Here is a 243,414-nt window from a genome sequence, read left to right on the forward strand (position 1 = left end):
GGTGGGTAGCTGCGTCGTCAGATATGTTTTGGGAAATTCGATTTCGAAACTTTGAAATGCTGTAACTCAAGGAAAGGTCCGATCGACCCCAAACTTGGCACACATGTTCTGGGTGGGTAGCTGCGTCGTCAGATTTTTTTGGTAAATTCGATTTACGAAACTTTGAAACACTGTAACTCCTCAGGGAAAGGTCCGATCGACCCCAAACTTGGCACACATGTTCTGGGTGGGTAGCTGCGTCGTCAGATATTTTTTGGTAAATTCGATTTATGAAACTTTGAAACGCTGTAACTCCTCAGGGAAAGGTCCGATCGACCCCAAACTTGGCACACATGTTCTGGGTGGGTAGCTGTGTCGTGAGATATTTTTTGGTAAATTCGATTTACGAAACTTTGAAACGCTGTAACTCAGGGAAAGGTCCGATCGACCCCAAACTTGGCACACATGTTCTGGGTGGGTAGCTGCGTCAAAATTTTGTAAATTCGATTTAAAGTCCCAGAGTTTCGGTTTCTGTTTCGCCTGATAGCCCATGACCACCCGGTTCCAGGCATGTGCTTTTGGTCCCGGTAGCCCCATGAATCGTCCCGCTATAGGCGTTTGAATGCCCAAAATCGACGAAACTTTGAAACGCTGTAACTCCTCAGGGAAACGTCCGATCGACCCCAAACTTAGCACACATGTTCTTGGCGTCAACTCACCAGGTCAGATATTTTTTTGGTAAATTCGATTTACGAAACTTTGAAACGCTGTAAAAACTTGGCACACATGTTCTGGGTGGGTAGCTGCGTCGACTCACCAGGTCAGATATTTTTTGGTAAATTCGATTTAAAGGTCCCAGAGTTTCGGTGTCTTCGTGATAGCCATGACCACCCGGTTCCAGGCATGTGTGCTGGTAGCCCCCCCAGAATGAATAGGCGTTTTGCCAAAATCGTGAAACTTTGAAACGCTGTAATTCCTCAGGGAAAGGTCCGATCGACCCCAAACTTGGCACACTTGTTCTGGGTGGGTAGCTGCGTCGTCAGATATTTTTGGTAAATTCGATTCTGAAACTTTGAAACACTGTAACTCCGCAGGGAAAGGTCCGATCGACCCCAAACTTGGCACACATGTTCTGGGTGGGTAGCTGCGTCGTCAGATATTTTTTGGGAAATTCGATTTCCGAAACTTTGAAACGCTGTAACTCAGGGAAAGGTCCGATCGACCCCAAACTTGGCACACATGTTCTGGGTGGGTAGCTGCGTCGTCAGATTTTTTTGGTAAATTCGATTTAAAAGTCCCAGAGTTTCGGTTTCTGTTTCGCCTGATAGCCCATGACCACCCGGTTCCAGGCATGTGCTTTTGGTCCCGGTAGCCCCATGAATCGTTCCGCTATAGGCGTTTGAATGCCCAAAAATCGACGAAACTTTGAAACGCTGTAATTCCTCAGGGAAAGGTCCGATCGACCCCAAACTTGGCACACATGTTCTGGGTGGGTAGCTGCGTCGTGAGGTATTTTTTGGTAAATTCGATTTACGAAACTTTGAAATGCTGTAACTCCTCAGGGAAAGGTCCGATCGACCCCAAACTTGGCACACATGTTCTGGGTGGGTAGCTGCGTCAGAATTTTTTGGTAAATTCGATTTACGAAACTTTGAAACGGTTCTGTAACTCCTCAGGAAAGGTCCGATCGACCCCAAACTTGGCACACATGTTCTGGGTTGGTCCCGTAGCCCCATGAATCGATTTACGAAACTATAGGCGTTTGAATGCCCAAAATCGACGAAACTTTGAAACGCTGTAATTCCTCAGGGAAAGGTCCGATCGACCCCAAACTTGGCACACATGTTCTGGGTGGGTAGCTCACCAGGTGAGATATTTTTTGGTAAATTCGATTTACGAAACTTTGAAACGCTGTAACTCCGCAGGGAAAGGTCCGATCGACCCCAAACTTGGCACACATGTTCTGGGTGGGTAGCTGCGTCGTCAGATTTTTTTGGTAAATTCGATTTAAAAGTCCCAGAGTTTCGGTTTCTGTTTCGCCTGATAGCCCATGACCACCCGGTTCCAGGCATGTGCTTTTGGTCCCGGTAGCCCCATGAATCGTTCCGCTATAGGCGTTTGAATGCCCAAAATCGACGAAACTTTGAAACGCTGTAATTCCTCAGGGAAAGGTCCGATCGACCCCAAACTTGGCACACATGTTCTGGGTGGGTAGCTGCGTCGTGAGGTATTTTTTGGTAAATTCGATTTACGAAACTTTGAAACGCTGTAACTCCTCAGGGAAAGGTCCGATCGACCCCAAACTTGGCACACATGTTCTGGGTGGGTAGCTGCGTCGTGAGGTATTTTTTGGTAAATTCGATTTACGAAACTTTGAAACGCTGTAACTCCTCAGGGAAAGGTCCGATCGACCCCAAACTTGGCACACATGTTCTGGGTGGGTAGCTGCGTCGTGAGATATTTTTTGGTAAATTCGATTTACGAAACTTTGAAACGCTGTAACTCCGCAGGGAAAGGTCCGATCGACCCCAAACTTGGCACACATGTTCTGGGTGGGTAGCTGCGTCGTCAGATTTTTTTGGTAAATTCGATTTAAAAGTCCCATAGTTTCGGTTTCTGTTTCGCCTGATAGCCCATGACCACCCGGTTCCAGGCATGTGCTTTTGGTCCCGGTAGCCCCATGAATCGTCCCGCTATAGGCGTTTGAATGCCCAAAATCGACGAAACTTTGAAACGCTGTAACTCCTCAGGGAAACGTCCGATCGACCCCAAACTTAGCACACATGTTCTTGGCGTCAACTCACCAGGTCAGATATTTTTTTGCTAAATTCGATTTACGAAACTTTGAAACGCTGTAACTCAGGGAAGGTCGATCGACCCCCAAACTTGGCACATGTTCTGGGTGGGTAGCTGCGTCGACTCACCAGGTCAGATATTTTTTGGTAAATTCGATTTAAAGGTCCCAGAGTTTCGGTGTCTTTTTCGCGTGATAGCCCATGACCACCCGGTTCCAGGCATGTGCTTTTGGTCCCGGTAGCCCCATGAATCGTTCCGCTATAGGCGTTTGAATGCCCAAAATCGACGAAACTTTGAAACGCTGTAATTCCTCAGGGAAAGGTCCGATCGACCCCAAACTTGGCACACATGTTCTGGGTGGGTAGCTGCGTCGTCATGAAAATGTCACTCTTGCCTGTCTTCAAAACTTGAGAGCCCTGCTAATACGAAGACTGCGCAGGAACACTGTGAACTGGGCCCAGCACCTAGGGTGAAGTAGCGCGGGGATTGAACGCGGCGCCTCGCCACGTTTCCGCCTGGTTGGTCAGCTGTTTGCCGGCTTTTGGGGGGAGGGGGGGGTGTGTGTGCGCATGCAGTCATTTACTTTTGTTTTGAGGGACTGCAAAGACTTTGATGACTGTCGGGATCCGGGGATTATACTTCGTTTTGAGTGGGTTTGATTGTTTGTAGTGTATGTGTTCATTTTGGGGGCTTGCAGATGCATTGAATTTGATTTAATATAATAACATTTGGGTTTCCGCATATCGACTGTGTGTTTTTCTTTTACGACCATTTGAGCAGAGAGAGTTAACACCAGAATTCGCAGATCCGCCCATTCCCTTTTTTTAGCGTATTGTACCTTTTCCCCTTGATTGAGTTGCTAAGGGCGAATTGTTACAACATAACCAAAAGAATGACAACATTTAGTTTAGATGAAATACCGATCGCGTTTTCAGCCTATATACATTGTTTTCTAAATGTTTGAATGTGGAGTACGTGTGATCGAATACAATATTGCTGACAACACCAAAAAGCTACCCTTATACTGTAGCTGAGAGCGTGGAGTGGCACTATATGACATTGCGTAATCACTGCCAGAAAGCAGGTCGAAGTATATCCACCCCGGAGCGGGCGGCTCCAGAATCCTACATAGCGGAGTTATTTCCCCACAGACCCCCGATAGCAATAGCGGTGGCGCAAATCGCCATATTAAAAGTCATTGTAGCGGCACAATTTTTTTCAAGCTGTTATTTTAAGGAACAATTGTTACATAATGTTACTTTAACTTTTTTATATGGAGGTTCGTTTTTTAGGTTAGATGGGTGTGGCTTCACAGTGGTGTAGTGGCAAGTACTGTCGCCTCACAGCAAGAGGGCCGTGTGTTCAATTCCCGGTTAGGCTGGCTCCCACAGTCCAAAGACATGCTCAGTTTATTTGATCTAAAAATTTCCCTCAGATATGAGTGCAAATGGTTTTTAATACTTTATTACAATTTCATAACTTTTTTAATACTTTATTACATTTTCGTTACTTTTTAACTTTTTAACATTTTGTATAACTTTTCATTACTTTTGTGACACATTGTTGACACAATGTGTTTTGTGTCTCCAATCGGCATTACGGCAACGCTTCTTTTACACCACCACCAGTGTCTGGACTCCATGGGGGGATTCTGCCTGGGCAGATATCAGCATCTCTACCCCTGGGTTATCCTTCTTCAGGATGGAGTCCAATCGCCAAAAAGACTTTGCACTATTGCAATATGCTCTTGTAATAAATTATTGTTAAACTCTAAATACCCATCTCTCATGATTGAAATACTCTGCTGTGCTCATACTTTGTGTTTTTGTCGGGGAGTTAGGATCCAGTCATGTATGCCTTCTGTTTCGGGCAGCTTCTCTGGGATCTCAATTCTACCTGACACAGAGCATGACGACGTGTACATCCTGGCTTCTAATCCAAGCTCCTCCTCTGTGTGTGTGACCTGCGACTGCTGTTTAAGGAAAAGGTGACATAAACTGGACATCTGGTTTGACAGTGTAATCCTCGATAATCCTCCGTAAAACACGTCTTGTCATCCTTTCCTCACTAAAAGACACACCGATGAGGTCAGACTTCAAATGGTTATATTCATTGAGTCATTGATTTGATTTTGGATGAAACGATTAATCATTTTAGATGAGACGATCAAAGGTTTAAGTATTTGTATCAAACTCAATTAAACGTAACATAAATCATTCAGTGAAGATTGAGTGAGGATTCACTGATTTCCTTTGTTTCATTCTCAGACTACTGTGTAAAAAATCTAAACAAACTATTTGAAAATGTCTCCTTGGGAAATAACTGGCAGACTTTCCAATGATAAACAATGATCAGTTGTGGCCTTAAATTATCAGTCCAAAATAAATCACATGTTACTCAATTTAAAGTTACAAACTTGATTTATTTTCTCATTTCAGTGAAAACATATCTTGAAGTAGAAGCAGTTATTTTAACTTCATGAATGACACTTGGCAGTGTAACAAGCTGAAATAAGAATGATCATAATACATGTTATTTAGATTAGATACATTAAAAAACACGCAACATTGACCATTAATTGTCAGGTCCTTGTGACAGGGTGAGGCTCAGGCGCAGAGAGACAGGCTGGACGCAATATAAACAAGGTCCAAAAGGGGCAGGCAGAGGATCGTCGGTCAGGGCAGGCAGGGTCGAAGCAGGCAGGATCAGGGAAAAGGACACGGAACCATAGACGACAATCCGACAGCAGACAAGGGAAAGACTGACAATATATAGGGGGGGAAACAGGTGTAAGACATCAGACAGTAACGAGACAAGAGTGGCTGAGGGCAGGTGCAGGGAATTAAACAATTAAGACACAGAGGAGACAGGAGACACGGAACACAGGAGAAACAGAACAGGGTGTTACAGTACCCCCTTCTTAAGGGACGGATACCAGACGTCCCAAAGGATCAACAAGGGTGGGTGGAGGGGAGCCGGCGGAGGGACAAAGGGCTTGGCAGAAGCAGTCTGGAGGGTGGGCCGGCGGGCGACCACCAGGCGAAAGGCGCTCCGGAGGGCGGGCCAGAGTACAGGGATGGGTAACTGGGGTACTGGGCACAGGAGAGGCGGGGGTCTGGAGCCAGCTGGGATGGTGATGGGACACTGGGAACTGGAGCAGGATGAGATGGCGACGGGACACTGGGAACTGGAGCCGGACAAGATGGCGACGGGACACTGGGAACCGGAAGGGGGGGACGGCGACGGGAGAGTGGGAGGGGGGAAACGTCTGGGACGGCGGTGGAACACGGGGATCCAGGACACAGGGAACTACCACCGGGCGGGAAGGGGACGGAATAGGAACAGGAGGGACTAGAGCCGGCCGGGGCAAAGACGGGGCACAGGGAACTGGGGCCGGCCGGGACGGAGACGGGGCAGGAGGAACTGGGACCGGCTGGGACGGTCACGGTGCAAGAGGGACTGGGACCGGCCGAGACGGAGACGGGGCAGGAGGGACGGCGGCCGGCCGGGACGGAGACGGGAGAGATCGGATCGGCCGGGACTGCAGCACAGCGGAGGCGGCAGTGGGAACCGGTGGCGACTGCGGCACCGAGGCGGCAGCGGGAACCGTCGGGGGCTGGGGCACCGAGGCGGCAGCGGGAGCCGGCGGGACACAGGGAATGCCGGACAGGAATGCCGGCGGCTGCCAGGGGGCAGTGGAGAACGGCCGGGGCTCCGACAGGTCACGGGGAATACCAGACAGGCACGGCGAGGGCTGCTGGGGCTTGGGCTGGTAGCCAGACGGGGCTGGCAGTGCCGACCGATCCGGCTACCGGGAACCACAGCCGGCCCGCACCGGCTCGCTCGGGAGTAGCAGATCCCTCAGCTGTTCTGTCAAAGAACTCTGTTGGTCGTGGAGCTCCTTGTAGCTCCCAGAGATTAACTGCTCAATCCTTGCAAGACGCTCCCCTTGCGTCTGGAGAGCTGAGCGCACACCGTCCTCTGCTGAGCCAATCATGGTCGGATTGTTCTGTCAGGTCTTTGTGACGGGATGAGGCTCAGGCCCAGAGAGTCAGGCTGGACGCAATATAAATAACAAAAAGCACTCTTTAATGAGGCAAAACAGTTGCAAAATAAACTAGAACGGGCACTCGGTATAGCGCATACCTTCGCATATCACAAGATTGGGCATTGAATTATGAACATGTTGGCATTAGTTGCATGCCAATTGGATAAAAATTGACCGCGCTATGGTAAAAAGAAGATTATGACCTTTTCATGACCTTGACCTTTGACCCGATCGATCCCAAAATATAATCAAATGGTCCCCGGATAATAACCAATCATCCCACAAATTTCATGCGATTCATTTTAATACTTTTTTAGTTATGCGAATAACATGCATACAAATAAATAAATATATAAATAAATAAATGGCGATCAAAACATAACCATCCGCATTTTCAATGCGAAGGTAACAAGGTCCAAAAGGGGCAGGCAGAGGATCGTCGGTCAGGGCAGGCAGGCAGGCAGGGTCGAAGCAGGCAGGATCAGGGACAGGACGACGGGAAAAGGACACGGAACCATAGACCACAATCCGACAGCAGACAAGGGAAAGACTGACACAATATATAGGGGGGGAAACAGGTGTACGACATCAGACAGTAACGAGACAAGAGTGGCTGAGGGCAGGTGCAGGGAATTAAACAATTAAGACATAGGAGACACAGAGGAGACATAGGAGACACGGAACACAGGATAAACAGAACAGGGTGTTCCATTAATAACTTGATTGGCAGACATGTTAGCAAACTGTTGCCTATTGCACATTATCATGAGCATTCATTCAACTCCCCAGAGCTGAGGAGTCCTGCAGAGTCCTGCAGAATCCTGCAGAGTGTAGCAGAGTCTAGAATTAATGCTGTGGATTGGTAACCACAAGTGACTCATTTCCAATCAGGCATTATTTGACACATTGTTAAAATAAAACTTTTTTCTTGATACTGTCTTATCAAAGAACTCATTGATTTAAGTGGTTTAGTTGTCTCAACACGCTGTTACAAGAAACTCCTTACAGCCACTTTTCCTGCTGTGTCTCCTCCATACAGATGCTTCATGATCAAAGGCCAGCCCGCTTTCTAAGAGCATTGTCTTATTATGCTGTGACTTTTGGACATTGCAAAATGTTGCCCAGTGCCTTTGCTTGAGGCTGTGTGAGAGACGGACTCATACTGGTGGACGGACTGTAAGAAAAGGGGGAAGGGGAGGGAGGGTGAGGGTGAAGCGAGGGGGGTCACCATTGAGTTGTCCACCCACACAAGGACCCCACTGGTCACCTGCGTGGGTTTGGGCCAAAAGAAAAACCAGGATGCTCACACACACATAGGCACACACAAAAAGAACCGCAACAACAGCTTTATAACCCCAAATGTCCAGTGTGGCAAAGGAGCTTGGAATAAAAGTGTTTTAAATTAGCAAGAAACTTCCTCAAAACAACCAAAAGGGGCATTGTCAGTATCCTTAGAAGCCCTGCACAACAGAGGAGAGATGAAAATGCTCTCTAAGCACTTGGCTGTAGTAAGATCTTCAAAAACATGCCAAGTTTATCATAATTAGCGTGGTTCCAGACTGTCAAACCAGTGAGGCACGGAAAACAATGCACTTTTCAATAATTTATGGAGGAGTTGTGTTGAATTACTTGATGTATAATTATGTGAGCCTGGCTGATTCTGTTCTTGCTGTCTCCTCCTACATCCCATCTGCCCTGTGTGTCCAGAGTGTGGGTGACTGAAGGAGCTGCGGGGGGGATGAGGAATTATTGTGGAAAATATGAAGAAAACTTGTGATGTAACAGTCTGAATTGCACTTCTACTGTTCAAGCCGACGCTGCAACATCCACGGCCTCCAAAAGAATGAGTAGTGGGGTGAAAAGAGGGGTGAATATAGACTTAAAGGACCTCTGTGACATTAGGAAGCGCCCAGAGGTATTTTAGTCTGGCAGAGCTAACTCTTGGCCACGGAGCCTCCGGAGGATAGAGTGAGCCAGAAGAGATGAGGAGAACAGAGGGTGAGAGTGTGTAGTGGTAGATAGAGGAGTATTTTTAGGGTGGTCTGTTATCTTGTGAGGAAAGGGGGGGTGCGGTAACGCAGCCGGGTCACATCGCCGAGAGGGGGGAACAGCTTGGGCTTTCTGCCGAGACGGCAGATAAGGAGGAGCAGAACAATGAGATATCTCTCGCTGACTCTCAAATACGCACGTCCACACATGCACACAGAGACTCGAGTAACCACATCCACAGGAGATGCCCGCTGCAGCGCCGCTCACAGCCTCTCACGGATGTGTTAAAACCCGCTAAAGACACGTTAAAACATCACGTCTGAATGGAGGCTCGACGCTCCGAGGGCGACACGAGAGTGTTATCGCTCCGCTGACTGACAGACAAAAGCAACACAATCGTAGAATCTCTCCACTCTAACTGTTTGTATGTCTTTCTTGTGTGCTCTCTCTTTCAATCGCTCTTGTAAAAGAGCCCTCTGAAGAGGAATATGCCAGCGGAACAGATGGATGCAGAGAACATCTCATCACTCTGACACCATGTTTATGCAGTTACACACAAACACACACACACACACACACGTATACAAGCAGAGACAAGATGCTGATGGAGATTTCTTCAATCATCAAAGTGAGCGAATGATGCACGGCCACACACGTTTGGTGTTTTGGTGTTTTTGATGAAACCTTCTGTTCGCTTCTTCCTTTGTTTACACCGAACACACGCATGCATAAACACAGACGCACATCCGCTCGCACGCACACATGTATTGAGTGATTTGCCAGGCTAGCAGCTGTTATGGAGAGAAGTGAGCACCAAAGGAACGCCTGTGACATGCTAATAACCCGAGGAGTTCAACCACTCACACCTCTCAGATTTAGAAAATCTGACTATGATCTGTCATGTAACACAGAGAATATCAGCCGGTGGGATGAATATTAAATGGTTTTAGCTCCCAGTACGATGTAAGCACTCTGTGTAGGACTGCAAGCCAAATGAAAACCTAACTCACTCCAGGAATATCTTAGTGAGGCTTTGAGGGAAGATCCTTTTTCAACACCCAACCGCCTCCCCCCTCCTCCACACCACCACCCACCCACCCAATCAAATCCTCACTGGCGAAGCGCGGCTCCTCATCTCTCTTCTCTGCTCCTTTTGTTCATCTCTCTCATCCACCCACACACCTACAGTCCCTCTGGCTTTTCTCTTTAAACTCCCGCACACATGCACACATTTACATGTATCTTCTTCGTACGTACTTCACTTTATTTATGTATGCCCCTTTTTCGCAATCTTCCTCACTATTAGACACTTGATGTGCGCAAATGCAGGTTCCCATGTGCAAAGATACAACACAAAACAGACACAGGGCCTATATTTAGTGCTTTACAATACAGATGTGTGGGCAGCAGCCATCTGGGGCCCCAAATGGAACAAAAAGTGTGTGCGTGTGTGTTTGAGTGGTTCAGGGCTAAGGGCCAAACTTAAAGTAGGGGTTCGAGGCTGGGGCCCGTTGTGGAAACCCCCACCAGAGAGCTGGGAATCTCAGGGGAGAGTGGGAAAAACATCCCGACGGTCATCAATCAAAACTTTGGTGACACAAATGACCAAAAACAAGAGAGCGTTCTCCATCCGTGTCACTGTGTCACCTCCGCCCCACCGCCATGTCCCACCCACCTGCGCCGCTGCCCCAAAGGCTCTTGCCGTGCTCCGCGCATTGCGATTGGTCCATCGGCCCCCCGAGCGAAATCGTGATCCCCTCTTGGCTAATTGGGTCTTTGTGATTGCGCAGTCGGTCGTGGCACTGGGGGAGAATGAAACGTGAACACGTCATTATGGTGAATATGGTAAGAGTGGCAGGTCGAAGAGGGGAGATCGTTTTTGGCGTCTCAAAGCGCCAGATGCTCTTCCTGGGCCCTTTGTGATGCTTTACAGGAGATCGAGATGCTTTCGGCGTAGCAACTGTGAAGACACAAAGCGAGATGGAGACCGGCCTAGGCGCAGACTCACACAACCACATACATGCAAATGCAGGCACACACACCCTTAGCCATGCACTCACATCAAAGTTCTCTGTTTAAAGCACTCCACTCGGCCAAACACTTGCCATTCAGTGCTCTGTGTCGGTCGATTTTAACGAAGGTTACCAGAACTTAACTTTGCACATGTTGAACAAGGACCAAACAAAGAGAAGCACATCTCTGTTCCTCCTTTTGTGGTTGAATATAAACACAACAGATTAAAATAAAGAATGTACTTCTTCAAGCTGTGCCTCTGACAATCGGGATTGTTCAGCGGAGTCTTTGAGAGAGGGAGAGTGTAGGAGGACGGGTCATGAGCTGGCTCTTTGTTTGCGCCACCTGGTTTCTACACAAGGCCATCGTCCTGTGCCTTTTTGTTTATCACCGTCTTATCATTTAAGAAGGATTGTGCTCCTTTGTCTTCATGGTATCCTGTTGCTGGGGGAATGATTGAAGCTCCTGTTCCACGTCGTATTTGCCCTAAAAGAAAGATCCCTGATCATGCATGGGGTCTCTCCTCTTTCCTCTCGCAATCACCAACAGGTGGCACTGCAGTCACACTCTCCGTGCTCATCAGGACAAAGAGCTTCCAACAACCCCAGTTGTTAGCAAGGGAACCAAATCCAAGCAGTTGAGTCCTTTATCAGGACATTGAGACACATTCATCTTTTGGTATTCCTCTGACAGACTGTTTTTTGAAGGTTGTGACCCCGTGCCACCTCTCAGGGTTGCACTGCTAAACATTATTCCACGTGTGACACCGACCATGTAAAGGAGTTTTCTGTATCCTCTGTTCACCTGAGATGAGTGTTTTCACCGTGGGGTCCTGACCTGCCCTCTACCTGCTGATGTTCAGGAGACCACGAAGTGTCTCCCTGGAAAAAATGATGAAGAAATGTGATTACTTCATTTAAAGTTTCTCAGCTGAGCAGAGATATGTGCTATACACTTCCCAGGCTCCCCTGTTTAAACCCACAGAGCCTACAGATACGTTTAGAAATCATATCAACAATTGCTAAAAATCCATTTCAGCATGTCCTTGTCTTTTTTCAATGATAATGTCCGTCGATATGGAGCACACCGCTGTTTGCCGTTTGCCTCATGTCGTTTGAGTTACCGTGAAGGGAAGCGTCTGAGTGTGAGAGACCGCCCCACTATCCGCTGCTGCTGTATCCAACTCGCTTTCACACTTGGGTTCATTCACACACACTTTTCCCACCGGGATGGAGCCGCTTCAGCTCGCGCGCAGAGGAGCCAACGGGCAACACACACGCTGTCACTCGGCACACATGGCTGCACATTTATGGCGAATATATTCCACGTTCATCTGGATTTTACCACTAGTTTCAAGTTCGAGGACGAGGATTTATCAACCGAACGAAGGTGAGTGAGGAGGGAATCGACTGAGCGTGTGCGTGGTTGCGCGCGTGTGTGTGTGAGACACGTTCGTGTTGTGCACTCCTGCCGGAGACAGCTGCGGGCGCTGCGTCCGCGTCCCGGGGTTATAGGAGCAGGCGAGGATGCGTTAAACAGCCGAGAAGTTGGAGGAGGACATATTTCATGTTGAGTTATTATTCCTCCTGGTTTCTCGCGGAGTTTTGCCTCCAAGTTGTTCAGCTGTGTGTTATGTTATGTCTTCCTAGGTCAAGAACATATTTTGCCTCTTGGGTATTTTCACATCATCTGGTCAGCGCACACTGTAGATACCGATAAGTGTGACACATATTGGCCTTTATTCATTTATTCAACAAATGGACCTTAAAACTCATATCTGGTTGTTGTTTGTTTATGCATAAATACAATTTGGAGCTGTTAAATCAAAAATAAAATGTTCAATTATATTAATTGATCTGATATAATGTAATACACATGTTAATTATATTTAACATACATGCATAGCAAATCAAGAGCGGTAGATTGCATGATAATTTCTAAATGTAACCCAAGCATACATCATTAGGGTATGGTCGTGTGGTCGTGTGGTGTGGTTAAGTCTCCCATTTGCAAAACAAATTCAACTTTTTTCCCACTGCTGAAGAGTTTTGTTTTATTGCAGCAATGTAGGCTGTTTGCCCTTAAACCACTTTGCATGTGTAAATGTGCATTTTAGTGACCCTGCTGGATACGAGGACAGTGCCAGGAGAGCTGAAATGGGCCGCCAGTCCTTCTGAGGGAGGGGTGAGTGGGAGCTCTTTTACAGATACGCTGTTTACAACCACACTCACTCTATCTCACTCACACACACTTGCACACACTTGGTCAGGAAACTGTAAATAATCTTCCCACAGATTTTGAAAAGTGCTGTTGTTCACCAAGCCTAAGTGCTAATATGAGATTGCTGGCGTCGTGTTTGGCTCACGAAAAGGAATAAACCAGCTTGGTGGTGGGTGTCATTTCTTAGGAATTTTTACTACCATGCAGTTGCCAGGATGAAGCCTGCAGATATCTATTTTGTATTGCATCCTCTTATCGTTCTGTACTTATCTTATTGTTGGTACATTGTGATCTGCCTTCTACGTCCTTCCTCTTCCTCTCTAACTTCCTTTTGCTCAGTGTCTCTCTTCTTTGTTGGTTTAAAAGTTATTGGTGAACTTGACACTTATTTCTTCACTACCATGCTCTCATTTTACCACATGCTGCTTGATTGACGGGGTCCTGGTCTGGAGGCACTGAGCTTTTGATTACAGCCCCTCCCCCCCTCTCCCACCTTCCGTATCCCTCAGCTAACGCACAAAAAACCATCTCTGTATGGTTGGGGCAAAGCTTTTCCCCCTCTGACAGCTGTGATTTCTGTCTGCTGACAAAAGAACCTAAACGAGGAGGATCCTACCCCATGAGGGTTTTCTCTGCACAGCTCTCATCCTCATACACACATGCACTGCAAAGACACACACATGTAAACATACCACAGCACACAGAGATATGAGCATGTGCACACACTTATATTAATTTACTGGAGTACACGGTTCCAGGTGGACCAATGTGAGGCTGATAACGATTCCGATAAATTGAGCATAATACAAATCTGAGAATGATATCAAAAACTAATGTTTAAACATTAAAATTAATTCTCCGAAATAAGTTGCTCAACAGGAAAAGAAAAACTCTAAATATACAAATACTAAAAAAACATAAATAATTGACTTGATTCACGAAAGTTTAGGTAAAAAATTTACTTGAAAATAAAAATGGACTGCACTTCAGTTACTACCAATATTCCAATATGAATTCATTAGTATATTTGTAATCGGCCAATAAGATCAGTCCTGATGACATATCGATCAGGCTCAATTCGTCACAGACCCCTCCTCCCAACACACACACACACACACACATTCTGTCTTTCTTTGCCTCTGCCTCTCCTTTTCTCTCTTTGGACACGGCATATTTAGTGTGTATACAGCTCTCACTCAAGCCGATTATTATTCAGTGGCAATAAAAAGCCAATTGGGAGTTGGGAGGCTAAGCGGTCATTTGAAGGGTCAAAGTACAAGGCAAATAGTCGGCTGTATTGAGATGGATGGTGCAGTGAAGGTTGAGCATGCTTCTCTTGTATGGAAATCTGCCTTTAAAAACCTTGGATTAACAACACATCTCAGCCACTGTTCACTGCAGAATATTGATGCAAACATCAATGTTTTTAAATGTACCCCAGCATCTGAAATTTTGTTGAACCAGTATTTTTGGGATGTCAAATATATCTTGAAATGGTGAGGAAAAACAAGACAAGTTCTCCACGGGGAGCATGTTTTCATGGTAACAGCTTCTGTAAGGGTTCAGCTAAATTTAGTGAGACTCACGTGATGTCATAGGTTTCAGTTCATGCCAGTGCAGAATGAAAATCCCCTTTTAGAGACTTGCTGTAAAAAGCATTTTTAACATTTAGCCTTGTTTACTTTTTGTCAAAATTGCATAATGTTCTTTTAGCCTCCTTAGTTTTAAATCCTTTACCTGTTGGTGCATTCAAGTACTTGTCAGAAACTCTGCCAAGTGAAACTTTGGAGTCAGCAGCCTTTTAAATACAAGCTGCCTCCACATTCCCGTCCTCTGCACAACATCTGTATATTGTTTATAACCCAGGTTGTATCTCATCAACATCACATAGCATTGCTACTTGTCCGTTGATATGAACTAAAGATGTTTTAAAGTGGTGGCCTTTAAAGTTAAGTAAACACAGTGAGCCATTAAGGAGCTTAAATGTGATCGAGGCCAATTCACAAGTGTAATAATGCATTTGAATGTATGTTTTGTTTGCAGTGGGAAGAGGTGAGTATAATGGATGAGAAGAACATCCCGATCAGAACATACCAGGTGTGCAATGTCTTAGAGCCCAATCAGAACAACTGGCTGAGGACGGACTGGATCCCTCGGTCCGGTGCTCAGCGGGTCTACGTTGAAGTCAAGTTCACCCTGAGGGACTGTAATAGCTTGCCAGGGGTCACCGGCATCTGCAAGGTACCAGAAACCACACTTACAATGTCCTTACAGAGCGTGATGATCATTGTATGGTTTGGGAACAGTAGAAAGTTTTAACAAAATCAGAAGATTTCAAGGATTCACGTGAAGTACTTCTTTAACTTTGTTAATGGACAGGCCGCTGCTATTGGTGCTTTATTATGTAGTACAGCTGATGGTTATTCAAGCACAACGCCCCCTTTGACTCATTATCATATGAAGAGAAAAGATGAGCGCTGATCATGATAATTAGATGCCCCAGTCTCACTTTCTTTTTCCTGTCCCATTTGTCTCGTAGGAGACGTTCAATCTCTACTACCACGAGTCTAACGAAGACAGAGAGAGCTACATCAAAGAGAGCAGCTTCATTAAGGTGGACACTGTGGCAGCAGATGAGAGCTTCACCCAGGTAACGCTGAGCAACTGAGTCAGACTTTGAGTTATTTATCTTTCCTCCTCTACTCACTTTAAATTGCTCTTATCTCAGAAATAAAAACAAACATGCGGCACTTAGTAGTCATGTTCTATTTGTTTTACAAGCACTTTTATCTTGGAGGTCCATTCTGCCGTCTCAGAAATGCTGGCTGGTTGCTTTTGCCTCGTCGTCATAAAAATTACTTCTGATTTTGCCAATGTTGGCATTGCTGCTTCTTTTACCTTTGCAGTCAATAGAAGTCAATTTGGCTGAGAGCCAAATGCAGAAAAAGTGAAGATCACAGTTTATTGCATTTCATTAATGCAGCTCCATTCTCTTTCCATCCAGGTGGACGTTGGCGACCGCATCATGAAACTGAATACTGAGGTGCGAGACGTGAAGGTCGCGACCCGGAAGGGCTTCTACCTGGCCTTTCAGGATGTTGGCGCCTGCATCGCTTTGGTCTCCGTCAGAGTTTTCTACAAAACCTGTCCGCTCACCGTCCGTAACCTGGCAACGTTTCCCGACACGGTTACTGGGGCCGATACGTCTTCCTTAGTGGAGGTCCGGGGGTCTTGTGTCAACCAATCGGAAGAGAGGGAGGAGCCTAAAATGTACTGCGGTGCTGATGGAGAGTGGTTGGTTCCTATTGGTGGATGTTTCTGCAACCCAGGACATCAAGAGAAGGCCGGCACATGTAAAGGTAAGTGAAGCTGCGTCACCAGAGCTGCTCCACCAACATGTGTTGTTTGTTTTTGTTGTGGTCCAACTGATCCATGTTGGCCTCTATTGGTCTATAAGCTCTCCACTCTCTTGTGTTGCCACCTCTTGTGCCTACGAGGAACACTGATTAGAGCTCTGCTTAACAAGCTATTCGAGAGATGTGGTTTGTGTACTCATTAAACCGTCTTCATGATTCGTTGGGTGGTTTTTCCAAAGATTATTTTTAGAATAGTTGTCTTTTTAAAGGGGCTATTGCATGTTTGGAAGTATATTCTCTAACACCACAACGAATGAATCAGTGTTGGAGTTTTTTTGCACCTTTTACAAAATCACAGTAAGTTGAATCAGACATTTCCTGAGGGCAAAAGTAGTTTGGAGATTTGTTTGCAAAAGATGATCCGCGACAATATGCATTACATATTTTTATGTCTAAAATATTATCCGTACTTTTTGAATGGTGAAACATATTTCAATGTAATTGGCATTTTTATTTTTGGCAGATATAATTTTTGACAAACTCACGCCCTAAAGGAATACTTAGATGAGATGATTAATTAATGCTAATCATCTCTTCACTTTAAATATACACTTGCCACTTTAATAACAGACTCATTTCAACAAGCTCTTAATTTGTTTGTTTGTTTATTCTGCTATTGCAACAGGCTTTATTGTTATGCACCAATCACAAAGTCACATTCCTTGTATGTGCAGACATTCTTGGTAGGCTATCCGTTTCCAACTGTCTTCTGACTGAAGCCTCTTTTCCCACAGTCCAGAGAATAGTTTGTAACGTCTTGTTGAACTTTCTTGATAGAAAACAAATGAGCATATTTCTCCAAATTCATCTGTTCATGTTGTAGGAGATAGTGATAAAGAACGTTACAATTGTTTTGCCAAAAAACTGGATAACATTTCAGATTTCACATTCACATAATTTTGAAAAGTAACCCCCATCTGTTTAAAAAAAGTGCCACGCAAATACAATATCCTCAATATAATAGGTTCATCCCATATCTTTCAATAAATCTGAGTAGTAAAAGGTTTTTATTTGTTTAAATTCCTGTAATGATAAGTAGATGCTCTCAGGTCTCAGTGGGTGGTGTCCTGACAGCCATCTGGACTCAAATGTCATTCTATCACTTACAAATGTGGTCTGAACTTTACGGTAACAAATATGCAAGCTGTTCACACACCTCTCACCAACATACATGTGGCGTCGATGACGTGTGATGTTTGGAAGTGACTTGTGATAAAGAAGACAACTAAATGTGTGTGTGTGAGAAGGCTGGCTGAGCGTGGGACAACCGCCTTAGTGGAAACACTTTTACAACATGGCTTCACTCCCCTTATTCAGTCTCATGCACAACGGACACACGAGATGTTCACACGCACACACACACACACACACACACACACACACACACACACAGACAAGCAGATGCACGGGGACCAATAGAGACAAAGGAGAGCGACTCACTGATCTACTGCCTCTGTTTTATTTTTTAAGCCTATCCCAGAAGGCTAATTGTATAACAAACAGACCCATAATTCAAAGAGAAAAGAAGAGACGCTGAGCGAGAGAAAGGCAAAAAGATGGACATAAAGAGAGCAATGCCGTCAGTGCCAGTTGGTGTTAAAGAGAGGGGGGAAAAAGTGTGCAATAAGAGCACTCGCCAAAATTGTGTGTGACAAATGTTCTCTAAAACCTTTAGTCCGCTCGCCCCATTTGTTCGATCTGAAAAGAGGAGGAGGTTTGTGGGGTGGTCCCTGACGGCTGAAAGATGTTCCTCCTCAACTAGATTTAGGAGAGCCCCTTGACTCGGTTGAACCTCCAGCAGATGTGAAGTGCCATCTATCTATCGGCCGCCCTCGTCTCTGTCTCCCCACTCTCGCTGCCTGTCAGCTCAGCTGCCCCAGTGGAAATCCATCAACGTCTGGATGAATACCGAATGCTGCTGAGAGAAAACTCTGACCCTGCAGTATTGGCAGAGCGGGATGGAGGGACAAGGCATTGAGTTTTGAGAGGAGGTTTAGATGGTCTGTCAAAAGGTTTCTGGATCTTCGCGACTCACGTGCCTTCAGTCGGTGGAACAGACACAGACAGAAGCTGAGTGCACACCGCCAGTTATAGCTGGACAGAGACACTTGGGGGTTCATACTCAACGATGCAAAGACAAATAGATGATGTGTGTCCTCACTTTATGCACCAAGTAGTTACCGAGCAACATTTTTAACAAGTCATTTGCATTCATTAAAAGATTAAAGAAATCACAGCTTCCGGCCGAGAAGCAGTCGTCTCTGTAACACCCCTTATAGCAGCAACTTGTTGTTTCTTTACTTGTTTTTTTGTACGTATGAAACACATTAAATATTATATGTTTATTAGTGAGTTGTTAAAGTTATTTTTACTTTCAAGCAAAGCCAGCCTGCTGCCTCCCACTGTTTCCGGTCTTTATGCTAAGCTAACCATCTCCTAGTTTGACATTTAGCAGAGAGATATAACAGTGGCATTATTCTTGTCATCTAACTCTTTCAAAAAAAGATTTTATGTATTTCCCAAAACTCCAAACTATGCTATGATACCACCCATGATATACCTCAAATTAGAGAAAAACTCCAAAACAAGTCCAGACCTTCTTGGTGAAAAACCATGGATGTGTGTATAAGAATACATCTTATAGCTTACATTGTTTTTTACAGCAAAATGTGGCATTATTTATTGAACATTTATTCATTATGCGAAGGCCCTGGTGCAACAACCACAGTTTACTTCTATGGAGCTATGTGTGCTCTCTGCATTGTGCTTTTGCTTTTCTAATGTATTTTAGCATTCCCAAAAAGTCCTGTTGTATTAAAGTGAAAGAAGAGTAGACTTATCTAATACGGCGAAATGTGAAAAGTTTATTTTCACTGTCGACGCGGAGTAATGAGGATGGAGAGGAAGAGATGAGAAGCTCTGGAGAGGAAGAAGGGATTAGACGTTGAATGGCTTGAAAGAAGGCCACTGACAGCAGACGGCATCAATACAGGGACGCCCCTCCCCCGCTGGGGGTTCGTCAGCGGGTGCAAAGGGGAGCAGTAGAGAAACACAAGAGAGCGGGAACTCCCCCTCTTTTCTAAACAGACCGAGGTCACGACTGAGCCCGATGAAGACGTCAAAAACTCTGACTGACAGACACACTCATACAGAGAGAGTTTAGATACAGGGTGCAGGGTCATGACCGAGGTAGATGAAGACGTCAAAACTTTGACAGCTGCGATCCGTCTGGGAGGATCGGAAACGAGGGAGGAGAGACTAGAGGAGAGAAACAACAGAGGGAATTTGAAATGTGAACGGCCAGAGAGGCGGAATGAAAGAGGAGCCGTCTGCCTTTTGTTTCACTGACTCTGAGCTGGCCTCCTCTTTCTGGTGGACTGTTGCTCTGTGTGTGTGTGTGTGTGTGTGTGTGTGTGTGTGTGTGTGTGTGTGTGTGTGTGTGTGTGTGTGTGTGTGTGTGTGTGTGCGTGTGTGCTTGCTCCCTGCATCCAGGGAGATTTCATGGTTGTGATTCTTTCCAACGCACCTGCAGTGTCTCGTCAACAGCAGAAAGCGTTTGCAACCAGAGGGATGAAAAGAGGGAGAGGAGAGCGTCAGAGAGAAAGAAAGCCACACTCAGAGAAAGAAAGAGTGAGCGGATGATAGAAAGAGTGCATAATCGCTGTATTCAGTCCCTTTAATTATTGCATCGCATTTCTGGACTGTGGTCATGTTGGATTGCTGATTTACTGTGTGTGTGTGTGTGTGTGTGTGTGTGTGTTTGCACCCGTGTAAATGTGTGGGGTATACTGTATCTCCGATTTGAACAAAGCCCTCCCTCCCATATACTCGCAGTTTGGAGGGCTGCCCAGAATTGCCTCGAGTGTGGTGGGGCAAACAGAGAGGGAGTGTGTGTGTGTGTCTCTGTGTGTGAGTGCGTGTTAGTGTGTGTGTGTGTGTGTGTGTGTGTGTGGTGTTTGTGTGTGCATATGTGTGTATGCAGGTGACAAAGCAGGCAAAGAAAGTGCACAAGTGAATGTCTGAAGCAAACGAAACCCAGGTGGGGGTAATGGTTTGCATTCCACCATCACAATCAGAGAGTGTGTGTGTGTGTGTGTGTCTCTGTGTGCGTTCCATTGTCTTCTTCTCCCAGGTTGTTCCTAATGGCGGGGAGGTTTGCCAGCTCCACCAATCCGTCTGTAGCTCTCTGGCATCGGAACAAGCCCCCCTCTCCCTCTCTGTCTTGCTCTCATTATCCCTCCTTTCTCTTCTCCAACTCCTCTTCCTGATCCAGGGTCCGGGGTGGGGGGTTCTACTGCTGGTGGCGGGGAGTGTTCTGTGTTGGGGGGGGGGGGGGGGCGTCGGGGGTATTGTTGTAGAGCCCCTTTCACATGCTAATGTTCACACTGTTGGCTTTGGGCAGGCACACACACACCCATACACATTTCTCTTCAAACTTCACGTTTTTGTGAGTATTTAAATGTGGGCAAACTTAAAGCTGTGGCTTCACATTCCTAAAGTTTTAAACACTGAGTGATATGAGTGGCTGGTGCTCATGTAAGATATGAGAGGAATTGTGATAGCAAGCTGTGTAGGAATGTGAGTTACTGGGGAGCGGGCTGTCCTCTCCAGGAACACATACAGTAGGGAGAAGATAAGGATCACATCTTATCTCCAGCATTCTGTGTGGGTTTTAATGAACAGGGCATGACCCCTGTGATTAATAGTGTCCCTCCTTCTTGCGTGACAGTCTATCAATCCGTCCATCCATCCGTCAATCGGGCCCTCCCTCCATCCGTCACAGAGACAGGTGTCAAAGTGGAGCGGTCGGGGGTACTTCCTCCATCTCCACCCCTCTGCTGGGCAGGAACAAGGGATGATGACAGATAACACGGGGTCAAGGAGAATACACATACACACCCGCCACATACAGTGTGCCGACCAGGCTCCTAGTTGGATTTCATGTGAGCTGCATTTGCATTTTAGGTAGCAGATGAATACATATGCAAATGCCGACAATGCTGATAGTAATCAAAGGGCACCTTCCCCTCCGCTTTGCTCCCTCCTCTTCACTCACTCTCTTTTTCTATCTTCACCTCTTTATATCCCACTCCTTGTCAGTCTTTTTCCCTCGCTGTCTGTCCCAGACAACCTTCCCTCCATCCTCACCTTCTCGTACCCGTCACAAGCAGAAAAGACGCTGATTGCAGAGCTCTGCTGCTAACAGGCACAATGTGGACACCCACACCCCCCCCCCCCCCCCGTCCCCTCATCTTGTCGCTCTGTGCGTTTGTCCAAACCCCTCCCAGTTTATCGGACGGGCTCAGGTTCTGCACGGACCGTCGGTAGCGAAGGGGTTAATGTCGGGTTAATGACACTCTCATGAGCTCTCATTCCAGGTCAGCAGCGCTCACCCCCTCTCGTCGAAACCAGCTCTAAAAGAGACACAAAAGACGACACACAACAGACAGAATAGAGACATGTGAGGGTGCTGAAGGAAGTTTATGGCTTCAAATACTTTCTGCTTTCTTTCTCTTCCTCCTTCAGTCCGTCCTCTGTGTTGGAGACGAGGATAGAGCATTGGGTGGGACAGAGACAAAGGCAGTGTGCTACGCCCCCTGGCACAGTCCTGTCCAGGCCTATAATCAACCCTTTAAGTCCTTAGCAGGTCAAATACTTTTCTTAATTCCCTCCCTTTCCCTTCCAAGGCTTACTTACCCACATTGATGATTACAAACGAAGGAATGTGCACAACAGCAGGAGGGTGATAATACTTGGTTTTATCTCACTTTGGATTATATCAGCTGACACATTATGATAACTCATTCAGCAGATGAAAGCCCGCCTTATCAGCTGTAAATGTGTTTATGCATTTACAGGTTTCGACTTCAGCCACATGTGCAGTCTCGTTTGAATTGGTATCAATATCGAGCCATAAACGCTGGGGGTGAACTTCAAAGAGATATGTAGAGATGCAGTGGGAGCGAGAGAGTTATCCGAGATACAAAGACAGACGAGTAGAGGTCGAGGAGGAAGTGCGCAGGGAGCGAATGAGGGAGGTTGTGAAAAATGTGAAAGGGAGGGCAACTGAGTGTGTGAAAGAGCAAATCTATGGCGGCTCACGCAGATGGGGCAGGATTGTCGGTGTGAGTTGATTACAGAGGAGACTTCCTCCCTCTCATTTGCTGATGAGAGTGTCATAAAGCACTCTCAGACACTCCAACACAATCACATATGCACACACATCATTCCCACATTCCTATCCACTCCCACTGGGATGTCTCCATCTCCCTTGGAAATGTGAAAAGAGAACTGGGCAAGATGGTGGGATTGAGGAAGTACAGTGAATAGGGTGTGATGATGAAAAAGAAGGTGTTGGGGAAATGATTGCAGTAGAGACAAATGAACTGAATTTAAAGTGAGAAAAATGTCTCTAACCAGTCACGCTTTGCCATCTTTTTTTGCTTTTCACCAGTGGATGTCAAGCGGTATAATTAGGCACTCATTTATTGTATTGTTGCTCTGTCAATGCATGAATTCCTTGGTATACAGAGAGAAGATTTAGCTCCCCCCTCCGCCTCTGTCTCTCTATCTTCCTCTGTTTCTCCTTCATATATTTAAATGTCAGTAATATTTGTGTTGGCGTTTTAGTTTTGATGTGTTCTGTTCGATGTTCCGTGTTTCTGGTTTCTGTGAGTGGGAGCTGATCAGTGAGTGTTCTTTGGCGGTTTCTTTCTTTGCTTATCAAAATCAAAGAAATCATAGAGCCCTTCCCCTTCCTGCTATATCTATATTCTAGATTTGTTTCTACAGTTGTTTTTCTTTGGATCGATCCAACTTGATGTGTGGGCTGTTGAAGGTTCAATGTGGAAGACGACAAAGACTGTATCAAGGGTCAGGAGGCGGCTGAGATGATTAACCATTTGTTCTATATAAAGCAACGGCAGATTTTATTTGTCCAACACACGGTTCAAATCAGAATCAGAATCAGAATCAGAAACAGGTTTATTGCCAAAGAATGAATGTTTTCACAAACAAACGAGGAATTTTTTTTGGTGGAAGGTGCAACATTTGGACATGACAAACAACAATCAACGCAAGGAGGGAGGAGGAGGGGGAGGAAGAGGGAGGAGGAGGAAGAGGAAGGAGCGGGAAGAAGGAGGAGAGAGGAAGGTGGAAGAAGAGGTGGTAGTCCTGGGGGTGACAGTCAGTCAGTCCCGGGGTCCATTGATGAGCCCGACCGCCGTCGGGAAAAAGCTATTGGTGTGGCGGGAGGTCGTGGTCATGATGGACCGCAGCCTCCTCCCCGAGGGGAGGGACTCGAACAGGGAGTGTCCAGGGTGTACACCATTCAGTTAGATGACAAAGAACAACTTTAAAATCTAAATTTTATGAGCTGCAACTACAACACGTGTGAGGCATTTCTACTTGAACAAAGAATAAATCATCACAAGTGTTGTTTTATTTATTTACTGCTGAAAATAATATCAGCTCAGGCAAAAACAAATGTGTTGCCTATGTGCATATGATAGCTGAGAATGAAATACAGGTGAAGTAAAAGTAAAACTGGCACATTTTCGTAAAAGCGTTGCTCCAACGCACCACGAGTGACCGAAGTTACCTCGAAACAAGTTTGTTCTGTTCGAGGTAACATGTTACCTCATTTATAACAAGTACGTTTTAGATGTCTTGTTTAAAGTTTGCATCAATGCCCTGTTGTTATTGACGTGTTCTGTTGCTGGTGTATCTGGATAAGCAGTGTCTTAATGAAATCGGTGTTCTCCTGGCCCTCTGCAGCCTGTGCTGTGGGTTTCTACAAGGCCCAGTCTTCAGACGCAGGATGCTCCAAGTGTCCTCCTCACAGCCACTCGCCACGCGACGGGGCGACGCTCTGTGACTGCAACGCTGTATTCTTCCGCGCTGACAGCGACCCACCCTCCATGGCCTGCACCCGTAAGAACACACACACACACACACACACACACAAATACTAGTAAGACAATGCAGACAATATGTGTGAGCATTGCTTGCAAATAAAATGGTTGTCTCCCAACATCTCTATCTCTAGCAAACAGAGGGAGACACACACGTGTCTGAATGCCACCCCTGTTTCATGATCCCATTACTTATGACTAAGCCACCTTCTACATCCTGTCAGAGAGTAAAGACGTTGAGAAGGGAATAAATGTCTATTCTCTCTCTCTCTCTGTCTCTTTCTCTCTTTGTCTCTCTCTCCAAGTCACTGAGTAGTTTCTGTGTTACATACTTGGAGACCTTGGTTTGTGTCATGAACCTAATTATGCCTATTTTCAGCACATGGTTTCCTTGGCCTGGGAAAAAATGAAAACATGCCTCCAAGCATACACACATGAGCGCGCACAGACACACACACACACACACACGCACGCACACACAAATACACACATACCCTGTCCCTCAGACACAAGAAACACAAAAAAGGAATACCACATCAGGAAACACCATGAAAAGCATCACGGAGCCGTCTGGTTACCATTCTGATGCCAGATGTCTACATTGCAACGCGTGCCAACAGCTCACAGCGCGTTATGTCCAGTTACTTGCAGATCGAATGTAAACTTGGTTGCTTTTGTTCATTCTCAAGCGTGTGTCTTCCTCAGAGCCCCCGTCCTCCCCGCAGCAGCTCATCTCCGTGGTGAACGAGACCTCGGTGGTCTTGGAGTGGGGCCCCCCTCGCAGTCTGGGAGGACGAAGTGACACCAGCTACAGTCTTGAGTGCCTCATTTGTCAAACAGCGAGCCACAGTCACACGAGCAGTAAAGCTCTCCACAGGAATCATAGCATCTCCCAGCAGCCGGAGGCTCAGCACAGTGGCCATGGGATGCAGTCGGACCAGGGGATTGTGGGATCTGAAGTCCAGTCCGGGAGAGGTGTCTACCAGAGCAGACCAGCACCCGGAGACGACCCGAGACTCGGCTCAGGCTCCATCTCCAGCTCTCAGCTCTGCCTGCCCTGCGGCTCCGATGTGCTCTTCTCTCCCGACCAATCCGGCCTGAAGACCACCAGGGTGGTGGTGAGCGAGCTCAGGGCCCACACACAATACACCTTCATCGTCCATGCACGCAACGGGGTCTCCCAGGCCAGCGGTGCAGGGGCAGCCCAGAGTGTGTCTGTCACTGTCACTACCAACCAAGCTGGTGAGTGTGATAAATGATCTGTTTTTCAGATTATTGCAGCAACACAAAATGTGTTCATAGATGTTGTCCGTAAGTGGGTCAGCACAATACAAACTGCTGCTCACTGCATGCGGGTCTCCAGGAAAGCAAAGCCCCATGGGTAATGTTTGAAACTGTGGAAGCATGTTTGTATCCTTTGTATGGCGCTACACACCAGCATTCACACACTGTTGGCGATGTCGTTTTGCATTCAAAATGATTTGAAGAAATATATTTTGATTGGTTATCTCTTTAACGCTTTGCAAATATATTGCCAGTGCATCTTAAGAGTGCTTTGGCCATGACTTTGTTTCTGACCTAAAATACATTTTGAGATAATGAATAAATAATAAATTGAACATTTCAAATACATTTAATGAAGAAAAACTGACTAAATTAAATTTGAAAAGCAGTCCTGCATTTAAATATATTTTCTATAAATTGCATTCAATTTTAATAGCACATAACATTTTATATTGTGTGTATACTGTATTGTAAATGTACTACTTCTCCACTGAGCATCAACACTAATGAAATTACAAGACACGTTTCTTGCTCCTTCTCAACTGAAAACTCCTTCTCTCATTTTCACTGTCAGAGTTTCCGCAGTTATTACTCTGTCGTCCTACACCTAACAACAGCTGAATTAATTATAGGGGTGTTCTTTAGAGGATGTCAGAAAGCGTTTTGGGAAATGTAAATCACTGACTTAAATACAAAGAGGAAGAGCGTGTTGGGAAAGTAGATTAGAGGAATAAGTAAATGACAACCCCGTAGACTCTAAACATTATGAGTGTGAGAGCGAGGTTTCATGGTCAACGGACAACGGAAGTCTGTGAACAATCACCCATAATTCATGGAGCGTTTCATTTAAGTTATGAAGGTGTCAGCCGGTGTGTGTTGCTCCTCACAAATGCTCTCCATTAGTTTTCTGTGCGTGCAATTTCTCTCCGCATGCTGTTACATCTCAACTGTCACTGCTTTAAGTCTTTACAATGGCATTTAGAAAACACCACACCTGCTTAGTTCCAGGTGCCCCGGGGAAATAACTTTGTGTGCACAGCATGAGAACTGACTGGGATTTGTCAAATCCAACCTGCACCACCATATGGCCCGATATCATGTGAGCAGCCAGGAAGGAGGACAAACAGCATGAAGGAGGGAAAGATGGAAGGATGGAAGAGGAGAGAAAGTGGAGAATGAGTCTTGTCTCTGCGGAATAGGAAGGAATGAGATAGTTCTCCGGTGCACTGGGTCAATGGGACTGTTGACAAACCGGCACCAGACATACCGCTATAACCCTATCCCTAACTATTCTGGGCTGTGAAATTATCCTACATGTTATCTTATTAGCAGCGTCATAGAATAAACAGAAAGTCATTCTACAAAGTTAGACTATTATCACCCCATCATCATATCTGCCCATCTCTCTCTCCCTCCCAGCTCCCTCTCCGGTGTCGTCCATCTTAGCCACCAATGTCACCAGGCACAGTTTGTCGTTGTCGTGGCAACAGCCGGATCGACCCAACGGGGTTATCCTCGAATACGAGGTCAAGTTCTATGAAAAGGTGGGCCGCCCGCAGGTTAATGCAGCTAAGGCAGCTGTCTGGGAAGCCAATATGGCGGCACGCTGTTTGTATTTCACTGATGTTGACGATGGATTTGCAGTCAAGCATTGAAAAGAGCCCCCTCTTTTTGTGTCGCCTAATCAGGATCAGAAAGAGAGGTCGTACCGCATAATGAGGACCTTCTCCCGCCGCGTCAATGTCACAGGCCTCAACCCCCTCACGGTGTACGTGTTCCATGTGCGTGCTCGCACAGCGGCTGGATACGGAGAGTTCAGCTCCCCGTTTGAATTCGCCACCAATTCAGGTATTGTGATATGATGTTTCGGTGTTTTACAGGAAGCACCACAGTTTAGTTTAGTAGTTCAAAACTTTCTGGTTAATAAACTTTGTGTCCTTCCCTCTTAGATCCCTTCCCCCTGATTGGAGAAGGAGTTAACTCAGCCTTCCTGCTGCTGTCTGTCAGTGGGGTTGGGATTTTACTGCTGATATCTGCAGCTGTTTTCATCATTACGCGCAGGTACGCACGCACAGACTCACACACAGACTCACACACAGACTCACACACAGACTCACACACAGACTCACACACAGATTCACACACAGACTCACACACAGGCATCCACACAGTCATCCACACAGGCATCCACACAGTCATCCACAGGCATCCACACAGTCATCCATACAGTCATCCACACAGGCATCCACACAGTCATCCACACAGGCATCCACACAGGCATCCATACAGTCATCCACACAGGCATCCACACAGTCATCCACACAGTCATCCATACAGTCATCCATATAGTCATCCACACAGGCATCCACACAGTCATCCATACAGTCATCCACACAGTCATCCACACAGGCATCCACACAGTCATCCATACAGTCATCCATACAGTCATCCACACAGGCATCCACACAGTCATCCACACAGTCATCCACACAGTCATCCATACAGTCATCCATATAGTCATCCACACAGTCATCCACACAGGCATCCACACAGTCATCCACACAGTCATCCACACAGGCATCCACACAGTCATCCATACAGTCATCCATATAGTCATCCACACAGTCATCCACACAGGCATCCATACAGTCATCCATACAGTCATCCACACAGTCATCCACACAGTCATCCACACAGGCATCCACTCAGGCTTGCACACCTATAGCTTGGTTTGAAGTTTCCCATCAGTGCATCTTCAACATGAGTGCTGCCTCTAAACCTTAACTACTGCTTTTGACCAAACTACCACAATACACACAAACAACACACACAAGTCCCCTGCTATTGTGTGGCTAAATAATGTGTGTGTGTGTTACCTGGAGCTTTTAAAGGGGATTAGAGTGGAGACAGTGATAATCCCTTTGTCCCTGACTTGTCATTACTGTCTCTTCAGCAGCACAGCTTGTGTGTCAGCTTCCGCTGACGTGCGCACTTACACACGCAAGAATGCACAACTGCCCACAAACACACACACACACACGCCTGTTCACTCACAAAGGTGTTTTTGACAGTTTCTTTGTTTAATGGAAAACACCTTTTATCTTTCACTACCTGAGGCATCGCCCCTCCTCCCTCGCTCCCTCGAACGCTTTCATCTACTCACTCTGCCTTCCCTGCAGCCCGTCGCTCTCTGTTCTCATTGTCATCGCGCTTTCTCTTGCAGTAAATCCGTAAAAACCCAATGAATGCACAGCGCTACTGGGGAAATAAATGTAAAAAACACAATTTGACGCATTTGCCCTCTTATCTGTTCTCTTAACTGTAAACATCACAACAAAAACATGTGACAAGGGGGAAAAGATGGTTCCAGATATTCTTTGACAGAATTAAGTGTCTTTTCTATGATTGTGTGTTAAATGTCCCTCACTTCTTATGTCTCATCAGGAGGAGCAAGTACAGTAAAACAAAGCAGGACTCAGAGGAGGAGAAACATCTTAACCCAGGTACTTCAAGCACACATATACATACTTTAGCATAATGTAAAAAAACAAAAACTGAGAGACGGATGGATGCTCTTTTTCTCTTGGATCCACCTTCATACATCTTACACACATAGTGCCAAAGACATTTACATAACATATGCAACATCAGTTACACAACTCATATTTCATACCCTGCTCTGCATCTCTCTTCCTCTTCCCTCGTTTCCTCTCCTCTCTCGCATCTCCTCTATGGCAGGAGTTAAAATCTACGTGGATCCGTTCACCTATGAAGACCCCGAACTGGCTATCCACGAGTTTGCCAAGGAGATTGACGTTAGCAGTATTCACATTGAGAGGGTTATTGGCATGGGTAAGACTGGCATTAGAGCTCGCACACACACACACACACACGCACACACACACACACACACACGTTCACGTGGCGCTGCTGCTTGCTCTCTGTTTGTAGGAGAGTATGGGGACGTCTGCAGTGGTCGGCTGCGTGTTCAGGGGAAGAGGGAGATCTACGTGGCCACCAAGAGTCTGAAGGCGGGATACTCTGACAAACAGAGGAGGGACTTCCTGTCTGAGGCCTCCATCATGGGCCAGTTTGACCATCCCAACATCATCAGGCTGGAAGGCGTGGTGACAAGATGTGAGTTAGTAGTAGTAGTAGTGGTGGTGGTAGCAGTAGTAGTAGTGAAAGTAGTAGTAGTAGGCCTAGTAGTAGTCGTAGTAGTCGTAGAAGTACTACTAGTAGTAGTAGTGAAAGTAGTAGTAGTAGAAGTACTACTAGTAGTAGTAGTGAAAGTAGAAGTAGTAGAAGTACTACTTGTAGTGAAAGTAGTAGTAGTAGTAGTAGTAGTAGTGGTGGTAGTATTGTTATTATTATTATTATTAGTAGTAGTATTGGTAGTCGTAGTATTGGGAGTAGTAATAGTAGTTGTATTGGTAGTAGTAGTAGAATTGGTAGTAGTAATAGTAGTAGCAGTATTAGTAGTAGTATTAGTAGTATTGGTAGTAGTAGTAGAATTGGTAGAAGTAATAGTAGTAGCAGTATTAGTAGTAGTATTAGTAGTTTTGGTAGTAGTAGTAGTAGTAGTAGTAGTAGTAGTAGTATTGGTAGTAGTATTAGTATGTGTGTTATATACAGTTGTAATTCAATCTTTCTAAACTTACCTGTTCAGGTAAACCTTTGATGATCATCACAGAATACATGGAAAACGGATCCCTGGACGCTTTTCTTCGGGTACAGACATTTGATTTTACGGTTTGATTTTTATAAATGTAGCTCTTAGTTCCACATTTCCCCCACTGGACTGAACATTTACCAACTCACAGATAACATTCACTCACTCATGACTGCACAGCTTGTCGTCGTTGCCCATGTGAACCGGTTCTCTCGTCTCTATAATTCTAATTTTTCAGAAACACGACGGCCAGTTCACGGTGATCCAGCTGGTCGGCATGCTGCGTGGCATCGCCTCAGGTATGAAGTACCTTTCCGACATGAGCTACGTCCACCGAGACCTGGCAGCTCGAAACATCCTGGTCAACAGCAACCTGGTGTGTAAGGTGTCTGACTTTGGCCTGAGTCGGGTTCTGGAGGACGACCCGGAGGCGGCCTACACTATGAGGGTAAGGCACTCTGGATGTGGATTCATACCTGATGCCAGCTTATGTGTATGGACTGTTGTTGTTGAAGTTGCCTTTGTAAACATTTGTATTATAGGCTATAAGACAAAAAGGCCCTGGTCAGAGAGACAGAGAAAAGAAAGAGAGAGTTTAAGCGAGCAGGATGAGAGGGTGGGAGGTAGATTGCCTAACGGCGGTTACATTCTTAAGCACAAATAGATGAGCATCAAACTCAGATGATTCACAGACACTCTCAGTTGCATTTAATTTTTACAACCACTATGCAGCAGTAAAGGACAAGATGTTTGGATGAAAAGGGAGGGCACACTGAACTACAGGCTATAAAGTGTGTTAGCTATGTGACCTAGCAGCCGATGTCCCATGTCATGTTGCTTCTTCACTTTTTTGCCTAATCTTAACAGGTGTTTAGACCAAGAGGGAAACACTGACAATAGAGGGATAATCATGTTTCCATAATGTTGTTTAGTTCCTTGAAAAGTATCTTTCGAATTCAAATTAGCATGAATGTCTTAAATGTGGCTATTATCCACTAAAACAAAATGTCTGTTTCAGGAGGCCACTGGGACTTACCTGTCTCCTGGAGGGAAGATCCCCATCAGGTGGACGGGTCCAGAGGCCATCGCCTACAGGAAGTTCACCACGGCCAGCGATGTGTGGAGTTACGGTATCGTCATGTGGGAGGTGGTTTCTTACGGAGAGAGACCCTACTGGGACATGAACAACCAGGATGTGAGTCATTTTATATCTACGAGTTGCCTCAAAGACAAACAAGTGAGCCAAATCACCAAACACTCAAGACAATATTAAACGCTAAATGGCAAAACAAAATACCATTCACCTCCATTATTATCATATAATGCATGCAAGGAATACATTATTTGCCTCCAGGACCTGGATTACTCTCTTATTTTCAGAGCAGATGCAGCTGTTTTCATTGTTCTAGCCATATATCTGGTGGTAATGATAACACTCTACTTGCCGGCTTTATTGCTCACTCACGAGGAATCTTAAACAGTTATCTGGAAGTGAAAACAAATGTACGACCCAAAATGTTCTTCATAAAACTGTGTGTGTACACGGGCACGGTAGGTCAAAGTTTGACATCAAAGTAGCCCTTTAAGATCGAATGAACGGTTACGGTTTCAGTAATAACTGAAAGACTCATCGTCATTTTAATTTGCAAATACGTGGTTGAAGTGATTTTTTCTTAAACGCTGTCTGTTGGTTGCCACTCGTGAAACTAGATCTTGGCAATGAAGTTGGTGACAATGTCATCGTAACTGAAAGGGAAGATGACCAAGAAGAGATAGATAAGATACATTAAACTAAAACCTTTTCTTCTCAACCTCCTTGTCTGAAAAACAATTTAATCAATTTCAATTTTCCTTAAACATAACTTATGAACTGTGATAAATCAAATTCAAATTAAACTTTCACTTCTGTTGAGTCCACAGATTTAAATGAACTCAATTCCAACAGATGAATAAATGACCACTTCTCTAGGATATCTTGGGAGAGGACTTCTGGAGGAAAATGATCTGTCTTCTACGAGCGGACGGCTGACTCAGAGGCTTGACCTCTGTTAAAAATGGAAAACGTTGCCTTCATCCTCAGAAAGGGCAGAAAGCCAAGATTTAGTTCTTCAGTCACAAGATATTTTGTTGGAGATAAATATTTAGTCTTAATTAGAATTGACTAGAAAATGCTGCTTAGTGCAATCCCTGAGCAAAGCACACACTATATTTAAATGTAGGGGTGATTTAGTTATTCTGAACAGTTTTTACATCTGAGACAAAAATCCTATTTCAGCTCAAATTCGCAATCACTTTCTATCAGAGCTTGTTAAGTTTGAGTAGGTCAAAGAGACAGTCTGGCATATGGAAATCTTCAGACATGATTGATTTCATCTGCCGCGCAGTTGTAGTCTTAGAAAACGTTCCTCATAAGCCGTTCTCTAAACACCATCATCTAAACCATCTTATTTACTTTCTCCTTCTTCAGAGCCAATTAGTACACACTGAGATGTCTTTTTTAGCTGATGTGTTTTTGGGAAATACAGCTTAATACAACTTTTAAAAATCTTATTTTCTAATAAACCTAATACAAATTTCATACAAATAAAGACTTTTTTAAATACGAAACATTTTTATGTTCAAAATGTTGTCTGAGCAGCACTCAAAGCGGCAGCAGGGACTGGGACTCACAGCTCATGGAGGCAATTACACATTTGGCAACGGTCCAACATGAGAACAAAATATAGGCTAGAAAACACTAACTCACCGACTCCAAGGCAACAATAAATATTCCTGTTCACAACCCCAAAGCCTCCAAATTGTAGGTCAAAAAAATAAAACATGTTTACCCTAAAATAGGAATACACAAAGAAGCAGAAGTTAAAAAGTCCATTAATATGAACTTTTTTCATATTGTCTTTTGACACCAGCCGGACTGAAGAGGCGTCGTCGTCTCCGTTCTGTCAGTGTGAGGCTTCAGAAACCCCGATGATCAGTATCGTCCCTCACTGTAATGTACAAAGGGAATAGTGCAGCTGCTCCCAGCTGCACGCAATTACAATACATGTGATGGTGAGACAGCTCTGGAAAGATGTTGACCACAGAAAAGCAATAAATCTTCGGTAAAATGTTTTGCTTTATTTTTGTCAAATTGAACTGGCAGTGGCTTTACAAAGTGGCGGTTTGATTGAAGATGGTGCACATGTTTAATCATTTCTGCCACCAAACTGTAATGATATATTGTATACAATACCAACACGATGTACTGTTACAGTACCTGTAGTGTGCAGTGTATCGTATCGGTGTAAAGTAGTATCATCTCAGCCTGTTCATGAGTCTTTCTATGGTTTCAGTTTGGCATTAGTGAACATGTTTATTAACTGGGTCCAAGTCTTAGGAACTCTTAATCAACAGAAACGTTCACCTGACCTGTCCTCAGGTGATTAAAGCGATAGAAGAAGGCTACCGCCTGCCCGCTCCCATGGACTGTCCTGTGGTGCTGCACCAGCTCATGTTGGACTGCTGGGAGCGAGAGCGAGCCGAGAGACCCACCTTCAGCCAGATCCTCAACATGCTGGATAAACTCATCCGTAACCCTGGTACTCTGCGCCGGACAGGAGGACAGGTACATGTAAATGACAGAAGAATACACACAATACATAAATATCCCATTTCTTATTAATTCAGCATTCATTCTCGCTCACACTTCCACGCTTTCACCCGAATGATTCCTTGCACATGGTGCTCCTTCAATTATAATTTCACAGTCCTATTCTAGTACTTTGCCACCAACAACGTCTCGCTCTCTGTGCTTATACAGACACACGGCCACCATGCTGGAGTCGGTGTGGGTTCAAAGGTGTGTGTCAGTCCTGCCGGAGGTGTGTGCCGGCCTGGGCGGTATGTGAGTGGCTGCGGTCCATCGGGTTGGAGAGGTACAGAGACACTCTGGCAGCAGCAGGATACACCGGCCTCGACAGCCTCCTGGCTCTCACACACCAGTAAGTGCACCTTCGTGGGGAAAATGGACTTTGGCATTTTGTTCGTCACCTTTCTGGAAAAACACGAGCAGCATGAACAGAAAAACCCTTCAGCCCTACAGCCACGCTCATGTCGAGACAAGAGGCCGACACTTCCTCATGGGTCACAGTCAGAATGAGAGACACCTGTACAGACGTATTTAACGATCCAATAAGCACAATGACACCTTTACAATTCGTCAAGATGTCAGTCGATACCTTTTTATGAATATATTATAATTGCTTCATTTAATAAGCAATCTCAGAACCCATCGGCTATCGGTGGGGAATCAACTTCTGGAGGCATTAGGCTTTATTTATGGGGCTTTCTATGCGCCGCTCATCGTTTACCGTCCGTTTAGCTACATTTAAACTAATAAAAAGCTAAATCATAGTCGGAAGATAGCCAAGCCAAGGATTACCGTTCGGTCTATGTGCTCCGACTTATTTGACTGTTTACTTGCATTCAACCAAAGATCCATCCAACCTGATTGGTTTATACCACTTGGAATACAAAAAGAAACCAGAACCAGAATCCTGTCCTTAATCTTAGGTTATTTACAGAATGTCCAATGTCATCTGCAATCTATTAAAAACACATAAAAGAGCCATCCCGATGCAAGGATTACATATCCATTTATTATTATGAATATGGCTCTTGCGATGTGATGTAAAACAGCTTTGCAGCTCGATGCACGCTCAGGCTTCTTGGTTTCTTGTTCACATTACTTTGCTTTGATGCTTTACTCTTTTATGTATTTTAATAGTTCTAAAATAGAAAGACTGTATCAATTGTTGGCGACAAAGACAACTTGATAATAAGGTTCTAGCTTAATTGTAAGACAGCGTTGGCTAATAATTGTCAGGTTGGTGGTTTACATGTGTTCTTGAGTCGACACTGAACCCAAAAAAAGCTCTTAATGTACGAGTAGAGGGGAAATCAAAGCACCTGCTAATCGTCACAAACCAGCCTTCTCCTTTGAAAACTGCATGTTGTGGATTTGTGTGTCTGAACATGTGTTTACATGTGATATACTTATATTGATATTACTTTGTCTCTGCACCCACAGGGAGATGGACAGACTTGGAATAATCACACCATCACACCAGGACTTAGTAATTGCTAGTGTGCAGCAAGAAATGTTGTCTCAAATGCAGCATGTGCAACACACAATGGTTCCAGTCTGAGCTGGAGACGGACTACAAATCTTTTGTTGAGAAGAATTTCATTTACCTCATCCATGCACTTTAGAAACTTTTCACCAGTGGAAATACAAGGAGTGGCGTAAATTACAAGAGGAGAAAAGCAGCACTTTTGTGAACTTCCATCCTGTGAAGTTTTCTGAAAACCACGATCTGGACATGGCCACAGATAGCATTAAGCTACGCCTGAAAGGAAGATGACCAAGAAGAGATAGATAAGATACATTAAACTAAAACCTTTTCTTCTCAACCTCCTTGTCTGAAAAACAATTTAATCAATTTCAATTTTCCTTAAACATAACTTATGAACTGTGATAAATCAAATTCAAATTAAACTTTCACTTCTGTTGAGTCCACAGATTTAAATGAACTCAATTCCAACAGATGAATAAATGACCACTTCTCTAGGATATCTTGGGAGAGGACTTCTGGAGGAAAATGATCTGTCTTCTACGAGCGGACGGCTGACTCAGAGGCTTGACCTCTGTTAAAAATGGAAAACGTTGCCTTCATCCTCAGAAAGGGCAGAAAGCCAAGATTTAGTTCTTCAGTCACAAGATATTTTGTTGGAGATAAATATTTAGTCTTAATTAGAATTGACTAGAAAATGCTGCTTAGTGCAATCCCTGAGCAAAGCACACACTATATTTAAATGTAGGGGTGATTTAGTTATTCTGAACAGTTTTTACATCTGAGACAAAAATCCTATTTCAGCTCAAATTCGCAATCACTTTCTATCAGAGCTTGTTAAGTTTGAGTAGGTCAAAGAGACAGTCTGGCATATGGAAATCTTCAGACATGATTGATTTCATCTGCCGCGCAGTTGTAGTCTTAGAAAACGTTCCTCATAAGCCGTTCTCTAAACACCATCATCTAAACCATCTTATTTACTTTCTCCTTCTTCAGAGCCAACACTGAGATGTCTTTTTTAGCTGATGTGTTTTTGGGAAATACAGCTTAATACAACTTTTAAAAATCTTATTTTCTAATAAACCTAATACAAATTTCATACAAATAAAGACTTTTTTAAATACGAAACATTTTTATGTTCAAAATGTTGTCTGAGCAGCACTCAAAGCGGCAGCAGGGACTGGGACTCACAGCTCATGGAGGCAATTACACATTTGGCAACGGTCCAACATGAGAACAAAATATAGGCTAGAAAACACTAACTCACCGACTCCAAGGCAACAATAAATATTCCTGTTCACAACCCCAAAGCCTCCAAATTGTAGGTCAAAAAAATAAAACATGTTTACCCTAAAATAGGAATACACAAAGAAGCAGAAGTTAAAAAGTCCATTAATATGAACTTTTTTCATATTGTCTTTTGACACCAGCCGGACTGAAGAGGCGTCGTCGTCTCCGTTCTGTCAGTGTGAGGCTTCAGAAACCCCGATGATCAGTATCGTCCCTCACTGTAATGTACAAAGGGAATAGTGCAGCTGCTCCCAGCTGCACGCAATTACAATACATGTGATGGTGAGACAGCTCTGGAAAGATGTTGACCACAGAAAAGCAATAAATCTTCGGTAAAATGTTTTGCTTTATTTTTGTCAAATTGAACTGGCAGTGGCTTTACAAAGTGGCGGTTTGATTGAAGATGGTGCACATGTTTAATCATTTCTGCCACCAAACTGTAATGATATATTGTATACAATACCAACACGATGTACTGTTACAGTACCTGTAGTGTGCAGTGTATCGTATCGGTGTAAAGTAGTATCATCTCAGCCTGTTCATGAGTCTTTCTATGGTTTCAGTTTGGCATTAGTGAACATGTTTATTAATTGGGTCCAAGTCTTAGGAACTCTTAATCAACAGAAACGTTCACCTGACCTGTCCTCAGGTGATTAAAGCGATAGAAGAAGGCTACCGCCTGCCCGCTCCCATGGACTGTCCTGTGGTGCTGCACCAGCTCATGTTGGACTGCTGGGAGCGAGAGCGAGCCGAGAGACCCACCTTCAGCCAGATCCTCAACATGCTGGATAAACTCATCCGTAACCCTGGTACTCTGCGCCGGACAGGAGGGGACAGGTACATGTAAATGACAGAAGAATACACACAATACATAAATATCCCATTTCTTATTAATTCAGCATTCATTCTACGCTCACACTTCCACGCTTTCACCCGAATGATTCCTTGCACATGGTGCTCCTTCAATTATAATTTCACAGTCCTATTCTAGTACTTTGCCACCAACAACGTCTCGCTCTCTGTGCTTATACAGACACACGGCCACCATGCTGGAGTCGGGTGTGGGTTCAAAGGTGTGTGTGTCAGTCCTGCCGGAGGTGTGTGTGCCGGCCTGGTCGGTATGTGAGTGGCTGCGGTCCATCGGGTTGGAGAGGTACAGAGACACTCTGGCAGCAGCAGGATACACCGGCCTCGACAGCCTCCTGGCTCTCACACACCAGTAAGTGCACCTTCGTGGGGAAAATGGACTTTGGCATTTTGTTCGTCACCTTTCTGGAAAAACACGAGCAGCATGAACAGAAAAACCCTTCAGCCCTACAGCCACGCTCATGTCGAGACAAGAGGCCGACACTTCCTCATGGGTCACAGTCAGAATGAGAGACACCTGTACAGACGTATTTAACGATCCAATAAGCACAATGACACCTTTACAATTCGTCAAGATGTCAGTCGATACCTTTTTATGAATATATTATAATTGCTTCATTTAATAAGCAATCTCAGAACCCATCGGCTATCGGTGGGGAATCAGCTTCTGGAGGCATTAGGCTTTATTTATGGGGCTTTCTATGCGCCGCTCATCGTTTACCGTCCGTTTAGCTACATTTAAACTAATAAAAAGCTAAATCATAGTCGGAAGATAGCCAAGCCAAGGATTACCGTTCGGTCTATGTGCTCCGACTTATTTGACTGTTTACTTGCATTCAACCAAAGATCCATCCAACCTGATTGGTTTATACCACTTGGAATACAAAAAGAAACCAGAACCAGAATCCTGTCCTTAATCTTAGGTTATTTACAGAATGTCCAATGTCATCTGCAATCTATTAAAAACACATAAAAGAGCCATCCCGATGCAAGGATTACATATCCATTTATTATTATGAATATGGCTCTTGCGATGTGATGTAAAACAGCTTTGCAGCTCGATGCACGCTCAGGCTTCTTGGTTTCTTGTTCACATTACTTTGCTTTGATGCTTTACTCTTTTATGTATTTTAATAGTTCTAAAATAGAAAGACTGTATCAATTGTTGGCGACAAAGACAACTTGATAATAAGGTTCTAGCTTAATTGTAAGACAGCGTTGGCTAATAATTGTCAGGTTGGTGGTTTACATGTGTTCTTGAGTCGACACTGAACCCAAAAAAAGCTCTTAATGTACGAGTAGAGGGGAAATCAAAGCACCTGCTAATCGTCACAAACCAGCCTTCTCCTTTGAAAACTGCATGTTGTGGATTTGTGTGTCTGAACATGTGTTTACATGTGATATACTTATATTGATATTACTTTGTCTCTGCACCCACAGGGAGATGGACAGACTTGGAATAATCACACCATCACACCAGGACTTAGTAATTGCTAGTGTGCAGCAAGAAATGTTGTCTCAAATGCAGCATGTGCAACACACAATGGTTCCAGTCTGAGCTGGAGACGGACTACAAATCTTTTGTTGAGAAGAATTTCATTTACCTCATCCATGCACTTTAGAGAAACTTTTCACCAGTGGAAATACAAGGAGTGGCGTAAATTACAAGAGGAGAAAAGCAGCACTTTTGTGAACTTCCATCCTGTGAAGTTTTCTGAAAACCACGATCTGGACATGGCCACAGATAGCATTAAGCTACGCCTGAAGCCTCATCCGCTTATCTATTTCTCATTATATAAGTATCTGTTTTGTGAAGGCTGACATGTTAAGGCTGTGCATAAGCAGAATGGCTTCCAACTTTTATTTTGCTGCTTTGGGCTGGACTTGAATAAAATGTATTTTGTGTTTACTCTGCGTATGTCTGTGTCCGCGCGCGTGTGTGTGTGTGTGTGTGTGTGTGTGTATGTAGCGTGAATGCACACAACATGGACTCTCCCTTGTCAAGTCGTCAGCTAATTTTGAATATTCTGAATATGCAAAGTTACCCAATACAGCGAGAGCGGGAGGAGCCGGACTGAATGTATCATTGCTCATGGCTTCATCCTGGATTCAGACTAACAGACTGTATGATTTGCTTGTGTTTTTTAATTGTTATGTTTACAAATGTTTTACCTGTGTAATTCAACATTTAGAATAGATTGGCATATCTCGTCAATTGTACATGTCTTTTGTTAAGAATTAGGTACATGAAGCATTTTGTTTATTTATGGTCTTTTTTATAGTTTGTACATTGTAAAATAGAAACACTGAGTAAATATTGTAATGACTGCTGTATTGCATTGCAATAAATCCCCAAACCCATCCATTTATGGAGGTTTCGTTGTTTAACCAGAGCGTTTGCATATTAATGTGTATAATGCACAGCATATTTTGTAATGTAGACAGTCAAATGAAGCCGTACGCTCTTTATACATTTTGGCAGAAGAAACGGTCCCAGAACGGCAAGTTGAAAAGCTTCAGAAGTGTGTGTGTTTGTGTGCGTGCGTGTGCGTGTGTGTGTGTGAAAGAGAGGAAGGAGGGAAAGAAAAAATAGTAAGAGAGGGAAACCGAAGGGAGAAAAAGACTGACAATTTAGAGTGGGCTGTCACCACGAGCGTCTGTGTGGCATCGTGTTCTTTATGGGCAAAATTGGGCTGAGTTTGCACTGCAAACTTGTCGAATCATCAACATCTGTCTCCACTACCCACTACCACACACGCGCACACACACACACACACACAAATATGTGTGCAGATCGACACAAGGGAATTGATTGGAGGAACTCTTTGATAGATAAAGGATGAAAAGATCTGATCTTGATTTTGTGGAAAATGTCAGTGTTTTTCTAGCCTAATGAGAGTTTCCTACACACACACCTACACACACCTACACACACACACACGCGCACGCAGACGCACACTAACGACCACCCCCCCCCTTACTCCCAGTCCATCCAAATCCCGCACAGCAAACAAAATGCTGATGGTGGTTAATGAGGCAGATGCCTCTGAGTAGGAGACAGAGAGATGGAGTTCGGCTCGGCTCGGGGCAATGGAACAAGCAGCTTCTGTCAAATAATGAGACACTCACAACACATTAAGCAGGTAGCCTTTTGTGGCGATGCATCACATGCTGAGCTCTACTCAAAATTGAGAGCATGGCATCTGTTCATATAGGAAATAACTGCTTGCACACTGTAGATCAACTCTGTATCAGACCTGGCTCTGTTGATGATAATGTCCAGACTGAAATATCAGTCACACAGAAGTCACGACAAATAAGCATGGCTCCCAGAGGAGGGATCCTAATGACTCTGGTGATCCCTGACTTCTTCTAGCTTTACCATGAGGCGGACTTTAATGGTTCTGAATAACATATCTTAACTATTGGATGGATTAGCATTACATCTGGTGCAGACATGTGTCCCTCGTGGAGAATTCTCCCAACTTTGGTGAACCTCTGACCTTTCCTCTATAGCCATCATCAAGTAAGACATCTAATTAGTCCATTGCTTTGGTTTACGACCAAATACCTACTAAACTGATTTAATTATTATCACACTGATTTGTTATTTGTGTGAAGTGCTAAGTAGAGCATGGTAGCATGTTAGCATGCCAACACAAAAAAACTAAGAAGGTGAATATCATCAACGCTGTCATTGTGTCAGGTTAGCATGCCGACCTCAGTTCCAGCTGGGAGCGTAGCTGAGTGCAGTCTCACACACACGCTGCATGGCTGCCGACGCTTGATCTTCTTCTCCATTTATTCCCTGCCACGGAGCTCGGTGTGGAGCCGCTCCACATTGTTATGAAAGGGATGGATAAGAGGGATGAAAAGGACACCGTTTAGGGCTGAATCCACTTTGGCTGATGGTAGAGTGAGCAGTAGTCATTTTAACCCTAAATGACACTCTTGTTATAATGAGGAGGGCAAATCAAATTGAATATTTCTGTCTCCGTATCCCAGTGGGAGGCGATTGTGGGTTTTTGTCCTCAGATTAGGGCGGGTATAGAGCTGGCTAATCCTGCCCGCTCCACCATGTGGGAGTGGCAGTGGGGTGTCTTTGCTGCGCAGCCAGCCGTAATCTAATGGGTGTGAGATTGGGCTTCATACACAGGCACGCTAACACACACACACAGCCGGAAACACACACACACACACACACAAAGTCTAGATTTGTCACAGGATTAAAGGCATCACCTCAATGACAGACAGAATGCCACAGGCATTCCCACGGTAACCCCATGAAGGTGTCTGTGTGTGAGTGTGTGTGTGTGTATGTGTGTGTGTGTGTGTGTGTGTGTGTGTGTGTATGTGTGTGTGTGTCACTGTATGTGAGTATAGCTGCTTTATTGATGCTGATGATGAGAAATACATTGAGAAAAGAAGCAGAAATAGCACAGGAAGATGAGAAGACACACACACACACACACATACACACAAACACTCACTCACACACACACAAACAAACCACTCAGTCCCCCTAGAGAAGCAGCTGCCCAAGTTGGCAGGCCATGTCCCTCTCATTAAGCTGGCCAGTCACTCGTGTCCTGGCGCTCTCTTTCCTGCTGCTGCTGGACAGGTAGCATCTGACACACATTAGCCTGCTATTAATGACTTCTGATGCGGCCATTATCGCGCATTCAGGGAGAAACATCCTCAAGGTGGCATTTTTGCAGTGACATGGATTGTGTGTCCAGAAGTTTTGCAATCAAAACAATGTCTTGTCTTCAGGGTTGCACTCCCACGCCGTCATTCTCTTGTTGCTTCTCTGGTTTGCCTTTTTGCCGGTGATGGTGCCTCAAGTTAAGTCCAGGACGTCTGTGAGTTTGACTCAGAAGCAGCTCTGAAGGAATGTGGGGTTTTGCTGATGGACATCCCACATGAGATGCATTGTTTACCCATGATCCCACAGGGGATACCGCTGTGATTAACATTAATCCAACAAGCCTCTGCACAAACAACACAAACACCGTATACAAATGCTCTCTAACAACCACAGCCGGTGTTACGGAGCGTTCCTCTGTTCCTCACACTCTAGTTCAGTGTTTGACATCGTGTCTGTCCAGGTTTAGGGTTCAGTAAATCAGAATAATATTGCTTATGGTCATTGTCGACAACTGATTTTTCCCTTTCTTTAAAATCTTGCTGTGATCACGGCGTGAGAAGGACAGAGGATCACAAAGGGTCAGGCATCCATTAGTGAACGCATAAGAATCTGTTCAAAATATATCTGAGGGAAACTTAGCATTTCAGTTTAAGCCGTCATATCTGGTCTCCTGTGGTCTGAAAGACTCTGATCTCTATCACGGTGTTATGGTGAAGACACTGAATCACAAACTGCTCATTAATTGGTGAAAATGTTCACTTTTTGCAAAATGCCATGGTATGAAGAAGATATACAATATAATGATAACAAACAATTTCCCTCAGCAGGAAGTACAGCATACGAGAACAAAGGTAAAATACTCTTCAAGAAACACAGTAGGTTCCTCTGAGCTTTCACAATGGAAACAGCTGCCTGCTGAGAATGGAAACACGAGTGATGAGGAGAGGAGGGAGAGTGAACCAAAACAGAAAAGCTGTTGGCGGTAAAACCAAAAGAATGAACTGAAAGACGCTTAAAACACTTCATAGCGGCGGGAAACTGTAGTCGGGGAGTCATTCTCTAGAGATGCATCACCAAAGGGATTCATTCAAAAGTAATGAGACATGCAGCTGTAACAAAGGATCCGACAACCACAGTCGCCAAGTACCCGCTGAACATCAACAATGTGCTGTGACAATGATGCTCCATAGATTAGCAGAAGCCAATAATCGGCATTGATGAATCAGTGAGAAGTAAGGAAGATGATTCACTAAATCCTTTAAACATGAAGCCACTGAATCAGACAGGAAGGTTTCCCAGAGAGCAGACGTGACCACAGACTCAGAGTCATCGTACGACCCAGGCTGAAATACCACAAGGCTGAAACTCAATCCCCTCTCCCTGGGGATGCTTTCATCCATGTCATCCAATTTCAATATTTGGGTGAGACATCTCCAGCTCTGCAAGCCTCCAGGTTTGATAAACCTCCACACACACGCACCAGGGCTGCATTTATTCTCTATTGCACCATAAAGAATGTCAGGTCAGTGAAAGCCCCACGAGCGAGAGAGAGAGAGAGAGCGATTGAAAAAGAGATGCGGGCAGAGCGATAGAAAAGGACAGCACGTCATCAGGGAAAGTTGTGCCCTTCATCAGCCCTCCATTCCTCTATCTCTCCATCTCATTAAGGATGGATACCTGATCAATAGGAGAGGAGCGGTTAGAAGGGGATTAGGATTAGAAATCGATGGCTTTGTTTTCTTCAGCCTGCCAGAGATCAACACTGCCTTAAGACACTGGCAACGCACCGCAGAGGCTTTTCTGGCTTTTCATCGGTGTGTGAGAGGGCTCGACGTCCCCTGTGTGGACAGAAGACATCTGTTTGCAGCTGCTCATGCCGAGATAATAGGCGACGCGTCCATTCCTTCATGTGATTGGGAGAAGGGGGGTGGTATCTGATCCAATGTCGCGGTAGTGTATGTAGGTAGTGAGAGCAATGAGACAGAGAGTCTATTGATGTGTTGGAGATGTTTCACTTTGGGCGCAGTTCGACGTCCACGTGTTGACGTGTGTGTGAGATGCAGCTCTACTTTCACGGATCAGAGGTGGGCTGCCGGGTCACACCGAGTAACAGTCTTCTAGGAGAATAGCTGGAGATGATTGTCTAGAGATAACATAATAAAGCAGCTGAAAAGAAAAGTGACTCTTCTAAAACCTGAGTGGGCTGTAAGAAGTGAGGCAAGGCATTCTGGGTAGGTGAGGCTCCACCTCCCACGCATATATTCAAAAACATACCCCCTACTTTGATCTCTCTCTGCCCTCTCTAACACCATCTCCTCTTTCCCATCTCTTCTTCACACACACACACCGCACACACCGCACACACACACACACACACACACTTGCCTGTTTGTTGTGGCTTTCGCCCCCCTGTCCTTTGAAAGAACAAAGCCATTTGTTTATGTGTCCTGCAGATGAAAGCTCAGCTTTCTCAGATGTACAAATGTTGCCGCTTCATGATTTTTTTTTTTACCATAAAGTGAGGAAGCAAAAAATACAAATAACATCATAGTTATAAAGTTCTCATTTGATAACCATGTTGGTACTTTTTAAAGTCACAGGTTTCTGATGCCTCTCCCAGCACGTGAGTACTTAAAGCTGGGGGAGGATCAGAAACATAGAAAGACATTCATATCTCATACAGTCGTCAATCTATCTGACATGCATGAATTTGGACTGTGGGATGAAACCAGAGCAGCCTGGAGGTCACGCACCACCTGGAGGTCACGCACCACCATGGAGATCGGATGCCACCATGGCACCTTGACGTTGGTACTTAAAGCACACAATGGTTTAACCAATGGCCCAGGGCAATAAGGGCTGCAAGTTTTTCATGAATGATTAAGTGGCTCTTATCCATGTATAAAGTTCCATCTCATCTCATCAATCTTTCACAGAGATTTCACAGACTCTTGTTTACAGTAACTTGATTAGGTTTTATTCCCGTTCACATTTCACGAGAACTATACTTCGTCATTTTTTTATCACATTTCTTATGGTATACTAAACAATTACTTTTTTACGACATACATTTGTTTTGACATTTGATTAAGATATTCTAGTATGACATTTATTTTTATGATATGGTACACTATGACCTAATTTATGATATATGGTGGACCAAAATATGTTTTATATTTATATGACTGACATTTTTAATAATATTTTATAATATAAGTGATTTACCATACTTTTTTAACAATGATATTATATTATATAACGTTATTCAATATTGATATAAGACTTTCTAATGTGTTATTGAATACTATACTACATACTTTTCATTTTAACTTCCCCGGCCTGAAGATACTTGAGAAGAAAATAAAACCCAAAGCCAAAAGATTACCGTAACAGGACTTCAAGCTTTGGGTATACGGATCTTTTCATGAAATTTGCTAATAAGCATATTAAAATATAACAAGCCTTACCCTTTAAAAAAATCTTTACCCTAGTCGATCACTGGCTCCATTGAACTGAGGAAGGTATACCCACCTGGCTCAATATCAGGGAGGATGTTGAGGAGGCAAGAGAAGGAGCTAAAGGATGAGGTGTTTCCAGAGGAAGACGGACAAAAAGAGGGTCAGGAAAAACAATTTCATTCCAGGACAATTGGTCACGTGGCTGCTGATCCTTGTCCATCACACATTCCATCATGGTCCGACATGGCTGACTTGTCACCCTGAGTGACATTCGCAGCACCGGCTTACAAATAAAGCGCATGTTCTGTACACGCATGTACAGAGCTGTATGTGAATGTGTGTGTGTATATATATATATATATATATATAAATATAAATATAAATATGTGTGTGTATTAAGATGGCTAAGATCCCAGAGAAGTGTTTTAGTTAAAGCCATATTGTGAAATTGGGCTATACAAATAAACTGAATTGAATTGAATATTGATCTTTGTCTGTTTTTTCAAGTGTATTTTTAGCATCTGTATAGGTAAATAAAATGCCAACACCACGATAACAATCACAATTTCATATAATTACGTTTGCGAGTATTTAAATGTCACTGTTATGTGGGGGGTTTAAAGTATGAAGCTTTAAATATGAACTTTCATTTCAGGACTATCATGAACAAAATACAAATATTTATGGCACTTTGGCAGCTTAAATATTGGCATACACTTTCGTGTCCTTTAATTTGAAAGTGCAACTAAGCCTGAGGCAAATAGATCGAGACTGAGCATGACTGTAAGATTCCACACAAGATGGTGCAGCGTGAAGAACTACACTTTATTTCTGAGACATGGTACTGCCATCTGGTGGACTAGTTGTGCACATAATATTTGACAGTCAAAAAAAATAAATATGTATATCATTTTTATTGTCTTCAACACAGTGATCAGCTTCACACACAGTGATCAGCTACACACACACAGCAGACTCAGATGACACAGTCCTATGTCACAGCAGTGCTTATCCACCCAGTCAGGAAGTCTGATGATGATAATAATAATAATAATAATAATAATAATAATAATAATCATTTATTTTATATAGCGCTTCTCAAGGCACTCAATGATCCCCATGTATAGAAGCAGGGAGGTACTGTCTGTGGTAACCAAAGATTGATGTTCTTACCAAACTCTAAACAATCTGAGGTTGTTTCACTTAAGCTCAGTTTTTTTAATTGGGATATTTATTAATCCAGTCATAGAAGACTATTTCCATATTCTCACACAGCCAACATGCGAGTAGCTGGTTCAGACTTTCATGGCCTATTACAACAAATGGAAGTTACATCTTTTGACAGTTTGACAAATAGGCAGGACAGAATGTTTTCCAATCACACGTTAATATATGCATGCAGACACATGCACACACTGAGACATAAGGGCACATACAAACTGACATGCATGTGCTGAAGCACATACACTACCTATCATTTGGAAAAGATTCATTCATTTTTTTTGCTTTGTTCACTGTTGTTCTTTTGGTCCTAAATCCTGTAGGTGTAACTACATGGTCTCTATATTTGTTAACTAACTAATATTTTGTTTTTACACACAATAAAATTATCTGTATGTTTATATTTAGGAGTTATTTTCAAATGGTTAGAAGTGACCGAAATATGAAAAACAGTCATGAAAATGAGTTTTTCGATAAGGCATTTTGAACACAACCATTCATTCTCTGATCAAAGTTTCCATGGACCAACACACAACCCTGGAACACAACAGAACACTGTGCGCACACCGTACGTCACACATTGACTGTGCCTGAGTATTTCAAACAATAATTGATGACCAAATAACCAGACAAATACAATTTCAGCCACATGTACAGTGATAAAGTGCTAAAATTAAATTATATACAGCTTTGACATGCCCCTAGTGAAAAATAAACATTTGAATAAACTCTGAAGTAGTTCATCAAAAGGAGAAATCAATAATACATATGTCCAAGTTGCATATCCAGAGCAGCGTGACTCATGTCCAGAGCAATCCTCCACATACCTGACTTAATAACCGTGTCACTCAGCTAATTGTGATTCATCTTTATTTATCTGCTTGGTATCAGTCAGATTGTCAAGGATTTGATGCTATATGATTTTCAGTTTTTCATACAATGTTATGTATGTATGTTCATTTGAATTTATGCGAGTGTATACACATCATTATATTTTTCAACACTTGAATGCTTCTAAGATCATTTGTTTCGTCTCTGTGGGCAAAGCAAGCTCCCACATGCAGCCTGGGCAACTAGCATTAATTATCATAGTGTCCTGGTGGCTTTGTTATTAAAACCTCACAGCTTCTGTACATGGGGACAGCCTCTGGCTCTGCCCCCCACTGCTGTTCCACTGGGAGTTACTGAGAGACAAATAAAGAGGGAGAGACACAGGGAATGAGTAGGAGTCATTCTGACAGGAGATTGGCAAACAATACACTTAATACACTTAATGTCTGTTCCGTGAGTTGATGATGAATAATATCTGAACGGTACACTGCACTCACTGTCTCACTCTCCCCGTCGGAGCCCCTCCTGGACTCTGAGCTGAAGTGCAGAGGAGAGCACACCCAGCCCCGATCCTCCGGAGTCTGCTGTGATCAAATGACGGCAGCAGAGGGCAGCAGAAGAAGAAAAGAGGAGAGAAATGAAAGGAGGGTTTGGGAAATAATCATTTATAAAGAAAGCGCCCACATACTGAATGGGCTAGAGCAGCCCGGTACAATTTTACATTTTGGAGGCACCAAGATGCACAGAGTGCTGAGCCAACCTATGATTCCTGTTTGAAAGGACAACTTGCTCAGGGAATTCTACAGGTGTTTAGTTAGAAGGGATGATATAATCTGGATATTCTGGTTTACTTCAAAGACCCCCAAATCATATTTTCCAATTCAGCTTCTTATCACAAGCAATTTTCTGTTAAAGTCATAACGGTTTTGGTTCTTACACATAAGAAATGTCTTAATTGATACGTTTAGTTTGCCTTTTTAATATTGAAAATAGGTGATGTCACACGCCTCTGTGCACCGATTAGAGTTGAGAAACATGTTAATCTAAATCTGTTGACAAAGTGGCGACGCCCATCTGATCAAACTACATCTACACAGTCCAGATGAGGCAGATGTGTTTTGATGGTGAAACTTATAATAAAGTATTTCATGGATATTCAATGTTGTATAAAAATACTCAATAATTGAAACCATGTTTTCAGTGCCTTTAAAATGTTAAACAGCCACGCACTGACCACATTTTTCTCTGTACCTCAGTTCTTCAGGGCAAAAGCTTGATGGATCGCTCAAAGCACAGCGCCAATAGAAGCGAGCTACAGTTAAGTAACTGCAGGTCAAAGACCCTCAAACAGCTAAATGGCCGTTACACAAAGACTCATGCTCCATTTAATTGCATTTAATTGCCCTTCAGAAACTAGAGTTATTATATATGCAATGACTTTTCTGCAGTCTTTGACAAGAAATGAATAACGTGGGGAGGAAATGCTTGTGAAGACCACAGCAGCTGTGGCTGACAGTCCCAGAGGAACCGTTACCAGCGATGCGATGGAACGTGGAACAAATGACTCGGACTTACATTGTAACTCAAGCTAGAATTTAGCTTACGACGGCCAAGAACAGGAGAGTACACCCAATATCTGCCATCTGCATACTGATGGATGGATGGACACACACACACGGAAATGAGCACACAGATGCATAGAATGCGTGCACAGGAACAATGCATGAATTATGACATCGTGGAGGAGAACTATGAGGGAAGAGGTGAGAAGAGAGAAACAGTGAGAGAGAGGAAAGTGCAAAATGGATGTTATAATGTAAAACAATATTCAAACAAGGAGTGAGAGAGAGAGTGAGAGAGAGGATTATGGAGAGCTGTGCATGATGCTGACAAGATGCATGAATGCAGAATATAGATATCGTAAACATCATGCTGTGCAGGAAAGACAAACCTAGTGTTGCATGAACTATGACCGGGGGCAGCCTCGTGCTTTGGATAAAAGTGTTTGGGAGAGCGAGAGCAACCCCATAGTACGTGCACACACACGTGCACACAAACACACACACACACACACACACTCCCTCCCTCCCCTCACCATCATAACTCTACCACGCTGTCCTGACTGGGCCACTGTGAGAGACCCAGTGGCTCAAAGGAAAACAGGAGAAGGGAAATGATCTTTACTCTCTGGAAGAGGTCTGTCAACAAAACCAAAGCAAAGAGCTTTCTCCAATTTACTGAACAAGAATGTGTACTGATACACCACATCCAGATACAATTATTTTTATTTGTTATTATTTCACAGAAAGCCTCTTCAAAATAGGCGAGAATTGTCTTTTTTAGACGTATGGTGGTTCAGCTTTCAGTTACTATTTATTATTTTTTTAACATCCTGGGGACTTACAAAGTAGATGTCAGACACCGGCACCTCTCCATCCAACGAGTTGTGGCTGCTGGACACAGACAGCTGGTTGCACGGTGTTTTCAGCGCCTGCTGAGGCACCTGGGGGCTTGGAGGGTGGGAGGGGGGAGGGGTCGAAGGGAGATGTGGAGAAGAGCTCTGGGTGGAGGAGTGAGAAGATGCAGGGCAGATGGGAGTAAATGCTGAGCCAGGCGGGAGGGAGGAGGTGTTCGGAGCTGAAGTGAGAAGTTTGGATTGAGCAGCTGAAGGAGAGATCAGAGAAGAAAGAGTGGAAGACTGAGCAGCGGTAGAAGAAGTGAGTGGTTTGGTGGATGGACAGATGGATGAAGCAAGTGTGGAGGATGACTGGCTAGCGGATTGAGCAGCGAAGGAGGAAGACACAAAGGAAGAAGGAAGAGTAGAGGAGGAATATGCTGAGGATGGACTAAGAGAGGGAGGGGTGGATGGGGCAGCGGCATGGAGCTGGTGGTCAGGTGACTGGTGGCTGGGAGAGGTCATTTCTGTCCTCTGTGTGAGCTCAGTGCTCGTTGGGATATTACTGTATGAAGACAAATAACAACGTTAAAATACTGTTGCACAGGCTGCTATGAACGTTGCACCGTGGTGTCGGGTGGTGCATGTATACCTGAGCTGCACCTCCACTGTAATCGTGTCCTGCTTCTCCGCATGAACCTCCACGACCTCTCTCTGTGCCCTGAAAGAACCCAGGACAACGAAGGGTGTGAACTCAGTGTTGAAGAACCACAACATATCGCTAATAAAGATGCATCATTGCATATTCATATGGTTATTCTCACCTGGCCACACTCGGGGAAAGCATTTGTCTCCTGTAGCGTGGGTGCTCTGGAGTATCGAAGGGGGTTGTGGGTAAGGAGTTGTTAGAGGAGAGCGTGGTGGCAATAGAAGCTGTGGTGGCATCCTCAAAAGAAGGAGTGCAGGGCGGCTCTCTCCCTGACAGGCATAAATAACCAAGAGATCATTAAATAGAAGAGAGGAAGATATACTATGAAAACAATAGTCTGAACAGATCTCCAACATGGTCACATTCAGTTCCTTTCCTACCTCCATCATGAGTGTTAATGTGTGCAATGAATAGTGCATGCTCTAGCAGTAATGAGGTGTGTACACTTCGCACCCTGGAAAGCACCTAAAGACGATCCCATGGGTTTCCACGGAAAGGCTTGAAAGGTTGGCACCAGGGTTAGTTGAAGAGTTCAAGTCATTAAGTCAGAAATACATTCAATAATTTCCGTCGCCAACATAGACAACACATTAGATGACAAGTCTGCCTTTATGTTTTAAATTCTAGAAACTGTGCATTTAACTATATTATATTCTAGCTAAATGTGTCCTGACACTTTGATTTAGGAGCATCATGACTTGCATAATGCAATGACTCAAGACACCTATTTTAAACAGGTCATACACCATATTTTTTCCATTTAAAATCCAACTGTATTACACCTTAAGTACAACACATTCGAAATTACTTCTAAAAATGTCCATCTCTATTGATATTTCATCACAAGGTGTGTCAGGCGGTCGAGCAAGTTGACCACAAATCTAGTCGAAGTGTAGTTGGGCAAGAATGCTATGCCAGTATCGTGTGAGCGTGTGAACGAGCAGTTCCATTTGATCCCAAGGTGCACCTTGTTTGGCAGCCTCTGCCATCAGTGTATGAATGTGACATGTGATGTTCAGTGGAAGAAGAAAGGTGCTTCATAACATAAGACCAAGACCATTTACATCTGTGTTCTAACAACTCCATATGTATACTCTGTTCATAGTATTGCATTGAAGTATTTATATTAAATAGAAGAGAGGAAGATATACTATGAAAACAATAGTCTGAACAGATCTCCAACATGGTCACATTCAGTTCCTTTCCTACCTCCATCATGAGTGTTAATGTGTGCAATGAATAGTGCATGCTCTAGCAGTAATGAGGTGTGTACACTTCGCACCCTGGAAAGCACCTAAAGACGATCCCATGGGTTTCCACGGAAAGGCTTGAAAGGTTGGCACCAGGGTTAGTTGAAGAGTTCAAGTCATTAAGTCAGAAATACATTCAATAATTTCCGTCGCCAACATAGACAACACATTAGATGACAAGTCTGCCTTTATGTTTTAAATTCTAGAAACTGTGCATTTAACTTTATTATATTCTAGCTAAATGTGTCCTGACACTTTGATTTAGGAGCATCATGATGACTTGCATAATGCAATGACTCAAGACACCTATTTTAAACAGGTCATACACCATATTTTTTCCATTTAAAATCCAACTGTATTACCTTAAGTACAACACATTCGAAATTACTTCTAAAAATGTCCATCTCTATTGATATTTCATCACAAGGTGTGTCAGGCGGTCGAGCAAGTTGACCACAAATCTAGTCGAAGTGTAGTTGGGCAAGAATGCTATGCCAGTATCGTGTGAGCGTGTGAACGAGCAGTTCCATTTGATCCCAATGTGCACCTTCTTTGGCAGCCTCTGCCATCAGTGTATGAATGTGACATGTGATGTTCAGTGGAAGAAGAAAGGTGCTTCATAACATAAGACCAAGACCATTTACATCTGTGTTCTAACAACTCCATATGTATACTCTGTTCATAGTATTGCATTGAAGTATTTATATTACAGACGCTGATTTACTAACCAGCCAGGCAAATGCTGGGCCCCAGACACCCAGAGGTCTTGGCCCCAGGTTCACTGTGTGTCCTTTGGTTTGCTGTTATTTAATCAACACATGTCTGATGAAGCCACGGATCAGAACCTCATCTCTAAATCAGTTAAAAGAAGTTAATCTTCAGTGACGGTGTCCTCACTCACCTCACATGGTGTGTTTTAACACCAACAACTCAGACACACAAGCAGTGCTGTTGGTTGACTAGACGAGATGTAATGCTGTCAAGCATAGTCCAGTCCTACGCCTAAGACCTCACATTACACGACAATGTAATACATTATCATTACATCTATCAATACATATCTAGTCTTGACGAGTTATTTGTTTTACCGTTACTTTTCTTCTGTTCTATACAGCTGCTGCACCGTAACTATTTCACTGTATTGTCTTCTATTGTATTCTAGCAGCACCATGTAGCATGGGCTTGTCCTCATGTCTTTTCATGAGGGCTTTTGCCACATGGCCAAACAATATTTGGTATTAAGCATCTCATTTTCACTTTGAAAGAAAAACAGCAACCTTTACTGCAGCCTGTGTTTAATATGTCGGTTTGTCCTCCTGGATAGGTAAACGTATTTAACCAGTGAACTACCATTGTCCTCCAGCATGCTGCAAACTTCTCGTAGGTTCTGGAAGTTGTCCAGGTTGTCCAGGTTGTCCTGCGTCTCATCACTCAATAAAGGACGCTGCCCGGCTGAACCCGTTCCTGCACTGGACTTGGACATGAAGAGCGCCCCTCGTCCTCTCTTGGATGGAGACGACCGCAATGCTGTGGAGGCGGGAGATAGTTTACGTTTGCTCTCATTCCACAAAGTAACATATTCCTGTAATTAATAGGAAGACTAAATAAGAATGTCTTATTGACATTGTTAACACACTGCAGAAGTACATAGCCCATGCACACTTGTAAACTCACAGCTGCTCTTCTTGAACACGATGGTGCTCGAGAATTTGTAGAACCTGTTAGCATAGAAGCTCGGCCTGTGGACTGACACTGTGTCCTGAGGGGCGATACAAGGAAAGATTTTAATAATGTCACACTTTGCGTATACATAATGCCATCAATGTGCTAAACTTATTACTCACGAGACAAATAAGGTTAAAAAATGTCAAAGAAATGTGGTGAGGGTTGTTTTGTTTCACTATTACATTACATGACATATGAGTTATGTGAAAGCTACACACCCCGTCATGGATGAGGGACTTCCAGGAGTGCTCCAGTTTCTTGATCATTCTGTCAGACAAAACAATTGAATTATTTAGTTAAACTCATTCTGTGACTTACTGTGGTTACCTGGCCGCTCTGAATCAGAGGCTACAGCCCCACTCACAACGCTGATGTGCATTAAATTTTTTTTTTTTAAAGAATGGCTTTCATGCTCGGCACCATTATGTAATTAAGTTTGTAATTATCTTGATTGAGGCAACACAATGGTGATGAGCCTGTGTCCCACTGATGGAAGGATTACATATATAGATCTGTAGAATTACAAACTGGGTGTTGTGGCAAAATTCCCTCTTTTTGTAAACACACCAAACATGAACCTACGCACACAATCCTGAATAATATGTGTTAGTTTGGACTTTTGTATACAGCCAAAGAATCAAGGCTGATACATTTTAAACACAATTATTTGCTTTCAATCAAATATAAAAAGGTATCAAGCTAGACTGAACTCTTAAGGATTGCCACTTTAATAGCTGTTATGCGTCTCCTCCATTAGTATTTGATTGAAAACAGTCTGACAAGTCTGGGATTGCTTTTCCCCTTATGATCTCACTCCACCTTGCAGACACATAATGCCTGGATTACTGTCTGCCTAAAACTAATCATTTCCTGACGTTGAAGCCAGAGAGAAATCCTTGTCATTTAATGTGTCCTGAAATACCCGATAAAGGGCAAACTGATTACGAGAGCAGCCTTACAGGCAGACTGAGGAGGCAGTAGAGGGTCAGGGGGAAGACGGCCCACACTGTGGGGAACTCTGAAAGATAATGCTGGAAAACACGCATGATCTTTCAGTTTTCACTTTTAAAACCACCTCGTAAATAGCACGCCTGTGTAAAACATTAGAAACAATTAACTTCATGTAGAGCAAATTATTTATTTAAATGCTGTAAGCAACGCAAAATAATTAGTGACGAAATGTTGACAAAACTTTTTGGTGACTAATTACAACTAAATCGACGACAGTTGACCAGTAAAGATGCACACGTGTCCGCCGGTGTGAGCATGAGGGGTTTGACCTGCTGTCACCACGGACCAAACTCACAGCACTCGATACCAGACACTCAGCTGCAGCAGAAGTTGACGTTTGACAGCAGTCGGCTAACAATTTTGGAAAGGCAGCCAGCAAGGATTAAACACTCGCAGGTCTGTGCTGAGAACACACACACAAACACACACGCACACACACACACACACATACACACACTGGAGCAATGGGATGCTCCTCTAACGGTCCCATTTCACAAGTTGTCATCGTGTTCTTGAGCTTTAAGTCACATTGTAGTAACAACATAGACATTACAAAGAAGATATGTTATTGCTTCAACAACACATCGGCTGTTTTTGTTCTTGTTCTGACTTGCAGGGGCGTTCACATTCATGCGTGCTCTCCTCACATTCTGATTTTTTATTATTATTCCAACACCATATGAATGCATCACAAATCTTGCAATACAAATGAAAGTAAAGCCTGACGCGTGTACACACCAGCCAACTTCTCTCACGCCTGCATATAACACATGGCACCGTTAACTCCTGATGGTTTATTGTGGTGATGCCTACCTGTAGGACTGCAGGATGTCAATGATTCCAATGAAGAGCAGGAGGTGGTCTCCTTTACTACCCACAGCTGGAATACCACCCATACTGCAGACAGACAGGGGAGCTTTAACAGCGCTGGTCAATGTGACGTGGTGATGAGGGCAAACAGGTCAGAGATACAGATGGTGACTAACGTGTCATCATGGTCCAGCGTGTCCCTGCATGTGGAGCCTCCCAGGATGGACTCCATGGCCGTGGAATACAAGGCTCTCTGAGCTGCGTGCCTCTTCTCGTCCCCACCGGCTGCAGGTGAGCCCTGAGACTGGTGCTCTCGCTTGGCTTGGGTTTTGTTGTGGACCCCCAGCAGCAAACTGTAGTCCATAATCTTAAAGCTTTCCAGAACCTGACATGAAACATTCACGTGATATTCCAAAAGGACATGCAAAAAAAAAACGTTTCACACATGCATAAACATACTAAATGTACTTTCTCTCTCTTCTCTTCCTCTATTCTTCAACTAGTGAGCAATCAGTTAGTGCATGTGTGGTTGGCTGTGCGGCTTTGTTCAAATAAAATGCCCAGTGTTAATCTACTTTTACACAACACTATTCATCCGTCTCCCCGCTCGTCTTTTCTCACCAGGCAGTCTCTCTGCAGAGTTTTGACCAGAGCGCCGTACGTGTCCTGGTCCAGAGTGAGGCCTTCAGGGACGTCGTTCAGAAAGTCCAGGTCTTTAAAAGTGGGTTTGGACTTCTCTCTTTCCTTCTTGGACGCTCGCCTCTTGTATGTGGAACCCTTTAGATCAAATTTGAGGTGCATGCGTACAGAGCATGGTAAAATATTGTTCATCACGACGACTCTGATGTTCTTGCCCCCGCACTGGACACAGTAGAGGCCAAAAAACTTTGGCAGCAAAGTCCGGGGGTTCTGGTTCAAGTTCTGGAGACGGGGTTCATGCAGCCGACATAGAAGAAGAGACAGGGAGAATCACATTAATAAGGCATTTAGCTTCATGTAGCCTCAGCACCATGCGCCTGGAGGACATCATGATCCACAAGCCTCAACCAACTCGGTGTGCCTCCGCTGGTCGGGAGAACTTAGCCCAGGGCTCGGTCCGGGACAATACGTCTTCTACAAAGTCAACTGCTGGCGTCACTGCTGTCGGGGGACAACAGCGGGCGGTAGGATCAAGAGGATTAAGTTGACTTGAGGTTTCAGGTGCTGCTTTGCTCCTCAGCATTCACACAGACATCCCACACACCAACATCTCAGAATAGACACAGTATTACACACTATGTTTAGTAAACACATGTGTATATACTACATATTGAATTGTTAAAACTCTAAACTATTTGTAAACGGCTATTGAATTGACTGTGGTGTGGGAAGAGCTCGGCTTTACTCACCATGTAGTACCCGGGGAGGAGTTTCTGGAGAAACTCCGCCTCTTTGTGCTGAAGAGTTTTGATGATGAACTCGTCATCGCGGGTCACATAGAATATCGATCCGCTAGCTCCTGGGTTTGTCAACTCAATCAGTGGCTCATTACATATAGAATACTAGGAAGAGCAGAGACACAGAGGAACAGCCATTTAAATAAAAAACGTAAGCCTGGAAATACCCCACGCTCTAAAAAGAGCATTTCTACATACAACAGTCATAAAAGCGGACGTTATCAATCTCTAAACTTATTCCACCTGTTTTAGAGGAACCAATGTTCTCTTAAGAAGGTTTGTTTCATGAGAGGTTGTAATTTCATACGAGCTTTAACACTTCATGGGTGCAGCAGGGCTGCAGAGCTCTGTTCATGTAGGATCCAATAAAGCTTTCAAATAACCTACTAAAAGATGAAAACATCCACCCACTCACATGGCATTGCTCACCAGGAGCAAAAAGGGAAATTACTTTCAAAGTGCACATGTGTAAACATTAGTAAGTATGCATATAAGCAGCTGAGCAATATTAGAAGTTTGTTAGAATTTGAGGACACAACTAAAAATATTAAATATGATCACATCTTTCTTTTTGTGGTCATAGATAAGGAAACACATGTACTATACATCTGTATATGTATATATATACACATATATATACATGTATATACAGGACTGTCTCAGAAAATTAGAATATTGTGATGAAGTTCTTTATTTTCTGTAATGCAATTAAAAAAACAAAAATGTCATGCATTCTGGATTCATTACAAATCAACTGAAATATTGCAAGCCTTTTATTCTGATTTATTGCTGATTATGGCTTACAGCTTAAGAAAACTCAAATATCCTATCTCTAAATATTAGAATATCATGAAAAAGTATACTAGTAGGGTATTAAACAAATCACTTGAATTGTCTAATTAACTCGAAACACCTGCAAGGGTTTCCTGAGCCTTGACAAACACTCAGCTGTTATAAATCTTTTTTTTTACTTGGTCTGAGGAAATATTAAAATTTTATGAGATAGGATTTTAGAGTTTTCTTAAGCTGTAAGCCATAATCAGCAATATTAAAAGAATAAAAGGCTTGCAATATTTCAGTTGATTTGTAATGAATCCAGAATGCATGACATTTTTGTTTTTTTAATTGCATTACAGAAAATAAAGAACTTTATCACAATATTCTAATTTTCTGAGACAGTCCTGTATACACGTATATACATACACACATATGTATATATATACACACATATATACAGTATATATAAACACATATATAAACACATATACAGATATATACATACACGTATGTATACAGTATACACACACATATATATACATGTATATATATACGCACACATATATACACACATATATATATATACACCTATATATATATATATGACCATTGGTATTCACTTCACTTCTGATGCTCTACATCTACAATATAAATAGTGTCTGTTTTATAAAGTCTATATACCAGAGAATATTTCAGTTGCACAGCTCATTAGAAGACTTTAACATAATGACAATGCAGCACCAGTCATCACATAAAATAAACACCTCACCAGGTAGTCATCCGGTCGGATCCCAAACAGCTCTCGGAAGTAGCGGAAGGCCACCGGGGCGTAGGTTTTAAACCTGAAGTCTGGGTAGTGGTGGCCTGGAGTGAGGTTACTGCCTTCACTGTGTGGAGCAAGATGGGGCCGACAGGAAGAGTTAAAGAAGATAAAAAAGGTGTGTTACTTGCCACACACTCGCCCTCATATAAACACACGCTCGTACAAACGCACCTGGGGAAGAAGATACTTTCCACCACATAAAAGTCCTGCATCAGCACATCTCTCTCAGGCTTGGAGCTGAGGTTGCCGACAGTGTACCCAATACCCAGCTGGATGGAGCCTTGCAAGGCAGAGGAGGGAGTCTGGAGGCGGAGGACAGAGAAAAGAACAAGAGAGTAGCGTTGCCTTCAGGTGTGGGTGCAACGAAGTTGATGAAATCGTAACGGCAAACAAAGCTACAAGAGATATTTAAGACAAAAGATAAAGACAAACAGAAAGACAGATGAAGAGGAGCGAGACCTTCTTATATGTTGTCTCTCCAGAGGCATCTACCCTCCTGTGGCCAATCTTTTTCTCATGGGCTTGGCCGACTCCAAATGGGGACGTCATCTGTTATAAGGAGAGAGAAAGGAAATGTGTACGTGTTATTGGTTCTGCGTGTATTGTGTATTGTCCAATCACAGGTGAGGAATGGACAATGCAATAAACCAATACAGATGAAAGAAGGGAAAGAGAAGGAAGCAACAGAGACAGGCGAGACAGACAGCTTTGTAGTGGGAAGTAGCCTCTCACCTCTGTTATCTGCGCCTTCTTGGCTGAATCTGTGGACAGAGAGTGCAGGATAAATAGTTTGAGAAACGTCCACATCAATACATTACTTAGTTAGTACTTACTTAGACTAATAAGGCACATCATAATTTAACAGAGATTGCCGGCGTTGGCCTCAGAGACACACTTGTTTTGATGATTTAGGGCATCATAAGGAGTACATGACATGAACTATAAACTCAACCTTTCATTAGAGCATATGTTGTTTTTATGAATTTTACTTTTATTTATTTAACCAAATAACTTCTTTCTTTTACAAGGAATACAATGCAGCATCAAGCTGTAGTAAACATGTGGACATTTTTAACAGATAATATTCAATGGCAAAAGGATGAGATTATTTTATTAACGTCCAAATCCACATCCCTTATCGTTTTATTTTTTTGATTTATTTAACAAGCAAACTGCACAATAAATTGCAACAGATACAGCTAGAAGATAATTTGGCAACTTTCATTCAAATGTGACTTCATTATCCTTGTTCCAAATCAGTCGGTGGTCAACTCACCAGCGGAGGAGTTCAGTGTCTACAGGTTAACACTTGTTTTCTAATCCAGAAAGACATGCAGCAAAATGTCTGCCTGAACCAAAGAAACATCCGGTAGTCCGACCACGGACGAGTGCAGTCAGTGTTTTCTATTCCCGGATCAGTGAGATTTGCACTGGGACGGTAAAATCTATTGGATTGACTTTCTCCCTAATCTGAGTGCTGTCATTGGCTAAAGTCTTCAGGTCACATTGTCGGCCAATCACACGTGAGGATAAGGAAGAATCTTTCCCCTTTAAATGAAGGACGTATGTATGCAACTGTAAATAAAAGGCGCAGATAACGCAGGCAGGAAGGAAGTGAATGGGAAAAGATACAGTTCATAGTACTTCAAATACAAACTACGCGGTTTACATCATCGTGCTACATTTCAGGTCACGTGAGGGTGAAGATTACAGAGCGGATTATGAATCTTTAAGCCATGTTAAATACAACTGTAGCAGAGTTTGCAATCACTGTGACAGAACACTAGAATAGTGTTTTGGGTCAGTACATGCAAACAGCAGATCCAAACTAACATGCACAGCATATTCTATTTGAGAGAGAGAGAGAGAGAGAGAAGTAAGATCATTATGTTTGCGTCCAATAAACGATGGACTACCTACTATATTTGACTCAAGCAGCAACCATGTTTCTTTTTGTTATTATAATGGTGAATATCTTCGTGAGATATACGATGTGGTTATCATTTCTCGTATCTAGGATGAACTACATCTTTGCCTGCATGCGACACCAGTGGCTCCGAGACGCAGCTATGTCCACTACTTGCTGCCATCAGCGTACAACGATGCTCACAATGTCAGCGCTGACATGCTGATGATGTTTAGAAGCTGCAGTGTTCGGGACATGATGAATATCATTCAGTAGTGTGACTTGTCACACCATGAGAGTGGTGCTAAAAGGAAAAGTCAGATGATCACCAACGTCAACAGAATTCCTCCTCTGGGCACCATGCACGTCCTAAATGTTGGTAGTTGTTGGCACATGGCACACACTAAAGAAGAGGATATACAAATCGGACTGCATGAACAAAAATAAGTAGATCTCCATGGTTACATTAATGTTCTTGTGGGCACTGTCACGCAGTGGCACGCGGGTGCTCACACCTGTAGGCTGCAGATTACCACTGCATCAGAGCCCGTCAGGCAGAACAATAACAGGAGCATCCCAGGGCACACACAAAGAGTCTCGTGGGATTAGGGTCAGGCCAGAATAATGTGCCACTGAGCTGCAAGCAACAAACAGGACATGTACATTGTAGCATGTCTGTTGTGTGAAACAGGCTACTTGAAGATGGATTATAGATAGATAGATAGATAGATATACAGGACTGTCTCAGAAAATTAGAATATTGTGATGAAGTTCTTTATTTTCTGTAATGCAATTAAAAAAACAAAAATGTCATGCATTCTGGATTCATTACAAATCAACTGAAATATTGCAAGCCTTTTATTCTGATTTATTGCTGATTATGGTTTACAGCTTAAGAAAACTCAAATATCCTATCTCTAAATATTAGAATATCATGAAAAAGTATACTAGTAGGGTATTAAACAAATCACTTGAATTGTCTAATTAACTCAACACACCTGCAAGGGTTTCCTGAGCCTTGACAAACACTCAGCTGTTATAAATCTTTTTTAACTTGGTCTGAGAAAATTTAAAATTTTATGATTAGGATTTTAGAGTTTCTTAAGCTGTAAGCCAATCAGCATAATAATAAAAAAAGAAAAAAGCAATTTTTCAGTTGATTTGTATATCAGATGAATGCATGACATTTTTTTTTTTTTTGCATTTAAGAAAAAAAAAGAACTTTATCACTTATTAATTTCTTCTAATATACTTTATTAATCCCCAAGGGGAAATTTGTCGTGACAGTAGCAGCAACACACAAGAATAAAAAACAAAACGCAAAATATAAGAAACAGGGATGAAAGATATAGAAGTATACAAGTAAGATAAAAGTAAAATACAAAACAAAATATATATGTAACGTGCGAGTGTTAAAATCCATTTCCTGAAAGCTCATAACAGATATTCTTGCAGAGAAACGTTTTGTGTCGATGTTAAGAATAAAATGCCTTGAGGGCCTGAGTGTGTGCCATAAAGAGGATTATAAATCTCCCCTATCAGCTGAGAAAGTGGCGGCCGGTTGCCGCGCGACATATTAATGTGACACTTAACACAGCAGTCGATGTTTATGCCCCTAGGCTCTCTGCACAATATATAATCTGGTGGATTTAATAATAATCATGCATGCACAGACATCCAGCGTGTGCAGATGAGCATTTAGATGCAAAGACAACTTGTTGGACCTGATCAACTGATCAAGATCACATCTGTTTCCCTTCATTAACATTTACGCATAAATATCATAAACCTGTCATGCAGTTTGTCTTGTATTCGTAGCCATGACATCCACAGCGATGTCTACAATTGATACCCACACAAGGGATTAGTGGGTGGTTTATGTTATAATTCCTTATCAGATTATGGAAAGCACTCTTCCGATTTAGCTAGGAAGAGGAGGCGAGAGGATGTGGAATGAATTCTAGAGACCGACAAGAGGTTGAGGAGAAGAGCAAAATAACACTGTGTGCCAATGCCACACAGGAGGCGCGTGTGTGTGTGTGTGTCTATAAATAGATCCACACTCATTCAGGTAGGACCTAACATGTATCCAGGTGTTGGTCCTGCACCTTGTGTGTGTGCCAGCGTGCATCGAGCCTCTGTGGGCCGTTTACAACCAGCAGCAGGAACTTCAGTCTTGACGCTGTTATCTAACCAAGAAATTCATTATTCATTTCCACCTCTGAGGTTCTACAATGTTTTGCATCTGCTTTTGTGGCAAAAAAAAAACATAAAATATGTTCACTGCACAGTGAACAATCTACTCATCAGAATTGATTCATTGACAGGATGCTGCCCCACTATTGCACAACTTCTATCAGCAGCTGACTCCCAGCACGAGGGGCTATCTGACCGCTAAAGGAACCGGAGTCCGGGCCCCCAGGTCCAGCTGTAAACACAGGCTGGGTGCACGAGGGGCTATTGGAGCGATGCTAAAGGAAAGCCGTACGAACCGAAGTCCCCCAGGTCCAGCTGTAAACACAGGCTGGCGGCAGCGTCCTCGCTGGTCCTCCCGTCCATCTCCCGGTTTGTTCCCGACGATATCATTCCTTAGCAAACACCAAACGAGGCTTCCGAACAACACCGAGATCCTGTCATTTCAATATGTCCTGCTACAGTGGCATCACGTTCACGCAGTTTGTCTCTGGGTATTTGGAAACGCAGCCAAACGCTCAGAGCAGCAGCGCTGATCATCACTGGCACGCAACGGCTGATGCGCGAGCGGCGACCGCATCATGGTCCGGAACAGACCACTGTCACGTTAGCTGGCGACGTGATGCCTCCGGAAAGGGCAGACACAATTTAGACAATTTAATTGGAGGCACGTTTAACAAGGTTCTGCCAGCCATCATGCCCCCGATAATACAAGAATAGGACTGCAGGGGAAAAGAGTGATGACAATAAAGAAATACCACAAAGTTATAAGATACAAGCTCTAATTATGTGTCAAATTGTTTTTATACATTCTATTTATTGTATCCTATTCATTACTAGCATTACCGTTTTTTTTTAAAAATACACTACTGATGATTAAAAGAAATGGGTTAACATGCAAGCATAATGCCCCACATAGATGTTCCAATTGATATATAAATAATGTATAAGGATTAAGGATTTACTTTTGTTTATATATAAAAATGTAGGGAAAATATCCATTTCCCTTACAATTAGTTGTTTATAAACCTTCTGGGAATCCACTTGTATAACCGACCCATAAAATAAAGTTGAACACATTGAATTTGATATAAAATCAAAAAACTGTGCATTTGGATAATTCTACATGTCAACCCAACTGGAATGGGAAATTTCACTACAGAACGCATAACTGCCATTATCAACATTAAATAAAAAACGGGGTTTACATTTTATAGAGCAAAACGTGTATTAGTTTGTAATTTTGTAAACATTCATGAAACCAGCAGACAAGCAAAGTGCATGGAAATCGACATTATTGTTCTGAACAGCATTTATTTTCCAATTTCATCACATGACAATTCATAGGTTACAGATACAATCATGGACCCTTCGGCAAGTTAAGTGCAAATAATATTATCAGAAGCTTTTCAGAAATATATTAAATATATACCATCTTATGTCATTACAATAAATGGAGATTGACACATGAACAAACTTGTCACTTAACATTAAGAAAGGACGACATGGTATTTGTATTGGAAAGAGGAATGGCTGAGTCTGATGTAAGATGTGCTAAACTAATGAATGTCCTCTCATATGGTCTTAAGGGTCTGGCATGGGTGTGTTCTGGGGGTTAGTTGCACGCTAGGGATCATCAGGCCTGCCCTTCCCAATGTTGGGTTTACAGACAGTCCGTCACTGGTCCAGACAAACACACACACACCAATACCCAGAAGTCCACGAGAGAGGTCAGGAGTCACACAGAGACAGCAGCATTACAGGTACGGTGGCAGGTCCTTCTCCACCACCTGCAAAGAGAAATAAGTACAAATGTTATTGCAGCCAATGGACCAATTGGTACCGTTCACTACAAAGCTGAATGACATATCGACATCTTAAAAAAGGATTATTAATAACCAGTGCATCTCCCTTTTAGGCCATTAAAGTTTGTACAATTTCTCTCTATATCAACATAACCTTTGGAGCACAATGCAACAAACAGGTGTTGAGATTAACAAAGCTATAATTAAATGAAAGTAAAACTATTGTATGCACCAGCACCATGAGAAAGTTGACGCATGCACAGAAACATAATTAACAGCACAGGATGCAACTTACGCTGGGATCGTCTGTTGGCCCGTATCTCTTCACCACTTGTCCTTCTTTATTAATCAGAAACTGTTGGAGGAAGACAAGATAAATATTAGAATTTTACTCATTGTATTTTTACTGAAGATGTAAAAAAAAGGGACAGTGCCAACTCCTTAGCCAATTACCTTTGTGAAGTTCCATTTGATGTTACTGTTGAGAGGGAAAACAGATTACATCACAAACTGCAGCACAGCCTCAATTCAATGAATTACATTAGTGACGGGGTCCAGGGTGGACCGATATTAAATATATAGATTGACTTCACAAGCCACTACTGCAGCCACACGATCTACGTCACCTACGACACTCATATTTTCACCAAAAAATAAGGTGAAAAACCACCTTTAAGCCAAATGCTGTGGATGTTTTATACTCTTTACATGTCAAGACGGAAAGCGATGACGAGATGCTGGTTGTTCAAACATTATTAAGGGTTCTTTATTGGTTTTGGTATAGTAGCAGCTGTTGAAGAAACTTTTAGGCCCAATTCTTTGGCTGGTTCAGATGAGTTTTATTCACTGTGCAGTGGAGACAGAAGTTCATCACAAAGCTGTAGAATTCTTTCGAACTAGAGTGAGGATTAAACACCGGTCTGAGAAGCTGTATACTAAGAAGAAGTCGTAGTGAATTTGCACTCGACCAAAAAGTTATGACTCTCAGGTTTGTTAATTCATGTAAAATAGTTTCTGTCTGCACAGAAGTTACTGTTAGAGACATAACTGGCAGAAGCATATGAAATACAGTTATTACACTATAAACTTTCTTCTACACATACAAGTAGTGAACTGATTTAAACACCCCTTTCAACACAGTTGTTGTAAGATGACCGTGACAGAATCATGTCTTCACTTTTACCAGACCCAAAGCAAATGAGAAATGAAGAAGAAAGCCGTGCGATTAAGCAATAGAAACTGAGAAGAATTTGTTTGGTAGAGTTCCCATTTCACACATTCTTAATAAAAAAATAATATATAATATAATAACTATCAAAACATGCTTTGTATCTACATTCATCTCCAACTTTAGAAGGATTGCATGAAGCTGCTATAGCTATCATAGAAATGTTTCCATTAACATGGGTCCTATTCTTCAGCCACCATTCCCATTAGTTATGGCTACATGTTAATTACCAAATAATTTGAGGAGACATGACAATTTAATTTTTTCAAAGTTAACGAAACTGTTAAAAGGAGATGAAATTAATAATACTTTTAAACCATATTAAAAACCACATCCCCATTCAAATTGTGCACCTGTTTGCTAATATGATTTCTTTCCCTTTTTCCCTTGTAAAATGTTGTATTTATTCTTCTCTCCATTACGCGCTACAACCTAATCCCGCACATATTTTAGTGGCCCACTCAAATCTCTCTTGTAACTGTACACAACTTAAGTATTATTATTCTTCACTGGAAAATACACACAATACAGACACCAAAGACGGTGCGAGTTCTGTTTCACTGGGATTTGTAAACCCTCACACAGATGAAATTGAGGAGAAGATAATAACAGGAATTATGGCCAAAACTATCAACAAAACCAAGGCTGTAATCTTTGTCCCCCCTTCATCTATGTGGCATTTGCAGCAGCATGACATGAATATAGACACAAAGCGCACACTTAAAAATAAAAAAAATAGGACAACTTACTTTCCAAAGGATCCTTTGCCTTTAGGCTGTGCCTTCATCCACTTCCACAGAGGGTGAGCGTTGTCTCCATTCACCTCAATCTTACTGAAGAGGTCAAACTCGGCGTTGTAACCTTTGGCAAAGTCTTTGATCTCGGCATCAGTCCCTGGCTCCTTGATCATACAAAAAAAAAAAATCAAGTCAGAACATTTGAAATTATGAATATATATCTGTGTCGTAATCAGTTAGTCCTTGTTACCTGTCCTCCAAACTGGTTGCATGGGAAGCCCATGATGCGTAAACCTTTCTCAGCGTAGGAGGCGTGCATTCCCTCTAGCTGAGTGTAGTTTACTTTGGTCTTTCCTCATTTAGAGGCTACATTTACAATGATGCAAACATTTCCTCTGGTAGGGGGAGGAAAAGAAAAAAAAAGTTAAACTGGGAAAATAATTCTATGAATGACTGCTTATTTGTAAAGTCTAAACGTGGCAACTTCCAAACAAATATTACACTCCATACTGCTGTTTGTTCACAATCTATGAGAGCCATTCATGCCACAGCATGTATTAGACCTAGCAATGGGAATCGAGAACCGGTTCTGTTTTAGAACCGGTTCCCAGTGAACCGATTGTTTGGGATCGTCAGCCAAATTCTTTAACGGTTCTGCTAACTGTCCTCTGGGGCGTTGCGCATGCGCGAATTTTTTTAGTTTCTTCTTCAGACTGCAGCAAACATGGCAACTAGGCAGAAGCGTTCTAAAGTGTGGCTCTATTTCACACGACAAAATGACAACTACGCCACTTGTAACGTGTGTAAAAAGTCTATTTCATCGAAGGGAGGAAATAAAACAAATATGAATAAGCATTTGAACACAGCGTGGAATTAAATTACAGGAATGTCATGTGTTCGATGCAGCAGCTCAGCTAACGTCGGCGCTTCATCTCTTTCTGTCCAAGGTAAACTCCTCAAAAGTGATCACAACCACTCACTGTGTGAAGCCATTTGCCTTTATTGTGTTTAGTCGATCAAGTTATCTTCTGTCCCTTCGTTTGAAGCATACATTTGAGCTCCGGCATTGGTCTCCCATTATTGATCACTTCACGTTTGGATTGAAAGTCCAGTTTTGAGAAATGTTTGATCGTAACGGTGTTAATTATCGGAGGGCGTGTGTTATCAGACAGCAAACATTCGCGTTATCGTGTTAACCCATTATTAAACTGAGCATATCGATTTTTAATCCATTATTAAATGAAGCATATAGCTACGCTAGCTTAGCTATAGAATCTTCCATTTTCAGCCCCCTACATTGAGGCAGAGGTCGTGTTTGCCTCCCCTCTTAATGTGGCTTTATGTCAGCTCAGCAAATTCAGCGATTTTGTTAGTGCCATTTGTTTCATTGTGTAAACCAGCTTTCACTATATAAATAATCTCCATTGCCATCCAATTTAGCTGATGACGTTCAGTCAGACCGGTTCAGTGGCTGGTAGTCTGTCTGGGTCACAGCTAGCACGTCTTGTACACCTCCACCCCATCTGAGAGAGTGTTCTCCACGGCTGGAGACACAATAAGTCCTGAGAGATCGCGTATCCTCCCGGAGAAAGCAGACATGCTTATTTTTCTGCACAAGAATTGTTGATTATCCATACAATTGATGGTTGCACACTTGGTATTTGCCACTGCTAGTTTCATTTTTGGCAGCTCAGTTCATATACCCTTTTAAAAAAAGGAAGGAGCACTGTAATTTCTAGGAACATGTTTAAATTAAACAGAATACATTTTATTTAAGTTATGTAAGTTTTATTTTAAGTTCAAGAGGAATATGTATAAATGTTTTTGGTTATTTAAAAAAATGTAAATGTGTATGTATACATACTGTATATGGTGTGTGCAGCATTATAGAAAATTATAGAAAAGAAAATTAATGTAAATAAACCCGTTTGTGCTCTTTTTTTTACCCCTTGCCCAATAAGAATCGATAAAAGAATCGAATCGTTAAGCAGGAATCGATAAGGCAACAGAATCGTTAAAATCGTATAAATTCTCATCCCTAATTAGACCAGAATGATTCATGGAATAATAACGTATATATGTACCTGTATTTCTCTAGAGACACCTCATTGCCATCAATATCATTGGCAGAAAACTCGTAGATTGACTTGGCACTCTGCCAGTCTGCCACCTGAGCACACTGCGTAGAAAGAGGAAGACATCAGATTGCACGTAGGTGATAGTGTGGTTGATAAAACAGATGGGTTAGTCAGGGCTAAGATCCATGAAGGCAAACCAAAGGGCAAACGTAATCTCAGGAGAGAATACACAAGAGGACAGAGGTCAAGAAGAAAAGTCGAGAAGGAAATACGTGCGTCATCAATAACGTCCGCACCCTTTAATGTACAAATACCAAAGGGTGAACAACATGATGTGGAAACGCCCGTCAAGAGTTGGAAAGACAGCACTAGAAGTATATATGTTAAATCGATGGCCGATTGCTGCGCTTACTGCTATGCATTACAACGTGGACAAAGAGAAGACATAAAGGAGCTTCTCTTGACAGATTGTTAAATCCGTCCGTGAGCCTTAAACTACCAACCGAAGGAAGACATTACGCCACGGGCTGTTGTCTTGAACACGACGCGATCGTCAGTGGCTTTCCCCCTCGGACCCATATGAACGTTACACCACGTGTAAAAATAGAAAAGCTAACGTTAAATCTGACCTACATACCCGTCATTGTTTTCAGCTCGGCACACATTGAGATACATAACATATCGAGTCATGCTGCACACTCACCATGCTTCTCTGTAAACCTCTGCTCCCTAACAGACCTAACAACACCGTGGGTCTCCAGAGCCCCATGACAGTGACGCCTCATATCACGTGACCTGTAACCACCACCCACTAAAGCTTCTCAGCCAGCCAATGGGAGCAGTGGAAACATGTTGTGGTCCCAACGCTGGCAGCTTTGGAGGTTCACTAGTTAGCAAACAGTTGTTTATTTACATGTCCAGAAGATAGAGAACAACGATATCTTTCATGGAGAGTCGTGCTTCTGTCCTGATGATTGCGGTCGAACAGGTGTCTATTATAGCTTTGTTGGAGCTATTTCTTTGACTAGTATTTAGTTATTTTTCTAGAAAAGTAATATTGTTTAATCATTTCTTTTTTAGGTTCGATATTGTGATATGTTAAAATAGCCCTTTCATGTGATATTTTTATTCATTGTTTAAATATATTTAGTTTTTTGATTGTTCACGAATTGGGTAAATGTGGGCACCTGTGATTCGGAGTGGGCAGGTACAGGACCAGCATGCACCGGGTGGCCTATGGTTTATTACCAGCCAAGAGAGGCGGCGTTAACAGTTGTTTGTTCTTTATTTGCGTGTTTTGTTGAGACCAATTAATGAATAACGGAATAATGAATGGACATTTATTTATTTTGGCTGCGTAAACTATAAAACCGCGCTGGTGCGCCAGTGGAAATTTGATTTATATTTGTTGTTGATGTATTGGACAAATGGCCACTACAAGCTTAGTTGAGAAAAGTATCTGCCTTTTTTCTTTGTTGATATTTTAAAGCAACAGGACAATGAGAGGACACTGACTGAAGGTTTTCCTTCTCATAGCGGCCTGAGTGATATTCTTGCTCACCCACTCATAAAATCATGTGATAGGATTACTTGTGGAACATGACATGCCTAAACATGTTTGTGTAAAGAATCCTACCTTGGACAGCAACAGAGAGCAGGCGTAAGAACACTCATATTCAGTCATGGGCTCATTGCACACTCATCTGATCTATCATTTCCTAGTCACAAAAAATGCAGATAAGTGTGTGAAAGGTTTGAGAGACAATGAGTGTTTTTATTTTGAATAAACAACCATGTGTTACACTTCCTTCACTGGGGGGCGTTCCCCACTACACTTGGCTTTTATTTTTATTAATTTTATCTTAACTTATCTTCATTTCTGTCTTAAGGTTGAAAATACTGTAAAATGCTGAAGTACTGTCAAAGTTAAGAAACTATAAAGTCACTGTAGTTGTACTGTCTCCTCACTCTGCTCTCAAGATTTAACGGTCTGAAAGTTGCTCGTTAACTATAGCTGTTGGAAATCAGTCATCAAAGCTGAAGTTGTATTCTTCTTCCAGCAGATGGCGCTATCCAACTATATAAAATAATCTTTGGTTGCAGCTTACAGTTTTTTTCGATTGCTAAACGACAGCGGGCACAACTGGAGTCACATGTGCAAAACTCTAACTACAGTCTGCACAGCAGCAGTTCATGTGGACCAAACTCTAGTTTGTTTTTCATTGCTTGAACACAGTTTTCAAAACTCTAACACTTATCCCATGACTTTAACCACAACCTGCACAACACTGAGGATCTACAGCACTTTGTTCAAATGCTAACACACTGCTGTCAAAACTGTGAACCACACATTCAAAACGGAATAGAGTTCAGCCTGGTGCCTTTCAAACACTGATGATTGCAATTTCAGCTGAAAGGCTAAGCAGGTGTCTTGTTTTAGACTTGTGAGTGAACACACACACATATATAAAAATATATATATATATGTATATATATATTACAGTATATATAGGTAGAGCTCAGAAAGACTCATTTTGGAAATGGAACAAGGAAGACGTGTTCGTGGAGGGAGAATTCAATTCAATTCAATTCAGTTTATTTGTATAGCCCAATTTCACAAATTACAAATTTGTCTCGGAGTGCTTTACAATCTGTACACATAGACATCCCTGCCCCAAAACCTCACATCGGACCAGGAAAAACTCCCAAATAACCCTTCAGGGGAGGAAAAAATGGAAGAAACCTGCAGGAGAGCAACAGAGGAGGATCCCTCTCCTAGGATGGACAGATGCAATAGATGTAATGTGTACAGAAGGACAGATTTAGAGTTAAAATACATTCAATGAATATGACAGAGTGTATGAATAGTTCATAGTAGGCATATTCCACGATGGAGACCTCCACGATCCATCAGGCAGATGGCGGTGGGGAGGAGGGCGGAGTCTCAACAGGACAGTGGCGTAGTCATGAGCAGGAATTCCACGACCCAGACGATCCATCAGGCAGATGGGATCTATGCCGTCTCATAGGGTCCGATGACCCCATGAGACGTAAAGTCAAAAGGACTTCCGGGAGAAAGCAGAGTTAGTAACGTGTGATTGAGAGATGAAAATTCATCCTTAGGAGAGAAAAAGAGGAGATAGGTACTCAGTGCATCCTAAAACGTCCCCGGCAGCTATAAGCCTATAGCAGCATATCAAGGGCTGGACCAGGGCAAACCTGATTCAGCCCTAACTATAAACTCTGTCAAGAGGAAGGTCTTAAGTCTACTCTTAAACGAGGTGACTGTGTCTGCCTCCCGGACTGAAATTGGAAGCTGGTTCCATAAAGAGGAGCTTGATAACTAAAGGCTCTGGCTCCCATTCTACTTTTAAGACTCTAGGAACTACAAGTAGTCCCGCATTTAGTGAGCGTAGCTCTCTAGTGGGGCAATATGGTACGACAAGCTCCTTAAGATATGATGGAGCATCACCAATCAAGGCTTTGTAGGTTAGAGAAGAATTTTAAAAGTGATTCTTGATTTTACTGGGAGCCAGTGCAGAGCAGCTAGTGCAGGAGTGATGTGATCTCTTTTCTTAGTTTTAGTGAGAACACGAGCTGCAGCATTCTGGATCAACTGGAGGGACCTAAGAGATTTATTAGAGCAGCCTGCTAATAAGGAGTTGCAGTAATCCAGTCTCGGAGTAACGAACGCGTGAACCAATTATTCTGCATCTTTTTGAGGCAAGATGTGCCTGATTTTTGAAATATTACGTAGATGAAAGAATGCAGTCCTTGAGATTTGCTTTACGTGGGAGTTAAAGGACAAGTCCCGATCAAAGATAACGCCAAGATTCTTTACAGTGGTGTTGGATGCCAGGGCAATGCCGTCTACAGAATCCACATCACCAGATAATTGATCTCTGAGGTGCTCAGGGCCGATTAAAATTACTTCGGTTTTGTCTGAGTTTAACATCAAGAAGTTGCAGGTCATCCATGTTTTATGTCTTTAAGACATGCTTGAATTTTACAGAGTTGGTTGCTCTCCTCTGGTTTTATCGATAAATATAGTTGAGTGTCATCTGCATAACAACGAAAGTTTATGGAGTGTTTCCTGATAATATTGCCCAAAGGAAGCATGTATAAGGTAAATAAAATTGGTCCAAGCACAGAACCTTGTGGAACTCCGTGATTAACGTTGGTGGTTATCGGCGTCATCGTTTACAAATACAAACTGAGATCGATCTGATAAATAGGATTTAAACCAAATTAGTGCCGTGCCTGAAATGCCAATCGACTGCTCCAGTCTCTGTAACAGGATGTCATGGTCAATGGTGTCGAATGCAGCACTAAGGTCTAACAAGACCAGGACAGAGAGAGTCCTTTATCTGCTGCCATTAAGAGGTCATTTGTAATTTTCACCAGTGCCGTCTCGGTGCTGTGGTGTTTTCTAAATCCTGATTGAAATTTCTCAAATAAACTATTATGATGTAGAAAGTCGCACAACTGATTTGCGACCACTTTCTCAAGGATCTTGGAGACGAAGCAAACGTTAGAGATCGGTCTGTAGTTAGCCAATACCTCTGGATCCAGAGTGGGCTTCTTCAGGAGAGGTTTAATAACAGCCACCTTGAAGGAGTGTGGTACGTGGCCTGTTAGCAGAGACACATTGATAATATCTAATAGAGAGCCGCCAATTAAAGGCAAAACGTCTTTAAGCAGCCTCGTCGGGATGGGGTCCAAGAGACAGGTAGACGTGTTCAAGTAGAAACCGTTGAAAATAATTGGTCACGGTTGATAGGAGAAAATCCTCAAATATACACCAGGGCATACAGCGGTTTCCAAGGCCATTCCACTTGAGGACAGATTGGCACTGGTTATGGGCAAGAGATTATTAATCTTGTCCTAATAGTTAAAATCTTTTCATTAAAGAAGTTCATAAAGTCATTACCACTAAGGTTTATAGGAATGCTCGGCTCCACAGAGCTGTGACTCTCTGTCAGCCTGGCTACAGTGCTGAAGAGAAACCTGGGGTTGTTTTATTTTTCTATTATTGATGAGTAATAGGCTGCTCTGGCATTACGGAGGGCCTTCTTATATGTTTTAAGACTATCTCGCCAAACTAAGCGGGATTCTTCGAGATTAGTTGAGCGCCATGCGTTCAAGCTTTTTACGCGACGTTGCTTCAGTTTGCGGGTCTGAGGGTTATACCAGGAGCAAACCTCCTCTTCCTCACTGTCTTCTTCTTCAGAGGGCTATCGAGTCCAGTGTCATTCTCAGAGAGCCTATGGCACTGTCAACAAGATGATCAATCTGGGACGGACTAAAGTTAGACCAGGAGTCCTCTGTTATATTGAGACGTGGTATCGAATCAAATACAGAAGGAATCGCTTCTTTAAATTTAGCTACAGCACTATCAGTTAGACATCTAGTGTAGAAACTTTTGACTAACGGAGTAGTATAAATTCAAAAGTTATGAGGTTGTGGTCTGACAGAAGAGGATTCTGTGGGAAGACGTTCAAATGCTCAATGTCAACGCCATAAGTAAGAACAAGATCAAGCGTGTGGCCAAAGCTGTGAGTGGGTTTCTGTACTCTCTGACAGAAGCCAATCGAGTCCAACAAGGAGATGAATGCAGCACTAAGGCAATCATTATCAACATCCACATGGATATTAAAATCTCCAACAATAATAACTTTATCGGTTTTAAGAACCAAACTTGATATAAATTCTGAGAATTCAGATATAAACTCTGAATATGGACCTGGTGGCGGTACAGAATCACAAATCGAATTGGCTGTAGTGTTTTCCAGGTTGGATGTGAAAGACTAAGAACAAGGCTTTCAAATGAGGTGTAGTGTAATTTTGGTTGAGGATTCATTAATAGGCTCGATTCAAAGATGGCTGCTACTCCACCTCCTCGACCGGTGCCTCGAGGAATGTGAGTATTAATATGACTTGGAGGAGTCGATTCATTCAGGCAGACATATTCTTCATGGCTCAGCCAGGTTTCAGTTAGGCAACATAAATCAATGTGATTATCTGATATTAAATCATTCAGTAACACAGCTTTAGATGACAGAGATCGAATATTTAGGAGACCACATTTAATAGACCTATTTTGTTGCACTGCTGAAATAATTGTGTTAACTTGTATAAGGTTATTGTGTACGACTCCTCTTCTGCTTACTTTTGATTTATTTAATTGAAGTGGCCGTGGGACAGACACAGTCTCTACTCTAAAGTCAAGGGTGGGTAACTGCTCGAATGGAAGAGCAGAGAAGGGTGTTAAACTACAACTCTGCTCCCGGTTCCTGATCTGAACCCTGGGTTGTCATAGATTAAGTCCGGTGATCAACTTGGTCATATTCGCAGAAATGAGACGCTCGCCTCCAAAGTGGGATGAATGCCGTCTCTCCTCATCAGATCAGGTTTTCCCCAGAAAGTCTTCCAGTTGTCTACGTAGCCCACATTATTCGCTGGGCACCACCTCGACAGCCAGCGGTTGAAAGACGACATTCGGCTATACAATTCGTCTGTCTGCAAATTTGGGAGAGGGCCAGAGAAAATTACGGTGGCAGGGAGAGGGGGATGCGTGGAGGAAGACAAAGAGCTGTTATTCCAGATGAAATAAGGGCTCCACTTATAGACCATGTAATGTAATGTCGTGAACGAAGTGTTTGGTCACCACCCACATGACCAAATGTCTCTTTTGGAAGCCATGCGTGCCGGATGTGAGGACACGAGTCCAGAGGACTGCCAGGGATGGATCAGGCCCTCCAGAAGGTTCTTCCCAGGTGGCAAGAGAGAACATGAGATGTGATGTTGATGACAACATGTGGCCTGATGCTAGAGAGAGGCAGGATTAGCCCCTCAATTATTTGTTCGAATTACAGTATGTACTTTTAGTTTCTACCTTTTTTCTCATTACTGTAATTCCGTAAATTACTACAGACTATTGAAGCAAACTGCTAATTTTCATTTACCTTAAAGAATTGTTATGTTCTAAATTAATTCATAAATCATGTGAAAGAATGTCACTCTTTTCTTTGAAGAAAATATTACTTTGTTTGAAGTCACTGAAATTGTTCAAACTGTAAAGATGAAAAGTTAGTATTTTCTGTATTGGTGTTTGATGCTCGTGTTTTTACTCTCAGTGTACTCTGAGTGACAGTGTGTGTTCCCTCAGTGAGGGTTGTGCAGAGTGTTTGGCTGCATTGAGCATGTTTTGAATCATGTGTTAAGAGTTGTGTTGCTTGGAATGACTTTTGCAGGTGATGTGAACTGTTTAGCTCAGGGGACTGTTGGTAGTGCAGACTGTGGTTAGAGTTTTGCACATGTGACTCCAGTTGTGCCCACTGTCGTTTAGCAATCGAAAAAAACTGTAAAAGTCATTTTGAGAAAGAAGGGTGATTAAGATTTATAAAAAAGATGCATGATGGAGAGAGTTTTGAAAAGAGAAAGGATCAGGGGTTTGTCTGTATGAGAGCCATGTTAAGTTACATCAGTCTAATGATTTGGATATGTTATTCTTATATACAAGTTTATTCAAATCCACAGTGTGTTATCTTCTTGTTACTGCACATAAATCAGGCCAAGGACTAATTCATTTTCTCGCCCTTGTCCTGGGACGTTGCTTTAAAAGTCGCGTGACGTCAGACTGGTGCCATATTGAAAGTCCCCATGAAACAGCGTTTTGTTTTTAAATTTAACGTATACGTATAACGTATAACGTATAACGTATACTGCTGAAACTTGATATTAGAGTTTGAATACATACAAAGGAGTCACTCGAAAGTGTAAAGCCAACTGGTTATCAGTTGGCACATACTGCAGTTAGGCAAGTTTATTAACAACGTTATCACGTTATTTATAAAGTGCAAAGTATCAGATCAAGGAAACTATTAAGTCTTGGACTTATCGACATTGTTGTCCGTGATGTCAACGCTATCACGAATGAATCAATGTATTTTAACATTAAAAGACATGAGCGTGGACATGAAACCCACGTTCGAAGAATATCTATTACTTTTCGTGACTTAATTTTCAATGAGATGGCAATGTGGATACATATCTGATACACATGGCCCACAGCACTGCTTGGATCACGAGGGCCAACTACTGGCTGGGATCATTAAAGGAAGGAAGCTGCGTGTGTACCCGCTGCTCGTGGAAGCAGTGGGTCGTCTGTCCTCTCACACGCGCACGCCCCACACACACACGCACCCGCACACACGCATGCAGTTCGTGAGCTATGCAGTTCGTGAGCTTGCGTTACGTGGAGGTCATGTCTACCGAGGAAGAGGCTTTTAATTAGGATTTGACTCAGCACAGAAACTTCCACAGGTTTCCACCTGAAACATCCAGTTCTACGCACCTTATTAAACACCTCACATAGGCTACAACCAATTAAAACTCAAACGAAAGAGTTCTACTGTAAACGACATCAGTACAATTAATGCAGTGTGTGTGTGTGTTGTGTGGAGGAGTAGGAGGTACATGCTGTAATTAGTCGCCCTGCATCCATTTTGAAAGGGTATGTACATTAAATAATACAGGAGATTTTTATTGTGCATGTTTTTTTTACACTTTGCTGTATTGAAATAAATGTTCTTTTACTCACCCCATTTATACTGTGCAGAACAATTTTTTATAATTCTACTACATCGCGAAACCCTGAAATAATGTTCAATGTACAGTGTGTGCACAAGTTGCACACACACACACATACAAGGCACATGTGTTGTGTGCATTTAATTAAGACTTTCATTATTATGATGAATATAATAAGCACTGAAATGAAACCAATGAGTGTTTTTGCTTACTACACCACAGTTGACAGGTTGTAATTGAATAAACGCCCCCCCCCCCCCCCCCATCTGACAAAAGTGGGCAGCAAGCTAACAGCTGTTACATGTCAAATATGCAAACATCACTTAACGCACACCAGACACATCTGTAAGGAGAAGCAACATTGGGAAATGTATGTATAATTTTGAATATAATACTAATTATCATTATTATATATATAAAAATGAAAGACTAAACGTAGAGAGTATGAATGTGTTTGCTCCATCCACACACAGCTGGTCGAGTGTATGGTTGAAAGTCTGCATACAGGACATGGTTACCTCTGTATTACCATTTGTATTCCTGAGAACTTGCTGCACATTGATCATGCTGATGGACGTCGGGATCTGTTTCTATGGCCGAGAGCAGCGTTGTTGTTTATTGTCTCCCTCACAGAGCGATGCTGGGTCATACACCAGAATAAATGATGATACATGATGACACATTGTATTTGTGGACAAGTGGGCTGTAAGGAATCGGAACAGATGGAAAATACATAAAAAACGAAGTTTAATATAAGAAGAAAGAAAAAAACAGTTGCCTAGGAACCACCTCTACTAAACCTGACTCCGCGACCACCATAACACACACACACGGAGCTATGTGCACCGCGGGAGATAAGATCAGATGTTTCAAGAAAAGTTGGGGTTATTTCTCACTGTTCCTAAGCAACAAGTTTGCTGTTTTCTTGCATTCGCCATATCTCCATCGCCTCAGCTGGAGATTAATAATCAGAGACAGAAATTAAGTCGACCCCAAAACTCCATCAATTTCTCAAAAGTTTTCTTTATATTTCAAAGAAGAGTTAAAATTGGCATCACCTGGTTTGGCCCACGGGCAGTTTCATTTCAGGACAATATGCTCTGTGAATTACTTGCTGATTATGACTCTGCTGATTATGTTCTGCTGATTATGATTATGTTGTGTTGATTATGTATTAAGTAGCACTTCATTTGAATTGCAGATCACTTGAAATGTTTAGGTTAGTTGTTGAAAGTGTAACACTGACGTTACAGCAAGAAATATTTTACCTGCAGTGATGGCAATAAAAGATGTGCTATAGGAGGAGCCTGTTATCATATAGATGGTTTTGGAATTACTATTTGTGTATACGTTTCACTCACACGCCATCTTTAATGCTCAAATGCACCAATGATCAGAACACCTACACCACATTTGTGCATGTTTTTAGAGTAAGAAACAAAAGGAGTGCATATGAAAACAGATGGCAACCTATATTTGCATTGGCAGAGCATCTTTAACATTTAACCCTCACACTCTGAGGGGCTTGGTTGGCAAGGCAACAGATTCTGTTTCCCATGACTGCGTCTCAATAGTCCAGATCAGCCTTCTTATCCCTCCATATTCCTTGAGTAACACATGTAAGACGATGTATCCAAAACCCCTGTGTTGTGCTGAAAGGCAATCGGCTGCTCACGACACACACACACACACACACACACACACGTATCGCTCAAATCCATCCCCAAGTTCAATGTAATAGGAACAAGTTGCAGCTGTGACTGCCTGACCTGCTTGTCACCATTTTAGCCTTAAATAAATAAATCAAATATTATATTTGAGGTTATAGATATTTCAAATATTATATATTTCCAAAGATGCAGTTTCCTAATCCCTTATTTAAAATCATCAGTGGGGTAAAAGTGCACAATTCAATATAAGTAATGTTTAGATTTGCAGTTACATTGCTTTGGTCATTTGACATTTTTCAGTAAACTGAAGGATTAAGTATTCCTTCTCGAGTTGAGAAAATTACTTCTTAAACTACATAATGCATAAAAACCCATTGGATTGTCTGAACAACATCGTTGAGCTCCAAACAGAGGGTTTTCTCTCAGCTCAGGAAAAGTTGATGTTTTTGCAGGTGCATGGATTTCACAAGACTGTGAGGACATATCTGTTCATCACACTGCAATTATAACCCAAATGTGCAGACACCTGGCAGAAGTGAGAACACAGAAAGGTTGAAAGGCTTATAATGTACATGTGTCATGAGAAGAAATGCCAAATACAAACAGAGGGCAGTGTACATGACTGGTAGCACTTGATCTACACAGTGAATTAATGGGGTGGAAAATGTAAAACTTATAGAACTACCAGGATTTTTTGCTGAAGTAATTACTGGACCAGACGGTGTCAGTGGCTAGAAAGAGACCTCCTTTATCAAGGTCAAAAACCTCACATATTTGAGATTTACTTGGTTATGATCTGTGTAGAAGAAGTGTAACTTCATACATTTGTGCTGCATTCAACCACAGCCTGCCTTTTAGCATCAGACAAAAGATTTTTAGTTTACAAAGGAGGACCAAACTCTTCCTCTAACTTTTCATTTAACTGGAAGTGCCATGTCTGGAGGAAAGCAGGTCCGGCTCAATAACCATCCAACATGATCGTGTTGAGGAGCTGGAGGAAGAAGGAACACGGGCTCTGGAAAATTAGGTAAAATATAAATTCAAATACTATGAGAAAAATCATTGGAAGAATCTGGTTTGAGACTGGGATTGTATATTGTTGTCCAACAGGATTTGACCCGGAGCACAGCCAACTCTACATCTAGTTTCCTTTGTCCATCACAGTGAACATCAAGCCTGCGTTAATAGGTTTCAAAGTTCTATTGTCCCTTATGATGCAACTTTTCACGAGTATTGATATTAAAAGCCTGCAGTGTGTTTTATCACAACGATAATTTAACTTTGAGAAAGGTTGATGCAAACGTGATGTTCTTGGTATTGTTGTACTTATAATTCTATGTCCGTGTTGTGATCATTTAAATGACAATTTGCTGTCTTGCTGAGAGAGAAAATCAATTTGGGTCTTCTGTCCACGATAACTGTGAGGCTATAACTTTAGAGATGCTGGTATAGGCACATTATTGAACTTTAAATAAAGATCCTCTCATCTAACTCTCAGCAGAAAGCTTATTTTCCAAATTGTCAAACTACTCATTTGAATCCCATCAAAACATGATTAAGTGTTAAGTGAAAACAAAGAATCAGTTATAAGGAGCTGTAGATTTTGACTATAGGTTTAAAAAATGTGTGTGAATATATAAGATACAAAGAATGACCAAATCTGACCAACTGACATGCATTTGCAAAGTTTCAAAGCAATACTTACTTTTTAGAATATTAGTTAATTTGCTAATACTTCTAAATAAATTGTTCTTCAACTTGGGATATGTTGTGACAAACATCTTGGGTGATTTATTATAATTTGAGAATGTCAAGCAACTGAGTACCTCTGGAGGCCCTCTGCTCAAACCTGAGCGACATATATGTCATTTTACAATGCCCATTGTCACTTTTCAGCTGCTGTACAATGGAAACAACTACATAATTGTACTATTTATGACATTCACATTTATTTAACTTGAATTTTCATTTATCAGATACTTTTAGGTGAAGGAAATATTCCTGATAATTTCAAGACCTTCTTCGAAGTCAATTCACAGATTCATTCTTACTCAACTCGTTAATTTTCACATCCTCATCCTCCCAAATGACTCACTATCAGAGGTCAATTTTCTATTAGATTTCGGGGGAACCAAATTATGGAGAAAAAAATTTCCACCTAACAAAGAAATGTCCTTTTATAAAATGTTTTAAAAATTGCCTAAAAGAAAGTCTAATTGCTGTTTTGTAAGTGTGTTTAATGAATCAGTGTTCATGTCTTTTTTATTTTAGCTGTTGTATCAACATGTTTAGCTGTTTCTCTCCTGGGGACAAGGAGCATAACCATTGCTTAGGAAATTCCACCGGGGTATAATCCAATATCCCTGAAGAAATGCAAGCCATGCTTACTTTCACATGCACACACATGCCTACACAGACTCGATATAATTACATTATTTTTCTTTCTTTTTTCTTTTGTTGTCTATCTTGTGTATTTTTCATTTTATGTTTGTAATTTTATAACATTTTAAATATTATATAGGTGAAGGGTTCAAATAAGCCCAGATGGCTTTTTGCCTCTTCCTGCACTGAGATATATTCATTTATCTCTGTTGTGATTTTTATTTTATTGTTTGAATTGTGCAAATAAAACAAAATAAAAATAAAAAAGAGATGCGTGATAAGACGGTCAAATCTCAAATGTTTTCCATTTTTTAAGAAGACTTGTAATCCTGTGGAGGTTTTTCACAGTGGGCAGTAATTGCACTGAAATGGATTGAGTCAAATGAGCTGAGCTCGACTCTCATTAATACCTTTGGTGAAAGGTGAATGAAGACTGGTATTTTTAGATCTCACCTGATTGGCAGATCAGTCTGCCAGCTCCACTAATCACTTTCCCAAATTGCCCGGATTCAGCTCCATAGCAGAAAAGTAGATGTGTAAAATGTGTTTTTTGGCATTCATGTAATTTTTGTCACTATTAGGACGCGTAATGTGATGTTGGTGCCGCTGCACTGCACCTCTGCTCTCGATGTGCTTTCTAAAGGGAGGTGAGTGTATCAGCAATAACACAAGGGGGATAGCATGAGACCTCTGTTCACCTGCTGCCTCACAACGAGACTGAAGCCTGCAGCTGTTACTTTTCTTATTGCTCTGTCGTCTTTTTTACCTCCCCGCCCCCACCCGCGCTTCCTCTCTTTGTGGTCCACACCCTGCTGTGTTTCCAGTCCGTTCCCCAAGCAAATTAGTTTCTCTCTAATGGCTCTTCCTTCTGGACCTGCACACAGGCATGCACAAGTGCAAAAACATGTGCACAAATGCGTAATTAGCATTTGTGCAAGGAAGTGCCTTAACACCCTCGATGTGTCTGACAGTGGTCTCAGTAAATGCCACCTCTACTCATCCTCTTTGCAATCTTCTAAGACCTTTCTAGACATTCCTACAGGAATACAATTGGTAATCAAAACAACCCGTGAGAATTTTTCAACACATAACCACTTGTGCCATATTATTTTGTGGATTAGAGGTCCTTCAGCTTGTTTATGTTTAAAAGATGTCCATATGCTGACTATGATAGGAAGTGTAAAGCAATAAACTTGATATAAACAGTGTGTGTAGTCTGCTCATATATTGTAACGCAGTTGTAGAGGATGCAAAACTATGATGGAAGATCGTTAAAAAAACTGCTGTGAATTGAAAAGTAAAAAACATATCTAGAAACAAAATGTTTTTCAGTTTAATTTTATTCTTTATATCTGATTTCTTCCACCTTTTGTTGCAGCATCATTGGTATCACAAAGAAATGTGGAAGCTCATTATTTGAAGTTCACACAAAATCATAATTCACCATTTCAGTCATCACAAAGAGCCAATATATCATGTTGTCCTTATACCTCTATTGTGAGAGTGGCAAATATGCTTCTTAGACTTGTCACCAGCTAAGACTGAAATGAGGACTGTTGTATACGCTATTAGACCCAAACAACATGAGACATGAGTAATTGCACACGCCTGTAGCTATGAAGCATAACCAAGTAAGGAGGCTCATTGTTCCATGCTATAAATACAATGTGATTGAAAGGATAATTGTTTGGCAGTGAGCTTCATCACAGTGAACACATACAAGTACATATTCTAATAGAAGGCATCCACTTTATTGTCAGACTTTGAAATGTTTGGAGAACAGTGCTAATCACACACTTGAGTTGAGCCACACTCTTCTGTGTCTGTAAGTGTCAACAGTTGACGTCAGATGAATGATAGTCTGGACCGATGGAGCTCTTTGAGAGCTGGATACCTCAGGTTTGAACCAACACAGTAGATGTAAATGTGATCTTCCTCTCTTCCCCCCTCAGTTTCAGTCCAGTAGGCTGTATATGGGCATGACATCTCCTTGTTGCTTTAGCAACAGAGAGAAGAAAAGAGTCTCCCACCCTTTTTCTAGGGGTTAGACATCCCAATTGTTCCCCTTTTAATTGTATTATCTATACATGCAGGCATGTATATACCTGTACATGGATGATCATGTGTATTTTATTAAGCATCTTTTTTGTGATCAGTTCTGAGAGAGCCATGTGGGTGGCAGTCAACAATGAAGTCCATCCATAACTGATCGTTTGCGTAACAACAAGAATGATACAGTAACAGCTCCTTTGTATCCTGTGTTTAATTTCAAAGCTTTCTTATATGTCTTAAAACTGTAATCAAGCCCTCAATATACTGTATATTTTTTATTCATATTAAAGAACCAGTAGAAAGACAATGGATTTCTGTTGACATCCAAGTTTGTTGGCACCTGTATTCAGTTAGCTGGAGGCTGGGAAGTCTCCAACTGTAGTTTGTGGGAGTGTTACCAATATAAATAAACCTGTGCTAAGCTTGGCCTGTTATTGTCTCACCACCTTAGGTCCTCCTCCATTTTACACACCCTCACCACTAGAATGCCATTGTCAACACTTTTGGGTGGGCCAAGAAATATAATGGGCAAGGACACTGAAAGTGTATCAAGACTGTTAAAAAGATAGCAGGGGCCATGCTGGTCAAGTTTGTAGGATGTTTTTCAAGTCATCAGTAATCGTTCTACAATGGTGATCAATGTAGACTCACTGAACAGCAAAGAACACATTTAATGTGAACAAGTCGGCACCTGAAACAAGCCAACAATGCAACGTAACATTCAAAGCATTTCACCTCTGTTGAGTCTTCAAGCTGAAGAAAGCTGTCACATGTCTCATCGTTATATCATGCACATTGTATAAACTCTCTTTTGACGCGGCACGTCAAAGAAGGTTCAGAGGGTTCTTAACATGCCGGTTTCTCCACGTCAGACATAATGTAATGCGTCTCGATGGTGAAAGGGCAATTCAACAATTGAACAAGCCCCTTTACTAACTCTTGCGACGCCTGTCTGTCAAATGTTCCCGTCTCGCTCTACACATTACACGTTACGGGAATGTTGAGAGATTCACCCCTTAGGATTGGCAGTTATTATTTGTCTGTGCCAGACTTGTTGGACCATGGTATTAATAAAAGAACTACAGGATAGTAAGAGCTGAACTGTTGCTTCATTTATCCAATTTCCACTATACCATGAAAAAAGTGGGCTGGTCTTGAGCCTGAAATTCCCGGGCTGAAAAGTGGCCCCACTCCGGCCCTGGCTAGAACTGATCAAATAATGTAACGGTTAAATACAACAATAATAATCCACTTAAGATGAGAAGTTAACAAAAAATATGCACAACATTAAAAAAGGCAGAAGGGCGTAGCAGGGGTGTCAGACTCAGATTAGGCAGTAGGCCAGATTTGTTGGAGTGAGACCTCATGGGGGCCGTCATTGTCATGGTCATTGTCATGGTCATTGTCATGGTCATTATCATTTTTCTGCATGAGTATTATATCGTGGTGATTTACTCCTTTACTACACCCACTCCTGAGTAAACAATGCATATTGGTTCATCAAGTACTGTTCCGCTCTTTCTTAGAATATATAACTTTAATTCATATAGTGTCCACTGTTATCCTCTCTACCTGTCCCTGTCGTCATGGCCTCCTCATTGCAAATGTCGGGCTCATCATTTTCAGCAGGAGACTGTCTTATCTGCTGCTCCGAAGCTACAAAGAAAAATTAAGAGTGATATTACTGCATACTTCAATATCAATATCAATAGTATATATCAATATTTGCATAATATTTGCAGTCTATGGATCGCCATATTTTGGGTGATATAAAAAGGCTAATATTTTAATCAATTTAATATTTTGCTTGAGAATAGGTTGACAACGCTACAATGATATTAATCAAGGCTACAACGTTAGCCGAATAGTTATGTTGCTTATCATTAGGCCTTTGTCTCTCTTGACCAGTTGCCACTTGTGTTTGTCCTCTTGAAAATAAATCTGTAAACTTGGCACATTTGGCAGCATCCTCCTCCAATGCCTTTCTTTTTTTCAACCTGGCTTTTTCAGCCCCTCCTGCCCTCTTCCTCCCGTCCATCCTCCCTGACGCGCATCGTTGCGGTCGGGCCAGCCCAGCTATCCGTAGCTGAGAATTTTTTTTGGAAAAGACGGCTAAGGACCGAACCAACTCTATTTTGGAGGGGTGAAGTTCTCCTCTCCCAAATTGAGTTGGTTGAGTTCCATAATGGACTGAACCAACTCTATTATTTGGGAGGGGTGAACTTCCTCGCATGGTACAACCCATGCAGAGGCTGCGGTGTCAGAATGCTGAACGTGTGTAGCCCACTTTAAGAGAAGATGGACTAACGTGACAAATGTCAACAAATAAAATTCTCGACCGGCCCAGAAGTGAAGCGGCCCACCGGGAACTCTCCCGATTCTCCCAATTACCCACCCCGGGCCTGGTTCTAGCCCATTAATGCTAAATATTAAAGCTAATATTATCAGATCGTGTGTGTGTGATTGTGTGTGAGTGTGTGTGTGTGGTTAGGGCTGTTGAAGGTGCATAACAAACAATAAGTTAAGTAACAGACCCTAAACTAACTGCCGGCCAGGTGCACTATAGTCATCATGGTAATGGTCATGGTAACACCGTCTATGATTGTCTCACTGTCCAGCATCTGTAAAACATCTGTCTGAGTCAACATAAAAGCCTCCAGGTGCTGTAAAAGTGAGCTCCTGAGCCTGTTTTTGATATTTTTCAGCGTGGAAAAGCTTCGCTCGCATGCTACAGAGAGGGTAAGCGCCTGTATGCAAGGCCTATGACGTGATATGCATCTGTCAGGGGGTTGTACTCATTCAGAACTCGTTAGCAACAGATTGGACAGTCCTTTGAGAGATGAGCACTGTAGGGAGCGAGAGATGCAATTTTTGAGTAGGCAAGAGTGAGTGACATGTAATAACACTTCAAACATATTGGACCAGCTCAACACCGTCGACCTACCAGGGTTTTCCCCGGTATCCCCTATGGCCAGCCCACCCCTGCCTGCGGTTTTACCATTTACCTTTCACTGCCTCCGTACCGGACAATAAATAATATCCAAGCAGTCATTCAACTTTCATGGTGAAGCGGGCAATGAGTCATCCACATGTTGCACTTACCAAAGGCTATATATAAAAGGCTGGATATTGACTCAAGAGGGAGACTACATAAAGGAGCCTAAAGGTTCCTCGTTTCATTTAACTCATCCTATTACAGAGTACTTCACTCCCGCCATTTCCTTCTTCCCCCCTTGGGCTTTGTGTTGACGCTGAGTAACCAAGTCAGAGGCAGCAGGATTTTTTTTTCTACAGCAGAGAGAATTAAAAATAGGCAATATCCAATACAACATATTTTCCTGACAAAAACAAACAGCAACGAAATCTGGAGAACCACAGATGTCATCGAGATACAATCCTGCATCTTTATTTGTATGTTAAAACTAAATTCAGTGTTTCATCTAACCTTCGGACTATCTGACGTCTTTTAGCAACTCATCGGTTATTAGTTTCATGAAGTATGGTCACCTGTTCATTGTGTAGATAATATAGCTTATCTTGTCCCTGAGCCATGATTTATTCATCGATGTCTTCGTATTGGTGATGAACCTTTGCCATTGTGTTTATATTCTTGTCAAAAATATACAGTGTACTATTTAATCGCTCCGTCTTTTCTCTCTGTCTGGCGGAGAGACACTGTTCTTTGACAACATATTGTTTAATGATTCATCATGTTGACAGATTTGATTGTCACCCACTTGTTAAAATGCCATGCAGTGAAGTGCAGAGAAAACAGGCTTGCAAAACACACACACACACACACACACCAACGTTAGTATGAATGCAGCCAAAGAGGCTAGAAGGAACTGATAGATTGAAAGCAGCAGAAAAAAAGATTTAGCCTTCTTGACATTTAATGTAAGACAACTGAGTGACAGTAGAGGAAAATCACGCCAAATCACCTGTTTTATGCTAAAAACGATATATATGTTAACATAGTTTGTAGCATAAAACATGTGACTTGGCATGGCTTAAAGACTGTGGGTGTTACTGGTAATTTAACGGACTGTTGATGCTCGCAGTTTTACTTGAAAGCCAGCATCAGTTGTTACTGTAAGGCCCTGCCCTGTGTCTCCTCTGTGTCTCCTTGTCTCCTTGATTGGTTAATTCCCTTCACCTGCCCTCAGCCACTCCTGTCTCCTTGATTGATTAATTCCCTTCACCTGCCCTCAGCCACTCTCATCTCGTTACTGTCTCATGTCGTACACCTGTTCTCATGTCGTACACCTGTTTCCCCCCCTATATATTGTGCCAGTCTTTCCCTTGTCTCTCGCTGGATTGTTGTCTTTTGTCCGTAGTCCTGTTGCTAGTATGTGTTCCTGACCTGCCTGCCCTGACCTATTCTCTGCCTGCCTCTTTTTGTACTTTGTTACTTTTTGGAAACCTTTTGCCTCAGTAAAGAGTGCTTTTTGTTATGTAGTTGACATATCACAAGTCCATTGCACCCTGTTATGTCATTCAGTATGTGGCATACTTGATTGCCCCATATGAATGATCTCATATAAGCTGTAGGCATATAGTAGTGTATAAATAGAGAGGAGGCGTGGAAGTTATTTCCTGCACAGTGATGGAGAGGTTAATGTCTGTTTGTGAGCAGGTTCACTCTGTTGTGACTGAAGGGGATCTTACTTTGTGTTTATCCTGCCTGTTTGCCAGTGGATGAGGGCGAATGGGAGAGAAAAGGGGAAGCTTTATGACGTTCCACACACATCGGATGTAAACTCTAAGATATAGGATTTATCTAAAGGGAAGTTTATCTCTTGCTCATGTAGGTTTTCTATTTATTTCCCTGTGTACTTTTCCTCTAAATATCCACTGTATTACATTCAGTGAAGGTCTGAAACCATGCTAGGTAAATCTGGGTATTATCTAAAGTTTGTGTAAATTACAGTTTGTCTACTCTTAAAAAACATTATATTATCAAAATGTGAACTTCAGGCAGGATTCGTCCAAATGTTTTTTAAACTTAATGAGCCATTTGAATACAATTAGGGGAATAAGCTGTTGCTGGAAGCTGTGCCTTCAGAGGATTTGAGAATGATTCTGACTGAGATGAGAACATCTGCTTTATGTGTCTAATGTGCTCAGTGTGACACAAGTAAATGACTTACTCCTTTGTGTGTGTTTTTGTTTTTCTTATTCCCTTCTCTGATAGGCAACTGTTTTACAGATGGTACAGGTCCTGTCCTCACTTTGTAAATACTCCATCTTGTTCCGTCTTCACCCCCTCTCCATCTGTCTCTACTTTTTTTCTTTTTGTCATGTTTACTTATACACTCGTTGCTTCTGGTCTGATGGTCTGTAAATGTATTAATCCTCAAACAAATGTATCATCATAACTCAAAAGCAGTGTATGATCCACTCTCTCATTAGCTGTGTGTGTTTGGTATTTGTTTACCTTGGTGCCTGGTGTCCCCTAACCAGCTGGGTGGGTTGTCTCCGTGCCATAAAGAGGATATCAGTGTGGCAGCTGAATGAATTAAATAGTCTCTTCTCGCTGAGACACTTACGAGCAAGATCCTTCACATGTGCAGCAAGTGATATTAGCAGAAACAAAGAAAAGCCAATATCATGTTAATGTTCAGTTAGATTAAAAAATGCAATCAAATATATTTGTGGGTTATATGGTTAGTTAGGACATATATCGCCAACTATAAATGCATAAAACCATAACACACAAAAAATGCCTTTCTTTTTTGCAGTGCATGCGGATATGTAGATATAGTGTGTGTTAGGTAATATCCATCAGAATATTCTTCACATGTCGTGAATATTGTCCTATGGCATCGTAAGGGTTTGGAATCAATCTAATCCTCCTGTATAAACGTGACTCAACTCAGTTCCATCATCTCATCTCCGCCTGAGTGGACGCCACTATTCAGACCGAAAACTTTTTATATTATCGTGTGCTATTATCTGCTATCTATTCTAACAAATCAAAGACAAAATGTGGTATAAAAAAAGAAGCTCTTATGTTTGAAGATTGTGCGACATATTTAGTATTTTAATCATATCACATCATTGGCCTCAGGATGGACAGATAAGTCTAGAACAGTTGATCAAAATAGAAGGATCAAAATAAAAACTAATATTGGCTTTTTTATTGCATGCATTCTTCTTCCTTTTGAAAACCTGGCACCAACGTTTCCCACAGTGCAACGTAACAGAAACGGGTTCAGCTAATAGACCCTACACCTATTTACCTAGCGCCTCCTACGGTGTTCACGCCAGCGTTATATTGATATCTACGTGGCTAAACGGCTCATAAATATGTTTTGATTTTGCCGTCATCTGACGTTACTTCCGCATCCTCACGAGATCGTACGGGATTCAAACATCAAGCCAAGAGCTTGGATGTGCCGCGTGACGTTTGTGTTGAGTTGCGCCCTGCAACGTGATCTGTAGCATCGTGTGTCCGTCAATATTTTGTGTGTAACTAACCAATGAACACTTAGGAAACCACTAAGGACCTACCCACCGTACGCTTCGGAAAAACGCTGCCGTTTTCAATTGGTAAATAGTTAGTTTCAACAAGAAAACATACAAGAAGTCAAGCAGTGTTCATCGAACAACAAGTCTTTTATCCTCACCAGCGTTTTTTTCTTCTCCTGAACTTTCCAGAACTTCCACCTAAAGAACAGTTAGTTCCGCCACGCCAAACAGCCACAGGCCACCAAGCAGCCACAGGCAAACAAGCAGCCACAGGCCAACAAGCAGCCACAGGCCACCAAGCAGCCACAGGCCACCAAGCAGCCACAGGCCAACAAGCAGCCACAGGCCACCAAGCAGCCACAGGCCAACAAGCAGCCACAGGCCACCAAGCAGCCACAGGCCAACAAGCAGCCACAGGCCACCAAGCAGCCACAGGCCAACAAGCAGCCACAGGCCACCAAGCAGCCACAGGCCAACAAGCAGCCACAGGCCACCAAGCAGCCACAGGCCAATAAGCAGCCACAGGCCAACAAGCAGCCACAGGCCAACAAGCAGCCACAGGCCAACAAGCAGCCACAGGCCACCAAGCAGCCATAGGCCAACAAGCAGCCACAGGCCACCAAGCAGCCACAGGCCAACAAGCAGCCACAGGCCAACAAGCAGCCACAGGCCACCAAGCAGCCACAGGCCACCAAGCAGCCACAGGCCAACAAGCAGCCACAGGCCACCTTTGTGCTGTGGACATTAGGAAGAAGGAGGGATTCAAGGCCGCTGATCCCCTGGACCTTCCAGCACCTGCCTCGAGCGAACAGGAACTTAAAACTGAGCTGACTTGTGCCTACAACGATAAAAAAAACGAAGCAACATGGAGAAATCTAAGATCCAATTGAAGTCACCAAGAGGTGACTAAAATAATCCGCCTGGAGAGGAGTGGCGAGCTCACAGAGAAGGTGTTGAAGAATGTGCTGAGTCTTCAGGAGCACAAAGACGCGGAACTCGAAGATCTCCAACTGCAGGAGGAAAAGATGGAGGATGCTGAGCGCCACAGCCACCATAATTACAACGAGATGGTTGCTGAGTTTGAGGAAGAGATCAAGAACCTCAAGGAGAAGGAACAGATCTTGGAGTCCAGTAAACAATCATTGTAACATTTAAAGGTCGAACTGGACAAAAACAACCAGTTGGAGGCCAATTTAAAAAAGGGACGATATGAAGAGCCAGCAGACAGAGGTCCAGCTGCTGCACTCTGAAGTCAAAGAGGTGCAAGAAGAACTTTTCAGTGAAGGTCTGAGGTGGAAGTCTCAAGTTCAACAGCTTATGGCCAACAACAAGGTCCTCGAAGACATCTCGAAAGGAAATAAAAGAGCAGAGGCATCTTCGGCAAAAGGATGGCCGACAGCAGGACCGAGGTGGAGAAGATGATGAGTACAATGGAGACGAAGGAGGACAAAAAGGAAAAGTTGAATAGAAACAAACGTCAGAAGACAGAGACCGTTTTTTTTCCACCCAAAATCGCAACAGCACACCGCGTGACGATGACAAAGAGGAAAAAAAGGATGAAGAAGAGGACAATGACAGGAAGCTTGAGGAAGCTGCAGGTGATATTCAACCTCAGTATCCACCTCTTCCTCCCCCCTCCACCTCCACCTCCCTCCCTCCTTCCCATTATCCAGCCATCCTCCCCATCCCCTTTCTCCAAATACGCATGGCGACACAGTGGCTGCAGGGATTAATGGGTTTCACACTGCAGCCTCGCAGAGACACCTCCCTTCTCTCGGTCTGGAGTTTGAATATTCTCCCTGTGTCTTCGTGGGTTGGCTCCTGGTACTCAGGTTTCCTCCCACAGAATAACAAATATTCTCTTTCGGCTAATTAAAAACTATTATCATCTCCAATGTTGGGTTTACTCCTGTTGAGCAGGTTTAATAAACAATCAAATCAATGTTTTAGGTTCCCGCCTCTCTGATTAAATATATTGAGTATTAATACAATTGTATGACATGATGGTGACTTTAAGCGGAAAGAAGGAGTGGGCAACAGAGGTCTGGTTAGCACACTTCTTTCTGACACCCCAGATTTTTTTTTCTTATTTAAACTTGTCATCTTTACATCCAAGGGATGTCACTTGAAGCAAATAATCAGGCGTCATGCAGTTTTTCTTTCATGTAGTAGGACTCCCGAAGGACCACTCATAAGGACCCTATGGGAGAACTACAAGGGAAATATCTCTGGGACCCAGCAGCTCGGGGATCATGCAAGCCAACAATAATATGTTCATCCTCCTAAATGTAAGCAATGTAACCAAATGGTCACCATTACTTATAATACTTTTTCTTTTGTTTGTACGACACCTACCCCTGACCTGAGACCTGTGACCAAGGATGATCTGGCTTGAAATTAAATAAATTATAAACATTGAACTTATTCGATGCATATTTATTAAGTGTGCATCTATGTACATCGTATACATACCTTTATATTCTAAATAGAATATTTGATTTTGGATAGATTTGAGCTTTGAGGGGAATAACGTTAAAACTGCAGTAATTATTTCCAATTCTAGTTTTGGATCAATGTCAATTGTTCTGGAGCATACAAGATATGGAAAGTATATTTATTTGGCTCATACAAATCTGGAATGGTAATTTTCAAAAACATAGAAGCACAGTGGCATTACGCTTCTGCCGTGGTTCCTGTGTGTCTAGGACCACATTTCTTCGTGATGAAAAACACATGAGGAAAACAATAGCATGTGGCATCGTCACAAGAACATACAGAGTCATAAGTCTGCCGCTCTGTGAGGACATCGGCTTTCCAACATGCTCGGGAGTCGGGACATTGCTAACATGTTAGTGTTAAGCTGTTAGTTTAGAATGCCAACCTATACGTTTAACATTTTTTATTTGACTTAATCTTGTTTGATAAAGAGTGGGATAAGATCACCACAATAATTTTAATTCATCAGGCGTGGGAAGTGAACGTGTTCACCGACTTTAAAGCCAATCCATTCGATGGTTGTCGCTGTATTTTACTCAAATGTCAGCCTCCTGCATGGTGGCCCGAGAGGAAAAGTCATGAGGATTCTTCCTCTGAACACCATGGATGTCTTTACCAAATCCCATTGCAATCCAACCAATATGTGTTGTAGTCCTTATAAAACCAGTGAACACGAGCAAACATGATGACTAGATCCGTGGCTTTGTGTGTAGCTTGTTCCTGTAGAGTTTGAGAGGTTCTGGACTAACCAGATGTAAAGTGAGAAAGGCCTCAGCCTTGGTCCACTGGAAGCTGACAGTCACATTACCCTGGTTGCTGTGTGTCATTTGGTGTAGATGTAATGTGTGAGAGATGATTTACACAATGTTTCATGCAATAGACAGGAACAAATCCAGAAAACATCAGTTCAATTCACTGGAATCATCGAGTTTATAAATATACACAATTTACATCAAAACATTTGTTGTGACTCTTAAGATTAATAATAAATATCAGTAACTTGTTCAATAAAAATGTTGAAGTGAAGTGACTCCTTTTATTTTTTTTACTATCACATTCCATGATCCCCATTGTTATTTTATATAATATTAATCCTCATAATATACAAGTTATCACAAATATATGTTAAAGTACAGAACAACATAGTAAGTTCATTATTAAATGCACACTCAGATTGTGAAGATTGTTTTAAACCAGGGGTTCCCAAACTTTTTAGACCACGCACCCCCTTCTACATCCCGACCGGGTTCACGCACCCCCAATCCCCCACACCTTTTAAAAAAAACGCAACAGAATGCAAGAGTTGTTGACAGGGGGGGGGGGGGGGGGGGTTGCTAGTGAGAGTGTGCTCACCTGTGCGCGCATCACGGCTGGGCATTACGCGCGCCGGCATCGAGCCGAGAAGAGTTGTTGACGGGACGGGGGGGGGAGCGATGCGCGTTATGGGAGCGGCGGCGCTGGGCTTAGCCCAGAAGAGTGAAGCAGCGAAATTTGTAGACATAGAAACACTCTCAGACAGCAGCTTGCTGTTACGTGCGCCTGCTGCCAGTCTGACTCCGCTGTTTTGGGTGAATGACGTCACGTGCGACCTGGAGGTGTTAACCACTTGTGTGCCAAATCTTTTATTTTTATTTTTTTATTAACATTCGGGGATAATTAAAAAACATCCGGGGCTTTAGCCCCGGGTTTTTTAGCCTAGGGACGCCACTGGTTAAGACCGAAATGACACTTGAGAGCCCTGAGAATGTTTAATATTAATTATTACACCATTAGACCACCATTACATTTTTCCTCTCGCGCACCCCCTAGAGGCAGCTCGCGCACCCCCAGGGGTGCGCGCACCACACTTTGGGAATCCCTGTTTTAAACTAAGTCATTATTGTTGTGCTTTTTCACATTTATTTTTCACATTTCTTTTAAATGACTATTCCCCATAACGCTGCAGGTCTGTGAAACTCCTGAACGACTGAACCACAGCGCAGGCTGACGAAGTGACTCCTTGACTGAGAAGGTGAGTTTGAGATGTGGCCGAGCAGAGGAGAAACCTTTCGAGGAACCAATTTACAGATTTGTCACTTTATTTTTATCAATGCTTTTTTAAATTGTGCATTACAGCCTCAAATGGGTGAAATAGTAACTGAGCGCCGTTGTTTCGGGGAACACATTTCTCTGTGGAATCAGAAAATAGTTGACTGGTCGAATGTCTATGGCAAGACCAGTGGATGACTCATACCCCTGATGCACTAATCTAATGGCTCATCACTAATCTGTAATCACGACAATCTATTTTATGAGAAATTGAATGATTGGCTCTCATTTGCATAAGTATTTAAAACCTTCGGTCTTCGTAGAACCACCATTGACAGTAATTACACTCTTGTCCACCGTGTTCACACACCTGCATTTGAGCCACTCAAACTCAATAAGGGGTCGGGTGTGGCCCTTTTTCAGGTTTCTTCAATACGGATGTATGTTTTGTGTCACTACTTCGACAAAGAAAGACATTTTGACAGGACTTAAAAACTCAATAATAATTATGCAGATGAGAAGAGAGCACTGTGGTCATTGTTAGCAATGAATGTAGTCCGCCTCTTTTTGTGGTAACATGTTTCTCAATTTATAACCATATAATTATTTATAATATTAGTTGAACTCATAATTAAATCTGTTTTGTAGACTATTTTAACAAAGACAAAAAAGAGTGTAACAGATACCAAATGTCAAATTTACATTTGAAAGAGTTTGGGCCCTAATAGAAGAAGAATGAAATGATTCAAGCTTACATAAAGTCAGTGTTACATGCCAGGGATGAATTTGTTGGCATCTCTCTCTCTCTCTCTCTCTCTATATATATATATATATATATATATATATATATACGTATATGTGGCACCCTGGACATTTTAAGGGCAAATATTGTTGTCAGAATTGTTATTATATTGTATTGTGTTAGTACCTTGCCCCCATCATCCTTATTGTCTTGTTATTATCATTTTAAACGCTTTGCAGGACCAATCGATCACGATCGACGTATTGAGCACCCCTGCATTAAAACATTAAATAGCCGAGAGTATTTTTCAGCGTGAGAAATACGATGTGTGGCGGGAGTGCGTGAGTTAAGACCGAAATGCGTGAGTCTCACGCTCAATGCGTGAGACTTGAGAGCCCTGGCTTTGTGTTCATTTAAAACTCGCCTGCGGCGATACTCACACCGAACCAGAGTATATAGAAGTGATTTCCACTAGGCTCCAGCATTCTCCAGCACCCCTTCGGGGGATCGAAAATGGTCTTGCTGGCTGACAGGGTGCGCGAGTGGTAACGCTAGCCGAGCAGTCCCTCGGGAGATTGGGGTTCGAGGCGTGGCCGCGCATCGGACCCGGATGATCTCCGGAGGGCTACGGAGAGACGTCTTCCCGTGCAAGCGGTGGTTTCCCGATGAGATGGCGCGGCTGTGTCAGGCCCGTCGAGAGGCTCAGCTCAGCGGAGCGCTCTTTTAGTTTTGTGTTTATTTTAATGTTTTCTTTGCCACTAACAGCATCGACCACAGCACACTTTTGGACATAAACTTTTGCGAAACAAGGGTTTTGTCATCGATCCAGCGTGGCGGCAGAGATCGTGCGGTGAACCACATCAACAACAGTGGAGCCGCTACTACGGGAGCACGGAAAAACATGTCGAGAGCGGGCGGGAACAGACTGAGAGTTCAAGCCTCTGCCCAGCATCCTTCTTGCTAACGTCAGTCTCTGGAAAATAAGATGGATGATGTTAGGGCAAGGATCAGATTCCAACGGGACATGAGGATTGTAACATCTTTTGTCTGGCGGAAACATGGCTGACCCGCTGGTGCGGATCGAGTCATATGCCCGACGAGTCCTTCTCTGTTTTCCGTGCAGACAGAACGGAAGAGTCTGGTAAATCTAAGGGTGGAGGGTTTGCTTCATGACTAACAACACCAAGAACATTAAGACTCTTTCTCGTTCCTGCTCGCTGAACCTGGAACATCTGACGATCTCATGCCGTCCATTCTACCTTCCCGGGAGTTCAGCTCGGTCATCACCACAGCCGTCTACATTCCACCACAAGCGGACACCGGCGTAGCACTATCGGACCTACATGATGTGTTATGTCGGCATCAGAACAAGTATCCAGCGGCTGTGGTGGTGGCTGGGGACTTTAACAGGGCAAACCTAAAAAGTCATGCCGAACTTTCACCAGCACATTCGTGTGCTACCAGAGGAAAGAACGTTGGACCACTGCTATCGCCATTCAAGAGGCTACAAGGCTGTCTCTCTCCCTAAATCAGACCATGCCGCCATTTTCTGCTTCGGAGTACAGACAAAAGATCGCGCGAGCGGTAGTGACGAGCGAAGCGGTGGTCTGACCAATCAGAGGCTGAGCTACAGGGCGCTCGGGACATGATCCAATCCAGTTCCAGTGGCGTCAGCGAGTCTTGAGGAAGCAATGAGCCTCATAACAGCGCAGCGGACACCATCATCCCCACGGTAAAGTTAGGGTCTTTCCTAACCAAAAGCCGTGGGTTGATAGATCCATCCGTGAAGCTGTGAGCGCCCGTGCTGCCTATAACTCCGGTCTTGTATCCGGCAACATGGGTACAAGGCAGCGGTCTATGGACTGAGGAGGCGGTGAAGGAAGCCAAAAGAGAAGGAGTACCGAGGTGGAATCACAGATGGAGCAGCGCGACACCAGGCGGACTATCACAGACTACCAGTATGGTGAGTGCCGCGCATCCCTAGCGGACGACCTGAACTCATTTTATGCGGTTTGAGGCTAGCAACAACAGCGCTAGCGTGGCGGTGAGTTCTACCGCTGGGGATGAACACACACTCTCTGTGACCGAGCACAGTGTGAGGAGGGCTCTGTTGAGGTGAACACCAGGAAAGCTGCAGGTCAGATGGCATATCTGGGCGAGTACTGAACCTGTGCTAACCAGCTAGCTCAGTGTTCACCACAATATTCAACCTCTCCTGGCTGAGTCCGTGGTCCCGCCTGCTTCAAGAGATCCACTATTGTCCCTGTGCCCAAGAATGCTTCTCCAGCATGTATGAATGACTACCGGTGGCCCTCACCTCGGTGGTCATGAAATGCTGAGAGGCTGATAAAGGACTACATCTGCACCTTCCTCCCTTCCTCCATGGACCCGCTGCAGTTTGCTTATCGCCCAAACAGATCCACGGATGATGCTGTCTCCCAGGTACTGCACCACACTCTCTCATCTGGACAGCCAGAGGGGGCTATGTGAGACTGCTGTTCATTGATTATAGTTCAGCTTTCAACACCATAGTCCCCTCAGACTGGCCGGCAAGCTGATTGAGCTGGGACTGAACACCCCCTGTGTGCTTGGATCCTGGACTTCCTGACCGCCAGGCCACAGGTGGTCAGGGTGGGCAACACCTCAAATCCCTCACCCTGAACACAGGATCCCCCAGGGTTGCGTCCTCAGCCCCTACTGTACTCCCTGTACACACATGACTGTGTGGCCAGGTTCAGCTCAACACCATCATCAAGTTTGCGGATGACACAGTGGTGGTGGGCCTGATCTCCGACAACAACGAAGGCCTACCTGGAGGAAGTTGCTGATCTGTCACTCTGGTGCCAGGACAACAGCCTCATCATGAATGTCACCAAAACTAAGGAGCTGATTGTGGACTTTAGGAGGGTACAACAACAGAGGCGTACTCACCACTGGGGATTAACGGGACTACTGTGGAGAGGGTGAGCGGTAAATACCTGGGAGTCCACATCACCGAGGATCTGACATGGTCAGCAGACACAGACACACTGGTGAGAAAGGCAAAAAGCGCCTCTACCACCTCAGGCAGCTGAGGAAATTTAAAGTTTCCCAGAGGATCCTTCAGTCCTTCTACTCTGGAGCTGTAGAGGCGTCCTGACAGGAAGCATCACAGCCTGGTTTGGCAACTGCTCCGCTCGGTACAGGAAGGCTCTGCAGAGAGTAGTCGTTCGGCCTGAGCACACTATTGAACTTCCTCCCACCCTGCAGGACTTGTACACCAGGAGGTGCAGAACCAGAGCCGGCAGGATCATGAAGGATCCTCACCACCCCAACAACAGACTGTTTCAGCTGCTGCGGTCAGGCAGGCGCTGCTCCGTGATCACGCTGCAGAACAGAGAGACTGAGTTTCTTTCCTCAGGCCATCAGGACTGTGAACTCCGACCTCACCAGACCCCCATGACCCACACTGCCACCCTCTTAGGCACACACACACACACACACACACACACACACACACACACACACTTACTGTAAATATTGTGTTGTTTTTTATTGTAAATAGTGTGTACTTGTTGCCCTTGCACATTCCTGCTGAGCATTGCCACTTTCATTTCACTGCACACCCTGTGTGTGTATGTGACAAATAAAACATCTTGAATCTTGAATCTTGAATCAAGTGACACTGAGTACGAGTGACTTACTCGCTGTCACCCCTTCACTGGGGGGGAAACGTGTGTATGTTTTAAATAAGATAAATGAATAAATATATATATATATATATATCGATAAAACCAGAGACCAACCAACTCGGTAAAATTCAAGCATGTCTTAAAAGACATAAAAACATGGATGACCTGCAACTTCTTGATGTTAAACTCAGACAAAACCGAAGTAATTTTAATCGGCCCTGAGCACCTCAGAGATCAATTATCTGGTGATTTGGTTTCTGTAGATGGCATTGCTCTGGCATCCAACACCACTGTCAAGAATCTTGGCATTATCTTTGATCAGGACTTGTCCTTTAACTCCCACGTAAAGCAAATCTCAAGGACTGCATTCTTTCATCTACGTATTTCAAAAATCAGGCACATCTTGTCTCAAAAAGATGCAGAAAAATTGGTTCACGCGTTCGTTACTTCGAGACTGGATTACTGCAACTCCTTATTATCAGGCTGCTCTAATAAGTCTCTTAGGTCCCTCCAGTTGATCCAGAATGCTGCAGCTCGTGTTCTCACTAAAACTAAGAAAAGACATCACATCAGTCCTGCACTAGCTGCTCTGCACATGTGCGGTTTTTACTGTTGCTGTCATCACACACACGGACAGACTAACAATGTGTACTTTTCAAGACCAAGCTTTTCACACAATTGATTTAATTAGTCATGAAACATCCATGTAATTATTACACAATAGATATCACAAGTAATACTGTTCATGATTAATGAAAACATTCTTGACAAATGCTTTCGCTTTCGTCCGTCTTGCGCTGGTCCAAGAGTTTCACCTCTAGCGGCACAATACGAATGTTCCCGGCCGTCCCTTTAAGCATGGCCCCAGTTCATGAAGAAAACCCACACAGTGAGTTTGCCTCAGCAGCTGCTAAAGGAAGACTAGCTAGGAGGGCCTTTAGATTGTATCATGGTGGAGTTAATGGTTGACAAAAAAGAGAAAAATGTTCTGTTTAAACATTCTGTTTAGGATGAAGATATATTAATGTTTCATATGGAAGAGAACTGCTAAATAACTGCTGAGTTGCAGCACCATTGTTGTTGTTTTTATGAATAAAAAAGAATGTATAAATGTATATATCCGTCTTTTGTCATAAATCTTTATGTTCTCACAAAAATATACCGAGAATATCGTAATATGTGATTAATCATGATTAATCCACAGAAACCTGTGATTAATTTGATTACAATTTGTAATCTGTAATTTGTAATTTGTAATCGTTTCACAGCCCTTATATATATATATAAGGATTACAAATTACAGATTACAAATATATATAATATATATAGTTTATATAGTATCGCAAGGAGAAATACACATGGCGTTTTGTTGTCCTATCATATACAGCAATGTGCAGACAGATAAATACTTTATTTCTGCTGTGGACAAAATAATAAAAATAACAAAAACAACCAATATTAGTAATGCAGTAAGATGTGGGGGATTTCCCATTTGAAATATATCATGGAGTGACAGTATCTCCAGCATGGTGCTGTAAAGTGGCCTCACATCTCACATTTGTGGGTTGTTTTCAGAAACCCTGCAGAATCTTGACTGGTCCAAATGACTCCCACGAGATGGCTGCTCATACCATGACAGATCCACCTCCACGTTTAACACCTGGTAAAAGACACTGTGGGTTGAATTATTTTGGCTTTCTCCAAACAGAAAACAGTCCAGAAAGAAAGACAATCATCAATCCATAATACTTCTATTTTGCTCATGTTGCATGTCCTTATGCAACGTAGGAACATGTCACAGTTTTTCATTGTGTTATGGTGCTTCTTCATAGTCTTACCCAGTTACCAAAGTCTGTAATTTACCAGTTTTTGTGATCAGAGCTGCTGCCCAGGAACAGCATGTTTGAGCTGCGGCAGAAATTAATATCGTGGCTCAAGTCTTTTTTCACACAAGAGATGCAACCAAAGTGACAAACCACTCCAAATGGCCTGTTACACTTACTTTTACACCTTAGTTTACACTAAATCTGTTTACTCTGTTTACAATGCTTGAATATAAATGTTGAATGGAGTTAAAGTACATTACTGCCAACAAGTTAAAGGCAGGGAACCAAAGCAATTGTTATCATCTTGAAATACAGGGTGAATGGTTGTGCTTCATGACATCAAACACATCATTCTCAATTTAGTCGATTAATCATTTGCTCTATAACATATCTGAAAGTAAGCATAAAACACAGATATTCAATGTGTCACATAAGAGAAAGAAAACAGTTAAGAAGTTGAAACAAGACAGTTAATCCATTATCAAAATGGTTGACTGTTAATATTCTGTGGATCAGTTGATGGATTAATTGACTATCTTCAGCTCAAAGCAGCTCAGAAGAGATACAAGCACATCTTGCAAAGTGAGATGCTGTCTAGAAGAATTGTTCCAGCGAATGAGTCCACACACAGCCCCAGGCTTGTGTCAGAGGTACACGAACAGCTGAGAGTCTGAACAAGGCGGTTCAACGAGCGACATATCCGGCCATCAGAAGATTGTGGACAAACAATGGGAATTTAAGAAACTATCCCCAAACTAACTCATAGTAAGTGTAGGGACTTCACAGCAGGCGTGATGTGAGCTCTTTTCTTTGTTCCAATTCTGCCAAGCTATAAGCTTTATTTGGGGGAGCAGAGAGCTGTGAGTGAACTGCATGCAGCATGGAAAAGTTTAAAAACAGAGGCATAATGATACATGTGATTATATTGTGATTAAACTTCTGCAGTTTCTTGCGTTCACTTTATTTTGTCCACTGCATGTACACAATCATCTTATTGTAAAGACCAACGCTTTGTATTACACTATAATTGGTAAATGAGTTGATGGTGGACATGACATCATCATCATCAGTTTGCCAGCAGGAAATACATCAACGGTGTCTGTGTTTGCTCCATAGAGATAACAATACATCAGAGAATACATGTCACGTGAATTCCAATTAAAATCACCGTGACTCTCTCTTTAGAAATTAATGGGGCGTGAGATATAAAAAAACACATCATTTGCAACACTTTGACTCCCTGCATGGGGAATAGTGTCTGTCTGTCTGTGTGTGTGTGGGGGGGGGGGGGGAGAGATATGGTAAATGTAATGGCAAGCTTCCACAACCTTCTCATTGGCTCAGAAGTCAGAGACCCGGAGTATAAAGAGGGAGTCCGCTCTCGCAGCTTCTCCCGCTGGCACGAGCTCTGGATCCACTTCAGCTGACGGGAGAATTTACCTTTTACGCGCAGAGGCTTGAGGCTGCAGACGCGCAGCCGGCGATCCACTCCTCGAAAGACGAGAGTCCATCAGCCAACAGGTTGGTTTATATTTCATGTCCATGGGAGACGAGGCGTGTGTGAACGCAGCTTCTTCTTTTTTTCAGAAAAAAAGTTTTTCGTAAAAAAAAAGCTCAGATTTTTCCGCAGATTTTCCTTGACTCATTAAATGAGTCTTTCATTGAGCAATACACCTTCCAAAAACTTGTTTTTAATGAGAACAAAACACAATTGTAGTTTGATTTGTTGAAACGTTGACTTTGTTTGAGATAATCGCAATAGTACAATAAGAGAAGATGAAGTTGTTTATATTTGTCTATTGCTTCACAATTAAAGTGCTCTTTGGAAATACTTAGATGATCTTTTGAAAAATTAATTGTGAAAGGAATGTTTTATATTGGCTGCTTAAATGCTTATTCGTATTTTCCTTTACTGAATTTCTGGTTCAAGGGATTTATTTCAACTACAGTCTAAAATAAAGACACGTAATTAGGGCTATGCCTTAGGAGGAATACTATTTGATCAACAATATTACTAAAAAGGCGAACATCAACAAAAGGGGATAATTGTGTTGTTATATGTGTGTTTTTACCTCGTTATGCATTACTTTTCTGTTCACAGAGTTAAGTGTGAGCGGAAGTGTCTGAGTGGACATGTGGCTGCTGGAGAAGCTGCGTAGCTCTGTGGAGACCAAACCCCATCACCCCCAGACAATAGAGGCCATTCCTATCTCAGTTTATGTCAATGTCATGACTCCAGCAAAGATCCCTGATTTCTTCATCCCCCCTAAACTCATTTGCTGCCCACCAGAGGAGTCTCTAACCCCGGAACTTCAGCACTTCTCCACATTACGACCCTCTGTTTCTGAACATGCCATCTGCAGCCAGAGCCCCAGAGCCCGGAGCAGCAAGAACCCCTGCAGCCCTCGCCTCTTTTCACGCCTGCAGGGAGGGGACACACGCAATCTCCAGAAGTCAGCCAACCGTCACATCATCCAAATAGAGAGTGTTGAGGAACCGGGTCCGGGCTCTGTGGACACTAACGCTGACCCCCAGTCACAGACTGCAATGTCTCTGCCTTATGTCCCCAAGGCTCAGACCTCATATGGCTTTTCCACCCTGGTGGAGTCTCCTCATACCCGCCGCAAGGAGAGCCTGTTCCACAGCGACCCCAACAGCCCTCTCACCTCCCCGAACTCCCAAAGACGCTCCCATGGGGGGGCTCTTCTGGCCCCAGCTGACCCAAACTCATACCGCTATTTCAGCGGCGGAGAGAGCGACACCTGCTCCTCAGCAGAATCGTCCCCCTTTGCCTCCCCCCTGCTGTCCCGCTCTGCCTCCCTCCTCCGCTCCATTACCCAGGAGACACAAGCCAAGGTGAGCAGTGTTTCTGTCAGCGTAAAAACATGTTTTCCTTGTTTGAGTCACACTGAGGCTTCTTTCTGTGTGTTAACCTGTTGCTTATGTTTACCTCTCCCTCCCTCAAGGTGTCTCGTGCCAAGCGCTCCCTGGCACGCCACAGTTCTCTCTCCACTGATGAATGCAGCTCAGCAGACACCAGCCCCAACATGCAGCGCCGCCACATGCGCTGCCCTCCCTCTCCCGCCTACCGTGGATGTAAAGGCAGAGGCCGGGGGGCCACAGCGTCAGACCTTCTGCAGCGTGAGCACACCATCAACCTCCACAAGGGGGGAACACTGAGGCTGAGCACCCATTACGACCCAGAGGCCGCTCGGCTGAGGGTGCGTGTGCTCACAGCCGAGGCCCTGTATGACCAGCAGACTGACCTGAGAAGCATCAACTGTTGTGTAGCACTCTACCTGAACCCTGGCAAGCAGCAGAAACAGAGGAGCACCATCATCAAGAACAGCAGGAATCCAGTATTCAACGAGGACTTTTTTTTTGATGCGCTGCCCCAGACACAAGTAAAGTCTCTGGCCATGAAGATAAAAGTAGTGAACAAAGGAACCAGTCTGCGGAGAAACGTGCTTCTCGGCGAAAGGGAGGTGCTGCTCAGTGAGCTGCTCGCAGGCCTCTAGGGAGTCCCTGCAAGACTGGGTTCAAAACAAGCAGCTCCACATCTTGAGGGCTCAGATCAGTCTCAATAACTGCAAATGCACACAGAGAGACTCACAAATGCAAACACAAAGATTCACAAATGTCATATATATTCAGTCTATGTTGAAAAAAACGCATCGAGCCACGACAGGGGAGTCTCAAAAACCTGTGCAAAAAATGTGTAGCGATCCACAAACAAATGCAGTGCGGTCCACAAACCAACAAATCGCACATTTATTTATGTGTGCATTGGAATGTATTTGTGAATCGATCTGCGTGCATTTGTAAATCGAATATATTTGTGAATCTTTATGTTTGCATTTGTGAGTCTCTCTTTGTGCATTTGCAATTATTAAAACTGATCTGACCCCATACTTCTCTGGCTACGTTGTTGTCCCACTGATCAGATCTGATGAATTCTGGGCAAATGAAAGCATGCTGATGACAAGGAAGTTGTATCTTCCATATTGTGTTATGTAAATCAATGGACAACAAAAAAAGCTTCTGTAGAATAAAAGTCCCACTTTATCAAGCAGCCATCACTAGCCTCTTTACAGAGTTCTGTCCAGGTAAAACAAACCACCATTATTTACATGCTTACCAGTGTATTATTAATGTGACCAGTGGAGTTGTTGTCCTTGTTTGTGTATTTTTCTCGAAGCACTGAGTTACAAAAAGTGTTGCCTTCTCTCATGAGCATTGTGGTGTGGCTCAATATCATACCAGCTGTGGTACAATGATGATCTTGTTAAGGCTGGAGCTGGAGCTTTTGTAATAATGTCGTAATATAACTTGTGGGTTTTGCACATTCCTGTGTAAACTAATAATGCCTCTGTGTACTGGAAATAATTTATATATGAAAATCTGATTTGAATTGCCAATGGATGTAATGTTAATATGACTGTTACGTGACATGCTTTTGAACGTATAAATAAAAATGCTAAACTTTCACTGGGGTTTTTTACCCTCCGGCTTTGTCTCGGTGATTGTGTCCTCTAATAATTCAGCAGGATCAAGAGCAACCCCTCTGATTATAAACCCTGCCAATTTGTTCATTTTTGCAATTAAGTATAGGCTGGGAAAGGAAGGCTGTCATTTGTGAGGCTTTTAATACTTAATCTCGGCACATAATATTGTCTTTCTGTGCATTCAAAGTCCATGTTTAATTTTCAAAACATGTTCTTTATTCAGGCTGTGCTCCAGTGAGATTGAAATAGTTATTAATTAAGCATGGTAGGAGGCAAAGCCGTAGCCCCTGAACAAATAATGGCACTCATTCTCCTGCTTTAGAGGCTATCTTGATTTATATATGCAATACCTTTAGTAAATGGAAAGAGGAGGAATACAAAACATACACTGGAGCCGACACTCAGGCATGCAGTGCAGGTCCTACTCAGTACTGAAGAGCATGAGCCAAGTGTGGATCATATGCCTCCTCTACTGGTGAAACATCAGATTGAGGCCTCACAATGCCTGAGCAATATTGTCAAATTGAAAGGATCAAAACCATTCCTGCCAACTTTGAATTGACCGATGGCCTGTCTGGTGTGTCTTCTTTATTTTGGGGACAGGCGCTCGTCTGAATCTGAAAAAAAAAGAAAAATGCATTTCATGAAAAGAAACTCAGTTTAGACATCTCCATTTGCTTATAAAGCGCTGAAATAAGTCATAACAAGCATCCACGTGGGACACACTCATCTGTGAGGTTAAAGAAACGGCATTAGCCACTAACATATAAATTAAAAATGAGTTTAAACGGGTGAAGAGAAATTAAGTCAATATGTTTCCCTTTGTAGAATTGGTGAAGTACATTATTAAAGAGTGATTGTCTAATATTCTCTAAATTAAGCAAAACATCAGACGATAACCTATTTTTCTTTCAAAGATATTAAAGTCTCTGAAAACATATTTTCTCAATCAGCATCTTACTATTAATAATTGGGTCCTACATTAAGACAAGACTTCTTGCCAAAGTGAGAACACTTTTGATTATTGATGGTTGTCTTTGCGCTCTTCTTCACGGTTTGAAGTGTGATGGACTCACTTAAAAAAGTAGGTGCTGCATATGTCTGTGCATTAATCAGAATCAAGCAAACTCTATAATCCCAATCTGATGACAGTTGTTTCATGACTGATTAAGTTTGAAAAACACTTGAACTCCTTCATTAGATACATTGAGCTTGTTATTATGCCAATCGCTCTCTTTGGGATATTGAGCGAATGAAGAGGCTTTGCCAAAGTTATACTTGAGCTGCAACTCAGGCACTTTCATATTCACCAACCACTCACGCTAAAAAAAGATTACATCCGTTTTTTTACAAAGCCATATCACACAGCCAGCAAAGTAATAATGGACTCTTCTGTAGTTTGATGTTGAAGTTACTTTGTACATGACCACTGTTGCCTTGTTTAAATATATCTATTTATTTGAATTAGTTTTAAGAATACATACTATATTCTATGAAAAGAACATGAGACAAATTGTACAAAAATAATTGAAAATGCCATCCAGATCTGTGAGGCTGTCAGCATGCAGAGGTGTCATGTCATTACTCCAGTTTTCATATCCTTATTGATAGTGAATTTATTCAATGAATTCATAGCATATTATAATCCTACTCTCATCAACAGCTTCGATATGCATGCTACACTGCATTTATGAATGTGAAAGTAAGTGGATTATTTTTCATGTGCAGAGATGCCGAAGACAACGTAAATATCAACATTCCACTGTCCATTGTTCACGCAAAGCATCATGCATGTCAATATTCAATCAATATTTTTACCGTTGGCTTTGCATATGAGGATAGAGTAATGTGATCTCTTCAAGACTCTGCAGGATGTTCAGATGCATCATGTATGTTTCCATCTTACTATTTTGATGTGTATTTGATCGATGTATCTCATCCCCTTTTTAACATCAGGGTTCTAAAGATATTATAGTTATGTGCTATTTGAATGTCCGAACACCACAAAGGAAAACAAATGACTTCCGTTGTAAAACCACTCTGCAACTAACACAGGATACAGTGAAGCACGGTGTAGCCATCTTGTTATTCACAACCCTATTAATGTGACATGAGCTGTGTGCTCACAATGCAGGGGCCTCAGACGCCCTCTGACTGTGTTGTTGAGTTGAGCTATTCAGCCTCTATAATTTAGACTCAAGACTTAAAAGGATGGCCAGATATGACCGTTGGTTTAGTTGATAGTTAAAAAAAAGAAGGAAAATGTTGTATTACAAAGACACACTCCTCTGTTCATATAGCCTATGTGTGTTGATTTCAAAATAACCATGCATTCGTGTGGGATTGTGTGGATGTATTTTGCAGGTATGTCCATATAATACCTCTCTATACGACCATGTTTTTGTCCATGGAGCAGTGTACCTCTCACAGTTGGTGCATTCAGTTTGTGAACCGGCCACCAGCTGGCTCTCTCTGTCCGAGGCTGGCGGAACAACCATAACAAACGAGCCCATCGGCTGATAGGTCATTTAAACCCCACGGTACATGGGACGTGTAGTTCTCTTTAAACGCACACAACCTCACGCTCCGGCACGGAGGACTTCCGTCTAAACTACGTCCCCCACAATGCACCGCTCCAATCGTAAACATAGACCTGTCAAACAACACACACGCCATCTTGACAGCACCCTCAAAATGGCAGAAAGATGCCAGCTAGAAACCGAGTCCAAATTAAGAGTTCCGCTCTCTGCTCTTTAAAACAAAGTCGTCCGTAAACGAGTCGTTATGGGGTCGGCGTTAGCACCGAGCCTGTGACATGGACGTGCCGACGGCGGTGTTCAGCGCGGCCAGAGATGGTAAGCTGAAACTTATCCAGAAGTTGCTGAGCAACAAAAGTGCAGAGGAGCTGGAGGCTCTCGCCGAGGAGAAAACGCTGGGAGGCACCCCGCTGCTGGTCGCCTCTCGGTACGGACACCTGGAGGTGGTGGACTACCTCCTCGAGCACTGCCGAGCTCATGTCGAACTCGGCGGGGCGGTGAACTTTGATGGCGAGACCATCGAGGGGGCTCCGCCGCTGTGGGCAGCCTCGGCCGCCGGTCACCTCCTGGTGGTCAGGACGCTCCTGAAACACGGCGCCTCGGTGAACAACGCGACGGTCACCAACTCCACGCCGCTGCGAGCCGCCTGCTTCGACGGCCACCTGCAGATCGTCCGCTACCTGGTGGAGCACAGAGCCGACATGGAGGTGGCCAACCGCCACGGACACACGTGCCTCATGATCTCCTGCTACAAGGGCCACAAGGAGATCGCCAAGTTCCTCGTGGACCGCGGCGCCGACGTCAACCGCAAGAGCGTCAAGGGGAACACGGCTCTCCACGACTGCGCGGAGTCGGGGAGCCTGGACATCATGAAGATGCTGCTGAAGTGCAGCGCTCGCATGGAGCGAGATGGATACAGAATGACCCCACTCCTCGCTGCGAGCGTCACGGGCCACACCAACATTGTAGAGTATCTCGCCCACCAGCCCCGCACCTCCCGAGAGGAACGCATCGATGCACTGGAACTCCTTGGGGCTACTTTTGTGGACAAGAAGCGTGATCTCTTGGGGGCGATGAGGTACTGGAGGAGGGCGATAGAGCTGAGGCAACCCGGGGACAAAGCTGGATCCCTGGCCAAGCCTCCAGCTGGCCCTCCCATCCCCGCCTATGGCTGTGCACAGGAGGTGAGCACTGCAGAGGAGCTGGAAGCCTTGATCACAGACCCGGATGAAATGAGGATGCAGGCTTTGTTGGTTCGAGAGCGCATCCTGGGGCCGTCCCACCCGGACACCTCTTATTACATCCGTTACAGGGGAGCTGTGTATGCTGACTCGGGCAACTTTGAACGCTGCATCAGCCTTTGGAAATATGCTTTAGACATGCAGCAGAGCAACCTGGACCCTCTCAGTCCCATGACCGCCTCCAGTTTCCTGTCTTTTGCTGAGCTTTTCTCTTATGTTCTTCAAGACCGGGCCAAAGGCACCCTGTCGACCCGCGTGACCTTTCACGACCTGATGACCGTGCTGGGGAAAAGCGTGAGGGAGGTAGAGAGAGCCGTGGCGCAGAGGGACAATCCTCCCGAGGCGCCTCAATTCACCAAAGCGATCTCCATCATCCTGCACCTCATCTTCCTGCTGGAGAGGCTGGAGTGCAGCCCCGAGCAGGAGCACCAGAAGAAGCACACGGTGTACCGCCTGCTCAAGCTGAACCCGCGGGGTCGCAGCGGCTTCACGCCGCTCCACATGGCCGTCGACAAGGAAACCACGTCCGTCGGCCGCTACCCCGTCGGCCGCTTCCCCTCCCCGGCGGTGGCGGCGCTGCTGCTGGAGTGCGGCGCCGACGTGGATTCACGCGACAGTGAAAACAATACGCCTCTGCACATCGCGAGTAACAACGGTTCTCCGGAGATCATGACGCTGCTCGTGAAGGCCGGGGCTCACTTCGACGCCACCAATGCACAGAGGAAGACGGCCTACGAGCTGCTGGACGAGCGGAGCAGCGGGCACCCGGCCCTCGCCCCGCTGAACTACGTCACCCTTCAGTGCCTGGCGGCGCGTGCCATTGAGAAGCACAGACTGCCGTACAGGGGACTCATCTCTGAGGAGATGGAGGCCTTCATTGAACTGCACTGACGTCCACTCCTGTCCCCCGATGAGGCACCCTGCACTACCCTGTTGTGCCCCATACCGTACTGTGAGCTGCCACCAGCTTCCTCCTCCCCGTCTGTGTCTCCTTTCGGCCTTTGCTTTGTCAGACATCGCTTTCGCAATAAACATCCAAATACAAATCTCTGACTGACATCATTCTAACATTGTCAAAATACAAAGCGATGGTTGATTTTCGCTGCTATTCAAAGCTGGTTGAAATGTACTTTCATGCATTTCCCCCCCTTTTTGTCTTGTTGTGCCGGTGAAAAGGAGACTTGCAGTATGACGCTGCTTGAGTGTGTTTGGTGGCTGGGCCGTATGAAAGATGAGGTTTAGTGATACTGGATTTATCTGAACAAAGTAGCCAGATAACATGCACGAAAAATGAAGAAATGGTAGCTCACTTGTTTCTTTTCTGTTTTTCTTCTGCAAATTCATTAGGAAAGGAGGGATTTGAACAAACTTGCTTGCTGGTGATTTTAGCTGATTCTACTTTCTGTAAACCGTCTTATGTTTCTTTGATATGGGAAGGTGTTTGAACTTTCTGTGCCACATGTCAGCCACGGAGCGATGTTCTGTTACAGTCTACTGGGGGAAACATGGGAAGCAACTAATTATCTACCTAATTCTAAGCAGAAGTAAAGTGGTGGCGCACATGAAGAAGATCCAGGACGTCTGTGGTATCCCTTGTGAGCATCTCCACACACACACATTACCTATGCAGTTTGTGATACGCCAATCAGAGGCACATTTTTCAAGCAAAAATTCATTACGTGAACCGATTCCACATGGGGTTATCCTTCAGTTTGACATGCTTATCTCAATATGGTAATAGATCAAACGGGTGATGGGTATCTCCTGAACTCACGAACAACGAATGTTTTCTTTGCATTTCTGCCTAAAGTGTGCCTACGGCCCTCGATTCGGGTTGATGACGACATCGACTGATGCATCCAATTTACTCAGGCAAAGAAGCAGCAGCAGAACGAGGACATATTGTGAAGAGCTGCACAGAGCTTGAGCCTCTTGTTGGTTTCTGTGGGGGAAATCCTCAAGTAAACTGGAATCATGAGTCAATTCTCTTTTGGAGTGAATTTTCCCTTTAACCTCAAGTGCAGTACACAGAAATGGATCGGCTGTTTCTGCGTCTTAGTCTTACTATTAATAGTCTCTAGTTTTATTTGTCTGTCTGTGCGAGGCACACGGAGAGGCTCTAAATCCTAAATGGAACACTTACATTGAGGCTGTGAACCGTCTCTGCCTTTCTCTCTCGCAACCCATTCATAACTCAAGAAGTGAGTTCGAGATACTTGAATAGAATTTAGTATCGCAACATATTCTTTGTGTGCTTGCATGTGTGGGTGATATTAGATTTGCTGTGTCTTTTCTACATGTTGGAAAATTGTATGTTGAATTGTTTGTGATTTGAAAACTAGGCACTATCTAAAAATTGAAAAGGATTTCTGTTTCTCTGCTCTGGTTTGTCACTAGTTCTTTAACGTGAGTGCTGTTGCTTATAATGGCGACATTTGCTTCATTTAGATCATCATTACATATTTAGAGGGATTGAAATGGTCACATGAAAGACATAAAAAGACCCGCGCAGCAGCCAAAAACATCCGATTTGCTTATTTCTAAAGTGGAAGAAGCATACTAAGTGTTGGTAGTAGATACAATTACAATACCCACTTGATTCAGCTCTTCAAACTAAACATGGGCTTTCCTCTGCTCACATGAACTTCAGGGCACTGAAATAAAGCATAACAGAAACGTGATCTTTCTGCGGCCTGTACTCTTCAGGTATAAATAGAGTGCAATTAACGTCACTGCTGCAGGGCAGCGTTGGAGACAGGGCACTTACCCTGCTAATTTTAGGGATCTTTTGCCCTAGCGTAAACTCTGGAAATGGGAATACTGTAACGCTATACCAGCGGGCAGGTCACGAGGTGACTGGCAGAGACGGCACTCAGACCACAGAGACTGCTTTATTCTGACTGAAAACAGATGCAATACGAGCAAGAATATATATTTACCTAAATATTGATGTCCGGCATGTGACGGGTGTCATGTGAGCAGAGTGAGGAAAAGAAGCTGCAGCTGCTAAAGAGGGGTTCATTTCGTGTGTCAACCCTGCTGAACAAGATCATACATCCAAGGGCACTGGATAGCTGCCCTGACCTCCGACCTCTCTGGAAAGGGTGCCGGGTGAGTGTGGTAATCATTACCATAGACATATAGAACATATTGACATTGGATGCAGGACCTAAGAGGTCCAAGACAGCCACAGTTGTTAATGTTGGAGAAAAAAAAATCCTTCTTCATGGACCTTGTTTCCAATGGCAAGTGAATGCAACATCACATAATGGTAACTTCCCACTAGATGTCACTATAGCAACAACGGAAATAAACCAGCCTTTGTCCCTGCAAGACACTGCAGCTTTCAGGTACAATCTGAAGCGATGACAGTCGGTGGATTTATTTTCTTTGTCTCACACTTTGTCAAATGGTCTTTGTGTCACAGCGAATAAGTTGTTGAGTGTTTTATTTTTAACCAAGTTATAAGGCAGAGCTGAGTATGCATGTGTGGTGTTTGTGGGTGAACATATCCCTGAAGTGTGTTTGCAGAGCGCTGCACGGGGATCAGCAAAGAGAACACACCTCCAACACCTCACATTTGGACCTGGAGGCGGTCGGTTCTGTCGTGTCGTGTGACCTAAATAAGACCAAATCTTAAGAAACACCAGCCTGTGTTCATCTGTGTATGTTTCAGTATCGGGGCTTTGCTCACGGATATGTCTACATTTTTTATAGATGTTTTAAATCTAAATGAGTGGAACAATAATTGTATATCAGATGTGGTCCATGTCTGGAGTATTTTACATTTTTATATCGTGAAGCAAATGAAAACAGCATAACATCTGTTTCTTTGTTAAGGGTCATCCATGCGATGCTTCCTTGCGAGCTACGATCGTGTTTTTGATTATTAGAGATTTTGATTGATTGAGCATGTGCACAAACACCTCTCAGCAGGCTGTAGCAGTGCAATTTAACAACACTACCATAAAGTTCAATCAACATTTTTCCAAAACAGCTTCCACTAAATCGGAATATTCAAACATTCATGAACGTTTGAATAATGTCGTATTAGACTGCATTAGTTTTAACAAGGTGAACCTAATACACTTAAAACTGAGCACAACACGTATACCTGTAAGGTTATTAACTCCACAAAAACAAATGATCTCATACAATGTTATTGTACCTCCCATGGTGTTATTAATAAATCCCCACAATGCCCCATAGTGATATTTTAAAGTGTCCTATGTAATTTAGTGAGGACGTTTTGCTCTGGAGGAGTAGGGGTGCGCTGGCTGGCTGCCAACAGCTATAATTAGATACTATATTATGTGAAACTACGGGGTTTCAAGGTGCTTATCTTCATTGTGGCCCCTGGGGAGCACTGGGGAGAACAAACTGTCACCAATGCACAGGACCGACCTGCCTCAGCACCACTTATTTTCCTCCAGTCAGCGATCCGGGGGTGGAGGTACGGGTGGAGGGGGGAAATTGGGCTAATAGGGGTGATGGGGGGGATACGGTTGCTATTGGAGACATTGCCTGCATCACGTCATGTGAAGGAGGGAGGGGGAGAGCTCCGGTGTGTTTGAGAGAGAGAAAGTGATAGAGGGGAGGAGAGGGAGGAGAGGGAGGGCATTAAGGAAGAAGGCAGGGAGTATCAATGACATCAACCAGCAGTATCTGAGGCCGTCCGACCGGCTATGCTCTCCCGACAAAGGGGCTGAGGAGCAGCCCGTGACCCGCTGCGTTCCCGAGAGCTCGGTCGACCGCCAGCAGGGAGAGGGACGCACCGGCGATGTGTGCGCGCATCCCCCACAAAGGCACACCGTGTTTTGAGCGCAGCTCCGCTGCCACTGGATTACATTTGTCCCTGCTGTTTCCGAGGAAGCTTCCTGCTGCACATCCACCCACATGAACCCAAGAGACAGTCCAGAAGCCGGAGCACTACACCTACCCAGGTAACCCGCACCCTTCCTCCTCTACAGTGTTCGCACCCCACACGGACGCGTTATGTGCACTTGTCGATTCGCCTTTTGGAAAGAAATACCTGTGTGTCGACGCCGCGGTGGCATTTCAACGTGAGTCTCTCTCAGGCGGTCTCCTTTGCGTTTTTCTCCCCTCGTTCATCTCTCAGCGTCACTTGAGACTTTGGGGTGAACATCGGAGCGAAAGGTTGTGCAGAGCAGGCTGGTTGGGGACAACAGTGCGAGTGCGCGTCCCCCCCCCCCTTATTGTTGGCTGGGCAGCATGAGGGACCGGGCAGACTGGCAAAGCCTTTGTTCCTCATCCGCTCTCATTTAAAGTGCCTTTTTCTGATGGCCCTTTAAAGCACTCTCCATGTGTAATGAGTCTGGTGTGAAGACCTATCCCCCCCCCAAAAAAAATCCATACAAAAGCATTGTAGAACTGAACTCAATAAATCTAGCACCTGCATCCTATAGATTTGTCAAGGATATTTAAAAGGAGGAAGCTTTAAGTCCACTTATCATTATCGTAGTATTACAAAGAGGCCACGGCAAAGTAGGAATCCTATTATGACAATGTCACACTTAACACCTCAGAGAGGGCTATCAGAGGTATATTAATAATCCTTATGGACCATTATTCTAATATTATAGTTTTTTTTCTGGTGTGGAAGGCACCAGGTGGCAAGGCAAATGGACTTATTTAACCCAACTCCAGACAATAGAGTGGTTGCTGCATCTTCTGATCCCAAGCATTACTTAAAACAAGCTCATCTGCACAGATAGATCTTTTGTAGTCCATAGACCTCTCGCATGTCTATAATTATACATAGTTTGATTTGCAGTCAAAGCAGCCACTCATGCATACAGGCAGAGTGTAATTTAATGATACATCGATTCATCCTGACACATTTTCCTAGGGCTATTCCTTGTTTGAGATTAAATCATGTACACTCCAAATGTCTGTTTAGGTTTCCTGTATTTCCTCTGCGTGGCCAGTGTAAACTGGAAAATTGCACTGTCGTGGTGAATCCGAGGGAGGTCTTCCTCCCCACACACAGATGGGAAATTTTCCCTCGGGCACCGTCCGTTTGCTGGTTATTGTTCCAGACCATTTCCACACCCCTAATTATTTTAATCAGTCATTTATACACATGGATTCCTCTCTTTAGAGTTTAAAAAAAAATTCCCTGTCTTTTCACCTCCCCTACGTGCTGAAAATGAAGAAAACCCAAGGCAACCACTTTCACATAGGCCTGGAATCTAGATATTTACATTTTCTTGACTGGGAAAAGTTATTAAATGAAGGCAGAATTATTTAACTGGCACTTTTCCTCTGGCTGTCTCTGTCTATGGGAAACAGATCAAATACGCACCTCTGTCCTCATGTAGACACTGCTCAGAATAGCTTCTAAAATGAGTGATGGCATGTACTCCCTTAAATAGCTTTTTACAGGGTTCAACCATGGGCCTCTATGGTTTCTTGCTCCTTCCGAGCAGATACCGCTGTGAGATCCATCCAGATTTGAATATGCCGGATGACGTGCGCTCCCAGTGGAGCCGCTTGGGTTTCACGTCAAAGGCCTTATTGAAGTATTATTCAGATTTATCCAAACTGCTCCCCTCTCTACTTCCCTCCCCTGGTTTTACATTTTATGCCCATCCATGGGTTTTGTCAGAAGCTCTTGTTGCACCAGTCAGCTGGAAGGACGGAGACTTTGATGCTGGCAGCGTAGCCACCTGTATTACAAGCAGACAGAAACTTTATTGTTGTCGAGGCATTGATATTAATTGACCTTTTCAAAGCCTTCCAAACTGGCTGCTCCGCTTCTCTGCCTGTTTATTCAGGGGCTGCTGGAAACAATGCCGGCGGCATGCAGAATGAACCCATTAGGTCCGGGCAATATGTTTGATGTAATAATAATATAAAAATAAAATATTAAGAAGATCATTGAAATGTGTATTTCTCAATAACTTTAAAGCTTTCATCCAGGTCCCATTAAAAATATTCAAACATACGTATGTCAAGTCAATTTTATTCATCGAGCTCAGATACTTTCTTTCTTTAGACCTTTGATGAGGGTAAAGAGCAACCCCTTTAAAATCATACAAAGACTTCAAGGAGGAAAATAAACTTCAGGAAGAGCAATGGAGGATCTAAGATGTGCAGTAAAAGTATTTATTCATTTAACATTTATTTTAATCAGGAAGTCCCCTGAGATGCATCATCCCGCAGAGGGAAAAGCAATATTATGGAATTTATGTCACTTAACATCCCTCTGATAATGTATGTATGACTGACATACATTTGCTATATACTAATGTAAATTGGCATTAAAAAAAGTGTCTTCATATTTATTTTAACCATAGCATCAAAGCCTATTATATATGATTGAGATGGGAAGACATCAATTACATATTACACAATACTATTTGCTGCAAGTAATATCACATGTCATGATACAAATGCATAACTATACTCTCCGCAAATAATGAATATGTGCATCATCAAATATCCATTAAACATGTACACATTATTGTGTCAGCTGTCACAATTGCATTATCATTAAATTACAGTGGATGTGACAAAGACATTTGTCCATAGATATTGTAGAACAATATCACTATTGCACAACATGATAATATAGTGTATCATCAGTTTGGCAAATGATCAACACAAATATTTAATAAATATCACCATCTTTTATATGTTCGCCTACATTTTCCCCTAACTGACTGATGGAGAAAGGTCATTTATTTTATTAATTGAAAACTATAATACTGAAAACCATTCTCAGTTGGTTGGAGAACTCTCAAACACAAGCCAAGTCATCATATTTTTAACCAGATGATCATGAAGAATTTTGTGTGTTCATCGTGTGTCCGTGTGTGTATGAGTGAAGGCAAAGATATATAGGTTGTGACTTGACGGATGCCCTTCTCCATATGAATCAGAGATTCTGATGGGTCAGCAGGGATGAATAATGCCCCCCCGCCACCTCTCTGCTCTTCCTCTCTTCTCCACCTCTTGTCTCCAGTCGTTTGCCTCTCTTTTCATCACAACTGCCACATCTGAAGACATCTTCATCTTCCTTCTTTCCCCTCCCCCACCATCCTCTCCTCCCTTGTGCAAAAGAAGGCATCATCTTGCCGCTGCCTCGCTGTCCTCCGTCAACCCTCCTCTCCACTTCAACAGCTAACTCCTTCTGCTCCTCCTGAAAAACATTTCGCTTTTGTCTCTTTCTGCATAAATGTTACTCCGCCTTGTTTGCGAGACAAAAAACAAGTTTCTTCTTATTTAATGAACATATTGAAGGCTTGTGTGTTTGCTGACATTTGCATTGGAAACGGCTAAATGTGTTGAAGTGCAGCTCCTTATCCAATGATGAGGGGTGGGAAGGTGCAGCCATTGACTCGGTTCGACAGTGACATCCCTGACTGACAGGAGTCCTTAGGAGGGGAGGGCTGACTGACAAGATGGCTGACAAAGCAGAAGACAAACTGCCTAATCAGATCTTGAAGAAAGAGCTGGGCACGGTCTACTTTGGAAGTGTAGTTAGCTGGCAATAAATGCTCAAATGCTGGAATATTCTATGCACCTTGCCTCAAGCGCTTGACAAGACCTTTAAGTATTTTCAACTCTTGGAGTGAAAAAGTCCCCCATGCATAGAGAGCTGGATGAATTAATTTGGGCTGGATGAGTGCCAAAATATTCTTGAGCTCTTGTGAAATGTGAAATAAGAATTTAATTTACATTTGCTTTATTCAGTATAATAATAATGGAGACAGTATGCCTGGGTCTAATATGGGTTATTATGATGGGTGCAGGGTGTTATATCACTATAGTAAATGTTGTGTGGCAAAAGACAACACATTATGTCATTATAGGTTTTATAGCCCTTTGGGGGGAATCTGTCCTACGTTTTTTTTAAAGCTTTTTTTATTTTTACAATGCTTGTTGGTCGGTTGGCCTATAGGATGGATTGCCATACAAAACAGACATTCATGTCCTCCTTTGGATGAATTGCATCACATAGATGACTACTTAACTTTCCATCATCAGCTAATTAGCACCTTTTAGCATGCATATGTACTAAACTGACATTATACGTGCTTGACATCAGCATGTGAGCATTGTCATTGTGAGCACGCTGATGTGAGCGCGTTGCTTAAAGCACCGCTGTGCCAAAGTACAGCCTCACAGAGCCGGCATATGGCTGTGGGCTGGTTTAAAAATGCCTAACAATACAAATAGGCCCGCTCTTCCACCTATCTAACTCTGAGTGTGCCACATTGTAGTCAGCTCTACAGATGCGAGAATAGAAACAGGTTTGGCACGCCTCCATATGCCAGTTAGTGAAGAACAGCTTTATTGCATCAGTGCAACAGTTCTGCGAAAGACCTTTACCAAGCAGGATGGAACGGGGACAACATCCAGGCAACGCTCTGCTCCCTCACCGCAGCCCACAGATATAGAAAACCTAAAAGCTGGAAGATTAGCCTCTTTCATTCGTGTGTGTGTGTGTGTGTGTGTGTGTTGACATGCCTCTTGAATGCAGCCTCACATTTGTTGACTGCAGGTTGGATGAAGTATTTATTTGACGGAGGTGAGAGTAATGGCTCGTCTTTGTTGGAAAGCATCCGTGTGCAAGTCTGTCACCGTTGACAAGCATTTAATCTCTTCACTTACTTAGACGCACTCTCTTAGGACACATTCAGTTTTTCTACTCCATTACTCCGGTTTTCAGTTCTTTTCACAACTTTGCCTTCCCTCAAGGAGAGATTCATTTGGCGTCACAAATCTCATCTTCATCCAGAAGTCATGCAATGGTTGGTTAGTGACAGCGCTGCAGAGGCTGGTCTGCTTTGTAGCACCTCAATAGGATTTGTTCACCAGCACACACAGCCTCACACGTCATTTCCATTCAGCAGTGAATTCTTCAGGTTAATGTTCAAGTCACCGGTAATCATGTCATGTATTGTATTGACTTTGCTAAACGCCACACACCAAACACTAAGCAGTGTGAGGTGCTAGTTATGTATCTTGGTGATCTCAGTATTGTTGCGGAACAGCGTTGGGAAATAATGAGCTCCCAGCCGATGACATATCATGTGACCAATCCAGGAAGGTGAAACCATGGCAGCACAAATACACGGGGGGAACATTGGATCATGGGCAAACGCTGCAGTGTTTCTCCATGAAATTAAAAAGCAACACCCAAAGAGGCCGGAGATATTTTACATAGACAAAGAATGAATAAAGGGTTACTCCAAGATTGAATCACTCGAGTGGGCGACAGTGAATGGGGCAGTATTGTGCCCGGTCATACGTTGCCATTTCAAATGTCTGTTGTGTAGATGCAAAAGATGCTATTCATTCTATAAACCAACTAAATGACATATCCAGTTGAAGTCCATTCACAGAGATTACATTGGGGATGACATCCCCATTGGTTGTGGATTCTATGTGAATGATGAATCAATGTGAGGTTAGCACCCAAAGCTCCTGTCATCACTCTCAAGACGAGCTTATCAACAAGCCCCAAAATCTGCTTTACACCACCCATCTTTGTCTCCTGACTGATCTGTAGGTTGTGCCAAATTGCTGGAAAAGGGAGTGTAAAAATGTCTGGCATGTCTCATTAATGAAGCACAATTGAAATATGTTGATCGGCCGGGAGGAAGACAATGACGTCTAAGAAGATGAAGGTGTTCTCTGTTGTCATGGAGCCTTGTCCTGCTCCAGGAGAAGCTCACTAATTGGCTGAGGTATCCGTGGCTGACAAGACACAACACTCTCCTGTGTGTGTGTGTGTGTGTGTGTGCGCGCGTCTGTGCGTGCCCGTGTGCTCCATGGAATTGTAATCATTCCTTTTATTGAGAAATGATAGTGAAGCCAACAGACACATATATAGATAGACAGACATTTATTGATTTATGCAAAGATTCCAAGGCGGGGCTTACATTTGAATGGGCACCGGCCCTGCAGTCGTATAATTTAAAACAATGCCTCTTCCCTCGTATGCCAGAGCTGTGTAACAATTAGGGATGTACATGCAAGTGCATAACTGTGTGGACATCAGTATGTAAATACAGTTCTCTCTCCCGCTAGGAGACGAGTCTGTGCCAGCCTTAGATATGCTAATTGGCCAGTGAGTTGACAAGGACTCAACCATCAGCCTGCGTAATGAGTCGCTGCACAAAAGAGCGGCTGCCTCCGAGGAGCAAGCAACAGGAAGGAGTCGCCGAAAGAAATTACGAAAATATGTTTGGCTGTTTGTGAGCTGTGTTGAGTGAACGTTGAGTGGGTGTCTGTGTGGTGATGCCGCTGTTGTCAGGTGAAAACCTACACCTGTCAGGGGAAACTGGATCCGCAAATTGTGGATTTTTTTTTTTTAAAGAAGAAAAAAGCCATGTCTTCGCTGGATGACATTGCATTTTTGGCATTAGCCCAAGGGGGGTTTGAAAGAGGTTTATGAGCCTAAGGCATTGAAAAATTCACTCAGCTCATGGAGGGGAGAGTAATCCTTAAACTTATTTCAAAGCATGAAAATTGTCGTAATCGAAGCTTTGAGGATTTCACCCAACAGTGTGACGCATAGCTCCCATTTGAACCGCATTTGGGACAAGTTAAAGCATAGATGGTGGGCACATTCAGACTGACTCTTACATAACTCAGTCATACCTTTCTCACCTTTGTTAAAGAAATATAAATATGAGAAACAACATTCAGCTGTTTTTGCAATTTTGTCCATTTAGCGCAATATCTGTAAGATTTGAAAGTATGTATAATATGCTTTTCTTATCTCTTTTCAGAATGGTTTGTACATTTAGTTTACATTTTGCAACGGCAAGCAGATGCAGTTACAAGAAAGTAACACGTGAAAAATAAGATCGCATTACATTAGAGATGAATTAAAGGACCATTAGTTGTTGAAATAATGGTTAGAGAATAATGTACTTTAAATTAATGTAATTTAAACCAACATTGTAGAACAATATATTCGAATACTAATGTGACCATATTTAATGATATTACAGTATCTCATATAAAGGAAATGTTAAGATGTACTGTAGCTGGCTCTTCCCAGCAGCACTAACTCTGACTTTCACTTCACTTTCCCTATAAACACTTTTACAGATTCGGTTCTGATCCCCTCCGATAATCTGCCCTATACTTTTATACCATTTTGGTAATACATTTCCTGCTTAGCAGGAGCCAGTCCATCTGTTGCTGGACCAATGCATCCATTACTGGATGCCTCATTCTATCTGTGTTGGTGTGTTTGACCTCGGAGCCCCTTTAAGATGCGTGGGTGCACATTTGCAGCACTATTGTTGGGCTGCAGCAGCTTTGCGATGTCCTAGACATGCAGCGATTGAGGTCAAAGGGAAACTTAGTTTGTTTATTTTGGCACATTAGGGATGGAGACGATTTCAGTCACGCTTCACTCACCAGCTGTTCTTTTGTTCCTCAATCACAAATCATTGTTTTCTTGGCTATGAAATGGGGTTGTGATGAACAAAAAATTAAGCACATCCAGAACGTTTTATGGGCTTTGAGTGATCTAACAACTGAAATGGTCAGATATACTGGAAGTGCTGGTGTGTGATTGTATTGATGTGCAGCATGAACGGCTAATAACGCCTTCACTTTGTGGTAGGATTAGACACAAGGGTCAGACAGCGAGGATGTTGCTGTAAATGTGGCCAAAATAAAGAAAATCAAAGCTTATCGAGTTGAGAAGATTGTGCACTGTTACGTCAGCAGCACTTTGGCATTCTGGTGTCTTATGCTCTATATACCGTGATAGCAGCAGGTGATCAGTTAATTAAATACTCAAGCAAAATGTTCCCTGCCAGGGAGAGCCAGAGAAAGGACGTAGGTAGATAACAATTTTCAATTCTGTTTTCTCATAAGCTATTTTTATCCCTTGGACATCATTATTTCATGATAATAAGAAAACCAGCATGGTTTTCTTATTATTCTGGAGATCACATAATAACGTATGAAAGCAAACTTCCCACTGCAGACACAGGGGACATGTGAGAGAGATTTGAAAGCTCTGAAACAAAGAAAGCACACGCCACGATACCTGAATACCTACATTTGTCAAAAAAGGGAGCTGGAGAATGCATCGTGCTTTAAATAAATGGAAACTTAAATCTGTCGGATACAACAAATAGACCGTAAGTAAGTCTGCACTTACTTCATACTATCCACTTTAACCATCTGAAAGAGAGAATACATCATGAATATTCATAAAGAAATACACAAGCGGGATTACATCAAACCATTAATGTTTTATCCCTCTATTTCAAGCATGAAAATTAAATCATATTTTCTAAAATAAATAGAACAAATACACATTATTATTATTATTATGATATCTAATTATTAATGTAACCTTTAGTAAACGTCTCATTGACATTGGAATCCTGTTATGCAAGAGACACCTGGCCACTGATTAAACAAATAACATTATTGAAATATTACTGACATGAGGCTAAGACACAGTGAAGAATGTATATGTAATTATGTAATTATAATTTCCCAAGAAAATACACCGTGTGGTAAGTTAACTTTATTATTCATTTTTATTATCAACTAAGCTATTATGTTTTGGGTTAACTAATGATTTAGTGTGCAATTAGTCATTGCATTCATAATTTAGTTTTGTAATTAATAATGCAATGAGGAGAATTGTAAATCATAATTTACCGCAGTTTGGAGTCGGCCAACAGTCAACCCCCCCCCCCCCCCCCCCCCGAATTAGTACATACAACAAATAATCAAGCAATCTAGATAGATAGATAGATAGATGTAGATAGATATATACTTTATTAATCCCTAAGGGGAAATTTGTCGTGACTAGCAGCAACACACAAGAATAAAAACAAAACACAAAATATAAGAAACAGGGATGAAAGATATAGAAGTATACAAGTAAAATACAAAACAAAATATATATGTAAATATACAACACACATGCATACACAACACACAACAACACTGACAAATCAAATACAAAAATATTAAATATAGACAGAGTGCAAAAAGCAAAGTGTGTGTATGAGTGCAGAGCAAATGAAATGAAATGTGTGTGTATGTGTGTAGTGCAAACAAATGAGATGTGTGAAGTGCAGATCAACATAGTGTAAGTATTCAGTTATTGCACTATGATCTGGCAAGAGGTGATCTGTTATAGAGCCTCATAGCCGTCGGCAGGAATGTTCTCCTGTATCTGTCCTTGTGGCAGCGGAGCGTGAGGAGACGTCTGGAGAAAGTACTCCTCTGTCCCTGTAGGAGGTGGTGGAGAGGGTGGTCCGGGTTGTCCAATATGGACAGCAGTTTCTTCAACGTCCTCCTCTCCACCACCTGTTCCAGGTGCTCCAGCTGGCAGCCGATGATGGAGCCAGCCTTCCTAACCAGTTTGTTAAGACGGCTGGTGTCACCGGCTCGATGCTGCTCCCCAGCAGACAATGGCAAAGTGCAGCACACTGGCCACAACCGACTGGTAGAATAACTCCAGCATCTTGCTGCACACGTTGAAGGATCGAAGCTTTCTCAGGAAAAAGTCGACTCATCCCTTCTTGTACACAGCGTTGATGTTGGCCTTCCAGTTCAGTCGGCTGTCGATGGAGACGCCCAGGTACTTGTACTCCTCCACCATGTCCACGTCCACTCCCAGGACACTCAGAGGTGTAGGAGCTGTCGCCTTCCTCCTGAAGTCCACCACCATCTCTCTGGTCTTGGCCACGTTCAGCCGCAGGTGGTTCTCATCGGCCCACTTTACAAAGTCACTCACCACTGCCCTGTACTCCTCCTCCCGTCCATCCCTAATACACCCGACCACTGCAGAATCATCAGAGTACTTCTGCAGATGGCATGACTCCGTGTTGTACTGGAAGTCACTGGTGTACAGGGTGAAGAGGAAGGGAGACAGAACAGTTCCCTGTGGGGCTCCAACATCACTGACCACCGTTCCAGACAGCACACGGCCCATTCTGACAAACTGTGGTCTGCCTGTGAGGTAGTCAGTGATCCAGGAGATGGTGGACGCGTCCACACCGACCACCCGCAGCTTCTCACTCAGCAGCAGTGGCTGGATGGTGTTAAATGCACTGGAGAAGTCAAAGAAAGTGACTCTCACAGAGACACCGGTTCCATCCAGGTGCGACTGAGCTCGTTGCAGCAGGTAGATGATGGCGTCGTCCACTCCCACATGAGGCTGGTAAGCAGATTGCAGAGGGTCCAGCGACGATTTCACCTGCGGCCGGAGGTGGGCCAAGACCAGCCTCTCCAGCACCTTCATCACATGGGAGGTGAGGGCGACCGGTCGGTAGTCATTGAGGCCAGATGGTGTTGACTTCTTTGGGACAGGGACCAGGCACGACGTCTTCCACAGCACCAGGACTTCCCCCAGCCTCAGGCTGAGGTTGAAGAGGCGCTGCAGGACACCAGACAGCTGGGTGGCGCAGGTCTTTAGGACCCTGGGGCTGATGCCATCAGGACCTTCAGCTCTGCGCTGGAGTAGTTTCTCCAGCTGTCTTCTCACCTGGTCAGTCGTCACAGAGAGAGGGGGAGGGTGGAGGAGCCCATTGTTATTGAGGGCTCGGTGGATGTGCAGCTCAGCAGGGGGGACAGAGGGGGAGGTGTTTGGGAGGTGTGATGTGTGGAGGAGACAGGAGAGGGCTGTGAACTGAACCTATTGAAAAAATAGTTCAGCTCGTTGGCCCTCTCCAGGGAGCCCCCTGGCTGTCTATCTCCCATCTATTAGTCAGAATGAAGTATTTCTGATGATGAGGACAAAAACTTCAATGAATATATAGCTAGAATAACTGATGAATGATAAACTGTGCCAGCCGTATACTGCTTGATCATGAAACACATAATAATGATCCTTCTTTGCTGTGAGATGCCATCTGAGTGATATTTGCTCTCAGCAGTGTGATTTGAAAATCCAGTAGCAACCTTGTTTGTATCAGCGATGTTGCCTCTGCTTGGCAATGTTTATTGCTATTTGGCAATACTTCCCATGATAACATGGTTTGGATGTTTGCTGCATCCAAAGTTTAATTTCAGCATCCTGCAGCAATAAGTCTGATAGAGATTTAGGTGAAGCACCAGTCTCCTGATTCATTTATATTCCGGGCAAACAATCTCACAATTTGAGTGACAGGTGTGTGTTCTTGTTAGAGAGGAGCCTCCGATAGTTTATTTTCACTGCTAAAAATGTAACCGGGGCGGTGCAGCTCATGCCTGCAGTAAGCCGTGCTCCATCCTGTGCATCTGATACTCAACGTGTGTGTGTGTGTGTGGGCGTGTGTGTTCATGCATGTGTGTGTGTATCTGTATATGTGTGTGTCTGTGGGCTGTGTGTTTAAGAGAGTGAAAAGGGACGTGTGAGAGAGTGAGTGCCAATCTCCCCCATGATGCTTTGCCATCTGCCATCTTTGTACGTGTGTGTGTGTGTGTGTGTATGTGTGTTTCATTTTGTGAAAGTAATGTGCCTCCAGGTTCCAGGATCACAGGAAGCGTGAGGTAATTTCAGTCCCAGCCTTTCCTTGTGTCCTCTTGTAATCCACGGCCCGACAACAACCTTTTCCTCTCCAAGCTGGCGCACAAAGCCATACATAATTTAATTTGAAAAATAAACATGTGTAGGCTATGAGTTCAGAGTCATTGGTATAAAGCAGAGGAGGACAAATTCAATTCAATTCAGTTTATTTGTAGAGCCCAATTTCACAAATTACTAATTTGTCTCGGAGTGCTTTACAATCTGTACACATAGATATCCCTGTCCCAAAACCTCACATCGGATCAGGAAAAACTCCCAAATAACCCTTCAGGGGGAAAAAAAAGGGAAGAAACCTTCAGGAGAGCAACAGAGGAGGATCCCTCTCCAGGATGGACAGAACAATAGATGTCATGTGTACAGAAGGACACATGACAAATGACAACGAATGTTATTTTATTTGTCAACCCTAAAACGCGTTGTGGTGCAATGCACAGCCAGAGGCTGGATTTAGTTTATCCTCCCATTGTGTTCCCCGAGAAGATATAAATAAAAAAGTAAGTTCTCTGATCTCTTTTACTTCTGTCGGGTTCCCTTAAGCACCGTAACACACATTTGTTCACAGCACTGGATGAGTATCAAAGCTTGAAGACATAAAAAGAACGCAGGCTTCCTATCAGGTGTACTTTCTCGCTACTACCATGCTGCCGCAGGAAACAGATCTGGTCTTTCTACCGTAGCTCGTTGTCATGGAGACAGGCCTTGTGGGACCATCTCAACCCACTTGTGGTGAAAGGCATCATGGGTAAAGGTGGGGGGGGGGGGTGAGAAAAACAAAACATGTCCTCTTCCAAGGGACCCAGTGGAGCGGGGGCAGGTTGGATGCCACCTAAACATTGTTATTGCATCAGGCTGCCGGAGCACAATAACTGGTGTACATTTCACCACCTGAGCTGCGGTGTCATTATCAGCCCCCCTGCAATAAATAGCACGTGTACCCCCATCAATCTCTCTGTCTGACTGACCATCTGTGTTGTCGCGCTGAAAAGGCAATAAGACCAACGCCTGCTGCCTCGTTTCTGGATGCTGAGCCAGATGATCGGGGAGAGCAGGTTGTCATATCTGTGAGGGGGCTGTAGAGGCTGAGGGTCTGAGTCACAAGAGCGTTCATGCTCACAATGGTTACGCCTTTTAATTCTGCTTCTGCGACCAGCACAGTGCACGGCTGATGCCGATCTACATCCGCGGAGAAGAAGAACGTGGTTTGGAAGTATTAAATACCATTAGCGCCACGCAGCGCAGACGTGCCCGGACTGGTCTGCTGCTGCGTCTGTGTATCTGTTTTTGGCTCGCTCCTCCAACATCCACAGCTGTAGGATGCTCTGAGCCCATTTATTTGAACTGTGTCAATGGACCAACAACAGCTGGAGCAGCTGCCGCAGGGGAAGAGGAAGAGGATTTGGACACAAGCAGGGGTTAAAGTGTGTATAGAAAGACGAGGTGCCACGGAGGAGATGGCGTCACGACAGAAGAGTTTACCAAAAAGGGAGTCGAGGAGGAGAGAAGAGAGGAGAGGGGAGGAAGGGGAAGAACGTAGGTGGGAGAAGAGGAGATGTTAGGAGTATAGTGACTAATTCAGGAGGGTAAGATGAAGGATTAGGGAGAGAGTGAGCGTCTATGGCAGAGGTAAAGAGGGCCTTGTCAGCAGGTGATGGACAACGGGGGGTTGGGGGGATACACTGAGAATGAAAGACAGGGCTGGACTGAGGTCACAGGGAGAAATAAAGGCCCCAGCGAATCCAGCACACAGGACATGGGGAGCACCTCATGTTTGAGTGGCCGTGTGGCTGCACGCTGAGCCGGCTTCCTAGTTAGATTAAAAGCGGCAAATTGAGTTTCCGTAAGAGGAGAATTTACTTAACATGCTGCCAGTGGTGCTTGAATGAGCCCTGATCAGATTTTTCTTATCACATTGTGCAATTGAAAAGGGGACGCTGAAAGCTTTTCTATTCAACGTCTATTACGAGGCGCAAAGCGTTGCGAAAACGAGCCCCTATCAGATAGACGGCCATGTTTTCAGATGAGCTATTCTTAGCGTACAGGAGCTGGCAGACAGTAATGTGTTTGAGCAGGTCATTAGCTCAATAAGTGGCTAAAGGAGTCTTCGAATATGTAACTCACCAGATACGCCTATTTCATTTAGTAAAGGCGAGGATGGGTCGGCTCCATCTCCACGGTTACTCCATTTCTGCCCCTGTATCGGGGATGTCAGGGCGAGCGTGCGCTGAGCGGTGTTTTCACATATTTATGTGATCACAATGTGGCATATATGTTATCTTGTAATGGTACTTGAGGGGAGACGGGAATTTGTGTAGATATTTGACGGGTTAACAAAGGCTCCCTTCATATTTGGCTTCTGACACAGAGGGGTGGGGGTCGGGTGGAGTTATTGAGCTTCTGCACAGCTTGTCTAAATCTCTGTAAGCAGACAGAGCTGAATTATGTTCAGACTTCCAGATATGTGTTGCATAGTGTGTGTTTATGTGAGGAAAGGGAGGAAAATACTGAGAGATACCCCCCCCCCCCCCCAACCCACACCACCACCTCCCTCCTCCGGGCTCGGGATTAACAAGAGGGGCCACCTCTATTAAACCAGCCGTTTCTGATACATTTGGTTTTATTGAATTTTGCTGCATTCCTACCGACCCCTGAATCCTCTCTGTCTGAGTGTTTTCCTTTCTTGCTCTAGATGTATTATTGCATTAACACTTTTACATGCCACCAGAACAGTGAAATACTATACGCCTAAAAGGAATTAGGCCAGAGCTGAAGTTAAATGAAATTATTAGGACGTTTGAGGACACACAAAAAACTCTTAAAAATGTACCATTGCTGCTTATTTCACGGCTCACTTGAAAATGATTCTTATTAACACAGAGGCAGTAGGCAGAAAACTATTTTGGTCTGTTTCTTGTCTTAGTTGTTGAGCAGTGGCTCCATTGTTCTGGCATTAGTTCTGTCAGAGCTGCCCCGCTTGAGCTGTTAATCCCAAATCAGAAGTGCTCTGGCTAAATCAAAAGACCTAATCCTGCATTAGCATGAATTTGTCTTTACTTTTCTTCATGAAGATGTTTTCTCTACGTTTGAATTATTGTATGTTTTCCCTCTTCCCTCATGATGCACTGACATTTTAGTTGCCGCGATGAAAGTAGAGCGATGAATCAGAGGTGGAGGAGACATGTCATTCATTGGTTTCAGCTGACCTTCATGTTGTTGTTGTCTTCCATCTGCAGAGTGCTCACCCTTGTTGAGTGAAGCCCAACCTGTATCTCCGTCATCTCCAACCAACCCACGGTGGTGCCATGCCTCAATCCAGGACAGCTGGAGTTCCAGTCCAGTCCAGGAGGCCGAGTCTGGGGATCCGCCCCGGCCCCTCTCCGCTGGGCCTGCTGCTGCTCTGGATCACCCTGTTAACCAGCCCTCTGAGTAGTGTGTGTGGAGCACCAGGTATGACGAACTTAATCTGTCTGTCTGCCCGTCTGTCTTTCTGTCTGTCTAGTTAGCTAGCTGTGTTGTTGATTATTTGCAGAATGGCAGCTGGTGTATTGTCAGCAGTAAATGTGATGAACAAAGATCTGAGTGTGTGTGTGTGTGTGTTAAAGGAGTGAAACCAGACCTGCCAGTCCATCAGCTCTCAACTGTGACGTTGTTCATATGTTTTGATAAGCCTCTAGGTTCTATTAGCATGTTCCTCATGGTAGTCCACACACATACACCCACCCACCCACACCCACACACACACACACGCACACGCAGCTGTCACTGCTCTGAAAATATAAGCAAGCTGCTTTTTTGAAACAGGATGTGGGCTAAAGATGGCAGAGAGCACTTCTCGCTGTTTATTGTATAATCTATTTTTCACTTTCCGTTTGTGTAAGCAATCTGAGGCCACAATCTTTTCAGAAGACTGACGTCATATTGAAAGTATTTTTATATTTAGTGAAGAGGTAGAATTACACACCAAACGACTTTCAGCTGAAGATCTCAGCCTCCGGACCACCTACAGTCCCCACAGAACGGATAGTGCTGTAGAAAAGAAAAGAAAAACTCCCATGCAAAATAAAAAATAAACGTTAAAACTTTTTTCCATTAAAAAAAAAATAATAATAATGTTTCGCAGAGCTCGTAAATGTAAAGTGTTTGTAACAAACAGGTTTGAATTCAACCCCCTCCAAAAATAATTCTGCTTGGGTGAAGAACAGCTAATATGTAATGCTTTGAAATTCAAATGTTCCTTGACTCAACATGAATATTGTTTTAGCTTCTGTATATTATTTGTGCCTTTTTTCTGCAAAGCTTATCACATTTTTATGATTTTGCACACAGAATGTAAACATCCTAGTTCACAGGTGTACGATAAACTACCCTGCTATTCACAAAATGACCCAAACACAACTTTTCTTATTTCTGAATTATTGTTTCCACCCAATGGGCTCACCTTAAGGAAAACACACAGTCGTCCTAAAAGGTGAGATGTTTGTCTCCGTAGACTTGATGGCTCAAATTAAATCTCTTAAATTTTTTTGAAAATTAATGAATTCATTGCAGAATTTACATTTTCTATGCTAAGTCTATGCAAAACAAGTTTATTATTTCCCCCACAAAAAATATCCATATTTAAAAATCATGCAAATGTAGTTATGAATAATTCCTTTCAATTGTGTGGCTTATGTGAACACATTTGAGTCCTTCAACTTCACAGTGTACTCCAACTGTCCTCATCATCTTAGTTTCACATAATTTGTTTTGTTGGACCCATTTGGCCTTGAGATGAAAACAGATTTGATAGAAAAGACACAACAGGAAGAGAGGCATCACTAAAAGCTTAAAGGCTGCTGTGTCATCAGTAATGTTAATGTAACATTTCAACTGGAGTTCCAGAGCTTTTCCAAAATTACACTTTAAACCAAAATGGCAAATTAAATCTGTACCAAATACTTTTCTCTTCGAATAGAGTGATAACTACACTATTACACTAAACCTGCTGGTTCAGCCATATCTGAGCACATCAGTAAGTCAGTCAGGTGATTATATGTTGCAAAGGTGTTTCATTAAAAACAGACCCGTTGTAGATCAGTGGTAGACCTGCCGACTGCAACAGAGTAAATCCCACTAGAGGCTGAGCTCCTCATTAGTCCCTCATTTTCCATGCAGCTTTCGATAACCTGCAAATCATGAAAGAGTTCTGTTCCGTGTGAATCCATCCTTAGCCAGGGCCTTGCCATGCTCTCCCCTGGCTTTGAGAAGAGGCTTAAGTGGGAACACTGCCAGTGGGCTCCGTTTTGCAGGAGGATTGGTGTTGAAGCGCATTTAAGAGAACACAGTTTTGGACTCGGCATAAAGCCACAGAGACCCATAGAAGCCATAGGAAGAACATGAAATTCACTTATTATCCCACTGCCAGGAGAAGACAGTTTTCAGCCACATTCTTTTTGGGGACTTTTGATAATTTACACTCACATTGTTGGCAGGGAAAAAGGGGAATTTGCTCAATACTTTGTGTGCTTTTGTAAAGATGGGAACAGCCAGGAAATGTCCCGCTCTTGAGTTATGAAATGGTGGGCATGAATTAGTTCTGATTGACTATACTGTTGCAGCTTTTTGCTTCTTCCTGCCCAAAATGAAACCACTTTAACTGACATTCAGAGTTTGTCTGCACAAAACATTGCAGCGGTCACACGAGAAGTCTTTTGACACAGTGCTATTCCAGTTACTGTCAAGGCATTGCGGAAACAGGAAGGTGGTCTGAGTGGCTGTTAGCCAGTGAAGTGTGCAGAAGTGGGAAAACATGCAAACAAATTCTGCTGCCGATTGAGAGGCAGTGTTTTTTTCATGAGAGCAAAAGTGAATCAACACAGCAGGACCTCACCCACCCAGAGATGAGGGGTAGAGAGATTCAGGTTGCTATGGTAAGGGTCATCCTGACTTCACCCTGATGGATAGCAGTGATTCTGTAGCTGAGGAGGAGTTGAACTGGGCGCCATGGCAACAGGCCACAGACAGATTGCAGAGGGTGGGTGCATGAAGTTGTTTGATTGATCTGACTCAGCCACTGTGAAAAATACAGGTTCAGTACTGTTGGCTCAATATCAGACTTAGAAATTGCTATTTTCTTGCAGAAGGTAACTGCTGCACTTACATCCCATATCAGATGAGTCATAACAGAAGAAAAATAGTTCTCCTCAAAGCCTCCGCTGAGGCAGACCTGTGAATCTAAACAATACGTGTTGGTTAATTCATTGTAGTTGTTCACATCATCATCATTTGCAGGTGCAAATTCCCTTATGTGTTGGAGTAGGCTGACACAAAATGACACCTCTGATATTTATACATCTAAACCAATAATATGCTGTGAATGTGCAGCCAACACTTGTTCTACCTGTGAAACACTCATGTGTCATGACAGTCTGTGCTGCATGCAGTACGAGGATAGCCTGCCTTGGAGGAAGCAGAACGAGAGAGGGAGGAAGAGGCAGACAGACCGACGGAGAGAGAGAGAGCGAGAGAGAGAGATAGAGAGATCCCTCTGAAGCTCAATCCCATCTTTTATTTATGACCCACAGGAAGTCCTTCTATTGTCCTCTAGATGATACCCAGGAAGTAAGCACAACACACAGCCATCAGGACACAAGTCAGCCCGACCGGTCACTGACGGTGAAATGGGGCGTGGCCAGCAGGGGGTTGTTGCCCACTTTGGAGTCAGTTTGATGTACTCTGAGTGCGAGGGTATCGATTTTCATGCAAGTGTGTGTTTCTCTCCCCTTCTTGCTCTCTCTGTCTCTCAGCTCCCCCAAAGTTCACCAAGATTCCCACAGACCAGATCGGAGTGTCAGGGGGTGTGGCATCATTTGTGTGCCAGGCCAGCGGCCATCCTAAGCCTGTCGTCTACTGGAACAAGAAGGGCAAGAAGGTCAACTCCCAGCGTATTGAGGTAGTTGTCACAATGCACAATGATCCACGCTTACTGCAGAAGCTAAATGAATACAAAGCAGTATTTGATAAAGACATGTGGATGTATACAACTGCCATGTCTAGGTTGGACAGTATATTTCTAGATAGAAAGATCTTTCAATATCTATTCGCTTTTTTTTGCAAGTTTCCAACCTTGTTTCTTAAAAGCATCGTTCACAATGTTTCGTGAAATAGAATTTGAAGAGAAGATTAACAGCAAGCTCTTGTCTGTCAACTGAATATGAAGCCAGATCCATGCGTTGACTAGTTTAGCGATGCATAACGATCAGTAGCACCCTGCCGTTAGCCATAAAGTTAAAGTACAGACATGAGAGTGGTAGGCCCTATCAGTTTTTAAGGGGTCACATAGGAATATGAAGCCGTATTTAAATGCACACATTGTTGTGCCTAAGCTCTATGCTATCAGCAGGCTATTCCAACTCATAAGACTCAATGGTGAGCGATAAAGTATTTCACATTCAAGTCCCCATGTTGGTAAGCGTCTACCTTGCTGCAGTGTCTTTGTGCATGACTCTGAATCCTGCCAGCTCCAGGACGATAGCTGAGCCTGACCTCGTGGAGGGGAGGGCAAGTAAAAAATAAATAAAAATGTAATTTAGAAAATCAATGAAGTGTCACATTATACTTGTTCTCACATTATTACGGTAAAAGAGCTACATTGCAGGTTACAGTTCACATTTGTATAGTCCTGTGTACTCTGCTGTGACTAATGTGTCTTCCCCTGTCGTTCTGTGGCTGTCCAGACTGTCGAGTTTGATGACGGTGCAGGTGCTGTGCTGAGGATCCAACCACTCCGAGCACCTCGAGATGAGAACATCTATGAGTGTGTGGCACGCAACAGTGAAGGAGAGGTGTCTGTCACTGCAAAGCTGGCCATTATCAGAGGTGAGAGCCCCACCCCCCACACACACATTCTCACGTGCACAAACCTAGTTACGACCGTCGTCCTTAGTTCCCTGAGCTGTCAGCTGCAGCTGTGACAATCGAGCCATGCCACACCCTGCCTGCACAGCAGGCTGCAAGCACTGTTCTTTTTATAGTCCCTGTGTGTGCGACAGAGCATGATCTGGCCTCAGAGCGGGCCAGCATCCCCGTTGGCCTTAACAGCTGGCAGTGAGGGTGTTAATCTAACGTACACTGCCTCCTTGGAGGGAAATGTCTCTAATGTTGTGCTACAACACGCTATGAGCTAAAGTTGTAGCATGTGGCTTCAAGCCTGGGTTCTGAGCACTTGGCTTTCACACAGCCCAGCTGGAAAGGATGAAGGAATAGAGGGATGGCTGCCTGGGCTGGTTCTACATAAAGAACATCAGGGGATTAGGCCCCGGTTTGGCACACAGCACCTTTCTGCAAGGGGGAAATTGAGGCAGCGAAAGCAAGAGGGACGAAGAGGTCGAGGAGAGGTGAGAAGGAGTATGATGGAGGATGAGGAGGTGGGGGCAAGTGAAGTTAACATGACAGGATGGTGTGAAACAATAGAGATGAAATGGGAGGAGGAGGAGGTAGATGAGCACGGTGGAGTTGGCAGGGCTGTGTGGTAAGCAGAAGGCCGGTCGCCCAGGGAATATACTCCTGTCCATCTGTTCCTCAGCCCGTCATCTCTGCACACACAGCCCCAATCTAAAGCGCATTACCACATAAACTATACCTCGAGGGCAAGCCTCTCGGTGTGTGTGCCTCTTCCTGTTTGTGTAAACTTTTCTCTGACTGAGATCTGTGGCCATCCTCTGTCCGCTCTGTGACAGCAGAATTAACTGTTTTTGACCAGATTAAGAGACGTTAGCAGCTATAGTTTGCTTTTTCAAACCGCGTATACGGATGAACAGATGCACTACATACAGTTATCAGAAGATATGGTTCTGGAAGTATTCCCACTGTGTAGGGTGGGCGATATAATATATGCTGGTTAGAACATATAAATCTGTCAACCGACATATTTTTCCAGATGGTGTTAGGTGTCTCTTTAATATATTTAGGTCAATCTGGGTTATTGTGGGCAATGCTTGAAAATCAATGAGCAGGTTCTATCGCAATATTGGATTTTATATCGGTATTTTAGGTATTTCATTTACTGTATTTTACTAAAGTCTATTACTTTCTGGATAAAATGACTATCACAGTAACTATTGATATGGCGATGGAAGATTGTCAACGGTACTTAGCTTCCTTTTTAAAAGTTTTCTTGCAATGGTATGCTTAAAGTGTGTTGCCATAGAAACAAAGAAGTGTCCTTGATAATTTAAGGATTCTACCGGTTTCTATTACATTTACTGTCTGTCAACATAATTGTAAGTCTTTGATTAGGTGTGTATTGCCATGAAGCTCCTTGCGATTCTTAGTAGAATTTAAGTACTTTCCTTTTTGCACATAAAAGGCTTTGACTTTTTATAAATGAAAAAAAGCAAATGTTTTCTTCTTTTCTTCCTGTTGCTAAATGGTAAATGTACTTATTGATGCCTCCTTCCACTTCACAACTCTATTCCTGAAAACATATAACTCAGTGCTTTCGACCATTTGACAGTTAGCTCCCAAAGCCACGCAGCCCTGCAGTGAACTCTGGTGATAAACGGGTGTGCTGTATGAGAGGCCATGTCATCAGAGAATGATCAAGCAAGTCTTTTCAAACACGGTTCAGTGGAGAAAAGGTCCAGCAGCCACTGAAGACAAAGAAAGGAGGCTTTCCATTACTGACCAAACCCATGAAAAGCCGTTGCATATTTTTGTATAATGGTTGCCCGACACTAAGAGCAACGTTGTGCAGTGTGGGGGGCCGGCGGTTGGCCACAGGATATGTGCTACCGCTCTGTAGGCTGCCTAATGGATGGAGATGCTATAGGTTATGGTCAGGGAGACTTGTGTGCCTTCAACATCATCATCATCATCCCACATCACTCTTCCCATCCCATTACCTTCTCTGCTTCCTCCTTTCTCTTTTCCCTGAATATGTCTCTGTCTTTGACTCGTAGCTTCTTTTTTTGGCCCACAGCAAAGTCTGTTTCTAATTTCATCTCTTGTTTTATTCATTCTTTCATTTTCTCTGCCATCTATTCTGCCTGACCCTCTCTCTCTCTCTTCACCCCCCCCCCCCCCAACCCCCTTGCATTTGTACAGGCTTGTTGCTGCCCCCCCATCCCCTCAAACCCACCCCATCACTTTTCTACCCAAACTGCTCTTTTCTATGGACACTGCAGTTGTGTTGTTCTGCCTTCAGGAGATGTGAATATCTGCGGGTTTGCATGTTTGAAAACCTCTAGTGGGCGAGAGATTCTCATCATTGCAGCTGTGTATGCATGTGCATGCACATGGATTTTCTTTGTTTATGAGCGTGTGTGTGTGTGTGTGTGAGTGCGTGCGTGCGCGGCTGGTTTGTGCAGAGTAATCCTGATTATACTCACCTCTCGGTGTCACATTTTAGGAGAAAGGGAGGCGAGTGATGGGGGAGGAAGGGGGGAGGAGAGATGTTCTGCCACCACAGCACACACCCTTCATACGAACAACAAAGTCAGATCAGTGATTCCCCCCAGGCGTCAGCGGCATTGGCAGGCCGGCGGCTCAAGCAGCATTTTGGTATGGAAACAACTCAGAGTATCAACTCAACCTGCAAGAGGATTACACTCCTTGAGTGGAGAACCGCCTCTTTCATCATATACAGATATCCCTTCGTCTGCACGGTTTCTATTCTCCCTCTCCTTCCTCCTCCATATTCTTTTCCTGCAGTCTATTCTTCAAGTATGTCTGCATGTAACGGAGTGATATGCGTGAGTTCATCTGGGTTTTTGTGTTTAGTCTCCGGCTGCTGGATCTGTGAGAAGAGCCAGAGTGGGGCTCAGGGTGGTGGGGGCATCTACAACGCTTAGTCCGGTTTTGCATTGTATTGTGATCTATTATTATAAAGGCCGATTAGCATTTAAAGTGCTCCCCTTCAGCCCTCCTGCAGTCTATAGGCGTCAAAGCAATACAGCCTCTGAAGACTGGCAAGCGCTGGCAGATTAATCCTGAACCAGGCTCCCTGAGATCGGCTTTTATTTGGGCTTCTCTCATCCACGTGGTCATTCCCCGTTGAAATGAGCGGAAAGATGAATAGGCAACCACTTTCCTTAACCAGGACAAACAAGGATTTTCTGTGGGGAAGCTAGTGTTTGTGTGTGTGTGTGTGTGTGTGTGTGTGTGTCTTTGGGTGACTGAGAAAAATACAAAGAGAGACAGGAAGAGAAAACCTGGACTCATGTTTGTTTGTTTGTTTGCATCAAATGCATTATGTGTTTTACTCTGTGTGTGTGTGTGTGTGTGTGTGTGTGTGTGAGGGTGCGCTCGTGTGTCTGTATTTCCTAGTGTGTGTGTTTTTGTGTGTTTCCACGCGCATGCATGAATTGCATATTTGCCCAGATTCGGTTGGCTGGGACGACTGTTTGCGGGCGCCAAGCCTGATTGCCCTTCTGTAAACATAACCAGGCCAAAATGTGAGCTCTCAACCTCTTGATATACACACAAACACAAAGCTGCAGGGAACAATGTGTGTTGGTCATTGCCAATGTTCCCCCAAATGCTGTTGACACACTCAGTGTGTGTGTGTGTATATATATATACACATGGCACATTTTTCCATCATAGGCCGTCTTATCAATTTAACCAGGAGATGAAACACAAGCGGTACTTTTGTGCAGCAGTGTTTGATGAATGATTCATTTGGTGAAAAGTGTGATCAAGGCCATGCCCGCAGTATCTATTTCAAGCAGTCGCTGACTCATCCAGGAGCCTGGCTGAATACCTGAAGCTATGCTCCTCTCCAGTGAACTGTGCTTCGATGTCCAGAGCAACTATCCGTCTGCCGGGTTGTCTCTATCCTCAGAGCAGAGTGGGAGTCGGCTGCGGTGCGCTAGTTTACATGTTCCATCGATTTGTGGCTCTCAACCCCCAGAGCTTCACCATCATTTCTCAATTAAATTAATAATTTACATTCCATGGCATTTCCACCACACATGTCTGTCTGTCTGCCTGTCATTCCATTCAGAATATATTATCATTGGTAATTTTGATCATGCTTCCATACCTCATACTCAGTAAAATGACGCTGCATGTGGGGTTTATAAGAGGAGGATAAAGGTGTGAGGAGCGCATATCCGATCGTTCTAAAATAATTATACTAATTAAAAACAGAATTGAACTATACATTATTAATATGCCTAATAGTTAAAAGAGTAACTTCATATTTCTTTAAAACATATTTCTATTGTCTTTTTCATCAGGATCTAAAAATAAATCTATCCATCCATCCATCCTGTTTCTCTTACTGCTTTCTAATGATTTCGTCCGAGGTCCACCCTCTATTTGAAACATTGATAAAGACCTGACTGGAATACTGAGCCCACCCACCCCCACATACATACATTTCCCTCCCCTCCCCCCTCCCCCTCAGCTGCACTGGCATGCTCTAATTAACAGCCAGGGAGTCCGTGTAGGAGTAGCCGGAGAGGGGTGGGGTTGGGGGATGGGGGGGGGGGGGAAGCAGATGTAGGTCTGGCATATACCTCGCCTCGGGGGAGCTCACCTCCTGACCTCCCATCGATCCACCCCCTTCTTCTTGCTTTCTCTTCCTGCATGTTTCATCAATGGCCGTGCCAATGGCCTCCATTCAGGTGGATCATTAGTATTGATCAGTCAGGGATGGTGTGGGAGGTCCCGTCCTTCCACTTGGGTCTCCGTTGGCTGACATCAGAACATTGCTCGCTCCAAGGCCTGCTCGCCACCTCCGCTTTAACCACAGCATTCAGACTCATCACCAGACTCTCCTCTGAGCTGTGATTGCTCTCTTGCTTTTTGTTCTCCTCTCCATCCTCCTCTCAGCAGCGGCTTGACAATCCTATCTGGCAGCGTTGCTCCAAACCTGATGACTGTGAAAAGAGAGGAGGAGAGCGATAGATCCTATCTTCACTCGGCCTCTCATCCCCATCGCAGAGTGTTTGGAGACAGATGGTACACGTCTGTCATGTGGTTAGGTAGCAGGGGGCCCGGAGGAGGAGAGGAGCATTGGATGTGCGGCGTCTCAGACTGCTTGGCTCCAGGCGTGTCGTGATGCCCGGCTTGAGCAAGCAAACATTTAGGTTTTTGCCGTACTTGACAATCAAGGGACTTTTGTGAGTTTGATTTATTAGGCGGTGCCATCTCCATAATTGCCTTGCAGCAGTAGGAAAGTGGAATATATAATTAAAGGTCCAGGTATGGGGGAGGTGTGTGCGTGTATGTGCGAGAGGATAGAGTGGTTAAAGGGTAAGAAGAGGAGGAAGCAGGAGTGCTGATGGATGCTTGATTACGTGTCTGGCCATCTGGACTGTTGTCACCGAGATGCTTAATCCCATTCACCACAAAGCTGCAGGGAACAATGTGTGTTGGTCATTGCCAATGTTCCCCCAAATGCTGTTGACTACTACTACTACAGAAGATGGCGCGGCAGTGTCCAGTCGCCGTCACGGCAGCTCCGCAAGGAATGTGCGCTCCTTTAGTTTTTGTGTTTATTTTTAATATTTTCTTTGCCACAAACACATCGGCACTAACAACATACGACCGCAGCACACTTTTGGACATAAACTTTTGCGCAAAACAAGGGTTTTTGTCCACTTTTTCCATCGATCCAGCGTGGCCGGCGGAGATCGTACGAGCGAACCACATCAACAACAGTGGAGCCGCTACTACGGGAGAGCGAAAACATCGAGGGAAAGCGGAGCGGAATTCGGAACAGACTGAGAGTTCAAGCCCACCGTCCACCCCTGCCCAGCATCCTTCTTGCTAACGTCCAGTCTCTGGAAAATAAGATGGATGATGTCAGGGCAAGGATCAGATTCCAGCGGGACATGCGGGATTGTAACATCTTTTGTCTGACGGAAACATGGCTGACCGCGCTGGTGCCGGATCGAGTCATATGCCCAACCGAGTCCTTCTCTGTTTTCCGTGCAGACAGAACGGAAGAGTCTGGTAAATCTAAGGGTGGAGGGGTTTGCTTCGTGACTAACAACATGTGGTGTGACCCCAAGAACATTAAGACTCTTTCTCGTTCCTGCTCGCCGAACCTGGAACATCTGACGATCTCATGCCGTCCATTCTACCTTCCCCGGGAGTTCAGCTCGGTCATCATGCCCCTCTTAGGCACACACACACACACACACACACACACACTTGCTGTAAATGTTGTGTTGTTTTTTATTTGTAAATAGTGTGTACTTGTTGCCCTTGCACATTCCTGCTGAGCATTGCCACCTTCATTTCACTGCACACCCTGTGTGTGTATGTGACAAATAAAACATCTTGAATCTCTTGAATCTTGAATACAGGACTGTCTCAGAAAATTAGAATATTGTGATGAAGTTCTTTATTTTCTGTAATGCAATTAAAAAAACAAAAATGTCATGCATTCTGGATTCATTACAAATCAACTGAAATATTGCAAGCCTTTTATTCTGATTTATTGCTGATTATGACTTACAGCTTAAGAAAACTCAAATATCCTATCTCTAAATATTAGAATATCATGAAAAAGTATACTAGTAGGGTATTAAACAAATCACTTGAATTGTCTAATTAACTCGAAACACCTGCAAGGGTTTCCTGAGCCTTGACAAACACTCAGCTGTTATAAATCTTTTTTTTACTTGGTCTGAGGAAATATTAAAATTTTATGAGATAGGATTTTAGAGTTTTCTTAAGCTGTAAGCCATAATCAGCAATATTAAAAAAAATAAAAGGCTTGCAATATTTCAGTTGATTTGTAATGAATCCAGAATGCATGACATTTTTGTTTTTTTAATTGCATTACAGAAAATAAAGAACTTTATCACAATATTCTAATTTTCTGAGACAGTCCTGTATATACACATGGCACATTTTTCCATCATAGGCCGTCTTATCAATTTAACCAGGAGATGAAACACAAGCGGTACTTTTGTGCAGCAGTGTTTGATGAATGATTCATTTGGTGAAAAGTGTGATCAAGGCCATGCCCGCAGTATCTATTTCAAGCAGTCGCTGACTCATCCAGGAGCCTGGCTGAATACCTGAAGCTATGCTCCTCTCCAGTGAACTGTGCTTCGATGTCCAGAGCAACTATCCGTCTGCCGGGTTGTCTCTATCCTCAGAGCAGAGTGGGAGTCGGCTGCGGTGCGCTAGTTTACATGTTCCATCGATTCGTCTGTGTGGCTCTCAACCCCCAGAGCTTCACCATCATTTCTCAATTAAATTAATAATTTACATTCCATGGCATTTCCACCACACATGTCTGTCTGTCTGCCTGTCATTCCATTCAGAATATATTATCATTGGTAATTTTGATCATGCTTCCATACCTCATACTCAGTAAAATGACGCTGCATGTGGGGTTTATAAGAGGAGGATAAAGGTGTGAGGAGCGCATATCCGATCGTTCTAAAAATAATTATACTAATTAAAAACAGAATTGAACTATACATTATTAATATGCCTAATAGTTAAAAGAGTAACTTCATATTTCTTTAAAACATATTTCTATTGTCTTTTTCATCAGGATCTAAAAATAAATCTATCCATCCATCCATCCTGTTTCTCTTACTGCTTTCTAATGATTTCGTCCGAGGTCCACCCTCTATTTGAAACATTGATAAAGACCTGACTGGAATACTGAGCCCACCCACCCCCACATACATACATTTCCCTCCCCTCCCCCCTCCCCCTCAGCTGCACTGGCATGCTCTAATTAACAGCCAGGGAGTCCGTGTAGGATTCAAGATTCAAGATTCAAGATTCAAGATGTTTTATTTGTCACATACACACACAGGGTGTGCAGTGAAATGAAAGTGGCAAAGCTCAGCAGGAATGTGCAAGGGCAACAAGTACACACTATTTACAATAAAAAAACCACAATATTTGCAGTAAGTGTGTGTGTGTGTGTGTGTGTGTGTGTGTGTGTGCCTAAGAGGGGCAGTTGTGTGGGTCTATGTGGGGGTCCTGGTGAGGTCGGAGTTCACAATCCTGATGGCCTGAGGAAAGAAACTCCGTCTCAGTCTCTCTGTTCTTGCAGCGTGACTACGGAGGCGCCTGCCTGACCGCAGCAGCTGAAACAGTCTGTTGTTGGGGTGGTGAGGATCCTTCATGATCCTGCCGGCTCTGGTTCTGCACCTCCTGGTGTACAAGTCCTGCAGGGTGGGGAGTGTAGTTCCAATAGTGCGTTCAGCCGAACGCACTACTCTCTGCAGAGCCTTCCTGTCCTGAGCGGAGCAGTTGCCAAACCAGGCTGTGATGCTTCCCGTCAGGACGCTCTCTACAGCTCCAGAGTAGAAGGACTGAAGGATCCTCTGGGAAACTTTAAATTTCCTCAGCTGCCTGAGGTGGTAGAGGCGCTGCCTTGCCTTTCTCACCAGAGTGTCTGTGTTTGTTGACCATGTCAGATCCTCGGTGATGTGGACTCCCAGGTATTTATACCCGCTCACCCTCTCCACAGTAGTCCCGTTAATCCCCAGTGGTGAGTACGTCCTCTGTTGTTGTGCCCTCCTAAAGTCCACAATCAGCTCCTTGGTTTTGGTGACATTCATGATGAGGCTGTTGTCCTGGCACCAGAGTGACAGATCAGCAACTTCCTCCAGGTAGTCCTTCTCGTCGTTGTCGGAGATCAGGCCCACCACCACTGTGTCATCCGCAAACTTGATGATGGTGTTGGAGCTGAACCTGGCCACACAGTCATGTGTGTACAGGGAGTACAGTAGGGGGCTGAGGACGCAACCCTGGGGGGATCCTGTGTTCAGGGTGAGGGGTTTGGAGGTGTGTCTGCCCACCCTGACCACCTGTGGCCTGGCGGTCAGGAAGTCCAGGATCCAAGCACACAGGGGGGTGTTCAGTCCCAGCTCAATCAGCTTGCCAGCCAGTCTGGAGGGGACTATGGTGTTGAAAGCTGAACTATAATCAATGAACAGCAGTCTCACATAGCCCCCCCTCTGGCTGTCCAGATGAGAGAGTGTGGTGTGCAGTACCTGGGAGACAGCATCATCTGTAGATCTGTTTGGGCGATAAGCAAACTGCAGCGGGTCCATGGAGGAAGGGAGGAAGGCGCAGATGTAGTCCTTTATCAGCCTCTCAAAGCATTTCATGACCACCGAGGTGAGGGCCACCGGTCGGTAGTCATTCATACATGCCGGAGAAGCATTCTTGGGCACAGGGACAATAGTGGATCTCTTGAAGCAGGCGGGGACCACGGACTCAGCCAGGGAGAGGTTGAATATTGTGGTGAACACTGGAGCTAGCTGGTTAGCACAGGTCTTCAGTACTCGCCCAGATATGCCATCTGGACCTGCAGCTTTCCTGGTGTTCACCCTCAGCAGAGCCCTCCTCACACTGTGCTCGGTCACAGAGAGTGTGTGTTCATCCCCAGCGGTAGAACTCACCTCGGCTACGCTAACGGTGTTGTTGTTAGCCGGCGAGCTAGCGCTGTTGTTGCTAGCCTCAAACCGTGCATAAAATGTGTTCAGGTCGTCCGCTAGGGATGCGTCGGCACTCACCATAGCGCGGGGTCTGCTCTGGTAGTTCGTGATAGTCCGTAGCCCCTGCCATAGGCGCCTGGTGTCGCGCTGCTCCATCTGTGTTTCCACTCTGTCTCGGTACCTTCCTTTGGCGTCCTTCACCGCCCTCCTCAGTCCATAGACCGCTGCCTTGTACTCGTCCATGTTGCCGGATACAAGACCGGAGTTATAGGCAGCAGTACGGGCGTTCACAGCTTCACGGATGGATCTATCAACCCACGGCTTTTGATTAGGAAAGACCCTAACTTTTACCGTGGGGACGATGGTGTCCGTTAGCGTTGCTATAAGGCTCATAGCCACTTCCGTAAACTCGCTGACGTCACTGGAACTGGATTGGATCATGTCCCAGTCGACGACACGAAGAGCGTCCTGTAGCTCAGCCTCTGATTGGTCAGACCACCGCATTACGTTCCTCGTCACTACCGCTTCCCGCGCGATCCTTTGTTTATACTCCGGAAGCAGAAAAATGGCGGCATGGTCTGATTTGCCGAACGGAGGGAGAGAGACAGCCTTGTAGCCTCTCTTGAATGGCGTATAGCAGTGGTCCAACGTTCTTTCCCCTCTGGTAGCACACGTAATGTGCTGGTGAAAGTTCGGCATGACTTTTTTTAGGTTTGCCCTATTAAAGTCCCCAGTAGCCGGAGAGGGGTGGGGTTGGGGGATGGGGGGGGGGGGGAAGCAGATGTAGGTCTGGCATATACCTCGCCTCGGGGGAGCTCACCTCCTGACCTCCCATCGATCCACCCCCTTCTTCTTGCTTTCTCTTCCTGCATGTTTCATCAATGGCCGTGCCAATGGCCTCCATTCAGGTGGATCATTAGTATTGATCAGTCAGGGATGGTGTGAGCGACGGCAGGGAGGTCCCGTCCTTCCACTTGGGTCTCCGTTGGCTGACATCAGAACATTGCTCGCTCCAAGGCCTGCTCGCCACCTCCGCTTTAAACACAGCATTCAGACTCATCACCAGACTCTCCTCTGAGCTGTGATTGCTCTCTTGCTTTTTGTTCTCCTCTCCATCCTCCTCTCAGCAGCGGCTTGACAATCCTATCTGGCAGCGTTGCTCCAAACCTGATGACTGTGAAAAGAGAGGAGGAGAGCGATAGATCCTATCTTCACTCGGCCTCTCATCCCCATCGCAGAGTGTTTGGAGACAGATGGTACACGTCTGTCATGTGGTTAGGTAGCAGGGGGCCCGGAGGAGGAGAGGAGCATTGGATGTGGCCACGGCCGGCGTCTCAGACTGCTTGGCTCCAGACGTGTCGTGATGCCCGGCTTGAGCAAGCAAACATTTAGGTTTTTTTTGCCGTACTTGACAATCAAGGGACTTTTGTGAGTTTGATTTATTAGCCGAGCGAATTGCCATCTCCATAATTGCCTTGCAGCAGTAGGAAAGTGGAATATATAATTAAAGGTCCAGGTATGGGGGAGGTGTGTGCGTGTATGTGCGAGAGGGATAGAGTGGTTAAAAGGGTAAGAAGAGGAGGAAGCAGGAGTGCTGATGGATGCTTGATTACGTGTCTGGCCATCTGGACTGTTGTCACCGAGATGCTTAATCCCATTCACCACAGAAAGTGTGTGTGAATGTGTTTGTGTGCATGTGAAATAGAAAGCAACTGCTTTTCTGCATGCACACACCTTGATTCTCCTGGATGTGTGTGGACGTGTCTGTACATTTCTCTACCCGTATCGCACAAATCTGTGAAGATGCTAATGAGAAGATGGCCATAGAACCAAATATGAACACACACAGAGACACAGGAAACACACACACACACACCCACACACTTATCAACTGCCCCACAACATAATCAGACATATCCAGACGCTATGCAGACCCATCCCAGACCAGCCTCTCTAATCGTTGGTACATTTTAACAATTAGTGCTAACAAGTCCTTATTACCCCCAGTGCCCTGCCCCTCCTCCTGATCCCAGCTTCTAATTGCTGCTGCTGTTTCTGAGCAGCTCTCTGCATAGTTATTAGACAGAAATCATTACCACAACATAACACACCACACCATGGAAAACTCACAGTTCACTGACACTGCCACCAAACACCTGTGTCTCCAGGTTAGGAGTGTACTGTGTGTGTGTGTGAGTGTGTGTGTGTGTGTGTGTGTGTGTGTGCAGCACTTAAGTAGCTCCTGCTGACTGGGCGGTATGTTTACACTCCTGTAGAAACGGCCTGTCACATACACACACACACACACACACACACACTAGCTGTGGCTGTGCCGCCTGCTGGATTGCCTAATTACCAGCTAGCTGTAGGAGCAAACACACGACTTTGATGAGGAAGGGTACAGGAGGTGATCTGTCCCCGATCTCGATCTCCACTTTTAAGGGCAGATGTTAGAGGGGAATTAGTCAGTGTTATGTTTCTCCTTGGAAGAAGGACAGTAAGGGTTAATGCATGGCAGGGTTGACTGTCTTTCTGCAGGCATTGTTTCGCCTTTCGCATGGTCTGACTCACTGTCAGGAGGACAATGTCACTCTCGGCGTGACATTGTCCTCCTGACAGTGAGTCAGACCATCACTTTGCTCCAGACTGAACTTGAACTCTTGAACTTCAGCATATGTGGTACCCAAATGACGCATCTGAATGATTTTGGTGATGCACTTTGCCTTTCACACCACCATGAGGATATCATTTTAGGCTTCGTGTTCTGTCGACTTGCTATGAGTTTTGAATGCTTCCTGCTGCGGTTAATTCTAAACACTTTATTTATTTCTGTTCATCCTTTCAGAGGACCTGTTGCCATTTGGCTTCCCTAGTATAGACATGGGTCCCCAGCTGAAGGTGGTGGAGAGGACAAGGACGGCCACCATGCTGTGCGCAGCCAGCGGCATTCCCGACCCAGAGATCACCTGGTTCAAAGACTTCCTCCCTATCGACCCCGTCAGCAGCCATGGTCGCATCAAACAGCTCCGATCAGGTGAGAGAGACGTGCAGTTATTGTCAGATTACTTCATTTGAAAATAAGTAAACAAACAATGTTTCTTAAGCTTCTATCAGCTGAAATCCCTGTTACTCTAAATGTGGTGATTATCATGTTTTGATTATGATTGAGGGATTACATGCTCCACTCTGAGTGTATTGCCATCCTTTGGGGGTATAAAACCTTTTTAAAGCTAATTTAATTTTTTTTAAACGCTAATTGTGTGGCACTTGAGCCAAGAAAAAAATGCTGTTTTTAATGCACATTAGGGCAAAAAGATTTTTAAAAGATGCCATTTTAAAGGCACAAATCTCTCTCCATTGTGAACAATAATTGTAAAAATAAAAACATGCCAGCATGCAATGGAGAAAAACCAGGTCACGTATAACAAGTGGGTTGAAAAAGTTGAAAAACAATTATAAAGTAAATCCACTTTTAAATAAATGCTTAATATAATAATCAATGATCCAAAAAAATGAAAAAGCATCATATTTTTTTCTCCAAAAATCAATAGAAACGCACATGAGAGTTTAACTGATGCTCCTCTCATTCTTTGACCCGTCCAGCCTGAAATTGTGTGGAATGAGCTTTGTGTCCTAAAATCACAATATCAGATTACTGAAAATGCCGGTGACAGTAACAGGGAAAAGAGGGAGGGAAGAGTTGTTTGCTGCTTCAAAAAAGAGAAAGAGTGTGTCTGTGCAGATAGATGGAGGGATGAATACAGAAGAATAACATCTTGAGCTTAAAACCGTTAGTTCAGCTTTGTTTATGCTCCTCTGTAAATAGATGAATCAGTGTCTCCTAGATTAGGCAGACATGTATTTTCTCGCTGTCTCCAGGGGGGATGAGAGTGATGGTGAGGCGAAACCATTTTGTCGTTGCTTCATCCATATTCTTTGTGCAGTGCTCCTCCGTCCAGCCAGCTCTGATATCTGCCTGCTGTCTGCCCATATCCTTCACTGATCACTTGTGCCCTCTTGTCCACCTTGTGTCTGCTCTCAGGTTTGCTCAGTTTGCCATCACGCTGTGGGAACTCATTTAGGTCTCACGCTTTTACATGTTTAGTTACTGTTGCTGCACCTGTCAAGCTCAGCGCATGCCCATGACAATGACAACTTTGTCAGATTGAACCATATTCATCTTTTAGTAATTTTTTAAGATCGAAAATCTGTAGTAGTAGACCCTCATTTATTGCCGGTGAGCACAGATTTTGCCGGTTACAACGAAAATGGTAACCGTCTGTTGTTATCTACATATAGTCTGTTGACTGTTGTTTAGTACATTTGCGTTGAATTATTTTTAGGTACTTGTACTTTACTTATGTATTTCCATTTTACGTCTTTCTACCCTACTACATTTTGGAGGGAAATATTGTACTTTTAACTGTCCCCCATTTATCTGATAACCTTAGTTAATTTACAGATTTAGATTATTAATGTAAATGAACTCATACATAACAATGGAGTATTACTCAGCAGTAAGAAGTAGCCGCATTAGTGATGAATACATTAATATAAATAATTATAATGCAGTGATTTAAAATATATTATTCTGAAATGGGCCATTCTGGATAATGAACCTTTTACTTTTGGTACTTGAAGTGTATTTTGATGCTATAATATATCAATATAAATACGTTTGTTCTTTTAGCTACTTTTATAAGCAGATACAGGCGAAGGAAGACTCTTTACAGCACAAAAGACAAAAAAACAGCAACTGAGCAGCTAAAAAGAGTGACTGCTCATGGAACTGAAAACAGGGCAGAGGTGAGTGTTGGACTAACGAGGGACAGGTGAAACTGAGCAGGGCAGACAATCAGCAAGACAGGAAGTAAAACTAGTCAAATTTCAAAATAAAGTAAGATGACAGTAGTAGGCCCTATGTACTTATTTCTGTCTCTGGCTTATATACTCAAAACTCGACACATGTGAAAGAGTCTTAAATATGCGATTGATGGCTACATACAATTTGCTATGCAGCATGTCTGAGGCAAAAAATAAAATGTAAAAGACATGGACACAAAGGTACATCGTTGGTTTGTTTTACAGAAGCTATTACACATAAAACGTAACAATGCGAGATGAAACTATACGATGACGGGCTTACAGAGTTACTGGAGGTAGGCAGCTTGTTTGAATGTGTCAAGCTTTATTAAGCAAACACTGTTTAGTCCGTTCTTTACAATGTTGTTCTTGTGCTTTAGGTAAAAAAAAAAGGGACAAATAAAACAGATGAGAGAACGGCCGTTACTACAGCGACATGGTAGAGATCCAAAGTATGTCACGCCTGCCATGTCTCGTTACAGTTGCTATTATACCGGAGGCGAGGCTTTAATGAACGGTCAGTTGTGGTGTTTGCGGGTCGGACGCTTTCTGTGCCGAGACCAGTTTTAGCTCCTACACCCGGTGCTGTCCAAACATGGACACTCACCATTGAGATTCACAGGGTACCACAAGTGGAATTGCCTCTGTGTAAAATGCACTGCAGTGGGTGGGGGTGTGTGTGTGTGGGGGGGGGGGGGGATACAGGTGAGAAAATAGATTCACAAAGACAGCTACAGTGTGCAGTAGAAACCTCATGCCAGAGGGATCAGTGTCGTCATAACACAACTATGATAAACAAAATGCAAATGTTTCTCTATTCCTTTCTTATAATTTATGAGAACTGGTTGGTGGCCTTGAAGCGAAAAGAGAACCTCCCTTAAACCTCTCCGTGCATCTTAAAACAATAATCCTTTTCACCATTTTCTCTCTTAGTAAGTGCAGTAATATCATTGGCATACAATACTTCAAATAAGTTCCCCCTGGTCTGCTCTGTGAGGGCGTCACACTGAGACATGACTCTGATTCACCGGTACAGAAGGTAAGGCCACGAAACAAGACAAATGGCACAGTCAGATTCACTTCAGGCCTTAATAGGATTTCAAATCACCAAAACTACAAAATGCGCTGTATAATGAACCAAACACTGCAGTGCAATGATTTGGAGGAAATCAATTACACCTGAGCAACACGAAATAGCACCGAGGTGTGTTATGGATGAAACGCACCTTTAGAATCTGTTTAATGGGGGCACCTTCCAAGCACCGCCTCTGATTTAGTGGACGGCTGCCAGCTCTCGTTGGAGCGCAGCCAGGGATCTGTTTTTGGACACAATTATTGTTTTCTCTCCGTCTCTTTTCATTCTCCTTCTCCGTTTGGACCTGGAAATATTTTTATGGCCCATTTATGTCAGGATGAAACATGATATTGAGAATGACTGCTCTCAAATCCCACAAAAGGTGACGCACGGACATTTCACAGCCCATAAGTCTCCATCACCTGGGGTGTCCTCCCAATGCAGGTAGCTGTCCAGACGCTGGCCATCGGCCCACATGAAGCCTGCCCACAAAAGACGTCCGGTTTCCTGAGGATACAAAACATATGGCAAAGTAGAGAGCTGCACTTTTCCTTTATACCTCAACCAAGGCATCCATGCCATCTGCTGCAGCAGTGTAGATGTACGTGAGGAGAACCACGACAATCTATCTGTCCATCTCTGATATCGGGGCCTGAGATCTGAAGCGTTTACCTAAGCACTCAGCAGCCTGCGTCGACCTTTTATCTAAAGCACAAAGGATGTGATTATAACATAAAGACATCACTTTGTTTCTTAAAATCAGCTTTAGAGTAAAACAGCGATATTTGTGTGTCTCAGGGTTATTGTTGGGCTGTTTTTAAGCAATCGTGCTGATTAACAGACAAACAATGACATTTAATGGGAAATAAAGACACTGGCTGTAAAAACAAATGAGAGTTTTGGGTTAAGATTCAGGATTTTTTTTGTTATCATGTTTCTAGAATGAGACTCAAGAATTGTTCATGCTGTGATTTATTATACTTTGTTATCAAAAAAATACTTATCTAGTTACGTCTGTTTGTGGAATACATTAGGGGACTGATGAATGAGCAAATATTCTAAATGGCAACTAATTATTATTTTCATTATTTATACATTTTCTGATTATAAAAAATACAAAAAAATGTGTCTAACTGTTTTCGGTCTACATGAGATGCACTGTATACTCAATAGCTGACTTGCTCTAAAAATCTTGTCTTTATTGTTTTTCTTTTACGTATGTTTGTGTTTTACGTGAAGTAAACCGTGTTGTGGTGAAACCAGCGCCCGTCTGTCACGATTGTTACTGTCCCAGTTAAAGTTAAGGTCTCTCCTCGTGGGACACGGGAGTCCAGGTGATCTGTTTGACCCAGATGCTCTCGCAGAGCTATCACGTTAGCTGTATCTGTTGTCATCTGATCGGTTGGGTCTCAGCCCAGCGGACATTTTACACCTTCCTTCCGCAATTTCACATCAGCTCAATTCACCGAAGTCACATCTCATTCTGGATCCGTCAGCAGCCTCCAGACTAACAAACTCTTCTTCTCTGTTATCTTTCTTTTCTCATTTTTACAGCTTTTTGTCCCGCTTTTCCACACTGAATGTTTGTCCTTTGCCAGTTATCTGTCGATGCTCTTCGTGTGTGTATAGATGTGGTGACCTTTAACCGCGCATACATACTCAACAGCGTCTTTTTCCATGTATGGTAACAACATGTTTTGCTTTCTTTCTTTTTTTAAGTGAATTGCCATTTTCAAATGTGTGCCGATGGTTAACCATCTCTCCTCCACTCTGTCTTTCCCTCACTTATCCTTTTGCCTCCACCGATTACTGGAGAGGAGGCTGGGCTTGTAGAGCAGATAATTTATTCCTGTTTATCTCCTAACTCTGCCATGTACCGCGGGGAAATGAGAGATGGAAAAATAGAGAGAAAGAGGAGGGCGCGAGCTGTTTTCCTTTCATGTAACTGCAGAAGACAGAAGCAAATGGATGACAGCTTCAACTTGCAGAGCCTCCGCTGACTAAACACACTCGTGCACTCAGTCTTGCCCTCGCTGTGTTCAACAAGTCAAACATGGCCTCCTCTGAGAATCCAAAAGCATGTTTTATAAACTTGCATATACTGATCAGCTATTGTGTAAACTGTGATCAACTGAACTACCCACACAGACATACACACACACACACATGTTTTTCCCCGTGGAACATTTTAGTGCTCATCTGGCCGGGTTTTTAATATTTAATAATTAAAAGATTTTTTTGCCATCAGGATATTAACACACTGTGTCTGTAGTGAACTAATAATCATCTTAGCTTACATTAAATGAGAATGAATTAGATTTAATTTTGAGGGACCTCTGCTTTTCTTGAGGCTGCAACTAGTGATTATTTATTATCTGAAAAAAAAAATTTCATTCTGAAAGTGATTGTTCATTCTCATTTAATGTACATTTTTAATTTTAATCAGCTGCACTCTCTGAAAGCAGGACTTCTGTAATGGAGTATTTGTAACTTCTTTCACCACCATGTGTCTATGTGGTAGGTCAGAGCGTACATCTTCTGTTCCTCTGTAGTTCCAAACATCTCTCACATGCCAGCTCCCTTTTACTCGTCTCACAGACGATCTGATACAACACTGTGCTTTGTATCAGACTCAAACTGGCTGTGTGTGTGGTTGTTTATCTACACGACTATGTGTGTGTCTCCTGTTTACCAGGATGGGATCAGGGTAGCAGGATAAGAGCCGAGGAAGTAAAAGAAACAAGTTGAGGAGTTAAAGAGCATCGTCGGGTTGTTGACGTCTGATAAAGCTTGCCAAGATAGAAACAGGCCGTCTTCATAGCGGCAGTGAGCCTGCTGCAGGAGAGGAATGTCTTGTAAAGCGGCGTACAACAAAAAGCCATTCAACTGTCATCTGAGTTTTTAAAATGTCATTTTGAGACTTGCTTTTGACGTCCAAACTCTTTTTTTGTATGTGTTGCCGAGAACGGAAGGAGAAAATACATGAAAAAAATACAACTACTGGCAGATGAGACGCTTTCAGACGCTGCCTCACAGATATAAAATCAAAGCTGACTTTATTGAAAGTTGACGCGATAGAAGTGAGGATACACGAGAGTCCAAATATACCAGAAACAGACCAACACACAAACATCTCAGGGTGAAAAGGAGATGAAGCAAAGAAAGACGGAGAGCAGCAGAAACATTTTCGACAAACTTGACTGAACATCTTTATTCCCTTCTCTCTCTCTCTCTCTCACTTTCTGTGTTGCAGGAGCGCTACAGATTGAGAACAGCGAGGAAACGGACCAAGGGAAGTACGAGTGTGTGGCCACCAACTCTCAAGGCGTGCGCTACTCCTCCCCTGCCAACCTGTATGTGCGAGGTAGGACCTGAACCCAGAAACGCACACGCACACACGTGCACAGGCAAACACACAGGAATCACAACTATTAAGTCGCTCTTGGTATAAATCTAATCTATTTTACTTCTGTCCTCTTAAACAAGTATTACTAACTCATCCATTGTCTACAATATATGTTGACCCTGTTGTTTGGTATTTCTTACAATCACCCTTAACAAGTCCACCTTAAACCTCGGTGCGAGTCCCTACTGTGTCATCAAATTGAACATGAAGTTGGGAACACACCTTGGTTTAACTGCATGACGCGTCACTGATCTGTCTATTAAAACGGCTTCTGTACAAGAGGCAGATTAAGAGCAAAATGTCTAAAAAAAGATGCACAAATTTGATTGGAAGTTTGAATGGATTTGGATATGATCAGGATATAGTTTACTCTTATGGATGTTTACATTAATGGCATAATTGTGATGTATCACTGGCTTATGGCTGAAAGATCACGACCAATGTTGAGATTGATAAATTCTAGTGTCTATGCTAAGTGGGATATCGGAGGAGTGTGTATGCGATGTGCGCGTGTTGGTGAGTGTGAGTGTGTGTGGAGCGAGAGGCTTTGCGCTGGCCGTTTTTATTCTCTCTGTGTTTCCCCGTTCTCTCTCCCCCCCTCACGTCATTGTGTTCTGCATCAACCCCCTCTCATCCCTCAGAGCTTCGAGAAGGTTGGTGTGCTCTTTCTTTTCTTTTGTTACTCCTTTGTTTCAGAAAGCTTCACTTATTGAAACAGAGAGAAACAAAAAAGAAAAAACAAAACATTTAAAGGACACCGGTGTAGATTTTGAAGTGAAATGATATTGTCTCCGTAAAATGAAGAGAGTTGATTTCTCTAAAGCTGCTACGGTGATGAAGTGGTCTGCCTATGCAGCAGAGTGCATTGACTGCATTGTGAGGCCTTGTGTGCAGAAACCCTTGGTATTGCCTTCACTCCCCGATCAATGTTTCCTGCATGGTATGATCTTGTTGTCATGGAGACCCAAGAATTGGAAGATTAAAAAAAGAGGCGATGTTTGCATGGAAGGAGCGAGAGAGAGAGAGAAAGAGAAAGGAGCACCGCTTGCATGTTTGTTGACTGACGGACTGACACCGGAGCATGGCGCAGAGTGTGTGTTCAGGCCTCGTGATGCGCTCGGGTTGTGTTATTGAACTTGCCGTCCTCTCATGTCTTGCTACTGTCTCCTTTCGGTGTCTTCTGTTGTGTCATCATTCGTGATGTTGTGTCCCCCCACATTGTGCACTTTTTGCATTGTGTGAAAATCTTGCACTCGCAGTCACGCTTATACACGCCCCGTCTGTGTTGACGTTACGTGTCATGTGCAGGTTTATAGGAGAAACATAAACATAAACTCAAGATGGAGAACATCGCCTCTGTTTGGGAGCGACTACATATGTTTACTCGAGAACAGATTTGAGAAACTTGTGCTTTACTTTAGAATGATGCTCGTTGGAATACTTAGAAATATTTTTTACTCCAATACATTTCTCTATCACCTAGAGAAACAGGCTACTTAAGAAATTAACATGTTACATAAAAAGACTAGAATGACCTTATAAATGATGATGCATTGTTATAGATTATAAACCACAACAGTATTTAAAATAACAATTACATCAGTGAAATGATACTTATTCATGAATGCATTCGTCAAATTAGTACACAATATTAAATAATTAACAATAGCCTCACTGGCTCCTTTATTTTACTTTAGATACCATGTATGAAAGATGAAATAACACATTCCTCTCGTTTAAGTTCATTAATGAAATCCTCCTCGTCTCAATCTGATGCTCCAGCGTGTTCTGGTGTGACAAGTGGCTTTTGGCGTGAGCTAGCTGTAACACACAATGCTAATGTCACATGACTGAGTCAGTGCTCAGATTGCAGGACTCTTTTTCACTTTAGTTTAGTTTAGTATTTTGCTTTAGCTCTGAACGGCCACTTGTGGTAAAAAGTGAAATAATATAATTTCAAAAGTCATGTAGGCTATAAGACATGCAGGACTTTTACTAATAATTGAGTATTTGTAAAGAAATGAAAGGCTCTGAATACTGCACATCTTCTGGATTCACAGTAACACTAAACTGTGTTTACCTGTAACACGGCCTGGTCGGTATCTCTGGCTGCTGCTATCTTCCCTAAACACTCCGATATGCCTCTACTGTATGACATTTGAAATGACTCGTATCCATTCACATTTTTAGATATGGAGGAGATATTAATGAGTCCCTCTTATTCCAGTGGATAAGAAAAGCAGTGTCCTTGAGACTGACTGGATGGTGCTGCGTAAATGTCAGCTCGGTGACGGAGCAGAACGGGTGTAGTGCAGAGCTGAGACGCCGCGGTAATCCTTGTGGCGGTGCCAAGGTCTCCCCAGCCGGTAGCCTCCAGCCTCCCTGCAGAGGACGAGGCTAATGATGTCCCCGCTAATAAAGAGTGAAGCTCCTGGCTCTCACAAACTGTATAGAAACGGAGGGGGAGTCATGTGACCCGGCTCGATTGACTTAAAGCCCGATGCTCTGTGCGCATGTGAAGGATTATCCCTTGTTATTAACTCACTTTATTGTAAAATACTCTGCGACGTCTCTGCAGTGGATTCTTCTTAGAAATACTGGTGGGTCCATGTTCCAGGTTCCTAAACGATCATCTGGAGTCTTCACCTTCATCCTGTTGTTGCTCGTGTTGCCAAAGTAATCCATCAGATAAATAATTGTACATTTTAGATGTTTCATTTTTGCCATATTAATAGGTGTATATAAAAAAAGAGGAATGACATTGATAGTGTCTAGTGATGCTACGTTGCATTTGCTGTGTTTGTCTTGAGCATGGAGCTGTGATGGGTACAGTCTGTGTGTCTGTCTGTCCGTCTGTCTCCAGCATGCTCAGGTGAGGAGATGCCTGCCTAATCATGTCTGTTTTCTAACAGATCTACCTGTTTTTGTCTCTTTGTCTCTTTCTTGTCTTCAACTTCTGCATCCAATTCTGGGTATAATCCAAATGCACTTCATCGTTATTTATGAAATGATATTAGTGACGTCAAGGCAACTTTTTTTTCTTCTTCATTTCTTTCTATTCAATTTGTTGAAATCATGCAAAAATGTTAACTTCTATTTAATTGTCTCTAGATTCTTTGAGTAGGGAGATGTGGCCCATGAAGATACCAAGTAATGATGTGACACATTGAGGAGTGGAGGTTATGCAGCACATTTACCGAAAGTTATTTATTTATCTTTATATGATCTTTTTCATTTCTTATATTATATAGATATATTATAATTACTGCTGGATTTCCAAGTCATCTAAAAAAGTCATTGTTTCGCTCCTGTAACTTTTTATTTCATTATATTTTCATGTTATGTCTTTTGGCACACTTCTGGAACAGTTGTTCCTCCCCATGTTCATGTTTTATTCTACATATGAGCTTCCTAGTGTTAGGACGATGTTTCTGCTCTCTGTCTGCCCCCCCTCTCATGCTCTCCTTTCATGCAGAGATGTTTGTCTGTTACTCTCTCTGTCTCTTTCTGTTTCCTGTGTCGTGACTAGGGTTGGGTATCGTTTGGGTTTTTTCCGATACCGGTGCTAAACCGGTACTTTTAAAACGATACCGGTGCCTAAACGGTGCCTGAACCGATACTTTTTTTTAAACGCACAATGAGGACATTAAAAACCTCTTTGGCCATATTCCCTGTAGAAGCCGTTATCACGGAGCACTGACAAACAACGGATATCAGACTGTTAACATACACAATATATGTTCTCCATTATATGATGTGATATGTATTGTCATGTGCAGACGTTATAGGGTTAATCCTGTCACTGTGTTGATGGGCAAAGAGAACAACCAATCAGAGGTACTGAAGATGACACGTGACAAATAAAGTTTTGCTTCTGACAGCGTGAGTTCCACTGAAACAAAGTGATGCCCCACGGTCTTTATTCCTCCGTCATTATATTCCCGGTAACACCGGGTAAACAGCCGGGATCGCTGTACATCAACACATCTGCTAGCAGACTGTCACGCTCGTAGCTCGTAGCTAGCGCTAGCTACGAGCTACGAGCTAACGCTAGCTACGAGCTAGCTTAAGCATGGTTTTAATGGCTCATTTATTATTTCTTGGCCTACTTTTATGAATGCAAGACTTGCAATCAACGTTACGGTACTAATCTGAGTTCAGGCTGCTCTTTTATTCATCGGTCTCCACGTGTTCAGGGGGACCGGTGACGGTCTCCCCGTCGCGCCCAGCCTGACGCTGGTGTGCTCCAGGGTTGCCAGGTCTGTGTGACAAAACCAGCCCAATGGCCAATCAAAACCAGCCCAAAGGCCAATAAAACAAGCCCAAAAAACAAGCCCAATATCAGAACTCAAAATATGCCTGTGCCAAACCATATACACTGCTTTTAAAGTCCAACAGCATTGCTATCATTTCCAAATGTATTGTAATATCTACAAAGTAACAACAAATGGTTAGTATGCCAGCATTAAAAGCAGTTTTCCCGAAACAGTTATTTCACCTAGGTCCTAAAATGGCCTTGTGTAATTAGATACAGTATATTATCATAAATAAAATATAGCTCTGTGAAGGTAGACCAATTCACTGACGGACAAACTAACCTGTTGCTTTGTCTTGAGGCTTTCTCTTCCCTTTTCTCTCTTCCTCCCTGCCTGGACAACATGAATGTACTGTTTTTACTTCATATGCATTTACTGTAGTTAATGCAATACCTTATTTCAACTGAAACACCTTATCATGTTGCTTCACTATATTTTTATCAGATACTTATAGTTCAAACAATGTACGCACTCGACAACTGGAGAACGGAGCAGCATTTCGAATATGTTTCCCCGTTTTGCTGTGGTTTTGGAAATCACTGTGGTGCGCACGAATCTCGGTTTTGCAGTACCGACAAAAAGCTTTGGTATCATCCCCGTTCTATCCATTCTTTAATTCCGTTTTCACTTTCCCATTCTTTCGTATATTTCTTCCCGTATTTAGCCCACTTACCGGGTGGCATGTTTCTCCAGTGTAGCTAGCTACACTAACTACCAGACCAGAGTTGGGATCGAGCGGGTCGCGGGAGACTGAGAGCGGCGAGAGCTTTAGGTGCGTGTGTGTATGTGGGCGTGTCCCATGTCCATGTGTGTACGTGCTGATCTGGAGTCAGTTTGGTAGGATTTGGGTAGAAATAAATTATTTCATTTAAAATATGGATTTTTATTTAAAGATATTCATGTAATTTGCATGCAAAATAGGTCTACCCGAACCAGCGGACAAAAAATTCAACCCGCGGCAACACTTCAAAAGTAGCCCAATTCCGCGGGAAAACCGCGGACCTGGCAACACTGGTGTGCTCCACACGGTTTACGTAGTCACACACGGTCACGGAGCAGCCTCCGCTGTCAAAGTTATATGATCGGCTATCGTAACCTGCTGACAGGGCGGAGTCACCAGAGAAGTTCACAACAATAGTTTTTTTCAATTTCAATCGGCTCAGGCACCGGAAAGAAGCACCGAAATGTGCGTTGCGTTTCGGTCCGGGTAATACCGGTTGTATTGGAACCGGTACCATATTGGCACCGGGTTTCGGTACCCAACCCTAGTCGTGACCTGGGGTATCTTCCTCCTCTCTTCCTTCAACATCTGATCTCTACTAGTCTTTTCTCTTACTTTGGAAGCTCCTACTTTCTGAATGGGCCTGACTCTGGTATATAGCCGTGTTTTTAAATAGATCCATGTGTTTCTTCTTCCTCGCTCCTCTCTTCTTCCCCCCTTTTCCCTCCTTCCCCTGAAACCCTCTTCTAATTCTCTCTTTATCCCCACTTCCCTGTCTGTTCCCCTTCCTCTCCCTTCCCCTTTTTTTCTCTTCTTCTTCTGCATTCTGTCTGCACCCCGATGTGTAGGAGCGACAGACACATGTACATAAGTTTATTAACTTATAAACATGCACATACTACCTCACATATCTCTCTTTTTGCTCGCACTCGTTCTCTCCCGTTCTGCCTCCTTCATGCTGTCTTGATGTTCTTTAATTAATGTGTCCTATGATCACTCTGTAATTGCCACAACACCCTCTTAGAACCCTCGATCCACTCCTGTCAGCATCTCAATTCATTTGACTACACACTGTATCAGTTATGAATCCTATGTATTGTACAGTATCTTGTTGTACAATGTGGCTGTCCTTTGCTACATTGCCTGTCATTGTCTGGAAGAGAAGCAGAGCTGCCTCTTTCTTTCTTTCTGTCTCTCTCTCTCTCTGTCTATCTCTTCGGAGTCTCTGCTCTCGTCTCGCTTCTCTCTGTCTCCCTCTCTTCAGTTCTTCGCTCTCTTCTTTGTGTTTCTCCACCATTTTATCCCTCTTGAGTCGCCCAGGCATGCAAGTGACCTATGAGTTCAGTCTCTCGATGCATCTCTCCCTAATATACAGTCAACCAAGCTCCTACAGATCCAGTTTTGGATATAACTTGCTACTTTACTTGTACTTCTTATGGGGACACAAATAGCTGGAGGGGCCTATTGATCGGCCCCCGTGATGCATGCTGGCTCTAGAAGAGCTCAGTGAATGCAGTAGAAGCTCCTCAAGGCACGGAAAACCCAATGAAGTCAAGTTTCTCACTGACGTTTCTGGTAAAGTTTAACATGATTAGTCATTGCTTGGAGGGGGACATGTGATACTAAATTAAACTCTAGTCAAAAATCTAAATCAGAAAATTGTATTTATCGGCTTGAAAATGAATGATAACCAATAAGAAGAAAAAACATTAGTTTTTTAAGAAGAGAAACTGACTATAGGTGTCATGTCCTGGTTGAAATGATACTCAAGAGTTTGTCACTATATCATTTTGAGTAGGCAGCTCACTGAATGGTTTAGCTCAACACAAGATTTGTGTCTTTCTGTTGGAATCATCAGTACCATAAAGTAATTGGGACTAAACTTGAAATATCCCTTTGTAATTTTCTGTAAAAACCCTAAAGTTCATTCTCCCCCTTCCTGTTACCTCTCCTCTCTTTCCTCTCTCTCTCTTTCTTTTTATCTCTCTCGCCCTCACTTTCTTTCTCCATCTCAATCTTGCTCTCTCCCTCTCTCTTCCTCTATCTCTTTCTCTCTGATTCTCTCTCCCTCACTCCTCCTGCCCCCTTCTTTTTCTCCACCTTTATCCTCCTCAATCCCTTCCCGACTTTTCTCGTCCCTCTCCTTACTCCTAAACCCCCATCCCCCTTGCTCTCTACCCCCGACTCTCCTCTTTTCCCAGTGCGCCGTGTGCCCCCCCGTTTCTCCATCCTCCCTTCCAACCATGAGATCATGCCAGGAGGGAGCGTCAACATCACCTGCGTGGCCGTGGGTTCGCCCATGCCCTACGTCAAGTGGATGCTGGGAAGTGAGGACCTGACCCCAGAGGATGAAATGCCGATTGGACGGAACGTGCTGGAGCTCAACGGCGTCCGGGAGTCCGCAAATTACACCTGTGTGGCCATGAGCAGCCTGGGCATCATTGAGGCCACCGCTCAGGTCTTAGTAAAGAGTAAGAGACGCTCAAGTTGAATGATTAACCATTTTGGCTCCCAGATAGAGAAAGCGGTGTGGAAGAGGGCCTCCGTTGTTGCTCTATGGGAGGATGAATCCAGTTTGACTGGGTTTCCTCGTCATTAAATACTAATATGTCAGGAGAACAGGATACTTGGATATATTTATAAGAGCATAACGTTACGGTCGACACCTGTCAAGCTCATTGGTACCATACGTTAACAAAGAATTTTGCTTTTTAACTGTTCTGCTTTTTAATTGTGTCCATTTTTAAATATGTTGTACGGCGACCTTGAGTGCCTTGAAAGGCGCCTTATAAAATTAATGTATTATTATTATTATTATTATTATGAAATTGTTTGTCAGGCGTTCATCATTATGCCATTTGTTATCCAATCCTTGAACAGAAACAGCTACTAAATGAGTGTACCGTCATGTAAATAGTGTATCCTCAATCCTCAATCCACAGTGAGTACAACAACATGCAGTCTAGAGTCTTAATAGTGTAAACATTACAGAGCAAAACGTATTGAGATGTATACAAAGAACAGAAGAGAAGTTACTGTGATAGTGATATCTACAAATAGATACAACAATGTACAACAGGTACACTATTAATCTACTTGTAACACAAGTACAGATCAAAAACAATAAATGAAGTCATATAAATCTCTTCCTCTCCCCTCTCTCTAATCCCCAGCTTTGCCGAAGCCTCCCGGCACACCCATTGTCACAGAGACCACCGCTACCAGTGTGACCATCACCTGGGACTCCGGTAACCCAGACCCGGTCTCCTACTACATCATCCAGTACAGAGCCAAAGGGCCGGACAGCAAGTACGAGATGGTGGACAGCATCACCACCACCCGCTACAGCATCGGGGGACTGTACCCCAACACCGAGTACGAAATCAGAGTGTCAGCCTTCAATAGCATCGGCCAGGGCCCCCCCTCTACACGCGTGGAGGCCCGCACAGGCGAGCAGGCCCCGGCCAGCCCGCCCCGAAACGTCAGGGCCCACATTATATCCCAGAACACAGTGATGGTCCGCTGGGAGGAGCCGGAGGAACCCAATGGACAGGTGGGATGAGGACACAAACTTTAGAGAAACTAGAAGAAAACATACATTTTACATTTACTTTGATTATTTTTCTATCAAACAGCAACGTGGTGTAAATATATTGGGAGATGGCTGCTGCCCAAGTTCTGTAAAACAAAACCAGAGTTGATTTGATGTGACGACTTCAAGTCTTATTTAGTATAATTTAAACAGATATTCACTCCGTCATAGCCTCTGCTATTCCAACTAAAGGGGACAAACGCCCGTTCAAAAAAATCACACTTATTATTATATTATTATGTATTAAGCTCTAAGACAATCCAAACATATTAGTAAACGTAAACAACTCTCTCCCAAAGGGCTAAAACTCAAATGTGTTATCAACTTATAAATAATTGAATTGAATTGACTTGGTGAAGATGTTATAGATGACACAGAGCTCTGACAATAGAATAAAGCTCATTTGGTTATAAAAAGATCAAAACAATTCAAAGTCACTCTCCACTTTATTGCCTGTGGAGCAGCTCCATACTTTATTTTTGATGACTTGCCTCAATTCAAGCTGTTAAATTCTTAGTCTGTATTCCCAACTTCCAATCGTCCCACTGCATCTGCTTTGGAAAACAAGGACGCCCACAGCTAACTAATGTTTCACCAGCATCTATAAAGAAGCTACATCAATTACCACAGCGCCATTATCTAAGAGAATTAAAAATACAAACTTTTTCAGAAATGTGATGACCTTAAATTCCGACGATCTAATTTAAGACCTTTTAAAGTCCCGCAGCGACCTTGTTGAAAGAGACCGGATTAGTCTAGTAACTTCCTGCATGTTCGCAACAGCTTCTGTCAAGCACAAATCAAATGGAGGGGAAAAGAAAATTCAATTACAACGTTGTAACCGCAAACATTGCATAAAGTAGAAATTGATGAAGTAATTCTGCTCCTGGCTCACTGGGTGTGACTCCATGCTGGGATGTCAGGTTTGTTTACGTCGACAAACTTGGACCAGATGGATCCTGCCTGAGCTTCCGACTCAGAATATATCAACTTGAATGAGTGTCCGTTGCACTTTTCCCTGTTGGAGGGTTCAATGGACAGCTCCACTAATTCTCTTGTTTCTGGCTTTGAGTGAGAGAGTAGCTCATGTTTCCAAATATTGATTGAACCTTTTCAGGCCATGAAAATAACATGTTGGAATTCTTCATTTGGGTGGTGTTTCACTTTAAGTCTGTTTGGGAACATGTAATATTCAGTGTATATACAGAAACCATTAACCCATTTCTCTACATTTTCCTCAGAATTTAACTTAACTGCTTTCTGTGTAATGCCATCCGTTGGTGTTGGGGGACGAATAAAGTATGATTGATCACAATAATAGTAATTTAAGACTGAATCACTGACAACATTTCAAAATGACACACATGTCCACACAAGGTTAAACCGATAAGGCCTCAATAAAAGCCCCCGTTGGGAGCTATTCGAGTGTGCTGGTTCATGTCCTTTGCAGGGATTGTGTCTTGCCAGAGATTTCCCTCCTGTAACTCCCTCACTACTTTCCCCATGCTCTCAAGAAAGAAAATGTAATTGGACTGTCCGCTCTAAGTTAGGAGCAGTCCCTCTTGAGGCTTATTTCCGTTTCCAGCGTACCTAACTGTGAAGTAGGTTCATAAAAATGCAAGACAGAATAGATTATGGGGATTATGGATATTAAAGAGTAAAAACAGGAGAGGTGGTAGAGGTGATGGCACAGCAGAAGGATTACACATACTCTGAACTGCCCATAAACAAATCCCTGTGGAGGGCTAGGGGATGTGATTAAATTTTACACACTACCATATGAGCACTGGTCTAAAAACTGGTGTTGGAGTGAGATTTGTTGGTCAGGGTCAACTGCACAACAGCTGCAGATGTGAGGACATCACCTTGTGAAAGTGACCTCCGATAAACCCTGGACCAACAAATCCACAGGACCATCTGGACTAAAATAGAAAATAATTCACAAGTGTTCACCTTAACTGTGATACATTGTGGTATTATGGATTACCATGGGGGTGGGGGGGATCCCTTAATATAGCCGTGTCCCTGGTGACCTTAAAATCCAGTCCCAATCCAGAAACCCTGCTCTTCATCTCGCGGACTTCCTTTCTCTCCGCTCCTCTGTCGTAGGTGAAAGGCTACCGTGTGTACTACACCATGGACCCGTCCCGGTCCATGAACGAGTGGCAGATCCATAACGTCCAGGACAGCGTGATCACCACCATTCAGAGCCTGGTGACCTCCAAGACCTACACCATCCAGGTCCTAGCCTTCACCTCTGTAGGGGACGGACCCTTCTCAGACCCCGTCCATGTTAAAGTCATGCCTGGAGGTCAGTGTGTGTGTATACGTGTGTGTGTGTGTCTGTGTTTTTGTGTGTGTGTGGGGGGGGGGGATGTGTGGGCATGCTGGTGTATAGATAACAGGTAAGTGGAGCTCTTCATGAGTAATGGTTGTTTGTTAGACGTGCACATCTAACAAAGCCCGGTGACAGCTTCTGTGTGTGATGGGAGGGACAAAGAGATGATTACTCTGATGGTCTTACTGGTTAAAATGTCTGCAGCGCCTGAGCTCATGCTACTGCATCAGATGTCTCATGAAAGCCTACCGTTTGCCAGCACATACTATAAAAACTGCACAGAAATACTTGTATTTTGGAGATTTATGGGAGTACCGGTACATTTTTTTAATACCACTATAACTTCTTATCACTTAAAAAATTAAGTCAGGTTAAAATGGATAGATTTCTCTGTAACATTTGGAAATACCTGATGTAATAAGCAGTAATTACAGCTTGTTTGGAAACAAAAATACATACTTGGTAATAAAGTAATTATAATTCAACACTCAAAAATAAACGCTCCAAACAGTCATTAGATTTGATTGACAATGGCATTTTCGTGGCAAGATTATTTCCATTCTTATATATAGAGTATTGACAAAACACACAGTAATAAAGTGATTTGCAGTAATACATTTTTTTTTTAAACAAGACAAAAACAAACTAAAAAGGAAAGTTAAAAAAAATAAACATAATTATTTCAAAGGACAAAAACACAGGGTATAACATAGGTCTAAAAATCAAAAGATTGTAGTAGAAAGCTAAATTAATTAAGATAAAGACTGACTGACCTTTTGCTCCTCTCCCCTTTAGTCCCGGGCCAGCCGGGAAAGTTTAAAGTCGGTAAGGTGACCGACACCAGCATTGAGCTGACCTGGGAACCCGCCTACACAAAGGAGGGCATTGTCAACTATGAGCTGCTCTACAAACCTGTCAAGTTTGGCAGCTTGGTAAGACCTCTCTCTCTCATCTCTTGCTCTCTTTTTATGAACCTGTCTGCTGGCTGGATTTTTTTAACAAGACAGAGGGATGAGAGGACAGATAAAAGGAGGACGTTTAAAAGATTAACCCCAGTGTCCATTGCCGCTGTGTCTGCTCGTGACAGTCTCATCTCTTTAATGATTTATTCCTCACTGCCATCATTTCACCTCTGGTCCTGCCGTCTGCTCTTCTTTCTCCTCTCTCACAGGAGAAGCTGACATTCGGGCCGAGGATTTCTTACACAGTGGAAGGTCTCAAAGCGAACACCGAGTACTCCTTCTCCCTGGCCGCCATCTCAAACAAAGGCATCGGCGCTTTCACCAACGAGCTGGTGCAGAGGACGTCACAAGCCAGTACGTCTCCGTTCGACCCGGTTCACATGCTGGACCTGCAGCCACTCACTAGAAGCCTCTGTGAATTGTATTGTATTTCAGTCTTTCACAAATCTCATGCAAAAACGTGTTCTCTAAACACACACACACACACACACACTGGTCAAAGTGCATCAGCTCCTGAACCGGTGAAACCTGGGAACCGTTTTCCCCTCTCTCCATCTATCTCATTTATCAGCCCATCTGTCCAACACAACCTCCATCTATCTACGTTTGACTGTGCCTCTCTTCCTGCGCGTCAGCCTCTCGCTTTCTTACACAACCACAACATCATGACAGATGGAGATGGAGCAGCGATTAATGTTTCACTCTTCCTTTTCTTCACTCTCCTTTCACTTTTTTCCACTCTATCAGTGTCTAATGTCTTTGAAAGTTGAAAATGCCCGCCACTTATTGGCTAGCAGCCAGTGGTGAGGAGCATTAAAGGATGGTGGTTGGCCTGCTGTGTGGACAGGTACGTGCCCGTCTGTATTTTGTACTTTGATTCTTTTCCTTGTCTCCTTCTCGCTGTTTTTCTTCTTCTGCACAGCTAACGGCAGTCAATTATGTAAGATCTATTTTGCTCTGACATATTGAGTTAACTTATATCTGCACGAAGAGGAAAATACAGGTATAATGGAGAAAATGTTACAAGGAAAAGAAACGATTAAGTAGTCAGGGTCGAGAGAAAAGCAAGTCCGTGGCGCTCTAACACTTCAACGGTAAGTTTTTGTCCAGTATTTATCTCTCGACAGACTCACACACTGTGTATTCACAATCAGATCATTTATAGAATCGAGTACAAAATGTGCTAAACACTTTTAGATGGTCTCCTTTCACTCTTTACCTCCAAAAAGAAAGAGGGTGGTGGGGGGTCCAGGAAGGAGAAGGTGCCAGATAAGCAAACTATTTCATGCAGCAGAATTCATTTCCCTGGGAGGTTATGTGCGCTTTGTTATCGCCAAGCTTTGGTGCACATCTAGATTGTCCCCCGAGGCCAACAGAACAGTGGCTGTACGGCTGAGTGGAGCGATGCTTGAACCTGTCAGCTGTGACTATTACACTCCCACACATACACACACGCTATTCACTCCAGAGCTCACACACACCCTCAGACGGCGCGTACGCAGGTGTGTGTGGTGGCGCTCGCGCTCTTTCACAAACATCTTTTAGGGTGGGGGATACCTGCAGCTCAGGGATCTATGGCGGCTGTGATTATTGGCTTGTCTGTTACAGTACATATGCAAGCCGTCTTCGGATTAATTTCTTGTCTGCCATTCTTCATTCTAGCCTGACTTTCAACATCTGAGTGCCTTTCTCTCCCGGGATCCTGATTTAATTTGAACTCTACTCCTAAATCCTTCCAGCACGATGTGAGATCTGTAATAGTTTGTTTTTTTCCTCCCTTTGTGAAGCTCGAGGATGATGCCACCATGGGGTCTGGTGTTGTGAAACGGGTATATTTGTCTGTGCTCCTGTGTACTGAGGTGTGCACCCCTGCTTTAGAAAGAACGACTTTTTTTTTTTTTTTCATTCATAAATCTGAATCATTTAATGCCATTAGTATACGGCTAGAGGATATGGTATAATCATTGGTTATCGGATACACTTTCTCCTTGGGTGTAATTAAGTCCACTTGGGGTCAATACTCTTGTCTCTGGTTTATTTCATGAGGCTAACCTTGTGCTTCTCAAAGATGTGGTTGCTCTCCTTCTGTGTCTTACTCATGTTTGTCCTGTCGATATCTCTTTCGCTTCAGTTTATCTCAGTTTCTTATTGTTTCCTTTTTTATCCTTATTTTCCTTTTGCATATATTTCCCCCCCTTTCTCAACCCAAACATCTTGGGTCTCTCCTAAACCTTTTGCCAATTGCCCCCCCTCCTCCTCCTCCTCGCCCCTTGTCCAATCAGAGCCCTCAGCTGCCCCCGAGGGTGTGTCGTGCGAGAGTGCCAGCTCCACTTCGCTGAGAGTAAATTGGAAGCCGCCTCGAATCGAGGGTCAGAATGGTGAATTGGCAGGTTATGAGCTGAGATACCTGAGAGTTTCTGGGGCTGAAGGTGGAGGGCAGGGCCAGGATGTGAATGGGCCTCCTATCCCGGCCCAGGAGGGGCAGACATTGTTAGGGGGGCTGGAGAAATGGAGCTGGTACAACATCAGCGTGGCAGCCTTCAATGCAGAGGGGGCCGGACCCAACAGCCCTGTGGTGACCTGCAGAACTAATGAGGACGGTAAGAATGAGAGCCATAGATCAGACTTAAACTTTATTGATTGTTTGTTGATTATTTATTTACTGGCTGGACTGTTGATCACTTAGTTAACTTTGAATTTGTGTGTGCAATTAGTTCCCGGTGCAGCCCCTCGTGAGGTGGATGTCAAGCCGCTCAACTCCTCAGCACTTCGGGTCACTTGGCGGTCAGTGTTGCCACGGTTACGGCAAGGCCAGGTCCGTGGCTACCAAGTGCATTTCAGCCGTGCAAAGCGCAGTGACTCACGAAACCTTCCCCGGATCAAAGACCTCTTATTGGATGAGTCCCAGGTGACATCATAACCAAATATTTGATGAAAAGATGTTCATTTATTTTATCATGAAATATCCTCCCTCTCTCCTTTTCGTCCTTTGACTCAATCCTTGTCTCATCTGTCTCGGCTGCCTTCGGGGGGTGTCTCATCTGTGGGATAAGATGGAGGAGGCTGACTCAACTCAATATGTGAGTGCACAATGCATCCGTTACATTGCACAGAGACAGCCACGAAGTCCTCATCGAGTTTGACCACTCTGATATGTCACTTTTTTATTTTATTTATCACTGATGCATAACTGTAAAGAAAGGAAAGCGACAGCCCTGTGTAATGTCTCCCATTTAAAGGAACGAGTTGGCAGTATTTGATCATGCTGTTCTGTGTTTTCCCCCACAGGAGCTGATTTTAGGGGATCTGAAAGCAGAGACTGTGTACTCCATCTCAGTGGCAGCGTACACCACCAAAGGGGATGGAGCGCACAGCAAAGCCAAACTGGTGCAGACCCTGGGGATTGGTAAGCATACACTAAGTATATAGTTCGCTGGATTTAGTAACTTACTCAAGAATTGATCGTACAGTAAGCTGCACCAGCCAGCAGTAAATAAACAGCCAAATCAATTATAATTCTTCCGCAAGATTTCGACGATATATTTTTATTAGTGCTGTGAAAAATAACGCGTTAACTCAGTTAATTCAATTACAGGTTTAACTAGTTTTTTTATTTTTTACGCATTTAACGCATGCGCAGAATGAGCTTCCAATCTGTCTGTTGTTGGTCGTCGGGACGAAAAAAAAGTCACTTGCAAAATGAGCTTCCAATACACCACTTCAATCTGAACTCTGTCCGCTCTCATGCAGACGGTCTGTTCATCGGTAATGATCCTTCCGCAGGTTCACCTCCGGAAACCTTGTTACGACTTTTACTTCCTGTAGATCAGGGTCTCAACACGTCGATCGCGACCTGCCAGTCGATCGCGGCGTAGTGTCGGTAGATCGCATGACATTAAAAGATTGGCCCGCCCCTGACATGTTCTCTAGAGCACGTCTTTGTTATTTTATTAAACTAAACGTCTGTTGTTGATCGTATCTCCACAGCAGCATGTCATTTCTGTCTCTTCGCGTTGCGTTAACACTTATCGATCTCCGTCTCGAGCGCCACAGAGCTCCGTGCGTGCGCATCGGGACCGAGCAAAAAAAAAGTCACTTGTCAATCTGTCCACCTTTAGATTGTATCATGGTGGAGTTAATGGTTGACAAACAAGAGAAAAATTTTCTGTTTAACCCTCCTGTTACCTTTACATTTACGAACATATTTTACCCTCGGGGTCAATTTGACCCCAGCAATTAAAACCTCCAGAAAATTATTAGAATTAATATTGCTTCCCAAGTTTAAGTGTGAGGTACTTTATGTTTGTTTGTTGACTACCTAAATAGCCCTTTAAATAAATAAAAAAGTTGATATTTCTGATATGTTTGACACTGTGAAAAACAGCCTGGGGTCAAATTGACCCCAAAGAACACCGACATTAAACATTGAATGTGGTCAAATTGACCCGAAAGGTAACAGGAGGGTTAAACATTCTGTTTAGGATGAAGATGTATTAATGTTCCATATGGAAGAAAACTGCTAAATAACTGCTGAGTTGCAGCACCATTGTATAGAAGAATGTATAAATGTATATATCCGTCTTTTGTCATAAATCTCTATGTTCTCACAAAATATACCGAGAATATCGGTAATATGTGATTAATCATGATTAATCCACAAAAACCTGTGATTAATCAGATTAAAAATGTTAATCGTTTCACAGCCCTAATTTTTATATATATATTACGATTTGATTTTTTACTGCTTACACTATTGTTTGCAGTGCCCGGCCCCCCCTCTCTTTGGGTGCGTCCAGGACCCGGTCCATCAGCGGTGGTTCGGTGGGCTCCTCCGGTGGAGTGCTCTGAGTCAGGCTCTGAAAGCCGAGGGGCCCCTGTGGAAATCCAGGGCTACCGCCTACAGTTTGGCCTGAAGAATACCTCATTAGACACCACAGTGGATTTCACAAATAAAGAAAAAAACTTCACTGTCGGAAACCTTTCCCCTGGTTCCTCTTACGTCTTTGCTCTCTCCGCGAAGAGCCGAGCGGGCTTCGGAGACGTGGTGCAACATGAGATAACAGTTCCCATCTTCCCACCCTCGGGATACCCCATAATTATTGACTTTATTAATGCCACCTGCTGCTCCCTCCAGTTCTCCTGGCTGCCCCCTGCCTCAGAGGAGAGCAACGGTGTCATCACAGAGTTCACCATATCTTACAAAGAGGCTGCAGGCCCCAAACCCTCCGCTGACCCTGGCCCCTCAGCCATACCAGCCCCCACTGCTCCCCCTTGGCTGATCATGTCACCAGCGAGTGAGTCCAGCTACACCATCCTGGGCCTCAATCCCAGCACGGCCTACGAGGTGCAACTAAGAGCCCACAACAAAGCAGGGCCAGGCCCCTACAGCCCACCTTTGAAGGGCCGAACCCTGGCCTTTGAAACAGGTAGGGCTGGCCTCAGCACCTTGTAAGCACTGGTTCAGCTTCACATCTCCGCTCCCTTTGCTGTGGATGTCACTCTCAACCACTAAACTAAATGAAGCTTGGGCCAACAGCAACGTCTAGTGGAACACAACTACTCCACAGCTACTCCCCCAAATCTCCTCCACTCTTTCACTTATACCTTCACCACCTACCCTTCACCACCAGTGGAAGCAGGCTGAATGTTTATGGATGTTTGCTTCAAGAGCACTGCTTATCACAACCCTCCAGGTAAAAGTCGATACAGGGCTCGGATATACAATATCTAATATGGCAGGTAAGCGTTCAGTCTGAATTCAAGGGGAAACCAGCGTCTGGGGCTGTAACTGCAGGTAAGCTTTTTATATCTGATGGTCCTCCACTTTCCCCTTCTCCAAAGCCTTTGCTGACATGCTGATGTCTAACCACCACGCTGAGAATGTGGCATGTCATATTCCTGCAGCCGCTCTGTCTGTTATCTGTATTTATTCCTCTTGACATCCACTCTCCTCATCATCTGCCCATCCTCCTAGCCATCATGTAGTCTTCCCCCAGGAACACATCTGACTGATATTTTTTACTGGTTTGCAGAAGGACAGCAGAGGAGCTGCCGATTTCAAGAAAGAGAGTCGCTGCATGTGACTCTGTTTTTCTGTTTGTTTGTTTCCCAGATGTGCCGAGGAATTTTTCAGTCAATCTGGCCACTAAGACCAGTGTTCTTCTGACCTGGGAGTTTCCAGAGAGCGCCAACCCCTATCGCTTTACTGTATGTTCCCTGGCTGGTGCATGTGGCGTGATGAACGCCTCGACTGTCATTAGTGTTTGTCGTATGCTTTATCATAATACCTCACAATATGTGTTGTATTATGCATGGCCCCAACCTGAATTATAAGACAACTGTTCCCAAGTAGGATGTGGGTTTTATGTAGAATGTCATCGAAAGTTACACAACAATGTACGATAACAACAGGATGGATTAAACAAACTGAATGCAACCTATTGATTAGTGAGCTTTAGAGGTGCTGGTAGACAGATCTAGTTACCTTTGTTCCCCCTGCTTATAGTCTTTATGCTAAGCTAAGTTAGCCAGCTGCTGGTAGTAGCTTCATATGTACCACTGTTTCTTTCAATTTGGTGTAAAGTGGGGCAGTGGGAAAATTATCACTGGAAAACTTCAAAGAGAAAGAGTACACTAATGTTTAGGGTCAAATGATGATAAAACATAGTTGCAATCAAAAGGGGGCCTGGTGTTAACGCGTACAATATGATATCATCATCATGCAGTATATAAATAGGCATATTTGCATTTGACCTATTCACTGACTTCACTCATCCTCTCCCGTCCTGCAGGTGGAGTATAACCGACAGAAGATGGAGGTGGACGCTCGTCTGAGAAAGGCAGTCATCCCAAACCTTCAGCCTGACACCAGCTACGACTTTAAGATCACGGCTCCGGAGGGAAACATGGGAGGCCTTCGCCACCGCATCTCCGCAAAGACCTCCCCGCCAATCGTCATCCGCCGCGCCGAGATTGACCACACCCGTGACACTGAGACCACAGTCACCATCATCCTGCCGTCGCTGGAGTCTCGCTCTCCTGTCAAGTAAGCTGGAGTTTTACAGGTTGTTACCTTTTCTGAAATCCTCGCCGTGGTTTTCTTAGACTTGCTGAACTCGGCTCTCTGAAGGTGTGTGGCATGGTGAGAACACGACCTGCTGACAAGATGTTAGTCTTTAGTGCAACAGGTCGCCGATGAAAGGTGAAAACACGTCCATGTTTGCTGTTGTATCAGAGCAACCGGTGTTATGTTGTTCATCTCTGCTCCCACAGGAATGTGTATGTTGTTGTGGTTCCGTTGCGGAGAGCTCGCGGCGTTATCAGACACCTCAAGAACCCGGATGAAATGGACCTTGAGGAGGTGATAACCACAACAATGACAGCACCCACTGATGTGTGTGTCTGGATGGAGGAAACACACACACACATTGTTTAGAACTCCTTTCCCTGTATATTTCTAATTTAATTCAAACACTAGTCGTACATATCGGAACGTCTCATTTCCATCTCTCTTTCTTGTCCTCTTTTTCTCCTCCCTCCATCTCTCAGCTGTTGAAAGACATCAGTCAAAAGCAGAGAGTTTCTCGGCAGCAGAAGCAGGTGGACCTGCGGCGGGCTTACATCACAGCCCGTTTCACACCTGCCACCTTACCGGCGTTCTTCACCCTCGGGGACCAGCTGGACTACGGAAGCTTTGAGAACCGAGCTCTCGAGGCGGGGCAGGAGTACGTCTTCTTCATCCTGGCCGAGCTCAACTCCACCACCGGGGTACTTCTCTATCCTTTCCGTGTTGATAGCCACTCCCTCATTCCTCGTAGCCTGTGTTTCGGCGCTGCTGGCTGTCCCCATACGTTGTAATCAATATGGACCGGCTGCTGAAACAATAAAATGCAGCTCAGTCAAAGTGGTGTAAGCAAAAGGCAATAACCTTTCCCTACTTCTACTGCAAATGAAGAGTGAGTGTAACACTGCGTGTGATATACGCCTTGTGCACTGCACTTGATTGTATGTGAATTTAAATTAAATCAGACGTAAATATATGACCTGAATTTGGATTGATTTTTTTTTACTAGGGACACATAGCCCAAGGGATGCTTTTAAAAAGTCCTATAGAGCAAATATACAGGCACTTTATTCAATGGATTGAAATTCTAGAGACATGTCAGACATGCTCAGGTTCTTCATGTGTTTTCCAAATCAAACAAATAATATATAATGCAATCCAATGCCACAGCTCTGTAATAAAGACTATTTACTTTTTGTTGACATACATTACAGTTTATTGAGTCTTTGTAATAATTTCAGGTACCTCTAAAATAGATAAAGTAACAGAAAAACCCTTCCGCTGTCTTGTTTTCCTGACTGTGTGTGTGTGTGTGTGTGTGTGTTTACAGAAGATGTACGTGGCCAGCCCCTACACAGACCCCGTGATCGCCCCAGATTCAGATCCCCAGCCCCTCGATGCAGGTGATGGTCTGATATGGGTGGTTGGACCCGTCCTGGCTGTGGTCTTCATCATCTGCATCGTCATCGCTATCCTGCTTTACAAAAAGTGAGTGGGGCAGCTTTGCTTAGGACTCTTAAAGGATATTTGTTATGAAAGGACTGTCTCTTAATATGTTTTGACATTGCTGTTTGTGTCTCTGAGTCAACCCAGGCCACTGTTGCAAGGGTTTGTACTCTTTGGACGGCCATGCAGCTCTACGGACAGTGGAATACATTATGTATGGCTCTGCCCACACAGAGAGCACTTGTCTGTACTGTGGGATCAATTCATTGTTAGTTTAAAAAAATTATTGAATATTTCCGGCCTCATATTTTAAGATGCATTAACTTTATGGCCAGCATGCTGCGTGCTCACATTCTGCCAGCAGCTGCCACTTATATTTATTGTCCTGGTATTGTTTATTGTTCCACTATCCTCCCACGAATGCTCAACTTTCAGCTGGATATTCATCAAATGTGTTCCAATACAAAGTGTGTTCTCCCCTCAGCTCTGAAACAGCCTGTCCCTGCTACATAGGCCTGTGCTCTCTGCTGCAAGCCATCAAGCTTTTGAATACTAATGCAACGTATTGATTTTCCTCTCTAACAATCTGTCTGTTTTCCTTCCTTTTCTTCCTCTAATTATTCCATTCCTTACTCTTGTTTCACTGGAAGCAGCAAACCTGACAGGTAAGATTAAACCAATGTCAAGCGTGTTGCTCGTTTTAACCCGCAGCAATTACACGAGAGCAGATGCTGTAAAGAAAACGTGTACAAAGCTGTAAAACACCATATCTGTTAATGCACTATTTACTCGATTCAAATAGCTATGCTAATGACGTGTCACTCACTACTGTGTTTTTTCCCTCCCTGGTTGTTTGCATGTGCTAATTGCGCTCTGGACCCACCGGTGTTCGAGCAGGAAGCGCAAGGACTCTGAACCCGGAACCAAGAGCCTTTTGAGCAACGCAGAGCTGATGGCCCACCACCCGACAGACCCTGTGGAGATGAGACGCATTAACTTCCAGACTCCCGGTAGGCAGCATGGACCCACAACGGCCCCCAATCACACTTTGTATTCGGAAACTGGAGTGTGCTTCCGATCGCTCATGATTCGATGATAAAATATTCATGTGACTAATTTTAACCTCGGTCGGATCATGCAGACAAGATTGTGAAAATACGCCTCCTCGCCACGACCGACCTGGCAGCTATCGATCGTTTCTGAGATCAAAATGGCTTCTACCCAGGTAGTACAGTCAGTGCGTCGTCACGGCTGAGGAAAAATGGTGTGACCGAATTTAATCATCTCCGCTCGCCCACAATCCACATGCCAGGCTGCGCATAGCGCATCAGAGCTGTCTTATGACCGGTTGTCTCTCATCATGCTGATGTATGAAAAGCTGAGTTGTGGGTTAACTGATGATCAACAAAGGATTTCATTCTGTTCTTGCCAACTTAACTAAGTAAAACCCCACTGTGCAGTACTCCATGGATTGTGTCGCTCCCCACCCCCCACAGTGAGCTCTAACAACACAGCTGCTTGGGTGGTGGCACCAGGCCGAGGATGCTTTGCTTTCACATCTTCCAGTAAATTGGCCGCATCTAAAAAACACATTGCCTGGAGGAATTGAATCACTGTTTTCACTATATTTTCATGGTTTCAGTTTAGAGAGCTCTCACAGGGTCTTTGTTGAATAGGTGGCAAGATGTGTCACCATGGAGACATGTTTAGTGCTCTACCTGCCAGAATACATCAAGTCAAATAATACCACTGTGGATTTAATCCATAGATGAAGATCTGAGTGTTCGTGGGAAGCAAAGACAAACCCACAGAGCAAAAAGCACTTGAGCGCTTCTCTTCCATCAGATGAGTTCTTTACTCTCTCGCTGCAAACCTGAAGCTCCCACCGCACCCACATCTTCCTCCTGAAACTTGTGCTTTTGACACGCTCTTCAAAGATGAAATTTGTTTCCAACTACACCGGCTGATGCCATCTGAGTTCATTTTGGTCGTGACTGGAGCATTCGTCGTGATTACTGTGGGTGCTGCTGTGCTGGGCCAGAGGAGAAAATAGCCGTTGATATGAGCCTGTTTTTGCTAGCTGTGGCAGCAGAATGAGATAAATGCTCTCGCATCCAGATACATTACAATTCCAGAAACGTCGAAAATTTATTTTGACTTTAATAGATTGCGTTCATTGCCTACAAATTGGAGTTGCTTTGATTAATTGTTGTAGCTGTCTTTTGAATGGACAATAGATTGCACCAGCTGTGAACAGGAACGACTGTACGAGGCATAGGTTGCGTCCTTTGTGTGTGTGTGTGTGTGGGGGGGGGGGGGGGAGGGGCTCCTAATTAGTGTTCTGTCTGTGTTTGTTTTCTCCGAGTCATTGCTCCTCTGATCACAGAGAAAGCAATTTATCAAAGAAAAACAATTTGCAAACAAACAAGACTCGCATCACTTTGTCTTCGCACATGTATCAAAATTGATTTTCTGCTTCAACGTGTTCCTTAATGATTTGGGATGTTCTCTGATTTGAGAATTATCTTCACATCCTTGCATATGAGTGATGTTGACTTGCAGTAATGTAGGCCATTCATTCACCTCTGACCCTCGTTGTCACCCAGGAATGATGAGCCATCCTCCCATCCCCATCAGTGAGCTGTCTGAGCACATAGAGCTGCTGAAAGCCAACGACAACCTGCGACTCTCTCAGGAGTACGAGGTGAGACACTTGATTATCGCATATGAGCATCCTTATTAGTGAGAGATGTTAAGTCTTCATGAGGCAAATCTTATTTAACATTTGTGTCTCTGTGTAAAGATTATATTTTCATGATTTATTCAGCACTGCAATTTGATGCTGTGGCTTGTCGACATTACGGAGCACTCTCTTTCCATTATCCTCAAATGCACCACTAAGTATGCCACCGTGTTTGTGTGTGTATGTGTATGTGTCTGTGTCTGTATGTGTATGTGTGTGTGTGTGTGTGTGTCTGTGTCTGTGTCTGTGCTGCTTTTTCCCAGTCGATCGACCCCTGTCAGCAGTTCACCTGGGAGCATTCAAACCTGGAGGTCAATAAGCCCAAAAACCGCTACGCTAACGTCATCGCCTACGACCACACGAGAGTCGTCCTGGCTCCCATCGAAGGTGAGGATCACCCGGGGAAGAACGACAAATCAAAGAAGAAGTTTATAGATCCTAATGGGAGAGTTTGATCGAGTGTAGTGGCATGAGACTGACAAACAGAGCGAGAGCGTTCAAGAGCAGCCAGCACTCCTCCAGAACAAGAATAGATTTGATCTGCAGCTCAGGAATTTGTTGTTTTGTTTGTTGTCGTCCTCGAGTCATCCAGCAGCCGTCTGCTGGATGACTGATACAAACACTTCGTTAGGCTGTTTGATGTCATACAGGTTCATTTATTATGTCGCTGATGCAGATTGTAGTTTAGCAAGAGCCTCCCAAGTGTCTCATCAGCAGGTATCCTGGGGAGCGACTTCATCAACGCCAACTACATCGATGGCTACAGGAAGCAGAATGCCTACATCGCGACGCAGGGGTCCCTGGCGGAGACGTTCGGGGACTTTTGGAGGATGGTGTGGGAGCAGCGGGCCGCCTCTGTGGTCATGATGACGCGCCTGGAGGAGAAGTCACGGGTAGATAAGCCAGACACGATGAGAGATGCACCGATACAATGATGATAGCAGATATCTGTCCGGGGCTGACTCAAATATATTGATCGGATGTCGGTGACAATAGGCTGATCTGGTCTGGGACGCCATTCATTTAATAAATAACAATGCAGTACATTAATAATATATAATATAATATAATAATAATAATAATGTTAATAATATGTGTTTATTTGTTACTTCTTTTTTTTTAAACTTAGGAAAGCAATGTTTAGGTCAAGCATGGTGTTGCCCTACACAGAGAAGATTGATCCAACATGGGTTTACCATTTCTTAAACTTGTTTAATGCCGATGTATTTATAGTTTTTATCTCACGAGACATGTGCAAGATTTTACATCTTCTTTGTATGTAATTTATTACTGTGTCTTTTTAGTTAATTGCAGCTGTGTGTGGCACTATTGCCCAAGACAAATCCCCCTTGGAGACAATTAAGTTTTTCTTATCTTACTTTACCGGCAATCTATAGTTCTAGAAGCTGTTTGTTTAAAAATAATAATTCAACTGAAGAGCAGTGTTGCTTTAGTTCAGTCTTAAAACTGTTCAGAGTTTTAGTAATGATAATGTTTCCGTTATTCTTGTAGATAAAGTGTGACCAGTACTGGCCAAGTCGCGGCACAGAGACATACGGGATGATCCAGGTCACTCTTCTGGACACAATGGAGCTCGCCACGTTCTGTGTCCGCACACTTTCTCTGCATAAGGTAAATGTTTCCCCTTTTTTTTCCCCGTATCCACCCCTCGACTCACAGCTGTTTCCTTTCCTCCAGTAATGATTGCCATATCCATAGGAAAAGGTGCTTTGATATCTCAAGTGTACAGTTAGAAACCAGAAGCAAATGGAGGAATCACAAATGTCCTACTGTCACTGAACGGGACACTTGGAAGAGGAGAGATGACTGTGGGCTTCACAGAGTGTTCAATCCAGGCCAGCCTCCCTGTGTCAGGCGCTAACATTCGATCACTGTTGGAAGCATTTTCTCACAGCTAGGACCGTAATCTAGGACCGCCAGACTAGCGTGTCTCTGTGGCCTACTTACAAGCACAGAAACTAGGCCGCCTGTAGCTCCCGTGTGTGTGGCACCATTTCTCAACATTTTTGTTTATGCGTTGTGAAACGTCAAGTAACGAGATCTGTCATGCAGTAGAGAATAATACACATTAAATATTTAGCAAAGTATTATTCCCATTTTTTGTGGACAATACATTTGTTGTAGAATATAGGAATATTAATGTTCTAAAATAAAAATATTCCTTTACTATATACAGTATGTATAGGATCATTATTAATCTTTTAGGAATTAAAAGCTTCTTGGATATTCTGCGTGAAGAAAGCAGCCATGTTGGAGTCATGATTAATGCACACACACTTATGAGAACATACACTCAAACAAATGGGTCATTTCCCTTTAATGACCAAATAAGTTTTTATGTTGAAACCTTCAATAATGCAAAGAGATGCAGCTTACACAGACACATGGACAGATCATTTCGGTGATATTTCTTTCCCCGCTTGTCTCTTGTATCAGAGTGGCAGCAGTGAGCGGCGAGAGGTGCGTCAGTTCCAGTTTACAGCTTGGCCGGATCACGGAGTGCCAGAGTACCCGACCCCCTTCCTCAACTTCCTCCGCAGGGTCAAAGCCTGCAATCCTCCTGACGCCGGACCGATCACCGCTCACTGCAGGTACAGTACACACACGCAAGTTTATCTCGAAGGAATTCAATAACATTTTGGGGAATATGCTTATTTGCTTTCTCACCAAAGTTAGATGAGAAGATTGAGATCCCTATTATGTCTGTTCTTTTTGGATATCCGTAACTTGTTCTCTTTATATTGTGTTTATTTTTATGTTTTTCACGGATTCATCAAACAAAATGAAATTAGTAAACTATAGAGAGATTTTTCTTTTCGCTAAGGTAAGCTAACCTGCTGCTGGCTTTAGCTTCATATTTGACAGGCAGACATGAGAGTGTTAGCAAGTTTCTCATCTAACTGCAGACAAAAAATAAATCTCATTAACCCATTTCGCAAAATGTTGAACTGTTCCTTTAAATTAAATATATTATAACTAAAATCCTCCCTATCAGTCAACTGATATCCCACCTATTCCCCTCCTATCTATTAGTGCTGGTGTTGGTCGCACTGGCTGTTTCATTGTCATTGACGCCATGCTGGAGCGCATTCGACACGAGCGCACTGTGGACATCTACGGTCACGTGACCCTGATGCGCTCACAGAGGAACTACATGGTGCAGACGGAGGACCAGTACAGCTTCATCCACGAGGCCCTGCTGGAGGCTGTGGCCTGCGGGAACACCGAGGTGGCCGCCCGGAGTCTGCACTCCTACATGCAGAAGCTGTCCAAGGTGGAGACTGGGGAGCACATCACCGGCATGGAGCTGGAGTTCAAGGTAGGGGAGAGGGCAAAGGTCGTGTGACGAACTACATTCTACGAACTACATTCGGAGATTATGTCGACAAAGAGGAAAAGAAAAGTGGTCCCAAACATAAAAAACTAAGCCATTTCTACTAAACATCTCTCTTTGTCTAAACATATATGAGAAGTTAGACATCAGAAAGAAAAACGAAGAAAAAAAGAAGAAGAAGAAGAAAAAAACTGAATTAATACTGAAGAAATACAGATGCTGAAATATGTATTCTAATTTCCCATCGTAACCCCTCTGTTTTAATTTGCAACCCCCTAAATTTGGAACCACTAGATTGGCCTTGTACATTAACGTTAGCTAATCAGGCAAATAATCCTGAATAATCCGATGACTCCTGCATGCAAAATCAGTTTTGGTTTGTTTGATTTTTTTTGCTCAGTATATAAAACATCACACATTCACATCTTCTTGCTCCATCCAGCGGCTGGCGAACACCAAAGCCCACACGTCCCGGTTTGTCACAGCCAACCTGCCTTGCAACAAATTCAAGAACCGACTGGTCAACATCATGCCCTACGAAAACACCCGCGTCTGCCTCCAGCCAATCAGAGGCCTGGAGGGCTCCGACTACATCAACGCCAGTTACATAGACGGATACAGGTATATCTTCATCCCGTGAACATTAACATGATCTGATCCCCTTGTCCTCTGATGAAGGCTTGATGAGGGAACAGATTGGATAGCTTTTCACCACAATGCTGTCACGTCCTGTCAGATCTGTCATTACTGTATACATCACTATTTGGCTCGCTACACGGCTCTCGCTTCGGTCCCGTCTGATGATTCAGGCCTTCAGAGTGGTTGTACACACATGTTGTGACTGTTCCTCTTCTTGCCTGAAGCCTGACCCCATTTTCAGGCTGATGCTTGACAGAGGGGAAAACAGGAGGAATGAATGGAGGAGATGGCTTCATAATGAGTGTGTGTTTGCATGTGTGTGTGTGTGTGTGTGTGTGTGTGTGTAGGCAGCAGAGAGGCTACATTGCCACGCAGGGCCCGCTGGCTGAGACGACGGAGGATTTCTGGAGGATGCTGTGGGAACACAACTCCACTATAGTGGTCATGCTCACTAAACTGAGAGAAATAGGCCGGGTAGGGGTAAATTAAGTATACACGCAAAGTGCTACAAATAACAAGTAAATGTCCGCCCTGTACACAATGTCATCGATCCTTTCTTTTCTGTCCTGCTCTCTCAGGAGAAGTGTCACCAGTACTGGCCCGCTGAGCGCTCCGCCAGGTATCAGTACTTCGTGGTGGACCCCATGGCTGAGTACAACATGCCTCAGTACATCCTCCGGGAGTTCAAAGTTACGGATGCCAGAGTGAGTTCATGGCGTCTGTGTCTTTAAGAGTTGTCCTCTCGCTGTATGTTTTATTCAAACGGCAGTGTAACATTACACTCCGTGACTTCTCAGCTTTTTTCCCAATCCATCAGTGCTGCTGGAAGGCAGCGGTGCAAAGCATGTCCCATCGACCTGTAGTGTACGCTGCTTATTGTGTCTTTTGTACGTGAAGAGGTTAACACTTATCGGCAAGCAGCCCGCAGATTACTCATTCAACCATCCTGTCTCCAGATCACCTTGACAACATGTGTGTGTGTGTGTCCTCTCATGCACATATCAGCAAGTCATAGATAACTCCAGTTAAGCCTGCCCTGCCCTGACGCCACATCGACAGATGCTCTATTGATCTCCATTAAAGGGGAGTCAGAAAGGCTGAGCAGAAGAGAAAAGATGTAATTGCCTACTGAGTGGCTGACAATAGCAGATGCACTGACGTTACAGCTTGAAGTTAACCACAGCCACTGACCCAGCGTCAGATAACAGTAATCATTAGTAGGAGAAAAAAAAGGATATGGCCTGGCAGAGACTTACTCTTCAGTCAATACGGCAAGAATGAGCTCTGGACATAATCCCCTCACATAAACAAAAACTACACTTTGAACGAAACCTGCAGGTTTTCAATAAAATCGTTCCTCGCCATTCATTTCCTCACTCCCTCAGGATGGCCAATCACGGACAGTGCGTCAGTTCCAGTTCACTGATTGGCCAGAGCAAGGTGTGCCCAAATCTGGGGAGGGCTTCATCGATTTCATTGGCCAAGTCCACAAAACCAAGGAGCAGTTCGGCCAGGATGGACCGATCAGCGTTCACTGCAGGTGAGCGGCTCATGATTAAACCCTTTATTTTTCGTTAAAAGTGCATTTAAATTCACAACGATAGCTGCAGTAGGTTGGTCCGGATGTAGCTCGTTGTAAACGAAAGCCAAATGGTTTCCCTATGTGGCTGCAGTGCTGGCGTGGGGCGGACAGGGGTCTTCATCACTCTGAGTATTGTCCTGGAGAGGATGCGTTACGAAGGGGCCGTGGACATCTTCCAGACCGTCAAGATGCTGCGCACACAGAGACCGGCCATGGTGCAGACTGAGGTAAGCGCTGAGCGGCATGTGGGACTCACTGGTTCATGCGGGGCAGCACGGTGGCTCAGTGGTTAGCACTGTCGCCTCACAGCAAGAAGGCCCTGGGTTTGAATCCCGGTCGTCCCGGTCGCTCCAGGTCCTTTCTGTGTGGAGTTTGCATGTTCTCCTCGTGCCTGGTGGGTTTACTCCGGGTTCTCCGGTTTCCCCCACCATCATAAAGACATGCACCGCATCGTATGGATGTGAATGAATGTTGGTGGTGGTCGGAGGGGCCGTAGGCGCTGATTGGCTGCCACGCTTCCGTCAGTCTGCCCCAGGGCAGCTGTGGCTACTGATGTAGCTTACCACCACCGGGATGACTGTGTGTGTGTGTGACTACTGGACTCTGGACTCTGTAAAGCGACTTCGGGTATTTAGAGAAGCGCTATATAATATTAAAGATTATTAGGAGGCAGCAGAGACATGAGCAAGGGAAGCTTTTTAGCAAAGGAGGGACTATTTATTTTTGGTGGATCATGGATATTTTAAACAATTTGATGAGGAAGGCTAGACTTTAGAAGCTCAACCTTGTGTTACACTCTGTTTACTTAGTTTTAATAATGATGATACTATTGAAGTAAACACCTCATGACAAACATGCATAGTGCTCATCAGTCAACTGGAAACAACATATAGAATATGTGTACCTTCTGTCTTGAAAAACAACATGTCATCCCTCATATACACTGATAAACATGCATTGCACCAGCTAAAACACTTTAAATCAAGCTATGTCATGGGCTCATCTTATTGTGCATTTCTAAATATAATTTAGTTTGTGGTTGTGTTTAAAGCTCAGTGCCCTGTGAAAGCCCTTTTCCCTCCACTCTGCCCCCCAGGATGAGTACCAGTTCTGCTACCAGGCTGCGCTGGAGTACCTGGGTAGCTTTGACCACTATGCAACGTAAGTGAAGAGACGATCATCCCTCCATCGTTCTGCTTCGAGGTCCACAAACAAAGCGACAAGCGCAACGAGAGAAACAACTTGAAATCACGTGAACTTTTAACCTTATCCCGGGAGCAAGACTCAAAGATGAATTCTACAGCAACAAGGACAAAAAGCAACAACAAAAACAGCAACAATAAAAATCTGTGTCTGACAGCACCCACGCTCATCGGGGGTTTCCCCGAGGGGCCGGTGGGTGTGGAGACTATCCATGTGTAATCCATATACTTACCTCAGTGTTCCAGTGTGAAGGACGTATAATACATGTGTGTTGTGGTCAGCTATCTATGAACAAGTGAAATACAAACAGCTTCTGGACAGGAATTATGATACTAAATGTGTATTTAAAAAAACAACACAAAGAGCCTGGATATTTGCTGCACCCTTAATGGGCTTTTTATCCTCAACTTTGTATCTTCTGGTTTGGTGTACTAAGGGGTTACGAAGTGCAACGGTGAACATTTCTATGTGTCTGTGAGTCTGTTTCAAAGGTGTCTAATGCTACCACCAATAGCTCTGATCATATAGTTTATAGCAGATGACGAGGTCGTGCCTCAGCAGAAGCATAAAGTGGAGACTCGACACCCTGAGGACTGTTGGAGAAGCATGTGGATGCTCCTGTACCCAACGCCGTGCCAAGAGAAACCAGGCAGCGGGAACATGAACTGTGGCCTACGAGGAGAGACGGCTTCCTCTTTTATCCAGCATAATAACATAAAGTCAGACGAGAGACCTCTTAACACGCTGGCCAAGGATGAGTTTGCGCTCCCCAAAAGTGTCCTCGCTGTAACAGCTGGCCTCAGACAGTGATCAGAGCCCGTCATGTCCTCAGCTGGGCCCAGATTGGTAATCCAGAGCATTCTCCATTAATCAAAGCTTGCTTGCTATTTGCTGTAGTCCTTGTTCATCCTCCAACTCTTCTCCTCCTGAAGACTGCCCCTTATTGTGTCGGCTCAGCAGCGGCTTATTGAAAGAAATGCTGATGACAGAATTGAGCTTCAATCCAGTTCAAACCGTTCTCATCCCATTTGCTCCCTCATGATTTTTCTACGTTTTTACTGTACGTCTTTGCCTTATGCTGACTTTAGTCTCGTGTTTGAACATGCTGCTTCATGCTCATGCGTTGTGTGCTAAACTTGTATTGTCATACAGTATCTTGAACCGAGGAGGAACCTTGTTTCCCAATCATCTTCCTCTTCTGAAGCTTACTTACTTGAATTGCAACACTTTGCAGTTAATTGAGTCCGGTGTTTTACTATTTAAGGATACTGGCAGTGAAAGACAATGAGAGAAATCCCCCAAAAAACATCAGCGCATTTGGTGGATTGAACTCTACCGTCACCCGTCGGTCCAACCTCCACATACACTCCATTTAAATCTCTGTTGCTAAATCACTCTGTACAGAACATCCCAATTTAACCAAATTATGTTTTATTCTCTGACTCCTCCAGTACAACTGCACAAATATGTGATATCGAGATATATATATATATAATATCGATATGACATATAATCATCGGTCCCACAGCGATGTTTCAGTGTACCGACACCCGGGGGATTTCACACATGTTGTACATACAGTCACCATACGAGTCCTATACAGTACAGTTACATACGTCTGAGCACAAGATATAACGTGGGATTGGATGTGATGTAGTTCTTATTGTCACAAAAAAAAAGCCTTATTGTTATTGTTCACTTTGTCATATTTATTTCATATGATTTTTTAAAAGATATTTATTATTCTATTTTGTTACTTTTTACGTTTGTTTTTAATCTATTTATTTGGGATATCTAGCAACTATAACCAATAAGATGTTGTTTACTTGTTTCTTTGGCAAGCCAATGTTAAAGTATGATATTGTCACTGTTTGTTTTTTTATTTTTAATGGTCAGTTGTGGTGCTTTTTTATTTGCTCTATTATTACAAAGTATGCCCTCTGTGTAGGGTGCTATTTGATACTGATTACTGATGTCCAACTAGTTAGCTAGAGATGTACATTAGAGGCAGAACTAGTTTAAGTTTACAGTGGTGCCCCCCCTGATGCCCCCCCACTCACCCGACAGCAGCAGCAGTGGCGTGACCATAGCAACAGGGGCACGGTCAGCCCCGTGTGATAGGTTTAAGGGCGTCCGAGAAGTTAGATATATAGAGCAGACCTGTTGATGAGAACCTCAGACGAGCTGTTGGTATTTAGTTTGCTGCAAAGCAAATGGTAGCAAGTGTATTTTTGACAGATAATGGGTTAACAATGGCCCCAGCTACACACATCCTCAAAAGTTATGTTTGTATCTGAAAATATTCTGATATCAAATCTATGTGTGGTCCAGAAGTCTTGAAAGTGTGCAACATATATGAAATATGTTATTACTTCGATTTCTAATGATTATTGTGTCAAGAGAAATATAAAAACCCACACACGTGAAACATAAAATGAAATGTGTTGAGGGCCAGCTCTGGTGAACCATCCCCCTCACGTATGTACCTGTTCTTTCTTTTCAAACCATGGATGTAGATATTGTATCTTGACTTTGTATTAAAAGCAGGATGACTGGATATACAGCACAATGAGCTGCTCGATGTCAGTGTGTTTTCTTTGTTATTCATTCCTCGTCCACTAGATGGGGCCACAGTAAGTCAACAGAGACGCACTCCTGTCGCAGCTTTTACTAAATACACCAGATAGCTTTGAGGAAACACACTTTAAGTTGGTTTGGAGCCACACATTTTCATTCAGTTCTGCTGTAACTTCAGCTGCATTACAGCACAGGGTAGAGGCAGGTGACGCCACATGTATGTCATTTAGGGATGGATTGTAGAGATGGGAAAGATCTCTGTTACCACTGCTGGTATATGATGATTGAAATATGATATTATTTTTGAAACTTTTGGTCAAAGCTAGCTAGCCGTTTACCTATATACAGTCTATATGTTTGGCTAACTGGCTGTTTGTGCTATATAATGACCTGGCATCATATCAACCTCATCTAATTTTATGGCAAGGAAGAAAATTCCCCAAATGGCCTTTTTAGTTTTAAGAGTTTTGACCGACATTCAATTTTGTGTCTTAGCTGTTCACACGACAACCAGGAAAGACCGTGTCATTATGAAGCCAGCATTTCAAAGCCTATTTTAATTTACCCTGGCTTTGCATCTGTAACATTCTTTAGACCAGTGGTACCCCAACACCGGGCCGTGGACCGGTACCGGTCAGTGGGTCCTTTCTTACCGGGCCGCACAAAGAAATAATAAAAACATTTGATTTAATATCACAGTATGTTTTATTTATTTATAAATGACCGGATACATCCGCCTGTACATCTATGCCTCTGTCATGTAATACGTACGTTTCCCTAAAAATTAAACCCACAAGCGAGGAAAAATTAGTAAAAAACAGACGTCTTTGGAGAGCTTCTTTTCAAAGGGGAAAAGGCCCAATGAGGAGACGAAGAAGATAAGAAGACTTCTAATAAAAATAAAACAACATTGAAAAAACAATATCAGGAGTCCTACTTCAAATAGGGGTTCATCAGGTGATTCTCACATTTTATGTAAGATATATACATATATACCGTCTGTGCCTCTTGACACAAGACCCTCGTCTCGGTCATGTGATAGGTGACCCCTAAAATTAAGCCCACAAGCGAGCAAAGATTTGTAAAAAACAGACGTCTTTGGATACGTATGATTCTTCATAATATGGCGATAATTCAGCATAATCAGTTGTAAGTTTTATGTACGTTCTATTTGTTTTAATGCCGGTCGTATAATTTAATATCGTCATGTTTATCCCCCACATCTTGAAGGCCGTGGCACAAAGCACCGTTGCTCTAGACGACGAGCGTTCTGACGAGCAGACGAAGAGGAATGTGCTCCTCGCAGTGTGTTTGCTGTCATCAAACACTGGGCACTTCAGATCCCAGAATAGCTCTTCACATGTTTTAAAATATCCCATGTTGGTTTTAAAAGCCGAATCCTCTTTTTGTGTGAGTAAGATCGGTCAGAGTGTGATTAGTTAACCCTTCACCGGCTACGACCTTGAAATCTGTCAGACAGCCAACCTCATTTGTATTTAATGTTACCGTTTAATAAAGAGAACAGGAGTAGAATGTGGGGAATGCATCGCTCTGTCCATCACACGACAATTCATCTTCGGTTGTTTGAATGCTGTCATGACTGACTTGCAGTATTTCCTTCTTGAGACGTGTTGAGACAGGTTAAGTGACTTTACACCTACAAGGAAGTGTAATGCTTTTATTCTCACATGATACCGCATGTCCAGAAGGTCCGTGTGACCCTGAACTGCTACTGCTCGTACACCGGATGAGAAGAATAGATCATGTGTGTCTGAACATGCTGGTGTTGGTGTGGATTATGCAATACAATACAAAACTAAAATCACCACTAAAGAACTGACACCAGCTCTGCAGGGATATTATATGTATAAAAGATTATCGTAATAAATTATTTTTTACATTACACCAGTAGAAACTGAAAAGATGGCACTTTTCTTCAAGCAGATCTCTAATGTAAATCATACTTGTGATAAAACACACAATGTTTCAACCTTTGCTCTACTTGTGTGGAAAGTACCAACATTAAGAATGTCAAAGGGAAAATGGAAAACACTGACATGTCAATATGTCGACATCTTGCTGCGCTTCATCGATTTAAAATGCTGCTAAAAGACTAGTGTGCAGTTAAGAAAAATATATAATTAATATAAGAGTAAAAATATGAATTGGAGAAAAAAAAGAAATATCGTTGATACTAAATGAATAGCAGCTTTTAGAGCTAAATCTTCAGACCTTCACTGTCAGCAACACAATTAATAAATTCCTGACAAAAGCATTTACTAAACAGTACAATCAAATTATATTAATGGAAAATGCCTCTCTTCAATCGGATCAGGCCACAATTAGTACACAAGGAAATGAGACTCTTTCCATTACACCAAATCACGCAGCTCACACAATCATTTCCTCCTCAGACATGGAGGCCGAGGTGGCACAGACTGATTGAGAGATTATTGTCCACAGGATTGGAAGTCTGAACTTGTGACCTGCAGCCAAAGTGCTGCATTTATGTGACTGTATCTATGTTTTATTTTACAATAAAGTATGTGTGTACATGAGTGAGCGCAACAAATCAGTGTGCCGAAGCGTTTTGGTTCAAATTATATCCTACACAAAAGCATATTTATTTTTTTAATATGTTATATATTGTTTTTAAGAAATAGAAATACAACCTTTCCTATGTGATGTTGGGTTTTGATTGCATCTCCGGGTATTAATCATCCCTTGATCGCAATCTGTGCAGACGGTCGGTCACATGGCAGCAGACATAGGGATCCTATCTCTGCATACCTGTGGCACATTGCGTGCACATGCTTTTAGGTGTGTGCCTTCTGTGCCAAAAGGTGAGGGTAGTACCACCCATAGCAACTGTCGCCATGAGGAGCAGACGCCCTGCACACTGTGGGGCCTTTCTTCATGCCATCACTGATTGGTGTAGTTTGAGTAATAAACCTCCCCCTCAGAGCTGATTGGCTGACTAGACAATATGAAGCCATAATGTGTTGTGTGTACCTGCTTCTTTCTTACTTGATTCAGTTATTCGATGAAGTCAAGCCAAAGAATCACTTAAAAAATAGAAGTTGTAATCTTCAGAGAACTGAAGACACGGAGTCGACCGTGTGGCAGCGTGTGAGTGTGCATGTGCAAGTGTTTCTACTCCATCATGACTGCGAGGAGGTTCTCCCTGGACAGCTCTATGTAAGTATAAATATACATATAATTATTTCCGGCACATATTTCCTGATATATTGTTGAAATTACCTTACATTTTCAAATTATTGCATATTTTAAACATTATCTTTTAAAAAGAGCATCCATGCATCTCCCTCAATCTCCATAACAGTAAAATGTGTCCAGTGTTTGTGGAGCAGCTGGTTTTAAACGTGAAACCTCTCTCCAGGCGTCCTTTGTGTTGCCTGGAGACTGCAGACGCACCACGGGTCTAATAACAAGCGACGATTAGCCAAAGCAGTCAATACGTGTTTAGGAACTTCTCAAACTGAGCCTCGAAATGGACTCTCAGACAAAGAAGCACAGCCTAATAATAATATGCTTTACCAACGTACTCCTCAGCCAACGTCATGTGAGGCATTCTCTGTGTCTGTGAGTGAACGGCACTCATCCCTGTGGAGAATCAGAAAGATCATAACATGTTTACCACCAGCAACATTTACTGATTTATCTTTTTATATTGTTCTTTTACGTGATGTTGTTATAGTGTCTATATATTATAACTGTCCCACCTGTGTGCGTCGTATAAAAGCTAGATCGTGAATCTGTCATGTCTGTACTGCTCTCCTCGGACAGCGGCCCGGCCAGAGGCGGAGTCCTCGACAGAAGAAGAGGCAGCAGCAGGTTGAGCGTTAAGAAACTTGGAGAGAGTGACAGTCTGGACGATGCCCGGCAGGAGATCCAGGAGCTGCATCACAGCCTCAACTCCAACATGTCCACCAGGTACTCTCTGCCTTCAACACTACTCATGGAATACAAGTCAAACTACAATCTCACTCTTGTAGACAATGTAAGGCTGTGTTATCTTCAGTGTCCTCAGGAAGCAGACCATAGCAGAGGAGAACGTTGAGCGTTCAGATGGGCTCATCCATAAAAATGTAAGAGTCACGTCGTACTCACGCCACTTCCTGTTCCCTCTTATCTTTGCAGCACAAGGAGAATTGAAGTGGGTGTAATCTGTGCAATGCATCAAACGACAACGTGAGAACAATGTGAGGGTATAAAGATCTCTCGTAGTGATGAGCTGACACACAAGTATCACCAGCAGCTCCCCTCAGTATTGTGTTCACAAGTTCTGCTTTAAGTTGACAACAAAACATCATGTTCTTCATGCTTGAAGTCAATGTGGCAGCTGTCTCTAATTTGCCCTCGGCTGCTGGTGATTGGCAATCAGTCAGCAGCCGAGGCCGCGCTCATAAAAGCTCCCAGTGGAGAGTGGAGGAGGAGAAGTGAGCAGAGGCGCAGTCTTGCGGTCTGCTTGGTGTTTGTGTGTGCTGCCAAATTAGAGACAGCTGCCACAGTCAATTATTACAGATAACAAACACCAAACCTGAACCACTTGTTACAACACCGCTGGGCGATCAACAGTTTGTCATCTGTGAGCGGCAAACTGTCCTGACCCCAAGAAAAGAACTCTGACGAACGCTTTAAATTGTACAATTGTATTGTGTTTTACAATTAAATGGATGTAAATATATTGTGACTTTTTAAATGGTATTGTATGTTTTGTGATTAAATTCTGATCCTTAAATGTTCATATTTACGGTAAATATATGTTCAAAAAGGGGGTAACTGCGTCTCAGTGGTCCTTTAATCAGAGGCTCGGCGGTACGATCCCCAGCTCCGCTAGCCCATGTCGATGTGTTCTTGGGCAAGGCACTTACAGGTTGCTCCCGCAGGCTGTGCCAGCGGTGTGTGAATGATTATCTCGTCCTGACGGGCGGCACATTGCATGAAGCATCTCCTCTCAGCGTATGAAAGACATGTCGGAGGACTGGAAGAGCACAGACCATATTTATTATTTAAGAAGAAGAATCCCAGATACTGACTTACTTGGGCGGCACGGTGGCTCAGTGGTTAGCACTGTCGCCGCACAGCAAGAAGGCCCTGGGTTCAAGTCCTGGTGGTTCCAGGTCCTTTCTGTGTGGAGTTTGCATGTTCTCCTCGTGTCTGCGTGGGTTTCCTCCGGGTACTCCGGTTTCCCCCACCATCATAAAGACATGCACCGCATCGTATGGATGTGAATAAATGTTGCTGGTGGTCGGAGGGGCCGTAGGCGCTGATTGGCTGCCACACTTCTGTCAGTCTGCCCCAGGGCAGCTGTGGCTACTGATGTAGCTTACCACCACCGGGATGACTAGTGTGTGTGTGTGTGTGTGACCTCTGGACTCTGTAAAGCGACTTCGGGTGCCTTGAGAAGCGCTATATAAAATAAATGATTATTATTATTATGAAGTATTGTTCAACACTATGTTTCCCCTGCAGAGCTCCGTAAAGCACAGCAAGACCTTCCACAAACTGTTCCAAGAGATTCCTGTCGGGGAGAACCTCATGCAGAGTGAGTTGAGAGTCTGTTACTTATTCCTTCATATTGATTATGGAAATGACATCACGCTGTGACCTTTTCTCACTGTGCCCCTGCTGTTTGATTAAGTGCTGCCTAATACTGTGTGTGTGTGTGTGTGTGTGTGTGTGTGTGTGTGTGTGTGTGTGTGTGTGTGTGTGTGTGTGTGTGTGTGTGTGTGTGTGTGTGTGTGTGTGTGTGTGTGTGTGTTTAGCGTTTTCCTGTGCCTTGCAGAAGGAGGTACTGTATCACGGAAAGCTCTTTGTGTCTGAGAACTACGTGTGTTTCTACTCGTCAGTGCTGCTGAAAGACACCAAGGTAACGCACTCTGAGACATAAGGTGACGCTTTCGTCACACGTGTGAAATCATTTAACACGGAAATGTCACAACAGTGACTTTTCTAGGTAAAGTGTACATTAGGCAGAGCATTCTTTAAAGAAGTGCTGAAAGGAGCAATCGACATTAACATAAGCTGTCAATCAACTATCAATGTTTCAATTGACTAAAAGCAATCCCTCAGAGAGGAATATTATTTATGACCCCAGATAGAAAATGAAATAACGATTTGGTTCTTTACATTTGGTCGTTCATGTTTTCGGTCACATTGAGGACGAGTGAAATATGACTGTGTGTCCTCTTTAAGGCGGTGAAGGACAGATAGATAGATAGATATAGATATAGATATACATAGATATAGATATAGATAGATAGATAGATATAGATATACAAAGATATAGATATAGATAGATAGATATAGATATAGATAGATAGATAGATGGATAGAAAGATAGATAGATGGATGGATAGATGGATAGATGGATAGATAGATATAGATATAGATAGATAGATCGATAGATGGATGGATGGATGGATAGATGGATAGATGGATAGATAGATAGATAGATAGATAGATAGATATAGATATAGATAGATAGATAGATAGATAGATGGATGGATGGATAGATACTTTATTCATCCCCATGAGGTATTTGTAAGATACAAGAATCATAATATTGTGTCCACATCTTGCAGGTGGTGATTCCTGCGTCCAGCATCCAGGGGGTGAAGAAACATAACTCTACTTTATCTATGTTGTCTATTCAAACTGCTGATGGAGAGAAGGTTAGAAGACACACTTTAGAAATATATATTTTATTAGTTAAAGTTACAATCTCTTTTTTGTTCTCTTCTGTTTTCAGCTATATCAATATACACATTGATTTGATTGTATATTTGCATTACAGATGAACAATATCGTTATGCAGTTAAAATGTTGGACAGGAAGCCAAAAGAAACAGATTGTTGCTAATAATAAAATAGAAAACCCACCTCATCAGGCTCCAAGGGGGCTCAGTGACATCTGACCTGTGGCTCACATGTCCATGGGTCATCCTGTAAACAGATGTGTTTCTCTGTTCCTAAACTCCACTGCATAACCACATAACTGAAAATGAATAATGTATTCACGTGCTGTATTGTGTTGTTTGTATTTTACTGTATTACGTGTATTTGTACAACGGTTCATTACGGTGAGCAGCCTAAACTATCTAAGACTATCCATGGTGCGTGGCCGAGGCCGATACTACGTCCCTAGTGAATCAAACAATAAATGTGGTTTATAAACTAACTATTACAATTATTTTATTAATAATATTTCAGCTTGACTCAAACGTGTCATCCCGTTCTAGTGATAACTCCCAATTAATGAAAGGAATTTAAAACCAGGGGAGTTATGACTCAACGTGTGTGCAGCGTCAGCGTGTCCAGCCAACACGTCCTCATACCTTTACCCTCCAAGATGTAACTCCTTCTGCCTCTTTCCTCTGCTCTCAGCACACGCTCGTGTCTTTGAGGCACCGCGAGCTGTGTTATAAACTCCTCCAGGCGGTCCACTCACACGTGCAGGTGGGTGCTCAACAGATCTGCACCAACAAATACGCCTCGGCCTGAACTCGTGCCTCCCTCGTGTCTCTGTGTTTGTCTGGAACAGGAGCCGGGCGTCAGCAGCAGCCCTCACGTCTCCTCGCCAGAGAATGAAGCCGATCACGGCGTGGTGTGTTTGCTGCTCATCCAATTCAAACCAACCAGGTTATAGTTGGGCGAATATGAGGCCGCAGAGACTTTAACCTTCTGTGTGCTTGTCTGCAGCCCTCCAGTTATTCCAGTTTGGAGGACTGTGGAGACCTCAGCAGAGAGAACAGCATTCATCTGGACAACGCCTTTCCTCTGATGTCCAGTGAAGGTGAGAAACAGATGGGACAGCGTGGACAGAAGTGGGAATGGAGTATTCATCACTGGTTCATCCTGTCTTCTTTAGCCATGTTACTATTTAGGATAATAGTATTGAAAATGTTCTTGACTGAATGCAATATTTATGCCTTTCCAGCCACTACGAGACGCAATTCCACCCTTCAAAACACAGACCAAGACACCCGAGGTGAGTTAAGAGGTCACAAATAGACATTTACTAAGTTACTTATGAGGCATAGAGGAAAGAGACATTCACGCATAACAAGCTGATTTTTCTTTCAACCAGCTGTATCCTGGATTTGGAGAATCACTGAGAGGGTGTCACCGCTCTTGTTGCTCAGAGAAATGAGGACTCTCAGCGCTCTCTTCTACGTCTTCATGATGCTGTGAGTTTCATTGTTTCACACAGTGCAGCACACGTACTCAAGGACAATTTGACCTAATTATAATGTGACACTAGCATAGTGTCGCTTTTATTACTTCGTCAATTTAGCTGATACAATTTCTGTACTTTTACTTGTAAGAAAAACTTTAAATTCAGGACTTTTAGTTGTGATAAAGTATTTTTATGTTTCTGAATACTTCCTCCACCCCTCCACACACAGGTTTACTGTGTCAGACCTGTTAATGGAAGAAGGTTGGAAGTTGACTCTGTAGGAACGAGACACCGTTTCTCTTTGAGCTCGGACTTTCAAAGACTAAAAACGTCTCCTGCTTTGTGTAGAATACTTTACAGATCCCGCATATTGTGCACATTGTAAGCATATGTGTGTATGAGCAGAGGCCCATTGTGGTATGTTGACTTTCTGGATGGGCTGAAAGCTCTCCGGGGAAAAATATAATCTCGAGATGTGGTTTTAGAAATGTTATCACTCAGTGGTCACTCAGTCTTAGCACAGATACAATTTACCGGTATCTTATAGTGAGGACGTCAGCGTATGTATACCATCGTAGACCGTCTGCTCAGTTATTGATTGGTTCTGAGTGAAGGTGCATGGCACCCAGGGCCTTGTTGGTCATTATAAACGCTGTGTTTGCAGGACGGTGCTGCTCCTGCTGGCGTCGGGGTACATCGGGCTGAGGATCATAGCCCTGGAGGAGCAGCTGAGCGAGCTGTCTGTACAACACGGAGGGTGAGTCGACACACGGACACGAAGAGAAAGGAAGTGTGTCGTGAGAAACACCTCGTCCCGTTGGAAGGAAAGCGAGACGGCTCAAACCAGTTTTGGAGGCGGTTAAAACGATTACTTTCAGATTCAATTCAATTCAGTTTATTTGTATAGCCCAATTTCACAAATTACAAATTTGTCTCGGAGTGCTTTACAATCTGTACACATAGACATCCCTGCCCCAAAACCTCACATCGGACCAGGAAAAACTCCCAAATAACCCTTCAGGGGGGAAAAAAAGGGAAGAAACCTGCAGGAGAGCAACAGAGGAGGATCCCTCTCCTAGGATGGACAGATGCAATAGATGTAATGTGTACAGAAGGACAGATTTAGAGTTAAAATACATTCAATGAATATGACAGAGTGTATGAATAGTTCATAGTAGGCATATTCCACGATGGAGACCTCCACGATCCATCAGGCAGATGGCGGTGGGGAGGAGGGCGGAGTCTCAACAGGACAGTGGCGTAGTCATGAGCAGGAATTCCACGACCCAGACGATCCATCAGGCAGATAGGATCTATGCCGTCTCATAGGGTCCGATGACCCCATGAGACGTAAAGTCAAAAGGACTTCCGGGGAGAAAGCAGAGTTAGTAACGTGTGATTGAGAGATGAAAATTCATCCTTAAGGAGAGAAAAAAGAGGAGATAGGTACTCAGTGCATCCTAAAACGTCCCCCGGCAGCTATAAGCCTATAGCAGCATATCAAGGGGCTGGACCAGGGCAAACCTGATTCAGCCCTAACTATAAGCTCTGTCAAAGAGGAAGGTCTTAAGTCTACTCTTACATGAGGTGACTGTGTCTGCCTCCTGGACTGAAATTGGAAGCTGGTTCCATAAAAGAGGAGCTTGATAACTAAAGGCTCTGGCTCCCATTCTACTTTTTAAGACTCTAGGAACTACAAGTAGTCCCGCATTTAGTGAGCGTAGCTCTCTAGTGGGGCAATATGGTACGACAAGCTCCTTAAGATATGATGGAGCATCACCAATCAAGGCTTTGTAGGTTAAGAGAAGAATTTTAAAAGTGATTCTTGATTTTACTGGGAGCCAGTGCAGAGCAGCTAGTGCAGGAGTGATGTGATCTCTTTTCTTAGTTTTAGTGAGAACACGAGCTGCAGCATTCTGGATCAACTGGAGGGACCTAAGAGATTTATTAGAGCAGCCTGCTAATAAGGAGTTGCAGTAATCCAGTCTCGAAGTAACGAACGCGTGAACCAATTTTTCTGCATCTTTTTGAGACAAGATGTGCCTGATTTTTGAAATATTACGTAGATGAAAGAATGCAGTCCTTGAGATTTGCTTTACGTGGGAGTTAAAGGACAAGTCCCGATCAAAGATAACGCCAAGATTCTTTACAGTGGTGTTGGATGCCAGGGCAATGCCGTCTACAGAATCCACATCACCAGATAATTGATCTCTGAGGTGCTCAGGGCCGATTAAAATTACTTCGGTTTTGTCTGAGTTTAACATCAAGAAGTTGCAGGTCATCCATGTTTTTATGTCTTTAAGACATGCTTGAATTTTACAGCGTTGGTTGCTCTCCTCTGGTTTTATCGATAAATATAGTTGAGTGTCATCTGCATAACAATGAAAGTTTATGGAGTGTTTCCTGATAATATTGCCCAAAGGAAGCATGTATAAGGTAAATAAAATTGGTCCAAGCACAGAACCTTGTGGAACTCCGTGATTAACGTTGGTGGTTATCGAGGCGTCATCGTTTACAAATACAAACTGAGATCGATCTGATAAATAGGATTTAAACCAAATTAGTGCCGTGCCTGAAATGCCAATCGACTGCTCCAGTCTCTGTAACAGATCAGATTAAACATTACGAGAGTCGTTCTGCAGGTTTATGACAGTATTGTTGACAAGAGATAAGTGATGAAAAACCCACTAGGAAATATGTGTTTACATTGTTACATGTTGGCAGGCTTTGCACCAGTTTGAACAAGAATGTGGAATAACAACGATTTAGGTTATGAATGTAGTGATGACTTCAAGAATGTGCTCCTTTCTCAATGTGAAATACACCTCAGCTTGAAAGACAGCTCTCATTTTTAAGAGTTGTAGTTACTTGACATAATCTGGATCACATATATTTCATGTGATTAGAACATAAGGTATGATATATTCTCCAGAGATTATACTAGTACAGTATGGAAAGTAGTTCAAATAGCATATAATACATCTATAGGCCTACTATTCAGCATGAGTGCCTTTAAAAAATAAAAATAAACTATTATTTTGTTTTGTATTTTCACATCATGGTGCTAATTTACTTAATAAAAGGATTAGTGTTGACTCCTCCACTGTGCCCTCCTCATGCTGCTTCCTCTTCGTTTGCAGGTACCAACAGGTGGAGCCAGTGCCAGAGAGAGGCCTGTGACGAACCTGGGAGGAACTAATGTGGATCGGCGTTCTGTTTGGTGCATTGATCCCGGTCCAGGCTCCCAATAGCATCTCCGCAGTGGGGCTCGGTCCTTTTCACACACAGCACATCTTTCAGTTAAATGTACAATATTGTGCACAAACGGGTTCTCTCGCAGTAGAGATGGATCTCCTGTGTGAGTGCCCTCTCTCTGCAGGATGCAGGTCAGCCATAGGATGCTTTTTGGATGTCCGAACCAGGCGGCCACACACGGTGAACTCCTCGGATGACTGACTGCTCTGGCAGAGAAGTAACAGCACATTATTTATTTGGAGCACATTCAATCTCTGCTGACAAATCCAATATTGCGGCGAGGATCTCGTGGACTGAGCCATATGGAGGCGGCCTTCTGAAGCCATGTTTATTTCCTTGGCCGGTGAACAGCTGAGCTCAGCAAGCTGAGTCTTGGCCGTCGTTATCTTGAATCAACACAACCTGCAACAGTGAGACCGCACACAAAGTGCTACGCGCTTAATTGTTGCCCGTTTTAAAATGGTTCGTGTGGAATGAGGATTTACATTTTCTGCATAAACTGCTGGAATGTCGTCACGTTTTAGGAATAAGACGATGACAGTAGACAGCCAGCAGAGGGCAGACACTCCCATTAAACACTGTCACCGAGCAGGATTCACTTGCACTAATGCTTACATGAAGTTTAATGTTGCCACAAACTGTAACTGTAGATAACTGTACATCTGCCTTAATATTGTGTGAATTAAAAAACTATACATGCATTTGATTCTGATTTTCATTGAACCACATTCAATTATTTATGAAACAATTTTTCCAAAACATTTCAGGCCTTGAAAAATATATTAAATTCAAGTATGTCTCTGGTGGTTATAGCTGTATGAACTCTGAACATTATCTGCACCCTCTTAGCCAATCTTGGAAGAGACTTTGTGTGATTTTATATACTCTCCAAAACCCATCTTCACAGGTAGATGTCATCCAAATGTTAAATCATTATGAACATAAATATATTTTGTATCGCTATCTACCAGATATCCACTATTATTAACGTGTGCAATGTACAAAAAATGCAACGAATATTTAAAAAAACAATAGTCAGTGTAACATTTTTGTACATAAGTGATCTTTTTTTATTATTTTGTTGTCCATAAAAAGGTCAAGATTCAGTCCCATGAATAAATTCATTACATCATATTCTCAGTTCAAAAAAGCAACATAAAATTACAAATCATAATACAAAGAGAATAGGTAAGTACAGTAACCATATAAACAGCCCAGTAATATAGCCTAGCCCTCCACCCACCTAACACCGCCGCGCTCAAACTCTAGCACCAAACTCATAACAATACATCAGTTAGCATTTTTAAAAACTCAAATAAATCCCTTTTTTTCTCCAAAAGCGCTTCAATGTTCCACTGCCATGAGTTCAGCTTTATCCTCACATAGAATACATAATAGAGATAACATCGCACCCCATCACTTGCCTTTCAAAACACAATAGACATGCATACAGTTTTACTGTTCAACCCCCCCATCAATACACATTCAGGGCCAGAGGACACAATATACGTCAACCATAGTGGTGCATCAATGAAACGGAAAGTCTCCAGCCCGTTTCTTGAACCCGACGAATGAAAGGTGGATCCAGTGGTTTCCCTGATAACACGACCAGTTCAGGAGAAAAAAAAAACTACTTCTACTTTCAGAGTCGAGAACTCTCTCTAATTCTTCTATCAGCTCGGATCCCTGGTCCGAGATGGTACCAGGTGTACATTATTTAAATATCAGACACACAAAGCACAGGATGAGAATGGAAACATTCCCTGTTTGAGGTGATGACGGGGAGCGAGCTGTGTTCACGAAGACCCACTCGTACTCCCACAATGGAGTAATCAGATCAGTGCTAGTTCAGCACATATTCCCTTCAAAATAAATGCAGCTTCTACCACTGAAACCGACGGGTCTCCTATGCAGCGGACGTCTCGTGTCGATCTGAAATGTGCTGCTTGCCTGCGACCATGAAATCAGTTCTAGCACTTTTTCAGGTCCACACAAAAGGCCCATGACTCGTTATTCAACTGTGATGTTAGTATCCTTAATGGTGGCCTGTAGAAGACAGTCAATAATAATGAAGACACACAAACTTACAGTTTATACCCTTATTACACTTTGGATGCTTTGTACAATAGTGCTGAACTTAAGACCTGCTTGTGTCATGCTTGATCTGATATACGAGTCCATATACTGTATTCTACAGTAAATATATTATGTGTGTGTGTGTGTGTGTGTGTGAGAGATAATATGCAATGGTGTGTGTGTGTGTGTGTGTGGTGGAACCTGCACCACACCAACAGTGAGAGGCTCAAGTATGGCTTGTGTCAGACATGAAGCGTGCTGCCACCCATAAGAGAGCTCCTGTACATTTAGGGCCACAGAGGTTAAAAACAGCGATAGTAGGCATGATGTCCCGCCATGACACCCGATCTGATGCGTTAGTCTCGACATAGACACGCGTGGCTCTGAAACGAACAACAGATGGCCCCACACTACGACAAATACGTTAGGATTAAATACATCAAGAGAAACAAATGTGCATATGAACAAGAGGCGGACTAACCCTTGTGACGAGAGCTATGGAACGAGACGTGGGACACACGCTGTGCTGTAAGACTTCAAGTTCATCAGCAAAAATCTTCTGGTACAAATCTTAACTTATTTACCTGTCACACATCAGTAAACACTGAAGAGCAACAGCCTTCTGTTTGAGCCGACTGATCTAATGTGACGCGACACTCCGATAGCTGTTCTGTTGATGCCAAAGAAGTGTCCACATAAGCAAGAGATGTCCTCGGTGTGGCTATCAAAGCCGTTTCCTTTCAAGCACACCATCATCCTTCATCACAAATATGTAGGACTGGTTGGAGAAAAGCAATAAATGGGAATCAAAATAGTTCCCTGTAAGTTGCTGCTGCAATTCTGTGGACAGACGAGGACTAAAGCTACAGCGGAGCCAGGAGATAAAGTGGAGGAAGCCGTAACATCTTCAGTCAGAAATGAGGGGGAGGAGAGTATGAGACACCCAAAGCCATAAGAGCTGTGACAGGATTCCAGACTCGTCCTGTACCCACCAAAGACGAGGAGATGGACCCCCAAACCACACGGTTAGTGTAGGTTAGTGTTAGCTGGACAACTTGGGAAATGCCCTGGCAGTCAGATGGATGTCCATTAACAAGTAAACAGGGAGGAGGAGTGGGCGGGCACATGCTCGACCAGTGATTGTCCATGGGAGAGAGAACTGGTCAAGCTGTGGAGGTATTCTTCATACTCACAAAAAGAAGAAAAAAATACATAAATATTGATACGTTTCAATAAGCGTCCTCCACTTGCAGACGTCCAAGTCATCAGGATGTCCTTCATTTCTTTCAGCACTGCTTCTCACACACTCACACACACACACACACACATGTCCGTGGAGGTATGAATATACACTCAAGACTTTCACCCATGATTCATACATTCACGAACACGCTTTACTGTAGAATGACATCTGTGTGCCTTTCTGGAAGAAGCACATTGTCGTTACTTCTTAAGTTACGTCAGGGACACATTTCAACGCTGCAATTCATGAATTTCCTAACGTTAAAAAAAACGGATCTGTGAAGTGGTTTGATCTCAGCTTTTGTTTTATAGCGCTTCACCACACTCCACCGTACAGATGGAGGCAGCTGCTGATATTAAAAACCGTAATTATTTGAACATAAGTCGTGATAAGAAACGTAAAATGTGTGCTGCTTCAAAGACACACAGATGTGACAAAAATCACAAATCACTTGAGGTCGATCTCTCACACGCACTTTGCAGACATGCCGGCGTTCTCGCTCAGTCGCGCACACACACACACGCATACACACAGCCTCATTCATACAAACGCAGAGAGGCCGCGGTTGCGTCTCAGGCATGCTGTGCAGCCAGGTCCTGGTTGATGAAGCGCCGTAGCCTCTCAAGGTACTGACTGTAAAGCTCAATGTCGTTGTGACCGGCTCCCTCCACCCAGAGCGGCTCCACGGCCTTGGGACAGCGCTCGAACAGAGCCAGGCCGTGGGAGAAGTCGATCACCTCATCCTCCGTCCCGTGGATGATGAGCACCGGAGACGGGATCTTTGACACTTTCTCTATGCTGGAAGAAGAATGATGGAGGCTATTAATGCACTGACCAGGTCATTTAAGAAGAGTCATTTTTTCGGTCTTGAGCAACAAGGACAAATAAGGACAATGTGCATTTCATTCAACATTTGAGACGCATTACAGTGACATTACAAAAAGGCTGTGTTTTGACCTACTGCTGGTGAAATATAAATGTTTATATATATAATGTTTTACATCATAGGAATACATTTTGAAAGAATTTCTAGACAAAGTAACCAGACTGGTCAGAATGTTTCTGGATTATCCGGCAAATCGAATGCCTGACAAAACAAGGTACATCATTACATGTGCAGCAAAACGGAGAAAAGTAGTTGTTGCCAAGGTAACAACCAATGGGAATCCATATAAAAAATAAACAATGACATCTTATAAACCTATTATTACCATAATTCAGACATGCTCTATGATATGCAACATTGCCCAACTTGGTCTGATATAACCAGAGACACTTCAGTGTCGCCTCAAGGGGATTCCTATCGCCTCATGTGATGTCATAATGCACAACTTTATTCATGTATCCAACACGTTTGTTTAAAGTGACTTATAATAAGTGCATTCAACCTCCATAGGTCATCATGCTGAGACACTACAAATCCCCAATGACTATGAAAAATGTAAACTGGGTATTCACTATATAATATTTTGTCTTTTTTTAATGATATATTTAAAATGTTAATAACACAGAAAATACAACTAACAAACATTAAAAGACTTACTTAGGGAAGGCATCAAAGCAGTATGTTTTCTTGGTATCGGGGAAGGCCACTCTCATTCCAGAGGTGAGAGGAGAGTGGAGGACCACAGCAGCACACTCAAACCGGGATGCCAAGTCGACTGTGGGCACCGTGCCGATGCTCTGTCCGTACAGGATGATATTCTCAGGACTGATGCCATAGCTGAGCCCACAAAGACACACACACAAGTTTAAAATACAGGATATAAAAATAAGATTCACTTTTATTCTGCAAGTATGAGAAGTGCAGACGGACTGGTGTGCAGTGTTCAAGTGTTTACAATCCTGTATGCTGATTCAGTGCAGTTAGCAGTAAGCCTCGGTTTAATGTTGATATTAGACAAAGTCTCAAAGACAATGTCATCAGCAAAGAGAATATTTACCACGAAACAAAGACAAAACGTGGAATGTAAAAATGATCACCAACCACGTTTGACATCAATACAGTATATTACCAAACCTGTTCAAATACGAACTTTAGCTCAGAATCAGGGACTGTGTGAGCAACACACACTGATATAATCTTATGTCTTAATGGTCCAAGTTCCTCTGTGTTGCAGCCTGGGAGTTTTAAGTTTCTGCTGACATTAGACTCATTAACCATGCTGGCAGCTGGTAAACTAGAGGAATATGTGTCAGAAGTTTAGATGTTGAGGCTTCATGCAGAGCACAGTATGTGACAGACAATCACAAGTCCTCGATACAGAGCCATTGTTTATCTTTGATTTGACTGGCTGATGGTCAGAGGGCCGTGGTCCGCAGGGTTAAGATTTGCATATAACAGAGCCAACTAAATGATATTTTCAGTTAATGTGCAGTGATGGGAGTGGCTGCTTCAACTGACACCTGGTGCTCTTTGGCTGTTAATTTCGGAGCCTGTGTGGATGGTAACGGAGTTTCTCACTGCTTACCGGGAGCGCAGGGCGTGCCAGGCAGCATCAATGTCAGCATAGAGGTTCTTCTCAGAGGGCTTGCCAGTGCTAACCCCGTAGCCTGAGTAATCATAGGAAAAGATGTTGCAGTTGATACGTGTGCCTAAGCCGATGTAGAAGCTGCTCATCTGGCCCAGATCTACTGCATTGCCGTGGGAAAACAACACTGTAAACCTGAGAGGCAAAGGAGGAATAGGAATGAAAAAGGAAGTTAGGCAGCTGGCTTAAGAGACACTGCTGAACGGGGGAGCCTCAATTTGATCGAAAACATGGGATATAATTGTTTAACTGAGAAAAATATGTCTCACCTGGCATTGGGGGCACAGCGAATGTACATGCACCCCACCTTGTTCCCTCGGCTGGATCTGGTCAGGAATACATCAGTCAGATCCAGCTCTCTCTGTGAATACTGGAACTCCGCTCTCTCGGTGAGATGAAGCTTCCACTTGCCCTCACTCCCACCACCGCTGCTGCTGCCACCACCAGCAGCAGCACCACTACCTCCTCCTCCTCCTTCTCCTTCTGCACCAGCTCCTCCTACTTTGTCAGATCCACTACCAGCGCCCTGCCGGGAACGCAGTCCTGGGGCTCCGAGAGAAGGCTGAGCAGCCCCGGAAGTGGACCCAGAAGCAGTTCCAGCTCCAGAACTTGGATCGGAGTCAGGCAGAAGGGCGTATGTGGGCTCTGGAGGGAGGAATGCCAGTTTGGCTGCAATACGGCTGGGGCAAGGAGGACAGCAGAACAGGCAGCATAGCTCTCGTATGGACAGACCGTTCATCTTCTGGTAGAAAAACATGTCAAGACAGAATAATTAGGTGGCAGAAAAATGTAAAAAGAAAAGCAAGTAAGAAGCAAAAACCTGTTAACATTTTACATTTGAATGAAATATAATATCAGGATGAGTAGCTTCAGGGGAAATGAGCCGTGGCACTCCGTAAAACAACAAAGATGACATATTTATTTAATGAGGGGAATGTTTAAATTGTCATTTAGTAGATGAAGTTAATTGATATTGATATGTAATGTATTGATTGATCACATCCAATACTTGCTTCAGTTATTAATCATGTGTCATAAATCATGAATAATGCAATGTCAGGGGGAAACTTGTTGTTGTTGTTAGTTAATAGAAGAGATACACATCCAGCGGCCAATGGCTGGTGGGAAACCCTGCACATATACAACAATGAACATACCTGGATGCAGAAGTCCCTGGGTCTCTAAAGGTCTTCTGATCTAGTCACGGTGCACTGCCAGCAGGATCTTAATAAAAAAGAAACACATAACACATTAAAATGTCTCTACGTCGTGCAACAACTTACTATACATGACGGCATAACATCACAAAGTCACGACCACTTAGTCAGCCTGCTCTGTTAAAGCAGCTCTTGCTTGAGCAAATATTAAGTAACATACTTTAAATATTTAAGAAAACTCAATCTATCATTATTGCTTAATCTGATACAGCCGATGGAACCAAATAAAAAGTGCACAAGCAGCTGGGAAGAAGATATTACTTTGATGGAAGGATCTCAGACAACCCGGGTTCGTTACAACGGTGAAGGCGACAGTTGTGATCGTCATCACTTCACAGCTCACGTCACTAATTGTCATTTATTTGGGCAGGAAGTTAAATGCATTCCGCCGTTTGCTGCAGCTGCTGACACCTCACTGCGGGGTGAAGTCATGGCTCGACGTGATCGTGGACGTTGGTGACTCATTACAACACCCGCTCAGCGCAGACTCAGGGAGCGACTGTATGCTAATGAGGCTACATGGTGAACACCGATATTTCCCTCTAACGGTATCCGGTGATGCGCGCACACTACGGGAACACACACACACACACACACACACCAGTGACGAGGCAGAGACACGTCGCTGCTCTCGTCTGCATCGCAGGTTAATGCCGCGAACAGGCAGAATAGCGTCACTCGTCGTTAGTGGGGCAGCCAGCTAGCGGCAGCTCGCGACACCGTTAGCCTCAGAGCTACTTACCGATTCACAGTCGGTTGTCAGGCCGGTGAGCCCCGGTATGAGCCCCGGTGTGGACACAGGAGCAGCACGAGACTTACACAAGTGTCCTTGTGTCTTGACATGGATGGTTTTTCGCCCAAGTGTACTGACAGTTGTTGGTGGCTAGCTAGCTGTTCATGGCAACCTGAATCTTTCTCTTTTTTTTTTTTTACTACTGTCCGATTAAACCCGGAAGTGACGTCAGGGCGTATTCTTTTTTCAAACGTAATATAATTTATATTACATATATAAACTGTTAAGTGGTGGGAAATCTCCCCAACAATGTTAAGACCTCACAGCATTTTTAGTTTAGTGTATTCAATGGTTGATATTATAAATATATCGATATCAATTATAGTAAAACATAAAATTAAAAAACACAATATAAACAAAACCTGGGAAAAAAATTCAAGAATAATAAACAGTCAATTGACAAGTTGACAATAAAATCCGCTTTGTTTCATATTCAGCCCAGTGAGTCTAAATGTTTAAAACACTATCCAGAACCAGTGATATATTCAGACCCCTTTCTCAAGTAAAAACAGTAATTATATTAAATATAGTTTACATGATGCATTATTAAAAAGTAATATAACTGCCCATGCAGCAGCATATGAAGTAGTTGAAATTGACTTATTACCAGCTCTAACATTAAATAGCTGGCAATACATCTGTCTGTCTATATATATATAGATAGATATATACATATAGTATATATCAAATATAATTCCTGTTTTTACTTGAGTAAAGGATATTATTGATGCTACTATTTGACCAATACGTTAAAGCATTTATTGTTATTGCTGACAATAAGTCAATTTCAACTACTTCATATGCTGCTGCATGGGCAGTTCCTGTAATATTACTTTTTAATAATGCATCATATAAACTATATTTTATTTATATAATTACTGTTTTTACTTGAGTAAAGGGTCTGAATATATGCACCGGTTCTGGATAGGGTTTTAAACATTTAGACTCACTGAGGTGAATATGAAACACAAAGTTTATTTTATTGTCAAAAAGAACATTCTTAAATGTGTGTGCGTGCGTGTGTGTGTGTGTGTTAAAGAGAGAGAGAGAGAGAGAGAGAGAGAGAGAGAGAGAGAGAGAGAGAGAGCTCCTCCATTCATCATTGATCCACTGCAGGACTCTGTTTCAGGGGGTGTGAATTATGGGCCCCTGCTGTCACTGTGACTGCTCTGCGTTGGACATTTCACCTCGCCACTGTAAATTTAAACAGGGGATTACATTTTGTTGACTACTGATTTCAAAGCCGTATGAACAAGCGCAGACAACTGGCCGGTCCCCCTGACAGTGGACTTCTTAATACAGTCCGCAATTGCAGGATTTGGGATTTTACAAGGGTCTGAACAAAGGTACTGGAAAATAACACGCATTCTGGATCAAAGAAAACTCGCATAGGCTCTTGTATTACGTATTTAGACAACAGACTTTTTTTTCTCCAGTGGAAAAAAAAAACCTTTTGTAGTGGACTGGGCGTTTTGTACGCGCTCGGTAAACGGTGATGCTACGGCGGCGCGCAGGAACCGTAGAGGGAAGAGACAGGTGAGGTGCGGCTAAGGAGCTGCTGTTATTTCAGGGACGCTTTAGATACCGAGAGCCGTGGTATACATCACCTTTTCTCCACAGAGAGGAAGAAAAGCGACCGGAGAGGGCGAGTTGGCGACTGGCACCTGCCACCTCCTCCCTACCTGGCCATCTGGTGCGGTGAGTGTGCCAAATTGTGAGATTGAGAGATGGATATGTGTGAGGAAGAAGAGTGTGTGTGTGTGGGGGGGGGGGGGGGGGGGGATGGGACAAACAGGTATATAGCATGTGCGCAATTTTAATAGGCTATATACTGCCACTTAACGCGATGCTGCAATATCAGGCTTCTGCTCCGGTTGAGCCAATGTGTGTTTGGCACCGCATGGACCTTATTTGGACATGAAATGCTCTTTGTGTCTGCTGCGAGTTTGATGTTTTATTTGCATATTGTGAGCAAATCGTTGTTGCATATCCGTGCATGTCATTGTTCTGTTACGTGTTGATAGGTTTGAAGTGATGCCTCAGCAAAAGCAGCTCACAATACTTGTATATTACAACACTGCATTGAGCACCAAGCCTGAATTTCTTATTTAGATCACAACCTTTGATCTGGTTAGATTATAGGTCATCATAGGTGCTAAAAATGTGTCTCAGCATTTTTTATTTCGACAGATCAAGAGATGGAACAATACCCTAAAAATTCTAAAACACATTTGTCCAAAATAATTATTGCACACTTACAATAACTTATGATGTAAATTGTCCATAACCACACTCAGAACCACCCTGGTCCAAGTTAACTGCTCACTCACGTCTCAGCTCTAACTGAAGTGATTTAGTAGTTAAATGTAATTCATTGTTTACAACTGCATCCTTCACACTAAAAGCTACCAAGCTCCACAGAATGAATATAACAGCTCCCAGCTGCTGCTGTTTATTTGTGTGTTTCTGTGGAAAGGCAACAAGAGATGGGAGAGGAAAAAAAGAAGATAGAGGGAGGAGGAGAGGGAGAGAGGGAAACACAGCCGGAGAGATCGAGGATAAGGATAAAGTGTGGTAGATAGCAATCTGGCATATAGGCTACAGGGGGATAAGCAGAAGACATACAAAACAGAAAAATAAATGATGGGGCAGAAAGCTCAGAGCGAACGAGCGTAGAGGGAGAGGGGCTGCAGACAGCAGTCTGAGCGGGTGTGAATGGTCTCCCTGTTATCCCCCGTTGCCCACACAGACAGCCACACAGCAGCCGTGTGAGCAGGTGCTAACCCCACCACACAGAAACCGCAGGGAACAACAGGTGCAGCCACTGTTTCCTCCAGCCTCCCTTTAGAAGGCAGTCTAACACCCGCCCATCCTAAACATCCAGCAATCCCAAAGCCCTCCAACACCAAAACACTCCCAGCCTGTATTGAAGGGAACCAAAAGGATACTTCAATCGACATTTAGGGAAATAGCATGCAAAGGCCAGTCTCGAATAATTCAATTAGAAAATTAATTATGCCGCAAACAAAAGTTGGAGCCACTTGACGCAACAAGGCAGAAGCCGGCTGCAGGTAAAAGCAATAATCTAAGAGAGCCTTAGAGTGAGACAAGTGCCCACAGGGACATTTAATGAGCTCTATTGATCACATAGGAACCTATTTAATCACACATGCTAAGCCGCAAACAAGCCATCTCAAGCATATAAAAAATAGATTGGATTGCAGCATAATACAGCCTTCTTACAAAGAGAGTACACCGGCAGCAAATTAGTGTGTTGGGGTTGCTAAGGAGCACATTTCAAGAAATGTATAGAATGGCTGAAATTGTGTGTGTTCTCATGTGTGTCTTTTTATGTATGTGTGTGTGTATGTGTGTGTCTTTGTGTGTCTTGGTGTATCGTTGTGTGTGTGTGTCTTTGTCCGTGGTAAACGGAGTGATATGAAATGGACAGAACATTTTGGACGGAGAGATGTGACCTAACAGCTTCTCTCTCCGCTTCGCCAAGAGAATACACTGAGCAATTGACGACAGATTTCCTCTTTTTACGTCTGGTACACAGAGAGGACCATTGACCGACTGAAACACTGTGGAGACCTCAGGTGTCACTCAACCTGTAGTTTTCTATTCCTAAACTATAACAGACAATGGGATTGACGCGTTCCTTTCTGACCTGAGCCACGGGGACCCTGTTTTAAATCTACTGTGACTCGCTTTAACCTCTACTCGCTGTGAATGTCTCAGACACAGTCTGGCGATACCTCCCACTCAGTGCACTGCTGATGAGTGAATGTGGATATATACGTCCATGGTGTTTGGATGAACTTTGAAAGTAACTTTCAAAACTTGCAGTCTTAATTCCCAAATGCCCTGAAGCCACCATTCCTCTCTGCGTCAAAAAATAGGCAGGATTATTCACTAATCTGATCATAAATTAAAGCAACATTGTGACGAGAGTCAAGAGATTTGAAGAAATGCTGATTTACTCAAAAACAGCCTGCTACAGCACATTTTGAAGTTCAGAGAGTGCAGTGTTTAGGATTTAGTGTTATTCTTTAATACAAAATCAACACTTGAAAAGCGTGTTGACGTCTGCAGACCTGAGTTCAATGAGATCAGAGGGACCTAGCTGGGCATCTATTGTGTGACCTATTCCTGCAGAGTCCTCCAAGTGTGGACCTCAGGGCTATGGGGCGGCTGTAGCTCAGTGGGGTAAGGGGGTCGTCCTGCAACCCCAAGGTTGTCGGTTCGATCCCGGCTCTCCCCATTAGTTGCAAGTCGAAGTGTCCTTGAGCAAGGCACTGAACCCCCAGTTGCTTCCCGGGCGCATCACTGCAGCCCACTGCTCCTTAATAACTAAGGATGGGTTAAATGCAGAGAACTAATTTCCCCTTGGGGATTAATAAAGTATATATCTATCTTTATTGTACAGGATTAACCAAGTCAGAGGGTCAGGTGTCATGCAGGCATATTTGCTTTACTTGTCAGAAAGTAGCTTTTATCCTCAGACGGGTGTATTTAAAATAAACTCCCGAATGCAAAATATTCTGTGATGATGTGAGAGACCTTTAGGTGCCAAACTGGGCCTTTCTGACAACTCCTTCCAGTTGTTTGAAAAGGAAAATAACACGATGATAGGCACCACACAAGCTGAGGAGCTTTAGCAAATGCTGCTTTGAATTGCCTATGGTACTATGAATAAAACACCACCAGATGCATGATGTGCAGGCGAAAGTGGCGGCAATATGTAGATGCGGTTGCTGTACAGCCACACACACTGTATAATAATGCCTTGCAGTTGTTTCCAATGTAATAATCCTCCATATACTTTACAGCGGCCATGCATCTTCATCTTTATGACTCTCTATCTTCACTGATTCCTCCCCCGAGGAGCAGCCTCTTTTATGCTGCCCTTTGCACATTGTGTGAGCTGTAACAGGCTAACATGTGTGATCCTTTTGCAGTGTACTCCCCTGTCCACTGTATCACCGTAACAACACCTCTGGCTCTCCCTTATCCTCATCATCCTCATCAGGGTCGGCCAGATATGACATGCAGAGTCTATGAGTTAGTTTGTGTCTCCAATAAAGCCATTGTTTGGCATGCAACTCGTCCTCCCATTTAACCTCCTGGCAATTTGGGTGTGATTGATATCACAGCTGTTTCATCTTTGAAAGATAAAGGTAGTCTAACCTGCTATCTTCTGTGTTCTCATTTACACCACAGAATTTTAAAAAGCAAGAAAATGACCATGCACTTCATGCGTTCACTGAGACACTCACACACATCTGCGCACACACAAACAAAACACAATAAGCATATAAGAAAGCAACCTTTTCTTAAATGCCACCGCTGAAGCACTGGGCTTGTTACTTCTTTGCACGAAATGAATGAAGCTATATTCATATTTCTCAGGTCTTTGCTCTATTCTCTCATACTTTGCTGCTTTTGTTGTCCAACAAATTCAGCCAGCACCTAAGCCAACGCAGGCTTTAGTTATGGCAGCTTAGCTGGAGGGATTTGGAGAACTTTTTTATTGGGAGATAAAGGCGCATCCGAGTCTTTTGTCTCCCAGCTACGCAAGATGGTTTTGTTGCCTGATGAAGCTTTGTTGTGGTTAATCTTTCTCCCTCCTTCATCCGGTTTTCTCACCATCCCTTCTTTGCAACAAAACACAACTTTTGTCTTTTAATTATGGCTTTTCATCTGGGGCCCAGTCACAACTGAGGGGAGAGGAACAAAGTGTAGCCAAAACACAATTATACCTGTGAGGAGGAGAGACAGCTCTCAGGGGAGGGGTCGTCTCCGCGTACGGGTGTGTATGGTGTGAGTGCACTCACACGTCAATCCACAAGCAGGTTCTCTGGCATTTTGATTGCTGTGTGTAGACCACCTACTGTGAGCTGTGATCCTCTTGGCAGGCTTCTGCCAAAAGAGCTATATTTACCTTACCGGTGATCACGGCACACAAAGAACGACAAGCTGAAAATATGAGCTACTTTTCGGCTTTAGTCTCATTCTACGTCACCGTAAGAGAAGCCACGAACAGGGTATGAGATATATGGTAATGGCTGCCACGTTAGCTCAGCCTGTTTTGCATAGTCTTTGTTGAAAAATGACAAGCAAGGAGATGTTGGGCCGTCAGTAAACCGTGGAAAACCCCAAAATAATGTGTTTGTCTGGCATGACAATTCATTTATATGAAAACACAAATTCTCAAGCGGTAAGATGATTCTGATCTGTGCTACATATTAGAAAAACACAGGTTATCTGAAGAAATACTTAAGCATGTAAAAAGATGCTCACCAGAGTCAGATATCAGGGACTAGCTGCTACAGTACAAAGTGCAGCATTAACACTGAGACAAAACAGAATAACAGCGAGTACAATTCTCAGATTGAAAGCCTCCATCACTGTTGTGTTATTAAGACTGCATCTACACTGCCGCCGTACGCACTGGAGTGTGCGTGTGTTCAACTCTGTGCTCATAGTGTGTGTCTGAGTGCGTGCACTGCATACTCATGCGCTCGCCTCCAGCTCAGAGCTGTGCAGTGAATGTATATGTGCTTACTGCAGTCAAACTCTGGTTAGTAACGTTTGCCCTTGCTGCAGCTTTGTACAGCACCATCAATGTGTGTGTGGGGGGGGGGGGGGGGTTGCGCGTGTGTGTATGTGTGCGTGCATGCGTGTGTGTGTGTGTGTGTGTGTGTGTGTGTGTGTGTGCGTGTTGTGTTCATGTGTCTCAGTGCAGCACCAGAGCGTTACCTGTTTTGAAGCCCAAAGTCATTTGCGATGTTTGATTGTTTTGCACCTGCGTTTCCGAGCCGTGTGTTCGTGTTGGTACATGTCTATTAACCATAAGCTGATAACTCTCTGCATCCATAGGCTTCTGTGTGCCTGTCACAACTAGCAATTTGGCTTTAGGCAGAAGCCCTGATTGGAGAAGAAGTCTGAGGGGAGATGGAGCTCTCCCTGGCTACACTCCAGCTCTGTCCATCCTGTTTTAATTACCTATGGCGCTCACCCAGGGGAATATCTCCCTTCTTCTCTGTATCTGTATCTTCGCTCCTCTCCTCCTTCATCTCCCTTCTCACCCTGCGCTACCATCTTCTCTTTGCAGCTCCCCCTTTCCTCCATTCTTTCTATATTTTTCCCTTTTCATAGATACGCACACATAACCTGCGTCAAAAGCCTATGCAGAGGTAACCTTTGCATTAGCATATAGAAGACCGTGTAGATCGAATTGTATTTTAGGATATCTAACAGCAACAGACAGATTCCCTTAACTCGGATTAGACCTGCTCTAAAAAGACCGACAGCCACTTGAAGGAATATCGCCTCCACCTCGATAAGATAAAGACTTGACTCTTCTGCTGGAGAGAGCATGATGTGTGTGTGTGTTTGTTTGTGTGTGTGTGTGTGGGGGGGCATGCATATTTGTTCTTCACCGTGTTTGTATTTGAGTGCATTTGAACAGGTCCGGCTACCTGAATACATACCGATGTGTTTGTTCCTCTTCACTTCGACATGTTTTCTTAGACATCATGGGGTTATAACGGTATTGGTATTTTTATTTTTAATACCACTAATAAATATTGCCACAGCAACCATTCTGAACTCTGAGCCCCCAGTTACCTCAACGGCATTTACCAACCGAGCTTTTAATCTTTAAAAAGTACTTCAGTGAAAAGTGAAATTTATGGAATGGTTTGATGTTTTGGGGAATTTGCTCTGATACCACTCTCATATGGGAAAACAATTCACACACAAATATTCCTTTTACAAGGACGTTAAACATTGGAGTTATGAGCTATAAACACTGTCATCACTAAATACTTGAAGACTGGTGGGCCAAGTACACACAGATCTTAGAATGTGACTTTGTATTCATGTGATTAATGTGTTTGCTGGACCTTCTTTAGACCAGCTGAGCGCTGACACCAGTGTGAAATAACTATTTCCTTCATGAATACTGATTTAAAAAGGAGAGAAAATTCACAACATATATTTTTTCCAGTCAGCACAACTGTATTCTTTCTAATTTAACTTTTTAAACTTCTTTTTTTTTGGTGGTGAATGAAAGGAAATAGATGTACGACACCAAAGAGCAATCCTTAATGCAAGCTCCAAAAAACATCCTTCTTTACAACATAGTCGAAACGTCTGTTAAATGCCCACAATGCACCTCAAGGGGTTGTTGATGGACATGTGATGATAGAGGTACGTTGTGGAGTCAAACAATGTTAATCTGAACTTTTACTACGATATTAAAGCTCTACTGGATTCATCACTGCACCGTATTACGGTCACATTTTGTTCACGGCCTGTCCATTTTCAGTGGAGATCTGTTTTAAGTCATTACTGTAATGAAGCTGTCGTGCTTGTGGGGTGGTGTCTTGAAGTGTGAAGGTGACCCACTTCTCCAAGTTTAGCCCGTGTCTGTGTTTCTACCCTCAGGCCATCTTTTATTCCAGGCTTTAGCCCGCATACCGTCTTCAAGGAGCAAGTGTTACAAATGAAGAGCCGTGAAGGATTCTAACTCAGCACAGTCTTTGTGTCGATACATCATATCTAGTTTTAGACTTTATGTTTAAATTTCTTGATGCGTCTGTTTCAATTTTGCAAATCAACCAACAAGTCATAATAATTAAGGAAATGATGAATGCTTTCTTTTGACAAAGAGCATCACTTAGAAAGAGAGATTTCACACAGTCTTTTATGTGTGAAATTATTATTTTTTTAACAAAAAAATGTAATTTAATGAGTCTGAGTGGGTTTACATAAATACAGATGATCACCGACTTAGCTTACAGAGAGTCAGCTGATATATTACATTGTTGAAGGGGAAACCCCACGTAAAGAAGAGCCGAGCAGTAAATATATCTCTTCTGAGCAAATGTGTAATAAACGTATTGTTGAGTTTTCAATGGACATATTTCACTGTTGACATATTGATTTCAAATGAGCGATACTGTCTTGCCAGCGTGTGGATAATGGGGACACAAAATGCTTGCAGCTCCCCCATCCCCCTCCTGAGAAAGGGGGACTCCCAACCCCCAGACATCTGTGACGAATGTGTTCATGCACACGCGTGTGGACGTACATTTGGGATTCGGGTTAAAGCTCAAGCGAACGCATCGCTGTGTGCATTCTCACACACATGTACGCACGTGTGTGTTACAGGGCGAACCCGCCCTGCTTTCACGTCCACTGCAAGAGAACATCTCTGCCGAGCTTTGCTATTGGTTGCTACGGTAACAAAGGCACAGAGTGGAGTGGCTGCAGCAGCTAGGGAGAGATAGAGGGAAATACAGACAGATAGAGGGAAATACAGACAGATAGAGGGAAAGACAGACAGAGGGAAAGACAGACAGGCAGAGGGGAAGACACACAGGCAAGGAGAAAGACAGACAGATAGGGGGGAAGACAGACAGAGGGTAAGACAGACAGGCAGAGGGGAAGACAGGCAAGGGGAAAGACAGACAGGCAGAGGGAAAGACAGACAGACAGGCAGAGGGAAAGACAGACGGACAGAGGGAAAGACAGACAGACAGGCAGAGGGAAAGACAGATGGACAGAGGGAAAGACAGACAGACAGGCAGAGGGAAAGACAGACGGACAGAGGGAAAGACAGACAGACAGGCAGAGGGAAAGACAGACGGACAGAGGGAAAGACAGACAGACAGGCAGAGGGAAAGACAGACAGACAGGCAGAGGGAAAGACAGACGGACAGAGGGAAAGACAGAGAGACAGGCAGAGGGAAAGACAGACGGACAGAGGGAAAGACAGACAGACAGGCAGAGGGAAAGACAGACGGACAGAGGGAAAGACAGACAGACAGGCAGAGGGAAAGACAGACGGACAGAGGGAAAGACAGACAGACAGGCAGAGGGAAAGACAGACGGACAGAGGGAAAGACAGATAGACAGGCAGAGGGAAAGACAGACAGGCAGAGGGAACGACAGACGGACAGAGGGAAAGACAGACAGGCAGAGGGAAAGACAGACAGACGGACAGAGGGAAAGACAGACAGACGGACAGAGGGAAAGACAGACAGGCAGAGGAAAAGACAGGCAGACAAAGGGAAAGACAGACAGGCAGAGAAAAAGACAGACAGGCAGACAGATAGAGGGGAAGACAGACGGAGGGCGATTGTTGACGAGGAAAATATCAACATGAACGGAGAGAAGTTCTTTTCCAATATCTATCTCACACACATTCATCCACGCACACTCACACACACACCCACACCCACACACACACACACACACACGCATACACTCACACACTCACACATCAAAGGATTAATGCATTGCCGTACTGTAGTTGGTTGCAGTAAGTCATGACTCGAGCCTTTCGACCACAGCGGGCTGGGTTGGGTTGAGCTGTGCATTTGTGCCTCCCGACGGTCCGCTGGGGCCTTTTGTGTTCGTGCTCCAGTGTTTCCTCGTGGTCAGTAAATGCTGCTCAGTGCAGACAGGGATGTTGCTTTTTACTTGGTCTCTGTTTAGCAGGATGAGAGTGTATTGATTTTTACTTGCTTTAATAGTTAAGATGCCTGATGCTAACATAAGCATGTCCAATATACACTCAAGGCCACTGAGGCACTTTACGGTGGAATCATGGGTAAATGTGAAATACATATATTTCATATAGTTTGTTGACATATTGTGGGGCTGTGTAGAATTTCCCAACATGCTGTTCAACCCTGATCGTTCCTGTCGGATCAGCTGTGGCAGGTGAATGAGAAACACACTGGAGAAAAAGACTTGATCAAAAGGAGCTCATTCCCGGCTGACGAGGACGAAGCATATGAACAAACTGATAACAGGCGAAAGCAGGTGATTGTGCGTCTTCGGATGACCTGCTGATTGGTTAATGATGTGAGTGTTAGCAGGTGATTTGCTAATGGGGTTATTGCCTGATGAGGGTAGATTACACTACATGCGTCCCATGATAACCGTGTCAGTGTCAGACCATTTAATCCTATCACACCAACAAGACCTGACACAAATACATAACACCCTCGCTTCTCTCCACTCGTCTCTCTTACCTTGATGTCATGACACTCATTCTGTCACCGGCAGTCTATTTATTTTTTTAATGGCTTGATGAGCTGCACGCCGGTATCAGGGGGTATCTCTCTCACTTTGTTTAAGTCTTTTACTAAAACCTTGTCCGTCTTTTATCTTTCATCCGTCTGTTCTGTCTTCTGGCTCCGCAGGGAGAACTCAGTCAGAACCCTTGTGCGTCGAAGCGTTGCCCCGAACCACGTTTATAGCCCGAGGCATTCAAATGACTGCCTTTCGTCATGGCCCTGTCCAGCAGCAGAGCTCTAATATGCTGGCCGTGGCCCAGATCTGATGGTTTATCTTATAGATCAATAGCCTTAATCAATGCACATTCTAACGAGGAGGCTACGTCAATGGTAGACCGCAGGCCTCTGGTATGTAGCATGTGAAGGCTTTTTGCAAGTGTGTTTGTGTGTGAGAGCGAAAAGAACAGAGCGTGGAAGGAGAGAGGGACGCCCCGCTTCTCGCTTTACTTTTAGCAGAGTCACTGCAGGTGTCAGCCAGAGACTCATCATGTTTGGTTGTGGGCTACTTAGTGATGACATCCATGTGCATGTGATTCATAATTCACATGCTTAGTGAATATGAACACGTGAAACACATTTCTGTTTTCAACACAGGCAAAATATCTGTTTATGAGTGGATAGGAAAGAGTGTTAGATGTTGATTGGACAGTTTGGATGTCTTTTTGGGGGTTACAGGGTTGCAATCTTAGTAATGTACATTTTTGTCTGAATTGTTACTGTTCTACATCGCCCACAGCATTTTATTAGTCTATATTAGTCAATTCGTTTTCAACATGGCACTATTAAAAGTCAGGCAAATCATCCAATTGTTATCATTGTCATTCTGCAGTACATGGATGAATGGACAGTTCGTAATTGGATTAATTTGATACTGGAGGAAATTTATGGGACAGTTAATTGCTTTCTTCTTGGCTATATATCAACCTAAATGTCTGCCTTTTCAAATCAAATTTATGGACGTTTATTACGTGACAGATGGAGATAATGATACTCTCAGAAACAGTAAATCACACTGAATCATTATACGTGTTTTCAGATTTTACTACGTTATAACTCTGAGAAGACGCAGTGGGATTTCATGGTGCAAACCACAAACATATGATGCTTAAGCTCACTGGAACACACGCTTCATTTAATTATATGCATCCTTTTAGTCCACGCAAGACAACAGAATTTAATTTGAGGTTTGATAATCTCATGAAATGGCCGTAATGAAATGGGGCTGACCCCCTACACCTGACTCAATCAGTTCTAGTTCAGGGAATCCCAATGTAGATTAAGATTAAACAAGCCTCCCACCCCCCTCAAGGCTGTTGCAGTGCTTTTGATGAGGAGAGGGCTCAGAGATGTCAAACCTGCAATCTCCGGGCTACAATTTTCTTTTGAAGTGGCCCCCAGTGTATCGTCTGCTGAGCCACATCGTCTCACTGATGTTGTCAAACAGCTTGCCACTCAAAGGCATGCACAGTCTGTGCTGGCAACACTGGTGCATGTGCATATGTATATGAGTATGCGCTTCAAATAGCAGTTGTCATCACCTTGGCAACCAGCCCATCACCTACCTCTCTACCTGGTGTTCAGTCTTTGTGAAGAGGATTTCTATCTGGAACAGACGAGCTGAGAGGTATAAAGAAAGAGAAATGAAGGGAGAAGGTAGGTGATGGAGGGAGAGCGATGAAGGATGAAAGGGGGTTGGGGGAAACATTGAACACGGTATTCCGGTTGATTTGAGGATTTGTGTTTTCATCAAATATAGTCCAGGTTTTTAGCACTTTTTAAGAAACCCAGGAGTACTCCGCCCTTTTTGTTCTCCTCCCTTTATTTTTCTTTCCTCTCCTTTTTCAAAGTACATCAAAGACAGTGTAGCTCAGCCACAGGAATTTTGAGTACATGCATAGAAAAGCTTCTAGAATTTCAAAGTGTTTGATGGCTGCTACAATTTATTACTGGTTGTAACTCATGTGCAGTGTGTTATTCCCCTGTCTTGGTTTTATAGATGAATGAGATGTTGATGTACAGCAGCACAGCTGGTTTTTGACCGTTTGACCCCTCTATGTGGGGCCGCCCAGTTTTGTCTCTACCTAAATGTTTAAATATTGGATGGACTGTCATTACATTTTTAACAGATATTCATGGATCCCAGAGGATGAATCCTACAAACTTACCGTCAGTGATCCCCTGACTTTTCACCGCCATAGGATCAACATTTGTATTTGTTCAGTACTTTGGTTTATGAGCAAATAACTGCATTAGTATTGACATTTCTTTTGGCCACAGCTGCAACATTTCTCTTTGTGTTGAATGGTAAGGAGCAAATTTAAACTAAAATGGTGAACATGGTTAACATTAAACCTACTAAATGCTGATGTTAGCATTTAAGTAAAATCAAACTTATATTGCCACACATGTTCACAGCACAGCACGCAGGGATAGTATTCCTTTGCATTTAATCCATCCTAATATTAGGAACTATGTGCAGTTAGTATACAATGCCGGGGGAGCGGTTTGGGGGTCTGGTGCCTTGCCCAACGGCTAGCGTGGCTGTAGACTATTTTTTTGTTCATGTGTGTGTGTGTGTGTGTGCACATTTCGTGCACAGTGTGACCTGTTGTGGCCTCTTAACTGAACACCAAATAATTTGTTCTCCTCTTTTCCTTGATTTTTTAGAGCATTCTTGACTTATGACCTTTCGAAAGACAAAGTCCAGCTTCCCCGAGTCACTCCCTTTATCTTTTCTTATACTCCCTCTAAAGACCAGCTATTCTTTTTCTGTCACACATTACCAGTAATATATCCTCCATATGTTCATACAGAAATACAATCCAGTGAAGGAACATTATCCCCCAAAGTGGCTTTGTAATCCTGTGACTGGTTTGTCTCTTGGTGTGTTATATGACTGTGAGAATCCCAATCGCTTCCAAATGTTTGACAATGAGGGGACAGTTGACAATAGAGCCCCATTGTACCAGTGAGCAGACAATAGAAACCCATCAGCTCCCTGCTGAAGCCAGGTTGGTGGCTGCAGTCACCCTGCTGCACGTCTGACCCTTTCTTCTTGCACACACACACACACACACACACACACACACACACAATCACACAAACACACAGACACAGTTGACGTGATGTCATAATGGATATAACGCTCATATTTGTCTCTCCCCTCTCTTTCTCTTCAGTGCCTGTGTGTTGCTGCCATGGCGACCATTGCTCCACCCGTCACATTTATTCTCCTGCTGCTCCAACTGGCGGGTGGCTCATTCCCAGAGGAACCCAGTCCGCTCAGCTACATCCCTGTAGAGGGTATGTTTCCTTCCTGCTGTGTGTGTGTGTGTGTGTGTGTGTGTGTGTGTGTGTGTGTGTGTGTGTGTGTGTGTGTGTGTGTGTGTGTGTGTGTGTGTGTGTGTGTGTGTGTGTGTGTGTGTGTGTGGGTGGGACTGTATGTGCAGCGTTCATGATGAATGGCTTCATGGCAGTGGTGGAAATCGGGGGTCAAGGGTCAACGCTTGTGTGTGTGGAGCGGCTTTCTAGCTACCCAGGCATACAGATAGATGAAGAGACTTCACTCTGTCTCTCAATGGCTGTATTGTAGGCTGATAAATATCAGAGAGATAGAAAGATGTAAAGACAGAAAGGAAAGAGAGCAAGAGAAATTATTGTTATGGATTTTGAGAGGCCCAGGAAGATGAGAAAGTGTGAGACGATTGGATTGGAGGGGGTGATACAAGAGAGAAGGTTCAGGGAAGAGAGAAGGGGTGGAGACAGGTGGAGATGGATTGCTACGTCCTCCTCTCTCCCTCCCCTGCAGTCAAGGACAATGAGACGTTCTACCAATCTGTCTCCTGATGATGAGGGCTCCCTGTGGAGACCGTTGTCCTCCACTTTAAAACTTTCTCATACTCCGATACTGCAACTTTCTCTCTCCACCTCATCTGCACTCTCCCACTTATCTGAAATGTAGGGAGGAGAGGGAGGTAATTCCTTTTTTATGGTAAAATTACAGTCATGGTTGCACACAGTTTTTGTCATTATGGAGCTGTATGCATCTACAAAAGCAAAACAAAACACACTAAGAGGATAAAAGTGTTTCAGTGTACTTATGCTGCTCCAATCATCTGTAGATACTATTCAAATTACGCTTATAGACATTTTGAGGGTAATATAGAATGACTCGCTCTGTTATCAACTCTCAAAGTATCCTTCAGCGAGTCTTTAACTCTGCTCCACTGTGTGCTCATGTCAGTTGTGCGGAGGTATCCAGTGTTCTTGGGCCGAGCTCATCGTTCAGCTCAGAGACAGGATCTGCACGTCCAGACGGTCCTCCAAGTCAACCGCACGCTCTACATAGGAGCCAGGTAACCAACGGCAACCACATCCAACTGTGTGTTACTGACGTGTTCACATTAATATCCTTTTGCTCTTCGTTTGATGCCTCAGCTTCCATCTGCTGTCACTCTGCAGAGGACATTTTCTGTTTCTGTTTGTTGTCGCGAGTAAGCATTTAATCGTGTTGCTAAATGCCAAGTGAAAGCTGTTTGTTCACATTACTCTAATAAATTATATGAAATAGTGAACTGGAGTAGCAAATAGTGGTCCCTTGGCCAAAATCTGGTTCTCCTGCAAGATCATTTGGCATAAACGTGAAAAAACTGAAATAAATTGTATAATCAACCTCATTTAAATGAAACCACAGAATTCAAACTTAGTTATAATTGCACTGCTTTAGCAGGTTTCAACAGATTTGTGTCATGAAAAACACAAACAGATGGCAGTCGAACAGAAATGGTGTGATAATAAAAGAAATTCTAAGGCAACAACAACAATAGAAGAACTTTAACTCTAAATGAGTTAGACCACTGTTCTACAAGGAGTATTAACATTTAAGTTGCTGTCACTCTGTAAGCCTCCCAAATGAGAAAAATAGCATCTGCTGTGGGATAAAATCATAGGACAAGATGATTCTGATTACACAAATAAAACATGTAAAAAACGGATTAAAACAATGGTAAAAAACGGTCTAATTGCTAACCCCTTCCCTATTGTTTACATTCTATATCAGACACGTATAGTAATGTATTGGTCCTGATTTGTTGTGTATTTTGTAGAGATGACTTGTACAGAGTGGAATTGGATAATATGGCAGGTGATGAGATGTTCTACAGCAAGGTAAGACACACAAAACCAAACATGCACTTACAACTGAAAATGTACACAAACACACATCAAAACTGATTCAGACTTCGCTGTGTTCCTTTGGCAGAAACGAACATGGGAATCCAATAAGAACGACATTCGAGTGTGCCGGATGAAGGGAAAACAAGAGGTACAGTGCTTGTACACAGCACTCTGAGACGTACATGCATCAACAGCATCAATCCTATCACAGGCATGGACAGACACTACAGCTGTTATAGAAACCTTATTTCCTTCGGGTGCACCTGCATATGGTATTTACACAAAACCTTATTAGCTCAGTGAATCGTTGCCCAGGCCGAAAGATATCCATGAAGCTTGAAAGCCATTGTCTTGTCCTTCATATACTGTATATCTCATCCAGAGCCTGTGGGGAAGAAGATTGGGGCAATTATGTATGTATATGAAATGATAGATCACAATGTTTTGGGATATTAAAGGTATGTGATACAATCTAGAGAAGAGAGATATTTGATGGGATGGTAGCTTTCTTGACAGGGTGTAACCTAAAATATAAGTTTGATTGTATAATTTTAGTATTGCAATGAGCAAAATCCAATCTGGGCAGATCTCGTGAAAAAGAGAAAGAGGCCAGAGGAAACCTAATAAAGCAAACTGAGCAGAAAGAGTGACAGCCTCAGGGAGGAAACAGTAATTGAAATCAGTTGAGGAAGAGGAAGGGATTGGATGTGTGTAGGTGGAGGAACAGTGGGGAAGAAACACATCAGGAGAATTGGGCAGCCACCGGGTAGCAAGGAAGAGCCAGAGAGACAGCGGAAGGAAAAGATGTGTCGCTTCAGAGAACACAGACGAAAGCTGAAAATATGTATGAGCAAAACAAGAAGTAATGAAAGGAAGAAGGAAAAGAAGGAAGAGAAAGATGTGCCCAAGGTAGAGAGATGGCGAGAGCATAAGAGGATGAAGACAAAAGATAGGAGGTTTAAGCTTCAGCCCACTAACTCACATAAAGAGATCAAATTATAAGGCTCAGGTTACATGATGCAGCTGAGAATCATCTGACATATAGAACCCACAGAATACTTTACAGTCTTATCTTTTAGGCCAGTGTGCATATTAAGTCACGACAGTCCAAAAATAAACACATTTCACAGCAGACACTTAGAAATGTGTTTGCCATCGTGTGGAAAGCACAATGGAACTACTAATATTAACGGTGGAAGCAATATTTGGAAACAGACTGAACTGAAACACCTGTATGGAAGCATCCATCACTAACCATAACACTTCACTCATATGCTTTCTGGCCGAGAGATGGATAAGATTCATACCTCTGAGTCATGTCTGTACAGTAACTTTGTAGCGAGAGCCAGAAGCTGATTGGTCCAGAATATATAGGTACAAAATGAAAGAGGTATTTTTGCACCTTATTTTATGGCTTGCCAAATGCCAATCAAAACTGTTTTTTACACATCAAATGTGGAATTTTTCTCTCGATAATATATAATTTTCTTTTCGGGAAACTTTGAGAGGGATTTTTATGGACATTTGCCATAGTGGGAATAACAACAACAAAAACAACAACAACGGAAGCGTTCTGTTTCCGTTTGTGGTCCAAGGAGTATTGACTCATCGTATTTGAGCAGGCGTGGTTGAATGCAGTTCAGCAGTCCGCCAGGAGAGCGAAAAAGACCGAAATTAAATCTCGGAACTCACTGGCTATTGTCTGACAATGATTTAGCTTTTTATTGTTTTAAAATCAGCTTGTAAACTGGCTGAAGAAAGTTTCTCTCACACATTGTCTCTCAACTCCAACTCCGATTTTGCATCTCAAGTTGATAATCAGACTGTAAACAATGAGCAATGATCGAAGAGTAAAGTAGTGGCCTGGATATACACTGGCTACATACACCGCAATGCTCGCATTATCCGAAATTGAGCCGCTTGCTCCCAGGGGCCGCTTTGAGACCAATAGGTATGGGTCCAAATAATCAATCATCAAGGTTTATTCCAGTTCCATCAGTTATTTTTCCTATCTTTGAATTCATGCTATCAGACACTGAGATGGAGGAGCTGACCACCGTCATCGCGTTTCAGTTTCAGTAGCAGCAGCTCAGTGAAGACAGCTGTACAGTCCTGTCCTGTTGTTCCTCCAGATGGAGGGCGGTTGAGGGTGTTAGGGATAGTTTCATACTGCAGTGTTCATACTTCACCGTTGCATTATTATTGCTCTGAATGGTAGTTTAAAATGTAGTTTTGGTTCAAAGCTGTTGCCCTGTACCCGATTGTTTCCTCCTCACTAATCGTTTCCTTTGTGATTTTCTCTGAAGGGAGAGTGCCGTAATTTCATCAAGGTGTTGCTCAGCCAGCATGGTGGCCTGTTTGTATGTGGGACAAACGCCTTCAACCCACTGTGTGCCAACTACACTGTTAGTATCCATCTATCTGTCAGCCGGCCACTCTCTGCGTGCTTGCCAGTTTGTTTATCTGTCTATATAAATTTTTCTTTTTGCAGAAAGACACTCTAGAAATGGTGGGAGAGCCTGTCAGTGGGATGGCACGCTGCCCTTATGATCCGCGACATGCCAATGTGGCTCTATTTGCAGGTAGTATCTTCAGTTTGCACACTAAAGAATGAAGAATTTAGGGTTTCAGACTCAGTGTTAAGCTCCAGACATTGAAACGTCTGTGCCCTTGTATTTACCTTTACAAATGATTCATGGTCAGACCTCTCGCTGCATTGCTTGTTTTCTTTTAATCTTCCTGACCTTGTGCTATCTCTCCAATCTGTAGTTTACTCTTCTTCTTCTTAATCTTCTCCTTTCCTCTCTCTCTCTGCTTCTCTCTCACCCTCAGATGGAAGTCTCTTTACTGGCACTGTGACAGACTTCCTGGCCATCGATGCGGTGATCTATCGTAGCCTCGGCGACAGCCCCGCCCTCCGCACGGTCAAACACGACTCCAAATGGTTCAGAGGTACTTTTAGAAACAGTAACATTGAAAAGACTCTCCTGCGTCAGACACCTGCAATTGATAATACCGAAACAAATATCAGTAACCATCACTATTATTTGCAATAGTTTACTAAAAACTGAAATTATTGCGGCAATATTTTTATGGAGCTAAATAATAACCAAAAATAATAAAAAACCTACATTTAATAGATTAATTTGACACTCGGATGTGATGTATTTAGGTTAGTTTGGCGGTTTTAACAGAGTGAGTTTATGAGTATGTGAAAAAAACAAGGCGGGGCAGGTCAACGCTGCAACTGTGCTAGATGAATAAATGATAAATAATATATATTGTCTTGTCCAAGATAATAAAATTAACAGGATATGAATATTTGATGAGCAAGCCCCGTGGACAGCATCGACCCATTTAGATGTGACTGTTATTACAGCTCCATGTCACGGGCCCCGGATCGTTACTTTTGGCCCCCAGCACTGCGTCGCTACTGATCTGTATATGTGTGTGTGTGTGTGTGTGTGTGTGTGTGTGTGTGTGTGTGTGTGTGTGTGTGTGTGTGTGTGTGTGTGTGTGTGTGTGTGTGTGTGTGTGTGTGTGTAACTTTGTTTTCTCATAATATTTTTCAGAGCCCTACTTTGTGAGCTCCATGGAGTGGGGGCCTCATATTTATTTCTTCTTCAGAGAGATGGCCATGGAGTTTCACCATCTAGAGAAGGTGCTTTCTCTCTCTTCCGTTCTTCTTATTTTATTCCATGGTCCCTCTATTCTTCTAACCCGTGCTTGTTTTATCCCAGGTGATGGTCTCTCGTGTGGCTCGTGTGTGTAAAGCAGACCTGGGTGGCTCTCAGCGCGTCCTCGAGAAACAGTGGACCACATTTCTGAAGGCGCGACTCAACTGCTCCGTGCCGGGAGATTCACACTTTTACTTCAACCTCTTGCACGCCACAAGCAAAATCATCCACATGCAGGGACGAGACGTCATGCTGGGTCTCTTCTCCACGCCACCTAACAGGTACAGAGATGCAACCAATGTGCACACAAACAAGCACCAACGCTATACCCTTCTCATCACGCTCTTGTTGTTGTTTTCTGTTGGTAGCATCCCCGGCTCTGCCGTGTGTGTGTTTGACATGCAGCAGCTCGCTCACGTCTTTGAGGGCCGGTTCAAAGAGCAGAAATCCCCCGAGTCTATTTGGACTCCCGTGCCGGACGATGCGGTGCCGAAACCGAGGTATTGTTATGCAAAGTGTATGTGAGCCGTTCTTGGTCCAAATACTGCAGTGCTGCTTTACTGAGCATCTGTCGACATATATAGTCCACTTCCTCCCCTGCTATAAGCTCCAGATGTCAATCACACAGCAGCTTCCCTATTCAGCAAATATTCTCATACAGGCTCCAGCAGCCGCTAAAAGAACTCCACTGGCTCTTTTCTTCTTGCTCTTTCTGGACTCCTATCGCTCTCTCCATCCTCTTCCGATCTGTCCATTCCTCAACTCTCACTGTTCTGTCTCTTTCTCTGTCTGCAGACCAGGAGGGTGTGCAGTGCAGGGATCCAGATATAGCTCTTCCAACATGCTGCCTGATGAAGTACTGAACTTTGTGAAGACCCACCCACTGATGGACGAGACCGTTCCACTCCTGGGGCACAGACCTTGGGTGGTCAAGACTATGGGACGGTACGCATACTGACTCAGTGTTTGATAGTGTCCATGCAGAACTTTTTATAGCATAACAAACTGAAGTGTAAATGTGCATCATAGCTTATAGGAAGGGTAGGGGGGAAAGGCATGATTGATTGAATATGGTTTCCCTGTTGATGTGTCTAGGTACCAGCTGACAACCATGGTGGTGGACACTGAAGCTGGTCCCCATAAGAACCGCACCGTCTTGTTCCTGGGCTCGACCCGAGGAACCATCCTGAAGTTTCTGATCATTTACAGTGGAGATTCTGTCTCCCACGGCAGTGTGTTTCTGGAGGAGGTGGAAGGATTCAACCCAGAGAAGTGAGTAGGAGTCGAGACGTTTCGTTCTTGATCTTCATTGAAATGTTGTTGCAGGTAGATTTGGTCTCTACATGTGGACTTTTTTTGACGCGCAGCTAATAAAACTTATTTGACCGTATCTGTTACAGTTGTGTTCACAACTATAGTAAGAGTTGGATTTTAAGGTTGCATCTATAGACTGTTTATAATAAGTGAAGGCAGGTTTGTGGACTGCTTGTAAGCCTCGAGTTCAGCCTTTTGGCCGTCGCCATCTCGCCGTTTTACAACCAGAAGTGACACAAGAGGGTGGAGATAAATACAACCCAACGCTGAAGCACTGAAAACAAAGATTTTAGGCGATGAAATGATACAAATATTTTTCATGAACTGAAAACACACTGTGAACGGGTTAAAGTTCCAAGACAAAAAAAACCTGATGACTCGCAGACCGGAAAGCGCTGTGGTAGCGACCTGTCAGTCACAAGGTAGCCACACCCCAATGCATACCCTGCTCTATGGTCGATTTCACTCTTAATGCGACCATCATTTACTAAATGAACCACATGTAATAATGAAGGAGACTTGAAACCAGCAATTGAGACCATGAACTAATGTGTACAATGTTTTTCGTTTTTTTTATAAATTCACTGGGAAGTCGGAAAATGTTCTCATAGACTTTCATACAATCAGATTTATTTTTGCAACAGAAGAAGTAAGTCACCCCCTGATGGTTATTATAAATAATACAAGTTTAAGGCACTGATGCATTGGCTTCCCTTTTTCAGATCAAGAGGTTGTCGCCTCGTTGCCGTTCAGCTCTATTGGTCTTCATGATGAAAATAAAAATATTTTTATTGTTGTTGTAATCATAATATCTACAAACTGTTCCTGTTTTGAGGTTTTCCAACTTTTTGAAGCAGCAAAAAGCCATTATAACTTAAATGTGTATTATTTGTATTATGTATTACTGTGATGGACCTGGTCAGAAAAAAAGGACTTTTGGCTTCATCCACTGACAGTTTACACAAAAGAGAGTTTATTGCTTCACACCACACAGCTCTGGCTCCTCGGGGCTGTGTCTGAGCAGGCCGAGATCAAACAGTACTGATTGTGTGACTCTTTGTATAAAGGTTAGGTCATGAGATGTTGTCACTTGAGCTACAGATGAGGCCTCTGACCCTTTGAGGCCAAAGGCTGTACGTCGTCTTCTCTCGGCTGGCTCCTTACCCTCTGTTTCCCGTCTTCACTCTTCTGTGTCGTGCTGTCTCCAGGTGTGGGGAGGACTCTCCTCCGGCTCGTCAGCTCTTGTCTCTGTCGTTGGACCGGACCAGTCACACTCTGCTGCTGGCCTTCCCCTCCTGTCTGGTCCGGATGCCCACATCTCGCTGCCACCTCCACTCACGCTGCATGAAGTAAGTGACACACTGTCACCTGTTGTTGTCTTGAAGAGTGTTTTTCTTCCCCTCAATGTTTCTTTGTATGATGATTTGGGATGAATACCAGATGAGGATTCATCATTTGACCAGTGATCCATAACATATGAAAACAAATGATCAAATAACAAATTGAGATCATGAGTCAATAGAGACAACCAGCGGTTCATCTTTTCGGGTTTCAATGGCTCCCTGTGTCTATTTACCTGTTAGCTAGATGTACAATAAACAAGCTAACTCCATGCAAATACATATAGCTGTAACACTTTTTGCCCAGTTTGATTTTCTCTAAATTTCCCAAGGAGAGTTTCCTGCTAAGAATGATAGAAATGGCCACTCTGAAAATCAGGTCAGTACTTTCTAAACTTGTTATTTTCATTGCCGTGTAGGAGTTGTCTCGCCTCCAGGGACCCGTACTGTGGCTGGACCCGAGGCAGCACCTGCTCCTTCCTGAGACCAGGCACACGGTGAGCACCACACACACACACACACACACACACACACTCCAACATGTACACACACACATGCAGCACACCTGCTATCTAAAGACTCAGAACAAGATATTATATGTGGAGAGTTTTATTGGCAAAGTTACAACATTCCTGTATGCTGTACATGAGAAGGTCCGGCAAGTAAGCTAGTATTGAATATGGACTTTATCGGAGATAAATAAGGAGAATAAATGCTAAACAAAAGCACTGTGTTCTTGTAGTTTGAGTGATGTAGATTCAAGCTCTCATGAATGCAACACATATGTAAGAAGACAAAAGAAACAGAAATAACATACATATTGTGCAGAACGACATTTGTTGGTCAGTAATGCAAATGAAACTGGGGGGAAATGTAAGAAAATATTAAGAAATGGCCAAACACATTCAATGTTCTATAGTTACATATAAGAAAACACTAGAGTGGTACATCTATAAGGTCATAAGGACATATTAAATGATATAAGTCAGTTAAGTGAAAAAGGTTTCTTTTTTGACTTATTAATATTTGAGGCTTTCATTGTAATTCCATGCAGTTGGTCTTTTTCCCATTTCCATCAAAAAGTTTAAATAAAGCTGTACAATAATGGTAAAATGTTGTTATGAATATGTAAACATGTATTATTTATTTCAATATAAGCTAATTAAAACAGTAAGGATGTGTTGGTGTATATTATTTTATTTAGCATGAGCTATAGTATTAAATACCAACCTTAATCAATACAAAATAGTTGAAACATTATGACTATCATTCTTTTATAAATTCATATTTCCATAAACAAAATGAAGATTTATTGGTATAGTCAAACATTGTACGCAGTATCGCAATTCTTCCTGTGCCTGACCCTGACCTCTGACCTCCTTGAGGGATGATAGTAAAGCACAAGGAGAAAATCAATAGTGTATCCCATTACACTGGCTGATGCATCAATATGTGCCATATCACTTTGATTGCTAACTATCAACAAATGTCCCCATTAATGTACAGTTTGCATGCAAATGTGAACATGTTCATGTCGCATTTATTTCTATTCTGTTCTGTAAACAGTCGTCCATGAGAGATGACACACTGTGACCGTATATAATGAATTAAAGGCACTATAATTACATGTTTCCTACCGGGTGATGTTTGTATAGAAAGAGAAATATTGACATCTGAAGTGCTGATCTGTGTGTGTTGCAGGCTTCCTTTTCAACAAGATGTGGAATATGGAAACACCACCTCCCATCTAGGCGACTGCGATGGTAGGTTGCAGCACTATGACATTTATGTTTATGGCTGTGTGCAGCGGATTGAGGGCAGACGCCCCCTAGTGGCTGAATCCCTCATTACACTTATCTGCTTGTCACTGAACATTTTGTTCTTAAAAAAAACAACTCTGATCCTGTACTTCCATGTGAGATCAAATGTAAGACAATTTCTGGAATTGAGCACATTTTATATGATTATAGGTATAATGGGATTTCCTCCCCAGCTCAGCAAGATCCACTCAGCCATTATATTAGCAACGGAGTGTTTTGGTGTCTTGTTTTCAGAGCTGAATCAGGTGGGAGTGAAACTGGGATTTTGGTTTCAACCTCACTGCTTACAGGTCAAAACGCTCCGAGTGTGAGACGGTTTAATTAGGGAGGGAGAAGTGTAACTGCTGGTGGACAATAGTCCTAGACTGCGCGATGCAGCATCCTCCAGGTCACCAGGCGGTGTTCTCTCAAAGCTGAACATCTGAGAGAGGAATGACCGAGGGTAACCGGGAGGAGGCTGGAAGAGCCGAGCATAAAATACTGATGTCACCTCTGTTGTGAGGCTCAGATGTCACCGCAGCAGTGCGAGAGGGGGCCTGAGATTGAAAATAAAAGTACTTTCCTCTAATGCCGATTCATTCTGAACTGTTGAGCCTGTTTTAGGCCCATTTGGGTTTTTTAAACACTTGGGTAGATCCACATTTTCAAACAGGAAAAAAATACCTAGCACATTCCACGCCTTTATCAAACTCATTTGTTTTAAAGATGTATAGGCTTCTTGTTTTGAACCTGCACTTAGAAACTGATAACAGTAGAAGTCAGGGAGGCCGCGCTCTAATCCGAGTGGTGAATGTGCAGCAGAGGCCGAGCCAGGGACCGGCATGTGCTGCTGCGTCTGCAGATGGGAGTGATTAGAGCTGGGTGGAAACACTGAGGTAATAGTTTTGCTCCGAGGAAAGACTCACTGACCGGCCTGCAGGATGGAAAGTTGTGAGGTGGAGAGGAGAGAGGAGAAAAAGAGCATCAGCTGCTGTGGTCTGAGCTCTGCTGATGACAAGTGCAGGCCTCTCTGAACCGGGAGCCGGTGGAGCCCCAAGGCCTGACTGGAGTGAAGCTCCTTTTAAAGACAATTACTCTATAAAGCTGAACCCCATGTTCACCAATTATAAGTGTTATTGCAGCTATTGATTTATTCTATCTTGTGAGGAGGAAAAACACAGAGTAGCAGAATAGCACAGTGGTAATGATCATTTAAAACTGCCCCCTGTGGACAGACATCGGGAGACAGTTTCCTTCGTACCGTTCCACTAAATGTCATCTTTGTAATCGTGTCTTAATCTTTAGGAATTCTGCAGCAGAGTTTGCTGATTGAACCGGAGAGCTTGGTCTCCCTCAACCTGCTGGTGGCGTCTGCTGTGTCCGCTTTCACCATCGGGGCGGCGCTCTCTGGCCTCGCCGTCTGCTGGATCATGGCCCATAAACCTACCAACCGTCGCCACGGCAACACCTCCCAGTCCTCTATCCAGCGGCGTGAAAGAGGCCTGCTGAATAACGGCGCTGACATGGGAGGCTCCGTGCTCAGTGTGACACGACAGGGAGGTGGGGACCGCCCCTGCACTCAGGGCGGGGAAACCCTGTTTGTCATGCCCAACGGATGGGTGAAGTCAGGAGAGCTCGACCCGGGTTTCCTGCCAACCCCGGAGCACACGCCCCAGCAGAAACGCAGAGGCCTACGACTGTCCGACTCCAACTCTGGAGGGTGGGACACCAGCCAGACGTACCTGGGGGGCGGCTCAGTCGGTCTGGGCTCTCCCTGCCGCATTCCCCCCTCCGTCTACCTGACCACCAGACTCTTTCAGCAGGGGGGAGGCGGGAGACACAGTGGTGAGAGCCGGGTAAATGATATGCCACGCCAGCACTACGTCTGCCTGAGCAGGCAAGAAAAAGGAGTGAAGGGGACGCCCAAAGCCCCTCTCCGGAAATCCGCAGGAGAATATGTATACCCCATGACCCCCCAGGACTCGCCTGAGCGCCGGAGGGTGGTTTCAGCCCCCAGCGCCCCCATGGGGTATGGCGAGCCGCTGCCTTTGCGCTGGCCGGCCCCGGAAGGATACATCCTAAGCAGCCACGGCATGGTCCCCGTCCCCCAACCTCCACCCACCATGCCCGTTCCCAGTGGCCAGACCTACATGTCCCAGCAACACCCCCCCGGGCTGAGCAGGGCTCTGCTGAGAGGGGCCCTGGAGCGAGGGGAGCTGGGCGAGCTGGTGGATCTCAGCCAGCTGATGAGTAAGAAGAACTGCAGCGATAGGACTCAGACTGGCCAGTGACTCTTGAGAAAGTGAAGTGGATGGGAGCGTTTCCATGTCTGAAACTCTCTTTTTTAATTTACATAGATCTCTCTTCTCTCTCCCCTCCTCATTCTGTCCATTCCCATCTGCCTTCCCTTCTCTTTTGCCTTCATCTTTATTTGTTAGTCAACCCCTCTGAGCTCCTCTGTCGTTGTTCCAGGCGTCGCCCCAAGAGGAGTCTCTCTCTATGACTGGCTGCTGGGTCTGCCACTCATATCCTGGCTCACACTAATTGGTCAGATGGACTGAGGTTGTTGCTGTGTCTGCATTGCAGAGTTGCCTCCGTCGTGCTGCTACTCAGCAGCTGCAGGATGAGGGAGGAGAGAGCATGTCGAGGAAAGAAAGAAGGAAATGATAACAGCAGAAAGGGGGGCAGAGGCAACAGAGACAGAGTTGGACATGGCACTTGGAGGCTGTGCAGATTAACCGAGGCCGCAGAGCTATAGAAGCGGGATTCCTTTTGCCTCCCTTATCTTGGATAACAATAACAAGACCGCCCCCCCCCCTCCCCCCCCCCCCTCCCCATCTGCTCTCTGCTACATTACCTGTTGGTCTGATTGCGAGGTACTTGAAGTGAAACCGAGAAATCTTTGCACCGTAGAAGCTGCAGGTGACTCATCAGACAGAGAACAGACTGTGAACACAAATGTATGATGGATGACGAGGAAACGCAAAATCCTCTATTTTTCTTCTTTCCTCTCTCTCCTCCTTGCTGCACACATACAGTCGATGCAGAGATGTTTTTGTACAGGTGACGGAGGGGATTTAGTATTCAATGTGTACGAGAAGCACACGCGTGCCAAATGCCTCTAGCCTGTCTCAAAGGGATATGGGACCATAATTCACGTCTTGGGAGAGCAGAGAGCGGGACTGACACGTCAGCACTATTTCTGCCAACCGCATGGTCTCTGGAATGACGGCATCTTAGCCGCCCATCGCTCTCTTCGTTTTCCTCCTTACGCACCATGTACTCTTAGATGATCAATTATTCCACGAGGACGTCTGGGGAGATTGCACACCACAACTGGACCGAAAGGAAGAAAGAGAGTGATTTAGAGGATTTATAGTAAATGCACTGTAATATACGAACACCTTGTCCTTCACTGTCACTTTAGGGGTTTTTTTTCCACAAACAAACACACACTTTTATTAATGCGGAATTAGAGAACACAGTCCGTTTTTACTAGGCAAAATGTCCACCTGAGCCCACAGTGGGTGACGGTCACACGGACGTGATGAAGTACAAAGTGACAGTTACAGTCGTGGTGATGATTGAAACCTTTGGCCTAACGCAAAGCCAATAGGGTTAATGGAAATGTTGCCAGCAGGCAAATGGGACCATATATTCAGCCCGTCAAACTGTCCAGTGCTACAAAATGGTCGGCGTTTAGATCAACACAACACGGTGTGAGTGTGTTAACGAAGAGATGGAAGTCCTGAAAAAAAGAGACAAGATGAAGAAGCAAAAAGCAAGTGAGACTTCACAACCGACAGTGGAAGATAGTGATGATTTATTGATTTTCATGAGCAAATGAATGCTCGTTTGTGCTGGTGAGCAGCAATATGTGGTTTATCTGTACATAGTAAACTTTAATTTAGATGAAAATGATAATGTAAGATGAACAGTAACTCCAAAAAAATCAGGCACTTGCTTGCAAACAGAAATACACACAAATCATGTCATTGTAGCTAAATATATGACGGAGAATCTTAAAGTTTCATATCAAACCGCTTCAAGGATGAAATCACAAATACACTACTTTTTTTCTTTTCTTACATCTTCGTGCCAAAACCATGAATGATTTACTGATGCCTGATTACGAAAGCAAAAAACTTGAGAGAAACTTGTTTTAAAGTGCCATGAAGACCATTTCAGTCAGCAGCACACCTCGTGTGCTGCGGTCCTGGAGAACTCACTTATTGCAGTAGACTTGTGATACGTGTGCCTTTGACCTTTACATGCTGAATGTTATATATTATTTTTTTATTTAGATGTCAGCTTGTACTGTTGAAATCGTTTGTTTCAGCTCCCCCTGTGTGTCTGGATGCTGCTGACACTGAGCGCTACCAGCAGTGTTTGGGGGTCTGTTTGTGGACTACTTCCATGTCACACTTGTGTAAACTGTAAATACGTGAGACTGGATGCAGACTCTCTGTCATGCCCTTCATGATTATACTGTAATGCCTTCACCGATGCCATTAGCCATGTTTATTCTGATATGTAATAATAAGGATGTATAAGTAGTTCATAAGCAAACCTTCAAATGAACTGAAATGCTGTGAGGGAACCCTGCGTATCTCATTTAGTGTCACGTCGGTCCTGATCCTGGGCCATTTTGTCGTGCTCTGTCGTGTAGTGACTGTCTGTCTGTCGACTGCCATACTGGAGGGTCTTGAAACTACTTGTCAGTATTGTGAGTGAATGAATGTAGTCATCCTTTTTTCTGTTTATAGTCATTATACTGTGCAGTAATAAGGAAAAGCACAACAACTTTTCTGTTTGTTTTTGCATTTTGATAAAGGAGCTGTTCTGTATCCTTTGTGAATAGTGTAAATATTCATCTGTAGGTATAGTGTTTCAGTTTGGGGTGGGATCCTTCATGCTCTTCTGAAACAGGACTGTGTTTGCAGTGTGAGGTTTTGTTTTTGTTTTTGTTTTCAGTGACAATGCTGTGAATAAGATGTATGTACAGTATTTACGTGAATCCGGCTGACTGCTGTTTCCTGTTATTAGAGTAGAGGCGCAGGCCTGACCTCAGCCAGAACTGAGCCTTCTCATTTGACTGATGCCTGCTGAGTTTTTTGCAGTTGTTAAGATACTGCTGTTATAATAACCATCAATCTTTGGAGTACTGCTATTAAATGGCATTATATAATTGACTGCTAATGTTGTTGAGTGTGGTTTCGCATGCACTCACAGAAATAATGCAAATCATTATATGCATATCCATGCAAATGCGCACATTTTCAAATGCAATACTATTACAGTCTCAAGTAATTTACGTCAGTAAAATAAAAAGATAAGATGAAAATGTAGCTGTAATAATACAAATATTCCCATTGTTAATCATAATTTTGAGATAGAAAGTCGAAATTCTGAGATACTAAGTCATAAGAGATGAGATAGAAACTCATGATTATGAGATAGTAAGTCATAATTATGAGATAAAAAGATTAAATTCTTAGATAGTTAACCACAACAGTCAGAAGCAGCTCTTTGGCATAAGTTACCCTATATTTGACATATAAATAAAGTGTGAGTACATTGAAGACTCCTTTACACATGGCTTTACAACAGATGAAATACTTCAATTTCTTGCCAATTCACAATTGCTTAATAATTCACATTGCAAACGCACACTAGAAAGGGTTTGAAGCAAAGAGCATTGATGGCTACGACATGCTTAAGACATTTGGAATTGCAATCAGTGGATGCATTGATGGGTTTTCCAGAAAGATGATTTGATGGTTTGAACCGTAGAAAACAAACAATGATTTAAAGATCGTGGCTGGCTACTGGAAGCTGTGATCAATGCTGGGGGATGACCTGCCAGACTCAGACTTGATTTAGGAACAGAAAATGGACATATGGCTGAAATGCAGCAGCTTTCACATTGTTCAGAGACCCGAGCTGAGACGGCCCGCCTAACCTTTGCAGCACTGGGGACCAGCGGATGCAGCGATGGTGGATGATCTTTATAAGTGAGTGTGTCCAGTTGTGGATGGAGCTATTTGACAAACTGAGAGAAGATGGCTACTTCTCAGACAACTTCCTGGACAAGTCCTCCATCCAGTTGTGTTTTCTTCAAACAATACAGGTAATGTATACATATACATACAGGTGATTGCCCAAGACTATGTTTAAGAGCTACACATTATGTGTAAGAAAGTCATTGCCTATGTTCTGTGCAGATACTTTGATAATAAAAGGCATGACATAATGATGGAAAAAACTATTTTTATGTGTGGGCTCTTTGACCACATTTCGATAGCTGTGAAATATTATTGCAATTTATGTTAAAATTACATTGTGCAGGTATTGTAGAAAGAGGTACATCTATCGCTGTAATGGCCTTGTTGTCATATCCTCTTCATGACAAATACTCTCCATTATTTGCCTCATTGGAAGAACTTAATGAGGTTGAATTGAGTTCAAACAACATGTTTATGTACTTAATTCTCTGTATTTCAGAACTAAGTACTGTAGCATAAAGAGATACAAAAACGTCTGTTTTTGATCCAGTTTGATTTAATATTTTATTGTACAATTATCTATTACAGTTAATATATAGTCAAGACTTGGAATTACATTTATATATTATTTGTTGATTTATCTCAGCACTAAACATCTTGTTAGAAACAACTTGCAGTTTCCCTTTTCCTGTCAGATATTTTGACCATGTAAACATTCCCAGTATTTTTCCTTTTTTCATGCACAGAAATGACCTACTAACTTTAAACACGCTCATTGATGGAAATAGTATAAATATAGTATTTAGTTTGGTCACAATTATACGGCAATGATCATAAATCGTAAGGGGGTCGTTCTGCAACCCCAAGGTCGTCGGTTCGATCCCCGCTCTCCCCATTAGCTGCAAGTTGATGTGTCCATGAGCAAGAGACTGAACCCCCAGTTGCTCCCCAGGCGCTTCACTGCAGCCCACTGCTCCTTAATAACTAGGGAAGGGTTAAATGCAGAGAATACATTTAGTTGCCTCTGTACCTGTACTCTGTGCAATGACAATACATTTGATCCAATCCAATAACACAACAATTACCAACTTTGTGCTTTCTTGGTCTAATAAAGCACAAAGTGGGTCTTTTTGTGTTTAATTAGAGCCACTGCAAAACAAATGAGGCAACTGTCAAATTTAAACTGTAAGCAAAGATTTCAGTCATTTTGTATATTTTAATGAAGTACAACGACATAACAGGTTAATACACAGTCACTGAGGCCCAGTAAACCAAGCACAGGCTGGTGAGGGGATGAGGCGCCTTGATATTTTTCAAAAACACCTCCTGATATAGTGTGAATAAGATTAGATGTGCGTAAAGGTTTATGAGTCAACTCACCACAAGTGTACTGAACAAATAGCTAAACATGGCAGTGTAGAGACACAATCGTATCGTGACTCAGTAAGGTGACGTATATAAATTGTTTATAGCAATATGAAGTTATTCATTATTTAATCCATCATCGTGTCTTCCAAGTCATTAAGTTGCATTTAAGGGTCCAGCAGTTGAGCTGGAACCTTAAATATGCGATATGAGACTCACTGTTGTTTTTCATTCTCTAAATTTTATTTTGATGACACACTTTCTGTCTAAACGTTAGACGACAACTAAGTGTACAGTTACAATATCTGCATTACTTCTCAACATACTGTAGCCCCGCGTTACATTTGAATGGTATTACTGTGATGACACTTACCAAATCTTGATTATAGGGCTATGTGGGGTCTGATGTAACGTTAGCCCCTTTGAGAAACACATGCAACAGCTACATTAGGAGCAATTATATTATTTGGTTAGCTAAAACGTTGGACTAATTAAAAGACCGTCTGATGAAATCTAACATCAAACATTTACAAAAGTCAAAAGTAGTATTAATGTTTGCATATCGGTTACATGGTTAGACCGGCGAAACCATGAAGAGAACTGTCAGATAAGATAATAGGGATATAGTTATGACTTTTTATCCCATCATTTTGACATTCTATCTCATTATTATGACTTATGGTTATTATTACTTTTTATCTCTTAATTATGACTTACATGGGGGATATTTGTCTTATTAGAGCTACATTTTCATCTCATTGTTTTTATTTTTTCTGGTGGAAATTGGCATCCATTTAGTGGAACTTATTTTCTTTAAATTAGACATATTTGTCATCAGATTGAAAGTTTCAAACTTCTTCTTAGCCAAAGCTCCAGAGCAGAGGCAGACCCAAAACACTTTCTTGCATCTCCTTTCCTCGCCACTAGAGGGAGATGGCCAGTGGTCGTCACTCAGCTGGCCTCCGTGAGGGGTGACAGGCTTGAACTCTCATGGGAGGTTCTAGTCCTTGACTGGCTTTGTCTGGCTCTGCTGCTGAGCTAGACACCGACTGGTTTTGATGAGGGTCTCGTGCAGAGATGACAATAGCACTTGTTCTCTGCTTTCATATCATGCTTTGAACATCACGCAGAGAGCATAAGGTCAGCAAAAGGTTGAGTGAGTTATGTAAAAGGTATTTATATCCCAAAACACACATGAACCTCATGATCTTCCCTAATGTAGCTGAAGAGTTTATGCAGCTTTTCTATCTTTACTTTCTTCACCCTTGCTGATCATTGATATCCCAACTTCCGGTTGAAAGGTCAGCCAAACTGTCGATGACAAAACATCAGTAAATTATGATTTATAAATGAAAATGGAAATTAATCTATCTTTGTTTTGACTTCGTTTAGTTCAGTCAGTGAGGCTTACTGCTAGCTTAACGCAACTTGATCCTCGTTGTCATTGCAGCATCCAGGTTGTGGTTGCTTAGTAACAGCAGGGGCGATAGCAGCGTAAAACCCCAAACCTCCAATTTATTAATTCATATAAAAAATGCTGAATCTTAATATATCATAGATACTTTTCATAATCAGTAAACTGAACTTGATCAGTGAAGTACCCTTTTAAAAATATAATTCATTTTAGGCCTTCATTGTGCAGTCTGTAACCAAATGCTTGGACTCCCACTCACTTATGAATAGAAGCGTTTCAATAGAAAATAATAGCTGATGGAATCAAAACAGCAGTTTGTGGAAGCGATCCATTCAGACACGAGTAAATACGTGTGTGCAGGTATGGATTCAATCTGCCAGTTTTCTGGAACTTTGTTAAAGTAGTTGACAACAAAGCCAACATGGATCGGTGTGTAGCAGACGATGAAAACGATCATGTTGGCTGTGACTAGGCCAATGATGCTGTTCCTTTCCTCTGACTTCTCCACCTTTACCAGAATATGGATGATGCAACTGGAACAGAAGACAATGATGGCCAGTGGAGTGATGTAGCCCAGTAACACCATAATAACCATCAACTGTGGATGAAGTGTGAGATTTTTACATCTTTCAAAACAGGTCCAGAGTTTGTTCGGGTAATTGTCCTCTCGGAATATAACGCATGCTGTCAAGAGAAATCCCCAAAGAAGCAAACACACAGCAAAAGCGGTCACTTTCTTCTTCCTCCATGATCTGGCCTGCAGTGGGAACCTTATAACCAGGAAGCGATGGACACTGATGGCCGTGGTGGTCAGGATGCTGGCGTACATGTTGATGAAATGTAGGAACATTAGGAAAGTACACAAGTGAGTCTTGGGCAGGCAGAAGAAGGCATCATAGATCCTGAAGGGGAGGAAGAGGAGGAGGCTGGTATCAGCTATAGCCAGGTTGAGCATGTAGATGTGGGTGTCAGTCCAGGAGGCCCGTTTGGTGATGAATGCATGCAGAGCAGCAGCATTGACCAGGAAACCCAGGAGAAACACTGCGCTGTAAGCCAAACCCTGAAGGGAATCCACTTTGCATCCGGCGATGGTAACGTTGGTGATGTTGCTCATATTTATCTGAAAGAAGTGTCCATGAGTCAGAGTGAAAAATAATGTGTATGTTATTTAAGAGAAGGAGTAAATACTGAGATGCAACTCAGAAGAAGCACATAAACAAACGCTCCATGGCTAAAACACAGTCTCAAAACAATATCCACAAGTGTGTAGGCCTACATTTAAAACGCTTGCTGTCATCGTTCTTCCAAAAGAGTATGCCAGTGATTTAGTATTACACTCACATTACATATTTTCGGTCTCACGGTTGACACAAATATCTCAGTAATCATTGTAAGCATGAGTTCATGGTCTCAATCACAAGTGTCACGTCCTCCTCAATACAGCACGATGTTCATTAAGTGAACCAAAGCCCCATTTAGAGTCAATCGACGATGGAGCGGGTCAGCTACCTTGTGACAGCTCCCTAATACAGCGTTGCCAGTTCTGGGAGTTTCTTAGCGCTTAAAACCATTCACAGTATTTCATACTCTTCATTCACCAGGAGTAATTGTAACCGTTTGGCTGTGTTCGGTTGCACTAAACTGAACCCTCTCTTTTCACTTCTTATAGCAAGAAGCCAAGAAGGCAACGGCCCAAAACTTAGTACGCTCACTTCCTCCTCCACACCCCCGGACTTTTTCATTTTCAGACTTGTAGTCTGCAGATTCAACTAATACTGGAACCATGTGAGGAAAAGATCCCTTCATGGCCAGTGTGGACAAGATACATGATTACAGCAACCATATTTGTTTTTTATTTTCTCTCTTCTATATCTCTTGTGAGTCTTGAAACATGTGCAGCTAGTTTTCATATACTGTATATCGCAGGACGTATTATTGTGGTTACTGATCATACAACAAATGGTCATTACTTGCTTTTATTAAAAAAGTTATTTCTAAAGAAGTGAATAACTTACTCTTTCTAACTCATCATTTCTCAGACAGCTAAACAGAAACAGCAGTGATAAACAACACCAGTATACAGTTACAATGAGTGAAAGACCAAAAAACACACATCAGCTTTGTGTTACGAGTCCAAATGATTCAATAAAAGCAAAACTTACCATATTGAACATGAACCTGAATAGATTTGAGGCCGCTGCACCAGCATGTCTATGTCTTCTTGAAACTTGCAGACGTGTGTGAAGCTCTGCTCCATTTCCTGTCTTCTTGACATGTTTTCGGTCTCTGTGGTTGAAAGTGTAAGATGGGCACACTTTGTTAAAGGCAGAAGACGCATTTCCCCTTGTTGTTTCACAGTGACAGGTGCCTGCTCCATTATCATGCATCAGAGATGAATATCTGTTATGTACATGTGGGTAGTAAGAAACCGGGGTAAAACACTTTGTTTTCCACGACTTGGTGTTCATAATGAATTAGGTTATATGTGTTTGCATTTCTACTCTTACCTCCTTGCACCATATACTATCCTGATTGTAATATAAGTCAGTGCTATTCATATTTACACTTGTGGATCTGCAACCCAAGTGGTTATTTTCAGTAACAGTGTTACAGACGAAAAACAAGGTCACACTTTGGAGTTGGAGGTCAAGACGATGCCAGACTGGAAAGAAATTGCAAAATAAATTATTTAATTAAGCAATATACTTAGATTTAGAGTACAGCCTCTCCACACATCAACAGCTAGATTGTAAAGAGAAGTGAAAACAAAAAACTAACACAACCCCAGAAATGACCCTTGCCAACAAACCTTAAAGGTAAATGGGGCTTCTGCCTCCTTGATTGGGAACATTTTTGTCCTCTGCTTTATTTTCTGTTGTAAATGTCATTTCTGCTAAGCTTGTCAGCGACTGACAGCCACAGGCCTCCGGTGTAAACCCGTGTTTATAAAATAACCTTTTTTAAATGAAGGTTCTGGATTCAATAGAACACAGTTAATTGAAACAGCCTGAGAAACCATCCGGACATCTGTACACGTCTCTCTGCCTTCATGTAGTTCTGGCAAACCTGCTGCGCCTCCGTGAGTTGTTCTGTCAACATGTCCTCGTCAGAGTGTTGCCGCTGCAAAACGCAGGATATGCCGACTGTAGCCAGAAAAACCACAGAATGTGAACAATAGAGTTGCAACCGCAAATGATGCAGACAGGAAACTTTACAAGGTTTAAAATGATATATACAATACAAACAACCCCATGTTATAGTAGCAAACACGACAATGCCTGTTCTGGCTTGTGATTAAGGTGTAAGCGGCATGTTGGCACTTATGTGCATTTAATTTGGCTCCATCCAGAGATTCATAACTTTTGGGTTGAAATGGGAACCAAACATCCAAATATCCTCCATGATACACAATACAGTCCTATTGAGCTCAGCCCTCTCGAATGTATCCGAGGCCAACACGCTGCCTCACCTGTATTAAACAGGTATAAGAGAAGCATTAGTCTTCTATGGTCCTGTGCTCGATTCTCCATCTTACAGCATTGGCTAGACCGAGCCAAACTATCTGTTGCTGGCTGGTTTCACAATATTCTCCGACTCCTCCCGCTGGAAAGACTCACACATGTTCTCCAGGGAGACTTGAACCGATTGTTCTCCATTTGGAACCTTTTATGGATTTTATTGGCGAGGACTATGCCGAAACCTAAGACTAAACGAAGAGGCTTTGCAACGCTGGGACCCAAGTGACTCAGTGAAGTAATGGGTCCACAATATTTATTAGGATTTAATTGTTGTGATATAATTTTGGGTTTTCATGACATACAATTCTGTTGAACCCCTTTTCTCTAGCATTGGTTGTCGATGTGTCTGGCTTCCTGTGTAGCTCTAGCTGCCATGTATGATCTTTCTTGGGGTGACATTCGGCGAGTGGCCTGTATGTATAAAGTGAAAATAAAATGGTGGTAAGAATGAGAACATCCATTAATATACAATTGTTATAGCATGTTCATTATGGAGGAAGATGATTTATGTGTTTTCTTGGAGGTTTTCTGTCCTTGTCTGATCGTTCATATAGTTGGTCGTTATGCTGGTGTGTATTTTTTATTTTTGTTGTTGTTTTATGTTGTCTAGTTTGAGGTAATGTGTAACTTGAATACACTTAAAATAGAAGTATTTAAACAAAGGAAACTTTACAGGTGTACGGGCTCACCAACGTTCAAAGATGGATGAGATCTGAGTGCGGCGTTGGGCAGCAGGTGTGGAAGGGGCTGTTGGCAACTTGGCTTGATTTGGCATGACGGCGGGTGTGACACCATCACAAGATGGTCTCCAGTGGTGTGTGTGCTGGTCTTCTGGGGTGATTTACTTGCTCGTGGCAGAGTGGTGTATTCACCAGAGTGATTAAGCTGTCGACCGAGAGTTTCATGGCACAAATGCCGGACATTGATTGAACATGTCAAAATTATTCCATTGTAATATTTACTTTGTATCAGAAGAAAAGCAGTTGAAAATGGATAATGGAACAATTACTAATACTGCTTATCCTCGACAATCTTAAAGCCTGAGCAGATTTTAACCTGATTATACAGATGAATCATAGTCTGCATTATTTTCTGTTATGCAGCGTGGGTCTGACCCGGTGCTCATCTGTGAATACTCAAATACAGCTAATGGTGGAAAGGAGGCCTTCAGCTTGTGTAGATGAGGTCATGCCTGGGGAGGGGGGGGGGAGGAGTTGTTGAGTAAAAGACCTTTAAAGTAGAATTACTGATTGTGGGTCCTGCAACATTGCATACAATGGTTGTCTCTATATTGTGGCCTTAGATGTTTAGTACATAAGGACTGCTGTGTTGAAGAGAGTAAGAAGAGGGCTGTTCTGGTGAGTGAGGACAAAGATCCATATTGGAGATTTAGAGTGTATCCTTTCTTTGCATGACTTTATTAATCATTAAAACAGGAATAAAAGTGTCGTAACAAAGCATCAAGCGCTGTTCAATGAGTCCGGATATACTCAAATTAATTTAGGGTTTAGTCAATTGTTTTTGCAAACTCTAACCACTCCAGTGTTGTTAAGACATATGAAGAATGTCTGCCTCTGTCTTCTTTGTCACTATGACAAAGACTTCAGCATCAAAATGCAGAAATGCAGAGCAGAAAGTTTATAAAAAGGGGACTGATGGAAAGAAACCAGGGGTGAACCACTGAGAGGGGAATCTGAGGATCTGAAAGTGTGGCCTGGAAAAAGGTTTTGGATTGAGTAGACGGAACAATTGAGAATACACCGTCCTAAAACAAATGACAGAGCAGAAAGGTTTGAAGTATGAAACTGACCTTTTACTTGTTGTCATATACAGTTAAATCTATTTTTAGCTGACACAGTTTGGTTTCAGGAAGGTTTTGGTGCCCTTTCAAGCCAGAAGAGTCAGCGTGCTCATCAGACCGCAACCTCAAGATTCAAGATTCAAGATTCAAGATGTTTTATTTGTCACATACACACACAGGGTGTGCAGTGAAATGTAGCAATGCTCAGCAGAGGAATGCAAAAAACAGCAAGTACACACTATTTAAAAAAAAAAAACAATACAGTACAGTGTGTGTGTGTGTGTGTGTGTGTGTGCTGTGTGTGCAGTAGGGAGGGTTCTGTGTGGGTGTGGGTGAGGTCGGTGAGGTCGGTTTGACATGATGGATGCCTGAAAAAAAAAGTCTCTCTCTCTCTCTGTCTTGCAGCGTGACGGGCGCTGACTGCCGCCTGAGCGAGCAAAACAGTCTGTTGTTGTGGTTGTTGGGGTGGTGAGCTGATCCTTGATCCTGCCCTTCTGCAGTTCTGCAGTGTGTGGTGGGTGCAAGTGGGTGGGGTGGTAGTCCATAGCAACTCAGCCGCCGCACTACTTACTCTCTGCAGAGCCTTCCTGTCCTGAGAGGCGCTGCAGTTCAATGTGATGCTTCCTGTCTTCCTGTCTCAACAGGACTCCTAGAAGGACTGAAGGACTGGAGGATCCTCTTTAAATTTCCCTCAGCTGCCTGCCTGAGGGTGGCCTGCCTTGCCTCTTTGTCCATGTCAGTTGTCCATGTCAGTGTTGTGTGCAGGGACTGTCAGGACTGTTATGGATTCCCTCAAGTAGCCCCCCTCTCCCAGTGTCAGTATCCCCCTTAATCCCCTCCACTGAGTAGTCCTCTGTTGTTGTACCTTCAGCCGTCCACAATGGACTCCTTAGTTTGGTGACATTCATGATGAGGATGTTGTTG

At 43.4% G+C, this 243,414-nt stretch overlaps 9 protein-coding genes across 14 annotated transcripts; 6 read left to right on the forward strand and 3 right to left on the reverse strand.

The window, feature by feature from the left end:
* The first annotated feature begins 12,054 nt into the window (after positions 1–12,054).
* Positions 12,055–39,963, forward strand: LOC130198167 (ephrin type-A receptor 4-like). 2 transcript variants are annotated; one of them, XM_056421285.1, is made up of 20 exons: positions 12,055–12,214; positions 12,942–13,009; positions 15,089–15,286; positions 15,585–15,695; positions 16,050–16,404; positions 24,238–24,393; positions 25,080–25,616; positions 27,078–27,202; positions 27,347–27,506; positions 27,608–27,719; positions 29,103–29,161; positions 29,397–29,510; positions 29,610–29,795; positions 30,328–30,389; positions 30,569–30,778; positions 31,349–31,525; positions 33,749–33,934; positions 34,731–34,751; positions 37,805–37,950; positions 39,039–39,963. In XM_056421285.1, exons 1-20 carry the CDS (start codon positions 12,055–12,057, stop codon positions 39,154–39,156), a joined length of 3,261 nt encoding a protein of 1,086 aa, XP_056277260.1. In that variant the 3' UTR covers positions 39,157–39,963. The 2 variants fall into 2 exon arrangements, with proteins under 2 accessions (XP_056277260.1, XP_056277259.1); XM_056421284.1 differs by lacking the exons at positions 33,749–33,934; positions 34,731–34,751 and adding an exon at positions 37,381–37,568 and having other exon boundaries at positions 37,765–37,950.
* Positions 39,964–46,599: 6,636 nt separating this feature from the next.
* Positions 46,600–63,301, reverse strand: LOC130198327 (phosphatidylinositol 4-phosphate 5-kinase type-1 gamma-like). Of its 4 annotated transcripts, none has more exons than XM_056421477.1 (18): positions 63,091–63,301; positions 59,425–59,453; positions 59,152–59,241; positions 58,864–58,994; positions 58,639–58,756; positions 57,045–57,197; positions 56,278–56,577; positions 55,833–56,041; positions 55,660–55,743; positions 54,054–54,102; positions 53,785–53,869; positions 53,461–53,637; positions 50,976–51,129; positions 50,804–50,872; positions 50,161–50,716; positions 49,332–49,406; positions 48,254–48,337; positions 46,600–48,109 (listed from the first exon to the last, which is right to left on the reverse strand). In XM_056421477.1, exons 1-18 carry the CDS (start codon positions 63,182–63,184, stop codon positions 48,107–48,109), a joined length of 2,460 nt encoding a protein of 819 aa, XP_056277452.1. In that variant the 5' UTR covers positions 63,185–63,301; the 3' UTR covers positions 46,600–48,106. The 4 variants fall into 4 exon arrangements, with proteins under 4 accessions (XP_056277452.1, XP_056277451.1, XP_056277454.1 ...); XM_056421476.1 differs by having other exon boundaries at positions 48,254–48,340; XM_056421479.1 differs by lacking the exon at positions 63,091–63,301 and adding an exon at positions 59,969–60,113 and having other exon boundaries at positions 48,254–48,340.
* Positions 63,302–64,085: 784 nt separating this feature from the next.
* Positions 64,086–69,411, reverse strand: LOC130198386 (phospholipid hydroperoxide glutathione peroxidase-like). Its single transcript, XM_056421537.1, has 7 exons — positions 69,343–69,411; positions 68,646–68,740; positions 66,812–66,956; positions 66,574–66,725; positions 65,050–65,074; positions 64,892–64,951; positions 64,086–64,581 (listed from the first exon to the last, which is right to left on the reverse strand). Exons 1-7 carry the CDS (start codon positions 69,406–69,408, stop codon positions 64,549–64,551), a joined length of 576 nt encoding a protein of 191 aa, XP_056277512.1. The 5' UTR covers positions 69,409–69,411; the 3' UTR covers positions 64,086–64,548.
* A 33,291-nt stretch (positions 69,412–102,702) lies between these two features.
* On the forward strand, positions 102,703–104,135 carry LOC130197712 (C2 calcium-dependent domain-containing protein 4C). Its single transcript, XM_056420545.1, has 2 exons — positions 102,703–103,425; positions 103,536–104,135. The coding sequence occupies exons 1-2, from the start codon at positions 102,703–102,705 to the stop codon at positions 104,085–104,087; spliced, it is 1,275 nt and encodes a 424-aa protein (XP_056276520.1). The 3' UTR covers positions 104,088–104,135.
* A 2,550-nt stretch (positions 104,136–106,685) lies between these two features.
* On the forward strand, positions 106,686–111,218 carry fem1a (fem-1 homolog a). The gene has a single exon (XM_056420543.1). It carries the CDS (start codon positions 107,890–107,892, stop codon positions 109,741–109,743), a length of 1,854 nt encoding a protein of 617 aa, XP_056276518.1. The 5' UTR covers positions 106,686–107,889; the 3' UTR covers positions 109,744–111,218.
* Positions 111,219–111,300: 82 nt separating this feature from the next.
* Positions 111,301–184,664, forward strand: LOC130197719 (receptor-type tyrosine-protein phosphatase S-like). Its single transcript, XM_056420556.1, has 35 exons — positions 111,301–111,963; positions 128,614–128,827; positions 132,166–132,311; positions 133,096–133,237; positions 145,634–145,822; positions 151,980–152,090; positions 159,371–159,640; positions 160,343–160,722; positions 162,871–163,072; positions 163,895–164,031; positions 164,271–164,415; positions 166,344–166,661; positions 166,776–166,969; positions 167,115–167,141; positions 167,350–167,467; positions 168,825–169,487; positions 170,174–170,268; positions 170,853–171,106; positions 171,334–171,421; positions 171,610–171,828; positions 172,455–172,612; positions 173,221–173,235; positions 173,468–173,580; positions 175,177–175,274; positions 175,577–175,700; positions 176,031–176,206; positions 176,826–176,945; positions 177,771–177,925; positions 178,368–178,653; positions 179,111–179,289; positions 179,655–179,781; positions 179,886–180,011; positions 180,693–180,847; positions 180,981–181,116; positions 181,986–184,664. The coding sequence occupies exons 2-35, from the start codon at positions 128,683–128,685 to the stop codon at positions 182,052–182,054; spliced, it is 5,880 nt and encodes a 1,959-aa protein (XP_056276531.1). The 5' UTR covers positions 111,301–111,963; positions 128,614–128,682; the 3' UTR covers positions 182,055–184,664.
* A 3,760-nt stretch (positions 184,665–188,424) lies between these two features.
* LOC130197720 (GRAM domain-containing protein 2B-like) lies at positions 188,425–196,827 on the forward strand. The gene is made up of 12 exons (XM_056420558.1): positions 188,425–188,614; positions 188,712–188,778; positions 190,166–190,238; positions 190,459–190,562; positions 191,278–191,367; positions 192,079–192,150; positions 192,236–192,298; positions 192,394–192,487; positions 192,632–192,682; positions 192,782–192,881; positions 193,536–193,628; positions 196,012–196,827. The coding sequence occupies exons 1-12, from the start codon at positions 188,451–188,453 to the stop codon at positions 196,049–196,051; spliced, it is 1,011 nt and encodes a 336-aa protein (XP_056276533.1). The 5' UTR covers positions 188,425–188,450; the 3' UTR covers positions 196,052–196,827.
* Positions 196,828–197,167: 340 nt separating this feature from the next.
* On the reverse strand, positions 197,168–204,103 carry LOC130197713 (alpha/beta hydrolase domain-containing protein 17A-like). 2 transcript variants are annotated; one of them, XM_056420547.1, is made up of 6 exons: positions 203,936–204,103; positions 203,134–203,200; positions 202,246–202,718; positions 201,917–202,111; positions 200,989–201,168; positions 197,168–200,243 (listed from the first exon to the last, which is right to left on the reverse strand). In XM_056420547.1, the coding sequence occupies exons 3-6, from the start codon at positions 202,713–202,715 to the stop codon at positions 200,018–200,020; spliced, it is 1,071 nt and encodes a 356-aa protein (XP_056276522.1). In that variant the 5' UTR covers positions 202,716–202,718; positions 203,134–203,200; positions 203,936–204,103; the 3' UTR covers positions 197,168–200,017. The 2 variants fall into 2 exon arrangements, with proteins under 2 accessions (XP_056276522.1, XP_056276521.1); XM_056420546.1 differs by lacking the exons at positions 203,134–203,200; positions 203,936–204,103 and having other exon boundaries at positions 202,246–203,123.
* A 14,167-nt stretch (positions 204,104–218,270) lies between these two features.
* Positions 218,271–230,678, forward strand: sema6ba (sema domain, transmembrane domain (TM), and cytoplasmic domain, (semaphorin) 6Ba). The gene is made up of 16 exons (XM_056420542.1): positions 218,271–218,385; positions 219,326–219,437; positions 220,188–220,248; positions 220,343–220,405; positions 222,564–222,662; positions 222,749–222,839; positions 223,090–223,209; positions 223,830–223,918; positions 223,998–224,215; positions 224,303–224,434; positions 224,730–224,879; positions 225,030–225,206; positions 226,457–226,597; positions 227,008–227,085; positions 228,290–228,351; positions 229,693–230,678. The coding sequence occupies exons 1-16, from the start codon at positions 218,280–218,282 to the stop codon at positions 230,676–230,678; spliced, it is 2,685 nt and encodes an 894-aa protein (XP_056276517.1). The 5' UTR covers positions 218,271–218,279.
* The last annotated feature ends 12,736 nt before the right edge of the window (positions 230,679–243,414 follow it).

Source organism: Pseudoliparis swirei, chromosome 8 (assembly GCF_029220125.1).
Source record: "Pseudoliparis swirei isolate HS2019 ecotype Mariana Trench chromosome 8, NWPU_hadal_v1, whole genome shotgun sequence".
In the NCBI taxonomy this organism is placed as follows: Eukaryota; Metazoa; Chordata; class Actinopteri; order Perciformes; family Liparidae; genus Pseudoliparis; species Pseudoliparis swirei.

Excerpts from the sequence above, each read along its gene's own strand:
- LOC130198167 (XM_056421284.1), top strand. The coding sequence starts at position 12,055 with ATGGAGCCGCTTCAGCTCGCGCGCAGAGGAGCCAACGGGCAACACACA. Across the intron at positions 15,287-15,584 it reads GGGTCACCGGCATCTGCAAG|GAGACGTTCAATCTCTACTA; the intron begins GTACCAGAAACC and ends TTTGTCTCGTAG. Across the intron at positions 27,203-27,346 it reads AGGTCAAGTTCTATGAAAAG|GATCAGAAAGAGAGGTCGTA; the intron begins GTGGGCCGCCCG and ends TCGCCTAATCAG.
- LOC130198327 (XM_056421476.1), bottom strand. The coding sequence starts at position 63,184 with ATGATATCGTCGGGAACAAACCGGGAGATGGACGGGAGGACCAGCGAG. Across the intron at positions 56,042-56,277 it reads CTCTGCAGAGAGACTGCCTG|GTTCTGGAAAGCTTTAAGAT; the intron begins GTGAGAAAAGAC and ends GTTTCATGTCAG. Across the intron at positions 54,103-55,659 it reads GACATCCTGCAGTCCTACAG|AATGATCAAGAAACTGGAGC; the intron begins GTAGGCATCACC and ends TTTGTCTGACAG.
- LOC130197712 (XM_056420545.1), top strand. The coding sequence starts at position 102,703 with ATGTGGCTGCTGGAGAAGCTGCGTAGCTCTGTGGAGACCAAACCCCAT. Across the intron at positions 103,426-103,535 it reads CCCAGGAGACACAAGCCAAG|GTGTCTCGTGCCAAGCGCTC; the intron begins GTGAGCAGTGTT and ends CCCTCCCTCAAG.
- fem1a (XM_056420543.1), top strand. The coding sequence starts at position 107,890 with ATGGACGTGCCGACGGCGGTGTTCAGCGCGGCCAGAGATGGTAAGCTG.
- LOC130197719 (XM_056420556.1), top strand. The coding sequence starts at position 128,683 with ATGCCTCAATCCAGGACAGCTGGAGTTCCAGTCCAGTCCAGGAGGCCG. Across the intron at positions 133,238-145,633 it reads AAAGCTGGCCATTATCAGAG|AGGACCTGTTGCCATTTGGC; the intron begins GTGAGAGCCCCA and ends TCATCCTTTCAG. Across the intron at positions 145,823-151,979 it reads CATCAAACAGCTCCGATCAG|GAGCGCTACAGATTGAGAAC; the intron begins GTGAGAGAGACG and ends TCTGTGTTGCAG.
- LOC130197720 (XM_056420558.1), top strand. The coding sequence starts at position 188,451 with ATGTCTGTACTGCTCTCCTCGGACAGCGGCCCGGCCAGAGGCGGAGTC. Across the intron at positions 191,368-192,078 it reads AAACTGCTGATGGAGAGAAG|CACACGCTCGTGTCTTTGAG; the intron begins GTTAGAAGACAC and ends CTCTGCTCTCAG. Across the intron at positions 193,629-196,011 it reads CTGTCTGTACAACACGGAGG|GTACCAACAGGTGGAGCCAG; the intron begins GTGAGTCGACAC and ends CTTCGTTTGCAG.
- LOC130197713 (XM_056420546.1), bottom strand. The coding sequence starts at position 202,733 with ATGTTTTTCTACCAGAAGATGAACGGTCTGTCCATACGAGAGCTATGC. Across the intron at positions 202,112-202,245 it reads CGCTGTGCCCCCAATGCCAG|GTTTACAGTGTTGTTTTCCC; the intron begins GTGAGACATATT and ends TTTGCCTCTCAG. Across the intron at positions 201,169-201,916 it reads TGGCACGCCCTGCGCTCCCG|CTATGGCATCAGTCCTGAGA; the intron begins GTAAGCAGTGAG and ends TTGTGGGCTCAG.
- sema6ba (XM_056420542.1), top strand. The coding sequence starts at position 218,280 with ATGGCGACCATTGCTCCACCCGTCACATTTATTCTCCTGCTGCTCCAA. Across the intron at positions 222,840-223,089 it reads CAATGTGGCTCTATTTGCAG|ATGGAAGTCTCTTTACTGGC; the intron begins GTAGTATCTTCA and ends TCTCACCCTCAG. Across the intron at positions 224,435-224,729 it reads GATGCGGTGCCGAAACCGAG|ACCAGGAGGGTGTGCAGTGC; the intron begins GTATTGTTATGC and ends CTCTGTCTGCAG.